Consider the following 288,358-nt stretch of genomic DNA (forward strand, 5'->3'; position numbering starts at 1 on the left):
GAAACCAATGATCTGAGAATCTACCAAGGAGTATTTAAAGATCCGGAGGGAAATGCAGTGGAGCTACCCATGATACCTCAAGAGCTCAATGAATTTGTAAGGAGCAAGATGGGGGACTACTTGGAGAAACTGGATCTCCACAATTACTTTGAAGCCTTGCCAGCAGGGATTGATGTTAAAAGAGTGTGGGAATTTGTCACCACAATCAAAGAGGACGGCATAGCCAGAGTTACAGATCTGCAAGGCAAGCCTAATATAATGATCATCATCACAAAGAAAGTGGTGGCAGAAGCACTTGACATCTCTAACAAAGGAGACGGTGTGACCAAGAGACGAGATGACATTAAGGTCTACTCGGAAAAGAAGAATAACTATACATTTGAAGATATTGCAACTATACATTTGAAGATATTGCAAACCTGAAGGTGGCTATCATGAGCCAACTATACAATCAATACTTCCACATGTGTACCAAGCGGCCACAGAAATACAGGATGCCACCTGGAGCTATTGCCACCACTATCACCTGGGCAATGCAGAAGAGCAAACCAAAGGAGATAAACTATGCCTCTTACATTCACGACAACCTTGTGAAGATGGGGACCAAAAATCCCACCTATATTGTGCCTGGTGAGTTGATAACCAAAGTCATCTATGTAGCATTGCATGCCAAGGGAAATTGGCCTCTACTCCCTCCCAAAATGATTGGCTCAAGCTGAAGGAAGACAAAGAAGAAGAGCCTCCTAAGGCGCCAAGGGTAGCCACAAGGTTGAAGCGCTGTTTAGAGACAGTGCTAGAAGAGCCGCCCGAGCCAAAGAAGGGAAAGAAAGAAACACTACAGGTGCCAGTAAAGGAAACAAAGTCACAGAAAGCGGCAAGGCTGGAAAGATTAATGGAAAGTTTCAGAGCTGAGAGAGCGCTAGAAGGGGATCTGAGCGAGTTATGGAAGCCATCACTTGAGGCTATGTCTGGATCATCTCGAAGGATTCAAAGGGGTCGGTTTGAAGATTATATCAAGAATTTTGAGATCTTAGATGCTACAACGGAGAATATCCCTAACATACCTTTTACCAAAGAAGAAGTGGATGATGTGAGACGGCAGCTGCTAGAAGAGCAGGAAGGCCAAGAAAGAGAGAGGAAAACAAAGGCGGATCAAGATTTCAAGAAGAAGCAACCAACTCCACCATCAAGCCGAGAATCCAGCCCTCCACCATCACCACCTCCTCTTAGTCCTCCCCAAACTCGACAAAAAGAGGAGTTGAACAAACCTGATGGGCAACAAGACTCCAAGGAAGAGAAGAACAAAGAGGAAGAGCAGAAGGCAGAAGTTGAGCCAAAAGATGAGAAGCGAAATCTAGAAGAAAAAAACTATAGAATATTTCTTGATCTCCTAGTTGCTGGATACTCTCGAGAAGAGGCAGCTATGCAGATTTTGAGTTGTCGAGCACTAGACCCAAAGAATATATGATGAGCCCTCGGTTAGTGGAGTTGAAGGAAATGGCCACATATACAATGGATTTACAGCCACAAACCAATGATTGGGATGAAGTGATACAAAAACTCACTGGACTCAGAGCAAGGTCTATGGCCACTGAGATTGAAATTGATAATCTCAAAACAAATGAAGTTCAAATCAAAGCCGAGGTGGACTCGCTGCAAAAACAGAACCAAGAGAACACAGAGAAACAAACCAAGCTGCAAGCCGATCTGGATGCGGCACTAAAAAGATGCCAAGAGATGGAAAGACAGAGTTAGGCAGCAGAACAAAATCTTCAAAGAGCAGAGGAGGAGTACAAGAAAATCAGCAAATCACTGACAAATACGGAGAAAGAGAGGGACAATTTGACACTCCAGCTTGCTGACGAGTCCAAAGAAGTTGAAACTTTGAGGAATGCTAAAGAAAAAGCTGAGCTAGAACATGAGGCAAGCCAGGATGAAGTGATAGAGCTAAAAGATCAAATGAAAGTGAAAGATCATACCATCCAGAGGCTAAGGGCATCTCCAGCCAGAGTCAGAGATGCTACCTTGACTAGCACTCCTTCAGAGAATGATAAATATGAAGAACAGATGAAGGAACTCCAAAAGGAGTTGACACTAGAGAAGAGACAAAGACTGATGCTGGCCGAGGGCTCCCTAGTAATGCAAAGTCATCTGGAAGATGAGAACAAGGCCATGAAAGATGAGCTAGAAGCCTTGAAAAAGAAGATGGACGAGGATCTAAAGAGAATGCAAACAGAAACTCAAGACACCAAGAGGAAGCTAGAAGAGGTTGAAAAAGTCAATGCAGAATTGAACGACCTCTTAGTGAACATGGGGAATCAAGCTGAAAAGGAAAAGAAAGCATATTAGAAGCAGATTGATGAACTGAAAGGCCAACAGCAGACTGAAGAGTCACATTTGAGCACAGGGCCAACAACAATGGAAGGAATTGACATAGACAATGTGTCATATCTAGTGGACACAACAATGCAAGAGGACATCCTTGTGGGACCATCCCAAGAGCCCAGGGATCTGACACAAGAAGAAGAAGAAAATCTACAAAAGGCAATAGAAGAGGGAATAAAAGACACGGCCAAAGAAGCAATGGAGTGGGAGCAGAGAGTATTGAAGTCCATGACCATTCAGAAGTTAGATGCCAATGTCGTTCGACATGAATGGCTACAACCTTCTCTCCCATATCCTCTTCTCAAGTATGAAGCTGCTACAATAAACAAGCGGATCAAAGAAGAGCCGATAGTACCACTATATGAAGAAGATATCTCCAAACCAGAAGGAGTTAAGCTGATTGTGGACTCTCAGCCAAAATGGAGAAAGGCATGGCTAACTAAATACCCCCAGTATTTAGTTCATATGGTAGAGGCGCCTAAAAGAATCAGAGACAACCTTAGATTTTTTCCTCTACCCAGGATGCGGACGTGGAAAGAACAAGAGCTGCTGAAGAAAAGCCACCCCACGTGGCTCAACTACCCAAAGCTGCCAGGCTTGAAGGCAGGTGAGAGAATGAGTGAGCAATACACGGTGAAAACCCTAACGGGCACCATTAAATTGTTCGATCACTGGCTCGCCTGACCTCTGTTGCATCATGTTCAAAAAACTCTATAAAACCCTTCTGGCAGTTTTTGAAATCTTTAAACCTGGACAGGCAACAGACAACATATTCTTCTTTCAAGACACATATAGATGTGCATATGATCTGTCTGCTCAGCCTTCCCATGAGGTGATACATGCCCTCTACCAGTGAATACTATTTTTGCCATCGTATCATCTCCAGACCTTTGAAGAAGCCTTCTACACCGGTTTCTTCACCATCGATATAGAAATATTCGGTCCTACATTACTGGCCCAGCATGCAGGATATGAATCTCTTATGAAGATGCGCGAAAGCCTCCATTGAAGAAGCAGCTCTATTGCCATGTCGGGGACGACATGATCTAGGAGGGGGGCACTGTTAGCGGCTGGACACACCCAACGGAGGATGATTGCCCGGCGGGATATTAATTTCCTTTGTAATTATTCCTTAATTAAGAAGAAACTGTTATTTCACCTTTGTAAATAGTGGGGCTTGCAGAAGCTTCCAGATTGTATCCCATTTTTGACATTTAAACTGAGTAAATGGTTAAATTGGAACATTAGGGTTTGAGATTGTAAGGTATTTATACCACTTTTGACCTTAATGCAAAAAACCTTTGTCATTTATATAAGCTTTTGTTTGTGTGAGTTGAGCGTACTCTGTGTACGAGAGAGAGTGAGAGTTTTATCTTGATGCTACACGCGCACTGGTGGTCGAAATCGAGTGCAGAGAAGTGCAACGTGTTGCTCCTAAAGAGAGCTACGCGCCAACCCCTACATTGCAGGTGTACGGTCCGACTTTGTGAGATCTACCCACGAGCTATATCTGGTGATTCGGTGAGCATACGTTGTCTGTTTTCGCATTTAAGCATATCCACGCGTTCGCAATGAGTAGAGCTACACATTAGGCACTTTAGTTTTCGGAAATGACAACCTGCAAATTTCGACCACACATCCTACGTGATTTTGCACCAGGTGTTTAGGGATGGGGTTTTGGTTCATGGACCTTAGGGAGAGCGACCTATTGGCGTTAATAGGGTTTTCTTCAAGTTCTGTTGCGTTTCGAGAACGTTTGATGGGTATTTGGCTCTTGAAAGCGTTGTAGAAAATCTCCTCTTGTGTACTCTTGAAGACTGTAGCTTAGACATTGGGTAGAAACCTCTGTAGGAAGTAGTCAATAGTCGTCGAGTGTAGGTTGACACCCTATGCTTGCTTCCACGCGCCTGCGGGTCGAGCTTCGTCCTTAGCTGACAAATCTTGTTAGGTGAGTTCTCGCTATGGTGACGTTCGTCACGACGTATCCGCCAACACCGAGCTAAGAATTGTATTCGTATACTCAGCTTGTCCGTTTGCTTGTGGGTGATAAGGAGTTGATTTGTTATGGATAACCATAAACTCATTAAGCAAATACTCTATTACCTCATTGAGGAAATGAGTTCTCCGATCACTGACAATCTCTATTGGCAGTCCATACCTTACGAATACATACTCATATAAGAATGCATCAGTGGTTCTGGCATCATTCTTTTGAGTCGCTTTAACCTCGGCCCATTTGGTTAAATAGTCCGTAGCTACAATGATATATTGAGCTTGGGTTCTATAAGCAGGTGGCTGTATCAGTCCAACAAATTCTATACCCCATTTTGTGAAGGCTCTGGCCCCCATCATTGGTCTTAAGGGCATGATGTCTACACGTCTTGGCATCTTTGCTCGTTGACAAGAATCACACCTTCGAACATATTCTTTGGCATCCGCAAAAAGTGTTGGCCACCATATGCTTACCATCAAGATTGCTCTTGCGGTGGTCTCACTAGAAAAGTGACCTCGAGCTAATCCAGCATGTGCTTGTTCTATAATCGGAATATACTCGTTTTCATTTGCACAAAGACGCAAAAGTTGATCTTTACCTCGCCTATATAATTGGTTCCCAATGAGAGCATAGTCTCTTGCTTCCGTTTCAATTGCTCTTTGACAGCGTTTACTCATATCCTCAGGAAATGTTCGACTTGATAAGTAAGTAACCAGATAGTTACTCCACTTAGGAACATGTGACATTTGAAACAATGTTACATGAGGAATGGGTTGTTGTTTCTGACATTGAGGGCAATCTCTTACAAATGATCGACATCTCTCCTCGTAGTCGGCCAAAATACTCCAAGTCTTAAGATTCGTTGCATAGTTTGGTCTTCTGCAAAGTGAAGTCCTACTATGGTAACATGTGCTTGACTTAGGTAATGATCCCTTTCTTCAGGGTTAATGCATAAAAGCAATATCCCATCTCGATTTCTTTTATATAGCCTCCCAACTAGTAATTGATACGTAGCCGATTGCTTGATTAAATCAACTGTGATAGGGGGAGTGGTGAATCCACTTGAGCTATCGTCATTAATGACATAATTTTTTCATACCATCTTGGTATCATTTCCACGGAGAACAAATAGGCATTTGGTAGATCATCATCTACCCCTTTAGGTGATTCCCCCGAAACAATCCTGGACAAATGATTTGCTCGTTGATGTGTAGTGCCTTTTTTAACAACCACAGTGAAATCAAATTTGAGAAGAATGATGAACCATCTCGCTATTCTCCCTGTGTTGCATGGTTTGTTGACCAAATATAACAAGGCTTGGTGGTCCACAAAGAACACAAACTTGTTGGCCAATAAGTAATGTCTATACTTTTTAACGGCATAGATCATTCCTAGTCCTTCTCTTTAGTGGTGGTGTAATTCTTTTTTGCCATATTTAATTGTCGACTAGCATAAGAAATAGGAAATTCAATTTTCCGATCTCCTGATTGGGCTAGTATACAATCAATAGCAAAATTTGAGGCATCTACGTGTACGTGGAATACCTTATCCCAATCGGGTGCTTTCAATATTGGAGCTGAGGTGAGAGCTTGCTTAAGCTTCATGAAGGATTTTTCACATGCCTCGGTCCATTCAAAGTGCGTAATCAAGCTATACATGGGTTTTGCAATTATAGCATACATGTAGATGAACTGTCGGTAATATCCACAATGTCCCATGAAGGCTTGTACCCCTTTGACTATTGTTGGTCTAGGCAAATCAGCAATGACATGAATCTTTTCAATATTGGTAGCTATGCCATTTTTAGACACTATATGTCCAAGAATTTTCCCTTGTCTTCCCATGAATGTGCACTTTTCAGGGTTTAAGAAAATCCTGTAAAGTCTACATTTCTCGAATATCTTTTTGAGGTGTTCAAAATGATCAGCTCGGATTGACGAATGTACACATAAATCATCCATGTATACTTCCAAGAATTTCCAAAGATACTCTTTGTAAGCATGGCTCGTTAATCTCTGAAATGTGGTTGGAGCATTAGTTAACCCAAACGACATAACCCGATACGCAAATATACCCCATTCTATTGCAAAAGTAGTTTTGTGATGATCTTTTGGGTCAACCAAAAGTTGATTGTATCTCGAAAAACCATCTAGGAAGCTGTAAGCTTCTTTTCCTGCCACTCATTCTAAAATGTGCTCCGTTATCGGAAGAGGAAAGTTTTCTCTAATGGTAGCTGCATTCACTTTTTTGAGATTAACGCACACTCATAATTTCCCATTCTTCTTAGGTACTACCACAATTGGGGACACCCAATCAGTGTGTTCAATTTCGTAAATGAATTCAGCTTCCTTTAGTTTTTCAATCTCTTCATTGATCTTCCTGGCAAATGTTTCGTTATAAGTGTATGGTCTCTGTCTACTTGGTTTCGCATCATCTCTCATGGGTATAGTATGTTGACAGATTTCTGGATCAACACCCTTGAGATCCTTGTAAGACCAAGCAAAGATATCCCGGTATTCCTTTAACAAGCTTAACAAAAGCTTTTCTTCTTCTTCTGTTAGGTCATTTGCAATGTAAGCCGGTCTAAGCTCTTCTCTTGGTTCAGCCAAGTCTACGCTTTTAGCGTTTTCAGGTCCTTCGTAAGACTCGCCTTGTTTCCATAGTTCCCTAACAGGTTGTTCGATTATGATTTTCTGATCTTGGAGAGTATACTTTTTGTAATGGGATGGAACATGCATTACATCCTTCCCATCCTCATCCGTGGTTTCCATTTCGGTGGTGTATATCTCCTTTAGAGCTTTTTTCAACTCTTGATATTTCTTTTTCCGCTCGACTCTGATCATGAGTGGTTTTTTATCCTGATGTTCTTCTTGAGTACCCTTCCTTGTTTTTCTCGATGTCTGAGACATTTTTGAGTTTCCATTCGAAGGATACCTGCTAGTTATTTTGTCCTTGACACAATCATTAGCATCTATCTGCATCAGGAATTGTGTTTTACTGGAGACTGATGGCATAGGTCGTGCTTTCACAATTTTAGTGTCCCTCTTTCCTCTATACCATTTTTGTCTTCTTGATTTCTGGTTTGGAAAATCAAAAAACTTTTCCTCCCTTCCCCTTAAGAGTAGTTGAGCTCTCGTATGTTCTTTTTTGGATCCCGAATCTTCGGAGGTAGCTGAGTGTTCATCCAACTCATCAGTTGCATCGTAATAGAGGTCAGAAAAGATTTGTTGAGTGTTCATCAAGTCCTTTGTTTCCTCATCATTATTTTCAATGTTAAGGACTGACATCATTTGGATGGGAATTATGTCGTAGCCATCCTCATTGCAAAATTGAGTAGGCATAGACGTATTCACACATACATCCATTGTCACTAAGATTTGAGTCCACTCGAATGGTTCAAATAAATTCTCTGAAAAGGGTTCAAGTATGTAGGCTTCGTCTGTACAGTCCCTTTCTAGGATACATTCCTCTCGTCTTAGGCTTCCATTTTCTGAAGCTCCACACATCCAAATAGGAGTGTCTTTGTTTAGCCAAGATGGAAGTTTAGTTTCAGCCGAAGAGATTGAATCAAACTCCTGGATGGGTGTTTTCAAGACGTCTCTATAGGTGTGGTCCTTTAGATTGACCTTGTTGTAGATCCCACTTGCTTTAAGTACAGATAGTCGTTTCCCCAATCTTGGATAAGCTGTACATGTCGCATGAAAGGTCTTCCCAATATGATTTCATAGTTGAGTTTTTTCCCAAAGTCTACTATGACAAAAGTGTGTTGATATTCAATTCCACAGGAGTTGACTATCACTTTTTCTAGTAGCCCTAGCGGTCTTTCAATGTGTCCGTCAACCAACTGCAATTTCATCGCGTTTGTCTAGGCTGGTTGTCCCCAGGATTCCCATACTGCTTTAGTTGCTATGGCTATGCCCCGCTCCACTATCCAGTATTGCCATGGTTTCAATGTCATTATATTTCACTGGTAGGGTAGTGTTTCCTTCTTCCCCTTCATAATATTCTTCGACCTTGTTCACATGAGTTGATCGTATCTCTTTGTATTTCGTTTCATTTTTCAAGTTTCCCAGATTCTTAGAGATTAACCCCGTTATACCCACCTTCTCTACGGTTTTCTGTAAATCATTCCATAAGTATGGCCTGAGTTCCAACAGTTCTCCAAAGGTAAGAGTGCATTGGATAGGTGTAGACATGATTGAGTGAATGTTGTCCACTTCTAGGGTCTGTTTGGCTCCTTTTACTTGAGTGGCCTTGCAAATGATAGATTCATCTTCGTTATCTCCCAAGTAAGAAGGTAATGTTTTTAATGTCAAAGGTTTAGATATTCCTGAAGCCTCTGATCCGCAACCCCGTACAAGGATTGTATATCCATGTTTATATCAAATGGTAGGTTATCCAACCAGACTTCCTCTATAGGAGCTGACTTTAAAGTTAGGCTCCCATCATTGATCTCCCTTACCTTTTCCCATAAGTGTCCTGGCCAGTCTTCCTCCATGAATGGAATTCCGTCTAAGGCATCTTCATTGTTTGGCACTATGAGCTCTGGTTCATTTGTTTCAAGGTGGGGTTCTGCCACCACCTCGGATTTTGATTTTGTTTCTTCTACCACAAGCTCTTCCAGTTTTGCAATAGTTTCAAGCTTGGGTTTCTGTTTATCCAACATTTCCTGCGTGATTCGTACCAAATTTTGATAAGCTCCCAGCTTAGCTGCTTCCATGTCTGGAGATGGATAGTTTTTCCATTTGTTTTCCATGTTTTGGCCTGCTTTTAGTCCGGCTTGGTAGGCTTCCAAGGCACCATTGATAGGCTCAAAAATTTTATCAACCAGAATGGATCCTCCAGATTTCACGGTTGTTTCCTTAAATTCACTTCGAGTTTCTTTCAACTTGTCCTGGGCTAAAAATTTTGCTTTCTCTTCGTTTTCAACCCGTTGTTTTTGTTTTCTCATCTCATATCTTTTGCTTCTGCTCCTTTTGATTCTTTGAGAAGAAACTTTTGTGTTCTCCGAATCATCAGAGGAATTGTGTTTCTTTTTCTTTGCCTGGGCTCCAGTGATTACCTTGATTGGAACAATTGGTTCGCTCTCTGATGAGCTACTAGGCATCACTTGGACTACGTTGACTACAGTTTTTCCCTTGTTCAAAGGATTCTTAGGACAATCTTTCTGAAAGTGTCCTCCATTTTTGCAACATTGTATGCAATAGGCTTCAATTGGTTTGAGGTTTTTGTCAGGCTCTGGACATTCGTTCTTCCAATGGTCATCAGCACCACAGTTATGACAGTTTTCTGTTTTGGGCTTCATCATGGGTCTTCCCATGGGAGGTCTGACACCTTGATTAGCTACATAATACATTGGTGCGAGCTCTGGTGGAACATAAGTCATGGTTTCCTCCATTGGTGGTGGTTGTGGACTATACCAATCTCCCTCTACCATTATTGTAGATGGACTAGACTCTGCATAGGTTGTAACATGCACTAATGCTTGTTCATCTATGACTCCTTCTGAGTGCATGTACTTTACATGCACCGCATTATGTCGTGGATAAGGAGGTTGTTGTCCCAACACAAGTTGAGGTCTCTCCATACCCATTGGTGGTCTTTGAACTTGAGCCATATTAGGCTGATATCTGTACATGGGTTGTCGTGGTGGCCTCATGGGCACGTATTGAACATTCCCATCATACTTTGGTCAGAAGTAGCACTCGTGAGTCTCGTGGTTGGTCCATTTACCCTCGATTGCACACCATTTTTGTGGCCTAATTGGTTGTCCTTGTGGGGATATCCCGTATCCTGGTCCTCTCATAGGTGCTTTTTGCATATTGTTCATCATGTCATTCATCCTTTTTAGCATATCTTCTATGGTTGAGAGTGGTGTTGCGGCAGCCGTTCCCACTTGTGCTGGTTTTGTGGATGTTGTCTTCTTGATTTGGTTATCCTTAGGGACATCCTCTTCATTGAAAATCTCACAATTGTCTTCTAGGTCGATAGCATCTAACACACACGCTTCTAAGGTTGTATGCTTTTTACTATAGAGTATAGCATGAAGTTCTTTGTTTAGAAGTCCCTCCAGAAACAATGAGACAAGTCATTCCTTTGCAGGTATCTCCATCTCTGGGCATCTGGCAATGTATTGTTTCATTCGAGTTGCACAATCCCTAACAGACTCACCATGTTTCTGTTTGAAGCTGTAGATTTGAGCTACCGTATTATGTTTAATCCCCATTTTAGAATAAGCAGCTACAAATCCTTGAGCTAATGTATTCAAATCCATGATTGACCTTGGTGGAATGTTTTGGAACCATGTCAAAGCTTTTCCTTCTAATGTCATTCCAAACCCCTCGAATTGAGTATGGAAGTCGAATATACCCTCTGCTCTTAGCACTTGCTTAAAGCTTGCTAAGTGGTCATATGGATCCCCTGATTCACTGTATTTTCTGATCCATTTTTGGAAATCAGCTGGTCTGACACGTCTATTTGGTTCAACTCCAGGTCTTCTGGGAGTTGGTCCTGTTCCGAGTCCTTCAAACCAGTCTGTCAGAAATAGTGACTCATGTAGCCCTGGACTGGCCTTAGTGTCACCCGTTTTTCTACGTGATGAGGTGGTTTCTGGTTTCTTCACATTAGTCTCAGATGATCTCTCACGATGTTCATCTCTTGGAGTGGTTTCTGGTCCTTGACCCAATATCCAATCCCGCATGGAATACCCTTGGTATTTGGTTTGTTCTACTTTCTCAGGAGTCATCATAACAAAGTTGTTGTTATAACAATCCCTAAACAAGTAAGTTGGTAGGTCTGCAGATCCCTTATCTTTGATTTTGAAGATATAGATGATCTTCATGGCCGCTAATTGCCCTGGTCTAGCATGAGAAGTCCACAAAAGATCTTTTATGTTTCTATCTTCCCAACAATAGACTCCAATCCTAGGATTATTCGTATAAAGCCATTTTAAAGGCTTCAAGTCTACTTGATCGTATCCCTCGAATTCCAAAGTTGGTGGTCCTTCTTTTGCTGACATATCTGGGATTATAGTGTTTACTTCTAAGCCCCATTTGTCTATCACATCAGGATTTTCAACCTGTACATATTGAGTTCCGTTTCGATCCATGTATATTTTTCCTTGTTTGTTTGCCCTAACCTCCTCTTCGAACTCAATACCATGATCATCAATGCGAATAGCATACTCTTCGTTAGGATCCAAGTAAGCTTGGGCTCCATGACGATTAGTCTTGTAAAAAGAGAGTATATGCTTATAGCGCATTGTCGTTCCGGTTTCAGAGTGAGTCGAGTAAGAAGACATTTCAAATGTTGAATCTAAAAAAGTGTCCGAGACTTCTTCAGGAATTGTGTGCAAGGAATTGCCTTGATTCACGCTTTCTCAGTGGATACTCTACTGGTGTTTTCCCCAAATAGGGCTTGATTTCCTATTACATGACCGGATCTAAGGTTTATATAGACGTATGAATCCCTGGGTAGAGTACTCACCTGGGATTGACTTGTCGTCAATGTCCACTTGATTCAATTGCAACTTTCTCTCAAGCCACTGATTCCCTGTCTGCAACCTGATTCCTGTACAAAATTTATCAAATTAGCTATTTTTCTATAAGGACAGTAGAGCTCTTGAGAGCTCCAGTGACTGGTCTCTGTATTTCACTTCAATTCGTGCTAAATTTTGACTTTCAGATTCAGCTTAGCAAAATCAAAGGTCTAATCTGCAATCTGTAAACTGAGTGTATATGTACCAATTTTGATCCGATTGAACCCAAAATTTCTCTGTGGCCTTATATTATGCTGGTCTAACACTGTATAAGCCCAAAAGTCAAATTGAAGTCTCTGGATAGCAGAAGTAAATAATCACGATTATTTACTTTTGTCACTTTTTCCCACTTTTTGGATTGGTTTGGAAAGTATACAACTTGTTATAGCCCTTGGGCAAGTTTCAACAAGGTTGGACAAAATTTGATCAAGTTTACCCACTTGTTCCGTGTCCGCAGACTCTGATTTCGAGAGTCTGGCTTAAGTCTCACTTTTGTGGTCCAAATTTCACCAAAATGAATTTGTGGGGTCTAATTGATGTGCTTGGCCTTGTGGTATACTCAAATTTGTAAAATCACCAAGTTTTGAAGCAAATGTAAATAATTGCGATTATTTACTCTTGACAATTTTTTGTAAATTTTTGTCCCAACTTTGACACAGATCTGTTAAGCACCTTATGTTAAGGCCACTAGCCAATTTCCATCAAGTTTGAATAATTTTTGGTCAAATGGTCATCAATTATCTGTTCGCATACTAACTTTGCAATTTTTGTCACAGTTTTCACTCCAGTGCTTATTACAACATGGTAAAGCTAGTGGTATGCCAGCTTGATCAAAAAAGTTCAAAAACAGAGCAGAAGTAAATAATCGCGATTATTTACTTTTGTAAAAATTTTGCAAGTTTTTGGTCAACTGAGCATATACACATGTTTATCGCATCAATATAAGCCTATAAATCAATTTTCAACAGGTTTGGATAAATTGTTCCTCAATTCACACTCAAGATTCAAAAAGTCAGTACAAACTTTAGCTTTCACCCAGTTTTTTGCCAGTTTATTGATCCAAATCTCTTGGACCTTTACAAAAGTTGTTTGTACACATGCAATGAGTCAATGATATGAGTCTTGGCTAATTTAGAGCAAAAAGTTAATAATTGTGATTATTAACTTGAGGCTTGAAATGAGCACTTTTTTGCAATTTTCTCAAAGACACTCCTTTTATGATGTTTTTTAAGCCCATAAATCAAGTCAAAATTTAATTTGGCCTAAAATGTCAAGAAAAAGTAAATAATCTGAGTTTTGGTCAACTTCTTGAATTTTTTACCTCGAAGTGTCCTTGAGCTTACCCACTGGTTCGGACAACTCTTAGGCTTACTCCCCAGTTGGATTGAGTGAATTCGAGTCTTTTCGTGCTATGTTTAGCCGTAGACCTGAAATTCTGCAACTTTACATAACAACTCACACTTGATTCTTTCAGAGAGAGCAATGCTATGAAATCCACCTCGGATCCTACTTACCCTACTCCTAGTTTCTCATGCAATGGGGTTGTGGAAAGTGTCCACAAACACTCGTTTTCTTGTGTTTTTTTATGTTTTTCAGAGTCTTGATCTTAAGATTTGTCTCGTATACCAATCATTCTCCAAATCCTAATCTAAATCTACAATCCTACAATCCTAAAGGCACTCAGCAAGTACGATTACTTCCAAGCTACCTCTACACAGCAAAAGACGACTATCTTAAGATATGCGGTTTTTAAAAGAGAGTTTTGAACTCTAGGAGAACCTAGAGGAAGTTAAAGAACAGTTACACAAGACGCTCGTGTTTTTTTCTAGTTTATGTCTCTTCGATCCCCGGCAGCGGCGCCAAATGTGGGACACATGTCTAACCTCACCATCCTATCTTATTGCAGTATTAACGAGAACCACGATTAATTTGTCAAACCATGGGACGAAGCTGACTCGACTAGTGCATAGAGGCTACAAGAGGTTGTCAATCTCTTGGAAAACAACTAACAACTCGTATTTAACTCAAGCTACACTCAAGTAACTGAAATCACCAAAAGCCAATCGCTCATCAGTAAGCAAATCACATCCGTTACAGCATCAAATGACATCCAAACGTAATGAAACTTCTAGGACAAGTTTATAAGACCTAAGCACACATGCCTATGGTTTCAAATCCCACTTTAGGTCAAGTTCCAAAATCGCGATTATTAACTGCAATGGATTTTTGACCTAGTCGTTTTCGACCCAGAATGCATCTAAATGCTTAGCAATGATGCCCCAATACCCCGCCTATGCTTAGTTTTTGATTTGAAAGTGTAAATTCCTAGTTATGATGAAATTAGGCCGCAGGTCAGCGACGCCAAAAGCTACGAAATACTGTGTATGGCTTACGTCAATGCGTAGAGCTCTTACCTGCGCAACAAACGCATTCGCAATGTGACAACCGGAGAGGGAGTAGGAAGCGCGAGAAGGAGAGAAGTGAGCGCCATTAGCTCATGCTGTGTATTTCTTATCTAAAAACTAATAAAAAACTTACAAAAATTGGCTTTTATACCTAGCCAAGGTTTTTGGGTGGTCAAAAGTAATAATCTGGAGTTCTACCAAAGCTAGGAATTGAATGGCTGATACAATTTGGAAGCTTGTAGCCCCGGCTCATTAATGACAAGGTTTATCAAGAAAATAGGAGTTACAATATTCTCGATTTATCAAAATAATAATTGTTTTACAAGGAGAACTCCAAAAAATGGTGTCCGTGTTAGCTTGTTGCTAACACCAAGTTTTCAGTACCCTGCATCCCAACACCAATGAGCAAATGTGGAGTGAATTCTCCCACAAAAAAACACCCACCTTCACTTATGCCGAATGAAGTAAAGCCAAAATGTGCAGTGTATACCTCGAGTATACTCCTTCGGTCGAATGGTCTAAATCCAACCTTAGGGTGTATTTAGACTACCGAGAGCCACAAGCATGGGCAACACTTTCCCAGCTTGCATTTGTTCACACTGCACATAGATAAAAATACAAAAAACTCCTAGCAGTGAATCATAGAAATCTTTGTGGTTATATCAGGTGGCGCAAGTAGGTCAGATCAAGAGATCACGTCCCTCTTCGTTTGGTGTTGCCAAGGACGAGGACTTTGTTTTGTTCCAAGGAGGAAAGGCCGCCCGTCTCCATTGTGGGTCCGAAAATCATATGCCTATTTGTGAACCAATGGGCTGCTGCCACCTTGATGACACACTCCTTCTCCTTTTGATGTTTCCCACATTCTGAACCCAATCTTAGATTATAACATCGGAGTGCCCTTTTGTAAGGGCAGTGCCAATAAATTATGACAAGTCTTTGGTGATACTCTCTCTTTGACTCTCTTCTTCATCCACCATTCCTTATCACTAAGTCCCACGGGGTCTTTAATGAAGACCTCGTCATGGGATCAATGAAGGAGGGTTGAGCGCGCGGATCTCGAAGAGATCACAAAAGATCAATGTGACAAGTTACACCTTAGATTCCTTAACCATGTGCGCGCGTGTCTTTCGACGTCTCCAATGCCCAAACACTAACCTATAAAGTAAACCTACGCAGACAAAAGTAAACTAGGACAAACAAGGTGAAAGTTCACTACAGCCTACATAATGCTATTGAGAGGAATTTAATAATAAGAAGGTTCTTTGTGAGAGGAGAAATGAGAAAGTGACACTAGAATTTAATTTTTTTTTGTCACAATAGAGTATTACACTTTTTGGAAACAAGTGTAGCAATGACTTATTTAGATTACAATATATTTCAAAAGCATAAAAAATAATGACTAAACTAATATTTAATGGTTCTCTTTAAAGAGAGAGTTATAAAAATGTCAACACCCCTCACAAAGACCTATAAAAGAATTTAAAAAAAAAGTTTTATGTCATGTGGCACAAACCTACAAGCTTTATCCAATGGTCCACAATTGCACCAAAAATCCAACGCTTTACTTAGGACTCCTTATGTAGATATCAAACACATTAGAATCAACCATTATGTGATCTCTAATCTTCCATGTGTGGTTATAAGAACTTAGAGCATTCTTGATTCCACGCTTTGCTGCTTCATGGCTTGACGCAGGTAAGCACAGGAAGAGAAAGGTAAGCGTAGCTTGAAGAATCACGCAGAACAGAGTATCACTATGCGTTCACTGAGCATGGCGTCTGAGGTAGAATGAGGATGCAGCACACGGAGCACAGCGATTAGGGTTTGAGTTCACTGAGCTGCTGAGTCCGCTAAAGGTGCCCAAAGGCTTTAGAAGCAGGGTGTGCACGCCCGGTGAGCAGCGTCCCCGCTTCCCCTCCTGTCCGGCTACGCCTGCATGAGCGATTATTAACACTGGGCATTAATAATCACCTTTGGGATTGCAGTATATGCGATTATTAACCCTTAGAGATAATAATCGCTTGTGAGTTTGCCCTCCAAATAAGCGCATGTACATGTGGAGTTCTATCGCCTCAATCTATCGCCTGCTTGGTCAAGTCGGTAGTAAGCTCATGATTATTGTCTGCTTGTAAATAATCGTGAGCCTACGTTATTTCCAGCCTGAAGGTTGTATCACACATGCGATTATTAACTTTGTGCCTCCTTGGCTATTTTGATTAAAAAGGAGAGGAGGTTATTGTGATTTTTTGTTAAAAAAAAGAAGGGACAGGAGGTCACTACTGGTTTGATAGAGCCTTTGTGCCTTCAAGATCCTCAGCTTAACCAAGTGGTGTAAGTCCGCAATACTTGCTAATGGAACTCGACGTTCTGGTCGCAAGTGAGGACATTGTCAAATTTTCACAGATGTTAGCGGCGGGGAAAAGATCCGAAATGGAGCTACCCGTGCCGATGGATGTAGGCGGTGGCTAGATTTGGAGACCGATGCATGATACGGAAATGTCAGGCCCCAGCTTGCCAAAGGTTTCAACCATGAAACAGGACAAAACTGTCCCGAATGAAAAAGGTCCCTCTAAGGAAACAAGAGAGAAAACGGGCTCAACGCAAGAGCTCAAATTTGAGGTAAAAGCCCTCAGAGACGGGGTTTCTCAGGGTCCCATCTGTGCGAACGTAAATAAAGCATCAAGTGCATCTGCTACTTGCAAGCCAGGTATATCATTTGCTAACATACTCAAGGGGCCTAACTCTAAGGATTATGGAAAAGGCTCAGCAGAAGGGATGTCAAGTGAAGGAGATATCAAAAACCTGCAGAATCCAAAAGCTAGACTTCAACAAGAGCTCATGGAAGTCAATAAAATGATTGAGTATGGCCCTAACAACAGCAAAAGAACTTGCTCCCATACAGAATTCAGTGGATTGGTAGAAGACGGGTTGTCAGATCTAGCTTTCTCTGCTTTAAAAAAGTCTTTGCCACAGCAGGTGGAGGTGGTCGAAGCTATTACTGTAGCGATTCCACCATCACTTATCAAAAACCAGCTAGCTAGGCAAGCTAAGCTAATGCTTGTATTTGGGTTCAGTGGAAGAATCCCGAACAGGTTTGAGATGATTCAATGGCTTCAGGGCCCTCAAATTCTTGGTCATGGAGGAGCAGTTGAAAGTACTTCTTACCTAGCTAAAGGTTTTTGCTCAGTGAGATTCAAAGAGGCCTCCGATGTGGAAAAGATCCTTGACAAAGGGCCCCTAGTATTTAATAGGACTACGGTGTGTGTGGTGCCTTGGGAGCCAGTGTTTGACTCAGCTGAATCTCTACAAGCGTTTCATCCGGTCTGGGTGGAGTTTATGGGACTGCCTAGCTGGCTGTGGGATAATCTCAGGATGCTTGCTAGGCAATTGGGCACTCCCTTATTTATACCTAGCAAGAGAGGGTTTGGCAGAACCTCAAACAGGGTTTATATAGGATGGGATGTGTCTAAAACTCCACCTAAAAGCATGGTTATCAACGTCGGAGCTGGGCTTGTTACTATTCCGCTAAACTTTGGAACATACTTTGGGGCATGTTTTAAATGCAACAACTTTGGTCACTTCACCAAGGATTGCCCCTTGAAGTCTATGATACTGCAGCTCCGGTAGCACAGGCCCCCGATAAAATGGAATCCCCGATGGAAGGGCTGGAGAAGCAGGGAGACAATACCGAAGGGACAAATGCAGGGAAGGATAAAGGAGAGATGGTATGTGAGAAAATGGATACAAAGATGCAAGAAAAGATGGTGGAGGAATTGATTCCCATACAAAGAGCTTCTGAAGGTACATGCAATAATAATAGGATCATTACTCTCGCTATTACCCCCAAATTTATGACAGTGACAACGGCGACGGCAGTTCAAGTCCCTGGTCTGAAAAGAGCCAAAAGAGTGAAGGCAGTGGCAAGAGACTCCAAAGTGCTTCAAGTCGTGAGAACACTTGAGGTGAAAGGATCTAATTCATCCTCCACCCCTTCGAAAGGAGGGGGGTTCATTGTCCCTCTTGCACAATCCATTTGTAGCACTGCAAGAAAAGAAATCATCTGACTTGAAACCCCCAGATTCTCCTGAGACCAAGGAGAAAGGGGGGGGGGAGGGATGATTTGGATGCTGAAGAATTCATTCCTCTATCCCAGTGAACCCCTTATTAATGATGGAGTCTCTCACTATCCGATCTTGGAACGTAAAGGGGTTGAAAACCCGTAAGAAGAGTACCCTATTCTGGGAGGAAATAAAAAATGAGAAGACAGTCAACTTCTAGGCCATCCAGGAACACCACTTAGATGCCCATAGCAAGAGAAAGCAGGTGCTAGGAAAGAAATTGGTATTCTATGGAGAAGGAAATAACGGTTTCAGTGGTGTCCTCAGCATTGCGGACAGAGAATTGGAGCCGAAGTTGGTTCTTAACCACCCATCCAATAGAATCCTAGGGATTAGAATCAGATGGGAAGGGCATCCCATCACCATTGTGAATGTGTACGGCCCTTGCAATGCAAAAGATAGAGCTAAACTATGGATGCATCTCAGAGATACCCCTATGGAAGGGGAGTAGCTGTTGGTTGGCGACTTTAATATGGTAGAAAAGAGCAGGGATAGAACAGGATCCTCCAGTATGTTGGCTGGCTCAGAAAGGTCTAAATGGAAAATTTTGTGCGAAAAGTGGGCAATGATCGACTTATGGGAAGTTGGCCCATGGAATAGCACGCTTGGGTTCACCTACACAAGCCTCCAGTACGCCCGCACTGCCTCTAGACTCGACAAATGCTATTGCTCACACCAAGCTGACTGGATACCGACGTGATGGAGATGAAGGTAGTCCCAACAAAAATCCTTTCGGATAACGTTCCTCTACACATACATTTTAAGAAGAATGAAGAGGAGGAGCAAACCCCAAGTGGTGAGAAAAAACGGTTGGTAACAGGGGCACACCTATTCAAAGACCTCTTTTCAGGAATCTAACCAAGAAAGCACTGGGTAAGATAAATAAAGATGTCGACCTCAACAAACACAATGCCTGGGACCTCTTTGCTTGGAGCATCCATAAAGCAATCAAAACCTCGGGCCCCCAAATCAAGAAAGCTAGGGAGGATCACCTTTTGTATCTTACAGCGAAGGTACAATTGCTTACTTCCATAAAAGCCAATGGGCATGCTACTGAGGACGAACACAAACGATGGCTCGAAGCCAAATCTAACCTTGCTAATGAGCAGTTAGAAGATATAAAAAAGTCTAGGCTTCTCTCCAGGGAGACTTTTCTGCAACCTGAAGCTTCCAATCAAGCTCAATTTTTTAGGGCTTTAAAAATCAAGAAGAGCCGGGGCCACGTCCGCTCGCTCGATGACGAGAAAGGGATAGCAGTTCATAACCAGGATGAAATGGCTGGTCTAATGTTGAGCTTTCTCAGTCAAATCATTGGACGGTCGGAGACCCAGTCCCAAGAAGTGGAAGACGCCAGAGGGACCTTACTTCAGAGTGTCAAGAAGGAAATTCCCCACTCAGAAGCTAATAGCTCAGAACGGGCATTCTCCGAAGACGAATGTTCACTAGCATTGCAACCCCTTGGCAAGGAAAAGTCCCCTGGTTGGGATGGGATGACGGTGGAATTCTATAGAGAATTTTGGGATGATCTCAAAGCCCCAATCACAAGATTGGCCAATAAAGCCATGGTCGAAGGGTCGTTGGAGATAAGTGTAAAGAGAGGGCTTATCAAGACCATCCCAAAATAGATCTGCTGTTCTAAACTGAAACATTGGCGCCCTATAACGATGATGTTGGTGGCCTACAAAATTATAGCTAAAGCAGTGGCCCTCAGACTAGCCCCCTTACTAACCAAGATCATCTCTCCCCATCAACATGGTTTCATCAAAGGAAGGTCCATTTACGATAACATCTTGGCAGCAATGGTGGGCATAGAATACGCAACTGTCACAAAGCAGGAGTGCATTCTGCTGCAGTTGGACCTGGACAAGGCCTATGACAGAATCACATGGACATATATAGAAGCCGTCATGGAAGCTCTGGGCTTTGGGCCTCGCCTATGTCGGCTGGTACGGGTAATGGGGGCTGGAAGCTAGTCAGAGCTCCTATTCAACAATAGAATTGTGGGCCCTTTTGAGGTCAAAAGGTCTATTAAACAGGGATTCCCTCTGGCCCCCCTACTTTTCGCCATAGGATCACATCCTCTAATCACAACGCTCGAAGCCTTACCAAGAAATAGCCAACTCTTCTTGAAGCCGTGCCCACAGGTCATTAGAAAAGCGTTGGAGATTGTACAATTATTCTCAGTAGCTTCGGGGTCCCAGTGTAATATAGAGAAGTCGAGAATGATTTCCCTATCGGAAAATGACTCATTTGACCCTTCTGTCTGGTCGGGGGAGATTGTCACAAAAGGGAATATCTTTAGACATCTGGGAGCCCCATTGGGGGTGGTAACTCACAAGCAAAGATTCAAGTGGGTGCTTGAAAAAATCAAAACAAAAATGAGGAGGTGGGAGTATGCTCTTCTCCCATTCCCAAGTCGGATAAAAGTGATGAATGCCTTTATGATTCCCTATATTGCCTTCACTAGCCCACTTCTCAAGATGGCTAAGTGTCACTGGAAAGAGTTCTTAAAACCAGTAAAAAGATTTTTATGGAAAAATAACACGAAATCTTCCAGGCCATGGCAATGGGCCCGTTGGGAATCAGTTGCTCAGCCGGGGAAACAAGGAGGCCTCGGAATTCTCAACCCTGTGGCCCATGCAGAAGCTTGTTGCGCAAATTTTTTTGTCTCCTTGGCTAAACAGGATCAAGTTTGGGCTGTCATGATCAGAGATATGATAGAAGCAACTAAACTTGGCTCGAAGGGTGGAAAGTGGAGAGGAGTGGAGTTTCAGGACAAACTGTTAGCCCCGGCGTGGTCTACCTTAAGACTGGGGGGCAGCTCAGGAGAATTGGTAAGAAAATGCAATAGAGCAGCAGGAGTCTTAAAGTTGGGGGAAGAAGCAAGATACTTCAAGAACTCCATCCTGCATTGGTCCCCGTGGCTCTCCAAAGTTGTAGATCCACCACAAACTCCCTATTGGATTGAGACAGCTAGGAAGCTGAATAATAAGGGTCTGAACCGACTTGAGCACTTCTGGGACAGGGGCAACAAGAGTTGGAAAACCATTGACCTTATGGTTACCTAGTACCAACTTAATAGCTTGGAGGTCTTGCTTGTCCACAAAGTGATGAAACTGCTTGATAATCTAGTGATGCCAATCTGTGATTTGGAGTTGGACTGGAATGCCTGGAAATGGCCCGGAAGCAGTCTCTTGTGGAAACCCCATACTAAAACCATCTATCAGTCAATGATGCAAAAGAAGAATTGGTTTAGCCCCCTTAACAAGCTATGGAAAAAGCAATGGCCGGAGGAAAGGTGGGAGCATGTAATGGAGAACATGTGGAAACCAAAGGTCCCGCAACACATGAAGGTTTTCTTATGGAAGGTTATTTGGGGTGCGGTGCTCTACCGACGGGGGTGAAGATTCAGGAGAGAGGGATTGGGTCAGATCGATGCTTGGGGTGCAAATTAGCTAGTGAAGATCTGGCCCACCTATTCATGGACTGCCCAACTATCAAAGGCCTCGCAGGGAAAATATGCAAGTGGGTCCAGAGAACATGGAAAATTAGTTTTTTCAAGACTGACCTATTCCTTGGAGGTAACAATTCAGGTAGTCCTGCACTCCTCGTCAGCACTCAGATCGTCAGATACTTCTTCTTTCATAATGTATGGTAGACAAGGAACCGCCGTGTTTTTGAAGGAGGTTTTGAGGTGGCAAGCTTCACAGAAATTGTACAAGAAAGCAAAGTGCTAATATGGGCACTCAGGCGCAAGCATCACTCGGAGGATTGGTCTAGGACTACTTGTTCCTTGTTATCAGCAGATGGAATGCCTAGGATGGGGGCAAATCTTGGCCATTGGTAAATAAAAGATCTCAAAATGACAAGAGTATGAACCTTGTGTATCAAGGATGTGGAGGCGGGTTGGTAGGGGTGGTTGCCTTGATAGCCGATGTAATTATGATCCTTGGATGTTGTCATGGCTTAACATGAGTATGACAAGACCTTGTAATTTTTTGGGCTGCTCAATATAATTCACTCACAATTGTGAGTTTTGCTAAAAAAAAAAAGAAAAAGGACTCCTGATGTAATCCAAAACAGTAAATTCGAATGCACATCTCGCATCTCCGGCGTGTAGGTGGTCGCTGTTGATCCCATGAGGGGGTCTTCATTAAAGACCCCGTGGGCACCATTGTGTGAGGAATCAGGATAGGCCTAGTCATTGATTGATCGGCCGGGAGACAGCCACCTGGAACTGAATTTGAAAGTGAAGAGCAGTAGGAAGCCGAGGGGTGGCGGGTTGCGAGCTTCTCGCCAACAATGTCATCTTCACCTTTGCAACAGCAGGTGCACGAACTGCATGCCCTGCTCTCGCCCAAGTTCTTAACGCCGCCTCAATGCAGGCGCCTGTCTTCACCCATTTGCGCCGCTGCCTCTGCCCATCCATCCAACGCAAAAGTCTTAATCCTGGGCGCCACTGGCCGCGTGGGTGGCTCCACGGCCCTTGCCCTCTCCAGGCTCTGCCCCGATCTCAAGCTCTTCTTAGCTGGCCGCAACAGGTCTCTCTCTCTCTCTCTCTCTCTCTCTCTCTGTGTGGAAAGCATCTTTATATTACATTTTGTATACAATCACAGATTATGCATGATCCTGACATAATCAGGGTCATGATGCTTCTGAGCAGCTACAAGATCCTCATAGATACATTGTTTAAGAAGGGGCCAAGGTAGTTGTGAGCCGTACGTCTTCTTGTCAAACAGAACAACATTGCGGATTGACCATATGAAGGTGAGCATCCATGTGCGCATCGACAAAAGAATAACCGTTAAAGCTTGATCAGCAACCTGGATCGTGCCAAATGTAAGGTGGTATTTAGTGACCTTAATTTGCCAAGCATTATTCCAAAGGTCCTGTAGACTAGTCCACCATTGATGCACCCGGGGGCAATTCCATAGCATGTGCCGCATCGTTTCTAGTTTCCCATAGCGCGGGCAAAGGCCAGTGCCAAAGTTTTTGCGTTTGAGTGCTTCCCCTATGGGTAGGGCTCCAGTCAAGATCCTCCATAAGAATACTTTATGCCGTAAAGGGTAGGTTAGCGACCAATTCTGAAACAATCTGTTGAGCCACCATTTAGTAGGTCTCTGCAGACCCCACATGCGATTACATTTACTCTGGATTTCCGAAGGAGGAAGAAGCATGGAGTAGAAATCGGCGGTTTTACACGTCCACCAGTTGGCATTGGAAGTTATGAGAGCCCAATCTCTATATCGTTGTGACGGATTTTCTGTACAAGGGACTTGAAGGTGAGATACATGCGCGCAAATTTGGCCCCAAGTGTCTCGAAAGGAGTCTCTCTCTCTCTCTCTCTCTCTCTCTCTCTCTCTTTGCAAAAGGTTAGACTGTATATTACAAGTGGGAAAGCTCAAGTGAGGGAAAACCCACAAACTTGTTTTCTGTATGAACCTCAAGGGGAGGGAAAACCCACAATGAGTAGCCCATTACTTAATACTCTGACACGGTAGATATGGCATGCAGCTATAAACAATCAAAGAACGTCTCAAATGTGTGCAGAGGTATCTCAGCACTATGTTTGTATGAGAGATGCCACAAAGATGCAAAAAAAGGATGCCGTGGAGTTTGAAGCAACATGATATCATTCCTAAGATTCCCAATGGACCATAAGGCTAATTGTGGAATTCGTGTAAAGAAAATGAAAGCATTTGTTCATTTATGTGGTATAACTCTGAACAGCTAGATCCATGTACCAAATCTGTGAGAAGGGAATCACACATGCAGGCATCAAGTAGGATGTACAAAGAAAATCCGAGAATGTCGGAAAGACCAAAACTATTGGACATGTGTCCCTTCTGAGTGTCTATAGTGTCTACATTGCCCATGAAAGGATTTACATTTACAAGTTCCAAAAATGAGTACTCCAACCAGATATTCCTGAAAGTGGTTTTTCATTACCACCAAAGAGAGGATATGCCAGAGTGCGTTTTATACTTCCAATAGCCAACGATGAGGTTTGAGCCCTAGGAATGCTGTAAACACACCAACCATTCAAATTTTCTTAGGAGTTGAGAAGACAAAGCGGCATGAATGGCTGAACCGAATTTCTGAAAGTTTATGCTAGGCTGGTCGATAATAATTTCCTTCTAAAGCTGACTTAACCAGTAGAGATAACAAGATTGTGGAGCTTCAAACACAATGAAGATAAATTAGAAAGTCGGAGGGACCGATGGTACAAGAGTAGGCTGTGGACTATGTTGACAATGAACAAACGACAACAAAGGTATTGGCAACAATTTAGGTCAAGGAGGCTCGTTTAAGGAGACATCGCAAAATTCGGTCGAGTAAGATTTGGATCAACAGGATTACATCATAGAGATATACAATATTAGATAAGGTTTAACCAAGTTGTCCCTTTTGTGATCTTGGTGATCCCATGCTTGAAATCGAAGGTAAGCAGGCAAAGTTGGGATACTTTGGTGGTTAGCCTGAGCTATTTCAAGCTTCAGTGTGAATTGTTGATAAGCTCCCACCACTTGAATTAAATTGTAATTTGATCGGAGTAGCTAAAATCAGAGAAGCAAGGAACATGGAAAGTGGATACTTGACATCCTAGATTTTGACACTGTTGCAAATGTAACTCATTCCATTTGAATGGATTTGTGTTGTCCTTTTGTGCCACTCATTGTAAGGTGCAACGGAATGAATGTTGTATTTTTCTCAAGATTAGTGATCTTTATTGCTCAAGGTTCCTTTTAGTTCTTAGGGAAAGAGAGAGCTTTCCGTCTTGTAGAGTGCTGTGGTCATGAACAAAGTGAGTGGATATTGTGCGTGCAAGTGAATGAGACTGAGAGAAGGAGAGAGAAGAGATATGACACCCGAGAGGTTGTAAAACCCTCCTCCGAAGGTCCCACTCTCGTCGGTGAGAGTGGTCTACTTTGATTGCACAAAGGTGTACAATGCGTATGCAATGGACTGATGCAATGGGACTATGCCGATGACGACGACGGTGATGACGACGGCTATGGCTGAAATCTGTGATCTTCTAGGGCTGAATTCGGGCTGTTTTCATGGTTGAAAATGATTGTTTGGTTCGAGGGTCACGTTGAGAGTAAAACGCTGAAGATCTGTACCTTTTTGGGGCTGAGTTTCTACTGTTGATTGAGGGCTGAAAAACGCTGGTTGCTGCAGTCCTTTCCTTGCCAAAAACGCTACTAACTGCTGAGGTCTTGCTGGTTTTCCCTAGCGTTAGTGTTTGCTGATGTCTTGCTGAAATGCTATGGTAAAAACGCTGGGTTTGCTGATGTCAAAGCTGCGTTTTAAATGGCTGGAAATCTGCTGCCAAAACCGCTGGTTCTTGTGCCAAAAACGCTGGCCTGGGCTGATTTGCTAGCGACCAAAAACAGCCAGAAGTAGGGCTGCTTGTAGGGGGGGTACTGCTGAGAAGTTGCGTGTTGAGCGGGAAGCTCCTACTGCCTCTTTTGCCAGAAAGTGCTAACTTGGGTTTGCTTATATATTAACTTAGCAAAATTGCCCTACCTACTTTTGTTGGAAAGTCACTTAAAAATAATAAGTGAAAATACCAATAAATAGGAAAATAGGCTAAATGCACTCGAAAATTCCCCTAACTGATGCTAATGGATTCTGATGGGAATTCCGATGATCATGCTGTGTGCAACCGGAGGATATGCATCTATGCTAAGTGACTGGGCATGCACGGTCTACGAATAGACTTACAAAAGTGCCAGATCATTGCTAATCTAGACTTGACTGAACTGACGGGAACCCTGCTGTGGTGTAGCTTGTCCACGGATACATAGGGTTGGGATGTGTCATGTGACATCCCCTCCTTTTCAAAGTGAGGTACTGGTACCGAACTGTATGGCGTCGAGGGAGATCGCCAACAGTATCCGGAATCCTGGAAGGGACTCTTCGCCGGCTCACTCTGATGTGTGGGTCGTGCGGTACTTGAACTTCATAAAGGTCTGCAACGCTTGCTTCTTTGGGCCGCACCGAAAGCGACACAAAGTCTTTTGAATCTCCTTTCTTGCTTCAACTTCGTCTAGAGTCCTGCTTCTTTCATCTTCAAGAATCTCCATGGCTGAAAATTCCTGAAACCATCTCCAACACAAAACTATGAACATACCTATTTGATGTAAAGTGAAGGAAAAAAATCTTGTCTTCTCTGAAGACTGTGTATGCAATGTAGATGAGCAAATAGACGGAGTGACCAACCGTTTATCAAACACATGCAAACAATGCGATCGAATCTTTTTTGTTTGATCAAAATAAATCAACGGTGGCAAATCACAATGGAAATGCCCATGTTTGGTGCTCGTACTATCATGTGCTCGTTCGGAAACTGTGTCATGCCAAGGAAGAGACATGGAATGTGACTTTTTGACATATGAACTTTGCTGCTTTTCATGAACAATCCGCATACATTCGTGCTCATCCATGAGAGAAACGTGCTCAACATACAATATGCTGCCCTCGACGTTCCCGTCAATTTTCTCTCGTACATAGTCGAGGTACTCGAAAAAATATTGCCAGAAAATCCTCCTCCGGCTCCCGAAGTGATAATTACACCAGATATCCCCGAAGCAGAACCCGTACCCGAACCGGAACCCGCATTCGAACCGGAAGTCATTCTCATTTCGGATTCCCCATCTCCATTTCCAGTTCCAGAGGAAAGACAGGTTCCCGACTTCATTCCGGCACCCGAGCCTGCTCCTGTACCTGCATGACAGCCCGCAGTGTTGCCCCAAAATTACCTGGTTTATGTCACTCATCGGCATGCCTCGCGCTCACAGGGCTGGGTGGTGTGGCATATCATCGTTACATGCGAGCCTCTTCATTTGCCACACTACGAGCACATATTGAGCCGGTACCCCCACTTGGCCTATTCTCTGGTGGAGTGTCGCGTGGATTCAGTAAACGACATCATTTCCCAACAGCCTTTAGTTCGGGTTCACAGCGAGTTACAGCTTCCGAACTACACGCCTTTGACGCCAGACGACACACCTCCTATCGACGAGGTGGAAGATATCGAGGATTCGGATCTTGGACCAGATTTCTTAGAGGAGTGGGACGCAGCATCAGCAGCAGCTTCACCCTTTTACGGCAACCACACCTCTCCAGCTTCTTCGAGATATTCCCTTTGAGCCGTCAGAATGTCAGAGACAGGCAGTGCTGCACCAGACGATCCGATTGCCATCTTCAGAGAACAGATGTCCGTCCTCCAGGAGGCCCTCTCCACCGGTCTTGCATCGATGACCGCACGTTTGGATGTCCTGCAGGCCTTTTCTTCTTCGAGGATGCAGCCAGCTACCCATTCAGTTTCTTCGGTAGCAGAGTCAGTTCCTGAGTAAGTCGACGCTCCGGGACCGGAGGTAGACAATCCAGAATCGAAATATCTTTTTAAGATAATAAACACAGCACAAAAAAAGAAGATAGATGCAAAGTTGCCCGAGCCATACAACGGTCGCCGCGATAAGCGCGTGCTGGACGATTGGCTTTTCAAACTGGAGGTTTACTTTGCAAATATTGATCTCATTGAAAGCAAGAAAGTTGCTTTGGCTAGCTCTCTACTAAAGGATACTGTATTCTTTTGGTGGCGTCGCCGCATCAAAGATGGAAATATCACCGCTACTTGGGACAAATTCTGACGCGTTCTTTGCAAGGCTTTTGAGCTTGCTAATGCCGATTTCCACGCCCGGTCTTCTCTCCGCTGCCTGAGCCAAGCTGGTTCCTTGGCTGCGTACATCTCAGAGTTTCAGAAATTAACTCTTGAGATAAAGACTCTCAGCCCTTCCGACAAACTCCACAGTTTTGTTGACGGACTTGAGCCTTCCCTGCGAGATGATGTCCATAAATTTAACCCTGCCACACTGGATGCTGCAATCGCTTATGTTGAGCGTCTTGGTGACAATCGGCGCCCACTCAGAAGTTTCCTTCCTGGTGATCGAGTTTCCAATTCTGCAAGCTCTTCACAACGTAATTACCAAGGACAAGGTGGTCAGAATCAGCGTTCTTTCTCAGGAGCTCACTCTTCGAGACAATACTCTGTTGGACAAACTTCTTTCCGACCCCAATCTTCTGGACAAGCAGCCACTTCCAGAGCCTCCTCTTCGGCAAATAATCAGAATCGACGAAACAATCGTCCCAATCATAGAAGGAATGGTCGTCGTGATTTTCGGCGAAATACGTCCTCTGGACAGCAATCCTCTTCATCAGCTCCTTCAACCTCCAACTCCAACCGTACAGGATTATGTACAATTTGTCATGGAGATCACAGATGGTATGAATGCCCCGAGAAGCCAAATCCTTCAAATCCTCGCCAGAATTCTCACATGGAGACCACAATTGCATAACCTATCCACAGCCAACCTCCTGTCCCAGACAAAGGCAAACAGGCAGCACGTTGTGTTCGAGTTTCCAAGGTTGTAAGTGCCTTAATGATGAATGCTCGGAATCACGTTACTGCTCCAGTGGATCTTTCGAATCAGGTTCTCAGCCTCCTTGGCTTTGTTGGCAAGCAGCCAATCAACGTTCTTGTAGACAGTGGTTGTTCTACTAATTTCGTCAGCACATCTTTGATTACTAAACTGCGCCTTCAAACTCAACCTAGTGAGGCAGCTTACCAAGTAGAACTTGCTGATGGTTCCTTCCTCGAGTGCAACAAAAGGATTGAAAAGCTGGATTTTTAGATACAGGATTACCAAGATCAGCTTGGTTTTTCAGTTATGCCCTTGTCACATTACGACTTGATCCTTGGCCAATCTTGGTTATTTCAGTATGATCCAATAATCAGTTTCAGAGATCACTCAATTCGGCTCTTTCACAAGCAACAGGAAATAGAGCTTCGTGGTCTTTCCAGTGCCAAACCCATTATATTGTTTTCTGCTTTACAAGTCAAACGGCTGGTTCGAAAACGTGATTGTGCTACAGCCTTAATCATGTTAAGAGATGTTAAACCCGGTGCAGAAGAAGCAGAAGTTAAATCCTCCTCAAATATTGCCTATTTGCAGCAACCCTTCTTTCAACCACATTTGGACTTGTTTCCCGACGAGCTACCAACAACTTTGCCTCCTCGGCGTCCCGTGGATCATCCCATTGATTTGATCCCCGGCCAACCTCCACCAATTCGAGCCCCTTATCGAGTTTCATACTCAGAGTCTCAATAGATACAGCGACAACTAGAAGATTTGTTGGATAAGGGTCATATTCGCCCAAGCAAAAGTCCCTTTGGAGCTCCTGTTCTGTTGGTCAAAAAGAAGGATGGATCTATGCGTCTTTGCATCGACTATCGTGCTTTGAATAAGTTGACGATCAAAAACAAGTTTCCCCTACCTCGCATTGACGAGTTATTTGATCAGTTACTGGAAGCAAAGATCTACTCCAAAATTGATCTAAAATCAGGGTATCACCAAATTCGCATTCGTATTGGTGACGAGTATAAGACAACTTTTCGCACAAAGTATGGTTACTATGAATATCTGGTATTACCATTCGGGTTAACCAATGCCCCGGTCTCTTTCATGACGCTGATGAAGGAAATATTCGGACCATACTTGGACAAGTTCGTGATCGTGTATTTGGATGACATTTTAGTTTTCAGTCGAACGATGGCTGATCACAAGGAACATTTGAAGCTTGTCTTCCAAGTTTTGCGAACCAATGTGCTATACATCAATAAGAAGAAAAGTGATTTCTTCAAGAATCAGGTGGAATACCTTGGTCACATTATTTCTGCCAGTGGCGTTGCAGTCGATCCCAAGAAAATATAAGTCATAGTGGATTGGCCTTTACCGCTCACCATCTCAGATATGTGCTCCTTTTTGGGACTTGCAAACTTCTATCATACCAAGGTCCACAAATTCTCCGACATTGCAGCTCCTTTGACTGAGCTTACCAAGCATGATAGAATTCAATGGAGTGAAGAAGCAGAACAGTCATTTAAAGCCCTTAAGCATGCCTTGACGACAACTCCAGTTTTGGCTATTGCAGATCCTACTCAACCTTTTCAGGTCATGACCGATGCGTCAGATCGTGCTTCTGGAGGTGTTCTTATGCAGAATGAGCGTGTCATTGCTTTTGACAGTAGCAAATTTTCAGCCATACAAATGAGATACCCAGTTTATGACAAGGAATTTTTAGTCATTGTTCATGCTTACCGCACTTGGAAACACTATCTTCTTGGCGCAGATTCCATGGTGCAGACAGATCATCAGTCATTGACATACATTTTTACTCAACCTGTGATGAATCCTCGTCAAGGACGATGGGTTGGGTTCTTGGCAAATTTTCATATGATTATTCAATACGTGCCAGGCCTTGCAAATGCAGTTGCAGATGCCTTAAGCCGTCTTCCTCGAGCTATTAACTTTGCCATTTCCGGTGTACAGATGGAAATACCTGCTTGTTTTAAGCATGAGTATTTGACAGATCGAGATTTTGGGGATGCATTTCAAGATCTTAAATCCTCTAATCCGACTCCTGCAGAGATGAATATGTTTGCAGCTTACACCATTGTCAATGACTTGCTGTATTACATTGATCGCATTTGTGTTCCACACAATACACCATTGCGGAAAATTTTGATCCAAGAACATCATGAAGTCCCTTTTGCTGCTCATCCAGGAATCATCAAGACATACAGATTGTTATCTGCAACATATTTTTGGCCACAAATGCAACAAGATGTTATCAAGTTTGTCAAAGCTTGTCATTCTTGTCAAACAATGAAGGCTTCTCCACAACTTCCTCAAGGGTTACTTCATCCTTTGCCCGTACCTCAAGAAAGATGGGAAAGTGTCAGCATGGATTTTATCACGACATTGCCTCATTCTCAAAAAGTCAATGCACAGATTCTTGTAGTGGTGGATCGGTTTTCAAAGATGGCACACTTTATTCCTTGCAAGAAAGCTGCCTCGGCACCATGCGTTGCGCAATTGTTTGTGCAACACATTTTCAGATTACATGGATTACCAAAGTCTATTGTTTCAGACAGAGATCCAAAATTCACAGGGCAGTTTTGGACATCACTTTTCAAATCCCTTGGTACAAATTTGTTATTCAGCTCAGCATACCATCCTAAAACTGATGGACAGACAGAAAGAGTGAATCAAATTTTGGAAGAAATGCTTCGACATTACATACAAATTCGATTGGGATCATGGGAAGAGTATTTGCCACTTGTAGAGTTCGCATATAATAACTCTATCCATTCAATAACTGGCATGACTCCATTCCAAGCAGCTTATGGGCATACTCCTCTTATACCGACAAACTTTGTTCTTCAACACAAAGTAGCTCTAGCAGATCAGTTGGTTCAAGAAATGCAAGATGTACTTATTCAAGTACGTGACAAGTTGGTTCATGTCCAACAAAAGTACCAGAAACAAGCCAATAAGCTTCGACGACATGCAGATTTCCAAGAGGGAGATTTGGTTTTATTATATGTAGCACCTCATCGCTACAAAACTGTGAAATCGGTCTTTCCAAAGTTGCGCCCTCGCTTCTATGGACCTTTCAAAATAATCAAGAAGTACTCAGTTGTCAGTTACAAGTTGGAACTTCTACTCTCATGGGGAAAACTTCATCCAACTTTCCACATTTCTTGGCTCAAACAATACATACAAGGAGATTCGCCAATTCCAGACTTATCTTCTTATTTGCCAGAAATTGAAGATGAACACATAATTCTTGTTCCAGAAAAGATTCTCGATGTAAGACAAAAAGAAACAAGACGAAAGATCACAACAGAATTTCTTGTCAAGTGGATGGATCTTGATGAGTCAGACTCAACTTGGCAGACGGATGAAGATATGCAGCAGTACTCAAACCTCCTTCAAGAATTCTTTGAAAAGCGGAAGACTTTCATCTGAACACGGGGTTTTAATATAAATGGGAGGGAATGTCACGATTGTGACTTGTTACACTCTTCTTGATTCATTACAGATGCAGATGCGAAGTGTGACTAACCCAGGAGGACTCCTGTTCTCGAATGGTCACACCCCTTCGCCCAAAAGACATACCTCTTCGCCAAAAGCCACACTCCTTCGACGACTGGTCACACCCCTTCACCGTACGGATGCGACTCTTCACCCAATGGTTGCAGCTCTTCGTCGAAAGGATGTGTCTTTTCGCCTAAAGTCATGTCTCTTTACAAAGAGACATGCCTCTTCACTGATGACTATTCAATTTCTATAAAAGGAGCCCTTGTATCACACTTTCAATCAATCAAACACAGAGTCTTCTAAGTCTTGTTCTAAGTTCAGTTTCACTTTCTTAAGTCTTAATCATGAGTTTAAGTACTTAATTAAGGATTAGCGACTAGAATCCTTACATGGGCTGATTTGCTAGCGACCAAAAACAGCCAAAAGTAGGGCTGCTTGTAAGGGGGGTACTGTTGAGAAGTTGCCTGTTGAGCGGGAAGCTCTTGCTGCCTCTTCTGCCAGAAAGTGCTAACTTGGGTTTGCTTATATATTAACTTAGCAAAATTGCCCTACCTACTTTTGTTGGAAAGTCACTTAAATTCAATAAGTGAAAATACCAATAAATAGGAAAATAGGCTAAATGTACTCGAAAATTCCCCTAAATGATGCTAATGGATTCTGATGGGAATTCCGATGATCGTGCTGTGTGCAACCGGAGGATATGCATCTATGCTAAGTGACTGGGCATGCACGGTCTACGAATACTCACAAAAGTGCCAGATCACTGCTAATCTAGACTTGACTGAACTGACGGGAACCTTGCTGTGGTGTAGCTTGTCCATGGACACATAGGGTTGGGATGTGTCAGGTGACACTCATAGATTCCCAAAGTGGAATGTAATGGAATTGGATGTATCCCATAAGTCAAGTTCGGCCTCTTGTGGATCAATGAAGCTAGATGTAGGTGCGTTTGAGGATAGCTCTAAGGGAAGAGACATTATTTTTTGCTCGGAAACGCATCAGACTCCTGGCGGCACATTACCTAAAGTGTCGGGATACCATTGGGAGACTACTTGTAGGCAGGAAGTGAGATCAACGGATAGAGGACGGGGGTTAGGAGGTGTGGGAGTCCTATTCAGGGAGGAGCTGCAACCCCTCATTCGTATTGTTCGGAGGGATGAGCAAGCCAGATATATGTGGGTCAGAGTGAAAGCGGAGATAGGGAGGCCACTCTACATTGCAATATGCTATATTGCCTCCATCACATCTCATTATGCATCGCCCAACCCTACATAATATTGGATGAGGACATATGGGAGTTTTCTAGGGATGGAGATGTGGGAGACTTCAATGCCAGGACGGGTCAGTCTCATATAGCTTTTTACGATACCTCAGAGGAAATGTTGAGAGAATTGGATGTCAATGATATGGGATTGGCCAGGTGTTCGTAGGACGAAGAGCACACTGGATATGGGGGGTATCTGACAAATTTGGGGAGTGCACATGGATTGGCCATCTTGAATGGCCTCCAAAGATTTCCAGGGTCGAGTGGGTTCACTTGTTTTCCTCATAGACATGGGGAAGTGGATTATGTTTTGGCTCAGCCTAGTTTTATACCCTCTATTCAAGACTTCATAGTTGGGCCGAGGCCTATTGGGGTAGCAGTAGATCATGCTCTCCCCACGTTCACCGTCTCATTTCAATTCAGCACAACTCGACTAGCGCAGACACCTACGCATACCCGATACACTTTTACTTCAGAGATTGATTCTGTCTACATAGATGGTATTTACAGACGCTTATGCATAGAGGATCCGGGGAGACCTTTAGGGGAGCTCACTTATATATTGACAGAGACACCATAGGATGCAGCAGCAGAAGCATACTGTAACAAACTTGGACACCCCATGTCTAGATTCTGTTGCGACATGAGAGAGAATCACTTAAAATACTTCACAACTTTAAAATCACAGTTTAGTTTGGTCGACACGGCCCGAGGTAGTTCCGTGCCCAGAGAGATTGGCCCCAAAGACTGGCGCCCCTTTCGGTATTTCTTTTATATTAATCTTTGAGCACAGTACAACTCTCGTAGGGTCCTCCACTCTCAAACTCAACGTCCAGATGCTCTCAGAAGTGAGGCCCTTAGGGCTCTTTTATTCTTACAATGGATGCCCAAAAACAGATCCCCAAAAGCAGTTAAACTCAAAAGCAAATTGTCCCAAAAGCAAATTGTCCCAAAAGCAACTGGTCTTGAAAAACTGTCAAAAAGCATCAGCGCAAATCGCGAAAATTTATATAGCCCTACCACGTCAGCAGCCAGCGTGAAACGCAGAAATCCGTACAATCTGTCACGTCAGCATGTCAGTGCAAAACTCGAAAATCCGTACAGTACTGCCGCGTTAGCTGTCAGCGCCAAATCAGGGATTTCCGTACAATCAACCATGATATCACTTTGCCGTGTGTGTGTGTCCGGGTTGCAATGCTACGTCATCAATTTGTGACATACCCCCCTCTTGAAAGAATTGTAATCGCCCTCGATTATGCCTGCAAAATAGCCAGAGGCCATAAATAAACCAGTTCAGTAGACACTGACTCAAGGTACTGATGCCCTAGACACGACACCTCTAGTACTTGTACAAAGATGACAGTCACATCACTGCACATGACATCACAGAACATCACATGACAATCAATCACAGAAACATTCATTCCAAATCTCAGACCATGATTGCCAGCAACGTATTTAGTAACCACATCTAGATCCATTCTGGACCTGATTGATGTTGGGTTAACTAATCCCATATTGCTCATGTCTATAGAGATTTTTCGACTCAAGCATTGTCGTGTGCAAGTAGTCATTCGCCTCAAGCACAGTCGTGTGCGAGAATCATTTCTGGGGATCCCAATCCATCACCAAGTTCATATTGAACAAAGTGGTTTAATCATTCATTCCATTGAATCAGTCATGAGTCATGATTCGTTATCAGGTCACTCGGGAGCTATCACTGCTCGAGAATCATCATCATCTCATTCTTAATCCTATTTTCTGTTCACAAATACCAGGTTCCATTAGTTTCATTCAAAATTCATGATACTTATCGTTGTTAGGTTCATTTTGGAGGTGTCATTGCTCCGAATTGGTCATCCGTTATTATCGATTTCACATGTTATCTGCACACATCTAGCAAGTTCTTCCAGACAACATTAATTTTTATAAATCAATAATCATCTTCGGAGATTCCTATTTCAAAGTTCTTCATTCACACACTTAGCTCATACTGAATGCGGTGTTTCAATCATCTAGTCATCTCATCCGTCTAGAAGTCTTGATGCCATAGTTACCAGGAATGGGAAATTGAAACGGGGAACGCGGAACGACAGCTGCCACAAAATGCCATTCCCTGTTATGGGTACTCACGTTTGAAACACGGGACGGGGATTCGGAACGGGAACTTAGAATGGGAACGGGGAACGGAGATTTGAAAACGGCCATTCCCTGTTACTATGCTTGATGCACCTAGATCCCTTTGTAGCCATCTCATTTCGCAGGAACTCTTGATGCGCTCACCACAGCATCTAGTCATCTCATTAATATGGGAATCTTGACGCACTAGAATCATTCAACAAACGTCATCATTCTTATCTCGAACCGAAAGGATATCCGATTCGTTCCTGAGCTTCTGTCGCTCTCGATGTCACCATCTCATCCTCGATTTCACCTGCAAAACAGGCAAGGAGATGGCTCACATCGTTGCAAAAGAGTGGATGTCCACCTCCATGCTTCCAAATCCATACAGAAGCGAGTTCCTCGCTCCTATTTCCGGTTATCTGCTCACAAACATCCAGATGTTCAACACAACAAGATCTCTTTCAGTGTCCTTTCCAGTATTTGGTTCATCTTCTGGTCAATAGTTCTGTTCTAGCTCTTCTTGCGACTAAAGATTCCACTTTTCTGCACTCGTCTGTCCTTTCAGCTTTCGTCTCGTCTTGAAAGGAGAATCAATGGCCTCAGTCCATCTCGAGTGAATCTAATCAATCGGGTAATCTTTAGGTGTTTCGCAAATCTTGGGTCTCTAGAGTACTTCATCAATCTTTTTACACCCATGTCAACCTGCAGTGGACGCTTGTATTTTGATTTGGAAAACTTTACCAAATTTTTTTTTGCCCAAATCTTTATTCTTTTTTTCAGTTCCCATGCTGGATTTCACTGTTCTTTGCTTGCCCACCCAAAGGTGTTATCTCTGCCAGATTCTCCACGAGAATCCATGTGTAATGTGGGATTCTTAATGGCTTTATGTTCTGTCAGACAAAGCGATGAAGACTGGAGCGCGCCTGATGCGCGATGTATGAAAGGTGGGAGTGACTAATAAGTCCGGGGTTGGGGCACGAAGATTCTTCAATGACAATTTCCAAAAGTGCCCAAGTGCCCTGTTCGCTCTTTGATAGGACCTGTATGCTTTGAGAAAAGCACACGCCTGATGCTTTGATACCACTGTAACAAACTTCGACACCCCATGTCTAGATTCTGTCGCGACTCGAGAGAGAATCACTTAAAATACTTCACAACTTTAAAATCACAGTTCAATTTGGTCGACACGGCCGGACGTAGTTCCGTGCTCAGAGCCAAAGACTGGCGCCCCTTTCGGTATTTCTTTTATATTAATCTTTGAGAAAAGTACAACTCCCGTAGGGTCCTCCACTCTTAGACTTTGCGTCCAGATGCTCTAAGAAGTGAGGCCCTTAGGGCTCTTTTATTCTTACAAGGGATGCCCAAAAGCAGCGCCCCAAGAGCAGTTAAACTCAAAAGCAAATTGTCCCAAAAGCAAGTGGTCTTGAAAAACTGCCAAAAAGCATCATGCAAATTGCGGAAATCCGTACAGCCCTGCCACGTCAACAGCCAGCATGAAACGCAGAAATCTGTACGAATGTGCCACGTCAGCATGTCAACGCAAAACTAGGAAATTTGTACAGTATTGCTACGTTAGCTGTCAGTGCCAAATCAGGGATTTCGGTACAGTTAGCCACGTCATCACTTTGCCATGTGTGTGTGTCCAGGTTGCAGTGCCATGTCATCAATTTGTGACACATACCCACACATTGAGCATGGGCAGTGACGACGTTCTGGGAGCACATCCAAAATAGTTGGTATGATGAGGAGCGCAGACAGACCAGAGCGTGACTTTAGAGGGAGGTACTTCTAGGAGTGATTACTCACAGGCATTCACGGATTGATTCTCGGTGTTTGGTACGACGGAAGAAGAGGGCGTCTCTAGCTCGGCTAGAGCAGGATTTATATTAGTTGTTTTTGAGCCAGGATTCAGGCAAGGCATGGCGACTCTTCCATGAGCACTCCCCCCCACCGATCATCATTTCTATGGAGGTATGGGGTCAGTATGCATCATCTCTCTACAGTCTTGGGACAGGCACCTCTTCCAGATCCGCCAGAGCCATGCCCACACACATGTGCTTTCTTTACCGCCAAGATGGTAAAGAAAGCCAGTGACAGGATGAAGACTAGGAGAGCATATGATCATGATGGCCTGGTAGCAGAGCATTTTATACATGCTAGAGATTTGCTTGCAGAGCTTCTAGCAGTGATGCTCAACCGTGCCATGTGCGAGGGCCTACCTGATACTTGGAGTTTGTTCACGATCGTACCTATCTTCTAGTCAGGGGACCCTATGGAGCTTGGGAACTATCGCACTATCATGATCGGACACACATTGGCACGTTTGTACGCATCTATCCTTGAGGAGCAGTTGAGTAGATGGGCAGAGAGAGGGTGTACGAGCAGCAGGAGAAGGGGAGATCACGTGGAGACAGCTCTATTGTTGCTTTGTGGACTTCTGCAAAGCCTTTGATACAGTGCCTAGAGCTAGATTGATGCGCAGACTGCAGGAGATGGGGGACCCAAAGAGTTGAACTGGGGGATCATGGCTCTATAGAAGTAGTAGTGGGACATGTACGTACTCCCGAGGGGATTTTTGATTTGGTTCACTCCACTATTGGGGTGAAAAGGGTTGCCCGCTATCTCCTACACTATTTGACATGTATGTGGATGAGGTTTCCGACTACATTGAGAGGGATGGTGATAGAGGAGCACAATTGGCAGGGACATGGATCCCACTATTGTTATATGCTGATGATATTGTGTTGATTTCCGACTCCTCGGAGGGGATGCAGTGTCATTTAGATGCTTTGTCCACATTGGCCCACGATAGTGGATTGTCTGTTAACCTGGGGAAAACCAAGGTTATGGTGTTTAACACCACACCACAGTGGGTCAGGAGGTCAGCACTCACTTTTACATATGGCCAAGAGACGGTGGAGTATACAGATGCATACACCTATCTTGGGGTAATCTTCAGTGGACCGACGTTTTCATTGAGAAGAGCTGTAGAGACTAGATCGATGAGAGCTTATGCAGCCTTGGGAGGTTTGGAGAAGATGTGTTCGCAGGTCCAGTTTCAGGAACCTCGAACAAAGCTGTCTTTTTGACACTCTAGTAGCTTGAGCTATGCTCTATGGGGTTCAGATTTTGGGGCCCTCAGTGGACCACCAGAGCAGATCTGGTAGCATTAATGGATGGAGATGTATGGAGAGGCCTCTAGTCTCTATGATCTCATTCCAACACGACATGGGAGACGCCAGTATGACTATTTACATAGGCGGACGTTGACGAAGCTCTTCAGTGATCGATGTAATACTTTCTCGGAGAACACCTGATGCCGGGCATCCTAGGGCATGAATTATGATGATGATGATTTCAGTTTGACGATCTTAGTCTTTTATTTTAATCTTTCACTCTACTTCATTTTATTTTATTTTTGTAACCAGACATTGGATTAGATCCACAAGGATTGTATCAGTTTGGTCTCCTAGGTCATTTTGGCCTTTTGAAGACGTTTAATATAACATTTCATTTCATTTCATCTCTCTCTCTCTCTCTCTCTCTCTCTCTCTCTCTCTCTCTCTCTCATCAACATAGTAAGGGCTTTGTGACCGCAATACAAGGGGTTGACCTCTTCTTGGCAACACAAAGCTCTTTAGCTTGAGTGTCTACACCCTCTCCAAGTAAGGGGGACCCTTATGAGGGGGGGGGAGGGAAGGGGGTTTCTTCCCTCATCTTAGCACCCAATTCCTTCTCAAAGGAGATTGCAAGAGCCTTGAATTTGACCCATAGTCCGCAATTGGTCCCACCACATGTAAGCAAGTGATCAGCATGGGAGCTCTCTTGCTAATCGAAAAAAGCGCGAGACTGATAAACAACACAGACAAGCTCCATATGGCACCAAACGTGAATCGTACTCCGTCGCGTAGGGCCCAAATGCTGATGAATCAAACTTCGGATTACTATTACTCCAACTCATTTTTGTGGGAGCATGTCATGTGCACATCTAACCCTATGTGCGTGAGGACAAGCTAACTCCTATTTCTAGGTTTTAGGACAGCCTAGGAAGTGTTCTGGCACCCTTCTGAGCCTGTACGCAAGATGTGCATGTCCGAGCACGCTAGAGTAGTTGCATACCCTCTGATTGCATATGAGCACAACCAGTGTCTGCTAGTTGTAGGCACTAGGGAGTGTTCCCATAGAGTTGTACATTAAGAAGTGCCATTTTCAGAAATCGTGGGATTTATAGTTGCATTGCCCAACCCAACTTTAATCCCATATAGAAGTGACCCTAGGGGTCACTTCTCAAGCATAAGTGAGTGCCCTAAATACCAGCACCAAGTACCCACAATACCTCAGCATCCATCAACACCAACAATTTCAGTTTTCAGCCATAACCTCGTTGCACCGTCATAGATCCAGCCATCAATACTAGCGTTTTTAGTTTTCAGCCCAAGACAGCAGATCGGCTAGTGTTTTTCAGTTTTCAGCCCATCGGCGACAGTAGATCAGCCCATAGCCTCGCCACTGTCACAAATTGCTGAAGTGTCAAGCCACTCAAGACTTGAGCCTACCTATAGATCCCGGCCCAGGGGCCTAAACCCTAAGAAGAAGCAATAGAAGAAGTTTTCACCAACTTACAAGTCCTCGCTGAGTGGGCCTAATTTTTTAAGCAGTTCCCACCAACGTATGGGACCCTGTCCGATGGGGCTCAAGTGACATAAGATGTTAAATAAAGCAGGACCACACACACACACTCTCTAATTCTCTTGTGTAGCAATTGATGACGTGGCAGGTCAGTACAGATGCTCTGGATTTTGACGTGGGAGTCAATACGGATGCTCTGGATTTTGTGCTGACATGCTGAGGCGGCATTGTATGGACGTCTGCGAAATGGGCTGACTATTGATGTGGCAGATTGCATGGATTTCCAGAGTTTACGCTGGCTGCTTTTGGAAGGGAGATGCTTTTAGAACTTGAAGCTTTTCATGTAATTGCTTTTCATGGCCAAGGGCTTTTAAATATGTGCCATGGGCTCAGTCTCTGGCACGTCTCTGCCTGGGAGTGTAGAGGACAGAGTACCGGCTTGTACTGAGTTGAAGCAATATAAAGAAATGCCAAAAGGGCCGCCAGGATTTTGGGCCAGTGCTCTCTTGGGGTGGAACTCCGCCACTGTGTGTCGAGCATCTCTTTCAATTCAATGTTATTTGAAGTGCTAAAAGTTGTTCTGTTTGATCTTTTCCATTGGCATGTGGTCCCCGTTCTGTTACAATGGTATTAGAGCTCCAGTTGTGTGCTTCTTTGAAAGCATACTGATCCTATCAAAGAGCAGAGAAACCAAACCGGCACTTCCAAATTTTTTGCTGAAGAATCTTCGTGTCCCTACCCCGGACTTATTAGCCACTCCCACCCTTAGTCCATCCACATCGGCTCTCCTCTTCATCGCTCTTTCTTACGGAGCATAAGCCATAAAGAACCCAAGACCACATGACGTTCATGGATTCGGCAGAGTACCTGCAGGTTCTCGACGAGCTTCGCGACATTCTTTCGGGACATCCTTAGCAGAATCTTCCAGTGTTGCAAAGTTTTCAACAGTTTTTGAATTACATGTTACCCCCTCCGATGCCCCGGATGGTACCTCCTCCGGCACGAGAAAATATGAGAGCTTCCAACCAGCAACCTTCTCAGCGTATGTTCCCATCGGGAGAGTCTTTAGGAATACGGTGCAGACATATGACCCCGATCCAATGCAATTGCCTTTGCCACCGCAGTTGCCCCCACCTCCCCCACCACCATTGCCACCAAGCTGGAGCCCATATAGATACCTTTACTATCCGTACCTGGGATATGCGCCTAACCAACCGAAGGATTTCAAAGATGGCGGTACGACAGTCAAATTTTGCACCTTTTCCGGGCTGAAAGATCGAAAGAAAGCACTACAGTTCCTACAACAATTCGTTTGGGGAACTATATTGAAGAATCGAAGATTTCTCGAGCACCGGGAGTTCTTAAAGATAATGCTATGTACTAGTGGAGTTCAATCGTGACACAACCCTCTCCAAGGACCTGGCAAGCTTTCAAGACAATATTTTACACCATAGTTACAGGGAATGGCCATTTTCAGGTCTCCATTCCTCGTCCTCGTTCCAACTCCCCGTTCCGTGTTTCAAATGTGAGTATCCGTAACAAGGAATGGCATTTCATGCCCGTTGCCGTTGCCGTTCCCCATTCCGATTTCCCGTTCCGGGTAACTATGATTTGCACGCAGTTACATGACCTCTCTCTTTGAAGTCCACATCTTGTCAGAATGGGGCCACTTGAAAATGTTTTCCACAGAGACCATGCACGACTATAACCAAAGGTTTCTCGACGTCTACCTTCCGTTGTCTTTCTTTAAGTTCATTCCCTTGGAGGACCAGTGCGAGCGATACACTATTGGACTACCATCACTATTGCAAGAATATTGTTTGTCCAAGCAAGTCTCAACCATGCAAGAGCTTATGGAACATGCCGCGGTCGGCTACAAACTCATGAAAGGAAAGCTAGAGTTTACTACAAAAGCAACTCCGGTCACTAATTAGAATTCTCAGCAACAATGAACAAATTCTCGGGAGTCTCCTGAAATCCAACTTAAAGGCCTTGTCTGACATAGTGTCAACAAGAAACCCTTTTACAAGAAGGCCGATGCTTCAAATATTTTCAAACAAGGCATACGTTCACTACATGTCCTTAGCGAGCCTTTACATCTTCAGAGCAACCTTCTGCTCCTACGTCGGAAAGATCCATAGGGCCACCTCTTGCTAAGAGAGCTAGACCTGCTATTGGACTAGTACCTGATATTTATGGCATACGGCTGGAGAATACAAATGAATTGTGTAGAGCTTATGCCAAAGTTAGCGGCCTGAAAGCCTTGATCTTCTTTGACCCCGAAGCTATAGAGAACTTCATTAATGTAGATTTCCTAAAGCAGATGCACTTTGATTACGATGCAGAGGGTGGAGAACTTGAAGCGGAGCTAGCCAGGGGACAAACTCATAAAGTGGTACCGCTCAATGGGGCTCTTCTAGTAACTATCCAAAGATACCATGGAAAAGCCGATTTCCACATTATGAAGTTGGGCAATTGCGACATTCTCTTGGGTATGTCTTGGCACAACAATAATAATACGACTCTCTAGATCTGGAACTAAACCATTACTGTTGGAGAGGGGGAATGGGAAACAAACCTAGCACACAACACGAGGCCTCCCTATAGCTCAGGGTATCCACAACACCCCTATCCTCTTAGAAACACCTTTAGAAAACATACTTTGCACTAACAGACCACCGTCTGCTCACTTCCTAAAGCTCTCACACTCCACAAGACCACCACACAACGCACACCCACCGTCTCAACCCTTACACACGCACACAGGCGCTTAATCTCACTCTCTCACAAAAAGCACCGCCAATCCGGGGGGGCACACACATACACACTGTCGGCACCGCAAGGAAACACAAGAGAAGGAGAAAGAGAAGGGGGGAAGGGGAAACGACAACACGATTGGGCAATAGTGGCTTGATTACACTTCAAGAGGCACATACAAAGCTTGCAGTGCTATCACAATGGCCATTTTCATGGAAAGATACAAAGGGGGTTGACAGACGCACTCCTTTGTCAAAAAACTCCACTGTGCAGGCTTCAAACGGCACCAAAAAAACTCCTAAATTGATTAAAAAATCGCTTTTATAGAGGGGTCCTTTAACTTGGGAAACTCTTCTATGATTGGCCCACTAGCACTTCAATTTGGTATCTTTGGGAAGGCGGCTCTCGCTTGCTCTTTACTTGCTCTCCTTGCTTGACTTGAGAGGGGGGTGCACTAGTGATGTCGCTAGTGCCCCTTGCACTTTGAACTTTTATTTTGTTTCATTTCATTCTCTCTCTCTCTCTCTCTCTCTCTCTCTCTCTCTCTCTCTCTCTCTCTCTCTCTCTCTCTCGCACCGTTCGGGGTTCACTTTCTCCCACCCCTCTACATTTTCCTTCTCACATGAGTACCCGGGGGCACTAGCGAGGTCGCTAGTGCCTCTCCTTTCAGTGCCTTCAAAAGTTTATGGTCCAAGCAGGCACGTGACAGGCTGTCTACGGGTCCTACCATGTCATCAACCACATTCACCACCGCCCGACGGACGTCAACCACAACCGGCCACTGCCGTTCGACAACAGCCGCCTAGCGCCGCCTCGCAAGGCTGCCTTGTAGCGCTGTCGGAATGTGTGCGGTCTAGCTGGGAAGGTGCAAAACCTCTGGCTGTCAGAGTTCGTGATGAGAGTGTCACAAACTGGTGACATTGCGGCTCTGTACATACACATACACTCTCGCTCTAGCTGGCTGACGTGGCAAACTCTCGGGGTTCATGCTGTCTTGCTGACGTGGCAGGCCCGTACGGCAGCCCCGTAAATCACGTTGGAAAAAGCGTTGCAGTGCTGACATGGCAATTTTCGTACGGCAGGCTGTACGGCAGTGCTTTTCCTACGCTGTAGGCTGGAAAATTTCCTACGCAATAGTTTTTTGGAAGTTGCTTTATTTCCCAAGATAGCTTGTGAGATGAATTGCTTTATTTTGTAAGCCTATCTTTGGGGCAACTTTTGGGGCTCTGCTTTTGGCATCCCTTGTAAACCTTTATAAGTGTGGCTTGGGCTCTCACTTCTCAGAGCATTTGGACGCAGAGTCTGAGAGTGGAGACCCTTCCACTCCCTTGTACTTTGAGTCGCAGATTAATACAAAAAGAAGTACCGAAAGGGGCGCCAGTCTATGGGGCCAATATCTCTAGGCATGGAACTCCGCCGGGCCGTGTCGAATCAATTGTGAACTGTGAATTGTTTTGAATTGAATCTCTACTGTGTCGTGGTAGAATCTTGACTTGGAGTGTCCAAGTTTGTTACAGAGAGTCACAAACACTTTGTGAAAAAGCGTTTGTGGAGAATTACCAATCCTCTTTCTAAAGATGACACAAAAACTAAGAGCGTTTGTGACAGGACAGTCACAAACCCTCTCCCCTATTATGCTTTGGATTTTCTTGTTTTTGTAGGCGAGCCGCGAGTTCGCGGTGAAAGGTCAACAATTCACATTCAACTTAACTTAAAAAGAACAATTAAGAACACTAAACTTTCAGCCATGAAACTTCAATTCTCATGGAAGCACAACTTTCAATCAAAACCCAAACCTCATGTAGCCTCGCCCTCAGTTACATAGTCGTAACTTCAAACAATTGAAAGGAATACTCGAGCTTCCACCTTCTTGGCGACCATTTTCTGATTTTTCTATATTGAAGGCCACACACCATTTTGATAAGGGGAAACCCTAATTCACTCACTCACAGGCTCAAATACAAGATTACAAAGAGGTGGGACTGCAACACACATAGATTGAGTAACCATGGAAGCAATTGCACAGCAGTGATAAATTGTAGGTTTTTTGTAGTAAAAAGCAACCCTCTCTCTCTTCCCCACGGCAATATGAGCCGATGTGTCAATTTTTTGGCCATTTTGCCACTTTGGACCAAAACTAGGTCATGTTCAGCTCATTTTTGACTTAAAAAAACCATTTTTGATGCGAAAAATCCCAAACAGAGTCAGAAAAATCCCTGAATTTGTGGGATCACTCGCATAAGCATAAAAAGCATAGATAAGCATCATTTTTCATAGACCTACCATTTTGGGTCACTTTCCATGCAATCTGCACAACGGCGCCTATTAGCTGCTATTTTTGGCAGTTTTTGCCCGCATCACTCTATATAGGCGAGATGAGTGTGCCACCATGAAACACTTGGAGTATATACATCATAAAACCAAAATAGGCATCTTATCAAGTGGAAAAGCACGCAAAGGCGCCACATCCAAGGCCACGACTCCCCGGATAGGTATGCACATGATAGCGATCGTAGTAGCCGCTTCAACATATATCACAATATGTACATGATTGCTTTTATTTGCATGCATCGAGAAGTGTCAAAAGTGAGGTGAATGTTTTTATTTCACACTATGTACGTGTCACGACACGACATCCGAAGGATGTGCCAAAACAACATTTGTTAAGCATTAAAACTCATGGTCAGACGCCACATCTTCACTCTTATCCTCAATTTGCATATAGTTAGACCCATCATCTTCTTCACTAGATTGTGCATCAAATGGATCAACATCCCCTCTTCTTTTGAATAATTTAATTCTTTTTCCTGCAATGGGAATTTCCATTTCTGTCCCATCCAGTTCACGCAAGGTGTAAGCTGCATTTCCATGCACATGTTTGACAACATAAGGACCAAACCATCTCTTTGCAAGCTTCCTTATTGTAGAGTGCTGGTTTTCAAAGCTACTATCATACGCCAACACCTAATCACCTTCTTCTATGTCTTTTGGTCTGAGCCTATGTCTCTTGTCAAATATGTCTTTGTTTTTCAACCTTGCATTCTTTAGTCGAGCTTTTGCAAGCTCAATGTCTTCAGGCCTTCTACCTAATTGCCGTATGCACAATGCAAGAAGGTCTTCTCTACTCATTCCATCTTCCCATGGCAATACATTCCATGTAAGAACTACATCTTCAATTGGCATCACAAGTTTTTGACCATACATCAATTCAATAGGCATATAGCCAATGACTGAACTATGTGTCGTACGGTCGGCCCACAATGCAAATGGCAGTAACCTTGGCCACTCTCTAAGCTTATCTTCACAAGCCTTAGCTAAAGCTTTGATTATTGAAGGATGACCTCTTTCACTTTTGCCATTGCCCTTTGGGTTATAAGCACATGTTAAAGCTAGTTTGATGCCCATTCTAGAGAAGAATTCCCTTGCTTCATCAGCATCCAGTTCTCCTCTATCTGCAATTATCTTCCCACACATCCATAGTGACATATCACATCTACGTACAGCTTGTGCATTCTTTGTCCTTAATGCACGCTCTTCAACTCGATTAGACAAAGCTTCTCTTGCAAGCACCAAATACCTCATTTGCCAAAGTCCCAAAGGCATTGTGACCAAGTCCACAACCCATTTGTAATGCATGGCCAATGGATAAGTAGATTGTAGTCCATCACGATGCCGTACATTTGAATACATTTGGCATGTCACACAAGACTCCACAAACTCAGCCATATCCTTATACATACCTTTCCACCAATACCTTTCTTTTACCTTGGCAAATGTTGCATATACACCTTAATGTCCCGCCCATAAACTTTCATGGAACTCCTTGATGATTTGTTGTTGAGTAACCTTGTCGCATACTACCCGCAATGGTGTTCCATTTCTTTGTTTAGGTTGCTTCCATAAGTAGCCATCCCTCAAGAAGTATTCACATGCTTTTCTTCTTATCCTCTTAAATTCTTGCTCAGTCCAATCATCCTGCTTGTGCAGAGTACTTAAGTAGCGACCTATCAAGAGCCATTCATCCTCATATAGTTCCTCTGAAAAGGACTCAAGTGAAGACACAAGACATGCATGACTACTCTTTGCATGATCAATAGTGTAAAACTTTGAGCCTACATCATCTCCCTCAATAATCATGTCATGTTCATCTTCATACCTTGCCCTAGATAGCATATCTGCCATTGGGTTGTCTTTTCTTGCAATATGCTTGATTTCAGGATTCAAGGACTTTATGTAGGCTATCCATCGCAACATTGCAATATTAGGAGTTGAACAGTTTGTGATCATTCCAGGAAGAGGCAAACAATCAGTTTCCACAACCACTGATGCCCCTATCAAGTACTCCTTGTCACACCTCAATGCTGTAACCAACCCCCATAGTTCTCTTTTTACTTGTGCATAATCTCGTAGGCGAGAACTCAAAATCTTGGCTCCAAATTTCACCACACACCTTTTTCCTTCATCATCATCTTGTCCTACTGCCCATCCTATCCCTGTAGGATTCGTGCCCACTGTCACAATGACATGTCTCTCACATGCATAGTCTACCTTTCTCAAGGTTGGCGATGAAAGACGTAGCTTCTTTAGCTTTCTCATGGCTTTTGTGTGCTCTTCTTCCCATTGCAACTTTTGATTCTTTCTCAACAACCTATAAAGAGGATGCTACTTGTGCATAATGTGGTATCTATACTAAGTATAATGGGGGAAGGGATTTCGGCCCCTCCCCCCGAACACATGGCGCTACAAGCTTCATCCGGCTAGTGGTGTCTGCAACCCGGTAGCACAGGTGATAAAGTGCGTGACACAGACAGAGAGATAGATAGAGAGAGAGAGAGAGAGAGAGAGAGAGAGAGAGAGAGAGAGAGAGAGAGAGAGAGAGAGAGAGAGAGAGAGAGGACAATTAGTGTGCAACTATCGGCCTCAATCTACGGGCGTCCTCGGCCTCCATCACAATCACCCTCGGATTGCCCCCCACCTCTTCTATTCCTTCCGTCGCAGGCCCTCTCACGTGCGCTGTAGGTGAAGAAGATGCAACTCGCATGCCCTCTCATGTGCACTGCAACTAGCTACAGGTGAAGAAGATGCAGCTCGCTGCAGATGAAGAAGAGGCACCCATCATACTGCTTGCACGCCGAGGTCAAAGAGAGGGCAAATCACTCCGTAAGATCAAGCTGACTAGGAGGCACCAAAATAAGGTGCAACTAACCACTGCCGATAGGGGTAGGGCAAATGGAAAGCAGCGGAGAAAAGAGAGAGATGGAAGGAGCAGACACTAGCCGAGGTAGTGCAAGGATGGGAGAGTACAAGGTGGGAAGAAGCTCTGCATTGTTGCATTCGGGGTGGTGCGCAGTTGCGCACGCACGGCGAGGGGGGAGAAGTACGCATGCAAGGACGGCCTCCATCGCCATGTCTCTGCATCAGATGGCCATCCACAGCTATGGCTCTCATGCTCACCTTCCTCTTCTCCCCTCCATTCCCAAACCACGGCTCTTTATCTTCCGTCCCTTAGATTCTTCTCCTTTTGACTATATTTGACATTCACTTCGTTTTGTTGCTGTGATGGCTGCCGCCCCCTCTTGATGAGCCGGTTCTGTGTCCTAGGGAACTGTGATGGAGAAGGTGGTGTTGGAGAATCAGGATTCAAGGGGTGTGGTAGCGGCGGTGGAGAAGGAAGGATAAGGGTCAAGGAAGGCCTCATCCCTCACAACAACCCTATCCCAATTTGTAGTATCCATGGAAGATCTTCCTTCGAAACAGATCTGTAGCAGTTGCATAACAACTCCCTTCAGCTCAAGAGCTTCAATAGCACGCCTGAGCATGACATCCATGACATTGTAAGTGGGCTTGGCTATGTTTTCCCTTTCCCAACGCGCACACTTGAGCTTCCTACAGCTTCAAACTTCCATGCTATTTGAGAGCTCTAGACCCTTCACGGGCCCAACAATATGGCCATCTGCTGGCCCCTTTTCACTTCTTTTTGGTGTTCACGAGTTAAGGGAGCCGAAATCTCAAAAGACACTAGCTTGCACTTCGCGCGCGCACACACACACACTGTCACGTGACACATCCCAACCCTATGTGTCCGTGGACAAGCTACACCACAGCAGGATTCAGTCGGTTTAGATTAGCAGTGATCTGACACTTTTGTGAGTCTATTCGTAGACCGTGCATGCCCAGTAACTTAGCATAGATGCATATCCTCCGGTTGCACACAGCATGATCATCGGAATTCCCATCAGAATCCATTAGCATCAATTAGGGGAATTTTCCAGTGCATTTAGCCTATTTTCCTATTTATTGGGATTTTCACTTATTATTTTTAAGTGACATTCCGACAAAAGTAGGTAGGGCAATTTTGCTAAGTTAATATATAAGCAAACCCAAGTTAGCACTTTTTGGCAAAAGAGGCAGTAGGAGCTTCCCGCTCAACAGGCAACTTCTCAGCAGTACCCCCCTCCCTCAACACCCCCAACGTTTTTGGACCTCCATCATCGCGGGCAAGTTTCCATCCTTGGCGTTTCCACAGCAGGCCATCGCCATCACCCTCAGCATCATAGCGACAACAGATTCTCATGATCGCCATCAGAATTTCCAGATTTGCTAGCGTTTTTCCCCAGATCAACATTGGCGTTTTTGCAAGCATCATAGCGTTTTTGATTTGCTGTCCCAGATCAGCACCAGCATTTTGTTAAGCAACAGGAACCATCAGCGTTTTTGTTTTCAGCCTTAAGCCGCAGCAGATACACACAGTTTTCAGCCTTATTCACAGTAGCAGATCAGCCCCAAAGTTGGTTGCAGATGTTCCCCCATTTTCAGCCATAAAAACGCAGCCAAAACAGTCATTTTCAGCCACCGAAACAGTCCCCGAATTCAGCGGTTATAAGATCTCAGATTTCAGCCATCAAGTCGTCGTCGTCACCACCGTCGTCGTCATCGGCATAGTCCCATTGCATCAGTCCATTGCATTCGCATTGTACACATTTGTGCAATCAAAATAGACCACTCTCGCCGACGAGAGTGGGGCCTTCGGAGGAGGGTTTTACAACCTCTCGGGTGTCGTATTTCTTCTCTCTCCTTCTCTTAGTCTCATTCACTTGCACGCACAATATCCACTCACTTTGTTCGTGATCACAACACTCTACAAGACGGAAGCCTCTCTCCTTCCCTAAGAACTAAAAGGAACCTTGAGCAATAAAGATCACTAATCTTGAGAAAATACAACATTCATTCCGCTGCACCTAACATTGGTATCAGAGCTTTGAAAGTGTTCTGCATTACTCAAGGAAAGAACCACAAGAACCACAAGAACCACAAGAATTTTTTTTGCTTGTTGCGATCGCACGAACTCAAGTTTACTTGGGCGTGGCGATTCCTAATCGTGTTTTGTTGAAGAGTGACAGGAATCCCAAGAAAGAAGGGCTTGTCCAGCCTCCCCTTGTGTCTCTTTTCACTCATTGAGAGCGGACCGTGCACTTAGCGGCCGGCCAATCGACGTGAGGTGGGAAAAAGCAACCTTGGTGTGAGCGCAAGGCCGCCAAGGGGTGCGTCTGCAGAAAAGGGTAGAACTCGGGTGAAGAGAAGATCCTTCTCCAACGCGATTTGCAAGCGAAAGAAAACCTCAAGAACCTCAAGAACCCAAGACCCTCAAGACTCAAGAACCTCAAGAACCCAAGTTCCTCGTGAACTTAAGAACCCAAGACCCGCAAGAACCCAAGTTCCTCGTGGACTTAAGAACCCAAGACCCCAAGAACCCACAAGAACCCACGATTGTAGAATGATCATCACTCGAAGCGGATTGGATACTTCGCTTGGAAGTGATGAGCATGAGAGAGGCGAAGAAGAATTTTCCCCACCACGAGGTTTTTCCGACCCTTCCCCATCTACGACAAAGATTGCACTAACTCCTATGGAAGAGTTGGACCAAGAAAGAGAAGCAGAAAGAAAAGCCTACGAAGAAGATATGGCAGCCATCGAGCGTAAGTACAAAGACAGAATGGCAGCCATCGAGCGTAAGTACAAAGACAGAATGGCAGCCATAGCACGTGAGACCAAAGCACTACAAGAACAGAGCAACCGACAAAACAAAGAGTTCTTGCGACTTTTTTCTCAAGTAGAGGCGTACTTTGCACAGAATCACGAAAAGGAGACTGTCTCAGTCTCTTCTTCTCCAAAGCATGACCCACAGGATTTGCATGATTGTGTGAAGCATGATGATGATTTGATTGACAATGATTTGCATGATGATTTGATTGACCATGATAAGCATGATGATTTGGATGACAAAGATAAGCATGATGATTTGAATGATATTGCTAAGCATGATGATTTGGATGTCAATGACAAGCATGATGATTTGCATGATCAAGATGTGATTTCTCACAAGCATGATGAGTTGCATCGAAGATATGTGATTGTTCACAACGATGATATGTTAGTTGATGCTTTTTCTAGCGAAGCTAACCTCGTTGTAGATTCGATCAATCACCAAGAATCGATCTTGGCTTTAGAGTCGAGGTCCACAGATTCCCCACAGGAAGATTCGATAGATCCCGAAGAAGCGATCTTGGCTCACCAGCCTTGGTTCAAAGAACCCTCACAGGAAGTATTATGTGTTCGCATGATTGATACGCACGCATTGTTCGAGTGTCTCATTCGTGAAGGTTTCCTGTATTTTAGTCAGCATCGTTATGTGATCCCTTTTACTAGGCATGACATATTGTATGTTGAACACGTTTCTCTCATGGATGAGCACGAATGTATGCGGATTGTTCATGAAAAGCTGAAAAGTTTGTATGTCAAGAAGTCACATTCCATGTCTCTTCCTTGGCATGACACAGTTTCCGAAAGAGCACATGATTGTATGAGCACCAAGCCTGGGCATTTCCATTGTGATTTGCCACAGTTGATTGATTTCGATCAAACAGAAAAGATTCGACCTCATTGTTTGCATGTGTTTGATGAACGGTTGGTCACTCCGTCTCTAGGTTCATCTACATTGCATACACAATCTTTAGAGAAGACAAGATTTTTTTCCTTCACTTTACATGGAATGGGTATGTTCATGGTTTTGTGTTGGAGATGGTTTCATGAATTTTCAGCCATGGAGATTCTTGAAGACGAAAGGAGCCGGACTCTAGACGAAGTTGAAGCAAAAAAGGAGATTTTAAAGACTTTGAGTCGCTTTCGGCGCGGCCCAAAGAAGCAAGCGTTGCAGACCTTTATGAAGTTCAAGTACCGCACGACCCACACATCAGAGTGGGCCGGCGAAGAGTCCCTTCCAGGATTCCGGATGCTGTTGGCGATCTCCCTCGACGCCATACAGTTCGGTACTAGTACCTCACTTTGAAAAGGAGGGGATGTCACGTGACACATCCCAACCCTATGTGTCCGTGGACAAGCTACACCACAGCAAGGTTCAATCAGTTTAGATTAGCAGTGATCTGGTACTTTTGTGAGTCTATTCGTAGACCGTGCATGCCCAGTCACTTAGCATAGATGCATATCCTCCGGTTGCACACAACATGATCATCGGAATTCCCATCAGAATCCATTAGCATCAGTTAGGGGAATTTTTGAGTGCATTTAGCCTATTTTCCTATTTATTGGGATTTTCACTTATTATTTTTAAGTGACATTCCGACAAAAGTAGGTAGGGCAATTTTGCTAAGTTAATATATAAGCAAACCCAAGTTACCACTTTCTGGCAGAAGAGGCAGCAGGAGCTTCCCGCTCAACAGGCAACTTCTGAGCAGTATTCCCCCCCTCAACACCCCCAACGTTTTTGGACCTCCATCATCGCGGGCAAGTTTCCATCCTTGGCGTTTCCACAGCAGGCCATCGCCATCACCCTCAGCATCATAGCGACAACAGATTCTCATGATCGCCATCAGAATTTCCAGATTTGCTAGCGCTTTTCCCCATATCAGCATTGGCGTTTTTGCAAGCATCATAGCGTTTTTGATTTGCTGTCCCAGATCAACACCAGCGTTTTGCTAATCAACAGGAACCATCAGCGTTTTTGTTTTCAGCCTTAAGCTGCAGCAGATACACACAGTTTTCAGCCTTAGACACAGTAGCAGATCAGCCCCAAAGTTGATTGCAGATGTTCCCCCATTTTCAGCCATAAAAACGCAGCCAAAACAGTCATTTTCAGCCACCGAAACAGTCCCCGAATTCAGCGATTATAAGATCTCAGATTTCAGCCATCAAGTCGTCGTCGTCACCACCGTCATCGTCATCGGCATAGTCCCATTGCATCAGTCCATTGCATTCTCATTGTACACCTTTGTGCAATCAAAATAGACCACTCTCGCCGACGAGAGTGGGGCCTTCGGAGGAGGGTTTTGCAACCTCTCGGGTGTCGTAGTTCTTCTCTCTCCTTCTCTCAGTCTCATTCACTTGCACGCACAATATCCACTCACTTTGTTCGTGATCACAACACTCTACAAGACGGAAGCCTCTCTCCTTCCCTAAGAACTAAAAGGAACCTTGAGCAATAAAGATCACTAATCTTGAGAAAATACAACATTCATTCCGCTGCACCTAACACACACACACACACACACACACACACACACACACACACACACAGGCCTTGCTACCAAGCATTTGTGATCATCAAGAATCTCCTGTGGCTATGGCGATCGCAGTAGCAAGGATTCTCATGCATGAACTGCGGTAGGCGCCCTACTCACTAGGTTCTTGAGCTCCTCCCCCCTTGCATTCTCATAATCTCTCTCTCTCTCTCATCATCTTCTGTTTACGTTTATGCGATTGCATTGATCTCCAATCTGGACTATTGAAATACTATTGGAATTATTATGGATGTGAACATTCGTTTCCTTCAAAACTATTTAAAGGCTTCAAGTCTAAACAATCTGCTCAGCTTGCAAGTTAGATTTGTCATCAATTTCTAAAAGTAGAAGTGCTGCCATTCCCAAGTACCAGTCATGCCCATTGTTATCTTTTTAAAGTAAAAGCAAACATGAAGATGCTGCTTCAAAATGAGACATACTTGTTGGGGTATAAAGCCCAATGTGGTCGCCCAGGTAAGTGGGCGGGCCGCCAGGTATGTACACATATTCTTTTGTAAAAACCTAATAAGAACTCACTATGCTCTACACATTACAGTAGAGCGAGTTCACCATATCGTCGTGCTCTTCTTCTCGCACTCTCTCGCGTCGCACTTCCGCTCGTACTCCTTCAACTGGTATCAGAGCTCAGATCGAGGCTCGGGGCAGCACTGCAGGAGGCTAGAGTCACCAGCTCAGATTGGAGTGAAATTCGACAGGCGAAGACACGGCCCCAAATCCTGTGGGTGAGCACGAAGGGCTCGGTGTTCTCAGAATTTCATTTTGAGGTCATCTCGGCCACCGTTGGGCTTCGACAAAGGTCTGCGCAGGCCATTTTCGACTACGTGGTCTCGACGGGTGCAGATCCGACTCTGCAAATTTGGGGTTTTCGGCCTACGACTGCAGGTGCTGAGGATATCGACACTCCCAGAGTGTTGATTTGTGGCTGTCTACACATCGAAGGACGGCTCACAGTTCTTGGAGGCGTGTCACATACGACACGGGCGCATCTACACATAGACTGTAGGCGACATCCACTAGTTCATCAGGTAGCTTGTGTTTGCTGCTTGATATTCCAAATTTCATCCTGACATTGCAGGTACTTCCACATGGGATGTATTGTCAGAGATGATGTATGTCTGTTGAGGGTTTGCTGGCTGTGAGTCACGCAGCAAACAACCGCCGCAGCGGTTACAGCATACAACGGGAAATTTGTAGATGTATGACTTTGTGGGAAGTCTATGTACTGTCAGATTTACTGCAGCCTTTGTTGAGGGTCGAGTGAGGTTTTATTGAGTTGGGGGATTCTCGAATGTTGAGATCCTTTGGGTGATACAGGTCTTGGAGCGATCCCTCGAGCACCCTTAGATAGGCAGCTAGGATGTATTGACTGTGAGTTAGACAGTTGGGATTGCATCTTTGCTTTACTGCCGTTGAGGCATTGTCGTAGTCTATGCTTACAGGACAGTGACAGGACAGTCAGAGACAGTACAGGTGCAGGACAGGTTTACCCGCAGCTTACAGTGTCAGAGAGACAGTGTTTTTTGAGCTGTTTTTTGGTCTGTTTTTAGTACACCAGTGCCATTTTACAAAGGAGACTTTGCCAAAATTTCTGTAGAATCTGAAGCTTTCTTGGTTCATTTGACAGGTTGATATTGGTTCAGAGGTCAGTTTACAAGGGAATCTCTGCCGAATTTTTCCCAGGAAAGTAAACTACTATGAAGCATAGCTATGGCTGGATCACAGGACACTGCTCTTTACAATATCAAGAAGCTGGATGGAACCAATTTCCCATTGTGGAAGAAGCAGATTTGGCACGTGTTGATACAAAAGAAGCATATAAAACCTATAAAGCTCAAGGGGATAAAACGAGAAGATATGGACGAAGATGAATGGAGCGAAATGGATGAATTGACACTTTCTACCATTATGCTGACTTTGGCAGAAAGCGTTTACTTCAATGTAGCAGACGAGATGTCGGCTTATCAAGCATGGTTAAAGCTGAGTGATCTTTATGAGAAGCAGAGTGCAGCTTCACAGGTATACTGGCTTAAGAAGCTTGTTGACTTGAAGATGAAAGAAGGGACACCTATGTCCAATCATCTGAATGAATTCAACACAATCTATAGTCAGTTGTCAGCTCAAGGTGTCAAGTTTGATGAACCTGTTAGAGCTATGTTCCTGTTGATCACATTGCCGGAAAGTTGGGACACTTTTCTCACAGCTTTGAGTAATTCTGCACCTCCAGATGGTTTGAACATAGCAGGTGTAGAAGGAAGTCTGCTTACTGAAGAAACCAATAGAAAGACAATGGACAAAGGCAAAGGAACAGCCTTAGTTGTCAAGGGAAGGACCAAAGAAAAGTACAAAGGTGGAAAGAGGAATCAATCTCGTAGCAAGTCCCGCAGTGCTAAAGGCAAGAGTGACATAGAATGCTACCATTGTGGCAAGAAGGGTCACATGAAAAGAGATTGCAGAGAATGGAAAGCAGAAAAAGGCAAAGAGAAAGCTGAAGACCATGGTGAGAAGAACAAGTCCTTAGTGAAGATTCAAGAAATAAATGTGACAAACACTGTTGCAGAGGATGACAGTCTAGTGTCAGGAGACATCTACTTCTTGAAGAATACAATGGACTCAGCTCTTCTTACAGCATCTCATGGAAATGCACTGAGTGACTGGATTATAGACTCAGGGGCATCACTTCATGTGTCTCCAAACAAGGAGTGGTTTACTTCTTATGTGACCACTAAAGATCATGTTCGGCTAGGCAATGGGCAGACATGTGAGATCTTAGGTGTTGGAGATGTTCAATTAAAGTTTCAGAATGGATCTTCTTTCACGCTGAAGGATGTAAGACATGTTCCCGCAATTACAAAGAGCTTGATCAGCACAGGTTTACTTGATGATGCTGGCTACGTCACCACTTTTGGACAGAACATGTGGAAGATATCCAAGGGTTCTATGACAATAGCAAATGGAGTAAAGTCTGGAGGACTTTACATGATTTATGTATCAAATGTCTCTAAAAATGTAATCAATGTAACCGAGCAGCCGAACGTTTCTTTGTGGCATAGTCGGTTAGGACATATGTCCAAGAAGGGAATGGAAATCTTGTCTCGTTCTGGTTATTTACCTGGCTTTTCATTTAATGATTTTGAATTCTGTGAACATTGTCTGTATGGTAAGCAAACACAGCAGCCACATAATCATAGAAGCAGTAGAAGAGATACACAGTTGGCACTTGTTCATAGTGATTTGTGTGGACCTATGCCTAACCTATCTCTAGGGGGAGCTTCTTACTTTATGACATTTATAGATGATTACTCGAGGAAAGTATGGGTTTACTTTCTCAAGCACAAGGATGAAGCGTTTAGTGTTTTCAAAACGTTTGTGACACTTGTGGAGAATCAGAGTGGCAAGAAGCTTAAATGCTTACGCACTGACAATGGTGGAGAGTATGTTTCAAAGGCCTTTCAGGACTTTTGTGAGTCAAAAGGTATAAAACGTGAACTTACTGCTCCTTACAATCCTCCTCAAAATGGTGTTGCTGAGAGGATGAATAGGACCATAGAAGAGAAGGTCAGAAGTATGTAGTCTAATGCACAGCTGCCAAATGGGTTTTGGGCTGAAGCTGTATCAACAACTGTTCATCTTGTAAATAGATCTCCTAGCAAGGTTTTGCAGAAGGATTCAGTGCCAGAGATGGTATGGTCAGGCAAAATGCCCTCATACAAGCATCTCAGAGTCTTTGGCTGTGAGGTATATACTCATGTTCCAAAGGAATTTAGGAACAAACTTGAGCCAAAGAGTAGAAAGTGCATCTTTCTAGGCTATGGTAATTCTGGTGAGATGGGGTACAGACTTTGGGATCCCGAATCCAGAAAGGTTGTCCGTAGCAATGATGTTCACTTTAATGAATCCAAATATCATTCTAAACCAGAGAGGGTTGAGGAGATTAGAAGAGTTGTCTTCCAAGAAGATGGACTTGCACGTGCAAGACATAATGTCAGGGCTCAAGAGGAGCAAGGACAGGATAGAGTGGAACCACAGGTTGTGGCTGAGCCTGAGCCACCTATTGTACGTAGATCTGGACATGTCACGCGACCTCCTGATAGGTTTGTTCCATCTATGAACTATGTCATGTTGACTGATTGCAATGAGCCTTCATGTTACAAGGAAGCAGTGCAAATGAAGGACTCCGGGAATTGGCAATTGGCCATGCAATCAAAGATGACAGCTCTGCATAAAAACCAGACATGGAAGCTAGTTAAATTACCACAGGGCAAAAAGGCTCTACCTTGTAAATGGGTTTACAGGTATAAGATCACCGCTCATGATAGTCAGCCAAAGTACAAAGCAAGGCTTGTTGCCAAGGGCTTTAAGCAAGAACAAGGCATTGACTTTGAGGAAGTCTTCTCTCCGGTGGTCAAGATGACTACATTGAGATGCTTTCTTGCATTGGTTGCGATATTAGATTTGGTGTTGCACCAAATGGATGTCAAGACAGCGTTCTTGCATGGTGATTTAGATGTGGAAATTTACATGCAGCAGCCAGAAGGGTTTGTTGAGAAAGGCAAGGAAGATTGGGTATGCTAGTTGTTAAAGAGTCTTTATGGCTTAAAACAATCACCGAGGGCATGGTACCATAAATTCCACAAGTTTATACTTTCTCAAGGCTACAAATGTAGTGAGTTCGATCACTGTCTATATACAAAGAAGGCTAAGGATGGCAGTTCGCTGATCCTTATTTTGTATGTGGATGACATGTTGATTGCTGGCAAGCACTTGGAAGAAATTTCAGCTTTGAAGTCAAAGATGGCAAAATCGTTTGACATGAAAGACATGGGTGAGGCAAGTCATATACTTGGTATGCGCATTGAGAGAGACAAATCAAAGAAGTTGATTTGGTTATCTCAAACAGAGTATATTGACAAGGTTTTGCAACGTTTCAATATGGAGAAGGGAAAGGCATTGAGTGTTCCATTGCCACCATATGTGAAACTTAGCAAACAAGATTGTCCTGTGTCTGAGGAAGAACAGGCTGAAATAGATAAGATTCCATAAGCGTCTGCAGTGGGTAGTTTGATGTATGCAATGATTGCTACTCGCCCAGACATTGCATTTGCAGTGGGAGTAGTAAGTCGATACATGTCAAACCCAGGCAAGAAACATTGGGAGGCAGTGGAAGGAATATTGAGATACCTGAAAGCTACAAAGAGTATGCGTATATGCTATGGGAGTCAGGAGCTAAGTGTAAAGGGTTTTACAGACTCAGATTATGCTGGTGACTTAGACAACCGAAGGTCTACGTCAGGGTATGTCTTTACATTGGCTGGTGGAGCAGTATCATGGCGTTCTAGATTACAAGATTGTGTTACTCAGTCTACTACAGAGGCTGAATATGTTGCAGCATCAGAGGCATGCAAAGAATCAATTTGGCTTAATCGACTAGTAACAGATTTGGGAATCAAAGAAGAGATGCCTGTGTTATATTGTGATAGTCAAAGTGCTATACAATTGGCTCGCAATCCAGTTTATCACTCAAAGACAAAGCATGTGGATGTGAAGTATCATTTCATCAAGGAAATGCTCGAGGATAAGCAACTTCAGCTTGTCAAAGTTCACACCACAGAAAATCCTGCTGATCTACTTACAAAAGGACTTCCCTCAGAGAGCTTTGCGCATTTTCGCAAGCAGTTAGGTGTAGGGTAGTACATCACTTCTCTACATCTCTTGTATATTAGCTTGTATAGTAGCTTCTCTCACATTTAAAGTACCGCATTGGACTTTAAGTGGGAGGTTGTTGGGGTATAAAGCCCAATGTGGTCGCCCAGGTAAGTGGGCGGGCCGCCAGGTATGTACACATATTCTTTTGTAAAAACCTAATAAGAACTCACTATGCTCTACACATTACAGTAGAGGGAGTTCACCATATCGTCGTGCTCTTCTTCTCGCACTCTCTCTCGCGTCGCACTTCCGCTCGTACTCCTTTAATACCAAATTTTAGTACACAGTGAAATGCAAAAAGGTTTTTTTGTGCAATCTAACTAACGAAAACATGTTGTATGATGGTTTGCAAAAGCATTCAAAGTAGCAAATGGCCATGTAAGTGAAGGAATAGACAAGTGTGCCAACACGTCTCATGGTGATTTTAATGTGAGCACAACTTGCAACTTATGATTAAATTCATGTTTGTGCCAACCTTGGAATGTAAGATATATGTAAAGATCTATCAACATCGGCAATATTGGTCGTTCGTGGGTAACCAGTTACTCACTAAGATATCGTGTGGAATGGAGCTTGCAAAATGGTGCTCTGCAATGCAAATTCTACAACAATTTAGGTGCCCATAAGCATACATAGGTTGTGCTTCTACCTCGCACAAATGCAAAATGTTGTGTGCCACAAGCCACTATATCATAGTGCATGCATCGTTAGTGCTTCTACCTCACACAAATGTAAAATGCTATGGTATAGTGGCACTAGCCATGTAGACAAAGGATATTGGCAGCTGAAAGAAGGGCAGCTACATTCAAAAGGCTATGGAAATTGTTTAGAGTTTGCGCATGTGTGTTATAGTCTCCTTTCTCTCCTTCTCACTCCTCAATGTTCATTTTCCTATTTGTGTTACTTCGCTAAGAGTCAAAAGGCCTCGGACAAGTGTAATGCTAACATATTGAGTTGATGCTTTTATGATATTTTCAGTATAGTAGGAGAGCTATTGCTTTACTTTAGTATCTTACTAATATAATGCATAATATGATGTCCACGGAGACTGACTCTTTCAATTCATTTTTCATAATTGTGCATCTCAATCCATGTGCGTACATGTTCTTCATGAAATGTGAGAATTTCATGATGTGCTCAAGGAGACCTCTGTGTGTGTGTGTGTGTGCGCATGTGTGCGTGCGTACGATGCGATATATGCCATTGGGACATTGGCTGGGATTCTCATCGATTGTGCACTTTATTCCCCTAGGAATTTTGCATCGTTAGAGGCGATGGCGTTGCCGGAGGCGGCGCCGTTGTACTAGTCCAAAGAAGATAGAAGACACAACCACCAAAAAATCTTTGAACTTTAATTATAGTTGTACATGTTTCTTTCATGTTTTTGATTGCATCCATCTTTTTTGAACAAGGCCTTCTATCATAAGGACCACACATATGCTTCACAATCAAACAGTTAACACTTCATTAATTCCAAATACATATTTTTGTCCTGACAAGGTAAGATTAACTTCTTCCAGCCTTGACAAAATCTTCTCACAATCTTCGATATGGTTTGCAACAAACTTACGGCATCCCCTTGAATCCATAGCTTTATCTTTATCTTTGTCTTCACATCTTTTTCACAATCAAACAATTAACACTTCATTAACTCCAAATACATATTTTTGTCCTGACAAGGTAAGATTAACTTCTTCCAGCCTTGAAAAAATCTTCTCACAATCTTCGATATGGTTTGCAACAAACTTACGGCATCCCCTTGAATCCAAGGCTTTATCTTTATCTTTGTCTTCACATCTTTTTATGGGCACATCATCAAGAAATGCCATTGTGATTTGAGGTATGAAGTCACGTAGAACCTTGTTCATCCCATTCATCATATGTCAACTGAATTCGTTGCTCCTTGAGGTAAGGTACACATCCTTACTAGTCCCAAAGGTGTTTTCACAGTTGTCAGATCTCTACTCTCAACATCTGGTTGAAATTGATCGTACCCTGAATACAGATCCCCCATTGAGTAAATTGACCTTCTTGCAAACGCCTCTGTAAATTCATCCACTATAGGTCCTTTACCCACATTCTTGATGGTAAGCTTGTTTACAGGTTGCATATCTTGTATGAACCGCAAAGCTCCATTCTTCTTAGGCACAGTGAACTACCTGTTCGAATATATGGCGCACAAGAAGACTCTAAGATACCCATGCTAATTTTTTCATTGAGTAGTTCTATTAACTTTGGCAAATGTGCTTTCGGAACCGGATTTGGACATAGATTCCAAGGTACATGAGGGATAGTGAAGATCACCATAGGTGCAACAACATTAGGATCAACACACCCTATCTCATGTGGCTGGAAAGCAAAAGCCTTACCATGTCTTGAAAGCATTTCTTTAAAACTCTTCTTCTTTTAAAAACTACTCACATCCAACTTTTATCTCTTTTAGGGATTCCATTGTGAACTTGTGTCCAGTTCTTTTTGGATCCCTGAGATTTGGTTGCAAAGAGGCTTGCTCTAGCTTTTTCTTGCTATCTGATGGTAAAGGTAAGGCCACTGGTCTCATTTTCCTTGCCAGCATTTTGTACTTGGTTTCCACACGCACTTCCGGTCCTTCATTAGCATTGAAATCTTTTTGATCTTCAAAAGTCTCAATCACATCCTACATTTCCATAGAGCATACTTCCACAATGTGGGTTCCATCTTGCATGCTAGAGTCCATAATAGCCTCAAGCTCAAGCATAGTATCTACATGAGAAACTCATTTCAAGAAACCTAAAATGCATTCACTATCCTCTATGAAACCATTTTCCTTCATGTATTTCTGTACATTATATACATATTGTCGTGCACTTCTTTTCATATCCTCAAGCTTCATAAAACATATTGACCCATGCTTTGTTAATCCCTGGAAACCTATAGAAAAAGATTCTTCTCGCTTTGGGTCAGGCAAGAATATTTTTCTTCTTGTACCATTGCAATCCCGCTTACAATGGTACATGGCCAAAATCCCATTCCCTGTACTCTTTGAACTCTTTGTTCGCTTTTGGTACAGGATACTCACGAAGACTATTGCGGTTCCTCTTGTGATTCACACACATAGTCAAAAATTACACAGCTCGCTTCCCATCTTTGCTCTTTACCCTAGCATAAGGAGAACCATCATCCAAGACCTTGTTTGCGAACGGCTGTGATATATGGCTGCCCAAGGATAAGAGGATAGGTAGGCATCTCCTGCACAAAGAAGTTTTGCTCATCCTTCACATTACCAATCGTCACTTTCACATTTGGACAAGCCTCATACAACTCTCCTGATGAGTTATTTGCAGCTCTAATCATCCATCCATGATCTGTGTCTATCTGCCACTTACCTTTCATGTAAAGGAAATGTCTGCATTTTTCTATCCTCGTTCGGCATACACAATGATAGCATATACAACTCGAAATCCGATATCCACTCGTCGGGACTTTCCTCGCCTGTGAAAATCGGTCCATAGCTTCTTGTCTCCATGACTTTCAACGCCAGAAACCACTCCTTCTCGATCAACTAGGAGCAATTAGTGTGCTCCTCCGTGGGGGCACTAGAAGGTGGAGAGGGGGAATCGGGGAACACACCCAACACACAACATGAGGCCTCCCTATAGCCCAGGGTATCCATAACACGGCTATGCTCTCAGAAACACCTTAAAAAAACAAACTTTGCACTAGCAGACCATTGCCTGCCCACTTCCTAATGCTCTTACACTCCACAAGACCACCACACAACGTACACCCACTGCCACAGTCCGTCTCAACTCTTGCACACGCACACAACCGCTCAAATCTCACTCACACAAAGCATTGCCGGTCTAGGGGGCACACACATCCACACTGCTGGCCCCGCGGGGAAACACAAGAGCAGGAGAAAGAGAAGGGGGGAAGGGGAAAAGACATCAAGACTGGGCAATAGTGGCTTGATTGCACTTCAAGAGGCACATACAAGAGGCACATACAAAGCTTGCACTGCCATCACAATAGCCATTTTCATGAAAAGATACAAAAGGGGTTGACAAACACACTCCTCTGTCAAAAAACTCCACTCTGCAGGCTTGCAAACTGCATCGAAAAAACCCCTAAATTGATTAAAAAATTGCTTTTATAGAGGGGTCCTTTAACTTGGGAAACACTTCTTTGATTGGCCCACCTGGCACTTCAATTTGGTATCTTTGGGAAGGCGGCTCTCACTTGCTCTTCACCTGCTCTCCTTGCTTGACTTGAGAGGGGGGTGGTTTTATTTCATTTCATTTTCTCTCTCTCTCTCTCTCTCTCTCTCTCTCTCTCTCTCACCCTTCGGGGTTCACTTTCTCCCACCCCGCTACGTTCTCCTTGTCACATGAGTACCTTGGGGCACTAACGAGGTCGCTAGTGCCTCCCCTTTGAGTGCCTTCAAAAGTTTATGGCCCTTGTGGGCGTGGGACAAGTTGCCTACGGGCCTTGCTACGTCATCAACCGCGTTCACCACCGCTCGGCGGGCGTCAACCACAACCGGCCGTTGCCGTTCGACAAAGCCGCCTAGTGCCGCCCCACAGGGCTTCCTTGCAGTCCCACGCGCCATCCTCCGAAGCCACGCAGAGACAACTCTCTTTCCCACAATGGGCCACGGCCCAAGCTATGTACACCGCCTCTGGAACTCCCTCTTTCGCATGTGGGCTCAATGCCCTTGCCATGTGGCACGCCGTGGGTACCCTTGCCTCCTTGGGCTCCCTTTGAGTCCCAAAAAACTTGAAAAAACTATTTTTTCTCCCATCCCCTTGAAAGTGGTGTCATTTTCTGCTCATTGATCAGGCCTCTGAGCCGCAAAGATTATCTGAGACTTCACTTTGCCGCCCCCCAAATTATGTACGTTTCACCACACTCGAACTCTCTTGAGCTTGCAATCCGTGGTTGTAAAAACAAGGAAAAACATCCAACACCATATTGCTGGCAACTGCCAAGAAACTTCCAACCGGCATATCTTGACTACTTGGACTCCGATCAACGTGCCGTCAGTTCTTGCTGACTTCCCACGATGTGTACTGCCTTCTAGAACCTGATCGAATCCAAAATGACGCTAGATGGCCCGACTTCCAATGCAGTCGGGTAGACATAACTGACCCTCGAAAAGTCTTCTAATGGCCATAACTTGTCCTTTGGAGCTCCGATTGGTGATCCGAAATGATTGCACGCCCCACAACTCGAGCTCTAGAGTCTACAGCCCTATCCACTCGTACCAGCTTTGCCCACGTGTCCATGCGTGCCCTGTTCGTCGGGGATCTGCAAGACCTTCCAACTTTGGAGAGCTCTATCTTTCACATCGTGGCTCCGTCTGGACCGGCTTCTAGAGCATCTTGAACACTACATCCCAGGACACCGACCTGGCACTTTGGACACTTGGACCCACCATCCCAACTAGCCCATTTTGGAGCCTTTGTGACCCAAAAAGTCACCTTAAGCATACATTTCCCCTACCTTTTGGTTGTCGAGGACCTTTATACCTGCTTAAACCCTTTGCCTTGCACTTGTGTACACCTTTGGCACTGCTTAGCACCATTTCTAGCTTTGACCAACTCTGTCTGTACCACCGTGATGCAGAAGGACAAACTAGTTGTCCTCAAAGTTCGGCTATTTGAACAACAACCTGAATGAATTATCGAGTTGTTTTAAATACTTTTTGAACTCTGTTTGAGGAAGTACTGTTTGAGATTTGTTTGAAATGTATCTGTTTTAACTTGTCTTGGTACCGATTTGAATTGTTTGACTCTGATTTTAATATTGGTTTCAATGCTTGGTGATTTACTTCAATGTCAACCGTAAAGGTACCTTTGATGTAGGAATGTCCATCAAGGTCAAGGTCAACAAACCAAGGCACGACTCTATATTGTAAAAAATGTAGCACAAGCTCCATATGGCGCTCTCTGCTCGTCGTGGCAACTCTATCTTCATGTGGTACTTGCGTGGTGTCTTTGGGTGGTGATCTATGACTCGTCATTGTATCTAATGCATGTGATCTAGCAAGCTGTGTGTCTAGTGTGCTCGCAATCTGTGGTGTGGTCTCTACAGCCTCTCTAGCCTGTGTACTAGTCGCAGCAGCCTGTGATGTGGCTGTATTTGTGCATGGTAAATCTGGCGGGGCTATGGCTCCTGTACTCCATATCTGCCCTCGCCTCTGCCATGATCTCAACAAACGTCGGTCTCCTAGATGGTTGGATGATGTGAATCTTGGAGGTGAGGGTATGGTCATCGGGTCTATTATAGGCTCAACATCACTACTCTGAGCAGGGGAATAACGTAGTCCACACAACAACGAATAGGTAGCCTTGTCATAAATGCTCCTATAGGTACCCCATAAGGAACCTGGTGGGATAGCACTCGCTGTGTCATGGGGAGGGTACTCTCCAAATCTAACTCTCTTTCTCATGTACATCCTCCGATCCTCATCATCATACAAGAGTCCAATGTCAAACAGGTCCAAAGATACAGTCTGTGGTAGCTCAAAGGTATCTGGGCGATCCTTATGGGGGCTAATGTGACACGCTCAGGAATCTCCTCCGTCACGTTGTGAAGGATTTGGGGGTGGCCTCTATAACACCTCCATACTCACAAGATATATGAGGAAAAGTAAAGTAGCTCTCACAAGAGGATAGGATCCGATCTCCACTCTCAAACACACTCACCCTTGCATGCAAAAAACCCCGCCTACACTCGACTAGCTTCCCTCTATACTGTCATAGCCCTAGCTATGATCAATTGCATTCAAGGAAGCAAAAAAGGCACTAAATTTTGGGAAAACAAACCAATGAAAACAAAGAAAAATCTCTGAACTTTTGTTCATAAACACCATACCCTCACACCATCTCAGCAGACCTTGCATATGCAAGAAGGGGCTCCATAGTCGCTCCCAACCATGCACACAAACCCATCAAAAACCATGCCAATCATGAGTTATACAAAAACTCATGATGCTCAGCCAAAAAACTCAGAAAAAACCATGGAAAACATGGGGAAACAATCTCCCATTCACAACAATAAGAAGAGGCTTTCACTGCCAAACCTGAGTAGCAGGCACAAGCGTACAAAAGAGCTTCGCTTCACGCAGCTTCCATCACCAAAAAGAGAGAAGAGGGGTGAAAGTGCAGAGGTCACCACCCATGTTCATGGCCTTCTTGATGAGAGACACACTCTCCAATCAAGGCTCTAGGCCCTCGCACACACACACGGGCACCTCCACTACACAACCCCCACGCACCACCGCAGACTGCAGCAAGAGAGGCTTTCTTCTTAATAGCTGAAAACTCCCACTCACTCACGACCCCAAGCTGATAAAAGTTCAGTTTTTCTTCATATTTTTAAAGCACTTACTCACACTTTTAAGTCTCAACACTTCTATGTACAAAAACAACAAAACTATGTACCCCGCACAACTGGCACGCATGCGTAGAGACAGCTGGCACACATCACCTTTGTACACTTTGTACAAGCATGATTTATTTACATCTAATGCCCCCAAAAGCATTAAAAAACATATCTCAAAAGACTTTGGGGTGGTCTGCACCGTTTCGCCAAAACACGTCACAACGTGTCTATAAGATGTACCAATACCATCAAGAAGGTGATCTGACAAGGTCGGGTGTGCTCAGGCCCTAAGCATCTGGAAACTATGTGTCTGACGGTTTGTGGGCTAAGCCTGGATATACCTCTATTGGGTGTCTACATGTGTGTATATATATATGCAATCCGTCTAACTCACCATGAACCCACAATAGGAGTCTTTGAATTTGGCAGATTATATACATACACAACATTTGCTGATATAGCACGGTTGTGGAGGGCCATGTCTCATATTATTGGCGTTCAAATGCATTTTTTTGTGGGGATTTTGTTAGGGTTTAGGCCAACTGGCCGGACCTCCATCACACTAACCGTACTAATCTTATCTATTCTTTTGATCATATAGAACGATAAGGAATAGTGAGGCATTTGAATCCTCACTGAGAGCTCCACCAGCACTCCACGTCTTCTCCCTCGCACTCCGTATGCACCACGCGCTCTTCAAGTGGTATCAGAGCCGAAGGTTGCAGTGCTACTTCTTTCTCGACGTTTCCCTCTTCCCGATGAGCTTCACATCGGTAACGGTTTGAAGCTCGGAGCTTCCATGGCTATGGAGGCATTGTGAGCTCGGCACATAGAGCTCACGCATCAAGGTGACAAGGGGATGGACTCCACAAGCCACAAGGGATAAGAGATTGAGCTTTCTATGAGCTCGAAGAGAGAGAGAAACAGGTTTCTCAATTTAGGGCAGATTGACTGCAGGTCACTGTTTTGTTCATAACTTGAGCTACAAAACTCGGATTCAATTTTTTTTTTATAATCAAAACGTAGATCTCTTCGAGCTCTACGACTTTGTAGAAGAACTCGTCAGTTGGTTCGGAGCGCGGGTATGTCTTAAATCGAAAACACAAAAGCTGCTTTCTCAGGACAGGTTGTGCATTCAAGTTAAGTAAGAGAGGAGGGACAATGTAGAGAGAGAGAGAGAGAGAGAGAGAGAGAGAGAGAGAGAGAGAGAGAGAGAGAGAGAGAGAGAGAGATAACCTTATCTCAACTTCAGCATTGAAGGCCTTGAATACACACTCTTGACGAAGAAGAGAAAGAGGATTCGACAGAAGGAAAGAGGGATTGTGTGCGTAGTACGACACACACACACACACACACACACTCCAATTCTTGGCATCGACAATCCATTTTCTTGGCTTGTGGCATTGACGACTTCTTCTCTGACGTCGACATACACGGGTGAGATGACTCTTTCATAGAGGAGTGACACCCGACATTGGCATCGACTTCGATAACATCAACTACAGGTTTTCACATGCTCTTTGGCATTGTAGAGAGCGAGACAGAGAGAGTTTGTCGGCAATGAGAGGCAGGTTACAACTTGCTGTTAGCAGCGTTTCTATGCATTTTAAGAGAGGGGATTTTGATTTCCATATGCGTGTTTGGCCATGATGTATGTTCTTTGTGGTATTGCTTATGTAAATTCGTTTGACGGCTTCTCAGAGATAGATCTCACATACGGTTCCTACATGCACAGGGATAGTCAGAGTTTCTCTGGACACAGCAGATCTGCGAGCATCTTTGGCAGTGACAGCCATTACAGTTTTAGTGGGAGTTTGGATGCATATGGTTTATGCGTGACTAGCACTTGAGAGTGCTTGTGCTCTGTTAAGAGCGTTTTACTCTCTGCAGGGAGTTGATCTTGTGCTTTTGCTTGCATACTCATTGGTGCCTGTTTAAGCGCGTGTCCTGCGGTTTTGCAGTGACGGTTCTACGTTTTGGATGTACATTGTGTTGCAGATACTGTCATTGTAGGTCGTTGTTGTAAGGAGCAGCGGAAGTGAATGTTGAACTTTGCTGAAGATGAGTGCTCCGAACTGTGCTCAAGGTTCCTTTTACTTACGGAAGGGAGAGCCTTCCGTTCCTTTTGTGAGAGAGTGCAATGGACACAAACAAAGTGGATGAACAGTGTGAATGAAGGTGCTGAGACCGAGAGATAGAGAGAGAAGAGAATACGACACCAGAGATGTTGTCAAACCCTCCTCCGAAGGCCCCACTCTCTATGGTGAGAGTGGTCTACTTATGATTGCACAAATCTCTACAATGCTTGGACTTGCCGAAGATGTCGACGACGATGAGGACAACGGCAAGACGGGCTGAAATCTGAAAATGCTAATGGCTGAAATCTGCAAATCTTTATCTGCTGAATTCTGACTCTATGTCGATAACGATGTCGATGACGACAATGCGACGACGACGCGCTGAAAACGCAGATGCTGAAATCTGCGTTTTCCGGGCTGAACTGCAAACTACGCGAGATCTGACCGTGCGGCGAGGATTTGCTGCGGGAAGGTGAAATCTGTGAGGTTCGGGGGTTCTACTGCTATGTCTGACTGCTGAAAACTGAAAACGCTGGTGCTTAATGAGGTTCTGTCGCGATGAATCTGCAAAACGCTGAAGTGTGATGCAGATGCAAAAACTCTAGGGTTGATCTTTGTCTTCTGCTGCCGCCGGTGGTTTGCAATGCAACACGCTAGGTTGATTTGATGGGGTTCTGTCGCAAGGATGATGCATAAGCAAAAACGTTGGCTGCTTTGGTCCAAAAACGCTAGGTGTTGCAGTCTCTTGCAAAACACTAGGCCTCTTTGGGGTTCTGCTGAGAAGTTGCCTGTTGAGCAAGGTGCTCTTGCTGCCTCTTCTGCCAGAAAGTGCTAGCGCTAGGTTTGCTTTTATACAAACTTAGCAAAATTGCCCTACCTACTTTCCAACAAAAGTCACTTAAAAATAATAAGTGAAAAATGTCAAATAGGGAAAATAGGTCTATGCACTGTAAAAAATGCTCCTGATGGGTTCTGATGAAAATCTGATGATCATGCTGTGTGCAAACGGAGGATATGCATCTAATCTTAGTGTCTGGACATGCATTGTCTGCGAACAGACTCACAAAAGTGCTAGATTACTTCCTATTCTAGACTGACTTGACTGAACCGAACCCTCGTCATGCTGTAGCTTGTCCACAGACACATAGGGTTGGATGTGTCACGTGACATCCCCTCCTTTTCAAAGTGAGGTAATGGTACCGAACTGTATGGCGTCGAGGGAGATCGCCAACAACTTCTGGAATCGTGGAAAGGACTCTTCGCCGGCCCACTTTGATGCATGGATCATGCGATACCTGAACTTCATAAAGGTCTGCAAAGTTTTCTTCTTTGGGCTGCACCGAAAGCGACACAAAGTCATCTTTAATGCTTCCACTTCGTCTAGAGTCATGCATCTACCTTCTTCAAGAATCTCCGTGGTTGAAAATTCTTGAAACCACTTCCAACACAAAAACATGAACATACCAATTCCATGTAAAGTGACTAGAAAACTTCTATTGTTCCTTAAAGACTGTGCATGCAATGTAGATGAACAAATAGATGGAGTACCAAACCGTTCACCACACACACGCAAACAATGGGGTCGAATCGTAACTTTCTGATCAAAGTCAAACAACTGTGGCAAAACACAATGGAATTGCCTATTCTTGATGCTCAATCATTCTTGTGCTCTTTCTACGATTGTGTCATGCCAAGGAAGAGACATGGAATGTGACTTCTTTGAATGCATACTTTTCAGCTTTTCATGAATAATCCGCATACATCCGTGCTCATTCATGAGTGAAACGTGCTCAACGTACAATATGTCATGCCTAGGAAAAGGGATCACATAAAGACGCTGACTAAAATACAGGAAACGATCACGAATGAAACTCTCAATCAATGCGCGCTGATTAATCATGCGAACACATAATACTTCCTGTGAGGGTTCTTTGGACCTAGGCTTGAGAGCCAAGATAGGTTCTTCGGAATCTATCGAATCGTCTTGTGGGGGTTCTGTGGACCTCGACTCGAGAGTTGAGATCGGTTCTTCGTGATTGATCGAATCTGCAATGAGGTTAGCTTTACTAAAGAAAGTATCAACTAACACATCATCCTTGTGAACAATCACATCATCTTCATGTAAATCATCATGCTTGTGAGAAATCACATCTTGATCATGCAAATCATCATGCTCGTGAGAAATCACATCTTGATCATCATGTTTGTCATTGTCATCCAAATCATCATGCTTATCATTATCATTCAATTCATCATGCAAATCGTGTGTTTCATGCTTTGGAGAAGAAGAGACTGAGAGAGTCTCCTTTTCTTGATTCTGTGCAAATTGCGCCTGCACAATAGAAAAGAGTCGCAAGAACTCTTTCATGTGTTGGTTGCTCTTTTCTTTTCTTGCTTTGTTCTCGCGATCAAATTCTGCTTGTCTTGCTTTGTTCTCGCGATCTATGGCTGCCATTCTTTCTGTGTATGTACACTTTATGATGCCATTCTCTCTTCGTGTTCACTCTCTATTTCTGCTTTTCATTCAGCATTTCTTGCCTTGCGTTCTAACTTCTTGTCCATCATCATCTTGTCAAAAGATGCCAGAGGATCTGGTGCAATCTTTGGCGTAGATGGGGAAGGGCCGGAAAAACCTCTTGGTGAGGGAAACTCTTCTTCGCCACTCCCATGCTCACCACCTCCATGCGAAGTATCCATTCCGCTTCGGGTGATGACCATACACTGTGATCTTGGTTCTTAAGTTCTCGAGGAACTTGGGTTCTTGTGGGTCCTGGGTTCTTGGGGGTCTTGAGTTCTTGAGGTTCTTGAGGGTCTTGAGGTTCTTGAAGTTCTTCTTTCGCTTGCAATCTGTGCTAGAGAAGGATCTTCTCTTCACCGAGTTCTGCTCTTTTCCGCGGGCGCACCCCTTGGCGGCCTTGCGCTCACACCAAGGTTGCTTTTTCCCACCTCACGTCGATTGGCCGGCCGCTAAGTGCACGGTCCGCTCTCAATGAGTGAAAAGAGGCACAAGGGGAGGTTGGACAAGCCCTTCTTTCTTGATATTCCTGTCACTCTTCAAAAAGACGATTAGGAATCGACAGCCCAAGAGGACTTGGCTTACGTGCGACCACAACAAGCAAAAAAAATAAATTCCTGTAAGGAGCAGCAGAAATGAACATTGAACTTTGCTCAAGATAGTGCTCCGAACTGTGCTCAAGGTTCCTTTTTACTTACGGAAGGGAGAGCCTTCCGTTCTTTAATGAGAGAGTGCAATGGACACAAACAAAGTGAATGGACACTGTACGTGAAGGTGCATGAGACTGAGAGATAGAGAAGAGAATACGACACCGGAGATGTTGTAAATCCCTCCTCCAAGGCCCCACTCTCTATGGCGAGAGCGGTCTACTTATGATTGCACAAATCTCTAGAATGCTTTGAACTTGCCGACGATGAGGACGACGATGAGACGGGAAGAAATCTGAAACTGCTAATGGTTAAAATCTGCAAATCTTTATCTGCTAAAATGTGACTCTATGTTGGTGACGATGTCGATGACGACGATGCGATGACGACGCGCTGAAAATGCAGATGCTGAAATCTGCGTTTTTCGAGCTAAATCTGCAAACTTCGCAGGATCTGACTGTGCGGCGAGGATCTGCTGTGGGAAGGTGAGATCTGCGAGGCTTGGGTGTTCTACTGCGGAGTCTGACTGCTAAAACTCAAAACGCTGGTGCTACCGCTGCTTTTGTCGTGAAGATCTGCAAAAGGGCTAGGTCTCTGGCTAATCCAAAAACGCTAGGCTGATTTGGGGTTCTACGGTGGAAATCTGCTAACGCTAGGGCTGATCTGCTATCTACTGTCGCCGTGAATCTACAAGTGCAAAAACGTTGGCCGATCTGATACAAAAACGCTAGGCCTTCTGCAATGCTGAAAACGCTAGAGTTTTCGCAGGGTCGGTCTTGATGAGAAGTTGCTTGTTGAGCAAGGTGCTCCTGCTGCCTCTTGTGCTAGAAAGTGCTAGTACTAGGTTTCTACTTATACAAAATTAGTAAATTTGCCCTACCTACTTTCCAACAAAAGTCACTTAAAAATAATAAGTGAAAAATATCAAAAATAGGTCTATGCATTGTAAAAATGGTAATGATGGGATGTGACTGGAATGATGGTCATGCTATGTGTAACCAGAGGATATGCATCTACTCTACGTGTCTGGACATGCACGGTTTGCGAACAGACCCACAAAAGTGCCAGATCACTTCCTATTCTAGAATGACTTGACTGAATTGAACCCTGGTCATGCTGTAGCTTGTCCACGGACACATAGGGTTGGATGTGTCACGTGACAATTCTTGTGGTTCTTTCCTTGAGTGATACAGAACACTGCCAAAGCTCTGATACTAATGTAAGGTGCAGCGGAATGAATGTTGAACTTTGCTCAAGATGAGTGCTCCGAACTGTGCTCAAGGTTCCTTTTACTTACGGAAGGGAGAGCCTTCCATTCCTTTAGTGAGAGAGTGCAATGGACACAAACAAAGTGGATGAACATTGTGAATGAAGGTGCTGAGACTAAGAGATAGAGAGAGAAGAGAATACGCCACCAAAGATGTTGTCAAACCCTCCTCCGAAGGCCCCACTCTCTATGGCGAGAGCGGTCTACTTATGATTACACAAATCTCTACAATGCTTGGACTTGCCGACGATGTTGACGACGATGAGACGAGCTGAAATCTGAAAATGCTAATGGTTGAAATCTGCAAATCTTTATCTGCTGAATTTTGACTCTATGTCGATGATGATGTCGATGACGACAATGCGACGACGACGCGCTGAAAACGCAGATGCTGAAATCTACATTTTCCGGGCTGAACTGCAAACTACGCAGGATTTGACCGTGCAACGAGGATCTGCTGCAGGAAGGTGAGATCTGCGAGTTTCGGGGGTTCTATTGCGATGTTTGACTGCTGGAAACTGAAAACGTTGGTGCTTAATTAGGTTCCGTTGCGATGAATTTGCAAAACGTTGAAGTGTGATGCAGACGCAAAAACGCTAGGGCTGATCTTTGTCTTTTGTTGCTGTTGGTGGTTTGCAATGCAAAACGCTAGGGTGATCTGATGGGGTTCTGTTGCTAGGATGATGCATAAGCAAAAACGCTAGCTGCTCTGGTCCAAAAACGCTAGGTGTTGCAGTCTCATGCAAAACGTTAGGCCTCTGTGGGGTTCTGTTGAGAAGTTGCCTGTTGAGCAAGGTGCTCCTGCTGCCTCTTCTGCCAGAAAGTGCCAGCGCTAGGTTTGCTTATATACAAACTTAGCAAAATTGCCCTACCTACTTTCCAACAAAAGTCACTTAAAATAATAAGTGAAAAATGTCAAAAATAGGGAAAATAGGTCTATGTGCTGTAAAAAATGCTCCTGATGGATTTTGATGAAAATCTGATGATCATGTTGTGTGCAACCGGAGGATATGCATCTAATCTAAGTGTCTGGACATGCATGGTTTGCGAACAGACTCACAAAAGTGCCAGATCACTTTCTATTCTAGACTGACTTGACTGAACTGAAGTGGTCATGCTGTAGCTTGTCCACGGTCACATTGTGTTGGATGTGTCATGTGACAGTTGTGGAGTTGATTTTGGCTTGGTTTGGCAATCTTGGGTTGTTCTGAGACTCAATCCGGAAGAGCCCTTTTTGAGACTTTGGCTAGTTGCGTCTGCATAGCCTTTTGTGAGGGTCGTTGCGTGAGGTTTTTTGAAGCCGAGCACTGGAGGTCGGGTTACCCAATGTGAGGTTGTGAGGAGGATTAGGTTACTGGAGATCCCCATGTTGGGTTAAAGGCCTAAATAACCCCTTTTTGTACATTTTTATATTTTGTCCAAAAACCTGGGCACATTTTTTTAAAGTCACTTATAATAAAAGTGGGAAAACCCAAAACTCATTTATTGAGTTTTTTCCAAAAACGAGCGTGCCTTCTCTCTCTCTCTCTCTCTCTCTCTCTGCTTCGATCCCTAGCGCTTCCTCTATTAGTATCAGAACCCTAAGGTTTTAAAACAGCCCTGTGCAGTCTGCTTGATAGCGAGTTAAAATTGCTCTCCCGTGATCAATGTCGCTTCCATCGTGAAGCCCCTTGCTTCCGGGGTCGAAAAGGTCACCAAAACTGTCAAAACAGCCCAAAACAGACTGTTTTTAGGTCAAAACAGGTGATTTACAGGTTGTTACAGATCAAATCAGCAATGCGAAGGTGTACCAAAGTTGTGGGATCACATGTATCGATGTTTGTCGTGACATTGCACATTTCAGATCAAAATAGCAATACGAAGGTGTACCAAAGTTGTGGGATCACATGTATCGATGTTTGTCGCGACATTGCACATTTCAGCTGAAATTTCAAATTTGGACTGTTTCATGTAAAGAAACTGTGGCTCTTTGTCTGCAAAGTCTTGTGGTTGCTACTATTTGTTGAAATCTTCAGCCTATTGCATCTCTCTTGTATACACACTTGCGGTTGATTAAAATAGCTTCTTCCTCTTCCGCATTTGACACTAAAAGTTTGATGGAAATCAAACTGTTTGATGGTCAAGACTTCGACCTTTGGCAAGAACGCATGTAAGGTATCCTTTTCTTAAAGGATTGTGAAGATGCATTGGAAGAGAATAAGCCGCAAAGTTTGTCTAACGAAGAGTGGGCCAGGTTGAATAAGAAGGCTATGGCCTACATCAAAATGGCTATCAATGATGACATTTGGACGAACATCAAGCGTTTGGACTCTGCTTATGCAATATGGAAAAAGCTAAAGTCTAATTATGAGAACACAACGCCTGTGAACCAGGTGCATTTGATGCGAAAGTTGGTGAATATATAGCTTGATGACTCGAAGTCAGCTTCTGAGCATTTGAGTGCTTTTACAAGTGTGTTGAGTAAGTTGTAGGATAGTGGGCTTCAATTCGATGATAAGCTGAAAGCTATTTTCTTGCTTATGACATCGCCAGATACTTGGGAAACCTTGGTTGTCTCCTTGAGCAACAGTCCCACCCTCACGTATGATGATATGAGAGGGTCTATTCTCAATGAAGAGATTAGACGCAAGTCTAGTGGGGAAGGTGTCAGTTCTGCCTACAATGCAAGAGGTAGAAATCAAAAGCGTGATGCGGGTAACATGACTCAACATAGAAGTAAGAGCAAGATAAAGGATAAGGATGTCACTTGTTATCAATGTGGCAGAAAGGGTCACAAGAAACCAGATTGTAGGTATTTCAAGAAAGAGCAGGAAAGGAAGAAGGAAACGCAAGAAAAGAAGAAGAAAGGGGAAAAATCAGCAAGTGATTCCTCCAGGGATGCTGAGAATGCAAATGTATTCTCTAGTGTGGTCATTGAGGAGTTATCAGACGTTGAGGAAATTTTGGTTGCGGCTTCATGCCCCTCAGATTTGGTGATAGCTAATGCAAAAGACAGGCTTATCTCGAAGAAAGATATCATTGATGCATTGCTTAGTGCTAATGATGGCCTATCCCAATCTTGGATAGTGGATTTTGGTGCTTTATTCCATGCTCCTCCATCTTTAGAGTGTTTTGGCAGGCAATTATGGCAAGGTGTACCTTGGTGATAATTTTGCTTGCAATATTGAGGGAATGGGTACTATGCGTTCGGCTCCTAACAATGGTCAAGAGCTTGTGTTGAATGATGTCAGGTTTGTAACAGGCATTAAGAAAAGTTTGCTATCTGTTGGCTAGTTAGATGCACATGGTTATACGACCATTTTTGCTGGGGGTTCATGGAAGTTGCTCAAGGGCTCTATGCTTGTTGCAAAAGGGTCTAAAAGAGGTACTTTATACTATCTTCGATGCAAAGATTTTCTTGTCAAGTTTCTTGCTGTTGTTGAAGTTGCTTCACACACGGAATTGTGGCATAAGAGACTTGGCCATATGAGCCAAAAGGGTATTGATGTGCTTTTCTCTCTGAAGAGGGTTGATGTTAAAGGCAAAAACTTTGATTTTTGTAACGATTGTCTTTATGGAAAGCAAAAGAAATCTTCTTAGTACTCTGGTGTCTCTTGCAAAGCTAATCCTCTTGATCTTATTCACTCCGATGTATGCACTATGCTTGTTAAGTCTTTTGGTGGTGCATTGTATTTTGTTACATTCATTGATGACTGTACTAGGAAAGGACGGGTGCATTTGTTGAAAAGTAAGAGTGAGACTTTTAATGCTTTTAAGAAGTTTCATGCTTTTGTCACTACGCAAAAGAGTACTAAGCTTAAATGTCTCAGATCTGATAATGGAGGAGAGTATGTCTCTGCTGAATTTCAGTGTTTTTGTGATGAAAATGGGATTAAAAGGGAGTTGAGAGTCTCTTATAATCCGTCTTCTAATGGTGTGGCTGAGAGATATAGTTGTACTTTATGCAAGAGAGTGCATTGCATGTTGTCCACCGCTAATCTTTCCCAAGAGTTTTGGGGGGAGGCATTGAAAACTGTAGTTCATATTTGCAATCGCTCTCCGAATAGTACGCTGAAAATTGACATTCTAGAGGAGGTTTTGTCTAGCAAACCTGCCTCTTATTATCATTTGAGAGTATTTGGCTGCGAAGCTTTCGTTCATGTACACAATGACTTGAGAACAAAGCTTGATATGAAGTCCATTAGAGGAGTCTTCCTAGGTGGGCTATAGAATGTGGTTACCACAGTTTAGAAAGGTAATACGCAGCCGAGACGTAGTGTTCAATGAGGCAAAATTGCTTAAGCATGTTACAAAATCTGATGCTGACAAGAAAACAGTTAGATTTCAGCCTTCCTTTGCATCCATTGATGTTGAAAAAGAGCTTCATGATGCATTACCGCAAGCTGAAATTGATAATCAGCCGGTTAACCTTGAGCCAGAAGAGGTAGGACATGATATTGATGCTCCTAATGAGGATGGACAGCCACGTGAATTGGCTGAAATTGATTTTCAGCATGATAGAGCTGAAAATGAGTTGCCTTATGATGTAGAATCGTTACCTGAGAATGTCGATCATTGGGTACGCAGGTCAACTTGTTTGACAAGGCAACCGCAGAGATTTAATCCCTCTTTGCATCATGTAATGTTGACAGATGAGGGTGAACCTCTTACTTATAAAGAGGCTAAGTCATGTGAATCAAGCAGTAAGTGGGAGCTTGCAATGCAAGAGGAAATGAAATCCTTGTATGCAAATGATACTTGGGATCTTGTGCCATTGCCTAAAGGGAGAAAGGCTCTTCTTAACAAATGGGTGGATGAAAAACCCAAGTACAAGGCAAGATTGGTTGCAAAAGGGTATGCACAGAAAGAAGGAATTGATTTTCAAGAAATCTTTTCCCTTGTTGTAAAGCTTACAACTTTACGTGTCCTTTTTGCTCTCGTTGCGGTGCTTGATTTGGAATTGAATCAAATGGATGTAAAGACAACGTTTTTGCTCGGTGACATTGAAGAGGACATATACATAAAACAACCTAAAGGTTTTGTAGTTCCTATACGTGAGGAACTTGTATGCAAACTGAAAAGGGCTCTGTATGGTTCGAGACAATCATCACGAGAGTGGTATAAGAAGGTTGACACTTTTATGCTGTCTCAAGGCTTTAAACGTAGCCATGCAGATCATTGTTTGTATACGAAAAGGGATGAAGATGGTAGTCCCATCATACTTGTTCTCTATGTTGATGACATGCTGCTTGCCGGGAAACATAAGACTAGTCGTGATGCTCTAAAACGTAAACTAAATTCAGCATTTGCTATGAAGGATTTGGGTGATATAGAGCATATTTTGGGCATGCGTATTAAAACTTAAAAGAGATAGAGAGCTGAAATTACTGTTTTTATCTCAAGAAAGGTACGTGGCAAAAGTACTTAACAGATTTAATATATCTACTGCTAAGTCTCTTGGGGTACCTTCACCTCCGTACACTAAGCTTAGCAAAGCAGATTGCCCAAAGGATGAAGTGGCATTGAAAGCAATGAAGGGAATCCCTTATGCATGAGCTTGTGCAGTGGGAGTTGTTAGTCGATACATGTCGAATCTTGGCAAAGCGCATTGGGAAGCTGTCAAATGCATTCTGAGATATTTGAAAGGTACAAAAGTGACTTGAAGTTGCAGGGATATTGTGATGCAGACATGGCAGGTGACAGGTATTGGAGGATGGTCTAGTCACCTTGACTAAGATCCATACACAGGATAACCCTTCAGATGTTCTCACCAAGAGTCTTGCTAAGGCTCAACATGAGCATTGCATATAGCTGGTGGGAGTTGTTTAACTTAAAGGCGTCATTTATGCCTTTAAGTGGGAGGTTGTTGGGTTAAAGGTCTAAATAATCCCTTTTTGTACATTTTTATACTTTGTTCAGGTTCATATTGGACCTGGACACATTTTTTTAAAGTCACTTATAATAAAAGTGGGAAAACCCAAAACTCACTTATTGAGTTTTCTCCAAAAACGAGCGTGCCATCTCTCTCTGCTTCGATCCCTAGCGCTTCCTCTCTGCTGCACTACACCTCCTGCTTCTTGCCCCAATCCTGCACTACATCGCGACGCGTACCTACCGGTACCCTCTGCTTCGTGCTTTCACCCCATTCGTGGCCTCACCATAAGATATGTAAAGACGGATATATGTGCTTTGACGCAAAGTTGGCAGTCGTTCCAGAGTTCTTTTAAGCAGTTGATGCCCAGAGACCATAATTAATATTTTCTACGTTGATTTTATCTTGAGTTTTGCTCGAGATTTTTCACCTCCATACAAAGGAGACTCTGCCAAATTTTTCCGGCGAGTCCTCTAGTTTGCCATTAGTACTCTTTTGCATTGACATTGCAGTCATTTTGCGGAGTTTCGGGTTGAGATTTTAATCTCTGTACAAAGGAGACTGCCGAAATTTCTGCAGAAATTTCTCCATAAATTCCAATCTCATTCCCTTGCATTTACTTGTCAGTCATGGCTTGAACTTCTGAGAAAGAAGAGTATTATATCAAGAAGTTTGATGGCACAAACTTATGTCTTGGTCAATAAGGACCTTGCAACACCATTGAAAGACCGTAAAGAGTGTTTACACTGATGATGAGTGGCAGGACCTTGATGCTCGTGCTATGGTGACCATTCGCCTACACCTTGGTGAGTTCATTTTCTTTACGATTAAAGAGACTGCTATAAAGAGAAAAGGGTAAAGAGGGTAAAGCCATTGTCGTAAGTCTTGCACCTCCTAAGAGTAGTGTGAAGATAGAGGAGCTCAATGTCGTTAAGTCTCCACATGTTGATTTTGTTCGTGTCACTTCCGGTTTGAGTCCAGAGGGACGAGGCATTGTTAGCTCTTGATGAATGCTATGCGCAGAGTTGGTCATTGACTCAGGTGGCAGTTTTCATGTTATTCCTCACAAGGAGTGGTTCTCTAGTTAGGCTTCTACACACGATTCAGTTAAGTTCGATAATTCTCATCAGCTTGAGATATATGGCATTGGAGACGTGAATTTGCGTATGCGTAATGGTACGGAGTTCATGCTGTGATGTGCCAAAGCTAACTAAGAGCTTGGTTTCAGCAGGACAACTTTATGATCTTGGATACTACAATGTTTGGCAATGGTTCCTGGATAATCAGAAAAGGTAACTTGTTCATGCTCAAAGACCAAAAGTCTGGCTCATTATATTCCTTATATGTCTCTTCTACGAAACAGAACTCTAGAGTCTATCTATGTAGCCAAGATGCCTTTTACTGAGTTGTGGCATAGCCGGCTTGGTCATATGAGTCAGAAAGGAATGAAGTAGTTATAGCATTTTAGCTATATCCTTGTGTTAAACTATTATGATTTTAGTTTGTATGAGCATTGCATATAGGGGAAACAGACTACTTACCACTTTGCCATTGGATAGGAAATTATGAAATCCTCTAGATTTGGTTAATAGTGATCTATGTGGGCCTTCTTAAAGTTAAGACCTCTCTGGATTCATATAGTCGGTCCCAGTTTCTCCCAAGGGTAGGTGTTAGGGAATGAGGCTGTTTTGTGGCTGTGCTCGGCTAGTGCGAGGTAGGTTTCTCATATCGGGCTGTGCTTAGCTATGTTTAGCTCAGGGTTTTGGCTCAGTTCCATAGCCATGTAGGCTCCTTTTGCCATAGGGTACCTCTCTGCCTTGGATTGTAGTGCCCTCCCAAAGCCCTAGTAGCTAGTAAGCCCCTTACTACTATTCTTTCTCACTAATGGGATTTATGCAGGGTCATGGGGTTGAACATGTGGGTTGGGTGCGGCCTATTGGGGGGGGGAGTGGTGGGGGTTTCACTTCCAGGTGCGTAGATCAACCCCAGTGTGGGGCACCTGTCACAAGACGGACACCACGTGCCAATAGAAAAGAACAGACTGAACAGACTTTTAGCACTTCAATAACAACTGAACTGCGAGAGAGAGACGACATGCGACATGGAGTGGTGGAATTCCACCCCAGAGAGTATTGGCCCCAAACATGGCGCTCCTTTCGGTATTTCTTTATATTGCATCGACACAGTACAAGCCGGTACTCGAGACTCTGCACCTTCTCCGGGAAGCATGCCAGAGAATAAGCCCTTAGTACATATTTAAAGGCCCTTGGCCTATGAAAAGCGGTTTACATGAAAAGCCTTCAAACTCAAAAGCTTCTGGTCCAAAAGCAATGGCAAAAAGTTGCCAGCATAAATCATGGAATTCCGTACAGCAGTCAATGCAAAACGCGGAAATTTGTACAATCTGCCACATCGTCATGTTAGCGTAATTTTCGGAATTTCCGTACAGCTGACACGCTCGGGCCATGAGCCGGTTTAACGACTCCCTCATCACTCCTCCCGCAAATAACCTAAAAAGGTTCGGGCCATGACATATAGAGGCCTTTTACAACCAAACGCCCCCCAAACCGCGACCTGCGTCGTATGGAGGTGCTGAGAGTAACCTCTGCTCAGACTTCTTAATGGTCCCCCCGTAAAAAACCATGCAGGTCCGGGCCATGAGTAAAAACAACACTTTTCAATCATTCAATACTCCCCCCCGTAAATAACCACAAGGGTCCGGGCCATGAGTATGAACAAGCATTACCAAACATCATTTCTCACCCTCCACCCGGGAATAAAATCACCAATCATTGAAACCAGTATTAAAACCAGAGTCAGACATTTCAAGTCGGCACCAAAACATGTTCAAAACAGATACCATCCATTTCAAACAAATTCCAATAGGATCACCAAACAAGTTCTCAAACAGATTTTAAACTTAAAAAGAAATCTCGACATCAATCGAGCTCGAAAAGTCGACTGACTTTCCATCTTGAAACCTGCACCAAAAATTAGGGTTAGATTCCTTTCATAAGGTCGTAGCTGACCACAACATGGTCCATCAGCTCTTGGACAGACAGTGTTCCTGTGGCGGTGATGGTAGTCCCAAGTCATAGCAGTCACACCGGACCTCCGAGGTTATCAACAAGAGGCACCTGCTGAGAGATGTAAAGAAATTGCAAGTTATAATCTGCTAGGATTTCCATGGCAAGCATTTTAGGATACCCCCCTCTTCCAGAAGTTGCACTCCGAAGGAAGATGTCAGAAACCATATAACTTCGGGCAAAAATTTTCCTGAAAGCTTGCCAAGTACTTGGAGTATGCTGCTTGGTAGCTATCGGCATCTGCATGGCACTGCCTCTGAGAAAAAGAGCAGCTGCGGGGCCTCCGGCTGTGAGAGGTGTGAGGAAGACAGTTGCAGCAGACACAATGAATGTAGACAAAGCTTGAAATTAACAGCTTGAACAAGATCCTGAAGCTTGATTAACAGTACCGCTGCTTACATGATTTAAAACTCCTTCCATGATTAGAGTGGCTTGAAAGCTTGGATTAGAGTGGCTTATGGTGTCTTTGATTAGATTGGCTATGGAAGATTGGATGAGAGTGAGCTATGGAAGCTTGGCTTGTGATTAGAGTGCTCAAAGCTTTTGGCTTCCTCCCCGCTAATACAGCAGAGCACGAAAACTTGAATATCTCTCAATCGGTGCAGAATTAGCCTCTGTGCGTGAGATGCAAAAATGCTCAAAACGCCCTTTTCCTTCTGCTAATGCGGTCCGTTTTGTCCAGAAACCTGTTTTACAAAAAAATTTCCAGAATAGGACTTTTTCGGCCTCCCTCATGCAGAGATGTGAAGTCTCTCACACACTTTCCTTTTTACCATTGACCACATGTCTTCCTCTAGTCAAGTTGCCTTATATGTCCTAAGAGCCTTTTCACATGTAAAACCTTTTCTTCAAACGTAAAATCTCTACGCTTAGGCCTTCATAACCACATAAAGCATACACTTTCTGGATCTCCTTGCTTGTTTTCGAGCCCTGGTCATTGCTCAATAAATGTGTGAGCTTCAAATAGACTTTTTCTGCTTCTCTTTACTCTTTTTTCCATCATGGAAGCGGAGCGGCACGACAACGGGAGCGCGCCCGATGCGCGATGAAGTAAGGGTAGGAGTGACTAATAAGTCTGGGGTCACAACACGAAGCTAAAATTTCCAATGAACTTTGGAAGTGCGAACTTGCTCTGTCTGCTCTTTGGTGGGACCGATATGCTTTCAGAAAAGTATACGCCTGATGCTCTGATACCAGTGTCACAAGATGGGCACCACGTGCCAATAGAAAAGAACAATCTGAACAGACTTTTAGCACTTCAATAACAATTGAGAGAGAGAGAGAGAGAGAGAGAGAGAGAGAGAGAGAGAGAGAGAGAGAGAGAGAGAGAGAGAGAGAGAGAGAGAGAGAGAGAGAGAGAGCACGCGACACGGAGTGGCGGAATTTCACCCCAGAGAGTATTGGCCCCAAACCTTGGCGCCCCTTTCGGTATTTCTTTATATTGCATCAACACTGTACAAGCCGGTACTCGAGACTCTGCACCTTCTCTGGGAAGCATGCCAAAGAAGGAGCCCTTAACACATATTTAAGGCCCCTGGCCTACGAAAAGGAGTTTACATGAAAAGCCTTCAAACTCAAAAGCTTCTGGTCCAAAAGTAATGCCAAAAAGCTGCTAGCGTAAATCATGAAATTCCGTACAATAGTCAACGCAAAACGCAAAAATCCATACAATTTGCCACGTCATCATGTTAGCGCAATTTTCGGAATTTCCGTACAATTGCCACGCAAGACTTTCAGTGTGTGTGTGGGTCCTGCTTTATTTTAATCCTTTATGTCGCTTGAGGCCCCATTGGATGGGGTCCCCATAATGTGGTAGGACTTCTTCTTCTGTTACTTGTTCTTCTTAGGGTTTAGGCCCCTCGGCCGACATCTACAAGTTGGCTCCCTTCTTTAGGGCTTTGACACGTCAGCAGTTTGTGACATCACCCTCCCTAAAGGGCCCTAGGGGGCAGTTCCTTTGCGGATTGCCAGTGGGTAGGAGGGGGGCAGCCCAACGTTTTTGGGCAGCCCTCTCCTCAGGGTTTTCTGGGCAGCCGACAGCCAGCCATGCCAATGTTTTTGGCTGGCAGCCCTAGCATTTTCTAGCCCATGCAGAGGGCAGCATGCGCGAGCGTGGGTAGCAGACCCAGCCTTGCGTTTCCTCCTAGGGCTATCCTCGCGTGTTCAATCTCAGGCTTAGCCAGAACATCTCCAGGACGGTGTAGGCTCTAGGAGAGCAGAGATCGTCTAACATCTAGAGGATTCTGTGTAATGGCCAGCCTTGAGGGATGCCGATCTCTCTCTCTAGTTCTAGGTTGGTGTCAGGAGGAGCACTTTAGGGTTGGGAGTCTATGTAGAGACCATGTGAGTGGTCTCATATGCAGAAGCGATACGGTGTGGTTTTGGACATGATTGAGAGAGAAGAAGCTTGCTGTTTTTTCGTGTTTTTCTCCAAGTTTGGGACATATTTCGGTATGTGGAGGCTATGGATCCTCGTCTGCGACTTCCCCATCTTTACCCTTGTTTACTCCGACCTCTCTTCACCGAAGGGAACCTGATGGAGGTCACGGATGTGAGCAGTGTTGGATTGCTTTGGTTTTCCCAGATAGTCATGTTGTTGTGCCTCCCCGCAAGGAGAGCAAACATGCGGCTATTGGATCTAGAGGGGAGCTATTCATTTCCAGCTTCTCCATGAGAGAAGTGTTTGGACAACAGCAGGATCTTCAACACTTTTGGAGGAGGTTTCTATGGCTTTGTTTTCTTCAAGGAGATGGATTGGTAGATTTGGTATGCCTTTTGCAAATGCACGTCTTTCTTGGAATTGTCGACGGAGCTACCTATCTGATGGGTAGCAGGTTGATGATTTGGTTGCACTTTTGTACCAGATTATGGATCATGGATGATAGAGGGGGATCTCTTTCCTTCTTGAAGCAGAGGATGCTCTTTGATTTTTCATTGCCCATCTTAGGATGGAAGTTATAGTTTTGGCTTTAGTTGACTCCTGTTTATCCGGTGTGCAGTAGTTCTCATGTTTGCAGTTTATAATTGATGGCCAAAATGCTTGTTAATTGACTCAAGTGCTTTGTGCATGAAGGCTTGCATCAATCTCAATATGGCTTCATTCCACAACGTCAAATTACTAATAACGTCGCAAATGTCATCATTGGAATGGAATATGCAAAGTACACTCGACAAGATGTCTTGGTCATGCAAATCGACATTGAAAAGACCTTTGATATTGTTCTTTGGGACTACATTGCAGATACCATGCAAAAATTGGGATTTGGGCCTAAGCTATCACGCGTGGTTTTTTTTCTTGTATGCACACAACACTTTTGTAGTGTGTTGGATGGATTTCTCACAGATTCTTTGCCTCCGGGACGTTCAATAAGGTAGGGATCTCCTCTCAGTTCTTTGCTTTATGCAATCGCTACTCACCCCTTCCTTATGTATTTGGATTCCTTGACCTCCACTGATAGATTGCATGGCCTGACATTACAATATGGGCAACACTTTATGGGACAGGCCTATGCGGATGACTCTTTATTTATGCCTCGCAATCAATATGATGATGTGGAGAAAATTATGCATACTCATCACTTGTTTGGATTGGCGGTAGGCTTTAAGGTTAGTTTGCGTAAATCCAAGGTATTTCCTTTGACTGAGTGTAACCGGCATAAGATATTGTGGCCAGGGGAGATTGTTCTTCCGCACACCATAGTTTGCCATTTTGGTTATTCGCTGGCTTGGGATTATCAGCTGCCAGAAACTGGATTGGATACTTCAACATCTACATTCCAAGTTAAATTATTGGAAATTGTCCACTTGGCCACTACATGTGCGTCTCAGGGTTGTCGACTGCATTCTCATGGCTTATGTGCAGTTTTATTTACCTTTGCTATCGTGGTCTCAGTTACGCTTGCAGTCCCTTATGTCTAGTATTTTGGAGCATTTTTGGCGCAGCTCGTCTAGCAGGAAGACTCTTCGGCTTTTATCTATGGACAAGTTCTGTGGAATATTTTGGATTTGCGAAGTCATGTTCTGGCTCGGAAAGCTATGCTATTGCTAGTCTTGGCGAAGCAACAACCTCCTTGGGCACTCATGGTATCACATTTGTGAGCGCATATCATCACGCCATCCTTTGGTCATTGGCAACCGACATATTGGGACGTCATTTTTGGGAAGCTTAAGGGACACATTCCAGGATGTCCTTTTATTTCTTCTCTCATTGTTGATTGGAAGGATGTTACTTGGCATTTGGTATGGCATATGCTCGACAATCCTCTCTAGGAAATTCCCTTCGATTGGAGTCTGCAGTGGATCAGGGCATTCTCTTCAACTTTGGTCCATCGGTCTCCTTGCCAGATGTATTTTCTTTCTCAATAAGGAATATGCCAGGTACATCAGGTGGTGGATGACATGGGTCATGTTCTTTCATTCGCTGATACAACGCCCTGTTTTCGATTAGAACTCCACTGTTCTCCTCTTTGGCAGGAAATTCAAAGGATGCTTGCTGATCACGCTGTCATAATAACTAATATCTAATTCTCCTAAATGATTTTCTCATGTTAAACGGATCATTTAATATGGGGAAGTACCAGGGGAGAAAAAGCTAGAATATTGGTTAAGCTGGCAGACTGGCCACAGTAGGGATCCAAAGGAGGGAAAATAGGGATCCAAAGGGGGGGCCATCTGCAAAAGAGCAATGTGCAACAATGGGCTTTAAAGACCCTAAGGTTCAGCCCATTAAGACTTCTAAAATGCCAAGGTTCCAAAATTCAAAGGTTGTGTCCAATGGTCAAATCTTAGGGAAATTGGATGCTTTGTGAGTGTGCACAAAATTCTTCAAGACTCCTACATAGAAGGGGGCGAGCCCTGTAAGTAGGGGATGAGAGACACACACACACACACACACACACACACACACACACACACACACTCACTCACAGGCTCCCTTTACACAAAGGGAATAGGGGACACATGTCAGCTCCCTAGCCCAATTGCCCACAAGGTGCACTCAAATCCTATTGGATGGCCATAGCGGTGGACCAATGAGAATTAGGCTAGAGTAAATCTAGTTTAATTACTAAAAAACACATGATAAAAGAACCAATAAGAATTAAGCTCTCTAGAAGACTATTGGACAGTCTCCCAAGGGGTCCAATGAGCATTCAGCAGCCCAATGGCTTGCTTGATTCCTATTGGCCAGAAGACAAAGGAGTCCAATTAGAGTTTAGTTGCATTATTTAATTACCTAAAGCTCTCACAAAAGGGGAAAGGGGGACACAGGTCACAAAGCTATCACTTATGCTTCTCAATTATGATTGGCTAAGCTTTGCAGGGTCCAATGGGGTGCCAGCAAGAGTAAATTGCAAGAGGGGTCGACCAAGAGAGAGAGGGGGACTGATTTTGGCAAGGCATTATCTCACACACACTCACACAATTTCATGTGTGAAGCAAGAAGACTCTCTCTCTCTCTCTCTCTCTCTCTCTCTCTCTCTCTCTCTCTCTCTCCTCTCAAGCTTTGATGGAAAGTTCATCATCTACTCCTAGCTGGTGAGAAGGGAGGCCTACACCAACTATTATGAGTGAATATGTGAGGAGATATACTTCTTTCTCGTAAGACTACTCCTTCCTCTCAATCTACTCTCATACCTCGCTAGCTCTCACCATCTTCAAAGGTGAGGTCTTGGGTCTGAGACCGTGAGGGAATTGATGTTGTGTTTCATAAGTGTGTGCATGGTGCTTGAATCTTCCATCTTCATTGCACCAACAAGTTATTGAAGGAACACAAAGTATTGTATTGTAAAATGTCTCCCTTGATGGGGGAAACCTATAATACAAAGCCTTTTGGAGGGGGAACCGGCTCCATGTAAATCCGGTCCTCAACTGTTGTCAATAGCTTAATTTCTCTCTCTTTTGAAGTATTGTTCATGCCTATCTAACTAGGTGTTATGCTTTTGTTGCTCTCTCCATCCAAACACTCTTGCTATGCTCATTAGGAATCTATTCTAATGAAATGCTCACTATGTTCATGTTATTTTCCGCTACACACAAGTTACTAGGCCATTAAATGCTACACACGCACCCATCCCTCCTTTGGTTGTGGACTCCCGCTTTTTTGATTGGATCTTGCTACTACCAGACTGGAATGTATTTCAACCGGCTATGTTTATGCACTCTTGCAGTTTGATGCGTGGATTGTGCAACATGGTAATCAAGTGTGGTCACTCTTGAAATCATCCTTGTATTGGCAACGAACATTGTCTAGCATTTGGTAGAGTCATCTACCTCTGAAGGAATGTATTTTCTTGTGGCGCTACTTAGTGGAAGCTCTATGTGTTGGCAGCTTATTGCATGCACGGCATATTGCGCCTTCTCATTGTCTCAGATGCCATGAAGGTGAGGAGACTATGCCACACACTTGTTGTGGGGTTGTCGCTGCTTCAGATCCTTCATTTGCCAAGTTATCGACTGCTCTTTGGCTGCATTTTCCCTCTGGCATTTTTCACATACGATTTTGGCTTTTTGGGATGCTCCAGTCTCCGCAGTCTCAATTTACGGTGTTTTTTAATTGGGTCAGATTTTGGGTTCTGTGGGCCATTTGGCATCAAGGCATCGATATTGACCGGTATCCTTATTTCAAATTGTCGCTTGGTCAAGCGCTGCATTTCGCCTATGATGGGGACAGCACTCTTGATGTCTATAGGATTTATTTTGACTGTTTCTAGCCCTCGGAGCCTCATGGTGCTCCACTTTTCGTATCTCTTATTTTTCGTGGGTTTTCCTTGCTTTGAGGTTTCCCACTCGTAAATTCCATCAACAAGATTTACTGGAAAAAAGTGTGTACAAGGAGACTAACTCAAGCTGGTTCATTTTATGGGCTCTTTATCTTGGTAGCACTTCAGACATGTGAAGACCTAAATGCTGACACTCAATCAATGGTTTCACCACCAAGGGGGAAGGAAGGATGCTGGCTGATACCTCTTAATCTCTATCTTGTCTTAGTGGAATCTTGAAGAGGAATTACTAACCCCATTAGCCTATTGAACATTTGCAATGTAACAGTCTCATTCCACATGTATGAGTCTTCTACTCCTCCTGTGATTGTTTGGGGTAGATAAACGGCTCTTTATTTGTTGCAGTCCTTGCTTTGTGTTACAAGGGAGAGTTGTGAAGTTCCATGATTATTCTCATAAAAATGTGCACAGCAGGTAAGTGTATGTGGCCTATATGAAGTTATGGCTTTGAGCCGTAATTCAGGTTTCCATAAGGATAGTGAAAGTGCTTATCTGTTCAGGGTTTGTACCGTGCAGAACAAGAGGAGAACAGTTGCTAAGACAGATCAATGAAAATGCAGAATTTATACATGTTGATATAGACAACATGACATCCTTGGAAAAGGCTATTGATGGTATCCTTTGCTTTTATTATAATCATGCTGCCCTCTCTCTAAGATTAATGAATTGGTATGTTCTCAATTTAAATTTTACTACTTTTGTACTTTACTATGCTGTCCTGTTCTTTTAGGCAAAGATATTGTGGTTCATGCAGCTGGACCATTCCAGCGCAAAGAGCACTGCAATGTTTTGGAGTCGGCTATTTCAAGCAAGGTCTTTACTTTGTCTGGCCCTATCGTGCAAGATGTCAAAACAAAAACAAGTGGCTTTTATGTTTGTGAAGTTGTGAAGGAAGATTTGAGGAAGAATCTTGACTCATACTCTGAAACTGCGAGGCAGCAAGATAAATTATCTTTGTCTGTCAATAATACTTTATATTGTAATAAAGGAAGGTCTGGTACTTCTGTGTTCTCAAAAGTTTCTTCCGCAATTTATTCTCTGTAGATTAGTCTGATCAGATGTTGCATCCATGCATAAACACGAGTCATTTGGCCTGATACTTGCGAAGGGAAATTTGTATGTTGAAATACAAGCAGGCATTCACACCATTTTTTATCGGTCATGGGAAGCTTGATTTGGTGAAGATGTTTGTGTCTTGCAGGTTGCATATGTGGATGTCTGTGATGACCAGGAATATTCTCAACGGACGAAGGGCTTACATGACAAAGCTAAAGCTGCAAATGTACCGGCTATAACAACTGCGGGAATCTATCCAGGAGTTAGCAATGGTACCAACATTTAATAAGAATTCACGCCTAATCTCAGGTCTAAATGGTGGTTGAAAATACTGAAACCATTCACTTTATCTTTTGGGAAACTGCAGTCATGGCTGCTGAACTTGTGCGCTTGGCAAAAGCTGATGAAGGAGAGCCTGAATTTTTGAGGTAGACTTTTCTGGAGTTTTTGAGCTATGAAGATGATTCTTGTATTAACTTTAGACCCTAATCTTATCCATCAAGGTCCTGTAGAGAATGTACTCCATCAAGATCCTTCAGAGAATGTAGTCCCTCTTGCACTGCCCAATATTGTGTATCCGGTGCAACGATTTACAGAGAAGGCTGCTGCTGTTTTGTTCCTTCTTAGTCAAATGCCAAATGTGGGTCAGTGTCTTAATTGTCAACCGGGAGCATGTGGGATTGATGGTGTCTATTATGTTGCTTGTGGATTCTATGAGGTTGCCTGCTTTGAGCCTTGTTTTAGGTTTATGCTTTTGGAACAATACCCACAGTACTTTGGGACACAGATGATACATCTAGTGCATGGATGCACCATCTCTCACCCTTACACAGTCACAGATCACCAAGCTCATACCTGACCCAGCTAGACACCAGAAGGGCATGGATACAACCAGCACAGGAATTGGGCACGAAGATGGCTTTTTACAAAGACCATCTTCTCCAGCTTACGGAAGATGGTTCTGTGGCGAGACCCAGATATATGGATACCCACTTGTCTCATGGGATACGATGTGCTATTGGCCAATTACGCACATCTTCTCACCAGTTGCGGATTGAGACAGGGAGATACAGCAGAGGACAGGACATGCCCCTTGTGTAACATGGAACCTGAGACAGAGCTACACTATACATGTCGCTGCCCGTCTACTACGAGATACGAGGCCGCTTCCATTGCTTGTTCAGAAAAGGTTTTGGACCAGTCTCAAGAGTCATGGGATACGAAGATCAGAGATGTTTAGGTTTGTTCTTGCTTGAGCTGCGCAGACACAGAGATAGCGTGATGAATGGCGAGGCTAGCCAATCTCAAAGACGGATCACAGACTTCTTCAGAGCAGACACTGGACAGCCGCAAGAGCCACTCCCAGAGCAGAGCTCCCCCTCGTCTCACACCAGAGGCACACTGATTGACCGAGCGATTGAACTGGGGAAATCCAGACGCCCGCGACAGCGAAGAACTACACAGCATCGACGGAGGCTACGACAGAAAATTCGGAGCACGTTGGCCAGGCATGCACGACGCCCGGTCAGACTACTAACCATGGAGGAAATTGATGAGATTCGCCAACGACCGATGCTAGATCTCTTGTGATTCAACTATCCCAACAAGCCGCCGATTTTTTGCTTAGTCTTTTGCTTGGTTCACATCGATCGACTTAAGACCCCATAGTATATATCTTTGTTTTGTACTGTTGTTAGGTTATTTGTTATTTTGTTACTCTGACTTTGTATCAGATCCACCACTTTGTAACTTTCGGGTCTCATAGGTCATTATGGCCTTTTGAAGACGTTAATATAACATTTCATTTCTCTCTCTCTCTCTCTCTCTCTCTCTCTCTCTCTCTCTCTCCAACCCTTGCTCCCTCGCGCCCTCTACGCCCCAATCCTGCTCCCTCGCGCTCACGCAACCCCTGCCCCAGCTCCCTCACTCTTTCTGCAGCCCGAGCCCCTACTCCCTCGCACTCCCGCAGCCCCTGCTCCCGCGCGCTCCCTGTAGCCCCAGCTCCCTCGCACACCCCTCCCTGTGCCCCTTGCCCCCCCCCCCCCCCCCCCCCCCCCCCCCCCCCCCCCCCCCCTCCCTGCTGCCTCGCTTTCCCCCCCCCCCCCCCCCCCCCTACGCCCCTGCTCCATCGCACTTTTCCCCCCCTTGTTGCCCGTGCATAGAGAGAAAAAGCTCCCCTTTGCCACTTGTTGCCCTTGCGTAGAGAGAGAAAGTGATACGCTCTCCCCTCCCCCGCCAGTGCGTAGAGAGAGAAAGTGGAGGGAAAGAAGGCGTAGAGAGAGAGAGAAGTAAAAGCATAGAGCGAGAAAGTGGAGGGAAAGAAAGCGCAGAGAGTGAGAGAGAGAGAGGGAAAAAAAGAGCGTAGAGAGAGAAAACCTGGGCACGTAGAGAGAGAGAGAAGGGGGGGGGGGGGGGGGGGGGGGGGGGCAAAAAAAAAAAAAAACTCGGACTGCAGATTTTGCTGAAATTGTTGGGGTACACAAAATGCGTACTTGATGCGGGAGAAAATGTATGCATAGTGTGGAAACACATGTGCGCATAGGCTCTCGTTTTAGCGGCGATTAAGCATGAGAAAGCAGAACGATAAGATTGACCCCTTAGAGGATGCTATCCAAAAATGCAAAGAAGAAATGCCGGAAACCATTAGCAAGATGAACCGCAACGTAATGGGCACAATAAAAATGCTCGAAGGATGCGTGTTGATCCAAGAAAGCAAGATAAATGCACTGGAAGAGCGTGTGACGGCTCAGGATGAAGATATTGCGTCACTCAAGAAGGATCTCGCTGCAGCACGATCAAGAAACACACTTGAAGAGAGAGAATTGCAACCCTCAATAATAAAAGAACTCAACACAATCAAGGAGCAAGTACGGGCCATCAAAGAAGGAGAAGAGCAACACAAAGAAATGACGACTTTTTGAGTGGATGTTATTACGAAGACTCAGCAGAAGGTGGATGAAGCCGAGAAATGGATCGAGGTTGCCAAGAAAGGAAAAGGCAAGAAAATAACGTCCACTGCCACACCCACTATTATTAATCTGACATTAGAGGAGGAGCAAAGAAGACGTGCGCACGCTTTACATGTAAGAATTTGCGGCCTTAAAGACAAAGATAATGTGAACGAAGAGGTAAAAGAACTCATGGCTTTAATGGGGGTTCATGAGCTGATGCACACAAGAGCTTGGAGGGTGGGCAACAAGAAAAATGGAAGCAATGGGAAAACCTCGAAAGAAAGGGCACTCATCCTTCGTTTTCCCTCCATGGAAGCGAAGGACTTTTTGAAGAAAAGGCCAACTCTTAAGAAGACGGGCATCTGGCATCAATCACAGATCTTTGGTTATGCAATAAAAACAACAAACCGTAGGTACCCCTTGGTCGTTGCTGCTACCGCTCCCCCCCTCGCGATTGCACTCCCCTAGCGCTACCCCCCCCCCGGTAACCTGCTCCCTGCTTGCGCATCAATCACAGATCTTTGGTTATGCAATAAAAACAACAAACCGTAGGTACCCCTTGGTCGTTGCTGCTACCGCTCCCCCCCTCGCAATTGCACTCCCCTAGCGCTACCCCCCCCCCCCCCCGTTAACCTGCTCCCTGCTTGCGCCCACCCTCAGCCCCCGCTGCCTACTGCTCTGCCTTGCCCTACCCCTGCCCGCCCGCCCTCAACCCCCGCTGCCCCTGTCCCTGCCCGCCTGCCCTCAGTCCCCCGTTGCCCTTCACTGCACTGCCCGCTGCCCCCCTTTTCGCTGCCCTCTCCCTCGCCACGCTGCGCTCCCTGTCCGGGCCTCCCCCACCTCTCTTCACTCACTGAACCCCCCCCCCCCCCCCCCCCCCCCCCCCCAACCCCCCTGCTCGTGGCTCTTTTCGTTCTCCCTTTTCTCACGCCGTGGTTCTTCTGTCAATTGGCTTTGGCAGTGCTGGTTCTCCGACAGTGCTTGTCGGGGTCCCTTTGCAGAAAAATTGCTTTACCCACTCTATCTCCGCCACAGTAGTAGATACAGATGGAGGCTCAAGCTCCACCACAGAAGAACTCCACTGAAGCCCCTTTGCCCGACCCCGCTAAGACCACCATTCGACTTGCTCTATCACCGACAGAGCAAGCGAGCCTAGCCGCAGAGGTAGAGCGCTTGCAGGCGACTTTTGTCATCTGCAAGATTCTCGGTACCAGACCCAGCAGAGGAGATCTGCGTAATCTTTTCCAGGCCCGCCTTCTCGTAGAGGCAGGCAAGATCTTGGACGTTCAGATCCTTGGACGAGGCTACTACCAGATCGAGTTCGAGACCCCCGAGATGGCGTCCAAGGTCATCGCCATGAGTCCATTGACCATCCGAGCAGCTCGAGCCCACTTTCGACAGTGGAGACATGGTTTTGACCCTGCTTCACATGTTCTCGTAGAGGAGACAGACCAGTGTAACAGGGAACGGGGGGAACACATCCCAAACATTCCGAAACGGCGTTCCGCACGAGTCCCGTTCCCGAAATGGAGATGGGAACGGAACGCCGTTCCAGAACGGGGTATAACCGGAACGGTGTTCCGGAATGGAGGGAACGAGGCGGAACATGAGGTGGAACGGCAAAACGCGGGGCGGAACGGAAAAAAGTATGCATTTGGGGGCAGATTTGGGGCTATTTGGGGATTATATTTGGTGCACTTTGAGGGGAGGTTAGGGGGCAGATTTGGGGTTGTTTAGGAGTTTATTTGGGACTAAGCTGAATGGAGGTAATTCAAGCCTTAGTTTAGTGGACCATTCCGGCCCCGTTCCCGATGGGGATCCTCTCATGGAACGTGCAGGGACTTGGTGAGCCCCAGTTTCAGCATCAACGGGGCCGACTGCGTTAGGAGCTTCAACGCTGCCTTGTGGGAGGAGAGATTATGCTACAAGAGTATCATTTGTGTGAAAGCCGCATTAGACGTTGTGGTCAGCTCTTGCGTGGACGATATGATACTTTTTGGTCAGCTGCTTTTGGACCTGGAGGCATCCAAGGTGGGGTATGTATGACTATTGCGGATTCTTTGCAGCAGGCCATTGTGGGCAGAGGGATTATTGTGCCAGGCAGGGCTCAGTGGATCACTATGCAGGTTCAGGGTTGCCGTGTGGGCTTCCTGAACATATATGCGCCCAATGTGGTGAATGCACGAACAGAGTTTTGGTCACAGATTGTTGAATCTCTGCCGCATGCAGAACATTGGTGCATAGGGGGTGAATTCAACATGTTGGAGGACCCTTCTGACAAGATTGGTGGTAGCCATGCTACTGTGCAGGGAGTTGAGCTGGCAGCTTGGGAGAGGTTTTGTATGACTCTGAAGGTCTCGGATGTATGGCAGCACTCTAGTTTTGTAAGGCCCCCAGACAGCATGGCCTTCTCTCGTTCGACTGCAGGGTGGGAGGAGTGAATCTATCGCGGATAGATCGCTTCTACACTGGTGACCATTTCAGTGACTTGGGTGGGACAGTTGGCATTCTAGCAGGGCCTTCCTTCTCGGACCATGCACCAGTGATCCTCACAGTGGCAGACAGACAGAGGAGGGGGAGCAAGATGCTTCGCATCCCTGAGAGGGTCTTGATGGACTCTGCACTCAGGGAGCGAGTAGAGGCTCTATGGACAGAGAGCTTGGACATGCAGGATTCTCCTTCTGACAGAGTGGCCTCAGGAGTAGCTCAGATTAGTCGTTTCTTTCTCCAGGAGTCTTTGGCTCGCCTGGCTGCAGCGAGAGAGGAGGAGCAGCGTCTCAAAGAGGGCGTTGCTTCCTTGCAGAGGATCAGGAGCAGCATCCAGACAGTCCTTGGTTGGAGGAGCAGCTACAGTAGGCTCGCCAGGAGCTTGTTAGCACAAAGGAGCGGAGCCATGAGTTTGCTTTTCATCGACATGCATCTCAGTGGACACAGGTGGGTGATAGAGTGACTGGTGCTTTCTTCAAGGCAGTGGGACCTCGGCATACGCATGCCAAGGTGAGTCAGTTGAGGAGGCCCGACGGGTCAGTTGCTTCAGAGCCACAGGACATGCGTGCAGTTACTACTGACTTTTACCGTGAGTTACTGTCTGCAAAGCCTAAGTCAGAGCGTCAGGATGCATGCAGGGAGTAGGTGTGGGCACAGATGCCTTGCCTAGTGACTGAGGAGATGCGTCAGAGGCTTGAGTTGCCACTTCAGCTTAAGGAGTTGCACACAGCTCTTAGTCAACTCCCCCGTGGTAGCTGTCCAGGTGAGGATGGCTTGACTCCCAATTTTTTCTTGGAGTACTGGGACTTGCTTGGCCCAGATCTCTATGATGCTTTTCAGTACATCTTGCACCCAGGAGAGATGCCTGACAGCATGAGTGAGGGTCTGATCTACCTCATTCCCAAGGAGGGTGGCTCCTTGGATGAGATTCGACAGTGGCGCCCCATCACCATCCTCAACTCAGCCTACAAAATTCTTGCCAAGGCTCTGAGTTTGAGGATCTAGCCACTTCTAGAGAGCCTTATACATGGGACTAAGACAGGTTTTGTCAAGGAGCGCAGTATCCTTGACATCTTTACTTTTTAGGAGGCTTTTGTCCTTGCGCGGCTCCGTGGTGGGGATCTGGTGATTCTCCTTCTCAATTTTGAGAAGGCCTACGACAGAGTTGACTGGGACTTTCTAGAGGGCACTCTACACAGGGTAGGCTTCTCAGATGCTTGGATCAGAGGGGTGTCAGCTTTGTACAGACGGGCACACAGTCAGGTACTTTTGTCAGGAGGTAGAGGTGATCGTTTCATGCTCACACATTTGGTCAAACAGGGCTGTCCTCTTGCCCCCTTCCTCTCTCTCTTCTATGCTGAGGCCATGAGAAGGTTTTTGGTGTCGCAGTAGGTTGGTTTACGGGGCTTAGCACTCCCTATTCGGGGAGATGAGCTACTGGACGTTGAGTTTGTTGATGACTCAGCCTTGTACTTGGATGGCCAAGAGGCCAACCTTCACAGGTGTGAGCAGGCTCTTGAGACCTTCTGTTGTGCATCTGGCGCACTGATCAACTGGAGAAAGACAGTGGCTTTCTCGGTTGGTAGTGCTCTTCTCCCCGACTGGATACCAGGCGAGGGTTTCAGGTGGATTCCCCCTGGGATTGCAATTCGGTACTTGGGCTGTCAGGTTGTTTTGAACTTGTCTCCCGAGCAGCAGATTGCTCCCCTCCTCCTGAGGAAGTTGTTACATTGGAGCTCCACACGACTTTCTTTGGCTGGCAGAGCTGTAGTGGCCAACCAGGTGTTGTTGGCTACTATGTGGTACATCACTTCTTGCTGGATCTTCTCAAGTTCTTGTATCAGCCAGGTAGAGCGGCTGATAAGGAATTTCCTTTGGTCAGGGCGAGACACTCTAACAGCCCGGGCCAGAGTGGCTTGGCAGGTCATCATTCTTCCTTGTTCCCAGGGAGGGCTTGGGATCATAGACCCAACACAGCAGAGCAGAGCCCTTCTTGGGAAGTTCATCGTCCGAGGTCTTCTTCCAGGTGAGGAGCCCTGGAAGGAGTTCTTGTTATAGCGGCTTCGTGCTAGGGTGCCTCAGGCAGGAGGCCCCTGGCAACCTTCGACCAAATGGATCTTCACAGAGATGCGTAGAGTTGGTTTGAGCAAGAGACTGGAGGATCGCTTCGCTGTGGGGTTGCTACGATGTTGGGAGCACTTGCGGCGAGGCCTGGAGTAGCGTCAGCCTACTTGCACGGAGAACCGCCTGCGACAGCCCCTTGTTTGGAACCCCATAGTTAGCACTCAAAGAGGTCACTTGGCTGGTAGTCGGTCTCATGTTTCTTGGGGTTCCATGGCAGCGGGTCCAGCACGCTCTTTAGGTGACTGGTTACAGTTTTCAGGCTTGACAGAGGAGCTACAAGGCTTTCAGCTATAGGGCATGAGAGGGGTGCAGAGCATGTGCCAGGACATCTGAGAGGCAGTACCACCTGAGTGGCTCGCGCCTCTCGAGTCAACAGCGCCCAGATGGATGGGAGCCTTCACGCGACTGGAGTTCATCTCTATTCGGGCTTGCTCAGAGACTGTTCCCTCCCTGTTTTTCGAGCTACAGGGTGAGGGATGCTTACAGCAAGTTGCAGTAAAGGCCCCGCAGGTGGCAGTTGTTGTTTTCAGAGGATCCGAGTGGTGGGCATCTGTGGAAGGACTTGTGTCATCGATCCTGACCTAGCTGCTCTTGCGACTGGACACTAGAGACTGTGGGCTTGGGAGTGTTGTCCACTGGCACGAGTATAGTGGGATCCTGGAGAGTGGCTTTGGAGGGACCCCTTCTCTTCTGCAGACCACCCAGGTGTCCCTTTCTTTCAGTACACTGTTCGACTGGGACGTCACCTACTGGCAGCATAGAGAGAGGCTCCCCCTACTGTAGCACCTCATTGGCAGGAGGAGGGTCTCACAGCTGAGTTTTTGGCAGCTTTTTGGGAGAGGTTGTGGGACTCCAGACTGCCGAGGCGAGTCACTGGTTTCAGTGGCTGGTCGCACGCAGAGCTACAACAGTTGGGAGTTGGCTGGTGCATAGTGGCCTCTCCTCCACATGCACAGCTTGTGACCATCTTGTGGAGAGTCAGCGTCACTGTCTTTGGGACTGTCCCTTGGCACAGCAGGTGTGGCTTCGTGTTCTTCGGTTGATGCTTGCTCTTTCCACGGCTCGACAATACACTTGGGGGGAAGCTGCTTGGTCCACTCTCACGGGCCCGGCACTTCAGTTTGAGCTATCATCCACCAGCGGGATGATAGTGATGCAGGGGGGGCGACCTACACTCCAGCCTGCCACAGAGCTTACTCCGCAGGAGTGGTGCAGTGAGAGAGAGGTGTGTTGGGAGCTCATCAGAGGCCTGACACTCTGGTTCATCTGACGGGTCCATTGCTTCCGCATCTTCGAGGCTCCCCCTGTACCACCAGCAGAGACTGTTCGGGATCTTTGGCTTGAGCTAGTTCATACTCTCAGAGGACAGTTCGAGAGACTCCAGGGCAGTTCTGCCCGCATGCGGGAGCGCAGAGAGGCTTTCCTTCGACTTTGGCATCTTGGGCCATTCTTCACCATGATTCAGGGTGTGCTCCGATGGCACTACCGTCCACCTGTGTGGCTCTTCCCTCCTCCCATCCCCTGATTTAGCCTCATTGTACATATGTTGTTTTTTCATTAGGAGAGTCTCCGCATCATGATTGTTGTAGTCCTCTCTTGTAGAGGAGGTTGTAGCCATATGGACACTTTCATTAACTAACAGAAGGATCTTTTTCTCCAAAAAAAAAAAAAAGACGGACATCTTTCTCGGAGATGATCTCACCCTCTCGTAGATCGCTCATATGCAAGAAGTAATGCCAGAGATTAGAGCGGTAAGGGAAAAAGGCAAGATTGCCTTTTACCGAGATGGCAGAGTGGTAATATTGGAGCGACGCTCCACATGACGGTGCAAGACCCATGGGACCACACTCAAAGTTTCCACATGGAACCGTAATGGATCCATGCACCTTGATGTGGGTGCTTTTGAGGATAGTTTTACTGGAAGGGACATCATCTTCTACTCTGAGACACATCAATGATCAGGCCCCTGGGCAATCTATGCCTCACATCAGTGGATACAAAAGGGAGACAGCTTGCAGACACGAGACACAATCAGAGCACTAAGGGTAGGGATCAAGGGGAGTGGAAGAGTTATTCAGAGAGGAGTTGCAACCATTGATACATATAGCACGCAGGGATGAGGAGGCTACGTACATGTGGGTGAGATTGAGAGCAGAGACAAGCAGATATCTTTACATCGCTATTTGCTACTTTCCCCTGAGCACGTCAATCTATGCATCACCCAGAGGCCAATCCCCCTTTTCTATTTTGGATGATGACATATGGGAGTTCTCTAGAGATGGTGACGTTATCATTCTAGGGGACTTCAATGCTAGGACTGCCCATCACCAGACAGTCTTCTATGATACTTCAAAGGAGATGCTAAGAGAGCTCGATGTTGTAGAGACGGGCCTGTCCAGACTGTCATAGGATGTGGGACATACTGAGTATGGACGACACTTGATAGACATGGGAACTGCACATGGACTAGCCATCTTGAATGGCCTACAGAGATTTCCCGCTGCGGGAAGTTTTACATGCTTTCCTCACAGACATGGAGCCAGCACAGTGGATTATGTCATGGCACACCCGACCATCGTCTCTAGTATCCAGGATCTCACGAATAGACCCAGACCTATTGAGGTGGCAGTGGATCATGCCCTTTTGTCGATGACAATCTCTTTTCAGTTTTATGTAGCACACAATGCACAGGCAGCAGCACCTACTCGCTACACCTTCATGCGGGAGACGGACTCTGTATATAAAGATGGGATCTACAGACGGCTATGCATTGAGGAGCCAGGGCAACCTTTGGAGGAGCTTACTACTATACTGACACATACATTACATGAGGCAGCAACAGAGGCATACCCACACACTCAGCCTGAGCAGCAACGATGTTCTGGGAGCATGCCACAGACCAGTTGGTATGATGCGGAATGCCGTAAGACTAGAGCCAGACTTCAGAGGGAGGTGCTTTTGGGGGACATCACTTACAGACAGTCACAGATTGACTTCCGAGGCCTAGTGCGGCGGCAGAAGAGGGCATTTTTGGCGCAACTAGAATAGGATCTATACTAGCTATTCTTGAGTCAAAACTCACGACAGGCATAGCGACTCTTTCATGAGCACTCCCCCCCGGCCATTACCTCTACAGAGGCCTGGGGCCAGTACGCCTCATCTTTGTACATAGTTCCTGGACAGCCGCCCCTTCTTAACCCCCCCGATCCATGCCCAAAAGCATGTCCTTTTTTCACCACTGAGATGGTGAAGAAGGCCATTGACAGGATGAGGACTGGGAGAGCATATGATCATGATGGCTTAGTGGCTAAGCATTTCATGCATGCCAGAGATATACTAGCAGAGCTTCTAGCAGTTATGTTTAACCGTGCCATGCGTGAAGGCTTGCCTGATACTTGGAGCCTATCTACAAGTCAGGAGACCCTATGAAGCCTGGGAATTATCGCACTATCGTGATTGGACACACACTGGCACGGTTGGACGCATCCATTCTTGAGCAGTAGCTCAGTAGATGGGCAGAGAGAAAGAGGATGCGCGCAGCCGAGCAGGCCGGGTTCAGGAGAGGCTTTGCTTCTCTTGACCATATCTTGACACTCAGATCCATCATTGAGGAGGGCAGATCACATGGGAGACGGATCTATTGTAGCTTTGTGGACTTCCGCAAAGCATTTGACACAGTAACCAGAGCTAGATTGATACGCAGACTACAGGAGATGGGAGTACCCACAGAGCTCATTTGGGGGATCATGGCATTATACAGGTCAGTAGTGGGGCATGTACACACCTCAGAAGATTTATCTACACCGGTTCACTCCACTATTGGGGTGAAGAAGGGCTGCCCTCTCTCTCCTACTCTATTCAGTATGTATGTGGATGAGGTTGCTGACTACATTGAGAGCGATGGTGATAGAGGTGCACAGCTGGCAGGGACATGGATTCCACTATTGTTATATGCTGATGATATTGCGTTGATCTCTGACTCCCCGGAGGGGATGCAACGTCATTTGGATGTTTTGCATAGGTTTGCCCACAAAAGTGGTTTGTCTCTCAACCTTGGTAAAACCAAGGTTATGGTGTTTAATACCACCCCACAGTGGATCAGGAGATCAGCACCTACATTCACATACAGACAGGAGACAGTGGAGTATACAGATGCTTACACTTACCTTGGAGTAGTTTTTAGCGGACCAGCATTTTCATTAAGGAGGGCAGCAGAGACGAGATTGACTAGAGCCCGTGCAGCATTGGGTAGATTGGAGAGGATGTGTTCGCAGATTCAGTTTCAGGAGCCTCGGACGAGGCTCTGGCTCTTTGACACTTTAGTGGCTTCTGCATTGCTCTATGGAGCTGAGATATGGGGACCTTCATTGGATCATCACGGGAGGTCGGGTCGCACTGATGGATGGGGGGACATGGAGAAACCTCTAGTCTCTATGATCTCGTGGCTCATTAGAGCCAAGGCTTCAATACCACCTGCCATTATCCGAGGAGAGATAGCGGGCCCCCCACTAATGGTTGAGGCGCTCACCAGATCAGTCTCCTTCATACACCGCATGTGGGAACTTCCCAAAGACAGATATGCCCGCCTTGCACTTGAGTCCTCTCGATAGTTAGCCATGCAAGGAGATACCGCATACTACTATGGGGAGATAACATCATGGTTTCAAGCGCATGGGTAGAGCATAGAATGACTGCCACCCTTCCGGTACTCACTGGATGCACCATCTCTCACTCCTACACACTCCGAGATCACCGGGCTCATCCGCCAGGACTTGACTCAACTAGACACCAAGAGGACATGGATCATAGTCAAATGAGGACAGGGACGAGTCTCGGGGATGTGACGGGTCCTGGGGACAGGGACGTGGCAAAACAAGGGACGGGGGAAGGATCAGGGGAGGCGTGTTAAAAAACACTTGTTCTATACTAGACAACACTAGGAGCACAAGGTTGCAAAGAAAAAGTGGGGTTTGCACTTATAAATACCAAAGTATAACAAGCGGTAAGAACGCGGCAGCACGCGCCGCACATGTTGATGTGATGATCAATCATCATACTCAAAGGGGAAAAAGTAATGATGTACAAGTGAAGAGTGGGTTAGAAGAGTCTGGTGGGAAACATTGGCATATAGCTCAAGACTCTGAAAAGCCTAAAAAAAGGGTGTGGGGTCCCCTGTCCGCGTCCCGCTTACAAGTGTCACCGGGGACCCGCGTCCCCTCTGCGTCCCATGTGAGGGACCCGTCCCCGTCGCATCCCTCCGTCCCGTCCCGCGTCCCCCGTTGCGTCCCTACCGAAAAGGGCCACGTCCTTGGGTCCCCTGTTTCTATGACATGGATACAGCCAGCACATGAGCTAGGCACGAAGATGGCTTTCTACAAAGAATACCTTCTCCACCTTACGTAGGACGGTTTTGTGACGAGACCCAGATACATGGACACCCACCTGGCTCATGGAATACGATGTGCTATTGGCCAGATGCGCACGTCTTCATACCAGCTACGGATTGAGACTGGGAGATACAGCAGAGTACCCCTAGAGGCCAGGACATGCCCCTTGTGTGACATGGAGCCTGAGACAGAGTTGCACTACACATGCCGCTGCCCCGTCTACTACGAGATACGAGGCCGCTTCCATCGCTTGTTCAGAGAGGGTTTTGGACCACTCTCTAGAGTCATGGGATACGAAGATCAGAAATGCCTGGGTATGTTTTTGCTCGAGCTGCACAGACACACGAAGAGCCTGATGAGAGAAGAGCTAGCCAGTCTCAGAGACGGCTCACAGATTTCTTTAGAACAGACACTGGACAGCCAGAGGAGTTACTACCACAACAGAGCTCACATTTGTCTCACACCAGAGGCATACTGATCGACCGAGCGATTGAGCAACGGAGATCCAGATGCCCACGACCATGGAGGACTAGACACCATCAACGAAGGCTGCATCAGAAGATTCGAGTCACTTTGGCAAGACATGCACGCCGCCCGGTCAGACTACTGACCAAGGAAGATATTGATGAGATCCGCCAATGACCGATGTTGGATCTCCTGTGATTTAGCTATTTAGCTATCCCACCCAGCTACTTAGTTCACATCGAGCGGCTTAGGATTCCATGGTATATTTATTTTGGTATGTTATGTTGTTATTAGTGTTATTTTTGTTACTCTGACTTTGTATCAGATCAACCACATTGTAACTTTCTGGTCTCATAGGTCACTTTGGCCTTTTGAAGACGTTAATATAACATTTCGTTTCATTTCATCCATCTCTCTCTCTCTCTCTCTCTCTCTCTCTGTTTTTAGGGTTTCGTCACCTTTTTTTTCTGTTTTTAGGGTTTCGTCATTGTTTTTCTGCTGTTTTAAGGGTTTCAAAACTGTTTTTTGGCTGTTTTTTAGGGTTTCTTCACTGTTTAATTACTGTTTTTCACTGTTTTGAGGGTTTCGAAACTGTTTTTTGCCGTTTGTTAGTGTTTCATCACTGTTTTTTGCTGTTTTTTAGGGTTTCAAATATGTGCTCTGCTGTTTTTCACAGTTTCGAAGCTGATTTTCTCTGTTTTTAAGGGTTTCACAAATGTTTCTTGCTATTTTTTAGAGTTTCTTGCATTTTTTGGTTATTTTAGTCTTTCTCTCTCTCATGATCTCCCTCTTTCACATGGCCTCTCCAGTGGCTATAGCCCACCATGAAGTTCTCGATTACCAACAAGCAGATATCAACACTTGAAGTTGAAGTGAAGGAGTGGAAGAAAGAGATGGAAGCAACCTTTCTTCAAAAGATGGAGGAATGGAAAGAGGAGAAGAAGAACCTATGCGAAAGGATTTCTTGCGTCGAAGAGCAAGCGGCTTCACAAGAAGCCACAATCCAAACTCTCCAAGGTGAACTTCTTGCAGCAAAAAGTGGACAGCTCAAAGAACGCGAAATTCAACCATCCATGATGGAAGAATTGAATACCATGAGAGAAGAAATACGGGTTATCAAGGAAGATGAGGAGAAGAAGTCATGGGCCGCGGTCATGTCCGCAACACAAAAGAAAGTAGAAGAGGCCGAAAAATGGATTGAGGTCACCAAGAAAGGGAAAGGTAAGGAAGCCTCTTGTACACCCACTCTTATTAACATGACCCTCGAAGAGGAACAAAGGAGGAGGATGCGGACTCTACATGTGAGGGTAACCGGCCTCAAGGACAATAACAATGTGGAAAAAGAGGTCACAATCCTCACATCCGTGATGGGGGTGGACAAGCCTTCACACACATAGACATGGAGAGTGGGCATGGTGGCCCTGGAGAATCTTCAAAAGAAAGAGCTCTCATACTATGGTTTCCCTCCTTAGAAGAGAAGAAGAAATTCCTGAAAAAGAGATCTACTCTCAAGAAGACAGTATTTTCCTTAGTGATGATCTCACTCTCTCAGAGCTTGCGCATATGGGACAGGTAATGCCAAAGAGTACAGCTGCAAGGCAGAAGGGAAAGACGACATTTTACAGAGATGGTCGGGTGGTGATTTTAGAGTGGCACTCCACATGACAGTATGAGACCTATGGGACCACACTGAAGATGGCTACTTGGAATTGTAATGGATCTATGAGGTTGGACGTTGGTGCCTTTGAGGACAGCTTCAGAGAGAGGTACATTGTTTTCTTCTCAGAGACTCATCAGGCCCCTGGACAGCTTATGCCACATGTGGTGGGATACAGATGGGAGACAGCCCACAAGATAGTCGCGAGATCTGAGCATAAGAGTAGAGGTTCAGGAGGAGTAGCAGTGCTATTTAGGGAGGAGTGACTCGGGGCTTGACAGATGCTCACATGACAAAGAGCAGACGAAGTATGGGAGATACCTCACGGAGATGACGACCACACATGGGTTAGACATACTTAATGGCTTACAGCGATTTCCTGGAGCAACCGGTTTCACATGCTTTCCACACAGACACCGGGCCAGTATAGTGGACTATGTTATGGCACAGCCCAAATTTATTCCTTGTATTCAGGATTTCACAGTCGAAGCCAGACCAGTGGGTGTAGCAGTGGATCATGCTCTTTTGACATTGTCCATTTCATTTCAGTATAGTACATCCCAGACATCAGAAGACAGGTCACATACACATTATATATATACACCAGAGACTGACTCGGTTTATACAGAGGAGATCTATAGCCGTCTATGCCTAGCTAGTCCTGGTCTCTCAGTGGAGAGCACACATTGGCATGGTTGTATGCATCCATTCTTGAGCTATAGTTGAGTAATTGGGCAAAGGGTGAGGGTGTACGAGCAAAGGTCCAGGCCGGTTTTAGGAGGGGTTTCTCCACTCCTGATCATATTCTGACACTTAGAGCCATCATTGAGGAGGGAAGGTCCCATGGGAGATGCATTTATTGTAGCTTTGTGGATTTCCGCAAAGCATCTGACATGGTACTGAGAGGTCGATTGATGCGCAGACTGCAGGAGATGGGGGTGCCCATAATGTTGATTTGGGGGATTATGGCTCTATACAGATCAATGATGGGACATGTACGCACCCCGGAGGGGATATCTGATTTAGTTCACTCCACCATTGGGGTGAAATAGGGTTGCCCATTGTCTCCTACTCTATTTGGTATGTATGTTGATGAGGTGTCTGATTGGATTGACAGAGAAGGTGATAGAGGTGCCCAATTGGCCGGGATGTGGATCCCATTGTTGTTATATGCTGATGATATTGTGTTGATCTCTGACTCACCAGAGGGTATGCAGCGACAGTTGGATGCATTACACAGTTTTGCAGAGGATAGTGGATTGTCTGTAAACCTTGGTAAAACCAAGGTTATGGTTTTTAACACCACACCAAAGTGTATCATGAGATCAGCACCGACTTTCACATATGGTCAGGAGATTGTAGAGTATGCAGATGCATACTATTACCTTGGGGTTTTCTTCACTAGGCCGAGGTTTTCTTTGGGGAGAGTAGCAGAGACTAGACTGACTAGAGCTTATGCGGCCTTGGGAGGCTTGGAGAGGATGTGTTCGAAGGTTCAGTTCGAGGAACCTCGGACAAAGTTATGGCTCTTTGATACTTTAGTAGCCTTCTCTATGTTGTATGCGGTGCAGATATGGGGACCTTCTGTAGGCCAATATGGTTGGAGACGTATGGAGAGGCCCATGGTATCTATGATCTCTCGACTGATCAGAGCCAAGGCCTCCATACCCCACGCTATCATTCGAGCAGAGCTAGTTGCCCCTCCTATGGAGATTGAGGCGCTTACCAGATCAGTCTCCTTTGTGCACAACTTGTGCGATACTACTAGAGACAGATATGCTAGACTAGCCCTTGAGTCTTCCAAACAGTTAGCTCTTCAGGGGGACACTTCATGCTGGTATGCACAGATGACATCATGGTTTCAGATGCATGGCTTCACCATGGATAGGCTGCCCCCTTTCCGGTACTCTCTTCAGGCACCCTCGATGTCTCTTACACGGGTGGAGATTACTAGACTCATTCGTCAGGACTTGATTCAGCTGGATACCACGAGGACATGGATAGAGCCGCCACGGTGTTGGGCACGAAGATGGCTCTCTATAAAGAGCATCTTCTCCACCTCACAGGAGATGGATTTGTAATTCGACCCAGCTACATGGATACACATATGTCTCATGGTTTGCGGTGTGCCATTGGTCAGATACGCACATCCTCACATCAGCTGGAGATGAGACTGGTAGATTCAGAGGGATACTGAAGAACACAACGCGCACCTGGTGGCCTCTACACCAAGGTACTACTTGGATGCCTCACAGTGAGGGGGTATTGAAGGGGCACCACCTAGCGTTTTATGCGACTAGGACGAGACCAAGAGCTAGTAGAGTTGACGCTCTATTGTTGAGAATGACATATTTATCGGAGAGAATCACCTTGAGCATATGGAAGGAGTTGTGCTAACACACACCTTCAACCAACCTTAATAGAGAGAGAGAGAGAGAGAGAGAGAGAGAGAGAGAGAGAGAGAGCCACCAACAAGGATCCAAGGAATGAATTACTGGAGTGAGAGGTTTGAAGGGATGCCTATTTCCAAAACCTCTCTTGGAGAGAGAAAGGAGAAGGGAGAAAGGAAAGAGAAGAGAAATTAAGGAATAAATGTGCTTGACAATGGATATGGGAGAAGGATGCAACACATATAACTAGAATTGCCTTGATCAAGCCTTTACAAAATTTGTTACACGCACCCACGCCAATGTAACTGTATTCATCACAACAAAATAAAAACTTGAGCATTAATCATTCATTAAGGGGAAATCAAATAGAAAACCTTCATACCTCCACCAAGGGAGTGATTACACACACAAAGCATCCACACAAATCAAGCATGTTAGCTACAATCATGGGAATGTAAACACTATCACCCTGCCAAAACGATGGTAGCCTAGAGGTGCACAAAGAGCCTAATTAGGGCATGCTACAATGGAGATGGGCTCAAGTCCCTCTGGGCTAAGATGGGGGGCTCTTTATATAGCCTCTCCCACCCCATTAGAATTAGTGACAATTACAATTAAGGACTTGAATTGGGGGACAAATTGGGATGCCCTAGGAGCCGCCACCTTGACCTTCTTGATGCCTTCACCTTGAAGCTTCACCTTGCCACTTGAGAGGTTGATTCTTGGTCATTATTTGCAGCAATTCACCTTTTTCTTTGGAAGTTGTGGAATGACTAGTACCATTCTCACAAATTGTGGTGAAAAAGAGAGAGGAATGGACCATACTTAGAGAGATAGATACATGTGTGTGAGGATCAATGAGAATTGGGTGGAGAGGGGTGAAGCGATGGAGTTGTTCTAAGGTTTTTTGTGGCTGATTTTGATGGAATTAGGTAGAGGTTATAATAGAGAATAGAAATCCATTATGGATCCTCAATATGTGTAGGATTTTAGTGATAGTGTGTGTAATTAACTAGTGCATACACATACTAGTAAGAGGAGGAAGATGAAGTGCAGCCATGGAAGCTTGAGAGGACTGATTACGAGTGGAAAATGATAGAATTTTGAATAATGTTAAGTGTGTGTGATAGCAAGAAGGTGGCTAGGGTGAAAGAGGAAAGATTAGGTGATGAATACGATAAAAAAAAAGACTTTTTTCACCACAAATGGCTCCAATATGGGGCCCCACTTGATTAAGAGTCAGCGAGTCTCCAATGTGTATGTGGATGGTGGAGCCGAGATTTGTGTTATGACAGAGAAATTGATGCACAGGTTGGGTTTGGAAGTAAACGAGCAGACTTCCTTACAAGCTAAGATGGAAAATAATGTAAGGGTGGCTTGTGTGGGAAAGGTTAATGGAGTAAAGGTTTTAGCTTTTGGTGTGGCAGTCTTAATTGATGCTTATGTGATCGCAACTAAGGGGTAGGGCTACCCATTAATTCTTGGAAGACCTTGGCTTATGGCTGTGAAGGCCAGGCATGATTGGAAGACAGGTTCCCTTGAGTTGCGCCCAAGTCATAAGGCCGGTGGCAAGCAACAAAAAATTGTGTATGACATGAAGCAGGGTAGACAACAAGACCTGGATATGGAGACTTCGGTGGACGAATGGAGCACAAGGAACTACTCTTCGTCTAAGGGTGAGTCATCTGAGCAGGATGCTAGTTCTTTGGAGGTAATGGGTATAGTACTACGAGACCCTGAAGGAGAGGGTAGTCAAGACTCTCTAAACAAGGAGGAAGTCACAGGCCTAGCAGAGATGTTAGCTAAAGACCTACCAGAAGAAGAAAAAGGACCCTATTTGCAGGTACTAAAGAAGCATGCTAGTCTCTTCATAACTGATTATGAACACATTAAGGGAGTAACAATGACTACACCATATCCAATTGAAAGAAGGTGCCAAGCCAGTGGTGCAAAGACTCAGGAGATTAGGGCTAGTGCAACAAGATGCGCTCTTAAAGCAAGTGAAAAGATTCCTCAATGCAAGATTTATCTACCCAGTGGAAGATTCCGAGTAGGTGTCCCCGGTTGTGGTAACACCAAAGAAAAATGGGAAGTGGAGGGTGTGTGTTGATTACAAGCCTCTAAATGCAGCCACAAAAAGGGACCATTTTCCTTTGCTTTTCCAAGATGAGATACTAAATGAAGTGGCTGGTCATGAAAGGTACACAGTGTGTGACGGGTGCTCAGGCTACTTCCAGATCAGAATTGCAGATGAAGATCAAAGAAAGACTACCTTCATAACACCCTAGGAGTGTTTTGCTTACAGAGTTATGCCTTTTGGCTTAACTAATGCCCTAGCTACTTTCCAAAGGTTTATGAACTTGGTGTTTCAACCCTACTTTGGTAAATCCATACGAGTCTTCATTGATGATTTTTGCATTTACAGCTCTAGGGAAGTGCATCTTTCCAAGGTTGATGAAGGCTTCACCCGTCTGGCCCAATTGGGTGGGCAGTTAAATAAAGACAAGTGCCATATAGGTGAGAGTAAGGTCACTCTACTAGGCCATGTTGTGTCTCAAGATGGTATTGAGGCTGACCCTGAAAAGGTAAAGACATTGTTAGCCTTACCTACTCCTTCAAACGTGAAGCAGCTAGTCTCCTTCATTCAAAAGGTTTGCTACATGGGACGATTCATACATCTCCTTTCTCAGGAAATCTATCCTTTGCAGCAGCTCACTAAACACACTACATTGGCATGGAGTGAGTAGGGGGAAACGTGCTTTCAAGAAGTTAAAACCATTTTGAGCTCATTGCCTGTCGTCCTATAGCCACATGGGGTGAATTATTCTATGTGAATCCTAGTGTAGGCCCAAAAGCGCTAGGAGTTGTCTTGATGCAAAAAGACCCAAAGACGTCTCTCATGAGACCAGTTTCCTTCTCTAGTAGAGTGATGACAGCTGCTGAAAAGGGTTTCAGCGCAACTGAGCAGTTGGTGCTAGCTCTTAAGTTTGCAGTGGAAAAGTTTCGGGCTTACTTGCTTCCGAGACAGTTTGTGGTGATCACAACGGAGGGAGTTTTTCCATATGCCCTACAACACATGAAACTGTCTCAAAGAATAGCAAAGTGGGTGGTGCAGCTTTAAGAGTTTGACTACACACTACAGGTAGAGGATTCCACCCGTGCTTGTTTGGCAGACGTCCGCACACAAAGGTGTTATGAGAAGATCAAGAAAGAGGTACCTAGTAAGGTACCACCTATCCCAGAGCCTGGAATTCTATTAGGGACACACAGTCTATATTTTGATGGAGCTTACAAGAGAACAAAAGACAAGGCATCACCAGGTATAGTGATACTAGGTCCAGAAAAGGAGAGGATTTTTGCAAAAGGGTTTCACCTAGAACAGGTTCATTCTAAGAATAAGGCAGAGTACCATGCCCTTGTTTTAGGGTTACAATGTTGTCTTTCTCAAGGCATCACAAAGCTAAACGTTTTTGGTGACTCTATGTTGATTGTTAAGCAAATGGTTGGCGTATGGGCCTGTAAAAATGACAAATTGTCTATTAAGATGAGGGAAACAAAGGCCTTGTTGAAGGGTTTTAAAGAATTTCGAGTTCACTTTGTACCTCGAGATCAAAATCGAGAAGCAGATGCCTTAGCAGCTGAAGAACTACAAACTCTCATGGTAGGTGCTGTCCTTGTGAAAAGTCCTTTATACCAGGGAAAGGAGGAGCTACATGATTTACTTTACTTTCTTGAGCATTGTGAGCGCCCTCTCGTATGAGTAAAAGTGAACGCATGTGGCTGGCAAAAAAGGCTACCAGATACACTTTGGTAAGTGAGGACTTGTATTGTAAGGGGAAAGATGCTGTCATGAGGAGAGTTCCCACATCCCAAGAGATCAAGGATATTTTGTTTAGCTGTCATGAAGGTGTGTGTGGTTGCCACTTTGCACAAGAGATCACTAGCAGGAAGATCTTACAAGCAAGGTTTATATGGCCTAGCCTCCATCGAGATGTACAGCACTGGTGCCGCACATGCAAGGTTTGCCAAAAAGCCGCACCAAGGCGTCTTGCTCATGAAAATCAGCACCCAATTAAAACCTACGGGCCTTTTGAAAAATGGGGAATAAATGCAATAGGGCCACTACCTTGCACTCAATCAGGAAAGGAGTACATCATTATGGGGGTGGAGTATATAACCAGATGAGCAAAAGCTCGACCCACAAAGCGCATCACAGTCAAGGACGTGAGTGATTTCATCTTTGAATGCATTTGTTGCCGTTTCGGCACACCTTTGGAGATTCTCTTCGATAGGGGACGGGGATTTCGAGCTGATTTAGTCGGGCAATTGATGAGCAAGTTGAAAATCAAGCGCAGGCACTCAACGCCATACTATCCTCAATGCAATGGTCTTGTGGAGAAGGTAAATGGTCTTACATGTAAAATCATCACTAAGCAAGTGCATTTACATCCCAAGGCATAGGTCAAACACTTAGATGCAGCACTTTGGGCTTATAGAACATCCTTTAAAACATCCTTGGGGTATACACCCTTTCACTTGGTTTACGGGCAAGAGGCACTACTACCTATAGAAGTGGAGCTAGCAAGCCTCCGAGTTCTAAAGGCATAAGAAGAAGATAGTCGAGAGAAGCACGTGGAGAGAAGAATCATTGATTTGGAGAGGGTAGGGCTAGATCGAGAGTCAGCAGTGAAATACTATGCGGCTCAGGCAGAGAAGAAGCGAAGGAAGTTCAATTGAAAAAGCACCACCCACTTTGCTATTCTTTGAGACACTTCCATGTGTTGTAGGGCATATGGAAAGACTTCCTCAGTTGTGATCACCACAAACTGTCTCGGAAGCAAGTAAGCCCGAAACTTTTCCACTGCAAACTTAAGAGCTAGCACCAATTGCTCAGTTGCGCTGAAACCCTTTTCAACAGCTATCATCACTCTACTAGAGAAGTAAACCGGTCTCATGAGAGACGTCTCTGGGTCTTTTTGCATCAAGAGAGCTCTTAGAGCTTCTGGCCTACACTAGGATTCACATAGAATAATTTACCCCATGTGGGCTGCAAGACGACAGGCAATGAGCTCAAAATGGTTTTAACTTCTTGAAAGCACCTTTCACCCTCCTCACTCCATGCCAATGTAGTGTGTTTAGTGAGCTGCTGCAAAGGATAGATTTCCTGAGAAAGGAGATGTATGAATCGTCCCATGTAGCGAACCTTTTGAATGAAGGAGACTAGCTGCTTCACGTCTGAAGGAGTAGGTAAGGCTAACAATGTCTTTACCTTTTCAGGGTCAGCCTCAATACCATCTTGAGACACAACATGGCCTAGTAGAGTGACCTTACTCTCACCTATATGGCACTTGTCTTTATTTAACTGCCCACCCAATTGGGCCAGACGAGTGAAGCCTTTATCAACCTTGGAAAGATGCACTTCCCTAGAGCTGTAAATGCAAAAATCATCAATGAAGACTCGTATGGATTTACTAAAGTAGGGTTGAAACACCAAGTTCATAAACCTTTGGAAAGTAGCTGGGGAATTAGTTAAGCCCAGAGTTACCTGGAACGCGGAACGGGAACGGCGACGGGCCTCCCTGCGGAACGGGGGAACGGGAATGGACCCGGAATGGGAACGGCGCGGAAAGGGAGGCTAAAAAAACACCCAAATATTTTTTTTTTTAGCGTTATGTGTTTGAATACAAGTAGTACTAGAGTACTTTGACTCTAATACCCACAAAAAACACGATTCGAAGACCATTTAACCTTATTATGACTTGATTGGGATGTGCGGCACCCAGAGTACATAGCACATATACAACAATGAGCAAACACAATGCCCATACACAATGCTCTCAAATAATTGCAAGAGTAGTAGTCAGAGATAACACTTTGGAATTAATTATGGCTAACATAGTAACAAGCCTCAAGGGCCGCCAACGGCCAAGGTGCTACAAAAAAACCAAAGAGGGACAAACCAGACTCCAGTGACCACAATACCAAAAGACTAAAGGTGACAAATACCATAAAGATACTAGTAGCTACAAATGGCAAAGAGGGCAAGGCTCAAGCAGCCATACAAAAAGGTAAGGATAAATGGCAAAGACTCAAGACTCAAGAGCCACTAGCCTGAGAGGCCTCCCAATCCGTAGTAGCCGGAAAGTAAATCATGCACATCCTCCCATTCCTCATCATCGAGGTCTAGGTCTGGCTCGATCTCAGCCACAGATGAAGTACCTGGTGTTGGTGGATGTGCATCTCCACCTACCTGAGAAGCCTCTTGCTCCATCTCCCATTGTGTAAAAAGATCTGTCTGTTTGTCTGTACTCTTGCAAAGCATTTTCAAATTTGTGCTAACGAAGACAAGATCATTAGCCTTCTCCACTCCAAGCCGATTCCTCTTCTTGGGAGCAATGTGGCTAAAGGTACTCCACAATTGCTCCAAGCATGAGGTACTAACTGACTGGCTGAGAATACGGATCGCCAATCTCTGAAGCTCAGGGCCATCATAGCCATAAACCTCCCACCATAGCACTGAACCTATCTTCCTGCGATCAATCTGAGCATCTGGACTGCCAAATGACCTCCGCATCTCTCTGTACTGTCTCAACTGATCTCTGACAATGCGTCGCCCATCTCTGTCTAGAACCATCTTGTTTAAGATCTCTGTAAATTGGTTCATGACTTCCCTATCTGTCTCTTGCCCTGCACCTTGGAACTCTGGATCCACCATGTACGCTGCCCCGTGTAAAGGAGAGGCATATGAATTCCACCTCGAGCTGCAAAGCGCATGGATCTCCTCATATCGCTCTGCGTTCGGCTCAAGCTGTGCAAGCTGCTCAATCATGCGGTCCATCGCCTCATAAATCTTGCCAATGCAAGGATCCATGCCATCCAGAACTCGAAGCAAATGAACCACCGGTTTTACCTGTGCGTGTAGACTCTTGAGCTCCTTCCAGAACTCAAGATCCTCTGCCTTATCCTTGCACAAAATCCCTGCAATTGTCTTTGCATAGGGAGAGGTGGTGAACTCATCACTGATGAAGACCTGTCGGACCGCATTTTGACATTCAGACAGCCTACACACAAGAAGAAAGTTGAATGCGAAGCGGGTGTCTGAATACTTTAGAAGCACTTTGCCCCCCGACCTCTTGAGGTACTCACTCCGAACCAAGTTGTGATTGTTGATGAAAGTAACAATCTTCACTACAATCCAATCTAGCTTGCCGATGTCTTTTAGAAGGTTGTTCAAGCAGTGTGCCATGCAAAAGCACACTGTCACATGAGGATAGTGGCCCTCTATAATAGCTGTTGCTGCCCTGTTTGATGCCTCCTCATCTGTGACAGGCCACCACGTGTTGCTCACCGATGGTTTCTATGGCCGCTGTCACTCTGCAGAGAGGACATCGGCGGACTTGCCACTCTCAGTGTCATCATGAGAGTGCACAAAGTACATCTCTCCACTCGAGTATGCGACGAGACCATGGATAGATCTCTTCCTTGTATTGCTCCACCCGTCGGGAATGAGGGAAACGCCATGTTTTGCCCAAAGACGTTGAATATTGAGGGTTGCTTGCTCCACGATAGCCTTCTCTCGATCGAGCAAAGTGGTTCGGAGAGCCTCTGAAGATGGCGGCACATAGCCGGTGCCATACTCTCCTATCCGTTGCACCATGACTTTCCAATACTCCGACCTATTTCGATCAAACATAGAAGAGGTTAGTATCAAAAAGGTGGAAAAGACGATAATGGACGAAATGAGAGAGAAGATTGATAAATCATAAAACAATGAACATACCTCGCTGCGACAAATGGTATATGGTCGTGATAGAAGAATCAGGCCACGGCCGCATCCACCTCTTCCTTCTTCTTTGGGTCCCAAGAGGTGGCAAGGGTCTTTTGGCGACGAATTGGACCTTGTGAAGATGCACCAACACCTACACCGGGTAGAGAAGAAGAAGGGAAAATGAGGGTCTTTGGATCAATACCTTTGCGTGCGGGCTTGGCTTTATGGTTGAATTGCTGATCCTTTTCCTCGAGCTCCTTCCTCTTCTTGATGGTTACGTTGGCACACAAAAAATCTCACCTCATGTCCCGGCACTCGAAGAAAGTGTGCCCTCACTTTGTCATGCCCCCCTTTTCGCGTGTAAGAGCATAGCTTGCATGCCCATGCACGAGAACCTCCCGCCGCCGACAAGGTGCCCACCGAGGTCACTTCATCCCACCACGACCATTCCTTCGCCTTTTGAGTGTTGCCTGCATGAACGGAGGGGGTTGTACGAGAAGAAGAAGTCATGGATGATGGATTATCCGTGAAAGAGAGAGAGCTTGATCTTGAACTTTAAAGAGAGAGAGAGAGAGAGAGAGAGAGAGAGAGAGAGAGAGAGAGAGAGAGAGAGAGAGAGAGAGAGAGAGAGAGAGAGAGAGAGAGAGAGAGAGGCTTGCCGCTTGATTCCGTGAGAGCTTGAAAGAGAGCTTGAGCCTTGAGCCTTGAGGGTTAGAACTTAGAAGTTACCCAAGTGAGAGAGAGAGGTTGAGAGCTTGAGCCTTGAGGCATGCCGTGGCGCCACACTATGGCTTGAGAGTTGAGAGCAAGCAAGGGAGAATGAGCTTGGCTTGAGAGTTGAGAGCAAGGTTCAAGCAAGGGAGAATGGGCCTTGAGGCTTGATGAATGTGTGAAGAATGGGGGAGGAGGGGCGCATTATATATGTTTTTGACTGCTGAAAATGGCTGTTGCCTGGCTAACTGCCATTTTTTTCAATTTCAAAAACTGTCGTTTATGGCCGTTGGGGACGTTCTGACCGTTCCGACCCGTTCCGGCCATTTCGTTCCGGTGACAGTTTCCAGCCGGAACGCCTGTCTGTTCCGACGCGTTCCGAAAATCCCTAGCCGGCCGGAACGCCATTCCGGCGTTCCAAGGCCTCAAACAGTTGTTCCCTGGTAACTCTGGTTAAGCCAAAAGGCATAACTTTGTAAGCAAAACACTCCCAGGGCGTTATGAAGGTAGTCTTTCTTTGATCTTCATCTGCAATTCTGATCTGGCAATAGCCTGAGCACCCATCACACACTGTGTACCTTTCATGACCAGCCACTTCATTTAGTATCTCATCTTGGAAAAGCAAAGGAAAATGGTCCCTTTTTGTGGCTGCATTTAGAGGCTTGTAATCAACACACACCCTCCACTTCCCATTTTTCTTTGGTGTTACCACAACCGGGAACACCCACTCGGAATCTTCCACTGGGTAGATAAATCCTGCATTGAGTAATCTTTTCACTTCCTTTAAGAGCGCATCTTGTTGCACTAGCCCTAATCTCCTAAGTCTTTGCACCACTTGCTTGGCACCTTCTTTCAATTAGATATGGTGTTGAGTCACTGCTACTCCCTTAATGTGTTCATAATCACTTATGAAGAGACTAGCATGGTTCTTTAGTACCTTTAGACTACCTTTTTCTTCTTCTGGTAGGTCTTTAGCTAACAACTCGTCTAGGCCTATCACTTCCTCCTTGTTTAGAGAGTCTTGACTACCCTCTCCTTCAGGGTCTCGTAGTACTATACCCATTACCTTCAAAGAACTAGCATCCTCCTCAAATGACTCACTCTCAGACGAAGAGTAGTTGCTTGTGCTCCATTCGTCCACCGAAGTCTCCATATCCAGGTCTTGTTGTCTACCCTGCTTCATGTCATACACAATTTTTTGTTGCTTGCCACCGGCCTTATGACTTGGGCGCAACTCAAGGGAACATGTCTTCCAATCATGCCTGGCCTTCATAGCCATAAGCCAAGGTCTTCCAAGAATTAATGGGTAGCCCTACCCCTTAGTTGCGATCACATAAGCATCAATTAAGACTGCCACACCAAAAGCTAAAACCTTTACTCCATTAACCTTTCCCACACAAGCCACCCTTACATTATTTTCCATCTTAGCTTGTAAGGAAGTCTGCTCGTTTACTTCCAAACCCAACCTGTGCATCAATTTCTCTGTCATAACACAAATCTCGGCTCCACCATCCACATACACATTGGAGACTCGCTGACTCTTAATCTCTACATCAATGATTGGCACAATATCCTTCATGTCTCTTGCACTAATGGACCCAACCGACTTTGCCTTAGCCCTCCTAGTGCTAACCATCTTAGACAAGGTTCTACGCATCTTTGGGGAAAGGTGGAGGAGTTGCTGCCATGGGATCTTTGGTCCTTGCTTACTCACATCTGCTATGAGGTCATAGGGTATGGATCGCACCCCAAGTGGAAAGTCTTCTACTCCTATGTGTCTTTGACCTACTCTTCCTTTTCTTGTTTCCTATCACTTGGGAGGAACCCTCATTCCCTTTATCCGGCTCTGAAGCTTCCATTTCATCAGTTTTTTGTCTCCTAACTCTTTACTGGCATGGCAACAACTTCCTCCATTTATGCTTTCCCTTTATCCTTACCATTGTCAAGACTTATGACAGAGACAACCCTATCCTCCCCACTTGATAGTAGTGGAGGGATCTCTGCTGGTGCTTGTGGTGGTGGAGGAGGGGGTCTCAATATTTCAATTGGTGTAGCCACATGTGCATTTTGTCCATTTGGCGGCCTTGCTCGAGGAGGGGTGACTTGTTGGCGGGGAGGTCGTCTTTGATTACCATTTCCTTGATAGCGTCGTGGGTGAGGGCAATAATACATGTCGTGACCTACCTCTCTACAATTGTAGCAAACGTACTCACGGGTTTGTCTTTGTTCTTCTTGTCCATTTCGTTCATTTCCTGGCTGGGGAGCCCTTACACCTTGAACCAAATTGATGGACAGGCTCTGTAGCTGATTGGTAATTTGTTGAAGCAGCTCTTGTTGAGAGGACTCTTGGTCTATTTCTCCTGTCCCTGCTACTACCCTTGCCGTAGGTTGAGCTAGCGGTATAGGCTCCATTCCTCCTTGTAGCTGAGCTTGGAACTTTAATTTCTTATCCTTCTCCCTTGCATAATTCATAGCTTTCTCAAAGTTGTCTGGGAATTTACCTTTTACCTTTTCTCGAAGGATGGGGTAAAGCCCTGCTAAGAAACAGTCCTGATTTAGGCACTCTTGCGCCCTTTTCCCTTCGCCTTGTGATGCACACCACTTCTCCCACAGGTTGGAAAACTTCCCTTCATAGCTTCTATAGTCATTGGGTGATGTTTGGTGTGGTGGAGGGATTCTTGCCTTGCTCGAGGAGGGGTGACTTGTTGGCGGGGAGGCCGTCTTTGATTATCATTTCCTTGATAGCGTCGTGGGTGAGGGCAATAATACATCCCGTGACCTACCTCTCCACAATTGTAGCAAATACACTCACGGGTTTGCCTTTGTCCTTCTTGTGTATTTCGTTCATTTCCTAGTTGGGGATCCCTTAAACCTTGAACCAAATTGATGGACAGGCTCTCTAGGTGATTGGTGATTTGTTGAAGCAACTCTTGTTGATGGTCTGTTGCTCATGTCCCTGCTACTACCCTTTCCGTAGGTTGAGCTAGCGGTGGAGACTCCATTCCTCCTTGTAGCTGAGCTTCGAACTTTAATTTCCTAACCTTCTCCTTTGCATAATTCATAGCTTTCTCAAAGGTGTCTGGGAATTTACCTTTTACCTTTTCTCGAAGGAGGGGGAGGGGGTAAATTCCTGCTAGGAAACGGTCCTTTAGGCACTCTGGCGCCGTTTTCCCTTCGCCTAGTGATGCACACAACTTCTCCCACAAGTTGGAAAACTTCCCTTCATAGCTTCTATAGTCATTGGGTGATGTTTGGCGTAGCTCTAAGAGTTGTCTCCATATCTCCTCTCGAGGGTCAGTCTCTTCTTTCTTCGGGTATCAAAGTTTGATACCATACTTTAGCACCTTCTCTTAAGACTAGTGGAAAGGCCCTTATAGCTTAGTGGCCTCATCATCCCTTCCTCACACTAAAAATGCCATTTCCAAAGTATCCAAAAAGTCTGAAGCAACCTCCCCAGGCTTACCATAAAAATTAGGGAATGCCATATATAACTGAGAGAGTACATAATTACACAAACAGCTCTAACTTATTGAAAGTAGAGTATGATAAGTACAATTTGGAGCTTAAGCATAGCTAGCTCAAAATAGGATGAATATTGATACATAAAAGGAATGGTAATAATCTACTAAGGGTAGAATGACAGGGTGAGTAGAGCGTAAGATTTCCCCAAGTCTTTCAGCTCCAAACAACAAGGCTATTCTTTGCTGATAGAATAATTTTCTATCAATACATATATTTACACGCATGTGACGCCCAAAATGCAAAGGAAACATCCGTGGATCATTATTCTCATTATTGGTATCCATACCTACCTACACAAATAGACTAGCTTAGTTGCACCATCTTTGGACCAAGAAGCCTGATCAGCCACAGAAGGTTGGCACCTCGGATCACTTCTACTCTTCTTGACGCGTCTGTGAAGATGTAGGGGGTGATGGCACCACTTCTTACTATGCGAAGCCTTTTTGCAAGTAGTAGTTGGATGCTATTGCCATAATCAGCATGACGAAGAAAAGCTACACCATTAATGTGCAAACCATCATCAACAAGGACAGTCTCTTTAGATTGAGATAACTTCTTGAAAATTAGCAACAAAGGTAAAGCGGGAAGGCTCTTCACCCGATCACCAAAGCACTTTGGACAATATCCAAAGAAATCTTCGCGCAGACAGGAGGTTGGCTTAGGACTGGTGGCCGCTTGATTCACAAAGTGCACTGGGAGAACACGCATACGAGCGGAAATCTTATAGGCAAGCCTCCGTCTCTTTGCTTCATGAGGGTTTAGGGGTGAAATTCGTGGTTGTAGGTTTGATGTTCAAGCTGGTTGCTCACTAGCCTTTTTCTTGCTAAAAGTGGTCATGTAACTCCCGCTAAATGAGATGGGACCAAACGTCACCTTCACGCTTGAGCACGTGCTACAGCTTTAGGCCACTTAGGTGTGGATGTGATATTCCTTTTCTTAATAACCTTTTTAGGAAAGAGAGGTCTAGTAGTACTCTCTTTTCCTTTAATGTGCGTTACGGTACTTTCGTGTGTATTGATGTAGAGAATTTCAACTGTGTCTGCATCGACGGTTATTGGAGCATTCATAGGTTAAGAGGAGAGATAAATCAAGCTCCTCTTCTCATTCTTCTTCCTTGGCGACGATCACGAAAGAGGCAAGCAGAGGGACTTACTTCTTGAATGTCGATGACGCTACAGCCAAGCAACAAGATCTCGATGAAAGCTTTCAAGGCCTCTAGCGCCTCCTCCTCCTCTGTCCTCCAATTTGCAAACTCCTCACGCCACTTGTCCATGTTGAAAATTGCACACCTTCATTGTTTGTGAACTGAAGGTCTATGTAGCCCTCCTCCGTGGGGGCACCAAAATAAAGCAGACAAAGCGCACTTGGTGGCCTCTACACCAAGGTACTACTTGGATGTCTCACGGTGAGGGGGTATTGAAGGGGCACCACCTAGCGTTTTATGCGACAAGGACGCGACCAAGAGGTAGTAGAGTTGACGCTCTATTGTTGAGAATGACATCTTTATGGAAGAGAATCACCTTGAGCATATGGAAGGAGTTGTGCTCACACACACCTTCAACCAGCCTTAATGGAGAGAGAGAGAGAGAGAGAGAGAGAGAGAGAGAGAGAGAGAGAGAGAGAGAGAGAGCCACCACCAAGGATCCAAGGAATGAATTATTGGAGTGAGAGATTGGAAGGAATGCTTATTTCCAAAACCTCTCTTGGTTAACCGTACGAATGGTTGCAATTATGCATGCGGAGCAAATATACGTAAGAGGGTGACGGAGAGAGGAAGGAAAAGGGAGAAAGGAAAGAGAAGAGAAAGTGGGGAATAAATGTGCTTGATAATGGATGTGGGAGAAGGATGAAACACATACAACTAGAATTGCCTTTATCAAGCCTTAACAAAACTTGCTACACGCACCCACGCCAATGTAAATGCATTCATCACAACAAAATAAAAACTTGAGCATTAATCATCCATTAAGGGGAAATCCAATGAAAAACCTTCACACCTCCACCAAGGGAGTGATTACACACACAAACCATCCACACAAATCAAGCATGCTAGCTACAACCGTGGGAATGTAAACACTATCACCCTGCCAAAACGATGGTAGCCTAGAGGTGCACAAAGAGCCTAATTAAGGCATGCTACAATGGAGAGGGGCTCAAGTCCCTCTGGGCTGAGATGGGGAGCTCTTTATATAGCCTCTCCATCCCATTACAATGAGTGACAATTACAATTAAGGGCTGGAATTGGGGGACAAATTGGGATGCCTTGGGAGCCGCAACCTTGACCTTCTTGATGCCTTCACCTTGCCACTTGAGAGGTTGATTCTTGGTCATTATTTGCAGCAATTCACCTTCTTCTTTGGAGGTTGTGGAATGACTTGCACCTATCTCACAAATTGTGGTGAAAAGGAGAGAGGAATGGGCCATACCTAGAGAGATAGATACATGTGTGTGAGGATAAATGAGAATTGGGTGGAGAGGTGTGAAGCTATGGAGTTGTTTTAGAGTTTTTTGTGGTTGATTTTGATGGAATTAAGTAGAGGTTATAATAGAGAATAGAAATCCATTATGGATCCTCAATATGTGTAGGATTTTAGTGATAGTGTGTGTAATTAACTAGTGCATACACACACTAGTAAGAGGAGGAAGATGAAGTGCAGCCATGAAAGCTTGAGAGGGCTGATTACGAGTGGAAAATGATAGAATTTTGAATAATGTTAAGTGTGAGTGTGAGCAAAAAGGTGAAAGGGGAAAGACTAGGTGATGAATATGACCAGAAAAAAGACTTTTTGCACCACAAATGGCTCCAATATGGGGCCCCACTTTCTTTGCCCCAATTTTATTGATAGAGGACAAGGGGAGGGCGTGGAGGGGGGTCTAGGGTGACCTTTGGGGGGTGGGGGAATCATTTTCCTCAAGAAAATGGAGAATAATGAAGAAAATTGGCTTGGCATTTCCCTCTTTTCTTATAAGCCAAAAGTGAGGTGACCCACCATGCATGATGCTTCTTTTGGACTTCTTCATTATACATCACATATGTGATGACACCTGAAGAGGCCCATGGGCCCATGATGTCACTAAGGCATCTTATTTGTAAGACTAGTAGATATTATGTACACATGGCAATTACATATAGGAAATACTTAGATTTTGGATCCCACCACTTGGCCCTTCAAGTTTCACTTATACCATAGGTTAAACTAACTCCAAGTTCCCTTTTTCAATGGGTTTCAACTTTGTTTAGGACTCCTTCCCATATGAAGCTCATCCGTGTGCCAAAACCATGCCGAAATCCCTTGCCAAAAATGGACATTTTCCTAGTAACAGATCCACTGTCAAAACTTATTTTATTTTTATTTCTTGAGTTTGTACAAGGTTTAGCCAAACCTTAAGTGCCAAAAAACCCTTCTAGTGAGCAAGGTTCACTCTTGGTGCTCCATTGCTTCATACTTCTTGCTGTGATCATTCTACTCGCTATTGTAATCCTTAGCGGTGCAAGCTTAGGTGGTCGCATCTGGGAAACACTTTTACCTTGCTAATTATGATCATTACCAAGATGACTTTGTGGCAAGACCCAACATTGTTATACATGCACTCGAGCCTTCTTGGTCTTTAGGTTGCTAGCAATGCCAAAATTGTGGTTTTAAGAGGGGTCATAAAAAACACGCATCAGATACCAGCAGACAACAGGATATGCTGCTTATGCCAGCTAGAGCCAGAGACAGAGCTACATTACATATGTCATTGCACAGTGTACTATGAGATTCGGGGCCGTTTTCACTACTTATTCAGAGAGGGTTTCGATCCTTTCTCTAGGGTCATAAGTTATGAGGATCAGAGATGTCTTGGGCTATATCTACTTGAGTTACACAGATATAGAGACACTTTACTGGGGAGAGCTAGAGAGAGACAGTCCCAGAGATGAATTACAGATTTCTTTTCACTAGATATGGGATAGCCAGAGGAGCAACCATCACTGAAGAGCTCGGCCCACGCTCATTCGACCACTACTGGTACTCTCATCGACCGAGCACTGGAGCTACGGAGATCCAGACTGCCACGATTGAGGAGAGGCGCTACACAACATCGACGGAGACTAGAGCAGAGGATTCGAGCCATACTCTCTCGACATCCAGAGTGCAGATGAAGATGGATTCTAGTAGTAGTAGTATTTTTCTTCTAGTCTTTTTGTACCCAGACATGGTATCAGATTCACAATTTTGTAACCGTTTGGTCTCATAGGTCATTTTGCTCTTTTGAGGACGTTAATATAACATTTCATTTCATTTCATCTCTCTCTCTCTCTCTCTCTCTCTCTCTCTCTCCACAAATAGCCTCGGGAGCTCGCGCACACAACCAGCACCACCGCATAGTAGAAGATGCAAAAGAAAATGGGATAGGGAAGAAAACACTCAAGAATGATGCATAGTAAGGGCTATGGCTACTCGTCTCTTTCAAAAAAAAATCTTCACAATGATCTGTCCTTCAAACAATGGCTTCGTCTTTCTTTGATCCCCCTCCCTTACAAAAACATGTATTAAAAGGGGATTGTTTTCAATTTTCAGCAACTTTTCCTTTGCCACATACTTATCCGACTTCTTTTAGCAACTTTCCGCATGGTTATGCATGAAAACAACCACTTGAACTACCCCTTGTGAAGCTTTTGACTTATGCTGGGCCGCCTCTTTTGGAGCTCCCCTTACGACACACACGAAGCCTCCTTTCAATAGCGATAGCGCTAATGGGTGGGAGCATACCCCCTATAAAGAGCGAAGTGCCCTTTTTAACGCCCAAATGCGAAACCAGTCACCATCGCCGCCTGGCACCGCCCAACAGAGCTACCAACCGCCAGCGTTCGGCTGCAGCAATGCCGAGAGCCTCCCGCGTGGAGGGAGCGAGCCAAACACCATGGCCCAACTCGTGGAGCTCCCCAGGGAGCCCTCCACCTTGTGATACCGCATAAGTGAGCCACTTACTTTATATATGCACTGAAAACTTTGCACTCCATTGTGTATTTAGGTTTTACCTCCTTGCCTGCCACATGGCGGCCGCTCATGCTTGCCTCCCTAGGAGCTCCAAAAAAAGAAAAAATAGCACTAAGTGACTTTTGAAAAATTGATTTGCATGCCCCTCAATAACTTGTTGCTCCCTAGTTCAATGAGCAAGCAATAAAGACCACCCTAATCCCTGTGTTCTGGCCTTCGACTTCAATGCTCTGCTCCGTGTTCCGATATTCCGAAAGCCCCAAACTAACAATCCCAAAATGGATTAAAAATATATGTTCCTGTTAAAAGCTAAGTTACAAGGGATGCCCAAAAGCATCAGCTCTAAAAGCACAACTCCCAAAAGCGTCTGCTCTCCAAAAGCTCATGCCAAATCTGCTGAAAACAGCCAGCACAAAATGCGGAATTTTGTACAGCCTACCACATCATCAGTCAGCGCAATTTACTAAAATTCAGCCTAGAGTTCAAGCCTTTGAATTTTAGGTTTTAGGCCCCTCGGCCAATGCTCCATAAGTTCTTTCAAGTTGGTGGGTTAGGATTTTGAAATCCTATTCCCCTTTTAAGGCCCCTTGGCCACAACTTCTTCAATTCTTTTGGTTTCAATTTCTTCTTGCCCTCTCAGCAAGTTCTTTCTAGTTGCGCATGCCACGTCATCACTTTGTGTCATTTCCCCCTCTTGAAAGAATTATAATCGCCCTTGATTATGCCTACAAAACAGCCAAAGGACAGAAACTGATCATCACTTTGTAACATTGCGCCCTCTTGAAAGAATTATAATCGCCCTCGATTATGCCTGCAAAACAACCAAAGGATTGAAACTTTTTCCAGTAGACACTAACACTATGTGCTCAGGCACCAGACTCCACAATTCCGACACTTTCACAAAGCCATCAATCACATTTTTGTTGAGGGTCTCATATACAAATTATGATCATTGTAACCTATTGAGCAATCACATCCAGACCGCCTTGATCTTTTCACGGATGTCTTAATCTATGAAATCTTGTTACTAACAGATTCATATCATTTCTTTTCACATTTCAATCAAGCAAACCATGCCCATGACTATCCCCACAAGACTACACATTCACAGAACATGCAATTCACAAATCACACACTTAGTTCACACTGAACAATGTGTTTCAATCATTCAATCTAGCCATCTCATTCCATTCAAAACTCTTGATGTACATCATTGCTAAACTCTAACAGATGTCCAGATGCACTAAGTTCAAATCATTCATCAGACAAAATGCTGCAGACATTTCATCTTTCTCTACATGTCTATAACAATTCACACATGAAAGAGCACATGTCTTCAATTTAATCAAGGAAATTTTCAATTCAATGTACATATTTTCATAAAGTCATATATTGTCGGCCTGTCGATATCCTTAAAATCTCAAAGAGAAATTAGTTACTTTATTCAATCTAGGCAATCTGTGACAAAGGATTGGAGTGGCTCCGCTCTTGTGCAGTCGGCACCGCACCAAATTCAACCTGCTTATTCATAGGTAACTTTTGGCATAAACACTGCTAATAATCCAAAAGCTTCAAGGTACAGCTCAAATTGCAGAGAATTCTCCTCCTCCATCCTCTTTGCATTGAGAGTAAAAAGTCTTCTTGACGAGATTATCCACTGGATCTAGCTTACCTTTCTGTTCTTTTCTTGTGCCCTGTGACTTGTTGGTAGCCCCACTGGCCTCCCCTATAGACTAGCACCTCAATCTGAATTGTCGGAAGTCTCTGATGAACCATCATCTGATTCCATTGCTTTGTTGGGATCCTCACATGCACTTTCAGTTGATTCCCTTACTTCTTGAGAATCCTTTGATGAACTTTCATCCGTTCTCTTAGTTCCTTCTCTTTCTTGGAAGATTCTTGCCCGGTTGAGGTGGACACTGGCTTGTCCGTAGGACGGGTCAATAAACCTACATGCATACCAAAACCTTTCTTGGCATGTCCCATAAGTCTCTGAATGAAGTTAGACTTCTTTTGCAGACAATACCATCGAATCTCTTTTGGCAATCCACAGCAAAACCGCTCAATCAGGTCCTTCAAAGTGATCCTCCGAAACAAGGCTATAAGCAAATAGGTATCCCAAAATTTCTCGCAGTAGTCATCCAAAGTGTCTTTCTTAGTCATTCTCAGATGATGCCAAGCCGTGATGACATCTTCATCATATTCTTCCGTTATCCAGGCAGAAGTGAAATAACCCACTTCTCAAGTGCTGCTTTGCACAACAGCAAAGTAGGCCACCATGTCTTTGCATCATAGTTACAGGGAATGGCCATTTCAGGTCCCCGTTCCCATCCTAATTTCCCATTCCGTGTTTCAGACATGAGTATCCAAAACAAGGAATGGCATTTCATGCATGTTGTCGTTCCTCCTTCTCGGTTTCGATTTCCCATTCCGGATAACTATGTTGTGCATTTCCTTTCAAGTAAGATGCTGCCCTTCGCACCTTGGAGCATTCCAAGAAACGACCACTTGAGAAGGCGATGTCAAATTGCTCTATGAATTCAAGAGCTCGATGGGTGTCTTGGTAGCCTGGAAGCGTGCTAAAATTAACTGCTTGACCTCATCCTTGAACTCCTTGGTCCTCTTGTCCTTTTGCTCACTTTCAGTAGAGGATGACATCTCCTCCTTTGAATTGCTAGATGGCTCTCTGTGCCTTTTACACTTTTTCAAAAATTTGCTTTTTCTCATTCTCTTTGGAACCAGCGGACAACTCACTGCGGGAACTCTTTGAAGATGTTCAAAACAAGCACGCTTCTTGGATTTGTTACCACCTCGAAAGTCGACTTCCGGCCCTAATAACCAGGAAAATCTGTTGAGTTCTTCTTCCGTGAGTGCTTTAAGCTTTTCATCAACTCGTTTGTTTTCTTTTCAAGGGCTTTGTCAAACTCTTTCTGTGAGTACAATTTCTACTTTTCTGCACTCGGCTTTGCTTTTTATTTCATTGTCGTCTTGAGAGGAGAATCGACAGCCTCTCACCATCTCGAGTGAATCTCATCATGCAGGTAATTCTTGAGGTGCTTCACATATTCGAATCTTTGGAGTACTTGATCAATCTTGCCACACACGTATCAACCTGCAATTGACATTTGTACTCTGCTCTCTGGAGATCCCCCGCCGAAAATTTGTCAAAATCTCCTTTGGTTTCTTCTGTTTCCACGCCAAGGCTGATCTGTTCGTCATCTCCGCATAGACCAAAGGTCGGATGGCTGTCGTCTCTGTCAGATTCTCCAAGAAAACCCAAGTGTGTTGCAGAAAGGATCACATCTTCTGTAGAAAAAGAATCGTTCTGATCTCTGATAGCATTGTTACAGGCTTGGACACTCCAAGCAAGAAATCAATAGCAATACACAAACAAAAACTGCAAAATCATTGAACTTGAGGAGAGAGAAAAGAGGAGAGTTGACACGGGATGACGGAGTTCTATCCCCAGATGCACTCGCCCCAAAGATTGGCACCCCTTTCGGTATTTCTTTATTTTTGCTTCGCAAAGGTACAACACCCAAGGGTCCAACTCTCATCGAGACTCAATGTCCACATGTCCTGTAGAAAAGTGGCCCCAAGGGTCCATACAAACTTACAAGGGATGCCCAAAAGAAAACCCCAAAAGCATCAACTCTAAAAGCACAAACTCCCAAAAGCATCTGCTCTCCAAAAGCTCACACAAAATCTGCTGAAAACAGCCAGCACAAAACGCGGGATTCTGTAAAACCTGCCACATCATCAGCCAGCACGATTTATAGAGATTCAGACCAGAGTTCAAGCTTTTGAATTTTAGGCCTCGGCTGATGCTCCATTAGTTTCTTCAAGTTGGAGGGTTAGGATTTTAAAATCCTAATCCCATTTTTAGGCCCCTCGGCCACAACTTCTTCAGTTCTTCTGGTTTCACTCTCTTCTTGTCCTCTCTGCCAGTTTTTTCAAATTGGGCATGCAACACGCCACATCATCACTTTGTTACAATTCCCCTATAACCCTTATACATCGCCGACTTTGACTCGCTCTAACTTGATGCTCAGGGATTTGATCGCCCATTTGAACTCCGATCAAGGATTTGAAATGACCGGCAAGATCAGAAAATTGAACACTTCAACCATATATCTTTGCATATCCCTTGGGACATCACCATACATGCACTACCACTTTGACCTTCAAACTGCAATACCCTGCATATTATAGCTCTATTAGACGAGCCGTTTGGGCAAGCACGGAGAGCACTTGGAAGAGCACCATATATCCCTTCAAACCTGCACTTTTTCCAGGTTTACAATCCCTCCTCATGAGCCCCAAAACAAGACCTTTTGCCTTGTATAACCGCATAAAACATACATTTCCTGGAGCCCTTGCCTGCACCGGGTCCTCACACGTGCTCTCACACTCTCGCACACGTCTGTGTACATCTTTGACCGTGGTTTCCAACATTTTTGGCATCAACACATTTTGGCTGCACCAACATCATGTTGGCTCCTTGCCAAATGCAATGTGCCTTGAAATTTGACCCAGTTCAAACCATGTGCCAAATGTAATGTGCCTTGAAATGCAACGTGCCTTAAAATTCGACCCAGTTCAAACACAGATGAAGTGAACTCCGACACACAGGTCCAAATCAAGTGTTTGGGAGCTCGGTTGCTGACATGCTTCAACCAGAGAGAGGCACGTGAGTGGCAGAGGGGCAATTCACCACCTAGCTAGGAATCTCGAGCCAAGGGGATTGTGGCCACCACCACGTCTCCCCATACCAGCATGTTGTATCTCCTTGTATGGCTAACTGTCGAGAGGATTCAAGTGCTATGTGAGCATATATCTCTCTAGGAAGTGCCCATGTGCGGTTTATAAAGGAGACTGATCTGGTGACCGCCTCCACCACAAGTGGGGGGGCCGCTAGCTCTGCTCGGATAATGGCCCGTGGTACTGATGCCTTGGCTCTATTGAGCCGCGAGATCATAGATACGAGAGGTTTCTCCATGTTCCCCCATCCGTCTGAGCGACCCGTCCTCCCGTGGTGATCCAGTGAAGGTCCCCATATCTCGGTTCCATAGAGCAATGCTGAAGCCACCAAGGTGTCAAAGAGCCAGATCTTCGTCCGGGGCTCGTGAAACTGAACCTGCGAACACATCCTCTCCAATCTACCCAATGCTGCGTGGGCTCTAGTAAGTCTGGTTTCTGCTGCTCTTCTGAGTGAGAATGTAGGTCCGCTAAAAATCACTCCAAGGTAAGTGTAAGGGTCTGTGTATTCCACAGTCTCCTGGCCGTATGTGAGTGTAGGTGCTGACCTCCTGATCCACTGTGGGGTGGTATTAAACACCATAACCTTGGTTTTACCCAGGTTGACAGACAAACCACTTTCGTGGGCAAACGTATGCAGAGCATCCAATTGACGTTGCATTCCCTTTGGGGATTCGGAGATCAACACTATGTCATCAGCATATAACAAAAGTGGCATCCATGTCCCTGCCAATGGAGCACCTTTATCCCCATTGCTGTCAATGTAGTCAGAAATCTCATCCACATACATACCGAAAAGAGTGGGAGAGAGCGGGCAGCCCTGCTTCACCCCAACAGTGGAGTGAACCGGTGTAGAAAGTCCCTCCGGGGTGCGTACATGCCCTACTATTGATCTATACAATGCCATGATCCCCCAATTGAGTTCTGTGGGTACTCCCATTTCCTGTAATCTACGCATCTGTCTAGCTCTGGGTACCGTGTCGAAAGCTTTGCGGAAGTCCACAAAGCTACAATAGATCCGTCTCCCATGAGATCTGCCAGAGAGAGAGAGAGCTGGAAAGTGATTGTGCTGATTGGTGTGGCAAGTGATGTTTTTACGAGTGGTTGTGTGCACAAGTGTGTAGAAGAGTAATTGCAATGAAATTTTTGATATTGGTTGTGTTTTCGAGAGGATTGGGGTGCCATGCTTACGTTGAGCTATAGAGAGGCATACGATGTGGTGTCTGGTGTATTTTTCCTTTCCCCCCTTCCATCTTTTGGTGTCCCCACTGAGGAGTATCTGATTGCTTCTTTGTTGAAGAGAAAAGCAGGCTGGTGAAGATAGCGGCACGAAGCTATGGATTGACTTTTACGGGCAAAGAAATCGAGATGAGTGGAGTGCAGATTTCGAGTTGTATACGCTGCCGCTGCGTGTGCCAAATGAAGACCATCCCGTTGGTGATGCGCGGCAAGGTCAATGCATGGTTCGATGCGTTGGAAGGCAAACCGAGGCAAGCATGGTGGGCTCTAGTGGGATTCTTGCAGGATTTCCGCAAAGAGGTGTCTCTAGTAAACATGGATGCGAAATTGAAGGCCCTTAAATAGAATGTAAGTGAAGATAAAAACTACATTTCTTGATCATTTTGAAGAGTGTTGGACAGAGTTGGCGACGGCTATGCAATTAGCCAATGGTGAATATTTCAAGCTGGACAAATTTATGGCATATTTGCATCCCAAGGTGCGGGAGAAAGTAGATTTGAAAGCCCAAAAAACTACAATGGCACATTGGCGATTGCCTGGTCAAAGAGCAGGAAAATAGAAAAGATCGAGCAAGGAGTGCTAAGCTATGAAGCGGTGATTTCGGTTTCACCACAAAGTTTACGAGATGAAGGTTAGATGGAGAATCAAGCAACTGAGGAATGACAGCTGTTTTGCAACAATGGATACGTTCATGACTTACCAGAGCAGATGCAGGAATTTTCAAGTGTGATGGACAGAGGTCAACCAAGATGAGGGAGAGATAGAGCTAGGCGTTTGCCTGGTCGATGCTACTATTGCTGAGAAGAGGGACACTATGCTCCTGATTGCCCACATCTACCTAGGGAAAGAGGAGGTGTGCATCCACTATTTGACAGAGGTAGAGGGCAGGGGCCACACAATGGTTCGAAAGAGCAGCCAATTGACAATCCGGAACCGCCTCTCCCGTGAGGTAGTGAGGAAATTCCTAGGTTAATATCATTGGAGTTGACAAGCAGACGTTGACATGTCGGCCAATTAAAGGGCTTGTGGAGAAAGAGAGACAGAAATGGAGCGGGAGACCAGAAGCTGCAAACGTAAATAGAAGGTTGATGCAGGCAAAGACTAGCAAGAGGAGAAGGAGATACAGGATAAAGCAAATGGATTTCTAGCTTGGATGTGGCCATCCTGAATATGATATGGTGAGTGATGTCAAGGGTCAGAAAGCCAATATTACATTCGGTCAATTATTGGCACTAAATCCCACGTTGAGGAGCCAGTGGTCTATCAAGGTTAGTACCATGCTTCCACGTGCTAAGGAAGCTGTGCATGCGGTGCATATAGCATCAAGGTTAGGAAATCCCATTGATGTGCTTCCTCTCATTGATGCCCTCATTGAAAAGAAGATTTTAGGCTTACGTAAACAGTGGTGCTCAAGTATGTGTCATGACAGAAGCTGCTATGAGGGCTGCAGGGGCCCTATGTGTCTTTTCAACTCCGTTCATTTTGTTATGCGTATGGGCTGATGTAATTAATGCCTTTAGGCGTGTAATTTGATTACGTAATACAAAGGTTACCAAGCCCTCCTTTCCTTGAAGGAAAGGGTAAGTTCTCCAATAAACTCAAAACCAACAAAGCCTCTACATCTAACAAAGTTTCCAAAGAACCTCATTAGTGCATACTTTCCATAAAGAATGGTCATCCTGAAGACAAATGTTTTGTGAAACGTATCTCCTTAAGAAGGTGGTTACCGAAATTAAAAACAAAGCCGAGGAACTTAACAACAACAAAGGTAAAGAAAAGATGAAGGGTCAAGACCATTGGAAGAACGATAAAGACTGAAATCAGAAAAAATTCGGACTTCTTTACTGCATAAGGCTGTTAGCATCCAAAAAATCTATTCTACATCTATGGCATGCTTCTTCCAAGGACCAGCAAAAGTGAGAATGTCATCAAGAATTATTAAAACACAATTATCCACCAAGTTGACAAAAGATACGCAGCATCGTTTGATTGAACATACTATGCTAAAATACATGGAAGGTATACTTTATATTCCATTATTCCATACAAGACCTTGGAATTTAAAAACTATATCACAATTTGCCGAGTGTGGAGTTCAAAAAATTCAAAAGAATTCAAATTCTAGACCTTAGTCGCGAATCTGAAGGCAAAACTCTTCATAAGGGACTTGAGAGTAAAGAAGGCCATAGACAAATGCTAAAACATGTCATACTTATGACTCATGCCTCACATGTAAAAGGATGTGATTAAAATTTAGATATCCATAATATGATGAAGAAAAGCAAGTCCAAATGTGATTGAGGTGGCAAAGATCAAACTGGTCACTTTGTGAGATGAGTGAGCAAGCCACTAATCTGTGCACTATGAGGAAATAAACATGAGTAGAGTTTAGATTCATTGTTCTAGATTCTACAGAGTCAACAACTCCCAGTTACAGGAAACCATATGGACTTTGGAGCTCTTAACTGTCTTCACAGCTCTCGTCCTCCGAGTTCTCAGCATGATCAGAGGGTTGCTCACCTCTTCTGCAAACTCCTCCTCCTCCTCCGCATCGTCATCCTCAAACTCGTAAGCCTCAGTACAATGCCCCCACACGGCTTGATGATGGCTGGCCATCTCTAGTAGGTGCAGAGGTGCGCTTATAGCAACATTCAACAGGATTTAAAGCGTATCTATCTGTGCAGTAGTATCTTGCAACTCTTGCAAGGCAAGAGTTATTGCTAATCATCTCCAATGTGACCTACATTCTTTCCTATCCTCTCTCTTTGATCTTGGAGATGAGTCTATTCCTTCTCTTGTTATGAAGGAGAGAAAATGTGCTCCAATTCCTGTCACGTGGGGAGGCACATGTGCCTTGAGGAAGCATCCCGAGTTTGCAATTTGGGTGTGCTAGCCCTGAATGTTTTACCACCATTTCACATCCTCCTACCGTCTTTTCTGAACCAACATGGTACCCATACCCTGCTTGATCTTCATTGATTGAAGGGAATCACTACTGCAAATATGGGGAATGAATGGAAAATATGGAGGTTGAAATTTCACTACATCAATAATATGCGCGTTACTCAGAGCTTAGAGGCCGGGGCAAAAGAATGGACAGAATTAGTGGCTAGGGACTGTTGCAATTGACTTTTTAAGGCTGTTGGCCACAAGAAAGAAAGGCAGTGAGTGGTGGGAGCACCCCCATGCAGAGTGTGTATGTGCTGCTACAGTGGTGCATGTAGGGTAGGGGAAGGGGTCCTGTACAGGTTGGGCAGATAGCATCTGCAAAGGAATTTGTGCCTGGGTTGTACAGTGCTATAGGTTTCTAGACGTGTCTGGGAGTATTTAAAGTTCCATTGAGCCTGTGTACGTCAAGAGAGAGCTGTAGAGAGTTGAATCGACAATTATCCTTGGCCTCCTAACATCATACATTTTAGATTTTCCTATTTCACTGCAGGATCTGGTGGAGCAGGTCCTACAATTCTTTCTACCAGTTTCTTACTGCTAGGTGAGGAGGCGATCGCTTATCGTAGAGGTATGGGATCTTAAAGCACAATGCGACATGCTGCTGACCTGGGTTTGTTTGGTGAACTCAAATTTACTGTGGCTAGGGGAGAAGCTGCTACTTAAGCCCTACAGTGGTCGTCTTGAGATTGACTTTGGCAAAGGTGTTGGTAGAAGGAGCGTTTATCTCTTGTATGTTTTGAAAACTAGTATTTGAGAGCAGGGGATTTTGTTGCTATGGCATTCTGTAACTACGCTTTCTTGTCATCAAAATAGAAACCTTCCAGAGGTTGCAAGTGCCCATGAAGTACTGGGTGTGCCTAGTGTTAGTGCTCGATTTGGAACTGAACCAATGTTCTGGAATTGGGCAATGGGTGCAGTTGCCAGCCTAGCACCTCCGGTAACTGCCTCCCTCAATGTGTTTTTTTCCAGGCTTTCAACATCATAAAGAAACATTAACTTTTTGCAAAGCTTTCAGGGTTTCTTAAAGGATAGGGCTAAGGTGGAGAAGCTTGTTGGATTTGCCAACCCTTTGGTTCGAGCTGTAGACGGATTTGTTGGTGAACATGTGTCTATGAGGGTGTGTGCTTCTCTGTTGCCCGTTTATAAATGTAATTATTTTCAGATTGAAGGTGCGATTTATCTTGTCATTTAGACTTTATCTATATCTGGCAGGTTGATTTTGAAACCACTACCGGAAAGAAATCTGTTGGGTTGTTTACACACAAGAAACTTTCTGTGTGAGTGAGAGCTGTCCTTGATCATAAAAAGTTGGCTGTATTTAAGAACATCAGATGTTTAGACCATTTATGGGCTATTTTAGTTCCTTTGTGCTTGCATTTCTTGGAAGTTTGGTCGTCTTATGCAATCAGGTGCTACCTTCCTAACATTTCATCTATTACTGTATAAATAATAAATAGTTTCACCGTTCTTGAATAATTGTAGGTGCTGAAATGTCAGAAGAGATTCCTTTGAAAAATTTAGCTGGATAAAATTATACCGCTGCAGATATGACCAGGGCTGCACTGAATAGGTTCGTGAGCTGATTGTGTGTCACAAATACTTTCATGAGACTTAAGCATAGTCACTGCCTGAAACGTAAACAGCAGAAATGGAAATGGGAAAATTGGTGTTTCAAAGTTTCGTCCGAGATTGAAACAGTCAAGAAACAGTGTTTTCTTAATAGGTAAAAGTTCAATATAATGTACAAACAATTTGACCACATGACCCACACATGTAGAGCTACACAAAATGCACGAAAGCTACACAAAGGCCTTCAGAAGCCACAAGAAGTTATTGCAGCACACTTCGGGTGCATGTTGTGAACTTAAGATAGAGAACGCAGGCATAGAAACACAGATTCAAAAAAACACGCACGCCTGAGGAAAAAAAATGCATCTTCACATTATAAGAGTGGTGCACGATTTTGTTTTCACAAAAAAAGAAAGTTTTCTAGCACTGTTTCGGCTCTTCCGAAACAGTTGAGAAAAGGAATGTGTGGCCGTCCCAAAATGGTATTTCTTGCTACTATGTGCTGAAGATCTTAATGCTAATGAGATTTTGTGTGCACATGTGCCCGAGAACATCTTGTGAGCGGGATGTTTGTTTGTCCGATATCGCGATGCCACTATGAGGGTGCTGGAATGAGGTTCATTTTCTTGTGGAGACCATCTAACGGAGAAAATATTACTGAAGATAAAACTTGTCAAACTGACAAGTTTAGATGAGAGATGTAAATACAGACAATTCATGGAGCATAAATAGTTCCTAGGTTATGATTTGAAGTAAAAGTGCAAAGCACACACCATCACTTGATTCACATGTTCAAAGACCATTAGGATTATGAGACTGGATCTCATGCAGATTGATATAGAGAGGACATGGGTGACGACTCCTTGAGAATTGGGGAAGAAAATGGCGTTTTACAAAAGCATTTTTTTCACATTAGTGAGGACAGATTTACTCGACGGCTGAGATACATGGATTCCCTCCTCTTGCACGGGCTTCTATGTGTCATTGGACAGCTGCGGACCTCCTCCCATTAGGTGCAGATGGAGATAGGTAGATACACTTGGGTACAGCAGATTTGCCAGCTATGCGGCTTAGAGCCAGAGACAGAAGAGCATTATACATGACACATGTGTCAGTCCCCAGTATATTATGAGATATGGGGATGATTTCATTGTCTCTTCGGGAGACGGATTTGGTCCTTTGTCCCACCTGATGGATTACGCTAATCAGAGACGCCTTGGGCTATTCATGCTAGAGCTATGCAGGTACAGACATGCTTTATTACGGAGTCCTTCACGCTCTAGCACAAGACCCATGCAGAGGCAGGTGACAGATTTCTTCCACAGGGCCCATCAGAGAGTTCATGTGATGGTACCTTTGTGGATAGGCCAGCAGCTGGTGCTACTGGTTCACCTTAGTCTTTCATATTTTCTATACTGGACCTTTGGATCATATGAGGATGGTTTTCTGGTCTCACAGATCTTTTAGGTCTTTTGTAAATAAACATTTTAATTTTTCTTTTTATAAAAGACTGGAGCAACCTTACCACCTTATCTTCCAGTTGTGTGTGTTATAGAGCCAGATGAGAGTGACACAAGTACATTTTTCAACTATAGTCGCTCAAGTCAAAGCTTCATTGCTCAAAGGTAGCATACGGGCATCGTTGCGAAAGAAAAGAAGGTTAATATGATGGAGGTACTTTCAAAATTAGATGTAGTGCTGCTACACTTCTTTCTTTGGGGAGAATCGACCTGCACAAGGGCAAGAATGCAGAGATAAAAGAGTACAGAGATCACTATGAACATGGAAATGCAATGATAGTCCTCATTCTTAAGACTGATTAAACTGACATAGAAGTATACCACAGTGATGCTCTTTGCAAGAAAATGCAAAGCTTTGGAAAAGAGAGCCATTGCAGACAATGTACTTTGCCAGACCTAAAATGCTAGTCTTGGGAGTGGAGTACTTGTACTCCTCAGTGAATCTCGGGGAAACGTATATGCCATTGAGTTTTCAACATGAATGACCACCAAATTCAACAGAGAGATGGCTCATGCAATTCTTAAGCACGCTCCTTTGAGGAAAGAGAACAAGAGGAGCGAATTCAGAAATTGTAATTCAAACACTTCTTCAAAAGAACTTCTTGACAATTGTCAAGCCAATGATGGGCTCTTTGTGAATGGAAGCAATAAGCGAGCATGTCCTACTGGCCATGCAAAGGCAGTAGTAAAAGGAAAGGAGTCAGGATTATGTGCAGGCAGTCTAAGAATTGTTATTGCTCTAAAGACTGACCAATAGCATTCACAAGATTGCCGTTTTGAGAAAGTTATCTTGCTGTGGAGGAGCTGACCTCATACAAGCAATATTTAAAATGGGTTTTGTTGTTATCTACTACATATTTAGATCACCTCAAAAGACCTTTGACTCAGAGAGAGGAGAAACAAATGGCTAGATAACGAATCCCGGGCGACCTAGTGGATGTATTGCTTACTACAGGATAGTAATGTTTGTCAAGCATTTTGTTGATTACTAGAAGCTACAGAAATAAAATATGTCTCTCTTATTGTATTTATTGATGCCTTACGACATAAGCGGTTTAGCTTGTAGTTTTAGGTAAAGAAGCAAATTTTAGTTCCATAGTTGAGTAATCTAGGTAAAGATGATCTGGGTAACTGATAGAATATGTGTCATCTCCAGGTGTGTAGGAGTTGCGGTTTCTGCCTTCGTGAGAGCGATGCTTGAAGGAAGCACGCAGCCAGGCGTCTGGTATCCTGAAGAGGTAAATCCAAATGCCACAGTGACCGAGGACAGCTGTGCTTCTGACTAACGAGAGTTAAATTTTATCAATTGTTTTGACTACGTTTATTTTGCCATAGCCCGAGGGCATTGCCATAGAAGCAAGGGAGATACTTTTGGAGCGTGCAGCCGAGGGCACATTAAATTTTGTCATGAACAAGTATGTGTCTTTATCCTCTAGTGTTGTCTTGTGGTATTACGAGTACAAATACTGACATGTCGGACCCATCTTCGTATTCTGTAACAGGTCCCCGTGGATGATTGAGCAAGATCCCAAGCGGCTTGGTTTGGGAATTTATGCTTAAACTGTCAAAGATTAAACTTTTAGAAGTGTTTTATGTTGCCCCTCCTTTCATTGAAAGTACGCCTTTCTGCTTGTATTTATTCTGACTAATATCCATGCTTATTCTGATCTAAATAGAATTTTTTTGTAACACTTTTTGAAGGATAATAAAGAAGGCGGCACCGGACTCGCCTCGAGATACTTTGATCATAGCGCTAAATGCAGGTGTAATTGCTCTCTTAAGAAACAGAAAGATGAATGGCCTTGAAAGTGAAAGAACAATTATTTTGTTCTTTTGGGGCCCCCTGTGAAAGCTGATTGTGACTTGCCGGCAGTGAGCAGAACTTTTCTACCAGAGATTAACTGAATTGTTGGTAGCTCTATTTCTTGTATAAGAAAGTTGTGGGTTTGAGCAATCTTCGATTCCTCTCTGCTGTGCTTGGTATAGAGAGTACCAATTCCTTGTACTCAGAGAGGTCAAATGCTCTTTTTTTTTTTTGGTGTTTCAAAAAAATCATTTTCCTAAATATATAGATCTCCTTGAAAGGCTTCTTCTAACAGGAAAAGTAATGATTTTGACCATGCTCCATTTTTCAAGGGGCCTTATTACTTCTTTGATTTTTGGATCTTACAGAGCGGGCGGGCCAGGCTGCCAGCACGTGCAGATCGCCGGCTTAGGAATGTTCTTTGGTTGTAGCGCACATGTCTAGGTGTAAAGGACATTGGATGTTCTCCAATTGAATACAGGTGTTAAGCCACAGCATATTGTGGCCCCTGTGATGCCCTCATTAAGAGAGACCCATAATATAGGTGTTAAGCCACAGCATATTGTGGCCCTTGTGATGCCCATTAACATTTGGTCCGACATAATTTGCCAAAGGATAACATGTGCTTCATGTGAGTCCAAATTTGAAGAAAGTGGAATCTTTGAATTAGGAGCACCTTTTAATTTTTTTGAAGACTACATGGTTGTGTGGCCTCCAAGCCAGGTTGCTTCTCCATAGGCCATGTAATGTCATATGGCAACACTAGGTCGATGAATGAAGTCATGGAAAGTAGAGGCACTTATAATAGACAACAGCGGAGATCGGATGAAAGAGCATCCACTCTGGCGTTTCAGAGCCGCACATCGTCATGTCTAAGATACATCAGCAGAGAAAATAATGCTCCATGCTTTATTTAGTAGGCTGTGCAGGCCGTTGCCTATGGTGCATTCACAGTACTCTCAACATGGCCTTCCGTAGGTAACTAACTCTCCTCTCTCTCTCTCTCTCTCTCTCTCTCTCTCTGAGACTCTGATTTGCACAATTTGATGGCCAGGCTCATGGCCAACAATTTGGAGGGATTCAAGTCCCCACACTTGCAAGTGTCTTGCCTCATCAATCGTTGTTAAGCCCATGCCAGCATACCTGATCCCTTAGCGGTTGCAATGCGACGTAGGGCATGCTTGCTAATCTTAGATGAAAGTGGTTGGTTGAGGAGCAGTCATACGTACACAAGGAAGTCATCTCTCGGCAAGATTGGCAGACCTGTGTAGGTTGGCAGCCAGCGCATCTAGTTCGTTATTTCGCTAAGTCGCAGAAGAGATGATGATGGAGATGGCCCTAGATAAGAGCAACACGATGATGGAGATCGCGGTAGACATGATCGACATGAGTATGAACGACAAAGAGACCATGACAGAGAAGATGAATGTAGAAGGGATTTGAATGAGGATGAACCAGCCTTGTACGCCAAATGTGGTGCCCTTATGAAAGCACATCAAGTTCTTAATGAGCTTTCTTTTCAAAATGTTGTCTCTTTGACTACCCATTACCTTGAAGCCTGTGATGGTGAGAGAATTCTCGATAGCATTGTAAGTCTAGGGTTGTTGGAGAAACATGTGCTTTTGTTTGATAGCCTTGTAAGTCAAGTGCTGTTGGAGAAACATGTTGTGCTTGCAATGCTTTGTTTGAAATGTATGCCAACTTTAGTGGCCTTACAAAAGCACATAAAGCTCACAACAATCTTTTAGTTAAAACGCAGTCGCTTGGAACATATTGCTTGCATCATATGCTCGACATGGTTGTGGCAAGGACTTGATACAAACTTACAAGAGAAATTCACATGGTCGTGGCAAGAACTTAAATACTAAATTATCAAAGATAAATTCAAGTTTGCTATCTTGTCCTTGAATAGCATGCCTATGTATTAGAATTGGACTATGGGACATGGCACATCTTTCGTTGCTTATAAAGGTTAGAGACACAATGCCAACTCTCCATCATAATTCTATGCCATACTCATTTAATTTATGTCATTAAAAATAATTCATGGTATGAAAAGTTTAAGTAGTGTTCTACTTTTATTCGTGGTTCGTCAAAGGTAAGCTTTTTGAAGTGCAGACTTGTTCAATTGAATACGATACAAATAAACTGGTGAGTGCTCTATCTTGATGTATACATCTCAGTAGTGCTTTACACAAAATTGACTACTTGATTTAAATATAACAATTTATACGTTTCATAAAATCGTTTATGCTTTATTTGCTTCAAAAATTTATTTAAGAGTAATCCTACAATATTTTGAAAAAATAAATTGCTTCGACTTAACCAATTAAGCAAGATTTTGTATTTCACACAATCTTCTATGTTTATTTAGAGTTGTCTTTTTTCTTCTGAGAAAACTTATCAAGCAATTTGCCAATAGTACCTATTTACACATTAACTACGACTATTATTCACACATTACACCAACTCACACATTAACTAGGCCTACTAAGTTAGAGTAGCTTTTTTTTGGGGGGGTGTGACACAAACTCGATCATGATGGCACGCTTTCATTAAGTAAAAAAAAAAACCCATAATGTAAGCGAAAAAAAAGTCCAAACGTTTATGGAGTTCGTCAATAACCTTTGCTTTCGGGTTTAAGCTTTTTGGAGGGCTTCTTTTTAATCTTCAACCCTCACTACTTCACTTGTGGGGTGCTTGAGGAGAAGTGCATCGAGCATGGGGATTCACAAAAATTGGGGAGGGGATGTCTCCTCCATGCATCTCGTGACCCCCCCCCCCCCCCCCCCCCCCCCCCCAACACACACACACACACATATGATCTCTTATGTGTTAGCTCAACTCCCTTTTTACGAAGATTGAAGCACTAAGGTAATCGGTACATACGATCTCCGTAGTATTAACATGACCCTTTTACCTTTTATGTATGAACAATTTAATATCATAGAAATTTTAAATAACTCCATAAAAAAATTTGCCTCCTCCCTAGAAGCTTTGAGTAAGGCACATTTTACAAATGGTTATGTGAATTTATTTAAACCTTATTGGGATTTTGTATGCAACAATCAAAAGGATATTTAAACAAAAACTTTTTCCGGAGAGAGGAACAAGTTTCCATTCCAGTTTTAAAACTTCAGAGATGTCCATTATTAGATAAGATGGAATGAACATAATCAAACTTCAGATGACCCGATAGAAAAATCACATAGATAGACCGAACTAAACTAAAATAATAGATTTAGATGATAGGGATTGAAACAAGTGGAAAGTAAATATTCAAATTTATGAGTTTATGAGTATAATTCTGGAAGTACAATCAATGTTGCATTGAGTGCTTAGTTAAAGGATAGTACATGAGTTTCAAAGACTCATGATTGATATAATAAGGCTCTATGAAAGACTTATCGAACAATACATAGATCGACATATAGATTACTAACCCAAAATCAAAGTAATGGATCCTATTTAAAGGTGCTCGTACTGGGTTTTGACTGACTAACAATAATTATCAACTAATAAATATGGGTAACTACTCGTAACTCCGCTATCCTATGTAGAATCCATTCCCAGGGTCAGGTTCCCACTACCTACATCCTCCTCCCCTTTCTTGAAGTTTGCGGCATAAATGAGGCACCCATTGGTAAAGAGTGACATCTGCACGATCACCAACATCATGAAGACTCAATTTCAAACTTGTTTTCGTGAGAGTGGCAATAGGTTTGCAATCCTTAAGTCCAAACTTACACAACAATGTCTCTATGTAACTTTTCTGACACAAGGAAATACCACCATCACACTGCTTAAACTGTATACCCAAGTAATGATGCAACAATCCCAAATCTTTCATCTTGAAAGTAGCATTCAAATCATACTTAAATTTAGCAATATGTCGCTCATTTGTTCCAGTGGTCAGCAAATCATCCACGTAGAGAACCACAACGAGAAGTACATCACCGTCACGCTTTGTATACAATGTGATTTCTGTAGGACTGTTACGAAAGCCTCGTTACTTGGTGAGCCTAAGACCTTTTTTGAAAATAAGGCCAAGGCATCGAGCCACTTGGCTCAATCTCAATCGTCCAATCAGAGTGTTGATCCAACGTTAATCGACTAATCCGTTGTATTGTGTTTCTATCGTCTGCGTTGTCGAGTGCATCTCCAAGAGATACTTAATGATAACGCAACTAGTCTCTACGCTCGGCAGTCAAGTTCTGATGATGCGCTGAACGCTTTAGAGTAGTGTCCCTCATTTCAAAGGTCTGCACAGAGCTGAAAGCCTGCATTGGATGTTCTCACAAAAGTTCATCCTCGACCTCACCCAGAACACTGAGAAGTAGGAAACGTTTGTTGTTCTTTCTGCTAAAAGCAAGACTGCAAAAAAGGAACAAGTAGAAACGAATTCTGATTCTCGCTTTCTGTTGTTGATGATAGACAGAAATTTTAAAGATCTGAAAAAAGAGCTTTAGCACAAGGCTAAGTTGAAAGAAGAGAAACAACACAAAAGTTGTGGTGATGGTAGCCATGATAGCAAAATAGAACGCCATAATCGACATGATGGAAGAAGTCATAAGAGATCATGATGAGATTACAGTAGACATAATCGATACGTTGATGAAACAATCGTATATTTAAGAGAAGGTATGAAAGACAAAGAGATCATCAAGGAGAGGAAGAATATAGATGGTGATTCTTATTCCAACTCACTTCCCCTTCGTATTGCTTGTTGCAAACAAGAGCGAGTCAAGTGCTTCGAAAGTACTGGCATTTGTTGCAAACATAAGCGCTCCTCCTCAGAGGTGTCATCTCATTGTTGGTTGCTTGACTCATCAACCTCTTCTTCAACGCGTTGTGACAGTCCACATGCTCCTCAAGTAAGTGTCTATGTCCTATTGCGTCTATGCCATAGAGAGAGAGAGAGAGAGAGAGAGAGAGAGAGAGAGAGAGAGAGAGAGAGAGAGGTGGGGGTATGCTGACCTGCTTGAGGGTTGGGGTTGAGGTTCATACATAGAATATAAAATTACTTATGCGTGTTTTGTGTAGGGAGGACATATATTCACAACACTACACGTTCCAATTGTACAAGCACGACTCCAGCTCTTGACAACACTGCAAGGTTCGTCATCTACATCCAATCTTCCATGCTCATGCATTTTCTTGGAACAACACGTAACGCTATGGGGCAGGGCACGACTTTCGTTTCTTATAGTTGTTTGGAGAGACCATAGTGCCAACTCTCCACCATGCTTTTGTATGGCACCTCTGTATGACATGCACTGTATACTTTGCACTTTCAGTCTTTGGCGTTTCATTTCACATTGCTTTTCTGTAGCTTGACTCAAATATCGGCCTGTAGATTGGACAATTGAAAAGCAGCAGTACCACATTGAAGTTCAGTAAAGCACCTCATTTATTGTTGCAGCTCATTCATGCTTTATCTTTTTGCTTGTTAAAAAATTTTCACATTACTTTCTTTGATTCAATTTATTTGGATCTCGTTCTCAGAACTATACACTCGATGTCGATCAACATCTGCACATGTTAGTTGCACATGCAACTCTTTGTATACGGTTGCTAGCCGATGCATGTGATGTATTACAATATTGAATAAACAAGTAGTGAATGAATGTGGTGTATCACAATAGTAAATTCACTTTGTGCTCTAAATAATTGATACCATACTAGGTGTCTAAATAATTGATGCCATACTATATATGTCCTTGTTTCTCTCGTACTAGGTGTTAGTATGAAGTTCTCAAGACCTAAAAGATTACAGTCCAAGCGTCAATAAGCTAGGGAGCAAACTGTAGCCAACTTGAAACAAGCTTACTGTCCACATGCTTGATCATGGTTTAAAATTATTGCATTGTATAAATATGGAGCATGCAATGTGACATATTTGCTCACAATCTAGAAATATGCCCCTCCTGCACTGCAGCATACCTCACATAAATAGCACGTATTCTATAGATGTTATATAGCATGTATACTAGATGAACATGGGTAACATAAATGTCCTTCAGTAGTGGCTCCTAGACCCTAAGTTCAACAAGCTAGATTCAATTGCTATTGGCTTGCACTGCATGATCACTGAAAACATCGACTTGACAATCGGTGTGGAAAACGGTGCAACATGCATTGTCATGCCATAACACAAAACATAGAGGGTGAAGTGACATGTATCATTGTCCCTATTCATCAAACCAGGAATAACTACAAAAGAATAAAGGCAAAACACAAATAACTACAAAAGAAGAAAGGCAAAACACACTCAACATCCACCTTCAAAAATACGAGCCGACATTCTACGCTACTAGCCATTCGATGAACTTTTTTTTATATAAAAAAATACTTTCCGTTTGTCAGAATTTACACATAGCACGTATACTAGAAAAAACATTCATCCGTAGGCAAACTTGCTTGGATACAATCTCAATTGTAACCATCCCTATAATCTCTAATAATTGATACACTTAACTTCGTTTCCTCCCATAATAATTATAGCATTTTTCAAATGTCCATCCCCCGTCTATCCCTTTCATGGAATGCCGCCCTTGCCAAATTAGTCATGCTCTTGTTCCCTTTGATGCTAGATACTAAATGTCAATTTTCATATGTCATGTTATTTCTATAGATGTTATATAGCAAGGCCCACCAAGCAAGACTAGTTTGACCAAATGAGTGTCCGCCTTCACCAAGCACGAGGATATTGCTTCAACCTATACAAAGCTTTGTTACATTTGCACACTTTATCCTCTTGTCCTTTCTTGACAAAACCGTGAGGCTGCATTACATAAACTTCCTCAAATATGTCACCATTCAAGAAAGCAGTAACAATGTCTGATTGATGTACATCCCAACAAAAATGAGCTGCCAATGCACATAGAAAATGCACAGTAGTCATACAACAAGTGGGAGCAAAAGTCTTCTCATAATCTATGCTTTTTTTGCTGTGCATAACCCTTTGCAACAAGTCAAGCCTTATAGCGATCAATCTCACCATCCGGCTTGCGTTTCAACTTATAAACCCACTATGTACCAATGGCCTTTTTGCCTGGATGCAATCACATAAAGTCCATGTGTCATTTTCTATGAGTGCATTATATTTTGATTGCGTGGCAGCCATCCAATTTTTTGAATTCTATGCTTCATCAGAAAACATAGGTTCCTCAACATCATGTAAGCTAGACACTACCAAACATAACAATCTGATGCATAAGTTGCATGGCGAGAGCCTGAATGAGTACAACTTGAAAAAGGTGCATCCAATTTACTGTCACGCAATGTATGCACCAGCCATTTTGGCATACCTCTAGCCTACTCATTTTCAGCTGACTAAGGTGCTTGAGGTGGTTAATGACTAAGATACTAAGGTGCTCCATGACTAAGGTGCTTGAGGGGCTTGAGGTGCTCCACAAAGTCAATATGATCCCTACTCAAGGGGGGGCGAGCCCTCATTGTAGGGGCTAGAGAGAGAACACACATACCCTCACACAAGACAAGCTTGGTACAAAGAAAGCAAATAGGGCACTTGTCAAGCTCCTCTTCATGTTGCCCTCATATTGTGCCTAAAGCCTATTGGTTGGTGTTCCAAGGGGTCCAATGATAATTTAGTTAATTTAATTAATTTTTTATGCATTTATCAAGTCCTCTCTCTCAAAGGGGAAAGGGGGACACTTGTCCCAAGGCTACCCTTGTTGCTTGATATGCACTAAGCATGTGATTGGCCAGGCTTGAGGAGGTCCAATCAAGTGCAAATTAGTGCTAGAAGAGGGGTCAACCAAAGCAAGGAGGGGGACTAGCTTGGGGGGTATACTCTCCCACACACACACACACACACACTCTTACTCTCTCTCTCTCTCTCTCTCTCTCTCTCTCTCTCTCATTGTGTGGGGTGCAAAGTGCAAGAGCTCTATCTCCTTCTCCAAATCTTGTCGTTTTTCCCTCCTTCTCTTTCGTCACTTTTAGTATCCCCCCCAAAAAAAGGGATGGCTTGAGAGCCTACACCAACACTCTTGTCTATGGAATGCAAATCCAACCAAGAGCCATACTTCAATGCTTAAGCTTTCCATCTTCTCCATCTTCATCACTATGCTATTATGTATGCTAAGCAAGAAGAGTGATGATAAGTGAGGAACTATTTCTTTCTCCTATGAATGTTTCTTCTCCCTCTTCTCTACCCTCATTCCCTACTATCTCTCTCCACCTTTGAAGGTGTTTGAGGCGTTGGGACTGAGGATGGGGATGGTTAATTCTTTCTACGAAGTCTATGTTATGCTCGTGATGCATGAAGCTTTCCATATTCATTGCATCACCTAGGTCACAAGGAACACAAAGATTTTATCATACCAAGTCTCTCTTGATGGGAGAATCTATAATACAAAAGCCTATTGCAGGGGGGACCGGCTCCACATAAATCGGGTCCTCAACTGTTGTCATGTTCTCTAAACACTCTCTCTTGCCAAAAGTATTGTTCATGCCAAGTTAATTAAGTACTATGGTTATGTTGCTACCACTAATTGAGTTTACCCTCTATGTTCTCAAAGTAGTCTCACAAAAATGCTTTAATTCTCCTAATTTTGCTATTCTCAAAGTTCATAGGCCATTTCCATTACATTGGTATCAGAGCTATTGGTTTCTCATTTCTTGCTTAAGAAGAGAGATCCTTAAGTTGTATATGAAAGGTTGGGCCTGTTTATTTCAATAGGGTAAGTGAAACATGGATCTATTATCTTGGTTGAGAAGGACTTAGTTCGAGGTACACCGTTGGGAACTATAGTCTTAATAATGAAGTCTCTTGGGGCTTGCCTTTGGCTTAACCATTATTGAGCTACAAGCAATCTCAACAGGAACCATAATCAACCGAGAAATATTAGACCCTCTCCACTAGTCTTTGCAATCAATAGTGTCTAAACCACGGGTGTGGTTGCTTGAGAACTAATTTTCAAAGGTAAAGAAGAGTAGCGACTAAGGTTTTTGAGGGTACCAAAGCACTAAGTAATTCTATACATAAGTTTAATTAGCATGGATGATAATAACCAAGAGAGTATAATGAAAATTGATAACTTTGATTTTGCACACGAAGGTACTAATGATAATGCCCCCATGTTTGTTAATTATCTTGTTACTAAGTTGCATCAAGCTATGGGCAACCCTACTTTGCAAGCCGAAGTTACCGACAACTTCGGCTTATGGAATTTGAGGAAGGGAAATTATCTTGTTACTAGGTTGCATCAAGCTATGGGCAACCCTGCTTTGCAAGCTGAAGTTACCCAACACCTTCGTGCTTATGGGATTTCCCTTCCTCTCCAAGAGGAGAGATAGCTTACGAGGCCTCTTGATGAGACTCCCAAAAGAAGACTCTCTCCCATAAGAGAGGAGGAATCCAAATAACGAGTAAGAAGCAAATCCCCAAGTTCTTTGGAAAGAAAAAAGAGTCATCCTTTGGGCTGACAATAGATCTACAAAACTTGGTAATGGAGTGGTATTGTTGGTCTACCCATATGAGGCTATAAATTGTATTGAACTAGGTGAGAGTAGCTTGGGTGTCATTGTGAAAGGGTCGATGCATCCAGATCAAAGTGATATTTCAAGTTTGAATTTGGTAAGCTCGCCTATTAGGCAGCTCACATTTGAGAATGGTGAGCCCTTGATCAAAGACACTGGATCTTCTTTTGCCATTGAGGGTATTCAAGATTTCCTCATGGAAGAAACGGGAGATTCCCTTGATAGCTTATATGCTTCCAGGGATGACTATGAGGATGATGGCATAGATAACAACACTGAAACTAGTTTTGAAGAAGGTATCACCAGTACACAACTAGGTCTTCTTCTTCATACTCAAAACGATAGAGAGCAGGATGCCATTGCCGGTGACTATGATATAAGAGATGGGACAGGTAAGAAAAGGAGTTATGTACATAGAGTTAGGCCTAGGAAAAAAAAAAGGTAATGCTCATGCTTTCAACAAACAATGTGATGCTGCAAACATTCACAAAGTTGCAACAATTGATTGTTGTGAGATGCGATGTTGCCATATTGGAAACATATCCAAAATCATGCAAGCGAGGGAAGACTTTTGGGGACAAAGCTACACTAGCCGATGCACATTTGTATTGGATTGTATGAGCATGGCTCATAGAAAAGATCAAGAAGAGGAATGCTTTGAGTTTACTTTTGATGGAAAGAAGGTATGTAGTAAAGCATGGTATGTAATGCATGGAATAGGAAAGTCAACATTTTATAGGCTGCGTAAAAATTTCTTGGATGGAGCATGCAATGGCAATCATGGAAACATTGGAATAATAAGGAAGAGCTTGACACATGTTGAGATGGCAAAAGCACTCATACAAAGCTTCATAGATAATAATGCAGATCAAATGCCACATAAGTCAAGGACAACCATGCATGGCACTCGGGAAACTCAACGTGTTCTACCAACGATGTACAAATAAGTGGACATTTTGCGGGAAGTAAACGACACACTTGTCACAATGGAATACAAAACGTTGTCACAGCCAACATTCTCAAGGTTGTGGAACACAGTCTTCAAGACAACCACTTTATCAATATCAAGCACATTCTCTAAATGTAACATTTGCACATCAATAAAGGTCAAGGTAGAGTCTACCAAAAATCAGTTGGAGCGTGCTAGATACATGGCATAGAGGAGAGCACACATGTTGCAACAAATGAGCTGTAGAAATCCGTACTATGCTTGGAGGAGCTCTTCAGAAATGAATCCAACTAAGTTCTTGTGCATTATACATGACAAGATGGACTAGAGTAAGACTGCTATACCACAAATCAAACCAGTTCCAAAATCTCTCAATGGAGTTGAGAGGCTTCCAGTATCCTTGACATGAATGCTCACTCATGGACATGGAAAAACAACTTATGGTCACTTTGCATTGGGATTATGGCCGAGTGATCCCAACTTCACAATTGCATCTCTCTCAAAATGTCTAAGAAACTTAGAAAGAAGAGATAAACATATGTTTGGTGACTTGAGCTTAGAAAACTCAAGTGTAGAACCACGAACAAATCTTTTTTATTGTGTTTTTTCTACAGCTTCTCTGTATCACCATATGAAAGTGCTTAAGGAGAAAAATTAGTACTGCAAGGAACAAAGTGCCCAGAATGAAGAGGCAGAGACTGATCTAATCACAAATGTGAATGTGGAAACTGAGAATTTTGCTTCTAGACAGGGAAATGACTGTCCAAGGATGCAATCATTCTTTGCTACTAATGCACATGTACAGGAGGATGGCAATGTATTTGGGTTGCCAAGAACATTGTTGTTACAACTTGATAATTGTGGTTCAGAAAATAAGAATCGATATGTGTTTTCATACCTATCATTGTTGGTTGCACGAGGAGTATTTGACACTATGCAACTTGGATTTCTTATGTTGGTCACACTCATGAAGACATTGATGCATTGTTCAATCGATTTTTTGCTTAGAAAACAAGCCATTTTTACATTTCCACATTTGATGAAGATCTTCAGTGAGTGTGTTAGCATGCAACCAACACCTTTTCTCCTACAAAAGGTGGCAGACTTTAAAGGATTTGTAAAGGGGTTCTTACATGATGGAGCAGATAGCTTAGTGGGTCATTCAAAGACATTGCAATTCAGGTTCTATATGAGTGATGGAATACCTTTGATGCAGTACAAAGTACACTCTAAAAATGTGGATTGGTTACCCGAAAATGGAATAGAGTTATGGAAGAGAAATGACCAAGGAGGAGCCAAGCTTCCTGAAGGTGTTCCAAAAGTTTATCAAATCAATCGGTTGGAAATCGGGTTCAGAATCTATTTATTTATGATCTTTATCAAAGCAATCGGATGGAAATCGGGTTCAGAATATATTTATTTATGATCTTTCTTTATGTGGAACAATAGGTTTATGTGGGAACCTAATCTATGTGTGAAGAAAAAGCTTAGAGATAGTATTTTTAGGAAAGAAAGAGAGGTGAGTCAAAATTAGGATACTTCTTTCTTTCTCTCTCTCAAGATAGAGTGGGAGTATAGAGCTTTGTAATAATCGCGCATAGGATTCGTGAACGTTTATAAATAATTAAAAAAATCTTAGAGCCATGACGACGTGCAAGCTTTTCCTTCTCCTATTCTTAAAACCCTCTCAGTATTATTAGCACCCCCCTAGGGCCTATATAAAGGACCCTTCTCCTCTCAATTTGAACATACACATCTACAGAAGCGGAAGCTCTCCTGTAACGACGCACCGAACGAAGTCTCTCTCCCTAAACCTCTCACCTTCAAGCCATCTCCATCTCCAATCGTTGACGTGCCGTCTCCCGGTTTATGAACACACACTCTCTCTCTCTCTCTCTCTCTCTCTCTCTCTCTCCAACAACGCGCTTTTCTTTTCCCTATTCCGAAGCTATGGCTCCGAAGCGTGTAACGTGAAGTTCTAAGAACGCCCGTGCCGTTGCACCACCAAGGAAGGTGTCTACTGCAAACGTATCTCATGCGGAAGCATCAACCAAAGAAGAAATTGAAGCCGTCCAACCTCCAGCACAGAAGTTAGCCGCACGTGCTCCAAATTCAGTAAGACAAAATTATAATTCTGCATTTCTATTCATGTTTGACTTGGGAAGCTAAGCATAGGGAACCCCTTATCACAAGAAACAAGCATATGTTTTCATAAATTAGTAAAAGAACTGTTTGATAAATTGTCATTGTTTGTTGAATTGTTATTGCTTCATAAATTGTTATTGCTTCATAAATTGTTATTGTTTGACAAGTGGATTCTGATTGATATGAAGAATTGATTGATTATGTTTAAAGAATCGTTTAAAGAGAAGAATTGTTAAAAGAATATCTTTTGTTCCTCGCAGGTAGCAGGATGCCTGGCGGTTAGCAAGATGCCTCGCGGTTAGCGAGATGCCTTGCGAGTAGCGGGATGCCTCGCGGTTAGCAAGATGCCTCGCGGGTAGCAGGATGCCTGCTGGTTAGTAAGATGTCTCGCGGTTAGCGAGATGGGAAGGTTGCACAATTCACGGTTAGCGAATAAATCCTTTGCAAAGGCTCTGTTGGTTAGACAGAGAAAGTCCGCGGGTAGCGGCAACTCATGAGAAATTGAAAAAGTTTTTTTTGTTGAAAAATAGAGTTGTCTTCATTAGGCCTTGTTTAAATTGTTTTGGTATTGTTTGACGGGCTGTATAAAAGAACATGTGTTGGAATTAATTAAGGAACATTGTTTGTATATGTAAAATAATGTGGTAAAAAGTGTGAGTATGGGGTGGAAAGTGGGGGCTGGCTCAGGTTGCCAGTCAAGGATGGGTGGTATCGATTAGTCGAGAAACTCTTCACTCCCTCTTATTGAGAGAAGTGAAATTAGTGACTCATTGTGCAAGAGTTGAGATGACCCAAATCTACGTGACACAAGATTACTACCTAGTTTAGGCTAAGTCTCATATCATACTTATGGTTTATGGATGGCGGCCACGCCTCTTAAACGTGGGGAAAAAGGCGTTGTTTATGGATTCTAAATATGTCAATGAGATTTCATCTTTATGTTAGGAAACAACTTCATTAGAATCCTAAATTTATCGACTTGGCTTGTGGCGTATGACCCTTATAACCACGTAAACGATGGATAGAGGACTTCCTCTCTTGTGTTGCTCGTATCTCTACTTTGTGGAAACGGAGTAGGGTGTCGTCAACAATGAAAGGAGAATAAAGGAAGGCCATCTATCAAGTCACCCCAATATTTTCGGGGTTGGGGACCTCACAATTGGTATTAGAGCTTAGGTTGAAAATATTTTGTTGGATACTTCAAGCTTCCTCATGTGTATGGTTACTATACCCATTACCGGACTCGTAGAGATATTACGCTATGTCGATTGACGTGTACCATAGTTATGGTTGAAACCTTTACTATATTTGTTTTTCATGAAGAGATCTTTTGTAGACCCCTATATGACATTTTGATGACTTTATGATTAGAAGATTGAGTTGTTTTCTACAAAGAAATTGTTTGACTGGTTAAGTCATGTAAGTGAGTTTTTTTTGTGTGGATTGAATGAGCCATGAATGGTTAAGTCATGTGATAGAGATAATCATGAATGGTTAAGTCATAAGATTGAGTTTTGACAGATTGGATAAGTCATGACTGGTTAAGTCATATGATTAAGCTTTGATGGACTGGTTAAGTCAAGATTGTTTAGGTCATGTGATTGGGTTTTAATGAAACGGAAAGGTAAGGATTGATTAAATCATACGATTGAGCTTTTAGTGGACTGGATAAGTCTAAGCTTAGAAAGTACCCTATTGATTTGACTTATCATAAACATTAATGTACACTTAGGAGTCTTCTCACTTTTCTTGAGATGAGGACATCTCGAATCCTTAAGTTGGGGAGATTATCATGTACCCAACATTTATCCATATAAGTCATGTTAGTTATTTTGCAAAGTAATTGAGATGCTTAGTTTTGTGAGTCATCTTGAGTTTATCAGAGCAATCAGATTGAAATCGGATTCAGAATCTATTTATTTATGATCTTTCTTTATGTGGAATAATAGGTTTATGTGGGAACCTAATCTATGTGTGAGGAAAAATCTTAGAGATAGTATTTTTAGTAAAGAAAAAGAGGTGAGTCAAAATTAGGATACTTCTTTCTTTCTCTCTCTCAAGATAGAATGGTAACTTGTAAGTATAGAGCTTTTAAAAAATTGAGCATAGGATTTGCAAACTTTTTATTTTAAAAAAATTAAAAAAATTAGTGCCACGATGATGCGCGAGCTTTTCCTTCTCCTATTCTTAAAACCCTCTTAGTATTCTTAGCACCCCCCTAGGGCCTATATAAAGGACCCTTCTCCTCTCACTTTGAACACACACATCTATAGAAGTGGAAGCTCTCTTACAACAACGCGCCGGAGGAAGCCTCTCTCCCAAAACCTCTCACCTTCAAGCCATCTCCATCTCCAATCCTCGACGTGCCATCTCCCGGTTTATGAACACACACTCTCTCTCCCTCTCCAACAATGCACTTTTCTTTTCCCTATTCTGAAGCTATGGCTTTGAAGCGTGTAATGCGAAGTTCTAAGAATGCCCACGCCGTTGCACCACCAAGGAAGGTGTCTTCTCCAAACGTATCTCATGCGGAAGCATCAACCACAGAAGAAGTCGAAGCCGTCCAACCTCCAGCACAGGAGTTAGCCGCACGCGCTCCAAATCCGGTAAGACAAACTTATAATTCAACATTGCTATTCATATTTGACTTGGGAAGCTAAGCATAGGGAACCCCTTAAACTGTCAAAGAAACGTGATTTATCACAAGAAATAAACATATGTTTTCATAAATTATTAAAAGAACTGTTTGATAAATTATCATTGTTTGTTGAATTGTTATTGCTTAATAAATTGTTATTGTTTGATAAGTGGATTCTGATTGATATGAAGAATTGATTGATTATGTTTGAAGAATCATTTAAAGAGAAGCATTGTTGAAAGAATATCTTCTGTTCCTCGCGGGTAGTAGGATGCCAAGCGGTTAGCAAGATGCCTCGCGGGTAGTGGGATGCCTGGCGGTTAGCAAGATGCCTCATGGGTAGCACGATGCCTCGCTGGTAGCGAGATGCCTCGCAGGTAGCGGGATGCTTGGCGGTTAGCAAGATGCCTCGCGGTTAGCGAGATGGAAAGGTTGCGCAATTCGCGGTTATCAAATAAATCCTTTACAAAGGCTCTATTGGTTAGACAGAGAAAGTTCACAGGTAGCGGCAACTCATGAGAAATTGGAAAAGTTATTTTTGTTGAATAATAGGGTTGTCTTCATTAGGGCTTGTTTGAATTGTTTTGGTATTGTTTGAAGTGCTGTATGAAAGAACCTGTGTTGGAATTAATTAAGGAACACTGTTTGTATATGTAAAACATTGTGGTAAAAAGTGTGAGTATGGGGTGGAAAATGGAGACTGGCTCAGGTTACCAGTCAAGGATGGGTGGTATCGATTAGTCGAGAAACTCTCCACTCCCTCTTATTAAGAGAAGTGAAATTAGTGACTCATTGTGCCAAGATTCAAAATGACCCAAATCTACATGACACAAGATTACTATTTAGTTTAGGCTAAGTCTCATATCATACTTATGGTTTATGGATGGCGGTCGTGCCTCTTAAACGTGGGGAAAAAGGCGTTGTTTATGGATTCTAAATATGCCAATGAGATTTCATCTTTATGTTAGGAAACAACTTCATTAGAACCCTAGATTTATCGACCTAGCTTGTGGCGTATGACCCTTATAACCACATAAACGATGGATAGAGGACTTCCTCTCTTCTATTGCCCATATCTCTACTTTGTGAAAACGGAGTAGGGTGTCGTCAACAGTGAAAGGAGAATAAAGGAAGGCCATCTATCAAGTCGCCCCACTCTTCTCGGGGTTGGGGACCTCACATTACGAGTGCTACAAGAGGAAAGCTATACAAGAGAAAGAAAACCTCGACAAGAAATTGAAGGACAAAGGCATCAAGGAAGGAGATCTTGTGCTAAGGTATGACAATCGACTTGATAATTGTTTTGATGCCAAGTTTGAAACTAGATGGCAGGAGCCATACATAGTCAAGAAGGCTCTCAATTCAAGTTATTATCAGCTTATGGATTTGAATGGTAAAGAGCACTCAAAGAAGGTAAACGGGTATCGCCTGAAGCCCTATTTGAGTCTCCTTCTACCAAAGAATCTACCGAAGAACTATCAAAGATCCACTATCTCATGTAAGTTTTGCTACATAAAACATGAGTGTGACAAGAAGCCACACAATGAAAATCTTATCAAGGGACGAGATATCATAGAGGACTCAGAGACACTTTCTTTGGAAAAGATGCTTTATTATGTTACGTGAATATACCATCATCCTAGGGAAGGGCTAATGATAGCCGTGTTTTGGCTCTCTGTAATTGCCAAAGTGAGCTACCTCACCCTATCAAAATCATTTAAACATTGTGGTTATCCTCACCCTTTCATTGTACATAGGCGTATGTGAGTTAGGGGACTTTTCCCAAATCTCCTTTTAAAACTCAGCTAACTAGACGTCATTGGGTAGTTGAGCCAAATAAATAAATAAAATAAAAAAAATAAAAATATATTATGTCCCATTTGTGTGTATATATTTCATTGTATATAGGGCCTAAATCGAGGGATTTTTTATTATAATTATTTTTGTATTTATTTAATTATTTTTACCTAGGTGGACGTTATTTACATAAGTATGTTATGTACACCATTACCATAATTCTCTTACCATTGTGAATACTCTTTATTATATTAATACATATTTTCATCAAAGCTTCTCCAAATCTTAGTGTGAACCCACTCCGAGAAAAAATCACAAAAAAATATCTTTCACCTAGTAATTCTCTTTTACTAAATTACCATTTTTCTACATGCACTAATTTTTCTTACTTCTTGTAAATAGTCTTACATCAACAAAAACAAATGAGGGCCCCCTCATGTGATTCCCTATATTTTCATATATTTCTTTTTTCCATTTTATATTTATATATAGCTGACACTATTTTAGATTCCACGAATCGTTTATATACTAACCTATTTTTTTCATCATATCCATATATCATATTTGTGAATAATTCTACTCCATGAATATTTTCAAACCCTCAAGAATCTATTAGGTCATTCTCTCATGCAAGGAGGGACTCACTCTTAAAGGATTATGCAAATTCAACAAAAGGGGGGCGACTGAAGAATTTTGTAGGAAGAAAAAAAGGCAATTTGGTGAGATCTTTGGCGTCCACTTACATTCTGAATTTGAGCAAGTCACCAAAAAGGAAAATTTAGCTCACAAGTTGAATAATCAACTCAAAATTTTTCATAATTTTTGGAGCTTCCACTAGTGAGATATGATTTTTTTTTGTGGACTGAAGTTTGCCCACTTTTTCTCACAAGTCATCCTAGTCTTCTCTCACCTCCATTCACTTCCACACTCTCATACACACACTCATTCCTCTCCATCCCTCACTCAAACCTGCACCTTCCATGGTTTCTCTCACCCTCTTCACCATTAACCTCCCCTCTTACTTCCGAGGAAGCCCAAACTCCGAGCAAGTCTTTTCGAGCTAATTGAAATCCAAGACATCTAGCAAGTTGTCCCCTACATAGTTCTACCATGCCCATGGCTATACTATTGTATGACTATCATTTAATTGAATCATAATTGAAGACTATGCATGGAGTGACTCTTATGATAGTTTTCTAATAGCATATGCTCATGATCAAGAGAGATGTTTCAATTGATTGAAGGAATAACCTTTTCCCCAAATTGAAGCACCATGGACACATGATACACCCCTCAATGCTATCATTTTATAGATACTAAAAGCATTTGCATAATTGGTTGAGCTATTATATGTAAAAGTTGATTTTGTCCACCAATAGCATGGAGCCTTCAACCTAATGAGAATGAAGGCATCTAGAAACTTCCTAATTATTTGGCTTCACAAATTACTTGCTACAACTCTTCGTGCCTCATCTCTGCACCATCATGTGCTTGAACATCTCCCAATAAAATTGTAGGTTTTATATTTCATGCTACAATAGAATCTGATCCATGGATTCAATTTTGCGTTGTACTAGATTCATGCATAGCCCTAATGAATGCTATTTGGTTTCTCAATTTGTGTTGTCTGTGGATCATTGGGTCCAATAAACTTATGTCATTTTGCAACTACATTGCCTTACTCTAGAAACATTGCCCAGATGAAGCCGTTAGTCATGAAGGCGATCAAATAATCAATAAAGGCCTTTCTAAAATGATCGTAATAGAGGACTTTTGTAGAAATCAAGTCTAGCGGAAGAGACTTCTCCATAATATTGATGCTATCTACTTTTCCATAATATTAATGTTGGACTTAACAGCCTTGACCGATCTATGATATGCTCAAACATTTCACCAAAGACAAAGCTCTCTCCCTCCCTGCTAATGCTTGGCATGAAAGTCACAGCCACAATGTATAGATGCTCCATTTTTGTCGCTCAAGTGCACCACGAACTGAGTTGGGTCGCCCTTTGACATGAGTGACCTCTCTCTCTCTCTCTCTCTCTCATTGTTTTTTCTTTTCACACAACGCTTATACAACTCTTTGAAATCTATGTCTTCAAAGAACTCAAATCATAACATAACTATCATTTGCTCATGGTGACATGGACCATCCTCATGGCTCAACTGTTAGCCCATGCATACGAAATTGATTCTAAATGCAAGGGCGCCTTGTACCAACTGTTGTGGCTTAGCTTCCATGCAGTCCAACTCCGCTCTATTTGCTACAAACTCGTACGGCCCTCGTCAAATGGTCTCCCTATTGCTGCGTTGAGGTTAAGGCTTGCTTACAAACCATCCCAAGATTTTGTGGCCAGGTTGAGCCTGTTTATGTTTTTTGCTATTATTAGAAGTGTTACTGAGGTTGTCACCAGTTTTTGTTTTGGCACAGTAACTACGTCCTTGCATGGTACAACTAATCCAAGCATGCCTTGCACCCTAGAGAATGTTAGATGTCATTATTGCTTTGTGCTCTCTCTCATGACTAGAGATAGATTTGACTTCTCTATTGCTGCCATCTTTCTCGCTATAGCGATCCGCATTGACGCAGATGTCTACACAGAGATTTACCTTCTCTAATGGTGCTCTCCAAAGACTCTTTTTAACAAGAATTTTAACCGTATTGTCCCTTTTTTTAATGGTGAAAATGTGATCTTCCTTATGACTAGAAAATTATCAAATCTGAAGGGCAAGAGCCCCTAAATAATTAACCCTAGTGCTCTCTATTGGTCACTACTTGTTTTGAGGTTTCTTGTGATGGTTTCTACCACATTAAAACTTTTTTTTGGGGGAAAACTCACAATAGATGGGTGAATAGATTAGATCAACCAAAAATTTTACATGAACATCCATGCTCATCAATACAAGTCATGGAAGCCAACCACAATCACCATACAGGCAACCACGTTTTTTACAAGGGCTGCCACCCCCAAAAAAATCACCTTCCATATGAGATATCTCAAACTGAACTGACATCACACTAGCTATTATGCAAGCCACCCATCAAAAGATACAAACATAAACCGCATAGAATAGTAAACCAGATACTTGCCACAAGGGCGGGGCCCATTGTCCCCATCGACACCGTCACGAGCTTCTCTACAAATTCCACTCAACAAAATGCTTTGGCCCACCTACTGAGAAGACAAATTCTAAGGTATTTAATGAGATTTCTACCCAAACATATGGCCACTTTTTGACCTCATGAGTCAAGGCTTGATGAAGTTGCAACTGGGATTTCTAGGTTTAGTAAGGAAATTCACACTACCAACTAAGATATAGAAATATGGTTTTATCTCACTCTCTCTATAGCCATTAAGATCTTGAATTTGTTTATGTATTCAAATTAATCACTTACATCCCTAGGGTTTGAGATTGTCCCACTAGATGGTAGAACGATCAATTCTTCATTTATTTCCAAGAAGCTTTTGAGCTTTTTCCAATGACAAATTATCTTGATAAATTTGTAGGTATTAAATTTTGACCATTTTGATTTGTTGTCTTTTGTAAATTGGTAAGAAAGGGCTTACTTATATTGACAAGTTAATTTGTCAAGATTCCGTCTCTCTACTCCCCCTCGAAATATTATCAATGGTAAGTCAAGTGCATGAAACATGTGTGCCCCGAGCAAGAAGGGGAAGAGGAGAGACAACACATGAGTGGGCATGGAGCTACCTCTCAAAAGGGGATGGAGTCTGCCACTCCCCAACTCAAAGCCTCATGCTCACGACAACAATTCTCGACCAACAATCTGCTACAAGCTTTGAGACTGATCTCTTGTCGGACAGTACTCATAACCCTTGTTTTTTCTAGAAACAAGCTTCAAGAGACACAAGTCCTCCCCTTGAGGATGCAATTGACAAAAAAGCATCAAGAAACGTTTTATTTGGAAGAATCAAAGTCTGTCATAAGAAATGTTGTCGATTGACCATGCATACTATGGGTAGGGTGCCCTTGTATCAAGATCACACCCATCCAAACATATGTGTCACACATAGCAGGGATATTAGCATATGTATGTACTAATGAGGTACAATAATCCGTGTAAAATTTTCTATGGGTGAGAGGAGGAAGGAATATAGAGGTCACGCACATTTGTAAGAGAGGTGTTTTCCAAAGAAATATATTGAGCAATGATCTATTTTTATCTATAAATCTCGCTGGATTTTTGGTTTGCTCGATAAAAATCTTGCTCGGTGTTTAATAAGACTCCTTACTTCCATAGCTCTCATATGAGCTCTACATGCACTTACACCATCTCTATGCCTCTCTGTACTACCTCTAATCACAAATCCTTTTACCTCTTCCCTATATAAATAAAATTTAGCATGTAAAGCCATGCTTAATCTCTGCTAATTGGAAATTCTCATCAACTGTTTCATCATGGTGATTCAATCTTGGATGACAACGCAAGAAGAGAAGAAGAAGAAGAGGATCAATAGTCATTTTGAGAACCTACACAAGTAAGTCCAAAACTTCTTCAAGCTTCACCATCATAAGGATTTCCTTACTCATTCAACCACCCACCTCATTCTACACATTGTAAATATATCATTAACTTTTTAGTGACTGCTAACACTAACCACTAACCTACTTAGAAAAAATAGCCATTGACCTAACCATAAAAGACACCTCACCTCAAGACATGTGCATAGTAAAAATTCTCTCTCTCTCTCTCTCTCTCCTTCCTTAAAACTCTACTTTCATCTTATCTACCATCAATAATGCTCTCAATTCAAAGTGACTTGTGTATTTTAAGTTTCTATCATTTGATCTTGTTTGAGAAAGTGTTTTAGTGTGTTGCCAATTTGTATCCATTGTAAGAGGGTATTTTGGTGATCAGAGGTCTTCCACACCCTAAGACAGTGTGAGTGTGTTGGCAATGTTTAGCATTCACTAAGCATTGAGTTAGTTTTATAGAAGCTCTACAATAGCATCATAACGAGCCATATCCATTTGTTGCAAGTCACAAACAAGGTATTACGCAAGCTACATTCCTCTCTCTCTCTCTCTCTCTCTCTCTCTCTCTCTTCCCTTTTCTCTAGCTCTCTTTGCTCCATTTGGTGCGTGTTTTGGTGTGAGATTGCTTTTGTGTGTTTTGTGGTGCATCTTCTTGGTTGTGATAAAATCTCTCTTGTGTCATAGTTTTCATACCATAACTAGATGGTGCCCCTTCACTTGTTTGGCTATGGGTTTGTTGTTGTTGTTCCTTGCTTGTTGTGGGATGCGTATCTACCCTCACTATTCTATCTTATTGCAGTTTTTAGCGAGAACCACAATCAAATTGTCAATCCGTAGGACAAAGCTAACTTGACTAGTGCATAGAGGCTACAAGAGATTGTAAATCTCTCAGAAAACAACTAACAACTCACATCTAACTCAAGCTACACTCAAGTGACTGAAATCACCAAAAGCCAATCACTCATCGACAAACAAATCACATCCGTTATAGCATCAAATGATATCCAAATGTAACAAAACTTCTAGAAAATGTTTATAAGACATAAGTACACATATTTATGGTCTCAAACCCCCCTCTAGGTCAAGTACCAAAAGCGCGATTATTAACAACAGTGGATTTTTGACCTAGTCGTTTTGGGCCCAGAATGAATCTAAATCCTTATCAATGCCGCCCCAATATCCCGCCTATGCTTAGGTTTTTATTTTGAAGCGTAAATTCCTACTTATGATGAAATTAGGCCGCGGGTCAGTGACACCAAAAGCTATGAAATATTGTGATGTGTTTACATCACAATGCGTAGAGCTCTTACCTGCGGTTGCAATGCAACAAACACGACTGCAATGTGACAACTTGGGAGGGAGTAGGAAGCATGCGAAGGAGAGAAGTGAGCACCATTAGCTCACACTATGTATTTCATTATCCAAAACTTTCAAATAACTTACAAAAATTGGCTTTTATGCCTTAGCCAAGGTTTTTGGTGGTCAAAACTAATAACTTGGGAGCTCTAACTAAAGATAGGCAATGAGAGGTTGATACAATCTGGAAGCTTGTAGCTCTGGCTCATCAATTACAAGGTTTATCCAAAAAATAGAGGTTACAATATTCCCGATTTATCAAAGATAATAAGTGTTTTTACATGGAAGCTCCAAAAAATAATATCCATGTTAGCTTGCTGCTAAGATTCCCTCCCTCCTCGCCTGTGTTGTCTCTTGACACAGCTTTATGGATTGAAGTAGTCTTCGGGTTGAAGGCTGGCGAGGTGGTCTTCATGTGCCCTCTGTGAGGCCACTTGTGCCCTATCAATATTATCCTAGAGTCTTTTAAGCAAGCCTCTGGATTAAGCATGACATGTAGATCTATACGAATGGCATCAAGGACACCCTATTCCTGATGCATAGCCATTGTTTTTTAAATATCACAGCCTTGGCGAGTCAAAACTCTTGAGATGCTTTTTCATTGACATTTTTCTCATGTATGAAATAGGGCTTGGAGGAACTGGATGACCTTGATACCATAGGTAACTGCACAGTAGCATTATCTTTGATGTCAACATGTAACATTGTAGATGCTATCAGTCTGCATTTTGAGGCTTGCCCACTCTCGTGCTTCCATTGTTCTATCTTGCAGTTTGGACAACATTCAATGCTCACATGCTTGACCACACTCTCTATGAACTCAATCCAATTTACTAGCCCTTTTAGCATTGAATGCACATGCTTGAACACACTCTCTGCAAACTCAATCCAATTACATAGCCCTTTCAGCACTGAATACACATAGCCATGAGAAAACTTCACCCCCATTAGATAGTTGGAAAGACTAACTTGATAAACCTGCTTATATATCGAGTAATTGGATGTGTAGTGCTCTAACTTCACAATTTTGAAGGGTATATTCCTGTTCTACACAACAAGCTCATGCTTCACAATTTTGAAGGGCATCTCCTTGTTCTACAAAATAAGCTTAGTGAAGATCATCAACCAAAAGGACACCTCTTTTTGTCAGCCTCCTCACATCCTTGCCTTCAATGGGTAGGTCATATTCCTTATGGAAGTCCTCTTTGGTTTCACACCAGCCCTCTAGCAGATGATCAAAATCCTTGGGTGTGAAAAACGTGTGATTGTGGGGGCCTACTTCTTGGCCATCTTCTTGGCTGTTTTAGCTTTCTACCTGGGGCTCTAGCCGAGATCTATTAATGCCATAGCTGCTAGGAGTACTCTGTGCCAAAGAAGGTGGGAATGAGGGAGGAATTTTGGTAGCAGGAATCTCAAAACAGCATAAGCAGAGGATAAATAGAGATTATTGTTGGAATTAGTGTTTCAAGAAAACACACACAACTTGGAGAAGACAAAGGAAGCTCAAGGCACACAATAGAGAGTATTTTACTTAGTGTGCAATGGAAAGATATATAGCCCTAGAATGATGGATGTATATACAATGCACGAGGGAAAAAAATCCTAGTGAGGGAAACAATGCCACATCGGTCCTAAGTGTGTTCACACACATCACTACCACATGTATATGGTAGCAAATCCCCCCTGGAGTGATGCGAACAAGAGCTGGCACATAGAGTAAAGGGAAGTGCCATGCTCTGAGGACATGATCAGCCCACAAAGGGGAGTAAGCCCAAAGCTTTGCAAAAAGCTTTGAACTTCTCACAATACAATGCCTTTGTGAAAAGATCTTCAAGGTTGTCCTATGTTGGCACATAAGCCAAGCTGGTCTCTCCTGGTGAGAGCCTCTCCCTGACATAGTGGTAATGCACCTCAATGTGCTTTGTGCCAGCATGAAAAATTGGGTTTCTTGCAACTTCCAACGCACTCTGCCTATTAGTGTAGATAGTGTTGGCATTGTCCTATCCAACACCCAAATCAGCCATAAGGCGTCTGAGCCATACACACTCAACCGTGGCTCTGAAGATTTCCTTGTACTCAGCCTCACAACTAGAAGTTTCCATAGTAGGTTGCTTCTTGCTCAACCATGATATACATGAACCGTCAATCATGAAACAAAAACCACTTGTGGACACTCACGTGTCAAAACAACCAGTCCAATTTGAGTCCGAAAAATCATATAAGTCTGGCGGCAATGATCCCCCCTTGGGATAAAACAAGCCAAGATGTAAAGTGCCACTCAAGTAGTGGAAAATCCTCTTGATAGCCTCCCAAAGCTTAGACCCTAGGCTATGCATAAATTTGATGACATGTGAGCTTCCAAACTAAATATCCGGCGCCATGTTGCATATATAAATGAGTCATCCATGAGCAACTTGGTAAAGAGTGACATCTACATGATCACTAGCATCATGAAGAATCAATTTCAACCCTATTTCCATGGGAGTGGCAATAGGTTTTCAATCCTCAAGTCCAAACTTACATAGCAATGTCTCTATGTAACTTTTCTGACACAAGGCAATACAACCATCACATTGCTTGAACTATATACCCAAGTAATGATGCAACAACTTCAAATATTTCATCTTGAAAGTAACATTCAAATCAGCCTTAAATTCAGTAATATGTCTGTCATTTGGTCGAGTGATCATCAAATCATCCTGATAAAGAACCACAATGAGAAGTACATCACCCTCACGCTTTACATACAATGTGCTTTCTGTTGGACTGCTACGAAAGCCTCGTTTGACCAAATGAGTGTATGCCTTCTCATACCAAGCACGAGGAGATTGCTTCAATCCACACAAAGCTTTGTTACACTTTCACACTTTATCCTCTTGTCCTTTCTTGAAAAAACCACGAGGCTGCATTACATGAACTTCCTCAAATATGTCACCATTCAAGAAATTAGTAAAAATGTATTATTGATGTACATCCCAACCAAAATGAGCTGCCAATGCACATAGAAAATGCACAGTAGTCATATGACAAGTGGGAGAAAAAGTCTCTTCATAATTGATGTCTTTTTATTGTGCATAACCTTTTGCAACATATCGAGCCTTATAGTAGCAATCAACCTCACCATCCGTCTTGCATTTCAACTTGTAAACCCACTTTGTACCAATGGCCTATTTGCCAAGAGGCAAATCACATAAAGTCCATGTGTCATTTTCTAGAAGTGCATCATATTCTAATTGCATGGTGGCCATCCAATATTTTGAATTTTGTGCTTCATCAAAAGATAGAGGTTCCTCAACATCATGTAATCTAGACACAGCCAAAGCATAACAATCTGATGCATAAGATGCATGGCGAGAACCTAAATGAGTATGACTAGACAAAGATGCATCCAATTTACTGTCACACAAAGTATGCACCAACCATTTTGGCATACCTCTAGCCTACTCATTCTCATCCCTTTCCTCATCAAGTACATCATGTACATCTTCATAAGTAATAGGCTAATCTGTAACTTTTTCAAAAAACCCCATAGGCTGTACATTTGCCTCATTGGAATTTACATTGGAACTTTCACCACTAAAAAACTATGCATACTTAACAATATCCATCCATATTGAATCTGCTTATGAATATCCTTAGAATCTCCTGGATCAAACACCATTGAGATCACATAGCATTAATGGACTCCACAATATACTAGAGCTTCACCTGAAGCATAGTGTAGCACCCACATCTCATCAACTTTTGGCAACTTAAGGTCGTTACTAGCAAGCATTAAATAATTCTCACTCCCTTTTACTGACATCCACCAGGACATCACTAACATAAGCATCAATAGGGATAACATCCAAATCCAACCACATTTGGCACATTGTCTAAGGAAATCAAAAACCCTGTGCACTTTTTGCAGTATCAATGAGGATTTAGCATCATCACCCCCTCTAGCTTCATAGCCATCACAAAAAATCTTGGGAGTCTCTGGACATGTATCATCAGAGGAATTTTTACCTATTGGGGTTTCAGCTTGATCATGAAAAATAGATATATCCTGTAGATATTCATCCTTAACATCCTCAAGAAAATCACCCTTGGAAGTCTCAACATTTATCAAAACTGTAGGAGTTATCTTTTCATGCAGCCCATGTACAAGTATAGATGTAGAATCCTTGTCAGTAATTTGTTCACAATCAGCATGATGTAGGCAATCTTCATACTCATAAATATCATCCTTTGCTTCCTCATCTGCATCCGTGTTACTTAGCTATCCATCATAGAAGGCTCATCTGGCACCCCCTCTGAAGAGGTACATGCATCAAAAATCTCTTTTATACTGTTATAATCATCTCCTTTAAATATAGTCAAGAATTCATCAATTATGGCATCTTCTTCTGTGATAACAGCATCTGCAAACATATTGTTAGTAACAATCATAAGTTCATTTGCATTCTCAGGTTCATCCTATGCAGGGTCCACAATCTTGGTCACTTCATTAGCTAATGTGTATATAATAGCTTTATTTATGCAAACATTTACAACAAACATGTTGTCCTACTTGGCTATAGTGCTGATAGTTTTATTAGTATCCTGTAGGGCTCATCTGCTTGATGAACTCCTTCAGAATAACCCATTCAAGGTCAGCAGCTTGTGAACCACTTGCTGTATAGTCTACGTCTTGAGTGGGACCATTATTGGAGGTAGCGTCCATGCGAGCAATCTTTGAAAAAAAATCATATAATTTTGTTTTAGCATTAATTTCATCGTTTATCTTTTCTACGTTGCTCAAAATACGCTCCTCTGAAATTGAATCTTCTACTTTCAATTCTGCATTTGCTTCTTGTAGAAATATGCTCCTAGAATTGATCGTAATTAAGGAACTGCATCTGATCCCCTTCACCTATAGTGAAAGTACTTTGGCTTCGTTCAGTAATCTCTTTTATTTTTGGATCTAGAATCCTTGAGCTTTTGGGAATAAATTCTTTTGCAAAATAGTCCCACCGTGTGGGATATGCTTTTGCCAATTCTTGAACCTGCTTTTTAAAATATGAGTTTCAACCTCTTGAAAAGCTACAATCATCCGATTTTCTGGAACATTTCGACTCTTCATCTCGGCTTCATAACATGCAATAATACCTTCTGGATCATAACCCTAAAAATTACGATACTGCTCCCATATAGCATCAAGTGCCATCTCTACAGTATCATCAATTTTCTTTTTTCTTTGCATGGCTTTTTCTTCCTGTAGACATCCTTGAACTAATTCCAACATTTTTGGTAATTCTGCAATTGCTAGATTTTTATCAAATCCATTGGAATTGAAATCGTCAATAAACTGCTTCAATTGTTCTAGCATCTCCATCTTTACCTCCCACCTTGGCTCGGTTTTTCATTGGGTTCACCAAATGTGTCAGGGGATATATGTTTGAAACGAGAGCCGGGAAGGCATGGGGCCTCTGGCTGTGAGAGTTGTGGAAGAGAGAGAACAATAGACACTAAAATCTCTGGTAATCATCCTAATCATCAATTAATCGAGTAAATATTTGAGTACAATCTAATCATTAGCCAAGGCGGGATGTTAGTAGCACCAACACTTGGATCACATGGTAAATAGGAGTTTAATCTCCCTTTATAGGATTAGCTGGGCCGTTAAAGGCTCCAAAAATGACCTGCTTCAACTACCTTCAGGATTTTGTAAACTTCATTTAAGTTCACTATGTCAATCATCATGCTTCAAGTTTTCTCAAATGTTCTGCAACTTCCTGCTCTATTTGCCCTCATTAGGAAGAGGATGGGATCTAAGAGGGCCTCTTTATTTGCCATGAAATTATGGAGGTGATTAAAATTTTGACAAATAGATGCATGCCATGTGTGCAGGAATGGTGGGTGTGTAAGAGTGGTCAAAGGATGCACTTTTCCCCCCAAAAAGGGGATGGATTACTTTATGATTTTCATCCTTCCATAATTCCAACATATGATCTCCAATTTGAGCAAACATTATAGATCTGTAATCTACACATCAGGCTCTTTCCGTAGATATGTTACATGATATGGTTTTCCCCATTAGATTTTGAATTTTATTTTGGAAGGAAAATTCGAATTCAAATAAACTAGTTGTTTTGTATGTTTGAATTCAAAAGTTGTCCTTTGATTGCTTTCTTAATACTAGAGGTTTGGCTCCCTTAAAATGCCAAATAAAGAGGCCCTCCTAGACCCCATTCTCTTCCTAATGTGGTGATTTATCTTTTTGAGCTCGACAAAGTGAGCTTACTTGCTCCTTATGAGATGAGAGAAAGATGGATTCCTTTTGCTTAAGATTTCCGAGAGAGAGAGAGAGAGAGAGAGAGAGAGAGAGAGAGAGAGAGAGAGAGAGAGAGAGAGAGAGAGAGAGAGAGAGAGAGAGAGAGAGACTTGCTTACTCATGGACGAGAGAGATCCTCCTGCTTGCTCTGAGAGAGATCGTTCCCTTCTCTCATGCATGTGAGAGAGAGTCTTACTGCTTGCTGCTCCACGAGGGAGAGACCCTTGAGTCTTCCTCTTTCGAGCTATCTTGCACCTTGGCTTCGAGAGCCTTAGGTTCTTCCTCTTTTGAGATTTCTTTCTTACTCCTTTTTGACAAAGAGAGAGGAAGAAAGAGATGAGGATATATCCGAGCTCGCAACACCTTCTTTCTCTCTTACCACCATCTCGACTCCCTTCTTGCCTCCTCGTTTCCTTCAACTCTCTTCTTGCTTACCGTCGTCTCCTTCCTTTCTTCTCAACCATGTTCGTCCTTCTTCAACTTGTTGATATTCTTCATGTACATAATCCCTTTGTATAGCAATAACCCCCTTTTTAGCACCGATGATGCCATCGCTGTGGAAACAGCCATCGATGATGGGGCAAGCAGTCACGGAGTTGCACAAAACTTGGCGAGATTGGGGCCAATGAGTAAAACTTGTTCATGCTTGTTGCAGTTGGAGCATCCCAGAGGCCGGTGCAACTCTGTTTCTCTCCCCCCTATGCTGTGATCGCAACCTACACGCTGTCTTCCCTTCATGTTTTTCCTTTTACACACTTAATTCCCTCCTTGGGCGGCCATTTTCCTTGGTTGCCCTTTGGGCAGCTGGCTTCCTTTGGGCGGCCAAATTTCCACTTCCCTTAGGTGACCCTTTGGGTTAATGGCCATTGGTGGTCATATTAATCAAGGCACCTCATAATGGGCACCACATTAGGTATGCACATCGGCCAAAGCAATGACTATTTTTCAGTAACTCCTAGTCAACAATATGATTGTGAAGTTACTTGCTTGCGAGACGCACGCAAGTATAGGTGACTGGATTTGGCAGAAGGTCTTCCCATTGCATTTGGCTAAAACTTTCCTGAGTTTCTTTGTCACAACCATAGCTGGCATTCCCCGCAACCAATGATGTCCAAGAGTTGTTAACCCTTTAAACTGTTCGTGCTTTCGTAAGAGAACACATATCAATTAAAGCATTGTCAATGCACGATGATGACATAGATATTGACTAAAGTAGTGTCGAGTTCAAGTCCTCTCATATATATAATTATCAATGTATTGCAAAAGATGACATTCCAGAACTTGGTCAGTCAAAAATTCCCAGATGGCACACCGATCGAGGCGACCGACCTGGCACAAAACTGGCCCCCAAGGAAATTTAAACTAGTAATAACTTGGCAACTAGAACACCGATTCCTGATCTAAAAATACTGACGCTCTCCACAAAGTGATCACTTCAAGCCCATGCATTCACTTCATCTCAAACCTCTCAGGTGCAGTTGCCAAATCCGGTATGGATATGCATCAACTTAAACTTCAAACTGCCATAAATTCTTCATCATAGCTCCAATTGATGAGTTGTAAAGACAAGACAAAAGAGCACTTCAAGCACTACAGTTTGAAATCATAAACTCCCATGTGTGCTCACTTCAATCATACTCTATTTTTAGCATCATTAAGGCATCTGTTGGCCCTTTAAAGTCGCATCTAGCATACATTACTCATAAAAGTAGCTTGTTATGAAGCCCTGAACACTGATCGATAATCAGGCAAGCTTCAAATAAGCTTGATGAGTATCTTTTTGGTATCTTTCTTAGCATGGGAGCGGAGCTTCACAACACTGTAACTTGAAGTACAAGAATTGGTAGTCATTTTAATCTTTCACATGAGGGGATCATAGTATCTACCAAGAAGAAGGTTCAACTCACATGGGGTCACTCATAAAACAGATGGTCCACCATGGGTTCCTAGACACAATATAATATTGTACCCTTTAGCATCCCATAGGCAATGTTTTGTAAGCCTTGAGTGTACACAATCAAGACGTATGAAGATTCAAATTTAATTCAACCACAAGAAAAGGGAATTCTATAGAGAAATAGATACTATGCTAAAGGCAAGGTTCATCACTGAAGTAGCAAGTAGTGACTCGCTTTTTTCCCATTGTGGCAGTCCTTGTTACCATATACATGTGGTAGTGATGTGTGTGAACACACTTAGGACCGTCGGAGCATTTTTTCCCTCACAAGGAGGTTTTTTCCCCCGTGCATTGTATATACGCCCATCACTCTAGGGCTAATTCATCTTTCCATTGCACAATAAGTAAAACACTATGTGTTGTGTGCATTGAGCTTCCTTCATCTTCTCCAAGTTGTCCGTGTTTTCCTCCAACCCCTAATTCCAAAAATTGGTATCAAAGCAGGTTACATCCTCCTGGGCTTAGTAATCAGCAGCTTCAGCATAGGACTGCTCACTTTCTCTAATTTGAGTGAGCTTCGGCAAGCATTTGCAAGTTGACAAATTTTTTGAGTGTGCTCAAAGAGCTCAGTCTGCTCAGATTTTTTATTCGAACTTATTTTGGCCTCGGTTTCCACTATAGGCAGTATTGTGCATCCTATTTCGTCATTTTGTGCATAATTTTTGTCAATGCCGATTTTTGCATAACATGTCCCTTACAATCTTCTACGGTTGTTCTATATAGCACATGTTGTTCCCACTTTGTTTCTCCTCTTTTTGGGCAATTTTCACATCAGGTGCAGGCATTCGCCATGGTCGACAACAACACAGATGTGTTCAAGATGTTTGCTGCTGAGAACAGATTGGATCCATGGGACAATTACCGTATGTGCACTTACATGATGCAACATGTTCTTGTGTCAAAGGGTGTCTAGAATATTGTGTAGGGCATTGATATACGTCCTAGTTGTGAGGAAGTAGGCGATGTTGAGGATGTTGCAAGTCTTATTGCAAGGATTGCTGTTGTTAGAGTTGTTTTTCCTATGACATAACAAGCTCGTTAAGATGTAAAAGATGTGAAGGCTCATGCATTGATTGCGTTGTCTGTGAAGCGCACCATTACTCTTCACATTCGTTCAACAAAATTTGCAAAATTGGCTTGGGATATTTTGGGTGGTCTTTATGCAAGTTGCAATGAGACAAAAATTGCATTGTTGCATAAAGAGCGGGGAGTCAAAGATTATGCATGAGGAAGATGCTATGGACACTTTCCTTGCTGGTGTCAAGGATATCAATGAGAAACTTATTTTTGCAGGTGAAGTCATTTCACACAGATGCCTTGCCAAATTCTTACCAGACTTTTACTAGTACTTGGAGACCTATGACCCAAGGAAATCCTGAAGTTGTCAATTTTGATGAGTTATGCACAATGTTGTTGCAAGAGTCACTTTCCAGAAAAAGCAAGACTAGACAGTGTGCAGTTGAATAGGCCTTTATTGCTGCTCAAAGAAAAGGTGGTAATAGTAATGCATCCATTTCTCATGGTTCTTATGGGAGTGGAAAATCACTTGTTTCTAATGCTTCTGCTAGCAAAATTTGTCTGGAAATTTTGGTGATAAGGGAAAAAAGAAGATACATTGCCATTACTGTAAAGCTAATGATCACTTGATCAAGCAAAGTCCTAAGTTAAAGGCCAAATAAGCTAAGAAGAAAGAGGTTGGTTCCACTACTAATGCTAGTTCCACTACAAATGCAGCTATTGTTGTGTCTTCTGTGCAAGGAGAGTGTGATGTTGATGTTGATGCATAATGGGCTTTTAGACATATTTAGGAAATTTGGGACTTATTCAAGTCCCATCTTTCTAAGGCTCACACGTAATCTCATTTTTTTTTGGCCATCTCACAAGCTTATTCTATGTAGGCATAAGGAGCTAGCATGTGGCTTGGATGCATGAACTTACATTTGCTCATCACTATTTAGCAGTATACAAAGAGGAGGATGGGATTGAAGATCATTTCTCAATTGTCTCAAGTTAGTGATAAAATGGTATAAATCTTTAACTTTATTTGACACATAAATACATGTTCCTATTGTTTCTTGGGGCTACCAAGCTTAATTTTGATCCTCTCTTGCTCCATCTGACTTATCAAGTGATTAGGACTACTATTGAAGGGGGGGGGGGGGGGGGGGGGTGGAGAGAGAGAGAGAGAGAGAGAGAGAGAGAGAGAGAGAGAGAGAGAGAGAGAGAGAGAGAGAGAGGGATATTGAGACTCATCAGAGAGAGAAAGATCGAGGGAGATACTTTGAGGGATAGATGGATCCCTATTATTTCCCAGATCAACCAAATTGAGGTCCAACCCTCTCTTGTGCCATGTGACTCAACAAGCGACGAGAGAGAGAGAGAGAGAGAGAGAGAGAGAGAGAGGGAGAGAGGGGGGGGGGGGGGACAAGATTGAGAGGAGGCACACTAAGGAAGAGAGACATGTGAGAGTTTTTATCTCAAATTTGTAAATGAAGTTCTTAGGTAATTTTGAAAAATGTTGGCAATTGCTTAGTCATTTTTGCAACTTTGGATCGGCAATTGTATTAGCATGCTATCTGTAGGTTAATGTCAATTTGAGGTTGTATTTTACATATCTATTACTTGTAGCATCATGGCTAAGACTATAATGCTTGGGATATAGAAAGTATTTGGTTGTATATCCTCCTAAATGACTGCTTTCAAGAGAAAAATACAAGGACTTGAGAAGAAATTCTTAAGAAAATTCCATAGACTATAATGACATTAGCATAATCTATCACCTTTCAATTCAAGGAGAAAGAAGTTTGAGCGAGTTGTTGGAGTTTGTGACCGAGTTTAACAACTAAGTTTTAAGGCCCCATTACAGCCTTATCGCAATGTTTTCTTGTGTTAAGATAGGGCAAGGGTCGATACACTTTGGCATGTAGGGTCTAAAACCAAGCCTCTAACCTTAATGGGCAAAGCAAAAAACACATGGAGGATTGAGCTCAAGTTTGATCCTCATGGTGATTCCTAGGGAACTCGACAAAGATACACAGAAGCTCAAGCATAAGTTCAATTATCACGGTCTACATGAGTGGGTAGAGGTACACAGAAGCTTAAGTTTGAGTCTCACCGTGTTTTCTACATGAGTGGATAGAGGTACATAGAGGCTCAAAGATCCCTTTAATCTTAGTAGTTTGAACCTCAAGGTGGTTCCTACATATGTGAGTAGAGGTACACGAATGCTCAAATTTCATGGTGATTTCTACCTAAGTGGGTGGAGATACACAAAAGAGATCGAGCCTCACGATGTTTCCTATATGAGTGGGTATAGGTATGTAGAGGTCCAAACTTGGATTACATGTCTTAGTAGGTAGATCAAAATCATGACCAAGGCTCGAACTTAAGTTCGAGCCTCATGGTGATTCCTACCTTACTAGGTGGAGGTACACAAAGGCTTGAACTTAAATTTAAGCCTTTGTGTGCCTATGACCTTGGCTTAATCCTTCACTCTAAAGCTGGTTTTGCTGGTTATGACATAAATATTTGTCCAAGATTATCTCTCTCTTTCTCTCTCTCTCTCTCTCTCTCTCTCTCTCTCTCTCTCTCTCTCTATATATATATATATATATATATATATATATATATATATATATATAAAGCGGCCTTATGAGAAATTCCATTAAAAAAGATTCAATAAAGAGTAAACATACAAATCCAAAAAGATTCAATAAAGAGTAAACATTTTCTAACTTAGGGCAAATGGTATGAGAGGCTCAAAGATGGTTATGCGAAGTGGCATGCAAAGTCGAGAGGCAACACCCCACTAGTCGGCCCTGCAACAATCCCACGACACTCAAGTTAGAGCAACATTACTGACATTAGTAAAAACGGCAGCAATGATACGGTAGCAATAGTAGTATTGTAGACAAGGCCACTATTGCAAGCAGTGCCACTATTGTAGCAGAAACGGCCCTCAAGCGCAATGTGCACTCGTGAAGAGGAAAAGCCCCAAACTCACAATTCACACATCTTAGAACAAGGAGGAGCTGCAGGATGGAGGTTCGAGTGAGGGGTGGTGAGTGCTGCAGGTTGAGGGAAGAGGGAGGTAGAGACGACACAGCAAGATGGTGAGTGGAAAACGAGCATAGCAAGAGGGCAAGGAAAATCGAACTTGCCAATTGTATTTGCATGCAGTAGCCCAAACCTGCGTTGCTGCTATCTCTACCGGAGCGGACCCCTCCGCTGCTTTCTGTGTAGAAACCCTGTGACCAACAATATATTCACTTGTGAGAAGGTATGTATTTCCTTGTCAGTGCCCCTTATCAGGTGTTGCTTATGTTGTTCAGTAGATGACAAGGTTTCTCTTTGCATTGGAAGCAGTAACTCACCTTCTCAGTAACATGCCCTCCGGATTTTTTTTGAGCACCCCTCCTCATCTCGAACTCTAGGTCAAAGAAAATTTCAGTGTCGTCTTGCTGTCGTTCACCTTGTTGGGTGTGTTGAATCTGTTGTTGTAGTGTACTTCAGGGAAGCTCTCAACAATGGTCGTCACTCACACAGAATACTTGGTTGCAGGCAACAAGCGAGCTTCTACAGGTAGGAAGGAGGCTTCATGCCGGTATGATTGGCGACCAACTTGACGGCCGTCAATTTCAAATTTCAAATTTGATCTTGAACTGGTTGATAGCGACTTTCAAATTTCAAATTTAATCTTCAGTTGGCTGACAGTTAAGTTACAGTTGGACATCGTCCTTTGATGCTATGTTACTCTTATATTTCTTTTTTCTGAAAGCTGTAAAACTAGTCGAAGCACTCTTACGTTTCTTAACCAAAGGGAACCTTGGCTTGGCTCAGCCTCAAACTCACGTACGAGTTCTTTGCCTTGAACCCTTGTTGATTCAGGTCCCAAATAAGAGTTTGAAGCTAAATTCCTTGAATTTGCCAAGGTAAAATTTTAGAAAATGAGGTTGTTTTTTTGGGGGTTTTGTTGTGGGGCAAAATTTCTCCTTTTCCCCATGCTCTCAATTGGCATTATTAAATTCAAAACGACACGATATTAAGTTGAGACACATTTTTCTCGAACGTTGGTTCTAGCATTATAGTCTAAGGATGGAGTTACGGTTTGAATGAGGAGTTCTGTTTGATTTTATAGTATGTTTCTCAATGACTTGGTATGAATGTGGATTGCTTGCATTGAATGTAATAGCTTTTGTTTTGTTGCATTGTGGTCACGTTCTCACTTGCAACTCAAGCTTAACAAATGTATGATGTATGGGAGCATGCTCACAATAGAATCTATTGACAGTTATTGTGTTATAAGTGTGCAAAGCTTACACTCAAGGTCAAGTTTCTAGTACTAGTCACATTGAAATAGGAACTACAATTTGTTGAGGCTGATAGATATTCATTTCTGGTATTGTGGCCTATCAGTATGAAGTCCTCAAAGCTTATGGATCTAGTTGTGTTATGATCTAGTTTGAAGTTTTAGTCTTAGTGAGTGGCTCACGTTGCAAGACTTGAGGTTTTCTTGAGCTCAAGGTCATCTAAGGGTTTCCTTTGTAAGCCATTGTTGTGGAGTAGTCAAATTTGAATGTAAGTTTTCACCACAATTGTTGAGGCATGCTTGAGGTCAAAATCAATTCATACTTTTCTTTTGTAAGTCATTCTTGTGGAGTGTTCAAATCTAAATACAAGTGTTTTCACCTCAATCAAAGGCCCAAGTTGACTTATTGGACTTTCCATTCAAAATATGTAAGATTGGTTGCCTTCATATTGATGGAACATAACTAAAACTATTTAGTAACATGTTGGGTGGTCTTCACATTGACGTAAAGCTTGAGAACAGATCGACCAAACTTGCCTATGTCATCTAACCTCAACTTGGACATTCCATGGCCTCTCTAACATGCTACCTAACTACAAATCATGTTAAAGCTTCATGTTAATTTCACTTGGTGCTCAAATTCGGTATCTTCATCATAATGGCATGTAGCGGGCATGTAGCCAAGCTATTGAGTAACATATTGAGGTAAAGCTCAAGATTAGATAGGATCATAGGCCAAACTTGCATATGGCATCTGTACTTGATGTCGGATATTCCAATTCATATCTAACATGGATACCTATCTGTGTACCAGGTTTAAGCCTCCTTTTACTTTGGCTTGGTGCTAAAACCTAAGATTTGTCCCAAATTTGTGCATTTTTTCCAAAATTCTTAAATATGTCTAAGAGTGCACTTATAATCCTGTTGTCCACATTGATGCATGCATGTCAATTGTTGCTGCAAATTGATATGTGTGGTATTTCGAGAGTGGTGCTACAAAGCACATTACCTCAAATCGTGATTTGTTCACCTCTCTTGAGTCTGTCCCTCATGGGAATTTTGTTACTTGTGCCAACAATGCCTCTTATCCGCTTCAGGGAGTTAGAAAGATTGTGCTTACTACTGCAAATGTTAGTTCTTTCACACTTGTCGATGCACTTTATGTACCTAGGATCAAGAAGAATCTTTTGTGTGTATCTGCACTTACTAGACTTGGTCTTGTAGTCAAATTTGTGGATGATAGATGTACATTACATGATCTCAGTTTTGGTGATGAAATTTTTGCATCTAGCATTTTATGTCATGGGTTGTATAAATCACTTTGTATGACAAGTGTGGGTAGAATTTTGCAAATGCACTTGTGGATTCAAAGGCTATTTTAGATGCAAAAATTTGGCATGCATGTTTTGGTCATCTAAATTTTACTACTTTGCTACATTTGCAGAAAACTGATGTGGTTACTTCTTTGCCGCCTCTTGAAGTACATATCAAACATGTCTATGAAGGCTCTATTCTGGGTAAGATGCGGCATTATAAGTTTCTAAAGGATGGTTCACTTAGGACCACATGTAGGTTGCAGCGTGTGCATAGTGATGTTTGTGGGGCAATGCAAATTCCATCCTTGGGGAATTACCTTACTTCGTGACTTTTTTTGATGATTACTCCACGCATGCATGGGTATATCCGCTTAAAGCAAAGTCTGAAGTATTTATGTGCTTCAAATTTTTTTTGGTTATGGTTGAAAATGTCTTTGAATGTACTATGGATACCCTCCATCCTGATCGAGGGGGGGAGTATATGGCTCATGAATTTAATGCATTTCTGGCTAGTCGTGGGATAAAAAAGCAATGTTGTAATGGAAATGGCCTATGAACTTTTAGAAGAGCGGAATTAGGAGAATTAGAGAAAGCATTTTTGTTAGACTACTTTAAGAACATAGAGGGTGAACTCAATTAGCCTGTAGCAACATAACCATAGAACTTAATTAACTTGGCATGAACAATAGTTTTGCAAGAGAGAGAGTTTAACAAACTTGACAACAGTTGAGGACCTGATTTATGTGGAGCCAATCCCCCCTCCAATAGGCTTTTGTACTATAGATTCTCCCATAAGAGAGACTTGCTACAATACAATCTTTTTGCTCCTTGTGACCTAGGTGATGCAATGAAGATGGAAAGCTTCATGCATCGTGAGCATAGCATATACTTTGTAGAAAGCATTAACCATCCCCGTCCTCGGTCCCAAGGCTTCAAACACCTTCAAAGGTGGAGAGAGCTAGGGGGGAATGAGGGTAGGAAAGAGGAAGAAGAAGCATTTATAGGAGAAAGAAATCGTTCCTCACTTACCATTACTCTTCTTGATTAGCATACATAATAGCATAGTAATGAAGATGGAGAAGATGGAAAGCTTAAGCATTGAAACATGGCTCTTGGTTGGATTTGCATTCCATAGCCAAGAGTGTTGGTGTAGGCTCTCAAATTCTTCTACAAGATTTGAAGAAGTAGATGGATCTCTTTCACTTTGCACCTCACACAATGAGTGTGTGTGTGTGTGTGGGGGGGGGGGGGGGGTAAGAGTATACCCCTCAAGCTAGCCCCCTCCTCGCTTTGGTCGAACCCCTCTTCTAGCACTAACTTGCACTTGATTGGACCTTCTCAAGCCTAGCCAATCACATGCTATGAAGCATCTATAGTATGCACACATACTATTAAATTTTCTTAGCTCATGTAGATTCCTTGGGTTAGGCCATGCTTTTATTACCTCCAACTATGATGGATCCATACGGATACCATCTTGAGAGATAATATAACATAAGTATTGAATCTCTTGAAGAAAAAATTCACTTTTTTTTTTGAATAAAATGCTTGTTCTCCCTCAATGCTGGAAAAAACTCTTGGAGATGTTGTCTGTGTTCCACCACGGACTTGGAGTAGATGATGATATCATCAAAGAACACTCCAGTGAATTTGGGATAGGGTCTAAAAAATTTCTCCATTAAACAATTGAACATGGTTGGTGCATCAGACAAGCCAAAAGGCATGAGTAGATATTCATAAAGACCAAATATTGTACAAAACACGGTCTTTAAGATACCTTCATTCACTATCCTTATTGGATGATAGCCACTTTCAAGGTCAATCCTACTAAATTAGGTAGAGCCTCATAGCTTATCAAATAGATCTTCTACCCGAGATACGGGAAATCTCTTTTTGATAGTGATATGGTTTAGTGCTCAATAGTCCACACACATGCAGTATGGGTGGAAGCATGTATAAGTGGTCCAAAAAGGGTTGCCTTGGACACTCCTTTTTAAAGTAGTTTCTGGGAACTTTTGAGTCTACATTTGATTTTTGGGAGAGGAAACTCAATGATGAGTAATGAAGATGGGGGGAATTTTTTGAAAAAGAGGGTTATGCATTTTTTTACCACCTCCTGTAGTTCTTGGACATGGTGGATGTACAAGCACCCCTTTGTCTCCTTCTCTGCGTGGGCACAAAGCTATAGGTTTAGGGTATTCTCTATGCGCGGTTTTTACATAGAGCAGAGCGCCTTTCTCTCCTTCTCTGTGCGGTGTTTTGGCAGCTCATGCCCTTTCTTTCCTCTGCGTGCGATTCTCTGTTGGGTGTGCTTAGTTCTCCATATCTCTCTCTCTCTCTCTCTCTCTCTCTCTCTACAAATAGGATGGAGCCTTCTCGCCAGTTAGGTGTGTGTGAGTGTCTGTGATATGTTTGGTCTTGTTGATTCCTGGGCTCTTCATGATGTATATTCATGCATTGAGCTCTTTTTCTTCAAGTTTTCTTGATCCGGCTCCGTGCCCACTAGTACACAGTCGAGCAGAGTTTCCCAAGAAAAGAAAAGAAAAGAGAGAGGCAAAGGCTATTACTGGGCGGCAAAGAAAAGGGAACAAAGAGACAGGCAAAGGCAACAGACTTTTTGTGCTGAAAAGAGGAAGGATGCCAAGCTCAATGAGAAGCAGAAAAAGAATACTCTTCGTGCCATGTCAAGGTGCTGGAAAGAGAAGAAAACAAGGATTGACAACCAAACTCCAAGGAGAGATTTTTGAACAGTTACTCCAGCAACCAGTATTTTGCAATCTGTAGAACTCGGCACATTCTATACAGAGAGCAGTGCTTTTCAACATTCGCAACACCTTGTCAGAAGTCAAGGTCCTGCACTCAACCACAAAAATTCCTTTCAAGAGAGCAATAGTTATGGCATGCATTAATTCAAGGGACGAAGTAGATGCACATCCATTTATGGATAGAGCACTTGCAAATTCATTGGGCATACACAGAAGAAACATCGATTTTGCAAATGCACAACTCCATTTAGAGGATGAGAACATTCCTTTTCCAGCCTTAGCAAGTCAACAGCAAGCTCATCGTTCTAAAAATATCATAGAGGACATTAAGGAGGTTGTGTTTGGTTTCTGGACAGCAGAGACCCGAGTCTCTCCGTACAAGAAGGACATATGCCAAAGGAATATCAGCAAAAATGTTTTTCTTATGCATCCATTGCATTTGTTGGATCAACCTCAGGTATTATCAACCACTTCCAAGTAGTATATTGACCAATGTTCACCATTGTCAAGATGTCACAACCACAATCAAACTGTAAAAAACCACTGTCAAGTAGTATAGTGACCACTATTCACCACTTTCAAGCTGTCACAACCACTATCAAATTGTAAAAAACCTTTGAGAACTGAGAAAACAATCAAAAAGTGCTTTAATCCCCCTTCTAGTACTTTGCAAAGTAGTTAAAGTGATGATAGTGATTTAAAGTACCTAATATACTGCTTTCAACTCCTTTAGGGTGGAAGCTTGTACTTTGCAAAGTGCTAAATTAGGTTGACACCCACTTTAAAGTATTTTAATAACCACTTTCAATCTGCCAAGTGCTTAGGTGAGCACCTATGTAAGCACTTGGAAGTTTTCAAACCACGTGAAGGTGATTGAAAGTGAAAAACAAAGCACTTGAAAGTGGTTTAATGACCACTTTCAATCTTTTAAGGTGGTTTTAAGAGCTTCAGGTGGTTTGAAATCTGCCAAGTGCTTGGGTGAGAACCTCCAAGATTTGAAACCACCTAAAGATGATTGAAAGTGGTTTGATGAACCTTTTTAATCACCTTTAGGTGGTTTTAAGTGCTTCAGGTGGTTTGAAATATGCCAAGTGCTCAAGTGAGAACCTATGTAAGCACTTGGAAGATTTCAAATCACCTAAAAAGGTGATTAAAAGTGGTTGATGAACTTTTTAAATCACCCTAAGGTGGTTTTAAGCGCTTCAAGTGGCTTCAAGTAGTTCAAAGCCACTTTCAAACATGCAAAACCACTTCTAAGTGGTAAATGTTCCTCTTGAGTGCTTTTACAAACCTGAGATTTGGGTGTTATCCAGCTGAAGGTGATTGAAAGTGGTAAACAAACCACTTGAAAATGGTTAAATGACCACTTTCAATCACCTATAGATGGTTTAAATTGCTTAATTGAGAACTTATGTAAGCACTTGGAAGATTTCAAACCACCTAAAGGTGATTGAAAGTGGTTTGATGACCTTTTTCAATCACCTATAGGTGGTTTAAAGTGCTTTAGGTGGTTTCAAAAAGTTTAAATCCCCTTTCAAACATGCAAAATAACTTCTAAGTGGTAAGTGTTCCTCTTATGTGCTTTCACAAACACGAGAGTGGGTGTTATAACTTGTGGATGCTGGTACCAACCATTTTGGTTATTTGTTCTCACATTATCTCTTTATTGCATACTTTTTTGTGCAGGTAGAATTTTACAAGCGATTTCAGGAAATGCATCCAACGGTGCGTATTTCACTGAGATACTTTAAGAATTTGAAGCCCTTTTTTGTTTGAGAATTGCGGGGCCGCAATACCTGTTGTTGTGAATATCATGTGCAAGTTGTCTACTTGAAAGATGCTTTCAACCAAATGCGTCAAGGTAGGTTTAGTGTACATGGAGAATCTTGTCGGTATGCTTGTGATGTTTACTAACCCTGCAATAAGTGCAGTATATGTGTGACTGCAAAGTCAACATTTGAGTGCCTCACAACACTATGGGAGTCCTTTTTGTGTCCTAAACCAGAAAATTCCATGTTTCATTTACACATCTTCTTGATGGAAAAATGCGATCAGCACGGTGCCAAACACCTTAGATGTTGTTCTCTTGAAGCACACAACGACAACTTTCAGGTGGCTGCAAAGGTTTTTGTTGGTGTTGTGGAGATACAATCGATACATGAAGATGGACAGCACCACAAACGAAAAGATCTTGTTATTCAGCAAATTGGGTGCTCCACTTTCATTTCATTCATGAAAGATAAGCTGACCAAGTTTATCAAACATAACTACATCTACAGATGGTAGGCCAACCAATTCAAAGAGTGTCTACAGAGTTTTCCAAGTGATGTCTTTGTCTCTGTTGTGGACTTTGCAGAAAATTACAATTCTAAAATTCAGAATGAGATCCAATCCATGCACTAGTATTCTAGCCAGATGAGCATTTTGGTCCACATCTACTATGTGCGCTCGACAATGGGCGACATCATAAAAATTCTCCATTTCTATATATTCGATGACAATGTGCATAACACATTGTTCGTTCAACACTACTTTCTTTTGCATGACCAATGGTTGAAGGACCAGGCTTTTTGTTTAAAGCGACACTGGGTATGGTCTGATGGTGCAGCATCACAATTCAAATCACGATGGCCTTTCTTCTTTGTTGCAAGGTTTTCTCAGCTTACTCGGCTTGAGATGATGCACAACTATTTTGGGTCAGGTCATGGAAAAGGTGAGCATGATGGTGTTGGTGCAGTCATAAAGAGGGCATTAACCCATGAGCAATTGAAGGTGGATGGACACCCCTTGTATAATGCAGCAACAATGGTCAATTACCTCACCCTAATGAACAATAGGAAAGATTTTTGGTCATACGCCAACAAGGTCGATAGGGTCTTCTGAGAAACCAAGGTGGGTGATGTACTAAGAGATATAGAATGGGATTGCAAGAAAATCACTGGATCACGTTCGATGCATTGTGTGAATGGTTTCTCTTCAACAAATAAGACTGCATAAAGGTGAAAAAATTTGTCAATGGAGAAGATGTGCAAACAAAGCTCATGTAGAAGCATGGCAGTACTTGAGGATTATACCAACAGAGGCTGACATAGATGACAATGTTTCAAATGACGAGCATATTGATGCACCTATGTTTGCTGGCCATCACGATGATTTGAACGATGCCTTACTAGTTGGAGATAACTTTGTAGTCAACGCTAAGGAGGAAGACTCTGATTTTTATATACTGAGGTGTTGCACGGAGAAGACGTTATTGTTAACCCTCACGCACATTCCTATCACCTACGATAGACGTCGTAATATTTATTTGGTAGAGTCAGGTACACGCTTGTCGGTCCAATAGGAAAAGGGTAAGAGTGATCGCCGATGAGAGGCGCAGTGAAACCGGCCCGTAGGGCGGTAGGCGTTGGCTTTCACACGAAATTCTTTACTTTAGACACACACACAGAGCACTTTGCAAAGGAGACCTGTAACGGGAATTAACACTTAATCGCACACATGGCTCGGAAGCTAGAATGCTCCGAGCAGACGCCGACAACCTGTAGGCCCCAAAATTGGCGCCCCTTTCGGTATTTCTTTATTCCTTAGGAGGGTAAAGTACAAAGAAGAGTCCTAGGAATCCTTTGACTGTATCCCACTAGATACCGCCTGTTTTGGCCAAATTTCGGCAGCATAACAACCCCAAAACTTGCGCGAAACCAATTCCCTGCTAGAACTCGCTTCTACTGGCGTATACCCTCTGATTCCTGCCCAAAAACAGTAAATTCAACACGATGTATTTACTGGTTTTTGCCATGTTTTCAGCCCCAAACAGTCCCCTAACTGTCCTCTGCCAGTGGGGCACGATTCCCAAAGGTTATGGCGCCCGTAAGGCTGAAAAACAGTAAAATTACAGCGCATACACAACGTTGATTTTGCACCTGTATGGTGAGGTTATGACCCTCACCAGTGCCTGCTTTGGAGTAGCAGCTAGCTACCCCTGTTCCTGCTCAAGGAGGCTCTTGCCTCAGCACAAAAGCATGAACCCACACAGTTGTACATCAATCAAATGAGGAGCCCTCTTGTGGGGCATCACATAACTGCACGTAGGGGAGAGAGAGAGCAGTGTGTAGTGTGTAGGGCATCACTCCTAGCACCACACTGTACATGAGAGGGAAAGGAAGCACTCCATAGCTCTTAACCTGTGACAAATTGCAAATGAAGCCTCTCCCTGCTCTAAATTCAACGCCAATTCTTCTGCAAGAGGAAAGTCCATGAAAATGTGACACTTGGCACATTTACAAGCATTTTCCCATTTCGGGTTCGCCGCTTAAAAATATCCTGACCGGTTGCCCAATTGACTTCACGACAGAGTTGTAAAATGTTCCCCTAGTCATACCAGAGATAATGACGTGAACACATTTCACGGCCCAAAATAGCAATTCCCTAAATTTTAGGAGATGCTTCCGTTGAGCTCCCACTGGTCGTCTGACCATCTATCCTTATTGGGACTGCATCCAAAAGTGCAATGTGCCCAACTGTCAGATACTTTTTGTTGGTAGTCCCACCTTGACTTTACGCCTTAATTGAGTTCACTTCCTAGTATCCACCAACTTGCTAAGTGTGACGGGGGAACCTATATGATCTTGCTCTGAGCCTAGACATCCTCTTACCATACGAATTCCAGTGCCGACCACTTCCCGTCTGCGGGTGAATCTACCATTCACATTGTCCATACAATGTCCGATCGTTTGCTACTTCAAAAAGAGGGTCTCAAAACAAATAAAATAAACCCCATTGGAAAGAAACCAACAACCAAGGTTAGCAGTTGCCACATCTTTGTGACATGGTTAATAACTGCCACATCCTCGTGACATACCCCCCTCTTGAAATCGCAAACGTCCTCGATTGCATACCATAAATACACGCCACTGATAATCTTGTGCTATTAACACTCTTTTATCATCGCATGTATCCGCAAGAAAGGTCGTAACATACATAGATACAAATGACTTAATGAGACCTTCATACTTTTTCCATTTCATCTATACTTTTTCCATTTCATCTATGGCATTGAATTCATTACATTTGATGTACTAGCTCTATCATTACCCCTCCTTTGCACACGTTGGGTTGGGGCATAAGTAGGCTGTAACCCAAAGGCTTCAAGGTAAAGCTGCAATACATTTGGTGACTCTGACAGTTCATGCTCTTCCATCCACTTTGCATCCATAGGCACATAGTTCTTGAACTTCACCAAATAGCTTCTTGCAACTTGTCCTTTAACTTTTCTGTCCTTATGTGTCAAAACTTGCTCAGGTACCAAGATCTCATCAAGTTCCTCAACTTCTGGCTGATCCTCAACTGGCATATGTTCTGGCACATCACCCACGAAGGGTCTTAGAAGACTCTCGTGAAACACATTATGAATCTTCCACGCATCAGGCAATTTCAGCTTGTAAGCCACATCGTTGATCTTGTCAAGCACTTGAAAAGGCCCATAGTAACGCATACTGAGCTTAGAAAACAATCGTTCCTTGCCCTTCATCTTCTTTAACCTTGCCTTTTCGAACCTTAACAGAACCCAATCACCAGGTGATAGTAGCAATTCACGACAGTGACGATTAACAGCCTTTTTCTGCTTTTCCTGAGTCTTCTCCAAGGCAACTTTAATCTTCTTATACATCTCATCCATGTTCTCAACATATCGATCTGCTTCAAAGATCTTGTCCTTTGTATGCAAAATGGGAGGAACCTTTTTGCGGCCTTCAACAATCTCAAAAGGTGATTTGCCAGTAGACGAATGCACCGTATTATTGTACGCATACTCAAGCATAGGCAAATACTGTTCCCACTTGCCTTTATTATCTGACACATAGCATTTCAATAGATCTAAATAGTAGAATTAGCCTCTTCTTACTGTCCATCAGTTTGTGGATGAAACGAAGACGAGAACTTGAGCGTAGTGCCCATGTTCTCAAACAATCCTCTCCAGAACAAACTGGTCATGCGAGGATCACGATCACTGATAATCGATTGTGGCATACCATGGTACTTAAACACATTGTACATGAACAAGTGTGCCATCTGATCAGATTTTATCTTCTTCCTGACAGGGATAAAATGGGCATGCTTGCTGAACCTGCAGATAATGGTCCATATACCATCATTCCCTGTTGGCATCCTTGGAAGATCAAAGATAAAGTCCGTAGCAATGCTTTCCCATGGCTTATCCGGAATCGGTAGTGGTTGTAACAACCCTGGTGCCTTTTGCCTGTCAAACTTGACCTTTTGGCAAACTATGCATGCTCGCACAAAGGCATCCACATCTCTCCTCAAGGTAGGCCAATAGAAGAACGTCTCTACCGCTTTAACTGTTGCATCAATGCCACGATGCCCTGCATATGGTGGGACATGACTCTCTTCCATGACCTTATGTCGCAGTGGCCTAGTGACACAAAGTCTGCCATGCATCATCATAAAACCAACTCTGAGGAGGTAGTGCTCGTGATGTTTCCCCTCTTGTAATCATTCAAAGATCCTTGCAAAATCTTCATCAGCAGTATAATGTTCCTTCATGTCATCTAACTCATGATGATAAGGAATTGACACAGCTGAAATTTGTGGCTTTCTTGATAACGCATCAGCCACAACATTCTTCTTGCCTTCCACATGCATAATCTGGAAATGGAACATGTAAAGAATGTTTGCCCATCGCATATGCTTTTCGGATAACTTTGACTGTGTCAAGAAGTATCGCAAGGTCTGATGATCTGTTTGGACAACAAAATCAGCACCTAAGAGGTAGTGCTTCCAGCTAGAAAGCGCATGAATCACGGCCAAGAGCTCTTTCTCATAGACTTGCATAGTCCTCTCTGGCCCTTGAAAAATTCGTCTTTTATAAGCTACTACCCATGCATCTTGCATTAGCACTGCTCCGATGCTACTGCCACACGCGTCACACTGGACCACAAATGACTTCCTGAGGTCTGGCAAAACAATAACTGGATCTGAAGTCAACTTTTACTTTAAGAGACTAAAAGATAAAATCTCTTTTTGGGTCCATCTAAAAGTGACCTCTTTCTTTTGTAATGCGTGAAGAGGCGATGCTATCTCTGCAAAATTTCTGATAAACCTTCTATAGTAGGAACACAATCCCAAGAATCTTCTGACATCGTGCACAGTCTTCAAGTCTGGCCATGTCTTGATAGCTTCGACCTTTGCGGGATCCATTCTAACACCATCCTTTGAGACTATATGGCCCAGAAAGTGGATCTCTTCGAGGAAGAATTCACTTTTCTTAGGATTGACAAGTAACCTGTGACTGCGCATCTCTTCGAACACAATGGTCAAGTGACGCATATGCTTCTCTTCATTCTTCGAATACACTATCATGTCATCGAAGAACGTTCCAACAAACTGTTGATGCGAGCGAAAAATCCAGTCCATCATTCTGTTGAACGTGGCAGGAGCATTTGTTAGCCCAAACGGCATCACTAGAAACTCATAAAGACCAAATGTTGTTCTAAACACAGTCTTGTGCACATCCTCTGGCCTTATACAAATCTGATGGTACCCACTCTTAAGGTCTATCCTGCTAAAAATTGCAGTACCCTCTAAACGATTGAGAATATCATCAATTCTAGGAATAGGGAACCTATTCTTGATGGTATTCTTATTTAACGCACGGTAATCAATACACATGCGCCATGAGCCATCCTTCTTCTGCACTAGGAGCACTGGGGAGCAAAAGGGTGAAGAACTAGGCTGAATCAGCCCCTTCTCTAATAACTCCTCAACCTGGCCCATAATCTCTTTCTGCTGCGCCGCACTAACCCTATAGGGAGGTCTATTTGGTGGGCTACACCCTGACACCAAATCTATCCGATGGTCCTCAGGTCTCTCTGGCGGCAATTGCGACGGTAATGAATCAGAAAAACAGTCACTAAACTTTTGCAAAATTGTTGACCTTTCTTTATCTAACACATATAAAATTGGCTGATCGTTATCTGAGACATCACGTGCAAAAATCAAGTGCACAGAAAGATGATTCTTTATTACAGAAGTGATAGAGGAAGTAGATACAATAGGGACTGACTCTCCTTTAAGCTTTACATCCAAGATGTGCGTTTTGCCCCTATGCTGTACAATGATCTTTTTGTTGTAGGCATACAAGACTCCATGCACTCGGAACATCCACGGGATCCCCAACAAGGCGTCACAACCTTCCAGTGGCATGATGTAAAACTCTTCAGTGTCCACATACGACTGAATATGCAGACGCAATTTTCCAATGATGGGAGTAGCACACTCTGAGTGGCCAGGACATGCCAACCCTGCCTCTGCTGTGTACCCCATCTCTTCAGCTCTGATGCCCAGCTTCATAGCTAACTCTGGTGAGATAAAGTTGGCTTTGGCACCTGGATCAAAGAAGATGAGTGTCGTCTGATCCCTAACTTTACCCCATGCCCTGCATAACTCACTGGCATTTGTGCTGGGCCTGTCACCCACCATGTCTGGCACTAAACCTGCCGTGGGTTTTGGCTTCTTGCCTTTCTGGTCTTCTTTATCCTCTGAGTCAGCTGGCCTTTTCCTTTGTGGACAATTGATAGAAAAGTGACCAGGCTGCTCGCATATAAAGCATTTGTTCTCAGCCATTAGGACCTTCTTTTCCTCGAGCGACTTACGTACAAAAGGCTTCCTTTTCCGTTTCTTTGTCTGCGCTCCAGAAGTCCCAGCTGAATCCTTGTCTTTGGTGGCCTTTTCTGACCCCTGTGACACATCAGGAGCCATTTTCACAAAGGGCTTCTTCGCTGAATTTTTCTTTTGCTGCCCTCCTTTGTCACTGCTCGGAAATCCACTGTCCTCTCCTTTCAACAAGGCAAGACCAGTGTTCGCAACTTCCATAAGCTGAGTAAGGGTAGCCACTCTGTTCTTTGTACAGTAATCGCGAAGCCCTTTAGGCAGCCCACAACAGTACTTCTCTATCTGCTCTGTCAATGGCACAAATCTGTAGGAGGTCACTGAGAGTAACGCTTTACAAAACCTCCTATTAAACTCCAGCAAGATCTTGCATGAAGCTGAAGTAAGCTGGTGCCAATCTGTCATGACGTCGGCTTCAAATTCATTTGACAGCCAAGCAGATGCAAAATTTTTCTTGAAGTAAATCCACGTGGCGGGTGCCTGTCCTTGCATTAACAATGTCGTCCACCATGTAAGCGCATTGTCCTTTAGGAAAGTGGCAGCTTTCCTGACCTTCGAGGCCTCTGTAAAATTCCCTCCCGCATAAGCTGTATCAAACTGCTGGAGGAAAGTGAGGGCCTTTGTCTTATCCTCGTAACCACTGAAGGTACTGAACTTTACCGCTGCACCACCTTCTTTGTAAGCCTTCGGCTTCTCTAGTGCCCCCAAGTTGTCATACGGAATGGTCTGCAACATGGGCACTGTAGTAGGCATGATCGGCACGTGTTGGCCATTCACATTTTGCGTCAGAGGTGTGATATCTCGTTGCTGTCCAGAAAAACCAGCCATGCCAAAATGACCCTGTGGCACCCCAAACTGGCCCTGGTTGCAGTGGAAACCTTGCTGCATGCCGATACTACCATACATGGGGTTTGGCATGATGCCTTGCATACCCCCGAACACTGTTCCTGGCATGTACGGCTGACTTCCAGGCGCATAACCAGCCATACTTTGGAACACTGATCCACCCTCGAAATACCCAGGATGTACCGTGGGTGGTGGAAAAATTGAGTGCATAGCCTAGTATCCAGCTCCTTGTCCATTCAAGATAGCATGCTGGATCTGAAAGGTGGCGGGCTGAACTGGCATAACCTGTGGAATAGGCGTTCTAGCCACCTGTTCAAGCACGGGAGGAACCTGCTTTGGAGCCCCTGACTCCGCAATATGCGAGTGTTCCCTTTCCTCCTACACCACATGAAGTACCTGGGCTTGAGCATCAACAAGCTCTGTATGTGGCGTAGGTTGCCTATTTTGTTGTTGCACTGGTGGCGCTTGCAAGAATTCCATAAACCTCGGATTCTACACCAGCTGCAAAAAGACATTCACCGCGGCAACTAACTGAGTCTTGAACGCATCATCCTCAAGTTGCCCAGTCATAAAGCCCTGTACTACTGGAGGGACATTCACGTTGACAGGAGGTACAGACTGACGTGGCCGTGAGCTCTCGCCAATCTCAAAAACCATAGGAATCTCCTGCCTGTCCTTTGAAGAGGAACCCTCTTCCATAATTCCCTTCCCCTTGTCGTCCATAGTGTAATCTCCGCGTTCCTGCACTCTTGTGTCTTTATCCCAAAACAATCCATGCTCACTCTTTAAGGAAAAAGTGATTGATGTCCCGGCAACGGAACCATGAAACCGGCCCGTAGGGCAGTAGGCGTTGGCTTTCACCTACTTTATACACACACACAAAGCACTTTGCAAAGGGAATTAACATTTAATCACACACACGGCTCGGAAGCTAGAATGCTCTGAGCAGACGTCGACAACCTGTAGGCCCCAAAATTGGCGCCCCTTTCGGTATTTCTTTATTCCTTAGGAGGGTAAAGTACAAAGAAGAGTCCTGGGAATCCTTTGACTGTATCCCACTAGATACCGCCTGTTTTGGCCAAATTTCGGCAGCATAACAACCCCAAAACTTGCGCGAAACCAATTCCCCTGCTGGGACTCGCTTCTACTGGCGTATACCCTCTGATTCCTGCCCAAAAACAGTAAATTCAGCACGCTGTATTTACTGGTTTTTTCCCTGTTTTCAGCCCCAAACAGTCCCCTAACTGTCCTCTGCCAGTGGGGAACGATTCCCAAAGGTTCTGGTGTCCGTATGGCTGAAAAACAGTAAAATTACAGTGCATACACAACATTGATTTTGCAACTGTATGGTGAGGTTATGACCCTCACCAGTGCCTGCTTTGGAGTAGCAGCTAGCTACCCCTATTCCTGCTCAAGGAGGCTCTTGCCTCAGCAAAAAAGCATGAACCCACACAGCTGTACATCAGTCAAATGAGGAGCCCTCTTGTGGGGCATCACATAACTGCACGTAGGGGAGCCGGAGGGTGGGTTCACTATACTCAGCTTAAATCCACTTGTCATAAGATAAGTCCCTTAACATCATTTTTTTCTTCACAGAAACCAATGCTGACAAAAGTTCTCGTCTGCTTGAGCTTGACGAGAACAATACAGAATTGTCTGAACATGACGAGAAAAACATAGAGCTATCTGAGGGTTTTCAGCATGACAAGGCTCTTGTAAAAAGTGGGGATAAAGTGGAGGACCCCGAGACTGAACCCTTCGTGGTTGAGAACCATCGCAAAGAAAACCGTTGGACATGACTCTAGCAATCTCTCAACCAACAACCAGGAAGGTAATGAAGTGCATGTATGTAGTGTTTCATTTTTGTTCGAGCAGATTTTGGTTTTTTATCCTAAACCTTATTGTGACCCCAGAGGATAAAGTGGAGGACGCAGAGGATGTGGAGAAATTATTTGTAGTTTTTTCAGATACCCTGAGGAAGAAACACAAGCAACAACAGGAAGAAGGAGTGCATCATACAGATCCAAAGAAAAGTACTAATCAAGACCCCCCCCAAAACCCGCGCACATCAGAAACTTTAAGTTCCATGTGCTTTTTCACTACAATTTATTGGGTGTGGTATTTGGGGCACTGTAGTAAAAATACAAGTGATTGGTAATGTTGGGAACAGGCATTGTGCTCAAGAAGACCTGTGGCACTTTGATCGAGAGACACCCCTAGTAACTCAGTTTTGTGTCTCTCACCTTTGAGAGGATAATAGGCCTACCTTGATCATTGATATTAATGATCTACTTATTGTCACTCACGACAAGAGAGAGGGACCAAGCCCGCGTAACATGGACATGCTGCACCTTTGAAAGGTGAAGCAGGACAACAATGTGAACCACTATGTACACCATTTTGCAGAGTGGTTTGTTCTTGGGGCTAGCTAGATTGTTGAAGTGTACGTATGGAACACAAGCCCTTACCGAGACCTAGAAAAGAGGTTAGAATTGTGCTTGCCTCAAGCCCGCAGGTGCTTGAATGGATGGATTGCAAAGGAGGCATGCAATAGAAGCTCATGGCTTAAAGAGCAAGGGGAGCAAATGCTCTTTCTAGTCTTGGGAATTTTTTGAAAAGAGTTTCCACAATTCAACAAAGATAACACCCTCCTGCTAGATGACAAATATCCCAGTTGTTGCTTGAACGACGAAGACTCCTATGTTGTCTTGCCTTCTCTAGAGGACCAGACTAAAAGACCAATGGGAGAGGTTTATGCATCATGAAGTTCTACCATTTGTCTATGAGTGGAAGAAAATAGATAATCCATTGGAGCTGATCACTGCTTGTAAACTGGATGCTAAAAGAAGAGGTTTGAAGACTTTTTGAAAATTTGAATCTGTGAGAGAAAAATTATCAAGCGGCAAAGGCAAAGTGCTACCTCCACCACCTCCACAACCACATTATAAAAGGCCGCCTTCTGATCTCTGGTCTCAACAAAAATATTAAGAGTTGTGTTCCTATGATCATGTATGTAGATACCCATGATGAGTTTGATAGTGTAACTCATGATGAGGATTTCTTTTGTTTTGTAAGATGGGGAAAAAACCGACATTGTATTGCAGAATTCAATACCGATTTCTAATGTAGAAACATGATTTTCTCTTCAATCGACCATTTTGTTGTGTACCTTGCAAGATGTCTTATTATAAGTTGATTTTACATTGTTTTAGCAGTTTTTCTTAGGGTTTTTTTAGAAGATAAAAATCAGCGGTTAGTGGGCAGAAGTGCAAGCTATACCATTTGTGAACTGTGGACCACATGCAAGTGGTTGACAACCATTTGCATTATGTAAATTGGTAGCCACTAGCAAGTGGTTAACCACTTGAAAGAGGTTTTGAACCACTTGCAAAGGCCTTCTAGACCACTTTCTAGGTCTTCTATTCCACTTGCAAGCACTTTGAAAGTGGTTCTGAACCACTTGTAGTGGTTTTGAACCTTTTGCTAGTGATTAAGATAGCACGTGCCAATGGTTTTGAACCACTTCCCAGTGGTGGAGAACCTCTTGACAGTGGTTGAGAACCACTTACAGTGGTTAAGATAGCCTTTTTCTAGTGGTTAAGATAGCACTTGCCAGTGGTTTAGATAGCACTTGCTAGTGGTTAAGATAACACTTGATAGTGGTTAAGATAGCACTTGATAGTGGTTCAGAACCATGTTGGAATTAGGGTTGCAGAGAAACGCACACAACTTGGAGAAGATGAAGGAAGCTCAAGGCACACAATAGAGAGTGTGTTACTTAGTATGCAATGGAAAGATAGATAGCCCTAGAGTGATGGGCATATATACAATGTATACAATGCTCGGGGGAAAAAACCTCCTAAAGAGGAAAAAAATGCCCCGGTGGTCCTAGTGTGTTCACACACATCACTACCACATGTATATGGTAACAAATCCCCCCTGGAGTGATGCGGTGAACAAGAGCTGGCACATGAGTAAAGGGAAGTGCCATGCCCTGAGGACATGATCAATCCACAAAGGGGAGTAAGCCCAAAGCTTTGTGGAAAGCTTCAAGATTCTCATGAGACAATTCCTTTGTGAAAAGATCTGCAAGGTTGTCCTGTGTTGGCACATAAGCCAAGCCGATCTCTCCTGTTGAGAGCCTCTCCCTGACATAGTGGTAATGCACCTCATTGTGCTTTGTACGAGCATGAAAAATTGGGTTCCTCGCAACTACCAATGCACTTTGACTGTCAGTATAGATAGTGTTGGCAGTGTCCTGTCCAACACCCAAATCAGCCATAAGGCGTCTGAGCAATACACACTCAACCGTAGTTGTGAAGACTGCCCTGTACTCAGCCTCACAACTCGAAGTGGCCACAGTAGGTTGCTTCTTGCTCAACCATGATATACATCATGGATATCAGGATTGTAAATGCACTTTGCGCTAAAATCCCATTCTGCATCGACATCAGCATCATAGTCTCCTTTCATAGAAGACTCAACAATGGCTGCATTTGTAGTGGAACCAGCATTTGCAGTGGAACCACCCTCTTTCTTCTTAGCCTCTTTGGCCTTCAATTTAGGACACTGCTTGATAAAGTGATCATTAGCTTTACAATAATGGCAATGCATCTTCTTTTTGCCCTTATCACCAGAATTGCCAGACGAAGTGCTGCCAGCAGAAGCATTAGGAACAGAAGTTTTGCCATCGTAGCAGAACCATAAGAAGTGGTCGCATTGCTGTTACCGCCCTTTCTTTGAGAAGCAATAAAAGCCTATTCAACTGCACGCTGCCTACAACAATGTGCATAATGAATCAAACTTGAAAACTTCAGGATTTCCTTGGGTCATCAGTCTCCAAGTACTAGCTAAATTTTGGTAGGAATATGGTAAGGTATCAAGGACAGTTTGCACAAGGGAACTATCTGAAATGACTTCACATGCAGAAATAAGTTGCTCATTGATATCCTTGACACTAGCAAGGAAAGTGTCCATATCATCTTCCTCATGCATAATCTTCGACTCCAGCTCTTTAGGCAGCAAAGCAATTTTAGCCTCATTGCAGCTTGCATAAAGACCTGCTAGAATATCCCAAGCCTGTTTTGCAGATTTTGCTGAACGGATGTGAGGAACAATGGTGCGCTTCATAGACAACGCAATCAATGCATGAGCCTGCGCATCCTTTACATCCTAACGAGCTTGTTCTGTCATAGGAAAAACAACTCTAATAGCAACAATCCTTGCAGCAAGACCTGCACAACATCCTCAACATCGCATACATCCTCAGAACCAGGACGTACATCAATGCCCTGCATAATATTCCAGACGCCCTTTGACAAAAGAACATGTTGCATCATATAAGCCCACATAGGGTAGTTGTCCCCATCCAACCTGTCCTCAGCAGCAAACATCTTGAACACATCTGTGTTGTTGTCAGCCATGGTAAATGTTGCACCTGATGTGAAAACTACCCGAAAATAGGAGAAACGGAGCGAGAACAACACATGCTATATAGCACAAACCGTAGAAGACTATAAGGCACCTATTATGCAGAAGACGGCATTGATAGAAATTTTGCACAAAATGACGAAATAGCATGTGCAGTACTGCCTGTAGTGGAAATGGAGGCCGAAATGAGCCCGAATCAGAAATCTAAGCAGACTGAGCTCTACGAGCACACCCGAAATATTTGTCGACCTGCTCGCCAAAGCTCACTAAAATCGGAGAAAGTGAGCAGGCGTGTGCTGGAGCAGCTGGCGAATAAGCCAGGGAGGATGCAACCTGCTCTGATACCAATTGTTGGAATTAGGGTTGCACAAAAATGCACACAGCTTGGAGAAGACGAAGGAAGCTCAAGGCACACAATAGAGAGTGTGTTACTTAGTATGCAATGGAAAGATAGATAGCCCTAGAGTGATGGGCGTATATACAAGCTCGGGGGAAAAAACCTCCTGTAGAGGGAAAAAATGCCCCGATGGTCCTAGTGTGTTCACACACATCACTACCACATGTATATGGTAACAAACCACTTGCTAGTGGTTTAGATAGCACTTGCAGGTGGTCTATGAGATCGACACTATGTATACAAGAAAGTGGTTATAAAGCATTTGCAAAGGCCTTCTAGATCACTTGCTAGATCTTCTCCTCCACTTGCAAGTGGTTTGGAAAAGGTTCTTAACCACTTGCTAGTGGTTTAGATACCACTTGTAGGTGGTCAATGATATCAAAACTACGTATATAAGGGCATTTGACAACTTTTGGGTGGCTTAAAGGCCTTGATATTTGTGTAAAATCTGGTTGAAGGTAGTTTAAAGCACTTGCAAGTGGATGGCAAGTTGTAAGCTGCATTTACTCGAAAGAATAAAAAAATGTAAAAAATGCTTCAGATTTTGGATGAGGAACATAAGTTTTTATGAGGAACAGATATAAGAAAGCGGTACCCAATCATACTTTATGAGGTCAATGTGTTTTAAATAGGCTTGGTATCAAAGGGCATGCTATTGTAGATGTGCTCATACACGGTATCACTCAAAGTGTAGACATTAGGCTCATTTCTCTCAGGATACAAGGGGAACTTAAGGCATCAAACTAGGTGCGAGTACATGGAAGTAGGAGGCCCATAATCTAATAACACATATCGATCAGAGCGTCCCTTGACTTTATTGTAAAAGTGCCCCTCAACATAGAAGGAGTTCTTCTTTATTTGATTGTGCCATGCGTCCTTCTGAGTCATGGTGGATAACTGTGTGCGTCTGTTGCACGCGTCAATGCAAGGGACTTGTCGATACACTGTGTGCGAGCCACAAATGGCTCCAAGCACATAGCTAGACTAATCTAGCAAGCTCAAATATGACGATGGTGTGTCACTCACCGCTCTACAAGGATTCCTCGCCGCCAAGAAGAGAGAGACGCCCCTACGCTAGGCTCAACCGCCTTGCCGCCGCCGTGCCATTGTTGCAATGCTCGATCGTACACACTCTTTCTCTCTCTCTCTCTCACGCATACACACACACACACACACACACACACACACACACACACACACACACACACACACACACACACACACACACACACACACACACACACACACAAGGAGATGAAGAAGAGAAGATGGAGATGGAGCAAGAGCACTCTTCAATTGCACAAATGAGAGAATGAATGATTTTTAGGTTTAGGTGACTTTTATATGAGCTTGCCCCATTCACACTTGGGTGCCCATACTTAGCCAACTACCCCTTGAATGTTCCTGTTAGAGTGCGCCTCTCATCGGCAATCACTCTTACCCTTTTCCTATTGGACCAACAAGCACGATACCTGACTCTACCAAATAAATAATATGATGTCTATCGTAGGTGATAGGAATGTGCATGAGGATTGCCCCCCTTCTTGATGTAGATTCCATCCTCGAAAGCTATTGAGTTGAAGCTCGTTCATCGAGGTGGAAGAGCCTTTGAGATGAGTGTCCTTAGCCTTCTTCAGCCACTGCAAGATCAAAAAACATTGGCACAATAATTGCATTTTCATATAAAATAAAAAGCATATGCAGTTATAGACAAACAATTTGATTGGTAACAGAATTTTAAGCCATTTGTCAGCAATAAAAATTAAATTGTGATATAATCAAATGCATAAACAATTGTAAAGGTAAAAACTAAACAAGTTCGGGGTCGCTAATTTAACGATCAAAAGGCACTAAAGATCAACTATTAATACCATGGGTAAGCTTCTCAATTTTATCTGGTCAATTAAGTTGTTTAATCGCGAGAGCCAAGTATTTCATGTTCCAAGGCTGACTAGAGTCTATATCTAAAAGACCTTGTAGTTAAGCTATGATAAAAGGAATTGCTCATGAAATCATTACCTGACTTATTTTCTTTTCTTCGACTCCCCGAAGTCTTTTCACATTGATTCAATTTTGATGTGTGTGCTTATTTTGTATGCCTTGGGTTTTTTGCTTTTCAAGGAAAAGCGCCCACACTGGGAACCTCTAGGGCTCTAGTACCATAGGCGATACATTGTGGAACTTTGATTTTTTTGTTTGTTCGTTTTTAGAATTTTAATTTTGTAACTTTGGGGGGTCATATAACATTGTTACCCTCCCTAGGCTCATCACACTAGTAAACTCCCTTTATCATACTTAAGCTAAAGTTCAATAGGGACTAAGCCCACTAGAAAGCCCTAGTACATTGCACACGATGCTGCCTAAATCGGATTAAGAACATAAGTAACCATTGATTATTAGGAAGGCATTCCCCATGGTATTAAGAGAAGATCTCTAACACCTAGCTTGGTCGAACTAGCTTAGTCGGACTGCTTGTTTTTTTACACCTAGACAAGTGATTATGACAAAAAATTACATTGAATTTAGTGTTTGGTACTAAGAAAATGCGCTGAATATCATGCTACCAATCACAATTAAAGCAGACAAACATAAATGCAAAAAAGATAAGGGACAATGCTAATGGACAAAAAAACCTGTTTGTGTTGATGATCATGCTTGGTTTGAAGAGTGAACGAGAGAAAGATTCCATGACGGTCCAAATCCTAACCACAGCAACACGTTCCTGTACACACGAGGAAACACAAAGAATACCTCTAGGAGGCACATCAGTGGGAAGAAAGAACTTTGCTAATCACTAAACTCGAAAATAGAAACACTCCTATCGTACTAGTCTTACCTACCCTCCATCACTCGAGTGATGAGGATCAAAGGTGTTTGATGACATAGGTTTCTGTTTCAGTGTACCGGATGTGAATGTGTAGGTCTGGTCAATGTTTTGACTTTTATTGTGCATACTCGTTTACTAATTGCTCTTGCTCTTTACTTTTTTTCTTTTTTTGTGAGTATAAGGCTTTATATAAGATTGGGAGATTGAGACCTCGGGTAGGAAGGTTGAGAGGGAAATAATTCAATAGTTTGACGTGAATGAAGACTTTCCCCCTTCCTTGGGTAGGTCATACTGCTTGAAATGTGCTCGTCATCCTTTGAAACCAATTGCTCCAGTTGGTAATAGGTGAGGATTTTTTCCAGTAGTTTTCTATTACCTTAGGTGCCTCATCGAGTTGCAAGGGTGGTAAGGTACTGTCCCAAGATCGAACTTGAAGTGGTTCATCAGGTGATTCTTGAACACTGGGAGGTGTGGATTCCTTTGTAACTTTATGGAGATCCACTATTGTAGGTGGAGGCAGTGAAGAATCTTCTACCTCTATGGATGTATTACATGAGGAGCTAGAAGCTTCATGGGACTCCCCCCCTTCCTGAGCTAGGTGGAACAAATTATTCTTTCTTCGGTACCCAAACTAGCTCTAGAGAAGGTATGTAGCATTCCATGATTTTTTTCTTTCCATGATCGTTAATTCGTTTTGGACCTATAAGATTAGGCTCACATGGGTCAGGTGACAAGTAGGAGCAGAATTTACATTTTGGCACCCAGATTTGATCATTTCCTTGATAGTAGCCTTGGGCTTTGAATAGTCATTTAGGAATCCAACACCACATTTCCTTATATTTCTTGGAGCGAGTGGGACGTTTCTTACAAGGCTTATACTTTTAAGCATCAACCATGGTAGCTAAGGAAGATTTAGGGACCCACTTGTATGTTTTCTTTGTTATATGAGGATGAGTCTTGACAGAAGCTGTATGTTTTCTTTGTTATATGAGTCTTGACAGAAGCTGTATGCATTGCTTCTAGCATATTTAAGGGTACGAGTGGTGGCATTTCATCCCCTCAGGTGTTACCCAGGTCGTCCCCCTGTTTCCCCAATTGTCTATGGTTGCTGCTAGGTGGACCCAATCCACATTGTCCAACTCAGTCATCCCAGGTAGTACGTCCTTATAAAGAGAATCTTCCCCAACGTCAGTGTCCGCTTTACACGTGTAACAATACTGCAATGGGGCCGAGTGAACTGTGGTGTCAGATCTATGATCAATTATAAAACTATTTCCTAGAGGATGTGCTCGACCAGTTATAAGATCCACTCGAATGACAGAATCTTGGAACTTCAAGTAGACATGGTTTTAGACCAGTCATGTACCATTTTTGTTTCTTTCATGAAAGGACGTCCTAAGATCATCTCAGATGCCATAGTGTGCTTGGAGAAATCCATAGCAATGAAGGTATCTCTTATTTTATGTCCAAAGACCTTGATCTTGAGATCTTCTAGCATCCCAATAGGTTTAACAATAGACCCATTGGCCATCTTCACTACTATGGTTTTGGTCTCAAGGTGAGGTCTTCCCATAGTTTCCCAGCAATTTTTAGTCACAATGCTAACCCCAGCGCCACCATCAAGGATTCCCTTCACAGTTAATCCCTTAGTAGTGATTGCTATGGTCTCATTGGATTCATCACCCTCAAAGTATTGTCCCAACTTGTTAACAGGTATTTCTACCACAAGGTTCTCATCTAGGTTGGGTTGTGGATCTAAGTGGTCCTCCTCTATTGGCATCTCCCCAACTCTATCCATATCTGCAAATTGTGGTAGCCCAAACTTCAGTTCTCCATTGAGGAAAGCTCGAAGAGATTAGACTAGCTCAGGGTCTTTATATAGTTTGGACATGATGGTGGTTCTAACTTCTGAAGACATGAAATCCATCAATTTGGCAATGTTTAACGGCACCTTTTGGGCTTCAGTCCCTTGATGTGGGGAAGATGGGATCTCCATTTCTTCGATAGGATCAAGTAGTCCCTCTGTAAACATTCTTTCCATCATCAAGAAGTGAGTACGTCGACTTTTCCATGACTTTAAGTCACTTTCTTCTTGGATGACACTAGGTATGGCTAAGGGTCTATGGACTTGGTGAGGTTGTTGTTGCATAGTGAACACGGTGTCTATAATCTGGATCTGCCTAGGTGCTGGTTCTAGATCCCTTTGGGTATCTTCTACCAAACTCCTTAATTGCTTGACTTGCTCAATCTCCTCTGTAGGGTTTGGATAAGTTCGTATCTTCTTCTTGATCTTGGCCATTGTGGCTCCTGAAGATCTTCCTTGTTGGTTTCTAGCATAGTGGTCATTTTGATCTCCATGGTTTCACTTGAATCAAAATTCTCTTCAGCGTCGTTCATATATATGGGGTCATCACAAGTCCCTATGTTGGTCTTTGAACTGGGGTCTGACCATTAGGAAAAATATGAACCCTCTAGGGGCCCTTTGGGATTAAGGTTAATTAGAGGCTAGCCAATAGGAAGAGGGTGGTGGACACACTCTATACCCTCAAAAAAGTAGGGGGACAAGGTAGCCTTACACCTCTTAATGGCCTCTTACCTAGTGAGAAGGTAAAGGAGGTGGCTAGGGGAAAGGGGGAGGGGGGGGACCACTTTGACCTCTTTCCCCCCACTTTTTGGCCCGGATTTAAAAATACACTAAAAATTTCAAATTTTCAAAAAAAATAAAATTTCAAGTTTTCCCTCCTTAAAAGGTCCCCTAACCTATTTCATGGTCAAAAATTCCAAAAGTAAAAAACGTACACTAGAAAATTCCAAAAAATTAAAATTTTTCAAAAAAATTCAAAACATCATTTTCCACCCTCCAAAGTCTTTCCAAACCTATTCTATAGCTAAAAAGTGATTTTCTCTCTCTACAAACCCTTTTCCAAGCTCTCCATGGCTGCAACAACCACATGCATCCCCTATAGTCCAGCATTATCTCTCTACAAGCTTTCTCCCATCTCCATTGTAGCACCAAGCAAGCTTCTCCCCCATCTCAGCTTCCCCTTGTCCACCACATAGTTCCACACCAAGCTAGCTCCTCTCCCTTCTCTCACCTCTATTACAGCATGAAACAAGATTCTACTCCTTCTACTTTCATTCACTCGCACTACGTGGAAACCTCTACTCCCGAAGGTGGAAAAAACATCAACTCACATGACTTGCATACCACAAGAACAGGAGGTGTGAATAGTGCATGGGCATTGCAAGGATTCATCTCTGGACAACATAAAGATAGAATGGTGAGAAAACTACCCTTGTAGCTTACATTCAGAGCTTAAGATCATCTCCATCTTTAAGTTTATCATGCTGGAGGGAATTAACCTCTTTATGGATTTCAATGTTTAGGCTTCACACCTCATAACATTGGGTGGTGCTATTTTGTTGATGGATTTGGTGCGCCATCTATAGTTTTGTAGCATGTGATTGAGTCTCACAATGTAAGTAAGTTGTGTTATCTATGGAGAGTCATCAAAGATTTTTCTTATAATTTATTCTTTGTATAGTTGTCATTAGATTATCAGAATGATATCATTTTGTACTTTATAACTTTGTGCTCACTTAATCTGTTGTTTACTTACAGAGTCAACTTTTTTTGAGAGGACACGAGCAAGCAACCATGTGCAAAGATGGAAATCACCCTATTTTTGTTCCGTGAGGAACCTTTCACTACCATGTTAAAAGATTTTGATAAGAATAGTAGGATTTTTGTAGAATCTTGAACCAATAGGTACTCTCTAGGAGCTCTTAGAAAAGCCATCCCTATAGTACTACTATCTTCCCTAGTGTCATAGACACACAAATACTCGTGTATATGAATCTCTAGATGAGAAAGACAAATACTTGTAAGAGAAGCCTAACAGCAACAACGTTGTCTCCGTTTGTAATTATTTTTATGAGGCTGGATTCCTCTATAAATGCAATATAAATTTTTCTTTTTGTTAAATGGTGTCGCACTGAGTGAGAGTATTTAATTTAGATTACTGGAGTTTCATACAGATTTGAGAAATGTTGTTGATTTTTATGGATGTTCTGATTTGCCTGTAAGATGTCTGAAGCCTCAAGTCTTAATCATTCCACCATGAAGAAATTCATGCAATATTTTTATTTGAAAGTTTAATCACTAATGGTTATTCTTATTAAAGTGGATCATAACCTTTGTCAAGATGTCCTCGTTTGGGGATGTTGAATATATATCAATAGCAACATTTCAAAAGTTGAGAAAGCTAAATTCTTGCTTTCCAAAATGTTATTGTTTCCATACTACGCCTATGCCAAGCTTGGCTTAGAGAAATGACAACTTGAGATGGAGGTGTAGATATATAGGGGTGACTTATTATTGATTCTTGTTTCATCATATATATTATAAAGCCTTTGAGTTTCCACCTTTTTGAGTAGTGTTGACAAGTTTTTGGTATCAAACCTTCTTAAATATCCCTATTCATTCGCTATTGGTAGCTATTTATTTGGTATTGCTAAAGATCATACCAATAGCTATCACCTTGTGAACTTAATTGTTGAATTGCGGATTTGAGTTTTACTATGTATCTCATTTGGATAGAGAAAGTGTAAACATAAATTATAGATACATGCATTGTTAACATAGAAGATATGTATCACTCGAACCTATATAATTTCTAATCAAGAAACCTTTGGTTGGATACTATAACAATAGGGGTCACATGTGGTTTCAAATACCAAAGAAATGGCTTAACCAAAACATTCCCAAGAACACGAGGTGAACACAAGGAAGTAAACATTGACTCCTTGTTTGGTTGATTTCTAGTGCTAAATGTTCTGAGTGCACAAAATTTGTGAGGCCTTTGACCTTGGGAGTCACTAAAGTATATGTAACATAACACATGTGTTCAATAGAAGGGAATTTATATTCTTGTAGAGTTACAGAAACATGTGTAGGTAAGGCCTATAAGGGCTACTTTCAATCCATTGTGGTCAACGCACATGATATAGGAAAATTTTATATAGTGAATACTCCGGACATCAAACAATACACCTCTATCTCATGGCCATACATTAAAACAAAGCCCCTATTTGTCATTTTGAAGCCCCAGGGACCCTCAACAAGAGGGACCACAATGGCGCGCAGAATGGCCATCCAGGGACAAATAGGGGCCAAGATATTTCCAAGAATAGGGGATGGACACAAGGAAGTAAAAAATGGTTGATAAGCATGATACAAGATTTAGGTATCTGCCATTTGGGGGGGGGGGGGGGGGGGGGCTTGCTATGAACACATTAAACTGCCCAGTTCTATCTCATGGCCATGCATTAAAAAAAGCATATACTTGTCATTTTAGGGCCCCAGGGACCCTCAACAAGAGGGGCCACAAGGGTGCGTAAACTGGCCATCCAAAAATTTTGGATGGCCAATTTGCGCGCCCTTGTGGCCCCTCTTGGTGAGGGTCCCTGAGGCCTTAAAATTGCAAGTACAAGCTTTTTGTTAATGCATGGCATGATACAAGGTTTAGCTATTTGCCATTGGGGAGGGGAGGGGGGGTAGTTTGCTATGAATACATTAAACTGCCCAATTATATCTCATGGCCATGCATTTAAAAAAGCCTATACTTGTCATTTTAGGGCTCTAGGGACCCTCAACATGAGGGGCCATAGGGGCGCGCAAATTGGCCATCCAAAAATTTAAGTGTTGAACTTTAAATTTTAAGTGTTGAACTTTTAGGTTGTTTAGGGCTCCAGGGACCCTCAACATGAGGAGCCATAAGGGCGCGCAAATTGGCCATCCAAAATTTTTGGATGGCCAATTTGCGCGCCCTTATGGCCCCTCATGTTGAGGTCCCTGGGGCCCTAAAATGACAAGTACAAGAGTTTTTTTGATGCATGGCCATAATTCAAGTGGTTAGTTTTTTTTTAAAAAAAAAATTAAGTGTTGAACTTTTAGGCTGTTTTCAAGAGCTTCTAGTGGTCAATTGGCTCCGAATATGTCTGGGCTTGTCTCACATAAATTTGTTCATCTTGTCGCGCTCTTCGACCATCGTGTGATGAAAAAAAATCATATCCTACTCGAATTCTCCAAAAATCAACGTGCAAGTTGGCAATTTCTTTAAAAATGATGTAAAACAGACATTTCTTACGTTTTTCTTAATCTACGGGCTGGAACGAGCATTAAAACCATGGAATCTGAAAATACTCAAAGAGCCAATGTTTTTTATTGTGTTAAGGACTGTATTTCCTACATACAAAACTTTCTCAAAATCTCACCCTAACACCTTCAAAAGTGGCTTCCAAGGAGTGCCCTCGATCAAAATTTGAAACTGAAGGAAAACAATAAGAATGAACTCCAACTTCCAAGGAGTAGTGCGGTCATAGTTCTTACATCCATTCCATGACATGGTATGCTCATGGGGTGACCTATCACATAAAAATATCTTTGGTAGGAGTGTCCTCATGTTAGGAAAGGGTGTGTTGTTGTTGATGAAAAGTTTTTGCATTGTCCTACTAGAGATCTCTCCATGTTAGCATAATGATTTTTGGTGTAGTGGGAGTCACATTACCGCCGAGGAGAGCTTTGTGCCACCGTAAAAGCTTCATATTATGCCAGTTCCTTGATCCCTTCTTGCAAACAACGCCACTCAACTAGCATAGCAAGAGGTCACCTTGTAACAAAAACATGTATGAATTCAACATTTGAAAGCTGTATAATAAAGACACGTGTTAAGTATATGTTGTACAAATTTTCAAGTATTTCTATCTAACTAGAAATAAACAATCCTAAAATATACATTAAGATGAGATTACCATCCCTAATAAGCATGGATTTGAAGCACCTACTGCAAGATGTAACAAAGAAGATTGTTTTAGAGGAAAAGTGGTGACACTTGGCCTCTCTAACCTGCAGCCTTTCACTATTTGTGCATAAAAGCAACCTTTGTGCCAAGCACTACAAAACAAGTAGAGGCAACACCTTAGACTTCAAAGTCTATGATAAGAAGAACACAATCAAAAGTAAGAAGTATATTGTTACCTTGCATAAAGGGGTGTTTTATTCAAATACGTGATGGTATTAGCAAGATATTGAAGAACCATCAACATTCATCTCACTGATGGTACCATGTTCCTGGGATGACCTCTGCTCACCCTCACATGCGGCCTTCTGTGCAAACGTTGCGAACAAGAAAATATGTATGCATACGATTTGTGATGTCCTTGAGCACCATGGTAGCTGTTGCGTGAGGAAGCAAAGGATGAAAAGAGAGAGGGGGGAGGGAGAGAGAGGAACATGGGAGGAGACAAGGGGGTAGTGGGGGAGAGAGAGAGAGAGAGAGAGAGAGAGAGAGAGAGAGAGAGAGAGAGAGAGAGAGAGAGAGAGTGGAGAAGGAGGAGAGAAGGGGGTAGGGAGGGAGAGGGAGGAACATGGGAGGAGAGAAGGGGACAGTGGGAGAAAGGGAGAGAGAGAGGAGGAGGAGGAGAGAAGGGGACAGGGAGGGAGAGGAGAGGGAGAAAGGAGGGAGGAGGAAGAGAGAACAAAGGTTTTTTTATGGAAGGGAGTTTTTTTTTGAAAAATTGGACTTTTAGTGCTTGTAAGTTTAAAAAAAGGTACAAAAATACTTTTTTGATATGGATATATGTTGGGGGGGAGTTTTAAGTCAAAAATAAGTAAAAATAATTTTTTTTAAAAAAAGTCAAATTTTGGCTCTTAGTGATCCACGTTTTTGATGATGTGGCCACACCTCTTTACTCCCTTTACTTTCAAAAAGGTAGAGAGAGAAGGTGACCTCCTAGGTCCACATCCTACATGTGTCTAAAAAAAGGCTAGAAAAGCCTACTCAAAACTAGCCTCTTGAATGCCCTTGTCCCCTTAACCCTACACACCATTATCCTTAATTCCTAAAAATTAGGATTCCTTATAAGGCCCATGCAAGGTCCATATTTCTCCTAATGCTTTGCTGCTTTTTGTGATCTCTTCCTTCGTGTTTTCTTCTTTTTCTGAAATTTGGAAATTGATGCCATGTCTCTTTCCTCAAGAATATATATATTTTTTTGGAGTATTGATCGTGTGAGTATGTTTACTGGTACCACATGTGTACTTTGTGATGGCTCCTCGGTAACCTCAATCAAGTTTAATGGCATGATCTTCGGTGCATTTGGATTATTTGGACATTGGGCAATCAAATGATCTATGCCACATCGATTACGCATGAGTATCGGCATTGTAGATGTGCTTGCTTGATTGGTTTGCATTAGTGTGGCGTTCTTTTGTAGCCTAATAGGACACTCGGCCACATGATGTGGACCTCCACACTCATAGCATTGAAGAGGTGGTCTCTTAGCAGTGTAATTGATATTTTGGCCTCTTGCAGCAAGAGCAGCTACTTGATAGACAGGTTTGACTTGTCCCCAATAATCCTCCATGTAGTATAGTGGACTTTCTTCAAGCGCATCCATCCCATAGGCAATATTAGGGTCTATATCTTCCTTACAGCCTTCCAAACAAACAATAGATGACTCACAACCCACTTGATTCATAGAAGTGATTCTCGGATGTGGTGGTTGTGGTCCTAGCACTGGAGGTGGTAAGGGTGTTATTTGAACAACATTTGGGGCCCTAGGGACCATGTGTTGTGAAGTTTGTTCAAGAGGTGGGGCCGACATCAATGTAGGCACTCAAGGTGTGTGTCTATGCTAAGGTTGGTCTATTGGCCATCGCACGCTTAAATACTATGCAATCCTTAGCTTGATGACCATACCTCCCATTGGCATTGCAGTTCCCAATGAATTTTACTCTAAAAGTAAAGCATTCACTGGTACTATGCGGTCCATAGCATACTGAACACCATTGTTGCTCCCTTCTTGGATAAATATGATTGTTTTGTGGAGCACGATTCTCTCTAAGACTCTCTTGAATAGCCTTCGTGAGATCTGCTAAATTCATCTCATATATCTTTGGCTCCTTAGCAATAGGCTTTAGGGTCATTGGATGATGCCCGAAACTTGCGAGCTAATAGATCTAGGCTCAACAGACACTCTTTCTCCTTGAATCATTAAATTATCCTCCAATTGGATCGCATTGGTGGTGACTACTTCCCAAGTGGTGATACCTCTAATGACTAGGCCATTGTAAATATCCTCATGCTGTAATCCCCTAATGAATCTATCAAGAAATTGATTATTATTGAAGCACTCATTTGGATTACAAGGAGAATTCAAATGCTTTAAGCGACTAATAAAGTCTCTCGTTGACTCTCCTTCCTCTCGTTGGGATTTTTGGAGCTGAGAGGCTACACCCCAAAGCAATCTCTCTCGTATGTATTCTTTTAAGAACAGTCTCCTAAGAGTAGGGTAAATTGGTTTTTCTTCCACCCTTAGGGTTCGATACCAATCCCCAGCCCTCACACTTAAGGTTAGGCTTAAAACATTACTCTTATGCAGGTCATTGTGTTCTCCTAGAGAATCGCATATTTGTTCAAACACTTCGATATTATTTCTCACATCCCCATCTCCACTAAATTTTTGTGTGAGCTTGGCTATTTGTAAAGCCTTACTTCTAGGTTCTCTATCAGACGTGTTACGCATATTCTCAGCAATAGATCAACCGATAGCTTGAGAAAATGTTGCCAAGTCACTTAAGTGAGTAGGCACCGTGGGTGAAGGCGCTCCAGAGACTACATGTGGAGTAGGTATTGGCATTGGTCTTGGCGCGTAGGAAGCCCTTGGGTTCCACGTTTGGTATGGTGTTGTACCATGTGGCAGTCCAAAGTTCATATGTGTGGCCCTAGGCATAGCAGACATCCGATGTGACATGCTAATGCTAGTCGGTATGGTCCCATGGAAATAAGATATTGGGTATTGTGGTTGTGGAGCATAGGTTGTTGAAACAATGGGAGGGGTAGGGGTTACATGAGTACGAGGACCCATGGGTGTATACGATTGGTACACACTTGTAGGTACTGTTGCAGGCATTGAGCTACCACGTAGTAGTGGCGCTTTACTAACAAATGAGGTCCATGGCATTTTCTTGGCATGCCCATCATTGGGGTAGGCATGGTATCCATGGTGTCATCAAGGGAAAGATGAGATAGACTTGGAAAAGTAAAGCTATCACTTGTGGGCTTAGATTGCATTGAGACCCCTGGCAAAACAACATATGGAGGATCCATCGGACTTACCGAGGGAGTCTCCATTTGTGATAAGGTTGGTTGTTTAGCCTTCCCTGTATCCAAGAATCTCATGGGACCCATTGAAGGCATGTGGATCCCCTTGTTCTATCTCTCTAGCTCAATAACCCTATGGATGACTTCACAAACTCTTTGCTGTTGATCCTCCACACTAGTAGCATCCATTGTGGATTGTAGGAAATCTAACCAACCCACATGATAGGTGTGACCTGTGTATAGGTCGGTTAGAGTTTTCATTTGTAGTTCGTACTCCCATTTCTCATTTAAGAACGCTCCATCTAGGCTTGAGGTGCTATGGGTGTCCTTTGAGCTAAACGCAATGTTGCTCTTTATAGGTTGACCCTTAGTGGTTGCTAATTCAGGAGCACTCGATTTCTCTCCTAGAAATGATATTGACATAGGGGCTTTTGCTTTTAACTCTCTTCATTGCTCTGCCTTACGTAAGCTCTCGATTTCCTTTTCCCTAGCCGCAATGATATATCGCTCAACCTCTTGCACTTCGGCAAGGCTTCTACCATCAGGTAATATAACCTCGGAGGGGAATAGCTCTGAAGAGTCATGAGGTGTAGTGAATGGAGTATTCACGTGCACACTCTCTAAGAGCATAGGGTCCACATTGGTCATGAATGAAAAATTTATTTCCCCACCCCCCTCATTTACATCGTAAGCTCCATGTTCGAAACGATTGGCTCTACTAAAGGTTTCCTTTAAGCGTCTAAGCATGCTTGGCCTCGACCGTGGGCCCATGGCATGCATGTCTTGGCTTGATCTATCGGGATTAGGCATTGAGAAACCCTCCATGACCTTGTAGTCAGAGGCAGAGTCACTAGCCGCTATGTTTGGGTCTTGGTTTGTACTACCTTGGGTCCCCGTCGGGGCCCTGGAACCTAAGGTAGGTGGATATTGAGAACTCGCATAAGTCAAAATGCTCTCTAGTTGCTTGGCCTCTAGAACACGACCAGAGTGCAGATGCATGTGCCTTTGGCACCCTACAAGCGTCGGCGAATAACCTCGAAGATTAACCACTTACTTTTTTAGGCGTCTGTTTTCACTCGTTTTTTGATGTTTTTTAATGATCGGTTTTTGGATTAGAGCATGTGATAGCTCGAAACGAGCGTATCACTCAGGGGATTGTGGTGTGCTTTATAGCACCATGTTCGATTACCCGAATCTCCAGTGGTCCTAAAAAAAGGTCGATTTTTATCTACGTGTGAGGCTAAAATATGTAATTTTAAAGGGGACTGAGGCTTGAGCCTGAGCGTGAGCTTGGGCTTGGGTCTAGGGGATATTCCCAATCCCGATCCTACCTTTATTTTTTTTTTAATTTTTTAAATTTTTTTGGGGTAAGGTCGCCACGACCGCGTTGTGCACGCAAGCATACACACCCCTAACCTACCTACTTACAACTAATACAAGTACTGTTACACACTAACACACTACTATAGCAACTCATAAGCTAACAAAACTACTTACTGTACTTTACATAAAACTAACATTATGGATCTACTACCTTAATTCTAATACCTTATCACAGAGAAAACACCTTATGAACAGAAAAAACACAGTATCTTTCAATACCTTATTAACAAAACAATACACAACAGCAAAAAAAACTCCTTCTCAACACACACACACCTTCCTTCTCTACCTTTCCTACATTTGAAATTGCCACAATGCAGCATAGAGTGCCTCTTGAGCTTAGTGCCGGGCGATTACCTGGCAACGGTGCCAAAAATGTGTGTGTCTGTCGCACGTGTCAATGCAAGAGACTTGCCGATACACTGTTTGCGAACCAGAAATGGCTCCAAGCACATAACTAGACTAATCTAGCAAGCTCAAAGATGACGATGGTGTGTCACTCACCGCTCTACGTTTGCTGTCGTGGAGAATTCCTCGCCCCGCGAAGAAGAGGGAGACGCCGCTATGCCGCACTCAACCGCCTCACTACCACCGTGCCGTCTTCGCAATGCTCGATCACACACACACACTCTCTCTCTCTCTCTCATGCATACACGCACACACACAAGGAGATGAAGAAGAAGAAGAAGATGGAGATGAAGCAAAAGCCTTCTTCAATTGCACAAATGAGACAATGAATGATTTTTAGGTTTAGGTGACTTTTATATGAGCTCGCCCCATTCACACTTGGGTGCTCATACTTAGCCAACTAACCCTTGAATGTTCCTGTTAGAGTGCGTGTCACGAGGACGTGGCAGTTATTGTTGTTGGTTTCTTTCCAATGGGGTTTATTTTATTTGTTTTGAGACTCTCTTTTTGAAGTAGCAAACGGTCGGACATTGTATGGCCAATGTGAATGGTAGATTCACCCGCAGACGGGAAGTGGTCGGCACTGGAATTCGTATGGTAAGAGGATGTCTAGGCTTAGAGCAAGATCATATAGGTTCCCCCGTCGCACTTAGCAAGTTGGTGGATACTAGGAAGTGAACTCAATTAAGGCGTAAAGTCAAGGTGGGAAGGCTTCTAATTCAAATTCCAAATCCATATTCCTTTGCTATCAACCATAGCATAAACAATAGCGGAGAGTAAGATCATTTCATGCTTGGATGGACTTAAGTGCACAAGCGTGAATGCTTCTATTCAACTTCTTCTAAAGAATTCAAAGAAAATTAAAAAATGCTTGACAAATCTTATCAAGACGCTTTCTAGGAATTTCTTAGAGCTTTCTAACAACTCGTTTAGCACTTTTTAACCACCTATTGAGCACCATTGAGCACTTCAGAGCACTTTCTAACCACCTGGTCACCACTTTCTAAGCACCTAGTAACCACTTTCTTAGCAACATAAAGCATTTCAAATCACTTTCTAGCAGCGTATTTAGAAACATTGAGCACTTCAAAGAACTTTCTTACCACGTCACCACTTTGTACTCCTTGTGAACAGAGAAAGTGCTTGAGAGTGCAGATTGGTTCCTTGAAAGCACTTTGAAGTACTTTCTAAGCACCACTCAGCATTGTGGAGCACTTCAAAGTAGTCTCTTCACTCAATCCTTACCACTTGATCTAAACTTCATAACCACCTAATAAGTAGTTAGGAGCTATGTCAAAGTACTTTCAAGGACCCTTTCAACACTTTCTCACCACTTTTTGACAGCCTATTAAGCCCTTTCAAGCATATTGTAGGCACCATTGAGCTCTTTCTGACCCTATTGATCACTTTCTGACCCTATTGATCAATATTAAGCACTTAAAAGCACTTTCTTACCACCTAGTCACCACTTTTACTCCTTGTGAGTAGTGAAAGTGATTTAGATAGTACCAATAAGTGCTTTGTGATAAATTCAAATTGCTCAATAGATAAGTAGAATGTGTTGACCAAGTGGTTAGACTTCAGGCTTCATGTTATGAAGTGCTTTGAGATAGGTCTAAACTTCTTACTTGGAGTAGAAAGTGCTGACCAAGTGGTTAGAAAAAGCTTCATAGTGCTCACTTGGTGACTAGAAAGTGCTAATTAATGCCTTAAAAGCACCTAAAAGTACTTTGAAGTGCTCAATGGTGCCTACAATATGCTTGAAAATGCTTGATAGGTGGTAAGAAAGTGTTTCAAAGTGTTGAAAGGGTCCTTCAAAGTACTTTGAAGTGCTTTGACATAGCTCTATACTGCTTGCTAGGTGGTTATGAAGTTTTGACCAAGTGGTAAGGATTGAGTGAAGAGACTGCTTTGAAGTGCTCCACAATGCTGAGTGGTGCTAAGAAATTACTTCAAAGTGCTTTCAAGGAACCAATCTGTAATCTGAAGCACTTTAACTACTCACAAGGAGTAAAAGTGGTGACTAGGTTGTAAGAAAGTGCTTTGAAGTGCTCAATGTTGCTTAATAGGTGGTCAAAAAACTTGATTTGAAATGCTTTATGGTGCAAATAAAGTGGTAACCATGTGGTTAGAAAGTGACCCACAATATTGAGTGGTGCTTAGAAAGTACTTCAAAGTGCTTTCAAGGAACCAAAGCAGCAAGCTGACCTACAAGGAGTCCAAATATTCTTTAAGCTACCCTAAATCAGTAGTGGCACCTACCTTAGACAGCATCTTGGTGATAGCTGTGACCTCTACCTCTTTGCAGTCTACCTCCGGTGGATCTAAATTGGGTGAGGTCTTGAGCACCTCCACCTCCTTGTTTAGTTGGTCCAATTCCCTGTAGAAGTCACAGTAAGCAAAAAAAATGCCCTTCATTTCTAATTAGCCGCAGGTCCCTCTTTTCTAGCAGATGCACTTTCACCTTGCCCAACAACATTTTCCTGGCCACTAAGTCCCTCCACCATGTTAAGCACCAGCTGAATATGCATTGGCATCTCTACTACTTGAAATGGCTGTAGCTTGCTTGCCGACATTGTTCGTATTGATGATAAGGCACTGTCACAAATAGATGCTTCTATTTGAATGACACTTGTCAATCCATAATCAGTGTGGAACTTGTTGATCTTTTGCTTCAAACCCCCTTTTTGCATCTTGCAGATTTCCAGGACACTGCCACCAAACCTTGCCCATGCAATCCGATGTCGAGTCGGATCACTCGCTGCTGTTGATAGACACCTCTCATACATGAAACCCCATGCAATTTTTCTAGGAGCTCACCATTGGATGGGGTTTCTTGATATACCTTTTGGTACAAAAGCCGGCACTTGGCAACAAACCCATCCCTCACATGATTGAGAAATAGTTTTGTGCTTTTCTTGTGCAGGCACTTGAAGACACTCAAGCCCTCCTCATCGGGGATATCTTTATCTGTGAGCTCTTTAGGCAGCTTCATCTCTAGGCCAAGCCCGTACCTCATGCAGTTCCTCGGCCGAGAAGCAAAATCTTGATAGCCGCGGGTAATCCAATGCTGCAAGCACCAAAAAACAGAGCTTTTTGAAATCTCGGCTTTGTTTCTCGGCAGTTCCTCGGCTAAGAAGAAAAATCTTGATAGCCGCGGGTAATCCAATGCTGCAAGCACCAAAAAACAGAGCTTTTTGAAATGCCGGCTTTGCAAACACTGAAACAATGGAAAAAAACAATGCAAAACATACACATGCATACCTATCAATGACTTTATTGACAACTTCGAGTTGGATGCAATGCATTCTAGAGTGCCAGGCATAGTCTTTACCTCCACTTTTGATGGACTGCTTCGCATCGCGAGCTCATTGGTTGGAGGGGTTTGATCTTGAAGTTCAGGTTTAGACATTGTGCCCTTCTCGGTCTTGTGCCTTGGTAAACCGCGTGCAAGTGACTTCATCTTTCAGCCTACAACTTGACTATATAGTAAAGAGGATGAGCTTATGAGCATGCAGAGAAAGAGTAATGTCTATGGGTACTCCAATGCTGCAAGCACCAAAAAACATGGCGTTTTGAAAGGCCGGCTTTGCAAACACTGAAGCAATGGAAAAAAGCAATGCAAAACATACACATGCATACATTTTGATGATTTTGTTGACAACTTCGAGTTGGATGCAATGCATTCCAGAGTGCCAGGCACAACCTTTACCTCCACTTTTGATGGACTGCTTCGCGTCGCGATCTCATTGGTTGGAGGGGTTTGATCTTGAAGTTCAGGTTCATACATTGTGCCCTTCTCAGTATTGTGCCTTGGTAAACCGCGTGCAAGTGACTTCATCTTGTAGCCTACAGCTTGACTATATAGTAAAGAGGATGATCTTATGAGCATGTAGAGAAATAATAATGTCTACAGCTCCAAGTGCTACAGTATGATGCATGCAAAGCTTCACTTTGGTAAAGAAGACATACAAAACAGGACATGCAGACATGTAAGCCTCAGTAGTTCAAAACTGTTTATGAGCATGAGTGGCGACCTCTGTTTGCGGAAAGGATGCATGTCTTATGAGCACGAGGAGAAATACTATTGCATGTATACAGCTCCAAGTGCTACAGTATTCATGATGCATGCAAAGCTTCACTTCAAAAGTAGCTGGAAAAACGGCATATGCATACATGGAAATTTCAGCAGTTCAAAACGGCAGTAGGGTTTACCTTCTCAATCCAACAGAGCAGAGGCGAGAGTGAATGAGATGTCTACAAACCTCATCAATTCAAAATGCCAGTAGGGTCTACCTTCTCAGTCCAATTTAAGTTTTGAAGCTCAAAGAGATCACCTGGAACGCGGGAAGAATCTATCAAAAGTTGACGTCGACGTCTTCCTATGACATGTCACATCATGCATACCTTGAAATGATGACTAAGCCGCCCCTCCCTACATTCAATGGCCCCTTTCAACTACTAAGGACATTAACATTTTAAATTTCTTATTTTCTTTTTTGAATTTATCACAAATTCCTTTCCAAAGTAGTCTCTTGGTGGTACCCCAAAAAGTGAAATAGTGGTACCACCAATACATGCTTAGACCCATATGGACCATCTTTCTTTTGCACTAAGAGGACTGGAGGACAAAACGGAGAGGAACTAGGCCTCACCATCCCTTTGTCTACCAATTCTTGCACTTGCCTCATGATCTCCATTTGTTGAGCTTGGGAAACTCGATAAGGAGGCTTGTTAGGCAGTGAGCTTCTTGGTAGGAACTCAATTTGATGGTCATCATCCTTTTAGAAAATTAGACAAGTCTAACTCTTCTTGATTCCTACCATTTACATTTGATGAAACATTAGGACGTTTTAGGGACTCTTTGATAAAAATCATGTACGGAAAAACTGAGCTTTTCATTAATTTATCAAAAGCGGGAGGATTTATTAGTGGTATAGTACAACCAGACTCACTAGCATCTATATACATGCTCTTTTCCCTGTAGGTAAAGTAGATTCTCCTTTCAGGGAACTTCATGTTGGTAGCCATGCAGTTAAACCATGGTGCCCCTAGGATAACATCCTCATGTTGAAGAGGAGAATTGAAAAAGTCTTCTTTGTCGACATAGCTTTAGACATGAAGCCTCAACTTCCCAATCAAGGGAGTAACAGAGGCTTGCTGTCCCTGAAAGTTGTACCGGCAATTACATTATCCTCCCATCTCAAAAGATTGAATGCCCAACTTGGTGGCCAACTCCGTTGATATGAAGTTGTGAGTAGAGCCAGGGTCAAACAAGATGAAGGCATCATGCTCTCTTACCTTTCCCCAAGCATAGGAGAGAGGTGATCCTTTGCAATGAGCATCCTCTTTTGGAGCTTCGATAGTGGAAGCTCTAGGAGTCTCATTGCGGGCATTTCTCTTGGGGCAAGAATGATAGCCATGTCCTTGCTCCCCACACTTAAAACATTTGTGGTCCTTGCAAAAAGCTTCAAGCTCTTCAGGAGAGAGTTTATTTTTACCTTTGTAAACTGCCTTCTCCTTGGACCGATTGATGTTGTTGTTGTTATTGGAATTGCCTTGGGAAGAACTTTGGGCATTGTTTTTTTTCTTTTGCATCACTTTTGTCTTTGCTTTACATGGGCTTGATATTCCTTCTAGCCCCTTGTTGGAAATTGATGCGCGAAGCAACCATAGTGTGGTGGATTACTTCGATGATAGAACCAGGCTGTTGTGGGAGTTGACGTACTTGGCCATCTCTTCAGGTAATCCTACATAGAATTGTTTCCTTTGCTCGGCAAATTCTATCTTTTGAAAGATAGTAGCCTTGAGATGTAAATCCCAAAACTTTTCCACATTTTTGTGGATAGACTCGTTGGAGAGTAGCTTCAAGCTCCACCACTTGGTAAGCACTTTGTCCTTTGCATCGCTTGCAAGGAATCGCTTCATGATGGAAACTCATAGAGTTTTCCATGTCTTTTGGGCCTCGTTGTTGCCATGAAGGCTAGCCCACCATTGATGAAAAGACTTCTGGAAGTGCATAGCTACATGATGTAGCTTAGAGGGCTCTGTGAAGCCCTCGTCTCCAAAGGCCGCATCAAATTGCTAGATGAAGGCCAATACTTTGTCAGGAGCACCAAAGATGCCATCGTAGGTGAGAAAAGAGATACTCTTTCCTCCCTCTTTGAACTTCTTGAGCCTTTGGGACCTTCGCCATGCAGGGTAAGATTTACAATGTCCTCTCCTCTTGTATTCTCTAGGAGAATAATTATTGCTTTTGCCAAAAGAAAATAACAGAGCCTTTTTCTTCCTTTGTTTCCTCTCTTCCCTTTCGGAGTGACGAGGAGAAGGACTATGGGTTGATCGTTTCCTCGTGAGAGGAGTTGGCGATCGTCTAAACCGTCGTCTTCAAGGAGCCACATCTTCAAAGGAACTATGAGGTCCCCACCCCATTACCATATCCATTTGGAAAAAGGAGGTTACCTGACAGGTCACTAGGCCCTAATCAATTGAGAAAAGCATAGTCAGATAGACAAGATTTCTAATGGACAGACTCTTGTCACCAAGTAACTTGAGTCCGAGCCATTGAAAAGGGGTCCTAGCCCTGTCTTGCAAGGAAAGCATGAACTAACACAATGTTTTGACGTTCCTAATTCTCACCTTTCAAAAGAGAGAAACCCCAAATTCCTTTTTCCCCATAATTTTGAGAGGCACGTACAATTGGGACTTTTGGACTCTTGGCACAATGAGTCTCTAGTTTTGATTTTTCTATCAATGAGGAGCAGAGAGTTTTTTGACTAATAGAGACCACCCATCCTTGAGTGGCAACCTAAGCCAGTCCCCACTTTCCACCCCCACACTCACACTTTGTTTTTGCTTGTTTTCTAATTACTACAACATGATTGTTCATACACAAAGTTTGTTTTTATGATTTTCATCACAAGTTCGTTGAGAAAGCCCTTCAACCGATATCAAATCAGCACCAAGACAATCTTTTCCTAGTAAAAATACATGACAACATAAATTCATTGACTATTCCAATACTCTGGAGTCGTAGAAACTTCCTCCAGTGGATGTTCACTCCATGCATTGTCAACTGTCCACCCATACAACCAGTCCATGACCCACCCATTCTAGAGTAACTCTCCGAGTAAAATCATGTATCCATTGCGTAACCCACAAGTTGTGTACATTTGAGCCCCTAACTGGTCAGCTATGTGTAACAAAATACCCTAGCTCCTATGATAACCTCGCAAGCTATTTCCCAGTGATCAAGAGGGGGTTCTTGACTAACTTCAATATTGGAATAGAATAAAGTTATTTTGGAATATTTTCCCTAGGCAAACAATCTTTCTTAGATCAATCAATTAACTGTCAAACATTTCTTTCCTACTTTTTTTGGTTCAAATTTAACAAGACAATTAAGATGCTCATGCCGTAGTTTCGATTTGTTTTTCAAACACATTTTGGAAAGGTTCAATCATTCACTAGCTAACGTAATGAAATGCTTAATTAAATGAATAAAATGTGTAACATCTAATGGCCTAGTAACTTGTGTGTAGTGGAAAATAACATGAACATAGTGAGCATTTCATTAGAATAGATTCCTAATGAGAATAACAAGAGTGCTTGGATGGAGAGAGCAACAAAAGTATAACACCTAGTTAGATAGCATGAACAATACTTCAAAAGAGAGAGAAATTAAGCTATTGACAACAATTAAGGACCGGATTTACATGGAGCCCATCCCCCCTCCAAAAGGCTTTGTATTATGGTTTCTCCCATCAAGACACGCATTTTACAATACAATTCTCTGTGTTCCTTCAATACTAGCTAGTGCAATGAAGATGGAAACTTCAAGAACTAAGCAAAACACTTATTAAACACAACATCAAGTCCCTCACGGTCTCAGACCCAAGACCTCACACACCTTCGAAGATGGTGAGATCTAGCGGGGTATGAGAGTAGATTGAGAGGAAGGAGTAGTCTTACGATAAAGATGTACATCTCCTCACATAATCACTCATATTAGCATAGCTTAGCATAGTAGTTAGTATGGTAGAGGAGATGAGCATGCATTGAAGCTTGGCTCTTGGTTGGATGTGCATCACAAAGCCAAGAGTTGCTGGTGTAGGCCTCCCTTCTCACAAGATTGGAGTAGGTGATAAGCTTTCCATTAAAGCTTGAGAAGGAGAGAGAGAGTCTTCTTACTCTACACATGGACTAGTGTGTGTATGCAATAAATTCTTTTGAAAAATCATCCCCCTCTCTCTCTTGGTCGACCCCTCTTGGTCGACCCCTCTTGCTATTTGCCCATGCTCACACCCTATTGGCCCATGCCACGCTTAGCCAATGAAATTTAAGCAACATAAGTGATAGCCTTCTAACATGTGTCCCCCTTTTCCCTTTGGTGAGAGCTTTAGGTAATTGATTAATGCAACTAAACTCTCATCGGATCCCTTTGTCTCCTGGCCCATAGGAATCAGGCAAGCCATTGAGCTGTTGAATGCTCATTGGACCCCTTGGGAGACTGTCCAATAGTCTTCTAGAGAGATTAATTCTTATTGGTTCTTTTATTAAGTGTGTTTCAATTAATTAAACTAGATTTACTCTAGCCTAATTCTCATTAGTCCACCTTCATGGCCGTCCAATAGCATTTGTTGAGTATACCTTGTGGGCATCTGGGCTAGGGAGCTGACATGTGTCCCTCTTTCCCTTTCTGTAAAGGAGCTTGTGACAGAGAGAGAGAGAGAGAGAGAGAGAGAGAGAGAGAGAGAGAGAGAGAGAGAGAGAGAGAGAGAGAGAGAGAGAGAGAGAGAGAGAGAGAGAGAGAGAGAGAGAGAGAGAGAGAGAGAGATAGATAGATAGATAGATAGATAGATAGATTATCGTCCACGGAGGTCATATATGACCTATGGGACCAAAAACACAACATTACAACGATTCATTCTCAGTGTGGGTTGATACATATCAGTTAAGGACTGAGGGTCCATCAAGAGGGTAGGGTAGGAAAAAGGAGGAAGGAGAAAACAAACAAAAACCTAAGGGTCGGTTGGGGGAAGAGTTGGTTTGGGATTTCGGAATTCCTGGATGATCGCTTTGCCACCTCGATAGACTGCCCATTTGCCTTGCTTACGCGCTTCATGCACCTTCTTAAGCTCGCTCGCTTTACTCTTGAGTTGATTCATAGTCAACTCTTCTGCAATCCAAAGCTTGGTTTCTTTGAGAAGGCGGGATTGACTTAGAAACTTCACCCGCTCCTCTTTGGTATTGAAGGTAAGGACACAATGCTCGGGATGCACATGACGATGTGTATCATTGATCCAAGCAACATCCTCTGACTTGATGTTGAGTGGCTCAATAATGTTGTTAAGTTTGATGATTGCCTCTTCAAGGGTGTCCTCAACAGTGCACCACTGCAAAGGGAGCCCACCGATGCGAACCTTGAGGGCATTATCTTCTTGAGATTTTTGTTCGGAGATTTCCTTTGTTACACACGTCTTTACTTGGGCGATAGTTGTTGAGTGAACTTGGCTAACCTTTGCCTCAACCTCCTTTACTTTGTCGGTGGTGCGGTCAGCCATAGACTTGAATTGTTCTTCTAATTTGCTCAAGCGAGATTTGAGTTCAAAGTTTTCCTCCAAGACTCTATCAAGAGTTGATTGCAACTGCGCGATGCGATCAAGTTTGTTAGGGGCTGCCAGCACTGTTGCAAAGCTCGGTCTTGCTTTGGCGGGGGTCTTTGGAGTAGCCATCCTTGTGCTTGAGGAAATAAAGGGAACCAACCAGTGACTTGGGAATTCCAGAGGGAAAAGCCTTTGAGGATGTTCAAGGCTTCAACCTTTGAAAAAGTTATGAACTTCAAAACTTTGAGAAGGCTTTAACTGTGTCGTGACCTGCAGATTTAACTGTGTGGAGGGCATCACGACCTGCTCTTTGCATGGCCGAGGCAAAAAAAAACTAGTGCCGAAAAAGGCCTCTGTAATGCTCAAGGCTTTAACTAACCTTTGAAAATGTTTTCTATTGAGTGTATTATGACACGCAGACGCTTCCCCTGTCGAACAGCAGCAGCGTAGAGTGGAATCTTGGTCCTGCAAGGGTGCGCAATGCTGGAGTCTCTCCCTGTCGATGGGCGCCACGGCCTGCTGTACTTCACAGGGTTGAGGCCGTCGTAGGGCAGGCGTAGAGCTTGGCACAGATCTTCGTTGGCTGTGGAGGGGCTAGGCTAAAGCTTTAACGCCTCCCCCAGGGCAGCCCTTCGCCCAGGGGGGGCTGAGGGAGAAGATGTTGGTCTGCGCTAGGGTTACGAGAGAGAGAGAGAGAGAGAGAGAGAGAGAGAGAGAGAGAGAGAGAGAGAGAGAGAGAGAGAGAGAGAGAGAGAGAGAGAGAGAGAGAGAGAGAGAGATAGTGTTTCTCTCTCATCTTCTACTTCTAGGGCTCGCCCCCTCCTATGTAGGGATGCATGAAGACTTTTTGAGCACACACAAAGCATCCAATTTTCCTAGGTTTTTGACCTTTCGACACAACCTTTGAAATTTGGAACCTTAGCATTTTGGAAGTCTTAATGGGATGAACCTTAGGGTCTTCGAAGCCCATTGTTGCACCTTGCTCTTTTGCAGATGGCGCCCCCTTTCGATCCCTAATTTCCCTCCTTTGGATCCCTACTGTGCCCGGTCTGCCAGCTGAACCAATATTCTAGCTTTTTCTCCCTTGGCACTTCCCCATATTAAATGATCAGTTTAACATGAGAAAATCATTTAAGAGAATTAGATGTTAGTTATTATGACAAAATGACTTTGAGCCTACCTCATCAATCCTTGCTCCCTAGCTTCGTGAGATGGTCGGATCCTCCTCCCACATGGGTGCCTTGCCATTGGGAGCCGCGTTGCTAGTAACCGCCTCGCGGTCATTAGCCCCACCAAAGTGAGTTCTCTTGGGGGCCATGTCTCACTACTTGGGTTAGAAAACTCCAAAGAATGAAAGGCTATGTGTGATGAACCATTTTCCACACCAATAATAAGTAGCATTCACAAGTATTATGAGAAGGAGTAAACCTAATCTTACACATAACGATCAGCTATTTGAGACAGCTTCTACATCTAGGGAAGTCAAAACTCTCAAGAAATTAAAATGTTGATTCATGAAATAACCTCCCTCAAGTAGATACTTGACTTGGGTTATGGATAACCACACACACACTTGCATAAAGCTTTCATTGAAAAGAGTAAAAATAACTTCACATAACTAAGTGTTTCAAGAGAGGATTATGGTTAGAGAAGATCTATCATCATGCTAATTAAGCTTAAGTGAATTAGAGAAGGAGATTCCTTTCCCTATTTATGTATCTAATGATACATAAGAAAGGTTAATTCTTCGTAATTTAGACACTTAATTATGAGTGAAAGAAAAGACTATAATCTCCTTATAAATACTTTATAGGATTACCATAATCAAGCATGCATAATCCTCTTGTAAACTCATCATAAGGTTATCATAACAAGCATCTACCATATGCATTATGAGGTCATATTCTTGCATCAATTAGGTACATCAATTTAATGTACAAAGAAAGGGCAAAAAGAGAATCAAATTCAACTTTACTATGCAAAGATTATGTGCAAATTGATTAGTGCAATAGGAGACCCTAATCATGCATCACTTTAATGTACAAAGAAGATTACAATTGTGCATCAATTTTAGTGCAAAAGAGCATCAAATTAATGCACAAAATTAGATCGCTTTCTCAAAGATATGCATTAAATTCTATGCAAACCAAGGGGTTAATTTCACCTTGATTATGCTACTGTAATTAAGTGCATAAAGGAGAAAAGAACAATTCCTTCATTACTATGCACTAATATGCATGAGTGAAAAAGAAACAGTTCATCACCGAGATGTATTTCTATGCATCAATCAAGATAGCAATTTAACTTTACTATGCATTATTATGCATAAATCAAGAGAATTGAATCTCCTTGAGAGATTAAGGTTTCATAATGCTCCTTAGTCCAACAAGGGAGGGTGTGATCAATAGATGAAAGGCTATTGACATTCACACACACATTGAGAGACACTATGGAATATAAATTGTTGTAGCCAGCTAGCATAAAGTAGGAGTAGGATAGGCTCGACATAAGACCTCTAGAGAAAAGAGGCTATGGATCAATAGGATTAGCATAACTTGAAATTGATTACCCTTTGATTAAGCCTCCTTGTGTGTGCTAGGTGACGTAGATATGCTCCTCCAAGGACTAGCTGTCGCAGCACTTCGTTGTAGAGATCTTGGGGTAGTGTGTGTGTCTAAAATTTAGTGTGAATGCCCTTTATATAGGGTTTGGAGGTTCCTTGTTGCCCAATTCAGCCCCATACCTCCCTAGCTTGCCCCCTCTTGCTAAAATAAAGAGTAGAGGTGTCACAAGCTCCTACTTAGCCATTAGAGGTGCCCCTCTTTACCCTTTTGGGTGATACACCTTATGTAGTGCTCCCATGCTCACCTCTCTAGTCCATACTTAGCCTCCATGCCACATTCCCACACTTGACCCAACACTTGGCACAAGACCACCTATGTGCATGACCCATGGTCACACATGATGGGGATACATGACCATGCATTCACATCCATGACCATGCATTCCCATACATGCACATCAACATCCATGTCATATACATACCTTAGGCTAACTTGATCCATAGTGACCCAATTTAAATTTCGAAACTTGCTAACTTGAGACGGCAGACCTACAGGTGATAGACACGATTACCTACCATAAATAACAGCCGTTGACGTCCGAACCCTATTTTTTAGAAAATTTGGATCGGTGCACAGTTTGACGAACCGATCGATCCTAAACCATTCAATGGATCAAAAACTTTCTATTTTTGGAAAATTTTTACAAAAATTGAATTTGACCAAAATTAGAAGCTCTACAAGGATCACAACATGGAAATGACATCTGATCACAACACGAAAATGACATCTGATCATTGAAACCTGCTAAAAATAGCATCTTTTGCCAAACTGATGTTTATGCTTAAAATTTTACATAGGTAACCCTCTTCTAGGGTAGGTTGACACCTTACAATCACTCTGTTTGTCAAGCCATCTTCTTGACCAACAAGAAAATCCTCATCTATTGAGTGAGATTTTCCTTTGTCCATAACAATATTATGCAATGGCCATTTGATGATGATTCCAACTGCTTGAGACATGGTTCTTGCATCAATTGTGACGAATGGAATCAAGAAGGTGTCATCAAAACTTTCTAGTACATGTATCCCCACACATGTTGTGCCAATCAATTCAAAACCACAACATTGAGATGCATCAGTGGAATGAATAACCCCACGAGATTTCCTTGTGGAACCATCAACAAGAAACACTGAATCACCTTGTTTTGGACCTTGGAATTTTTGAAAAAATAAAGAGATATCAATAAAATTGTATGTCTGAACATATAACTCAAAATTTAATGCATTCCCAAGATACACTCACAATTTTGGCAAAAGCTTGCATCCCATTCAATTAAGAAAATCTACACTGAGTCAATCCATGGAGGATGGTAGGAGGCTCGAGCTCAAGTTTGAGCCTGTATGTACACCAAGTGCTAGAAATCTAAAGCTGACAAGAGTTGCAATATAGGGACTATGTTACATGGGAGAGGCACCCATGGAACGTGATAGGAGGATGGAGCCTTTATGCACATCCAAGTTCTAGAAATATATAGCTCACAAGAGTTACAAGATGGATCTCAAGTTATATTGAATCAACCCATTGGGGATGGTAGGAGGCTTGAGCTCAAGTTTGAGCCTAAATGTACATCTAAGTGCTAGAAATCTTGAGCTGAAAATAGGTCCAAGATGGTGCCTAAGTTACAATGCAGGAGCATAGATGCAGCCTAAATGTAGGTCTAAGTGCTAGAAATCTTTAGCTTAAAATAGTTGCAAGATGGATCTCAAGCTATATTGAGTCAACCCACGCACGACGGTAGGAGTCTCAAGCTCAATTTTGATCCTAGATGTACATCTAAGTTCTATAAATACCTAGATACAAAGATTTTCACAAAGCCAAAGTTTCATAGAGGCAATCATGGAATTTTGTAGGTGGCTCGATCTCAAGTTTGAAGCCGAAATGTACATCCAAGTGTTAGAAATCTATACTTGTCACACGGGTTGCAAGATGTAGCCCAAGTTACATGGAGGAACCCATGGAATTTGGTAGAAGTCTCAAACTCAAGTTTGAGCATAGATGCACCTTCAAGTGTTAGAAATCTACGAGCAACAAGAGGTGTGAGAAAAAACCCAAGCTATGTTGAAGTAGCCTTGAATTTGGAAGGAGACTCAAATTGATGTTTGAGCTACATTATACATTTATAGAGTTGTAAGGTGGAGCCAAGGTAATGATGAGCTTTACATCAAACCTAAGTTTCCTTGAATGACCTATCAAAAGAGTCGGAGCTTACAAGAAGGTGAGGCTTCAAAGTAGTTTCATGAGTGGCTCAAACTTAAGTTCGAGCCTGGTTAGTCATATAGTTTTCTTTTAGGATAGGACATTAGTTCGAGTATAGGTGGCCCTGGAGATTATGCTATGACAATTGAGCCTTGATGGACATTCAAAATACAATGAGGTTTTTTTCTGAGTTGTTTATGTGTAAATCGATTCTTGGTGATTATAGTCCTGGTGTTTTACGTGTTGTAGCAGGACAATTTTACATGCAAAAAGGTGCCATGAAATCGTTTAAGCAAGAGGGTTGGTGGAGGCGGGTCCCTCACTCATTGATACTAAGATGTTTTAGCCAAGGGAAGTCAAAACTATGTCCAACTTGTGAGTATTAATTTTCCAAAACTCTCAAAAAACTAGTTCTAGACACCCTAACTTCGTCGATTTTTTTTACCCCTTAAATGCCGTTTTTTTGAAAACAATTCATAAAACCTGTTGTGTAACAACAATTTTCTGAACATGGTTTGTTTAGAAAAGTGTAGAGCTGCTCTCAAGCTACAGGCTCATAAAAAAAGTTTTGCAATCGAACTCTGTATGTGAAAGTTATGTCAATTTTCGTGAAAAGTTTTTTTTCCACTTCTTTTAACCATCATGAAAACCATTAGTTTTGGTCCACGCATGTGAGTTTACTAATCTAACCTTGGTAGGGTTGGTGGGAAAAGCTATTAAAGACTTTTTAATGCTTTTGAAACCTTCTATATTGTAATAGCTTTGGATTTTTCTACAGACTGTGACGAATTCGACGACGGCACGACAGGTGAGATTCTTTACTCTCGCATCTCCTTACCCTCTACGAATTTGCTCGTGGGTCCACAAGGCTCTTTTTCACAACTCTATATTAATTCTCTATCTCTCTCTCTCTCTCTCTCCCTCTCTCTCTCTTCTACATTAAAACAGGGTTTGGATTTTTGTGTAGACTGTGAAAAAATCGACGACGACGTGACAGGTATGGTTCTTTACTTTCCCATCTCCCTCTCCTCTATGAATCTATTTGCAATCCCAAAATGCTCTACATTAACTCTGTGTGTGTGTGTGTGTGTGTGTGTGTGTGTGTGTGTGTGTGTGCATGTCTTTCTCTTTTTTATTGCAGGTGAAGATCTGATATAGCAGTGGAGTTTAGATTTGAAATTTGAATTTCAAATTCGAAAGGCTTATCCAGGTGCACTTCTTTGTCTCTCTCTCTCTCTCTCTCATGTGTGTGTGTGTGTGTGTGTGTGTGTGTGTGATATCTTCTTCTAATCTTTCTGTGTAATTACCCTCAGCTCCTCTTAATCACTCCCTAATCTCTCTATGTAATCTCCCTTGTCTCCTCTTAATCACTCCCTAATCTCTTCTAATCTCTCTGTGTAATCTCCCTTGCCTCCTCTTAATCACTCCCTCCCTTCCTCTTAATCTCTCCTAAACCTGCATCTCAAAATTCAGTCTTCAATCTCATTCCATTAGTTTCTAATCTCTATTTAATCTACTTCTAATGACTACATATACTCATTATTGTTTGCTACCGTCTCCTTGATACACCTTTTAAACTCTATCATTAAGTTAATCAAACTACAACTATGTCTAAAATCACGCTCCATAAATTGAAAGTAAGTGGCTATTCTCTAATTAGAGTACTTAATCAATAAGTATTTTAATTAACTTTTTTTAAAACTGTAATTAAGTAATTAATCTACTTAAAGAAAAAGATAGATAACAACACTTACTTGGTTGGGTACTGAGTGTCACATTTCCACTTGACGTAGATTCTTTGCTTTTGATATTTAGCTCATTTTTGGTGCCTTGTTTCCTTGTTGAGAAACTAGAACAATGAACTGATGTAGCTTAAACCTCACCTTCTAATGCTCTCAAAGCACTAGCATATTCTACTCTAGTGTGGCCTCATGAGCTTATTGTGGATATTTTAGCATGATAGCGTTGCCTCATGCAAGTGCTTGAGACTTAACCAAGGCCGGAGCATAATAGCTCTAGGGAAAGCAGCTCAAATTTAAGTTCGAACCTCGCCTACATATGCTATTGTAGCAAGTCTGGCTTAATGGCATCCTTGTGGCTACTTAGGGAAAGAGGCTCGAGCTTAAGTTCGAACCTTGCCTACATATGCTAATATAGCAAGTCTGCCTTGAACTTAAGTTTGAGCCTCAAATGTATATGTTACTTTAGCACTAGGGTGTACGGTTAGCCTCATGACATCTATGTGTCTACCAATGCCAGTAGGCTCAAACTTAAGTTCGATCCTCACTTGCATATAGTAGAGTAGCACCATCATGTAGGGCTTGTTGCTACCAAGGGCATAGAAGAACACCTTTAGACTCAATCTTAAGTTTGAGCCTCAAGTGTATATTCTTTAGAACTAGGATGCAAGGCTTGCCTCCTAACATCCTTGTAGCTACCAATGGAAAGAGCCTTGCTTGCAGTGTAGCCGTACTATGGGAGGGCACAGCCTCATGACATCCTTGTGGCTATCAAGGACATGGAAAAATATATTTAGACTCAAGCTAAAGTTTGAGTATTTCATACTGTACTGTAGCACTAGGGGGATAGGTTAGCCTTGTGAAATCCTTATAGCTACTAAGGTCTTAGAATAGCATCCTTGTGGCAAAAAATGGGAAAAAGCTTGCACTTAAGTGTAGACTTTGCCTACAAATGTCACTATAGCACTATGATGCATATATAGCTTCATGACATCCATGTGGATACCAAAGGAAAAGAAAAACACTTTGAGGCTCGAGCTTAAGTTGGAGCCTCAACTGTATAAGCTATTGTAGCACTAGGGAGTATGCCTAGACTCATCCTTTAGAGATACTAATTCCAAGAGACTCGAACTTAAGTTTGATCTTCACTTGCATAGGCTAGTACAACACTAGAATGCAAGCCTAATGCCATCCTTGTGGCTACCATGGGTATAGAATAGCACCTTAAGTTCAAGCCTCATTTTCATATGCTAGTGTAGCACTAGGATGCAAGGCTTTCCTCATGACATCCTTGTGTCTACTAAGGGCACGAGGCTCGAACTTAAGTTTGAGCCTTGCCTACATATGCTAGTATAGCACTAGCATGAAAGTCTAGCTTCATGACATCCTTGTGGATACCAAGGGAACAGAATAACACCTTTAGGTTCAAACTTAAGTTTAAGCCTCAATTGCATATGATATTGTAGCACCAGTGTGTAACGCTAGCCGAGGGATATCCTTGTGGCTACTTAGGGAAAGAGGCTCGAACTTAAGTTCGAACCTCACCTACATATGCTAGTATAGCAAGTCTAACCTAATGGCATCCTTGTGGATACTTAGGGAAAGCGGCTCAAATTTACGTTCGAACCTTGCCTACATATGCTATTGTAGGCCACCTTAATGACATCCTTGTGGCTACTTAGGGAAAGAGGCTCAAACTTAAGTTTGAACCTTGCCTACTTATGCTAGTATAGCAAGTCTAACTTAATGACATCCTCGTGTCTACTTAGGGAAAGAGGCTCAAATTTAAGTTCGAACCTTGCCTACATATGATATTGTAGCAGGTCTGGCTTAATGACATCCTTGTGGCTACTTAGGGAAAGAGGATCGAGCTTAAGTTCGAACCTTGCCTACATATGCTAATATAGCAATTCTGCCTTGAACTTAAGTATGAGCATCAACTGTATATGTTACTTTAGCACTAGGGTGTAAGGTTAGCCTCATGACATCTGTGTGGCTACCAATGCCAGTAGGCTCAAACTTAAGTTCAATCCTCACTTGCATATACTAGAGTAGCACCAACATGTAGGGCTTGTTGCTACCAAGGGCATAGAAGAACACCTTTAGGCTCGATCTTAAGCTCTAGCCTCAAGTGAGTATTCTTTAGCACTAGGATGCAAGGCTTGACTCAGGACATCCTTGTGGCTAGCCTTATTTGCATATGCTATTGTAGCACTAGGGTGTAAGGCTAGCCTAGGGACATCCTTGTGGCTACAAGAGACAAGAGGCTCGAGCTTAAGTTCGAGCCTCACCTAGATATGTTAGTATAGCACTATCATGAAAATCTAGATTCACTAAGCCTTTTAGGATTCATGCAAGAATAGAAAAACACTTAGGATTGAACTTAAGTCTAGCCTCATGGCATCCTTCTGGTTACTAATGACAAGAGGCTCAAACTTAAGTTTGATCCCCACTTGCATATTCGAGTGTAGCAGTAGCATGGAAGGCACTGAACTCCATCCGAAGATAACAAGGCACTGAACTCTTTATAAATCAAGAAGGGATTCTATCCTTTTGGGATTAATGAAGTCTTTAGCATTGACGTGACAAGGTGTTTTCCTGCTCCATCAAACTATGTGTACAGAAGATTAAATCTAGATTGGGTCAGGATTTTGACTTTAGACTTCATTCAAGAACCAAAGCAAGAGGAGATACTAGCAATTTTGATGCCTTGTAATCCTTCCAAAAAACATCCTCTTGACAAACTTGACAAAGAGGATGTTCGCAATGTTGACAACACTCCATTAGTGCTGCAAAACGTTTGCAGGGTGCAAACGTTGCAAAGGTTACCCCTCAATTGCGTCAACAATTCAAATATAGACGATCAAAGATTATTCTCGATTGCCCACCAAAGATCTCTCATGAAATCTCCAAATATGCGAATCTATCTGTTGCAATGTCAATGCAAAAGGAGCCATTTCTTGACCAACTTATGCAAGCACGAGCACAATGGCATGCAAATGGTTGTCCTTCTAAGCCACCACCTAGTGTCAACCAAAGCAAGAAGGACTTTGAGGCTTGGAAGGTACTTGTTTTACTCTTTGAAAACATGGATGTGAGTCTTTTTAATCAATATCTATTTTTAAACTAGAGTCTATCATAAGCTCAAGCAAGACCTCCATGTGCTCATTTAGAACTTAAACTGAGGTTTTAACTTAAGATTTAGTGTCACTTGCATATGAGGCTATAGCGCACAAACAAGCGAGGCTCGAACTTAAGTTTGAGCCCCACTTACATATACCCATGTATTTTGGACTTTGCATAGATGTATGTGAGCATATAAAGAAACAATTCAATCTAGCTAGGCTTGAACTTATTAAGTATGCGTCTCAATCCCACAAGTTAGAGCCTTGTCAATATTGATGTTGGAATTTTCAATTTTGCAGACCTTGTTGAGACAACAGAGCACACACTTCAAAAGGGATTTGTCAAGACCAACTTGCATTTGCTTCTATGTGATGAGAAGATATGGAAGAATTGGGTCAAGATCATGAGACAATATGCTCGAGGCCTGATACCAAATACAAAGGGAGAAACAATTGACGAAGGTTCCAACGAAAATCCTAAATTTCTAACTATGAAGGGTGGTCAGATTTGACAAGCACCTGCCACATCAACACTAGCACCTACATTGTTCAGGTGCATTTTAGGCCTTGAGAATAAAGAAGTTCTTGAACTAAATAATGCAATCCTGGACAAAACCATCTTGCTAAAGAAGAGCAAGCATACCCCTCATAGAATGGACATAGATGAGATGGCTTGGAAGCTAAAAACAGATCGAGTGTTGAAAGAAGCAATAATATCATTCTTCTTTGATTTGACAAGGGAAAATTTATCTTGGGAGCAATTTTGTGAGAAGTACAAGTTAGGAGAGCATGAGTACAATCAAATGAGGAGCTATAGCTAGTACTATGTCAAGGACTCCCTCAAAAGAGCAAAGAAGACTCCACCCTCACTTCCAAAAAGTGTAATAACTCTCCTCGATCATCTTTATAGAGCTAATATGGGCATAATATCTCAAGATGAGTCTATTCCATGGAGAATCAAGGGGATGGGCTTTGATATGGGAAAGATCAAAGACTTTTGTAATATAGAGCACGTACCATTTCAATTGGTCATCTTGGATCTTCATGGTACTAAAGAAAAGCTCTCTATACATTTTTTTGCAAATTTGGCACTCAATCTAAACACATTGAATGCACAATACGAATATGTGCTAGTGTGTTTCATCGATTTCATCAATATCAGAATGCTTGTTGAAGGGGTTTCTAGACAGTCAACTAAGGTCCATATTGAATATGGAAATATCCAAGAAACAAGAGATGACTCATGGATAGATGGAACTGTGGACTCTACAATGGTTGCTCTTTTTGTTAACAAGGTTGATAGATTTGAGGCTATTGACAAAGCTCATACAAAAAGAGTCTTTTTCTCAGGCTCTTGTGGCAAGGATCATGAATTTATTGATAGAAACTTCATTGATGGCCTTATCACAGGGTTTTTTCCTGAGCAAAGCTATGTTTTGGAATTTTTTTGTGGTGGAGTTGTGTTGGAGCAAAGCTTGTCAAAGAAGAGAAGGGAAATTGCTCTATGTAAAGATGATTTTGAAGCAATGGAGCTAGAATCTCAATGATCTAGTCTTTTGGAGAGCGATCCGTCCTTGCAGGAGTGGTGTGGTGTAAGTCAAGAATCACTTGCGAGACAAATAGTGGAGCTGGATGATAAAGAAAAAGAAGACCTTAACAATCTTGACATCGATGAACAACAAAGCAGTGGACAGGATGTTGATGGAAATGAAGACAATGATAATATAGACAACACAAATGACAATGAAGTTCAAGAAGCTACGAATTTTGATCATCAAGGGGAGGGAGACAATGTTGGAGAAATGAGTCCAGTTGTGGATGTTGAGTGTGCAAAAGAAAATGATGAAGATAATGAGGATGATGATGCAGACAATGAGGATGCACAAGAGGATGATAGAGCCCAAGACATTGTAGTAGCTGATGAAAAAGGTGCGAATGCTTCTTAGAGCAGTTTTTATACTAGGTTTAATGATGCATGCCATTATCATGTACCAACAGACTCCTAAAGTGTAAAAAGGTAGGATAGTGTATTGAATTGATCAATTGTGATACTTTAGGTCCTTCAAACACTATTTTCTTAATACTATCTTGTGTCTTTATCTAAAAGTATGTCATTTTAATTAGATTTAATTGCTTTTGTTTTAAAAAATGATGGGAGGGATCAAACTTGAGTTTGAGCCATCACAAAGCACATGTCTTTATTTAAAGTGTCAATTCGCAAAGCATAGCTAACATACAAATGTGTATTAAGAGTAAGAAATTTTGGTTTTGGAGAGACAATAATGAAGCATTACCAAACACTAATGAGGCTCAAACTTAAGCTCAAGCCTAACAAGGAGAGATAGTGAAGCACTTGTGTACGAACTTCAATCACAAAAGTCCTGGTTGATTTGTTCTAAGTGAGACTTGAAATTCCATATTCTAGTGTAGAACTTGCATATGTTACGTGAAAATCATAATGTCTTTGTACCTAACAAGGCATTGAAATTTAGTTTGTAGGCTCGAACTTAAGTTTGAACCTTGCCTCCACATGTTAGTGTAGCACTACCATGTGAGGCCGAGCTCATGAGCACTACCATCTTAGGCCAATCTCAAGAGCATCATAGTAATATAATCTTCCAAATAGCAATACTTACGGATCATGAAGTAAAAAGGATCATACATTGAAAAATTCATAGTTAAGAGTTTTTTTGAATAGGCCCTAGATGTGCACAATATAATAATTTTATACATAGTGAATGCGTTGAGACTAGAAATAGCTTGAGATTTAAGCCTTACACTTGAAACAGAAGCTTAAGGTTAAGACTTAAGCCTTAGGCATGAACTTAAGTTTGGGCCTCATCTCCAAATGTGAAATAGGTAGCATGTTAGGTGAGCATCACGTGATCATGTGTATGAGTTTCAATGAAAAAAAGTCCTTGTCATAGAATCCTACCTCAGTACTTCCAAGTGAAGCTCACAATTTCATATCGTATTGTAGCGATTACATATGTTAAGAAAGAGTCGTAATCTATAAGAAGAAACTGAAATTTATTTTGTAGGATCGAACTTAAGTTCGAGCCTTGCCTTTGTATGTTAGTGTAGCACTACCATATGAGTTTAGTCTCATGAGCATTGTAGCAAAAAAATGTTATAAGTAACAAAATACTTATAGATTATGAAGAAAATTGGATGATACCTTGAAAAATTCATAGATAAGGGGTTTTATAAATAGGTCTTTAGTGCACATATTATAAAAGGTTTTCACATGTATAGTGGATGATGAAGACTAAAAAGGGCTTAGGACTTACATTTTAAACTTCAAACATAAGCATAAATTTTGAAACTTAAGTTTTAGGCTTGAAACAAAAGCCTAAACTTTGAGATTCAAGCCTTAGGCTGGAGCTTAAGATTAAGCCTCACTTTCAAATGTGCTTTAGGTATCATTCTAAGTTAGCATTTTTGTGTTAATGTGCTAAATGGAGCCTTTCTAGCATAAAACGTCTAGGTTAGATGATGGAAATGAAATGGACTCTATGGTTATTGAAAATCCACTAAACTATTTTCTAAATAGGTAAAATTTGGCTTTTTTCATATTTCAAATGAAGACAACAAAATAGAAGACGGAGATAACATATCTCAAGCAGCACAAGTGCTACCCACCATTGTTGGAGAGACCCAGTTTCAAAAAGGTGATCTTGTAGAGCACAAAAGTGATCTTGTAGAACAAACCTCTCAAAAAACTTCAAATGACATGACTAAAGAGAGCGAGAACATGCTACCTACAATTGGAGAGACCCAAATTCATGAAAGTGACATTAGGAATAGTGAAGAGGAGATGGTGGTGGTAGAGCATCAAAGTGATTTTGTTGTGCAAAATTCTCCAAAACCTTCACACGACACTAACAACATGCCTCAAAGAGATGAGGATGTAGAGGGTAGTGAGAAGAAGGGTGAAGCCAATGAAGAGCTCCAAGCGACTCTTGCAACCAAGGACATACAAGAAAAAACTGACAAAGGGACAGGAAAAGTGCCGACACCAAATACAAACAAAGTCCAAATCATTCAACAAAGGGAGCAAGGGATTGAAGTTGGTGAGAAAAACAAATGTACTTATTTGTCCAATGTGATTAGTATAGATATGGTCCTTTTTGGAAGATAATAAAAAATTCTATTATGTTGTCTTTGCAGGTGAAATTGACATTCAAAATCAAGGATCCAGTGTGCCACAAGTAGACATCAACGTTGAGGAACTACGTCCTGATGCACGAAAACGTAGGCCACTTGGAAGCTTATATTCTTTTGAGAGAGATGGAGATAAACTAGTCTTTCAATCTTTCCACATCAATAGAGAAATGCAATCACTTTTAGGAGACATCATTATAGATGAGTATGGGAGTATGAGACATAAATAAACGTGTGCAATTTACAATTGTGTGCTGCAAATAAATGGTCCCTTGTTTTGAGATTTATAAGTGCAAAAACTTGAATTGTTATCATTCTTTTGTATTGCATGCAGAAAATATTGAAAAGTGTATAGACCGGATAAGCCTAATGTTGAGGATATGTTTAAGCCTTTGTTGAGGGTTTGGTATCAGTGCAGGAATTTATGCAGTACAAAGAATACATTGCTCATTGATGATAGCCCTTTCAAGGGATGTATTAACCCAAAAGATAACTGCTTATATCCTGAAAGTTTTCAAGGGAGGCTTGACTATATTCTTTGCAATGAGCTTCTACCATACCTTTTAAATCTAAATAATATAGATGACATTCGATCTGTTATTTCACTCAATCGGCTAGGATAATCTCCGATCACAGAGGTTCATGACCTATTTACAAAGTTTCAAGACATTATGGAAGAATGGGGCATGTTCAATGTCCAAGTTCTAAGGGAAGAACTTGACAACAATTCAGTCAAAGTGGAAAGCTCATCTTGTGCATCTTCACAGCTACCATTGTGCAATAACAAGTTAAGCTATGTTCAAGAAAGTAGGGGCAAGAAAGTAGTAAACTCCTTAAGCAAGGACCCAGCTATGTTGGCATCCAAGTTTGGTGTGCGACTATTATCTTCAAACCAGCTAAACTTGTTAAAATTGTCTCACAAAACAAAACATTTGAGTGATCAACATGCTATTGCTTATGCTACTAGCTTGGGGTGTGGTCGTGGTCATTTCATTAGCGGAGTTGCAACAAAAGCATACATATCAAAGCTACAAAAGGCCTACTTAAGCTTATGGGTAGGACTCACTTTAGATTTATCAAAAAATATAAAAAATAAAATCAAATTTTTATCTAATCTAGCATATTTGTTATTGCAAGTGGAAGAAAACAACCAATAAGGGCTTGGCGTGCGCGTTGACTCAATCACCTGGAATGTTCACAGACATCTAGAGTGGTGGAAATGTGTTAAGAAGATTTTGACCAAAACAATGTGTTGGGCTCTAGTAGAGTCCAGCCAAAACAATGTGTTGGGTCCAATTATTTGAACAAGAACCAAATATGTACACTTTTATATTCCATCAACTAGATGTTATTCAACCTTGGAAAAGAAGTCTCTCTTTTATCTTTGTGGTTGGAGCTCTTTGTACAAGATTTCTTCTGTGTATTGAAGAAAAATATTTTCTTTTGTTGTCTTCTCAAGGTTGAAGTCTATATATGTCATGGATAAAATAAATAATGTTGGTGCACAATGTGTTAATTGAAACTAATATCTCTTCCATTGACCATCATGCCTTTTTTTTGGAACAGGAGATTCTGAAGCATATAAATTTGATTTCAAATGTACAAAGCATTTACTATGGAGGTGGCACATGTCATTGAGGACTCATAGGCCTAGAAGGAAATTGATTCCACCACCCTCAGATACTATACGGAAACAAATAAGAGTATTGATCCTTGAACTCAATGGTGTTTTACTTAAGACCATTGAAATGCAACATGGTGATGTATGCCCAGATTGGGAAAAACATATGCATCTCGTTGAAGAGAGTACAAATGTGTGGCATTTTATTCGCAAAGATGCATTCACTTTCCTTGATTTTTGCATGCAATGGTTTGCGGTGTGGATTTGGAGCACTAATAGATTGCAAAGGAATCTTCGTATTCTTGAGTTATTCTTTCCACAACACCATCAAAAATTTAATGTCATAGCAGGATAGGCAGCATACCAAATGACAGATCTTCTAATTGGATATCAATTTGTATACCACAAGAACTTGGATGTAGCATGGAGAATTTTTCATGATTTGGATGGGAATAATACCTTAATTTTTGACGAGGCCCTTTACAGTGTAATGTGGAATATGCCCAGAACCTACTTGATTTTTCCAAAAGTGTGGAATCAATCAAAAGAAGAGCTTGAAAGTTTTTTGGAGAGAACAATCACTGCATGGTTACTTGGTTGGATCTATGCAAGGGAAAAACGAGAGTATACTTGCAATATGTTGGTAAATGAAGCAGCTTGTGATAAAGAAACCTTGTACGTATTGGAGCAATACATGAGAAAACTCAAAGTTTAATGATGTATTTATAGTCATTGAGCCTCTTGACATAGTATCATTTCCTCGGATGAGTTGTACAATACTTGGATCCATGTAAATATGTGAATTGGAATTTATTTTTTATCTTGGTGTTTCTAAACACCACACTATTTTGAGGTCCCTTCAATTCTAAAATTTGTTTTTGATTATTGTAGATTCTTTTTATGAGTGTTGATATAGCCAATTTTTTAACGTTAATGTCTCAAATCTGAGCTATTGATTCAAAGAACTTTTCTACATGAATAATGTTGTATAATGCAAATTGAGTTTAGTGCCATGCTTCCCTCATTCTTTTGATGTCATTGTAGTTTATGCATATAAGTATGTATATAAATACACATATCCCTATAGATATGTGTCAAGGGGTATATGAAACATAGAGTGTAACTGTGAATAGATGATAGCTCAAACTACACAAAAATACTAAGTTTTTTAATAGCGTTATAAGAAATGGGACTTGAATAATTCCCAAAATTCATAAATAGGTCTTCATTGTTGGAATGCTGAGCTGGATTGGCTGCAAAGCCTCTTGACCATACACCAAGTAAAACGGCATGAACTCTGTTGCCTCCCTATATGTGGTTTGATATGCCCATAAGGCACCATCCAAGAAGTCATCCCACAACTTTGTCTTTTTTTGCACCGTCTTCCTAATGATTCCCACAATGACACCATTAGCCTTCTCCACCAAACCATTTGACTGTGGGTAGTAGGGTGTGCTATGACGATGTACAATGTGAAGCTCTTCACAAACTTCTGTGAGTAAACCTTTCTTGAACCCTGGACCATTATCCAAAACAATCTCCAAAGGTTCTCCAAATCTACAACAAATATTAGTGTAGACAAACGTGCTCACTATTTTCCCATTTACCCTTGCCACACTTTGTGCTTCTACCCACCTAGTCATATAGTGTGCTCATTGTTTTCCCATCTACCCTTGCCACACTTTGTGCTTCTAGCTACCTAGTCATATAGTCTACTGCCACCAAAATGTAGAGTTCACCATTTTTTGTTCTATGAAGAGGACCCATAGAATCAATGCCCCATTTTTTATAGGGTCCATTTGCAAGCACTATTTTCCTCAAGCCATGCACCAACCTTCTATTTCCATTTACTTGAAAATTGTGATAGCTTTTACACCAATGTTGGACATCTACATGCAAGCTTAGCCAAACATACCCCACAAGAAAAATCTTCTTCACGGTTATTTCTTGGGAAAAATGACCACCACATGCCTCTTCATGCAAACCTTTTAGAATGGCTGGAATTTCCTCGATATTTGGTACTCTTCTGCACACTTGATCCTTCCCTCTTTGATAGAGGGAACTTTCTAGGGAGAGATAGAAACTTGCCTTCTTCATGAGTCTCCTCTTCTGAGCTTTTCTGAAGTCTTGTGGAAACTCACCCTCCAAAATGTAGCCAATAATGAGAGACAATGACTCCAATCTCTAGTATCTTGGTTGCTTGACAACTGCTGTCACCATGATGACATGCACTTCTTTCTCAACACATGTAACTGCTTGGTGTGCAAGTAAATTAGCATCTTCATTCTGTTTTCTAGGAATATGATAAACTTTCACTTCTTAAAATTGATTAAACAACCTACAGATGACAGAACCTTTGTCCTTAGGCTTTCATTCTTGTATTCCCAAATGCCAAAGATTTTCTTCACAATGAGAAGTGCATCCCCCTTTACCATGAGACATTGTATACCTTGACTAATGCACATCTTCAAACCATGAAGTAGTATGCCATACTTTGCTTCATTGTTGCTAGTTGAGCCTGGTAGATTGACCTTCTCTTTCATGACCACCTCTCCACTTGGGTTGAGCAACACTAGCCCCCCCCCCCCCCTACTTTTCTTGTGGCTTGTCAAAAAGCTCCATCAAAGAACAGGGTCATTAGGAAGAGAATGGGGTCTAGGAGGGCCTGTTTATTTGGCAGTTTTAGGAATTCAAACCTTTAGTATTAAGAAAGTAATCAAATGACAGATTTTGAATTCAAATAGGCAAAACGAATAGTTTATTTGAATTCATATTTTCCCCCCAAAATGGTATTTAAACTCTAGCGGGTAAAACCATATCATGTAGCATATCTATGGAAAGAGCTCAACATGTAGATTGCAGATCTATTATCTCCGCTCAAATTGGAGATCATATGTGGGAGTTATGGAAGGAGGAAAATTTAAAAATTTTCCACCTCCTTTTGGGGGCAAAGTGCATCCTTTGATCACTCTTACACATCTCTTACACACCCACCATTCTTTCACACATGGCATACACCTATTCCTCAAAATGTTAATCACCTCGAGGAGCTCATGGAAAATAAAGAGGCCCTCTTACACCCCATCCTCTTCCTAATGTAAAAGCATTTTTTTTGGTGGTGGCAGTGGTAGGGTCTTTACTTCAGGCACCTTAATCTCCTTTTCATGCACCCTATAAGTGAGAATCCCTGCCAATTGTGCACGCACACTATCTTCTACCTTGAAAGAGTATTGGAACTCTTGCAACTCCATAATCCACTTAGAGATCCTAGTACTAAGATTCATTTGAGATGACACCCAAGGGAGCAAATTTTCTACAGTGAGAATTACAAAAGATTTTGGTAGCAAGTAGGATCTAAAATTTCTCACCAAAAATATGTGAGAAAGAATCATGAGTTTTGCTTCTGTGTAGCCTCTCTCCAAATCATTCATGACCCTACTAGCAAAGTAGATGGGTTGCATCTTGGTAGTGTGGGGATCTTATTGCAGTAAAACAACATCAACTGTTTCTTTCTCAACACTAGAGATAACAAAGAATGTGTACTCCCAACGAGGAGGCATAAGTGTTGGTAGCTCTAAAAAAATGACTTAAATGTTACAAAAGTACTCTTCAAGCTCATCAGGCCATGCAAATTCTACTTGTTGTATCAACTTTTGCAAAGGGTGAAGTAACTCTGAGGCTAAGTGAATGAAGCATGACATATACTTCACCTTTTGAATGAATGAGATGACCTCTTTGAGATTCTTGGGTGACGGGAGCTCAATAAGAGCCTTTGCCTTTGAAGGATTCATGTTAATGCCTTTATAGGAAACCTTGTGACCAAGCAAGATCACTTCATCCTCACCTATGTGACATTTGTCGGGATTGAGCTGACCTCCCATGTTGTAAAGTTTTTTCAAACCTTCTTCTACCTTTTGTAGGTGCAATGATTTTGAGCTATACATGAAAAATCATCAATAAAAACCCTAATGGACTTTCTAAAGAATTCTTGAAACACCATGTTCATGAAGTGTTGAAAAGTTGCATGAGCATTTGTTAGGCCAAATGGCATGACTCTGAAAGCATAACAACCCCAAGGAGTGATGAAGGTTGTTTTCAATTGATCTTCGAATGCAATCCCTGTTTGAAAGTAACCTGAGTATCCATCACACATAGTGTATTTCTCATGACCAACTACCTCATTTAGTATCTCACCTTGAAATGGGAGGGGAAAGTGATCTCTTTTTGTTGACTCATTCAGTGGGATGGTAATCCACACACACCCTCCACTTGCCGTTCTTCTTGGGAGTGACAACATATGAGAGAGACCCACTCTAAATTATCCACTAGATATAAATGAAACTTGCTGCTAGAAGCTTTCTTACCTCCTTGATGACTCCTAGCCTTTGTAGCTTTTGAGCCTTAGGTGTGGCCTCTCGATTTAGCTTGATCTTGTAATGAACATCATCTACTCCATGCACGTCGATGTAGTATTTAGCAAAAAGCTTAGAAACTTCCTTAGCACACATTTGAACTCCCCTCTTTCTTCCTTTGTAAGTGTGGTTGACAATATAACTTCTAGCATCCATTCGTCTTGCACACCTTTGTTCTCTTGAGGACATACCTCCTCTAGGCCTAGACAAGAGGTCACTTGGTTGCTTGCCTTAAACCTTACCCCCATGATTTTGATGGAGGACTCCTCTTCCATAGTGCTACCACTACCTTCTTCTTCTGAAGTGCTATCAGTTCAGCATTCCTCCGTCCTACTTTGCGACGATTCTTTATGGAGCTCCTGTTGACATTGCTCCTTCATGTCAAATACAACCTTCTTATGATTGTCATTCTTGCAGATCAACTTTCCACTTTCCCAATCCTGCAAAGCTCCTATTTTCATTAGCCATGGTCTTCCTAGGATAAACGGATAGCCACTTCCCTTGGTTGAAATAACATAAAAATCCACTACCTTCTTAATGCCAAAGGCCTCCGAAAAAACATTTTTACAAATGCCTACACACCTAGCCTTGCTATTGTTTGCCATCTTTAGTTTGATTTCAAGTGTCTCGTGAATATGCATGCCTAGTCTTTGCATGAGTCCCTCTATCATGATGCAAATTTGTGCACACCCTCATCCACTAGACCTTTCCTAACCAATCTTCCTTTGATGTAACAATCTAGTACATGGGTAATATCCTCATTTGTTTTAGCTTGTGCAATTTTTACAATAGACAAACTCTCTTTTACCTTTCTCCTAGTGTTAACTGCCTTCGTCAAATCCCTCCTAACTTGTGGACATAATGCAAGAAAGTGAGGCTGTGAGATATCAGGACCCTTACCTCTCATGTCTTCCAACAAGTTGTATGGAGCCATACCATGTCCAAGGGGGAAGTCTTGGAGGTTTATACGACATCGAGTCTCCTTGGCTTCCTTGGTCTCCTTCGTCTTCTTCTCTCGTCCATGGTCACTTTGTGATGTGACTCCTTTTTCCTTAACTTTTCCATGTCCACGCTTGATGCCATTTGCTTCCATGTCAATCTCATTTGAACTTGTCACCTCTACCACATGCACATTTGGATCTAGAAAAGGTGGAACTCCTTCTACTCCTCGTGAAGGTGGTCTTGCTCCATTTTGCCTTTGTAGAAGCCATGGTTGTTGACTAGTTCCTTCACTTGCATTCATCGCTGGGTAATTCAAGCTAGGTCTCCCTGGCTCCTTACGGGGCTAAGGAAAATTATACATCCCATGTCCAGACTCTCCAAAATTCCAGCATTGCAAAAGTCTCCTAGGTATTGGCTCTCACACCTCGGATTTCTTTGTTTGTCCCTTGGGACCTACAACTTGTGCAAGGTGAATTGACAAGTTGCTCAAGGACTCATTTAGCTTCTAAATCACCTCAGCTATTACCTTAGCAATCTCTCTAGATGTTGATGCTTGCAATTTTCCCTTTGGTCTAGGACCCTCTATTGGAACCTCTTCCCTTAGACACTTGAGTTTTCTATACTTCTCAACAGTCCTAGTTTCAGCTGCATCAAAGGTAGCAGCTGCACCCACCTCAACTTTTATCTTGAGTGTGGAAAAGATACCGGATATAAACCTCTCCTTATTCAGGAACTCTGCATCATCACCAGGGCTAGAAAAATTTCTCACCCATACAGCCCAAAGACGTAGAAACTCTTGTTTATACATGTAGTAGTCATCTAAGTCTTTTTGCTTGTGAGAAACGATGTCTTGCCATAGCTTTTGAGTGTTTTGGGGGTCAAAGAAGTATCACTTGAAATGATTAATGACTTTGTTATAGTTTTCCTTAACCTCTTGAGATAGAGAGTCAAACCAAGTGTTAGCATCCTTCCTCAGAACTATCTTAAACATTCTAAGTGTTCCTCATCTCCTATTTCTCTTTTTATGCGGCAAGCCATTTTGACATTTGCTAGAAATAGCTCAGAATCCTTGTCAGGCTCTCCAAAAAAGAGAGGATATCTTGACATTTGGCGTTGGGCCTCCATTGAATTCAAAGTGACAACATGTTTTTTTCTTTCTTAAACAAATTACACAATAATGTTTTCTAAATTGCAATCTATTCTACAACAAAATAAAAATATGCACATAAAATGATATATGATAGTCAACAAGAGGTAGGATGACAAGGTTTGGTGATGCCAGAATTTCTTCTACTCTTTGGGCACTAAACATGAACACGATACGTTGTTGAAAATGGATCTTTCTACTAATTACAACGGTTATTCTAATGTGTGGAGTGAAATGTAAGAGAAAAACATCTATTCCTGGGCCATTATCCATGGTCTATGCATGACCTAATGCTTAAAACAAAAAAAAAATATAGACGTACAAACTAAGGTCGTACCTAATGAGAGGTATAATAAAATAATCTATTGAAGCGTTTATCTCATCCAACCTAAGAGGGCCCAAAATTCTACAAATTACTCATTGAAATTGTACTTTTGTGCTTACAATGATATGCACCTTTTGCCTTGCAATGGGAACAAACGGGTCATAAAAATTTTCATGCTTCACGCAACCTACTTGATTATTTTAAAGGCTGAGTATTCACAACAACATACACAAGCCCTCCTCAGTGGGGACACCAAAATTGAGGCGGTTCGGGACGGGCAACAAGAGATGCGACCACTAAACACCCCTCAAGGCTCCTGTGCTACTCAATTGGGGCTAGGGAAACCACAAGCAAGGAACAACAACAACAAACCCACAGCCATACAAGTGAAGGGACACCACCTAGTTATGGTACGCAAACTAGGATGCATGAGAGATTTTATCATACCCAAGAAGATGCACCACAAAACACACACAAGAAATCTCACACCAAGACACACACCAAATGGAGTAGAGAGAGCTAGAGAAAAGGGAAGAAAGAGATGAATGGAACTTGCATAATACCTTGTTTGTGAGTTGCAAATGGAGATGGTTTGTTATGATGCTATCATAGAGCTTGTACAAAACTAACTCAATGCTTGAAATTTTTTGTTTGAAGTGATGAAGTTATTTAGGGCATGAAAATATAATTTGATTGACATGAGTTTATTGAAGAATGATAAGGCTATCAATGTTTATTGTTAATTGATAATGTAACACGAGTCTAATTGATAATGTGGACAAATTTTGATCACTATATTGATCGATAGAGCATTGCTTGTGTAGTTTGTTGTTTTGAATTAATTTTGACCTCAAAATTGACAGTGGATTTGATGATTTGGCAGTTTAAATTTATCTATCAGCATGGTGAAAGGACATGAGTGGAGTTAGGTCCACAAGCTGCGTGCCAAAAAGAATACATCTCGATTGAAATGCAAGACCCACGGCCACGAGTTCAGTGGTAATGCGACCAGAATCAAAGAGCATTTGTTTAAAGTCCCTGGTAATCTGTTCGAGTGTACGTCTCCGCCAATAGATATTCATGCTAGATTGCCAAAGTATGCTCCCATAGCAAAAAAAATTCTTGCAGCTAAGAAGAAAAGTGCTAATCCAAAACAAGTTGCAATGGATGTTGAAATGTCTGTTGTCAATGAGAGGATAGAACATGTGCCTACAAAAACAAATGATCACACTCCCCATTCAACTCCTTTTCATGGACATGCTTCAATGTCAGCAACATCAAATCCTAGCTCAACTAAAAGTTAGAAGAGAATCATCCAATGGCCAAATATTGTATGAATTGTTAGATAAGCAATGGTTTCTTGAGTTGCACTCAAAATGGATGCAATCTTTTGTGGCCTGCAGTATACCATTCAATGCTACGCGTAACCCCATATTTCAAGATGCTTTAATGAGAACAACCAAAAAATTGTTTGTGCTTCCTGATTATAATAAGATGCACACAGAGTATCTAGATAAAGTGAAAGACAATATTGAATCCATCCTCAAGAGCATGGTAGTGGACTTTGTTTCTGAATATGGTTACACCATAGCGTTGGATGGATGGACCAATTGCTAGAAGAAGACGCTCATCAATGTGATGCTTATCAACCCTAGAGGGTCTATGTTCATAGAAGCCATTGACACATATTTAAAAGAGAATACCAATGATTATCTAGCAAGGATATATGAGTGCTCTATAGCAAAGGCAAGTGGGCCAAAGAATGTGACTACAATTTTCACAGATAATGCATCCAATTACAAGGCTGCAAGGAGGGCTATCCAAGTTAAGTACCCAGAGATTATGGGTGCCACGTGCCATGCACACTCTTAATTTGCTATTACAAGACATTGGTAAAATGGACATCATAAAACAAACGCTACTAGATGCAAATAATGTGGTGAAATTTATTAGAGAGCATCAATTTTTGTATGCTCTTTTTTGAATAAAATCACCCAACAAAACTTTACAAATATTTTGTGCGACAAGGTTTTCAACTGCATACTATGTTCTTGCCACCTTAGGAGTATGTACTTAAAGAACTTCTCAAGGAATTCATGGATATATTTGCTTGGACATATCATGATATGAAAGGTGTTCCACCTTCCGTGGTGCAACACACAATCCCCATGAATAGCATGGCTAAACCAGTTCAGCAACGACCCTACCCAATGATTCCTAAGTATTCAAAGATTGTTCAAGAAGAGATTGAAAAGCTTGTCAAATGCGGATTCATATACCCTATTGAGCACTCAGAATGGGTGTCTCCAATAGTGATTGTGCCAAAAAAGAATGGGAAACATAGATTGTGCATGGATCTCAAGAAGGTCAATGCCGCCACTAGGAGGGACCATTACCCCTTGCCAGCACAGGCTCATGTGTTGATTGCGTTGTCTATGAAGTGCACCATTACTCATCAAATTCATTCAACAAAATTTGCAAATTAGGCTTGGGATATTCTGGCTGGTCTTCATGCAATGTGCAATGAGGAAAAAATTGCATTGCTGCATAAAGAGCTGGAGTAAAAGATTATGCATGAGGAAGATGAAATGGACACTTTCCTTGCTGGTGTCAAGGATGTTAATGAGCAACTAATTTTTGCAGTAGCAGTCATTTCTAATAGCTCACTTATGCAAAATGTTCTTGATAATTTGCTAGATTCTTACCAAACTTTTGCTAGTACTTGGATACTTATGACCCAAGGAAATCTTGAAGTTGTCAAGTTTGATGAATTATGCACATTGTTTTTGCAAGAGTCACTTTCCAAAAAAAAAAGGACTAGGCAGCGAGCAATTGAACAGGCTTTTATTATAGCTCAAAGAAAAGGTGAGAGCAACAATGTAACCACTTCTTATGGTTCTGTTATGAGTGGAAAAACTTATGTTCCTAATGCTTTTGTTGGGAGCACTTTGTCTGGCAATTCTGGTGATAAGGGAAAAAAGAAGATGCGTTGTCATTATTGCAAAGATAATGATCACTTGATCAAGAAATGCCCAAAATTGAAGACAAAAGAGGCTTAGAAGAAAGAGGTTGGATCCATTACAGGGTCCAATACGAGTGCAACAATTGTAGAGTCTTCTGTCAAAGGAGATTGTGATGCTAATGTTGATGCAAGATGGGCATTTAGTGCAGAGTGAACTTATGATCCTATTGTCCATGATGCATGTATCTCAGTTGCTGCAGATTCACATGTGTGGTATTTTGATTGTGGTGCTACAAAGCACATTACCTCACATTGTGATTTGTTTACCTCTATTGAGTATGTCCCTCATGGGAATACGGTGACTTGTGCCAACAATGCCTCTTATCCTATTCAAGGAGTTGAAAAGATTGTGCTTATTGTTGCAAATGACAATTATTTCACACTTGTTGATGCACTGTATGTAGCTGGGATTAAAAAAAACCTTTTGTCTGTATTTACACTTGCTACACTTAATCTCCTAGTCAAATTTGTGGATGATAGATGTACAATTCTGATCTCAATTTTGGTGATGAGACTATTGAATCTAGTCTTTTGTGTCATGGGATGTATAAGCTCACTTTGTCTGCATTAGCAATCAGATTCATGATCCAGCGCAGATGTTACGTCTTCTTCAGATTTGTTTGAAGAGTGATGCACGAGTTTGGTCCAAATCATTTGAAGAGGAGTTGCATGTGGTTGATCCACCTATGAGATTAAGTTAGGACAATCTAAGGCATGGATTGGAAGTGGAGTTTGTGAAGACAGAAGATCCTGAAAAAGTGTGGCAAGAAGTACAGGGTTTGGTGCAAAGGGAAGGTGAGCCAATATATGTGTACATATATAATTTTTCAATGGCATGGGAGCGGATGTGCAAAGCCTTAGCACCACAGGTACCTCCACCTGACATGATGAAGAAGGACAGGTTCTTGGCTGGTCTTTGGGAGAATATACGTTGGAGAGTGGAGCTAAAGAAGCCTAGGGCATGTGAAGATGCACTAGATGTAGCGAGGGAAAAACAGTGGAACCGGAGAAGAATGAGTCAGCTAGGAGTAGAGTCTTTGCCCAGGAGGTCTGAGTTCAGCCTATGGATTCTTTGCAAGGTTGCATGCCAAGGGTTCATCATGAACCAGTGGTTTATGTTACTCCTCAGGTTATGCCAGTAGTGGTCACAACAGCAATGCAAGATGATGGGCTAAGGCAAGACATGAGGCAAGTGGTATATTTAATGAAGAATCTCAGCCTAAACATGCTAGGTAATGTGGGAAATAATCGAGGTCGGGGGAGGTTTGCAAATCAGCCAGGAGGTGAAGAAATACCCAGGAATGGTGTTGGAAAAAGAAATGGTAGAGCCTAAAGGCAGCCACCCACGTGTTATAATTGCGGAGAGTTGGGACACATTAGCCCACAATGTGATTAGCCACCAAGGATGGGGAGAGACATGTATCCGTTGCCAAGATAGGTGCTAACTAGTTCAAATGATTATGGCATTGAAATTAAGGGAGAAGAAGGAACAAGTGGATTAACCCAAGAGGAAAAGGGAAAGACAAAAATGATAAGTGTGGTCACCTTGGAGAAGGCAACAAAGCTGGAGGATACATTAGTGATGCCTATTGGGAAGAGGACCACACATGATAAGGAAGGAAGAAGTGGTGCAGGTCCTAGTAAGAAGAAGGGAAAGAGCCATGAAGGTGAGTATGTCAAGGCCAAGAGGAAAAGAAAGGTTCATTGCAAGTTTCATGTTTCAAATTTTCCACTAGGAGATGGGCAATTAAGCTATGACTTGAAGGAGGATTTGACAAGCAGGAAAGCAGATGTTACTTTCGGGCAGCTTATAGAGATGGTGCCTAAGCTAAAGTGATAGTGGAAGAGGATGGTTAAACCAATGGAGAAAGAACCAGAGAGAGGTTCAGTGAAGGTATTGGTGATGGATGAGCTACCAGACATTTGACCAATAATAGATGTATGGCAGAAAAGAAAAAATATGGGACAAGGTTATGTTGATGGTGGAGCCCAAATATGTGTCATAACACACTCATGCGTTGAGAAGATGGGTCTTATAGTGACTAAGGTGTCAGGATTTTGGATCAAATTGACAAGCCATCAGAAAGTAAAATGTTTGGGTGTTGCAAATGAGATTGAATATGAAAGTGAAGGGCCTTATGAAGTGATTGAAGGGCTGATGCAAACCAAGTTTGAATTGTCAAAGAAGCAGGAATTGATGAAACAAATGATCAGTGGAGACCTCTCAGCTATGGAGAATGAGATATATTTGCACATGCAAGTCTATGCCAAAGTAATTGATGGTTTTCTTGATGCAAGGTTGATATAAGGCATCTCTACAGGTTTTTCTTGGGAACCAGGTGGAAGCTTGATTAAGCTTTTAGTGTAGGGAATGCCAAGTGTTTTTGTGTGGGATCCATGTGGCTAAGGGATGGGTAAATTATGTGTCATAATAATCAATATCTAATTCTCCTAAATGATTTTCTCATATTAAACTGATCATTGAATGTGGGGAAGTGCCAAGGGAGAAAAAAGCTAGAATATTGGTTAAGCTAGCAGACCGGCCACAGTAGGGATCCAAAGGAGGGAAAATAGGGATCCAAAGGGGGGGCCATCTGCAAAAGAGCCATGTGAAACAATGGGCCAAAAAGACCCTAAGGTTCAGCCCATTAAGACTTCCAAAATGCTAAGGTTCCAAAATTCAAAGGTTGAGTCCAAAGGTCAACCCTAGGGAAAATTGGATGCTTTGTGTGTGCCCTAAAAGTCTTTGCACATCCCTACATGGGAGGGGGCGAGCCCCAAAGCTAGGGGATGAGAGAGAAAGCCACACACACACACACAGGCTCCCTTTACACAAAGGGAATGAGGGACACATGTCAGCTCCCTAGGCCAGATGCCCACAAGGTGTGCCCAATTCCTATTGGAAGACCCTTGAAGTGGACCAATGAGAATTAAGCTAGAGTAAATGTAGTTTAATTAATTTAAAAACATTTAATAAAAGAAACCAATGAGAAATAAGTCTCCTAGAAGACTATTGGGCAGTCTCCCAAAGGGTCCAATGAGCATTCAGGAGCCCCATGGCTTGCCTGATTCCTATTGGCCAGGAGGCAAAGGGGTCCAATGAGAGTTTAGTTTAATTATTTAATTACCTAAAGCTCTCACAAAAGGGGAAAGGGGGACACATGTCAGAAGGCTATCACTTATGCTGTTTAATTCCTATTGGCTTGACTTGGGGAGGTCCAATGAGGCAAAAGCCAGACCTAATTAGCAGCTAGGGCTCGCCCAAGAGAGAGAGAGGGCTGATTTTTGCTTGGCATTGACACACACACACACACACACTTGACCATGTGTGAAGGAAGAATACTCTATCTCCTCCCAAGCTTTAATGGAGAGCTCATCACCTACTCGAAGCTTGTGAGATAGAAGCCTACATCAACACTCTCTTGGCATGTGGATGCAAATCCAACCAAGAGCCAAGCTTCAATGCATGCTCATCTTCTCTACCAAGCTAATTACTAAGCTAAGCTATGCTAATATGAGTGATTATGTGAGGAGATGTACATCTTTCTTGTAAGATACTTCTTTTTCCTCTCAATCTACTCTCATAGCCTGCTAGCTCTCACCATCTTCGAAGGTGTGTGAGGTCTTGGGTCTGAGAACGGGGATCATTCAAGTTGTGTTTGATTAAGTGTTTTGCTTGGTGTATGAAGCTTCCATCTTCATTGCACTAGCTAGTCTTGAAGGAACACAAAGAATTGTATTGTACAATGTCTCTCTTGATGGGAGAAACCATAATACAAAGCCTTTTGGAGGGGGGACCGGCTCCATGCAAATCCGGTCCTCAATTGTTGTCAATAGCTTAATTGCTCTCTCTTTTGAAAGTATTGTCGATGCTATCTAACTAGGTGTTATGCTTTTTGTTGCTCTCTCTCCACCCAAGCACTCTTGTAATTCTCATTAGGAATCTATTCTAATGAAATGCCCACTATGTTCATGCTAATTTCCGCTACACATAAGATTTTAGGCCATTAAATGTTACATTGGTATCAGAGCTCAAGGTTTCTCTTTTCTTGCTCAAGAAGGGAGGTCCTCAAGATAGCTACAAATGGTTGGTATTATTAATTGCTTGTGAGTAAGTAGAATAGGGATTTTTCAGCCTTGCAGTGCGCCTGCCTTTGTGTAGTTAACGGGGCATCACCATCGAGAGCTATGGTCTTAATAGTGGAGTCCTACGGGGCTTGCCTACGGCTTAACCACTATTGAGCTATTAGAAGCTTGACAGGAGCCGGTGCTGTCTTGGTGTCGAAAGACCCTCTCTTCTATTCCTTGCAATTAATGGTATTCGAGCCGCGGGTACAGTAGCTTGAGTGCTTTTTCTAAAGGGGTAAAGAGGAGTAGCAACTAGGGCTTGAAGTGCCAAAGTACACCTAAAAAGTTTACACCTAAAAGTTGTTAGAATGGCTGACAATAGTAAAGAGAGTGAAATTAATGTTGATAACTTTGATTTTGCTCATGAGCAAGCTACTAATGATGCTTCAATGCTTGTTAACTATCTTGTTTCTAGGCTTCAAGAAGCCATGGGCAATCCATCTCTCCAAAGTGAAGTGCAACGGCAGCTCCGTGCTCACGGGATTCTCCAAGCTCATCACCATGACGAGAGAACACCTAGGAAGCCTCCTTGTGAGACTACCAAAAGAGGTCTCTCTCCGATTCGGGAAGAAGAAGAGAATCCATATGAAGGGCTCAAGAACTTACTTCTTGATGATGCATCTCCTTCCCAAAGGAGAACTCAAGAGCCTCCACCGAAGGAACGAGAAAGAAGCGAGTCTCCCGCCACCTCAGCGGAGATGGCTCCACGAAGACGGCGGGCTAAACGCTCTCCATCACCACCAAAGCGGAGAAGACCATCACACTCTTCTCCACGCCATAATTCAAAGAGGGATGATAAAAAGCAAGAGAAGAAAAAGGCGAGAAAGAGGACACCCTCTTCTCCATCTTCTTCATCCTCTTCCTCTTATGAAAGCTATGGTGAAGACGACAAAGATCAAGACAAGAAAAAGGCGAGAAAGAGGTCACCCTCTTCTCCACCTTCTTCAAATTCTTCATCTTCTGAAGAAAGTGATGGTGCAACTTTTGAACCATCAAAAAGAAGAGGCCATAGGAAATCCTATGCCGCATGGAAGAGGTCGTCCAAGCTGAAGAAATTCAAAGAGGGAGGGAAGAGCATCTCTTTCCTTACCTATGATGGCACCTTCGGTGCTACAGACAAAGTTTTGGCCTTTATCCAGCAATTCGATGCGGCGTTTGGAGATGAGGGCTTCACGGAGTCCTCTAAGCTACGCCATGTAGCTATGCACTTTCAAAAGTCCGCTAGACAATGGTGGTCTAGCCTACGAGCAACGGTGAAGCTCCACGAACATGGAAGGCTTTAAGAGCTTCCATTATGAAGCAGTTTTTGGCCATCGATGCCAAAGACAAAGTACTCACCGAATGGCGAAGCTTAAAGCTCTCTCCCAATGAATCCATCCACAAATATGTAGACAAGTTTTGGGACCTACAACTCAAAGCCACTGTCTTCAAAAAGTTGGATTTTGGAGAGAAAAAGCAACAATTTTGTGCGGGCTTTAAACGAAGAAATTGCGGAGTATGTCAACTCCCAAAGGCTGCGTACCATATCGGCGGTAATACACCATACTATGGTGGCCTCGCGAATCAATTTCCAAACGGGGGGTAAAAGAAATAATAAGCCCCCGGAAAACAAGGGTTCCAATGAGCCTAAGGGGAAGGACAATGTCCAAAAGTCTCCTAAGGGCAATTCCAACAAAGCTAAAGAGAAGGGAGTTTACAAAGGAAAGAATAAACTCTCTCCTGAAGAGCTTGAGCGTTATCGTAAAGATAACCGGTGTTTCAAGTGCGGCGAACAAGGGCATGCGTACCGCGCTTGTCCCCAAAAGAACAACCTCCAAGATCCTCCTAGAGCTTCTTTGGTTGAAATCCAAGAGGAGGAGATTCATCAAACTCACCACAAAGGATCTCCTCTATGCCATGCTTGGGGAAAGGTAAGAGAACATGATGATTTTATTCTCTTTGACCCTGGTTCTACTCACAATTTCATATCTATGGAGTTAGCCACCAAGCTAGGCATACAATCCTACGAGATGGGAGATATCCTACCCGCAGACAGTGCCTTCAAGGGGCAAGAAGCTTCAGTCACTCCCTTAATCGGGAAATTGAGGCTTCATGTCCAAGGCTATGTGGACAAAGAGGACTTCTTTATCTCTCCTCTCAAGCATGAGGATGTAATCCTAGGGGCACCATGGTTTGACCGCCTGGCTGCCGATGTTAAATTTCCTGAAAGGAGAATCTCCTTTAAGTTCAGGGAAAAGGACATGTATATAGATGCTAAGGAGATGGGTAACACCATCCCCATTGTACATACACCAGCTTTCAACAAGTCAATAAAGAGCTCTATTTCCGTGTACATGATTTTTGTTAAAGATTCTCAAAATGAACCTAATGCTTTAACAAAAGAAAATAAAAGCAACCAAAAGGAATTAGAGTTATCCAATTTTCTCAAGGGGTTTCAAGATGTTTTTATTGACGACATCCCTTGTGAGCTACCTCCTAAACGAGGTAATGATGACCATGCAATTGAACTTCTTCTAGGAAGTTCACCGCCTAACAAACCTCCTTATAGAGTTTCTCAAGCTCAACAAGAGGAGATTATGCGGCAAGTGCATGAGTTAGTTGAGAAGGGCATGGTTAGGCCTAGCTCATCTCCATTTTGCTCACCTGTGCTATTAGTGCAAAAGAAAGACGGCACATATCGTATGTGTGTCGACTATAGAGCACTAAATAGGATCACTATCAAGAATAGGTTTCCCGTTCCACGGGTAGAAGACCTATTTGATAAGCTACAAGGATCGACCTACTTCAGTAGGATTGACCTAAAAAGTGGCTATCATCAAATAAGGATAGTTGATCAAGACATTGTAAAGACCGCATTTCGTACTACATTTGGTCTTTACGAATACATTGTCATGCCTTTTGGCTTGACTAATGCACCAGCCACATTCAACCGCTTGATGGAGAAGCTGTTCAGGCCTCATCGAACCTTCACTGGAGTGTTCTTTGATGATATTATCATCTACTCTAATTCATTGGAGGAACACAAGCAGCACCTCCAAGTAATATTTCAAGTTTTAAGAGAGAATAAACTTTATGTTAATCGAAAGAAAAGTGAATTTTTCTTACAAGAGATTCAATATTTAGGTCACATTATCTCTCAAGATGGAATCCAAATGGATCCATCCAAGTTAGAGGTAATAAAAGGATGGCCTAAACCAAGGAATCTTCATGAACTAAGAAGCTTTATAGGTATGTGTGCGTACTATAGACGCTTCATAGAAAAGTTCTCACGAATTGCGGGACCATTACATGACCTAACAAAGAAAAATGTTAGGTATACGTGGTCTGCTAAGGAGAACAATGCTTTCGAAAAGCTTAAAGAAAAGCTTATCTCTCAACCTGTGCTTACACTACCGGATCTCTCAAAACCATTTGAGGTCCAATGTGATGCTTGTGGTGATTGCCTTGGGGCTGTTCTGCTCCAAGAAGCGCACGCCATAGGCTATGAGAGTCGAAGGCTCGACCCTGTTGAGCAAGCTCTAGGCATATACGAAAAAGAACTCCTTGCAGTTCTACATGCCTTAGACTCATGGAAGCACTATTTATTGGGGACTCCTTTCATTCTGCGAACGGATCACCAAAGTCTTAAGTACTTCATGACGCAGACCAAGCTATCCGACAAACAAATGAGGTGGGCAAATTTCCTTTCGCAATTTCATTTTCATATTGCTCACATTGCTGGCAAGCATAATCAAGTAGCCGATGCACTCTCAAGACGACCGAGAGTGAATGCGGTTTCCATAGCAACTCACAATGATCTATCTTCAATGATAGATGAGTATGCTATTGATCCCGATTTTAGAGATGTGATTTCAGCCCTTGCATTAGGGAAGAAAGAAGAACCATTTACTTTACAAGATGGTTATCTTCTCTATGGCAATAGACTATGCGTTACTAACTCACTACTTGAGAAAGTAATGTATGAATCTCATGCTCCCCCATATGTGGGGCATAGAGGGATTCAGTCTACCCTAAAGGGAATTGAAACATATTTCTATTGGCCTACCATGAAAGTGAACATACACGAGTATGTTTCCAAATGTGTGGTAGGTCAAAAGACAAAATTTGATAGAGGGAAGCAACTTGGATTGCTTCAACCCTTGCCAATCCCTAATTCACCTTGGGAGAGCATATCCATGGATTTTATCTTTGGATTGCCTAAGTCTATCCATGGGAATACGGGAATATGGACGATAGTAGACAGGTTCAGTAAACAAGCTCATTTTATACCTGTCAAAAAGACTATCAAAGCCCATCAAATGGCAACCCTCTTCATTTCACAAATTTTCAAGTACCATGGCTTGGCAATGTCCATAGTGTCGGATAGAGATCCTAGAATGACCAGTAATTTCTGGAAGGGTCTCTTTGAGAATTTAGGAACAAGGCTAAACTTCTCTTCGGCCTATCATCCACAAACTGATGGCCAAAGTGAAATAGCTAACCTAACCATTCTCGATCTACTAAAAGCCTATGTAACGGAAGTAGATCAAAGATCCCAATGGGAGAAGTACTTACCTTTAGTAGAGTATGCTTACAATAACATTGTACATACTTCCACAGGAAAAGCACCTTTCGAGGTAATTGAGGGAAGATCAAAAAGTCCCTTGCTACTTAAGGTACATGGAAAGATCTTCGCTGCAGATGAGTATAGCCGAGACCTACAAGAATCTTTCCAAAAGATTAAGGATGCTATCTCTATCTCACAGCAAAGGCAAAAGGCTGCTGCTGACAAGCACAGAAGAGCCCAAGCCTTTAAAGAAAACGATTGGGTCTTGTTAAAGTTTCCCAAGGCTCGATTAAGGCACACGACGGGCAAGAATCCTACGGGCCACCAAAAGTACTATGCTAAACTAGCAAAAAGGTACTATGGTCCCTTCCAGATTCTTAGGACAATCAATGAGATGGCCTATCAACTTAAGTTGCCCAATCATTGGCTCATACACAATGCTTTTCATGTGAGCCTCTTAAAGCCTTACAAAGGAGAGCCACCTCAAGAACCAACTATTGAAGACCCACCGGAGATCGAGGACCACGAGGAGGTGCTGCAGCCCGAGTCCATTCTCCGACATGAAGACAAGGTATTAAGAGGCGGTAAGACTATCCGACGATATCTTATTAAGTTTAAGAATTATCCTTTTGAAGATGCTAGATGGATGCAAGGCATACAATTAAAGGATAACCTAAACCTTGTCAATGCTTACAATGCTTCCCAAGAGTAAGCAAATGTACAAAATGTTAAAAATGAACAAAATTTTTGTCTTATAAGACTCTCTTTTTCTTTATTTGTGCACAAAAATAAAGTAGTATGCATGCTTAGATCAAGTTTGCGGAGACAACGTCTCCCAAACACCAAGTAGAGCTTGTCACTCTACTATGGAAGACTGATAGGACTAATGTGCAGACATGCTTGCGGCAGCCTCAGGCTCTCAAGCGCCAAATGGACTAGTCATCCATTATGGAATGATGTCATAGGGTAACATAGGGATCCTCTACCCGCTAAGAAAAGGACTCATGCATATGCTTTATCTTCTCTACACCATAGTCGAGGACGACTATGATTTCAAGAGAGAGGTAATGTCATAATAATCAATATCTAATTCTCCTAAATGATTTTCTCATATTAAACTGATCATTTAATGTGGGGAAGTGCCAAGGGAGAAAAAAGCTAGAATATTGGTTAAGCTAGCAGACCGGCCACAGTAGGGATCCAAAGGAGGGAAAATAGGGATCCAAAGGGGGGGCCATCTGCAAAAGAGCCATGTGAAACAATGGGCCAAAAAGACCCTAAGGTTCAGCCCATTAAGACTTCCAAAATGCTAAGGTTCCAAAATTCAAAGGTTGAGTCCAAAGGTCAACCCTAGGGAAAATTGGATGCTTTGTGTGTGCCCTAAAAGTCTTTGCACATCCCTACATGGGAGGGGGCGAGCCCCAAATCTAGGGGATGAGAGAGAAAGCCACACACACACACACAGGCTCCCTTTACACAAAGGGAATGAGGGACACATGTCAGCTCCCTAGGCCAGATGCCCACAAGGTGTGCCCAATTCCTATTGGAAGACCCTTGAAGTGGACCAATGAGAATTAAGCTAGAGTAAATGTAGTTTAATTAATTTAAAAACATTTAATAAAAGAAACCAATGAGAAATAAGTCTCCTAGAAGACTATTGGGCAGTCTCCCAAAGGGTCCAATGAGCATTCAGGAGCCCCATGGCTTGCCTGATTCCTATTGGCCAGGAGGCAAAGGGGTCCAATGAGAGTTTAGTTTAATTATTTAATTACCTAAAGCTCTCACAAAAGGGGAAAGGGGGACACATGTCAGAAGGCTATCACTTATGCTGTTTAATTCCTATTGGCTTGACTTGGGGAGGTCCAATGAGGCAAAAGCCAGACCTAATTAGCAGCTAGGGCTCGCCCAAGAGAGAGAGAGGGCTGATTTTTGCTTGGCATTGACACACACACACACACACACACTTGACCATGTGTGAAGGAAGAATACTCTATCTCCTCCCAAGCTTTAATGGAGAGCTCATCACCTACTCGAAGCTTGTGAGATAGAAGCCTACATCAACACTCTCTTGGCATGTGGATGCAAATCCAACCAAGAGCCAAGCTTCAATGCATGCTCATCTTCTCTACCAAGCTAATTACTAAGCTAAGCTATGCTAATATGAGTGATTATGTGAGGAGATGTACATCTTTCTTGTAAGATACTTCTTTTTCCTCTCAATCTACTCTCATACCCTGCTAGCTCTCACCATCTTCGAAGGTGTGTGAGGTCTTGGGTCTGAGAACGGGGATAATTCAAGTTGTGTTTGATTAAGTGTTTTGCTTGGTGTATGAAGCTTCCATCTTCATTGCACTAGCTAGTCTTGAAGGAACACAAAGAATTGTATTGTACAATGTCTCTCTTGATGGGAGAAACCATAATACAAAGCCTTTTGGAGGGGGGACCGGCTCCATGTAAATCCGGTCCTCAATTGTTGTCAATAGCTTAATTGCTCTCTCTTTTGAAAGTATTGTCGATGCTATCTAACTAGGTGTTATGCTTTTTGTTGCTCTCTCTCCACCCAAGCACTCTTGTAATTCTCATTAGGAATCTATTCTAATGAAATGCCCACTATGTTCATGCTAATTTCCGCTACACATAAGATTTTAGGCCATTAAATGTTACATTATGTGAGGAATTTTTTGGAAGAAGTGATTGCACATATGTATTTGTAACTTATATTTTTCTCTGTGCGCACATACTAATTCAAACAAAGCACACACCGACTTAAAATCTTCAAAACATTTAAAACATTGGAAGTATACAAATTGGACTAGCAAATTGTGTTCACACACTTTTTTACATAGCATTTATGTAAATGTAGCAATCAAAAAGCGATGATAATTGATGCTCTTTAAAAAGATGTAAAAGAATATTTAACATGCAAATTGTATGTATTTAGATTTTTGCAGAGAATTTATGTAAATGAAGCATTAAAACTAACGATAAATTGATAATGCTTGAGAGTCCTTTAAAAAGATTAAAAACAAATATTAACCATGCAATTTGTGTGCAAATAATTTTTTACATGTAATTTATATAAATGGAACATTTAAAATAACGATGATTGATAAATAAAGTATTTTATATAAATGACACATTTAAAATAACTATGATTGATGAATAAAGTATTCTATATAAATGGAACATTTAAAATAGTGATGATTGATGCCAGCTCTATTCTATATAAATAGAACATTTAAAATAACTATGATTGATGAATACAATATTCTTTTGAATATGATTGGCTAGTATATAATTTCAAATAGACAGTTAAAAACAACAAAATCAAGCAATTCATACATTTTGCATATGAAATGCTCTTCACAGCCGCGTTACCAACCAAGTATTTCATATACTTAATACTTAAAAAATTAACTGCACATGCACATACAAATTATATGATGTTCATACGGCCGGGTTAACGACCTGAACGCCACATTTATGCAAAAACATATGCTTCTAACAAACGACACTCTATTAGCCGCGTTACCTATCGAGTGGCACCTGAATCTAAGAAAAAACAATGGCCTACATACGAACATCTCTTAGCCGCGTTACCAATTGATGCCCATATGTTTTTTGGGAAAGGGGAAGGGAAGTTGACTTACCCTAAGGATACTAGATTCGCCGCGTTACTGACGTAGTACCCAGACAGTAAGCCAATACTTACCACAAGGACACCATCTTCCCTGCGTCACCGAGGTAATTCCCCCGTGATAAGCACTGTTCCAGAGAAGAGCTTACACACACTCCCATTGTGTGGTAAGGTACCTTATTACTCCCGCGCACTACAAAAAAAGTCACGCTACCACACAACGTATACACACACACAACACATACCCGGATCGTGTGGTCAGGTACTCTACTGCTGCGGCGCATTGCGACGCAGAGCACGCTCCCACACGACCCCCTCTCACCCACTCTCCTCTCTCCTCTCCACATACTTGCAAAGGTGGCGCAAGCTCTCTCTCTCTCTCTCTCTCTCTCTCTCTCTCTCTCTCTCTCTCTCTCTCTCTCTCTCTCTCTCTCTCTCTCAGAAGGCGAAAGCGATAATAGACGCAGCAGGCCCGATCGGGCCCGCGTATATATAACGCAAATATCCTGTCGGGCTTATTCACTTTCTCTACGGGCCCGTATGGAAAATAATAAAACCCGGCGGGCCCGCCGGGCTAATCGGTTAACCCGGCAGGAGTTTTGTGGGTTTGCAAGTCACCCTAAACTGGTTTCTGTGTGATCATGTTTGATGTGATCATGTAAATGTGTCAATAAGACCTTGTGATCACACAAAATTTGACGTAATCACGTAACTTTTAAATCCCTGCAAATCATGCCCAAATAGTGCATAAAGCACTCAGATGATGAAACTCTCTTGCCGACAACCAATCGACTTTGATACCACTTGTGAAGAGTGCATGTGTGGCATGCTTGACATGCTATGCAAGGAAGGAGAACCCAAACAAAGAGTGATGGTGGAGCTCTTAGTGAGTATTAGAATTCCTCGCCACTCCTTATTGATCTATATTTCCAATGAATACACATAAAGCTAGTAGTACGATCGGTGATGATGGGTGTCCAGCCAGTTGTCTTGAACCCTAACATGCTCTATCAAACAACTTACCATGTCACAATTTTGGAAGTGTATTGTCTTACCTATTATTGGGATATTTAATCCTTATCTTTCAGCCACTATATCTATGAACAACAACTAAGACATGCTAGTTTTAGGATCTAGGGATAGCATTGTTACTTCTTGCAAAGTTTTATCTATCCCTTCAAGTTCTTTTGCGAGTCTATCAAAGACCTTAATGTCTTTCACATGTTCAACATTGCTATTTGACAATCCACTAGGTCCACCTCCTTGGTCCATTTTCCTAGACTAAAAAGGATGAAAATTGTGTCTTTTTCCCTTTCTTTCTTTTTCTATTATTGTGTGATAACCAAAAGTAACTAGTTTGATACCTAGAAGTAAGCAATATGAAATCAATCTGCTTCTTGAAATAATTAATCAATCTACTAGACAATCAATTTAAGGTTAAGGGACAATGCTATAATGAACTAAAACAAAGGAGATATTCAAATGAAGCTTCTTTTTGTAAAAAAATCCAATAACTGTGTAAAGTTATAGGATTTCAAAACTGATTATAATTATATAACTGGGTGATATTGGTAATACTCTAAGTAAAATTAACCCTATGGTGCCTGCTGCAATATTTTGACACAAAAATGTTCTCACTATGTATTGTAATGCGGAGAGCAATGGATTTTTTATACTTAAATCTCACTTTAATTTGTCTTCAATGCATAGTCATCTAGCCAGGTAGTCAATGCATGCAGTTGTCAAAGATGAATGATTGTGTTGTGGAGTCTGGATTTGAATATTCGGGAACACTAGAAAGCATCATGGATCATTCCACATAATCATGTAGCCACTGTCATCACACACATGTTAGTGTATCAGTAGGCAATTGGTCTACTATTTTTTGTGTCTGTTTCCATATCAACATTTAACAAGCATGTCATACCGGTATCATAGCCATATGATAATGTTATAATATTGGTATGATATTGATATGATACGCATACTATAGTATTGGGATAGCGTTATAATAATGATATGATATTGCTATGACACTAGTATCATACTAGTATTATAATGTTAAGATACCAGTGCCTAAAAATCATGAATCCTATTTCATATCGAATAATAGGTATTTTAATGCTATGACATGGTGTCATGCCATGGCACGGGCATCATGGGAACAAATGCTATGACTCCATTTTTATACACATTATAGAACTTCTAATAATATACATAAGTATATGTGTGTTATTTACCTAATTGACCTTCAGAGTAGCTTTCTAAAAGTTTACTTTTGAGATTTACGTGGATAAAAATCCTTAACCCCGCTGAGTTTTATTTCTCTATTTTTATCTCATATCTAGATCTTATAGCTATCATGATTATCTAGATCCTATAGCTATCATGATTATACTATATTTATTCTATTTTTTATTTTATTGTTGTTATCATATTTTATATTTTATTTTAAATTAATATTGATTTTCTATTGGGATGCATACAAACTATTGGACACTCTTTTCAAATATCATGATCGTGCTTACGTACACCATGATGTGTGTATTCTTGGATCCATAAGGAAGTTCAATGCAAAGGGACCCATTTGAAGACTTTTGCAAAGAGAAAAAAAAGACATGTATTTGTGGAATTTTTGGCATTCACTTCCCATTTGAATTTAAAAAATTTTCTTCAAAAAAGTTGTAGCTCATAGTTGAATATTATACTCAAATTGTTTCATAATTTGTAGAGATATGGCCAAGGAGATATGATCAAAATGGTGGACCCCCAGTCTACCTATACACACCACAAAAGTACAAATCCTTTTCAACACTCCTCATCCGCTATTCACATTGCATCCAATGGAACTCTTGAGGGTTCTCAACATTTATATAAAGGACCCTCTTGGGTATCTTGTAAAGCAATCAAGAGTTAGTGAATGGAGTGTTGTTAGTGGGAGGAAGTGAGAGATAGAGAACACCAACTTCTATGTATGCCTTGGGCTAAATTGACAAGTACACACATATTTTGGAAAGTCTAGGATCATCTAGTGTACACATATTCACTCATCAATAAAGGGTTTTGATTTTCTTAAGATGGTGTCAAAGGCTACTAATCATTTGCTTCTTTGTGACAAATGAACAACATACATGTGGGCGTATCATGTAAGGTGCTTCTATTTAAATTTTTTCTTGTTCTATCTCTCCATTTATCTCCCTCTCATACCAAATATACCCCTCTCTCCCTTACATTATTTTCTATTCTCTCTCTCCATATCTATCTCTCCATCTATCTCCCTCTCTAATCACATATCTATCTCTACATAAGCCTCTATCGGGCTATCTCTATCTTCCTCACATCCTAGCTACCGACTATAACTAGATCCTTTTCTTTATGCTTATATTTCCTTAAATGAATAACCCACATAATGCCAGATTTCACCCTTTTCATTTTGTGCAACATCTTAGGGCTAATGTGTGTCTAAGTCGTAAAAGTCATTCCCAACAAGAATCATATTTCTTTTTGGATCTAAAAGACTACAAGAAATTCTTCTCTCTCTGCTCCCCATTATTCTACCACTCCTAGATAATTATAACTCATTTAATGTGCACATAATTATTTTTCCCTAAAGGGTAGGTCTTGCTTGATTTTGAATCAAGAAGATATATATACAAAACTCATTCCAATTGCTAGACAAAATATGTACATCATTGTGACCACAAAATTACAGTTTCAAAGAACCATTCAGGGTTTGTTTGCGAGACAAACGTTAGCTGTTCTAGATGCATTAGTAAATCATCTCATCCTACCATTGATTAGATATGATAAAAGCTTAGATGTTTTCATTTTTGTTTTATTTTGAGAGTTCTTTAGGTGCACACGAGTGGGTAAGAGAGAGTCTTCTATGGATGCACTTTAAGTATTCACCACCAAACACCACACTTCATTGAGTGAATCCTTTGCTATTCTCATAAGCTCTTAAAGTCAGAGGTTTGGTACCTTCTTGACAAGCACGCCAATTTCTCAACAATGGGTATCATACCAATATTATAGCATTAGAATTCAAATTTACTAGTATTAAAAAAATTCATTATCGGTATGATTTGTTGGCCATACCAATATATTACCAGTATCATAACACGTGAGTGAAATCCATGAGTGTGTGATACTAATATGGTAACAAGAAATAGTTCTATACAAGTATTCTAGGCTATTATACTAGTATCATACCAGTATGACATCATTAAAATAAAACATTACCTATGTCATGCAAGGTAACTAGTTAAGTTTGATTGTTGTATAATATTGGTACAATAGCATACCATACCATCATTATGGTAGCATATACCAATGGCTATCCGTGTGGTGCCTAGAGCCTCTAAATTAGCGATAGCGGAATAACTAAAAGAATCGTATAAGTATGATTACACTGCAATGCTAGAAATATAATGTTTTCATGCTTTAATTATAATATTGGTAGCCTATTGGTAACCTTCCAGTATGATACCCATGATATTTCATTATGATACTTGTAACCTACCAGTATGATACAAGGAATTATACCATTGATAGTCGTTTTTTGGCTCTTCGTAATTGCCATAGTGAGCTACCTCACCCTATCAAAATCACTCAAACATTTTGTTTGTCCTCACCCTTTCATTGTACATAGGCATGTGTGAGTCAGGGGACTTTTTTCATATCTCCTTAGAAAACTCAGTTAGCTAATCAATGGGTTAGTTGAGCCAAAAAATAAAAAATAAAAAATATTATGGCCCATTTGTGTGTAAATATTTAATTGTATATAGGGATTAAATATAGGGATTTTTTATTATAATTATTTTGATATTTATTCAATTATTTTTACCTAGGTGGGCGTTATTTACATAAGTATGTTATGTACACCATTACCATAATTCTCTTACCATTGTGAATACTCTTTTTATTATAATTATTTTGGTATTTATTTAATTATTTTTACCTAGGTAGGCATTATTTACATAAGTATGTTATGTACACCATTACCACTATTCTCTAACCATTGTGAATACTCTTTATTATATTAATACATATTTTCATGAAAGACTCTCCAAATCTTAGTGTGAACCCACTCCAAGAAAAAATCACCAAAAATATCTTTCACCCAGTCATTCTCTTTTACTAAATTACCATTTTTCTACATGCATTTTTTCTTACTTCTTGTAAATAGTCTTACATCAATAAAAACAAATGAGGGCCCCCTCATTTGATTCCCCATATTTTCATATATTTCTTTTTTCCATTTTATATTTATATATAGCTGACACTATTCTAGATTCCACGAATTGTTTATATACTAACCTATTTTTTTCCATCATATCCATATATCATATTTGTGAATAATCCTACTCCATGAATATTTTCACATCCTCAAGAATCTATTAGGTCATACTCTCATGTAAGGAGGGGTTCACTCTTGGAGGATTATGCAAATTCAACAAAAGGGGGCCATTGAAGACTTTTGCAGGAAGACAAAATAGGCATTTTGGTGAGATCTTTGGCATCCACTTCCACTCCAAGTTTGAGGAAGTGATCACCAAAAAAGAAAATTTAGCTCACAAGCTGAATAATCAACTAAAAATGTTTCATAATTTTTGGAGCTGCCACCGGTGAGATATGATTTGTTTGGTGGACCCCAGTCTTTGATCCCAGTCTGCTCACTTTTTTTCACAAGTCATCCTAGTCTTCTCTCACTTCCATTTACTTCCACACACACACACACACACATTTACTTCCACACACACACTTTTTCTCACAAGTCATCCTAGTCTTCTCTCACTTCCATTTACTTCCACACACACACACACCCATTCCTCTCCATCCGTCACTCCAATCTACACCTTCCATGGTTTCTCTCACCCTCTTCACCATTAACCTCCCCTCTTACTTCCATAGATCTCATATGAGCTTTACATATACTTACACCATCTCTATGCGTCTCTCTATTACCTCTAATCACAAATTCTTTTACCTCTTCCCTAGTATATACATAAAATTCAGCATGTAAAACCATGCTTTAATCTCTGCTAAGTGAAAATTCTCATCAACTATTTTATCATGGTGATTCAAACTTGGATGACAACGCGAGAAGAGAAGAAGAAGAAGAGGATCGACAGTCATTTTAAGAACCTACACATGTAAGTCCAAAACATCTTCAAGCTTCACCATCACAAGGATCTCCTCACTTTATTCAACCATCCACCTCATTCTACCCATTGTAAATATATCATTGGCCTACACCAACAACTCTTGGCTTAATATGAGTGATTATGTGAGGAGATTTACATATTTCTCGTAAGACTACTCCTTCTTCCTCTCAATCTACTCTCATACCCGGATAGCTCTCACCATCTTCGAAGGTGTGTGAGGTCTTGGCTCTAAGACCGTGAGGGAATTGATGTTGTGTTTGATAAGTGTTTTTCTTAGTGCTTAAAGTTTCCATCTTCATTGCACTAGCTAGTATTGAAGGAACACAAAGAACTGTATTGTAAAATGTCTCTCTTGATGGGAGAAACCATAATACAAAGCTTTTTGGAGGGGGGACCAGCTCCATGAAAATCCGGTCCTCAAATGTTGTCAATTGCTTAATTTCTCTCTCTTTTGAAGTATTGTTCATGCTATCTAACTAGGTGTTATACTTTTTGTTTCTCTCTCCACCCAAGCACTCTTGTTATTCTCATTAGGAATCTTTTCTAATGAAATGCTCACTATGTTCATGCTATTTCTCATTACACACAAGTTACTAGACCAATAAATGTTACATGAGACCTCACTGATACAATCTTTATGGATCTAATACAATGTTTGGGTACAAAATTGTAATGAAATAAAGTAAAAATACTAAAAGTCTAAGGAAATTAGACTCATCAACATCGTTGACAATTCCCATGGATGCTTTGGGTATTGTCGCAGAAAATATTGCATCAATCCAAAAGAGCTTAATTTGTTAATGTCCGTCTCTCTAAGTAGTCGGGGAGACTCCACTATTGTGTGGGCCTCGAATGCAGCAAACACAGGGGAGAGAGAGCAAGAAAGATAGGGGGTGAAGAGAGAACAAGAAATGAAATGAAATGTTATAAAAGAAAGCAAGCAGCTGGCCGCAATTGCTGTTTTGTTTTCCAAAGCATGCGTGAAATTGATTGCAATTACCCAATAGGAAAGATATATATATCAAGGCAAAAACGAAAGACGGATGCAAGGGAATTGACCAAAATGGAGAGATGCAGATTCATCTTGGCATTTTGGGCAATATTAGTAGTAGCGATAGGGCTGATAGAAGGCACACAACGTTTCTATCATGCTGCAGGTACCGTACTGGAAAAGAAGCCTCCACAACTGCCATATCATGATCAGTTGAGGAAGATGGGCATCACGTACAGCAGGATGGCGGACAACTTGTCGTCATCCAAGCACGCCGCCCAGTTGATGCAGTAGCTGGGTGTGGGCAACATCCGCATCCTCGACAACGACCCTGATGTCATCAACACCCTCGCTAATACCAGCCTTCGCGTCGTCATGTCTGTCTAGAACAATGACATCCCCACACTATTGTGCAGCGTGCATGCCACCTCTACATGGTTCTATACCCCCTTTCTTCATGAACGGCACTCACATCAGCCTGAGAAGGCGATAAGCGGGGAGAGAGAGACGTGGTTGAAGTGTGGGCTCCTACTGCTTGGTGCCATGCAAGAGATAGAGGGAGGGTGGGATGAAGCACGTCAAATCCGAGAATGATCGAGTGGGAGCATCTCAGCATGGGAAGTGGGTAGGTATTTGGTAGGTGGCCAAGGGCTGCATGCAGAGAGTAGAGAGAGATAACTGGGTGCCCGTGAACTGTTGTGACATCGCAGGGTAGAGAAAGAGAGAGAGAGAGAGAGTGGTCGAGGCTGGTGTGCGCCAGTGGTTGGCAGAGGGAGAGAGAACCGCTACATGGTGGCTATCGGGCTGTGCTACTCCCGCTAGTGCATGGAGCCGACGACTTGTGTGTGTGCGTGATTGGCAGATGTAGTGTTTGGAGCCGCAAAGAAGTAAGAGAAAAGAGAGAGAGAGACGTCGCATGCGAGAGAAAAAAGATAAAATAAAAATAAAAATGAGCAATTACTGCAGCTTGCATCACCAATCCTTGAGAAGTCACTGTCATTTGGTGGCGGCTATGGCATGCAAAGGGCAATGGGTAGGTGTATAGAGCGAGAGGGTGCTGGTTCAGTAGCGAGGGAAGGTGTGGGAGAGAAAGAGTTGAACACTCTGAGAGAGAGAGGTTGGTTGTGAGTGCTATTTGTGCACGTACGTGAGCTGGTTGGGGCATGCTGTCGATTTCGAGCAAAGCCATGATATCTTCTGTTGTCTCGAGCAGTAGAGTTAATTGATAAATATACATATATATATATTTATTTATTTCTTCTCCACGTTTGAATTGTAGGGTTGGTTCCCACTATGACTTGATGCCGAAGTCGGTTTGAGAGTTTCCAATCTAAGTGTTCATCCACTCTCTCGAGCTTTCTCAAGCCCTTGAACTCAAATCCTTTAAGATCTCTTCGGATTACTTCTATTCTACTAAAATCTCTCTTCAACCTTCTTCTTCTTCTACAAATCCCAAACAAAGCCTATATATACATCCTCCTTTCTATATTGTATCATCACCTAATTAATTTACTCTATAATTCTTAGAATCCATAACACAAACTACTTTAAACATCTGATGCATCACATGTTTGATTAACATAGATACTCTAATTTTCATACTGGTTCTAATCAATCAAAAAGAAAAAAAGTTAATAGTAGTGAGCATGTACAATCATAGTTCAATCAATTAAAATCATATTCAAGTAGAATAAAGACATAATTAAAAAAATGATCTACCTAGATTTTGATTATCGATATCCTTAATCTTTGGAGCATAGGTTGGGCTCTGATACCACTGCTACAAATGTAAACATGGCTGCCCTACAAAATACCCAAGATAACACGATATCTAGCATAAGCTGACAATTTTGCATACCTGACGGTTCCCATAGCACATAAACCACAACGTATGTGAACTGAGGGAGACTGAGAGCAAGACATAGCAAAAGAGCACATGTAGGTGCACCTCCTAGAGTGGAGTTCTATGCCAACACAACGAGAGAGGAGAGAAGAATACAAAGACACTGGGTGCAATCTCCCCCCGTGCAAGAGTGAGCATTTATCTCTTGCACATATTTATTTATAGATTTCTTGAATCCTCAAAATGAGTACAGACTGGCCGATCGGATCTAAATGGCCAAAACTCATAAAGAGCACTTGAATAATCAAATATACATAAAGTATAATATCCTTCGGCATAATCCATTATCTGCTAATGCTTTTGCCACCTATCAGTTGCAATATTTATAGATAAATATTAATTTCACAAAACTTTCATCTTATCTACCATCAATAATGCTCTCTTTTGAGCCCACATCCATGACTCAAGCAGACAAAGAAGGCTTGCAATGCTTTGATATTCAAAAGAAATCCTACTCTTGATTTGATTAGTGTGTAAATAAGGCTATCAATAACCTTAATATGAGGTCTCAAAGCTATAAATAGGCCCCTCTCCTTCTTGTAAATGGTCCCCAATATCTCACATAGCACCACAACACTCTATGCGTGAGGAGAGACTTAGGCGTAGAAAAAACTTTGTGAGCTTCACATTTGGTGTGAGAGAAGCTTTCAAGATACACATTGCAAACGATAGAGTGTGAGTTCAAAATCTCAAAACCACTATTGTATATGTTCCTCCATCATCAATAAATTGAGGTTTGGTGTATCAAAGCGTGATTCAACGTTCAAATCTTTGTCCTTCCAATTGTGCAATACAATTTGGTGAATTCAAGGTGACTTGTGTATTTTAAGTTTCTATCATTTGATCTTGTTTGAGAAAGTGTTTTAGTGTGTTTTCATTGCCAATTTTGTGTCGATTGTAAGAGGGTATTGTGGTGAGAGGTCTCCCACACCCTAAGACAATGTGTGTGTTATTACAATGCTCACATTGCACTATATTGATTCATCTAAAGTGCAAGGTTTTGACTTTCACACATTACAATAATCGATAATCTTAATCACTTATTTAAAACAATACAAAAAAATCTCATCGTCACGTTGCACTATATCAATTTATCTAAAGTGCAAGCTTACGACTTTAACACATTACGATAATCGAGAATATTGATCAAACGTTGCAATTGATTCTCACTGGAACAGGAGGATTAATTGAAAAACTTAACAATTGTCATATCTATTTGAAGTGCTACTCTCTTCCCTTTTGGGAGTGACAAGGAGAACGACTATAGGATGATCTTTTCCCCTTGGAAGGAGTTGGGGATCATCGAGATCGTTGTCTTCATGGAGCCACATCTTCAGAGGAATTCAAAGATTCACTTCTTTCTTGTTCATTAGATTCCTCCTTTTGTCTTATCGGAGAGAGTCTTCTTTTGAAAGTCTCAACAGGAGTTTTCCTAAGCTCTCTCTGTTACCATATACATGTGGTAGTGATGTGTGTGAACACACTAGGACCGCCGGGGCATTTTTTTCCCTCTTTAGGAGGTTTTTTCCCCCGTGCATTGTATATACGCCCATCACTCTAGGGCTATCTATCTTTCCATTGCACACTAAGTAACACTCTCTATTGTGTGCCTTGAGCTTCCTTCGTCTTCTCCAAGCTGTGTGTGTTTCTCTGTAACCCTAATTCCAACAATTGGTATCAGAGCAGGTCACGTCCTCCCTGGCTTAGTCGCCAGCTGCTCCAGCACACGCCTGCTCACTTTCTCCGATTTCAGTGAGCTTTGGCGAGCGTTCGCAGGTCGACAAATATTTTGGGATAGCTCGAAGAGCTAGGTCTGCTCAGAATTTTGATTTGGGCTCATTTCGGCCTCCGTTTCCACTACAGGCAGTACTGCACAGGCTATTTCGTCATTTTGTGCAGATTTTCTGTCAGTGCCGTTTTCTGCATAACAGGTGCCTTATAGTCTTCTACGGTTTGTGCTATATAGCACAAGTTGTTCCCGCTCCATTTCTCCTATTTTCGGGCAGTTTTCACATCAGGTGCAGCATTTACCATGGCTGACAACAACAACACAGATGTGTTCAAGATGTTTGCTGCTGAGGACAGGTTGGATGGGGAAAACTACCCTATGTGGGCTTATATGATGCAACATGTTCTTGTGTCAAAAGGTGTCTGAACATTGTGCAGGGCATTGATGTACGTCCTGGTTCTGAAGATGTAGGCGATGTTGAGGATGTTGCAGGTCTTGCTGCAAGGATTGCAGCTGTTAGAGTTGTTTTGCCTACGGCAGAACAAGCTCGTTGGGATGTTAAGCATGCGCAGGCTCATGCATTGATTGCGTTGTCTGTGAAGCGCACCATTATTCCTCACATCCGTTCAGCAAAATCTGCAAAACAAGCTTGGGATATTCTAGCAGGTCTTTATGCAAGCCGCAATGAGGCTAAAATTGCTTTGCTGCGTAAAGAGCTAGAGTCAAAGATTATGCATGAGGAAGATGATATGGACACTTTCCTTGCTAGTGTCAAGGATATCAATGAGCAACTCATTTCTGCAGGTGAAGTCATTTCGGACAGTTCCCTTGTGCAGACTGTTCTTGATGCCTTACCAGATTCCTACCAGACTTTTGCTAGTACTTGGAGACTGATGACCCAAGGAAATCCTGAAGTTGTCAAGTTTGATGCATTATGCACATTGCTGTTGCAAGAGTCACTTTCTAGAAAAAACAGGACTAGGCAGCGTGCAGTTGAACAGGCTTTTATTGCTTCTCAAAGAAAGGGTGGTAACAGTAATGCAGCCACTTCTTATGGTTCTGCTGTGAGTGGCAAAAATTCTGTTCCTAATTCTTCTGCTAGCAGCACTTCGTCTGGCAATTCTGGTGATAAGGGCAAAAAGAAGATGCGTTGCCATTATTGTAAAGCCAATGATCACTTGATCAAGTCGTGTCCTAAGTTGAAGGCCAAAGAGGCTAAGAAGAAAGAGGGTGGTTCCACTGCAAATACTGGTTCCACTACAAATGCAGCCATTGTTGAGTCTTCTGTGAAAGGAGATTGTGATGCTGATGTTGATGCAGAATGGGCTTTTAGCGCAGAGTGCACTTACAATCCTGCTGTCCATGATGCATGCTTGTCAGTTGCTGCAGATTCACATGTGTGGTATTTCGACAGTGGTGCTACAAAGCACATTACCTCACATCGTGAATTGTTTACCTCTCTCAAGTCTGTCCCTCATGGGAATTCAGTCACTTGTGCCAACAACGCCTCTTATCCAGTTCAGGGAGTTGGAAAGATTGTGCTCACTGCTGCTAATGGCAGTTCCTTCAAACTTGTTGATGCACTTTATACACCTGGGATCAAGAAGAATCTCTTGTCTGTATCCGCACTTGCTAGACTTGGACTTGTAGTCAAATTTGTGGATGACAGATATACAGTTCATGATCTCAGTTTTGGTGATGAAATTGTTGCATCTGGGCTTTTGTGCCGTGGGCTGTATAAGCTCACTTTGTATGACAAGTGTGGACAAAATTTTGCAAATGCTGTTGCAGATTCAAGGGCTATTTCAGATGCAAAACTTTGGCATGCACGTTTTGGTCATCTGAATTTTGCCAGTTTGCTGCGTTTGCAGAAATCTGATATGGTTGCTTCTTTGCCGCCTCTTGAAGCACCTGTCAAACATGTTTGTGAAGGCTGTATTCTGGGTAAAATGCAGCGTTCTAAGTTTCCAAAGGATGGTTCGGTTAGGGCCACATGCAGGTTGCAGCTTGTGCATAGTGATGTTTGTGGGCCCATGCAAACTCCGTCCTTGGGCAATTACCTGTACTTCGTGACTTTCATTGATGATTACTCCAGGCATGCATGGGTATTTCCGCTTAAAGCGAAGTCCGAAGTTTTTATGTGCTTCAAACAATTTTTGGCTATGGCTGAAAATGTCTCAAAATGTACTATGGGCACCCTCCGTTCCGATCGAGGGGGGGAGTATATGTCTCATGAATTTAATGCATTTCTGGCTAGTCGTGGGATAAAACACCAATGTACAGTGCCTTATACACCTCAGCAAAATGGTGTTGCTGAGAGGAAAAACAGGTCACTAACGGAAATGGCACGATGTATGGTCAAAAGTCAAGCTTTGCCGCATTCTTTTTGGCTTGAGGCCATCATGTGTGCCACTTATGTACTTAACAGGTGTCCTACGAAAGCTTTGCAGTCTATTACTCCATATGAAGCATGGCATGATAGAAAACCTTCTATTGAGCACATGCGTGTTTTTGGCTGTTTGGCATATGCTTTGGTGCCACAAGTGCAGCGCAGAGAATTGGATGATAAGGCTGTCAAATGTATTTTTGTTGGTTATAGTGTTGAAAGAAAAGGTTACAGGTTGTATCATCCGCAAACAAAACGTATTCTGGTTTCACGGGATGTAGTGTTTGTGGAAGACTCTGTTCAGCCCTTGCTGTCATGTACTAGAGACAGTAATGTAAGCTCACAGGACATTTATGACACTTTGTTGCCTCTTTTCAGTGGTGGAAATACGAATGTAAGTTCCAATGAGGCAAATGTAGAGCCTATGGGGGTTTCTGAAAATGTTTTAGAACAGCCTATTACTGATGCAGATGTACATGATGTACTTGATGAGGAAAGGGCTAAAAATGAGCAGGCTAGAGGTATGCCAAAATGGCTGGTGCACACTTTGCGTGACAGTAAATTGGATGCACCTTTATCTAGTCGTACTCGTTCAGGCTCTCGCCATGCATCTTATGCATCAGATTGTTATGCTTTGGCTGTGTCTAGTTTACATGATGTTGAGGAGCCTCTGTCTTTTGATGAAGCACAGAATTCAGAAAATTGGATTGCTGCCATGAAATCAGAATATGATGCACTTATAGAGAATGACACATGGACTTTATGTGATTTGCCTCCTGGCAAAAAGGCCATTGGTACAAAGTGGGTTTACAAGTTGAAACGCAAGCCGGATGGTGAGATCGATCGCCATAAGGCTCGACTTGTTGCAAAGGGTTATGCACAACAAAAAGGCATAGATTATGAAGAGACTTTTGCTCCCACTTGTCGTATGACTACTGTGCGTTTTCTATGTGCATTGGCAGCTCATTTTGGTTGGGATGTACATCAATCAGACATTGTTACTGCTTTCTTGAATGGTGACATATTTGAGGAAGTTTATGTAACGCAGCCTCGCGGTTTTGTCATAAAAGGACAAGAGGACAAAGCGTGCAAATGTAAGAAGGCTTTGTATGGGTTGAAACAATCTCCTCGTGCTTGGTGTGAGAAAGCTGACACTCATTTGGTTAAACGAGGCTTTCGTAACAGTCCAACAGAAAGCACATTGTATGTAAAGCGTGAGGATGATGTATTTCTCATTGTGGTTCTTTATGTTGATGATTTGCTGATCACTGGACCAAATGAGAGACATATTGCTGAATTTAAGGCTGATTTGAATGCTACTTTCAAGATGAAAGATTTGGGGCTGTTGCATCATTACTTGGGTATACAGTTTAAGCAGTGTGATGGTGGTATTGCCTTGTGTCAGAAAAGTTACATAGAGACATTGCTATGTAAGTTTGGACTTGAGGATTGCAAACCTATTGCCACTCCCATGGAAACAGGTTTGAAGTTGAGTCTACATGATGCTGGCGATCCTGCTGATGTCACTCTTTACCAAACTGCTGTTGGCTGCCTCATTTATGTATGCAACACGAGGCCAAATATTCAGTTTGCAGTCTCGCAGGTCAGCAGATTTATGCATAGCCCAGGGTCTAAGCATTGGCAGGCTGTCAAGAGGATTTTCCGCTACCTTAGTGGCACTTTACATCTTGGCTTGTTTTATCCCAAGGGGGGATCATTGCCGCCAGACTTACATGCTTTTTCGGACTCAGATTGGGCTGGTTGTTTTGACACGCGAGTGTCCACAAGTGGTTTTTGTTTCATGCTTGGCAGTTCATGTATATCATGGTTGAGCAAGAAGAAACCTACTGTGGCCACTTCGAGTTGTGACGCTGAGTACAGGGCAGTCTTCACAGCTACGGTTGAGTGTGTATGGCTCAGACGCCTTATGGCTGACTTGGGTGTTGGACAGGACACTGCCAACACTATCTACACTGACAGTCAGAGCGCATTGGCAGTTGCGAGGAACCCATTTTTTCATGCTCGCACAAAGCACATTGAGGTGCATTACCACTATGTCAGGGAGAGGCTCTCAGCAGGAGAGATCAGCTTGGCTTATGTGCCAACACAGGACAACCTTGCAGATCTTTTCACAAAGGCATTGTCTCGTGAGAAGCTTGAAGCTTTCCACAAAGCTTTGGGCTTACTCCCCTTTGTGGACTGATCCTGTCCTCAGGGCATGGCACTTCCCTTTACTCATGTGCCAGCTCTCGTTCACCGCATCACTCCAGGGGGGATTTGTTACCATATACATGTGGTAGTGATGTGTGTGAACACACTAGGACCGTCGGGGCATTTTTTTCCCTCTTTAGGAGGTTTTTTCCCCCGTGTATTGTATATACGCCCATCACTCTAGGGCTATCTATCTTTCCATTGCACACAAAGTAACACTCTCTATTGTGTGCCTTGAGCTTCCTTCGTCTTCTCCAGCTGTGTGTGTTTCTCTGCAACCCTAATTCCAACACTCTCTCTTCTTGGAGAAGAAGGGAAATCCCATAAGCACGAAGTTGTTGGGTAACTTCATCTTGCAAGGCAGGGTTGCCCATAGCTTGTTGCAAACTAGTAACAAGGTAATTCACAAACATTGGGGTATCATCAGTAGCATCTTCATGTGAAAAATCAAAGTTTTCAATATTCATTCTACTCTTTTGATTGTGAACATGAAGTTCTCACACTCCACGGGTAGATCTTTAAGAGCTTATCTATCTGCAATTACTGACGTGTACAATCACACATTATGATAGACGTATCAATCCAAATAAAGATAGTTTAATATCAATGTATTTAGACATGAGATTCTTAAATTTTAATTCCAGTGAGAGCATAGTGTGATGGCTTTACACAGGACAAAAAAATTCCTATCTATGTTCACTTTGAGGTGAGAAAATATATGCACATCAAAATTGAACCTACCTAAATAAAACTAACTTCTATTCTATTATATTTTGCAGACTGATAACCTCATGTGAGAGTAAACTCTTCACGCAATGGCAATTTCTAAATTATATCACTAATTCAATTCCACATGTCAATAAACTGAGTACATAGTAAGTGACTCCTTAAAAATAAACACCTTGTATGAGTTAGAGTTTGAGCTTTACACAACATACAAAGCTTACATAATTTGAACCTAAAAAAAAGAATCAATCAACTTTTAGAAAACATTAAAATAATTTCAAACAAAATATTTCAAAACTATTTCAAATTTCAATAATTTTTAATCATTAAAAAGTATTTTTCTCTACTATTGACATGGAATATTGTTTGTGATGAATAGTAGTCTCAACAAGGCGTGCTGCCACTGTATATACTTTATTTTTTGATCAATATATTCTTTGCTAAAAAATTAATTTGTGCAAAGTAGTTTTGGATCAAAATTCTTTTTGATCAAATTTTCTTTTGATCGAAAAACCAAGAAAAAGATTGGTTGCCCGTTTTTGTTGATGTGGCACCATATAATATGCCCGTATAATATGAGATGATGTAAAATACGCCTATATATGACATATTATACGTTTTTTGTATAACATATAACGCAACTCACATAATCATGCATGTGATTGTGATCACAAGAAAGGTCTTACACTTGTATACCCAATCGTTTAAAAACAACCCTCCAAAAATGATTGTTAAATTTGGGATCACAATCACTTACAATGTTACTTGGCAGTCCATACAACTTGTACAAATTGTCCACAAATAACTTAGCTAATTTTAGAGTCTTTACGATTGACTTGGTTGGAATAAACTTGCTTAGTTTAGTCAACCGGTCTACAACCACCCATACCCAGTAATGACCTCGTATAGTGGTTGGTAAACCCACAATAAAATCCATAGAGATACTTTTCCATTTACCATTGGGGATCTCGAAAGGATGTAAGAGTCCTCCTGCCTTCAGGCGCTCTACTTTGTTAACTTGACATTTTTGGCAATCCATGCATAGTTTTGAAAAAATCCATGTAAACCTGGTTAGTGAAACTATCATCTTATGAGAGCATAAGTCTTTTTAATGCATGGGTGCCCTGCACTTGGGCTGTTGTGACATTCATAAAGAATTTGGCACCGAATGTCCATGTCCGTCGGTACACAAAATCTCCCTTTTGGAGTAGGTACCCATTATCTATGGAGAAATTCTTCCATCTCTATAGTTTATCACTTGACGGAGGAGAACTGTGTGTGGAGGTTAACAAAACACTACCAACACATTAGGAGAAATATGAACCTTGCATGGGCCTTGTAAGGAATCCTAATTTTTAGGGATTAAGGCTAATGTTGTGTGGAGTTTAGGAAGCAAGGGCATTGAAGAAGGTAGTTTTGAGTAGGCTTTTCTAACCTTTTTTTTAGACAAATGTAGGATGTGGACCTAAAGGGTTACTTTTTCTTTCTAGCTTTTTTTAAAATGAAGAAAGCATAGGGGTGTGTCCACATCAGCAAAAACGTGGGTCACAAAGAGACAAAATTTGACTTTTTTAAAAAAAAATCATTTTTACTTGTTTCTAACTTAAAACTCCCTTCCAACATATATACATATCCAAAGATCAGTTTTTGACCCATTTTTTAACCCACAAGCTTAGAAAGTCCATTTTTTCAAAACTCTTTTCCCCCCAAAAGTAAAACATTTTGTTCTCTCCTCCCTCCTCCCTCCTCTCTCTCTCTCTCTCTTTCTCTCCCTCTCCTCTCCCTCCCTGCCCCTACCTTCCTCCTCCTCCCCAATCTCTCCCTCCCCCCCCTCCCTCCTTCTCTCCGCCCATCTTCCTCAACCTCTCTACCCTTCCCCCTCTATCTTTTCATCATTTGCTTCCTCACGCAACAGCTTCCATGGTTATCACGGACATCACAAATGGTTTGCTTCCACCACCACGTACTCCGCACACCAAAAGCATACATATTCGCTTACCCACGGCATTTGCACCGAAGACCACTAGTGAAGGTGATCAAAGGTCATCACAAGAACGTCGCACCGCTTGTGAGACCAATGTTGACATTTGGGTGGATGGCCATTTGTACCCTTACGATCCTATAAGCCGCTTCCATCCACCATTTAATAGCCTTCCATATTTCTTCAATTTCTTGGGAGGGGAGAAGCAAGTTTGTTAGGCTATTGCAAGCGGTTGTGTATGGGTGCAGGTGCTTCTTTGCATATGTGGATGCACGAATTTCAAGCTCTTCACCTCAAGACGACGACATTACAAGAGAGTGTTGCCTCTTCGGAGAGGGTAGTTAAAACTCTTGAACAACAAATGCAAGAAAACGAGTTCCGCATCCAGAAGCTTACCAACACCATCACATACTTGAAAGAAACACCCCTTGGTGCAAGGGAACGTAAACGCACGTATTCATCCATTGAAACTCTTTTACATTCGGGAGGAGCACGCAAACGACGAGTTACAGCCACAAGGTGATTTGGTCTTTACTTGCATGATGCATTCTTACATTTATGTTTATGTGTTGCTAGAAACTTCATCTAGGAGGCGTGCGGTGGAACAAGCCAAGATGATCGAATCAACCTTCTCACTAGTTGTCTCAATACCCAGGACGTGATTTCTATCTTACAATCACCTGGAGGTAAGCACATTAAGGATGCAGTCACCAAGGACCTTATGCGTAAATTAAGAAATGCGGTTAGTGATGATGACGTTCAACAAGCTTGTGATGAGGCTGGAATCAGCACCAAAGCCTATCAGGCTATTTTCCAACTCCTAAAGGATGCCCTCAAAGAACATGGCATCGTGGAAAACCTATTTCCCGTTCCTCACAAGGTCAAGCTCGCAAAGAAGGCCACAAAAGAAGATGTGTTCTCCCGCATTGGGACATACCTACACATTGAGGACACAATGCCAACTTCCCTTTATGCTTCGTGCGCAACAAAGACAAGGGGAAAAGGTAAGAAACAATCCATAAGACCTTCGGAGAAGGGCTTTACTTACACAATGTGGAACAATATTTTCGTGGATCTTAGAAGGCTTCAAGAATCCATGCTTAGATTTTACGAGTTACCTGAAGAAGGTGACACACTTTACTTTTTTCTTTGGTATTATTCTTATCATAGACTCTGAAGTTTAAGGTCTTAGCACTATTTATTTTGTAGTGTTTGGCATCAAAGTCGCTTTTGTGCTGAAAATCGATGAGTGTCAAATAGTGAAAGGCCGAAGGTTAGAGAGGCTAAGTGTCACTCTAATGAACGAGGCCCTTCTGCAAACCAAGCGAAGGGATTCAGTCGAGCCATCTCCCACCCCATCTTTTAGCGTGCAATCAGAGAAAGACATTTGGTGGTTGGGTGCTATTGAGGTGCCCAAAGAGACCAATGGAGTACTTTCATGGATTTTTGAGAGAACTCCATGGATCACAGAAGTAATACACTCCCAAATTGCAGGTCACAAGCTGGAGATTGAGGGTTTTGGTAGTTATGATGTGGAGAGGCACTTAGGTAGGGATTTGAAGACCATAAAGTGTTTGCTTGGCTACAAACAAGGGGCTTCTTCTCTCATGCCTTGTCCATTTTTCACTCGAGGGTACAAACCTAATGGAAAAAAATCACATAAGAGCACTGCAAAGGCCAGTTCCATGCTTCCATGGCAAGGGCATGGAGAACAAGGGTTAGATTGTCGTGATGTCGGAGATGAAGGTAGAGAATGGGAAGCGTCTATTCTGAGATGTCCCATGCTCAATGCCCTAGACCGTGATCAAAAGGACCACGCTTGGAATCCAATCTTTTGATTTCCTCTATCGAATGTACATTTTTGTACATTACACGCATTCATGCACATTTTGGATAGGCTATTGAAGCTCCACATTGACTATGCTTTCACAATGAAACCGTTGGAAAAGTCCCAGGAAGCAATCGAAAGAGTGGAGGTACTCTTGAATTCCATTGGCTGTCACGGTGGAAATGTGTCTATCGTTGCTGCAAAGAACACAGGGGAGGCCCATGAAATTGCTCAACAAGTGTCCATGAGTGGACAAAAAGCTAGACACTTTTCGAAGAAAGTTTCCCAAGGAAAGCTAGGTCGATATGATGCTCAAAACAGCTACAACCAGCAGGCAGGTAACCTTTGGGAGCTTTGGAAGGAGTTATGTAAAGCTAATACCGACAATGATTCAAATGGCGAGCTTGCAAACAAGCGCAAGCAAGTTTGGGCACATTTTGATAAAATGGTCAAGCTTATGGGCCTTAACAGCACAACAAAAGAACAACGCCAATCATTTCAAGAAGCCTTGGCGGATTTTACCAAGGTCTTCACCCTTTCTTGGGGTGAAAATAACATCACACATTACATGGTAAGTCATTTTACATGGTGTATTCATTACAAGGAATTGTTTTTATTTAATAATGTGGGTTGTTTACTCATGTGAACAGCATATCTTGTTTGCGCATGGTGCATTTTTTATGCACAAGTATGGATCACTTGAAATTTTTAGCACTCAAGGCATGGAGAAGTCCCATTATCGAGCAAAGGGAGTGTACTTCAAAAATACTCGACATGGTGGTGGAATGGTGCAATCCAATTATTTGGAGGAGATGTTCAATTGGTTTTTTCGCACAACATTTGCTCGTAAGCTCACAATGGAGCGTGCGCGACAATCCAAGATTGCTATTGAAGTGCGGAAATGGAGTCGTCAAGAGCATAGCAACAAGTGGCAAATTTCGCAAGGTCCCACCAAGCATGTTGCATGGCGGCGATGCAGAGTGCGACTAGGATCAAAGTGGATACTGCGTGAGTCACTAAACGTGAACGCAGGGTCCAACTCTTAGCGACATGTTTATTTAAAAAATAATACTTTTTTAAAAAAATTAGTGTGAACGGGGCCCTTTTTAAATGGGCCCTTATAAATATTGCATGCTCTCATAAACCACTCATTTCTTAAGAACAGGTGAGCTCTTACCAACGAATTGGCGCGCACCAAACAAACCGCGAAAGAGCATCCACCTGCCAATAAAAACATCCTCCAAGGATGTGAGAAGCCGTCATGGATAAAAGGCACAAGAAAACGGCCACGAACGCCTGGCCGTTCCAGGAACTCATTTGGTAGTGGGCATGGTGGTAGGGCACGAGAGTCATCGAGGACTGTTGAATCTCCACCTCCTCAAGATATAACACCTAGAAGGAGAATGAAGCAACGTGCCCAGCGCTGGAGAGAAGAAGAGGTCCAGCAAACAACAGAGTCCGATAGGGAGCAGCCGTCGCGCCACCAATCACAAGCAGGACCATCCAGGACTCGGGTGGTCCATATAGACACTGAATCAGAGAGTGAGCCACCATGGATGCGAGAAAAAATACCTCGCACACACCGGGTGGCCGTTGGGGAGAAGACATTGCCTGGAGGCCAGGGAGCTCTCCCCATACGACAAGATCGACAGCTAAGGGAAGAGGAAGAATCAGAAGAGGCTGCAGAACCAGCCCCTAAGCATGTAAACAGACGCAAGTCTAAGTTTTTCAAGAAGCCTAAACGCCGCTCGCCAGCAAATGTGCAAGTGCCCCCAAGACAACCGCAGCGGCGCCGAAAAATAGCAAGGGCATTTGCAGAAGTCCGCCACTACCAGAAGACGACAGAGCTTTTGATTCGACGCGCCCCCTTTGCTCGCACTGTGAAGGAGGTGCTTCAAAGCTATGGAAATCAGTATAGAATGCAAGCAATAGGGCTAGAGGCTATTCAAGAAGCTGTAGAGGCCCACATCATTTCGGTGTTGGAAGATACCAACCTATGCGCCATACATGCAAAGCGAGTGACAATACAGCCAAAAAATATGCAGCTTGCACATTGATTGCGACGAGACTTCGAGCATTAGCCAAAGTTACCCCTCTTTTTGTATTGCACATCCTTATCTTTGTAATGATTTGACTTTCCAATGACAATATGATCAACAGTTGTGTCTACTGTGTCTGTTATCTTTGTAATGAAATGACTTTGTAATTTCAAGTTCTGTATGTAATTTCAGTCAATTTCAGTAAATTTGTGCTTTTTAAGTACCCTTGGGGGTAGATAAGCCTACAAGGGGCAAAAAAAAGCCTGGCCACAAGGGTGCGCAAATCGCCCATCCATCAGTTTTGGATAGGCCATTTGCGCGCCCTTGTGGCCAGGCTTTTGTTTGCCCCTTGTAGGCTTATCTACCCCCAAGGGTACTTAAAAAGAACAAATTTACTAAAACCTATTGGTTTTGCAACATTATTTTACATGGATCCTTGTTGACACCCTTTTTTAGCCATTTCAACCTTTGAATTCCCTATAGGATATAAAAAAAAATAACATATTGTGAAACCAAGTGTCTATGCAACATTAATTTGGATTTTTCAAATGTCCAATGTAATTGGACTTTTTTGTACAGGGGTGTACTAGGTAGAGCTAAAGCAGGTGATAGTGTGCTGGAAACTTCATTTCATAATTGATTTCACCTTTTCTAGTGTCCTTGAGTGTGAACATATGCTGGAATTGCCATAGAAAGGGTGCATCTAAATTAATGATGCAAAACCAATTCATTTCAATAAATTTGTGCTTTGTAAGTATCCTAGGGGGTAGATAAGCCTACCAGGGGCAAAATAAAGCCTGGCCACAAGGGCGTGCAAATGGCCCATCCAAAACTGATAGATGGGCCATTTGCGCGCCCTTGTGGCCAGGCTTTTTTTTGCCCTTGGTAGGCTTATCTACCCCCTACGGAACATAAAATACCTAAATTTACTGAAATTGTCTGAAATTACATACAGAACTTGAAATTACAAAGTCACTTATCAAAACAATTTTCATATCACCAATTGAAACAATTGTCAAGATTGACAAATCACATTCAAAAGAAATTGAAAGATAGAGAGACAATTTCAAATATTTTTTATTACTTCCAAAACGGTGATTTTACATCATGTATCTGAGGAGTTCATAATTTTTTTGACCATTTCTTGGCACCTATTTTGCGTGTAAGGCAACTCCCCAGTCAAGAGGGACTGTGCTATGGCCTTTGGGTCAGTTGAGCCAATGGAAGCATGTATCCCTATCTGGGCAAGCACTTTACCACGAAAGCCAGTGCCAAACGCTGTGCATACAAGGGATCTACGCACTAGGAACACTTGATGCGCAGTTTGAGAAATGGTGCTCAAACACAAAAACTTGCTCAAAGCTTTTAAGGACCAAGTCATAAAATGGGCTTGGGGAGTAAATTCATTATGGATAATGGCCACATCGCCAGGGGGGAGTTGTCCTAGGTAATGCTCAAGGGAGCTTGAGGTCCAAAGCCCGTCCGCTTTGTTAAAGAATATGATGTTAAAGAATATGTCCATTGTGCTATGGGCGGCTGGACACTGACTATACTATGTTGTAAATATACTTTGGATAATAGTTCAAAAGAGAAGAAGAGAAGAGCAGCTCGTTGAATGGCTGCTGCAAGGTAACGATTGTGTATGTGTGTCTCGATGTGTGTTGGTGTGTGTGTGTAGTCTTCTTTCCTACCTTCTCCATCACTTGTGCACTCTACAAAGTGGTATCAGAGCTCAGTTTAAGGAGCTACAGTCAATACATAGGTTTCCGCAGCTCTGGAAAACAGCAAAAAAGAGAGGTTTTTTGGTCATAACTCCCTCACCCGAACTCGGAATACAGTGATCCACGAGTCTATCTTTATGTTTTTGGGCATTCTGGTCGCATTGGCATACTCAGATTTGCCAAAATTTGCAATTTTTTGTAGCAAACAGCCAGTTCACACAAGCATAGGAGATGTCCAATTTTGCACTTGGCAGTAGATTTACACGTTACAGGTGAAGAATTCAGCATTTACACAGGTTTTGGAGAGCAACATAGAGCTTTTGCATCATGATATTGTGTTATCGAAGATTATGTTTGGTTGTTGTGGGTCCGTTATGGACAGCCGCCTATGTAAGAAAGGTTGTGGGAAGAAGTTGAGGCGGTTATATTGTCAGATTGAGTACTTTGTGGTTATGTATGGATATGCGGTCAATGTATTTTGGAAAACTGCAGCCTTTGTGAGGGTCGAGTGAGGTTTTTTGAAGCCTTGCCTTAGGAGCTTTGGTACCTTGGCAAGGTGGATTAGGTACTGGAGCGAACCCCCGACTGGCCCCGCGAAAGACCTCATATGTCGTTTACGACTATGGGAAGAAGGTGGATGTATGGATATATGGTACAGGACAGCGTATGGATTGCATTTTCATACAGGTCCATGTGGACATTGTTTTAGAGTATTGATGCATAGTACTGAGTCAGTCTGTGGCAAAGTGAGTCAATGGATTTTCCCTTGGCAGTGAGAGATTTTCTGTCAGTGTTTATGAGCACTTTGGTTAAGATTTTCACTTGAGATATTGTCCAAATACAAACGAAACTCTACCGAAATTTTATCAAAATCCTTTGAAAGAAATTGAGAGAGTGAAGATGGCAGAAAGTTCAACTCAAGTCACACAGATTGTTGGAGAGAAGCTGACCAGAGAGAACTACAGCATATGGTCTTACAGGATGGAGAACTTTACCATGGGCAAAGGTTTATGGGATTATATTATAGGTGAACAAGAGTGTCCCGAGGTTGGTTTGGAACCAAATAGAGAGAATGTTGAAGCACATAAAACATGGCAAGCAGGAGTAAAAGCTTACAAGAAGTGGATCGAGAATTCAAGGAAAGTGATGCATTGGATTTCACTATGCATTAGTGACTTCTTTATACCACATGTGAAGAAGGCTCAATCTCCAAAGGAAGCATGGGAGATACTAGCAAGAATGAACAGCTCCAATACAGAACCACGAAAAGTTCACTTGAAGCAAAGGTTACATTGTGTATGGCGAGGAAATAGATCCATATCAGATTATGTGACAGAGATAAAGTAAATACAGGAAGATCTTGCGAGCATTAATGTTGAAGTTCCAGATGATGACTTAGTTTCAGTGACATTGAATGGTTTGGGACCGGAATACAAGTCATTGGATACATCTATATTTGTTCGAGGACACATGCCTGATTTTGAAGAGTTAGTAAACCTTTGTTTGCAAGAAGAGGTGAAGTTAGGCAAGTCAGGTCCTTCTACATCAAATAACAATTCCAGAGATCACATTTTTTACTCTAGAGGTCGTGGAAACAATAGAGGTGGAAGAGGAAACTATGGTCGTGGAAACAATGTTGGAAGAGGTCAATGGCAAAACCAACAAAGTCAAAGTTACAATGATTATAGCCAAAGAGGCAGGGGGAGAGTCCGAACTCGTGGACGTGGAGGTGGACGATTTGTACATCCTCAAAGAGATGGATATTGTAACAAATTTGGCATTTATGGTCACTTTGAAAGAGAATGTTACACAAGGCTAAATCAAAATCGTGATCGTGGTGGAAGAGGCCAAGGTTATGGCAGACATGGAGGAAACTTTGTTGGATACAATCCTCATGATCAAAATATATATGTCAATAGGTCGAGTGGACATTTATTTCCTATGGAGCATGTTGTTGGAAGCATGGTGGAGCCACATCATACAGATGATTGGTATTTAGATAGTGGTGCCACAAATCATATGACATATCATGGTGAATGGTTTGACAGAAAAGAGAAATTAGAAGAGGATGAGTTTGTCGCTACAGGTGATGATACTATGCATCGGATTACACATGTTGGTTCAGTTCCATTGCTAGAAAAAGACGGGACATACAACACATTGGGAGATGTTCTATATGTTCCTTCAATCACAAAGAATTTAGTATCAATTGGACAAATGATAGATCAAGGGTTGCAAGTCCGTTTTAATCGTTATGGATGCTTCATAGAGGAGTTTCACAAAGGCACACCAGGCAAGATATTGGCACGTGGAAGAAAGAAAGGTCGTTTGTTCTCATTGGAAGCTGGAGATCCATGTTTACACAGTGGTATGTATGCAAACAAATCAAGCACTCAAGATGATTGGGCAGAGTTATGGCATAAGAGGATTGGTCATGTCAATTTTAGAAGATTAAAGCATATGCAATCAAATCAAATTGTACGTGGATTACCAAAGTTTGGCAGATTGAATTTTGATCATGTTTGTGAAGCTTGTCAATTTGGAAAGCAATCTCGTTTACCATTTCCAAAGAGGGGGAGAATTAGCCAAAGTCCTTTGGAAATTGTTCATTCAGATATTTGGGGACCTTGTGATCATGCTACACCAAATGGTTGTCGATATTTTATCACATTTACGGATGATTACAGTAGAATGACATGGGTTTACTTTCTAAAGGCAAAGTCAGAGGCATTTGAAGTATTTTTGGAGTTCAAAGTTATGGTTGAGAAAGAGAATGGTTGTCAAATTAAATGCCTACGTACAGATGGAGGGGGAGAGTACATGTCACATAGTTTGGATGATTACTTACGTGAACAAGGCATAAGAAGACAGATTACTTGCAGATACACACCACAACAAAATGGAGTTGCTGAGAGAAAGAATAGAGTCATAGCAGAGATTGCAAGAGCCATGATGAATGAGATGAATATGCCATTAACATATTGGGCGGAAGCAGTTCATACAGCAGTACACATTATCAATCGAACACCAATAGCTGCCATTCATGAAACTTCACCTTATGAGAGACTTTATGGGATCAAGCCAACAGTTTCCTACATGAAAGTTTTTGGATGTGTTTGCTATGTTCATGTGCCAAATGAAGCAAGAAAGAAGATGGAGCCAAAGGCAGTGAAGTGTATATTCTTGGGCTACCCAGTTGAAAAGAAAGGTTACAAGTGCTATGATCCTACAACAAGACAAGTTTATGTCAGTAGAGATGTCAGATTTTGTGAGCATGAACCATGGTATAAACCAAAGCCAATGATGATAGAAGATGAGTATGAAGAGCAAGAGAATGTGCGTCATGTTGTTGATAAGCCAGGATCATCAACAAGAACTACTTCAAGACCACATATGGCAGAGGAGAGTACAGGAAGTGTCCACCCATGGAGCGGTTGTTTGCGAGATAAGAAGCAAGACGAGAAAGGCAAGAAGAAAGTGGTTGAAGAGAGTTCTGGAGATGAAAGCCTCGATGAAGAGCATGGTTTACCACATTTGAGGACACCTGACAGTAAGCATATTGAGAAATATGTACCCCCATATGCAAGAGTTGAAGAGAAGAGTGCACCACAGTTGAGAAGATCAGAGAGGGTGCGTTATCCAGTTGATAGATTGACATACAACGGTTACATGTGTACACATTATGCATACATGGTTTCATGTGTGCAACATAAAGAGCTTACATGTTTTCAAGAGGCAATTGGAAAATCAGAATGGGAGTCAGCTATGGATGATGAGATGGATGCTCTTGTGAAGAATGACACTTGGGATTTGGTTCGCTTGCCAAGTGGAAAGAAAGCAATTGGTTCAAAATGGGTATACAAAGTCAAGTGCAAGTCAGATGGCAGTGTGGAAAGATACAAAGCGAGGCTTGTTGCTAAAGGTTATGCACAAACAAAAGGTCTTGATTATGATGAGACATTTAGTCTAGTTGCAAAGATGACAACAGTCAGATTGGTGATAGCAATGGCAAGTATGTTCGGTTGGAAGTTACAGCAAATGGATGTGGATAATGCATTCTTGAATGGTGACTTGGAAGAAGAAGTTTATATGATCAGCCAGAGGGTTATCAACATCCAGAGTTTCCATATTATGTGTGTAAGTTGAAGAAAGCATTGTATGGTTTGAAGCAAGCATCTAGAGCTTGGTGTGAAAAGATAACCAGATTCTTGAAGAAGATTGGATTTAAACAATCTACTGCTGATCACTCATTATTTTTGAAGCATGTTGATGGAGAGATCGTCGTTATTGTTATCTATGTTGATGACTTGATTCTCACTGGAAGTCATGCTGAGAAAATTTTGCATGTCAAGAAGAGTTTGTTGAGAGAATTCAACATGAAGGACCTTGGTGAGTTGAGATATTTCTTGGGAATTGAAATTGTCAATACTTTATCAGGAATTTGGATGATACAAAGACAATACACGTTGGATATGCTTGAGAAGTATGGAATGACAGCGTGCAAACCGGTTGATACACCTCTTGATCAAAATGTGAAGTTGTTTGATGATGGACATTACATTGAGGATGTCACTATGTATCGCAAGATGGTTGGAAGCCTTATTTACTTGTCAATAACAAGGCCAGATTTGACTTATGCAGTGGGTGTTGTGAGTCAATTCATGAAAAATCCATGTAAAAGTCATCTTGATGCAGTGAGACGGATTATGAGATATGTGAAAGCCACTGTCAGTTATGGAATGTTTTATGCAAAGAATGGGAAGCTTTGTCTTCATGGTTACACAGATGCAGATTAGGCAGGAGATTTTATGGATAGAAGATCTACAAGTGGTTATGCATTTTCCATTGGCAATGGTATGATAAGTTGGAGTAGCAAGAAGCAATCAACTGTAGCATTATCAAGTACAGAAGCTGAATATCGTGCAGCAGCTTTGGCAGCATGTGAAGAGTCATGGTTGAGAGTACTTATAGTAGACTTTGGTTTTGACTATCTTGATAGTGTCATTATATATTGTGACAATATTAGCAGCATCATGTTGGCAAAGAATCCAGTCTACCATGCTCGCACTAAACACATTGAGATACATTATCACTTCATTAGAGAAAAAGTTTTGGCAAATGAGATTGATTTGGTGTATGTGAAGACAAATGATCAAGTTGCGGATATATTCACAAAAGCTCTTGGAAAGGAGAAGTTTTGCTACTTTCGTGAAGCATTCGGAATCCATCATATGCAAGCTCACTCTGAGCTTGAGGGGGAGTGTTAAAGAATATGATGTTAAAGAATATGTCCATTGTGCTATGGGCGGCTGGACACTGACTATACTATGTTGTAAATATACTTTGGATAATAGTTCAAAAGAGAAGAAGAGAAGAGCAGCTCGTTGAATGGCTGCTACAGGGTAACGATTGTGTGTGTATGTCTCGATGTGTGTTGGTGTGTGTGTGTAGTCTTCTTTCCTACCTTCTCCATCACCTGCGCACTCTACACGTTTGCCACCCGTCCTTGCAGCAAAATCATCAACCTCCACGACATCCTGTCATAAACCGATGAAGGTTGAGAAAAAAGACAATGAAGGATAAAATAGTAACATGAAATTTAGGATACAGTTTACCTCCTGCTCCTTGTCGTCCTCCTCCCTGTTGCCCTTTGCATCTAAGTCAATGCTCCCATGCACCACAGATACGACCTTTGGATCATCAGATGGGAGGTTGCATAATGGCATAGGCATCCTAGCAGCCTCAACCTTGGCTTGCGTGGCTTGGAATTCTTCATCAGCCACGTGCAACTGCTCTGCTGCGAGGACCTCTGCACATACAACTGCAATAGTGTCAGCAACAGAGTCCCCATCTGGCAAGAGCTTGCTTTCTAGGGCATCTGGCGTATTGTCTAAGGGACATTTGGTGCTGTTGCATAGCACGTTCAAGCATTCATCCATGCGCGGGCCAAATGATTTCTCCAAATCATGCAGGAACACATACTCCTCCCCATCCACTAACACTGAGGAGAAGCGGATGATTTCTACCTCTAGGATAGCCACATCCGTCAGTGGTAGTGGCACTGGAGTGTCACTAGGGCCAGCCGCAACTATGGATTTCTCAACCACTTCCTCAAGACCCCTAGGGTACTCGAGCCGGTGTGCCTTTCCTTCCACTGCAGGGTTCATGGGGATAACCTACTGCTCCTTGGTGTCCTTGATAAAGGACCCAACCTGAAGGTGTGGTAAGCGAAGCTCCTCCAAATCAGGTTCCTCGCTCACCAAGAAGATAAATGTTGCGAGCCGAGAAAGGTACTCCACCCCCAACTTGTGCTTCTTGAGCGCTGAAACCCCTGGGGCTTGCTCGTCCAAGTAATGGCCTGCATCGGTTGCAATTTCTTGGAATTATTGCAACCGCTTGGAGAATAAGCGATCACCTTTGTGTGTATAGCGCAAAAGATTGCAAGGCACCCAGATCCCTACATGTGGGGGGATAGATACATAATATTTTATGATGTGCTCCTCCATGAACGCAAAAATATCGGCAAATGAATCCATGTGAAGGGAAACTGTGGCATCAAGGTCAGGGAGACGAGTAAAAAAGGTGTGGAGGTCCAGCTTCCCTTTGTGTCCTCAAGGAAGAGGATGAAGCGTGACAAAGGGGTGGATGTGGCTGAAGATGCAGAGGCTGTGGAAGCATCCATGTCTAGCCTAGGGTGTAGACAGAGAGTGGAGGAGCTCAAGAGTTGTAAAAGTGAAAATAGTGAATGAGTTAGGTGGACCCCCTTTTATAAAGGACCCTTTTTTTAAGACATTAAAAAAAAAGGCACTTTCACCAAAAAATGATTTCTCATCCCAATGAAAAAAATTATATTCAAAGGCATGATTTGCCAAAGCAAATCATGTTGATTACAGCGGGGATCAGTTTGAAAATTGCAAGAGTTACAAAGTTATAAGATCGATAGCATAGTTTCATCCATCCCCCAGTCCTCCTTGACCTTCAGTTTGTCTTCCATTCTCTTCCCAATCTGCGGACATTCATTACAATAAGCATCCAATGATCGACAAACTATGATGTATTGAAAATGTGGTGGAAGGATTCTCACCTTGTGACCTTGTAAACGAAATTGTGCTTGTTGAAGGGCCTCAAAACCCATAATAACCAAATGTTCTCGAACATTATTGAGAGTCCAATGCTTTTTCACTTGGACTGCCACCAAAGCATCGTTGGGCATCTTCACTGCAATGTCAAATCTTGCAATAGCGCCGTCTACACTCTGTAAGGGAGTCCACACTCCAAGATTGCACATCCAACGATCATAGTGAAATCGTATGTACAAGGAGGTGCGGGATTTCAAATAGCGCATTCCAATACCTGAAGCTCCAACCTTACAACGGTACCGGTCCCCTTTGTGCATGCCCTCCACAAAACCCTCCACAAAACCCCAGTCCTCTTCTAAAAGCCTTCCTAATTCCTCGTAATGTGCATGCCCTCCACAAAACCCCAGTCCTCTTCTAAAAGCCTTCCTAATTCCTCGTAATGCGCATCTTTACATACAAGCATTGTGGTAGTCTCCACAAATCCAAACTCTTTAAAAATGGGCACAAAACAATGAATAGGCAAACACCAACTCAAGCCCACAGACCTAGAAGCTTTAGAGTATTTCAAAGAGTTTTGGACATCCATTATCATCTTTTGCTTGAAAGATGCTACCGACCACAAATCTGGCACCGGCCACTCCATACTTAATAAGGAAGTTACTTTGATGGGTTCAAGCATTCCAAACGCTTGTGTAGAAGTAGGGACAATATAGGAGTGAGAATAGAAGAAAATCCTTCTTTGAACCAGTTTGGTTGGGCAAAGATGTGGGAACATTATTGCTCCAATATCCGCATGTATAGCATTGAATGTGCCGGAGAGACTATGTAGTGGCTGCTCCTCCACCAACTTGGATGGAAATATGACTATAAATGCATGACAAATCTTAAGTATGAATCCATAATACCATTACACTGTGATTTCACACCTAGCTTTGTATTCTCAAAACATGTACTTACAATGTGTTGGAAATCGAGGTGGTTGTTGCAAATGCATGGTTGACATTGAGAAAACATGTTGCACAATGGCTACGGTCCCCTTGTCTTTGCGGTTCTTGAAGCCAAGGAGCTTTCCTTTCCAATGAAGATCCAAGTTTACACGATTCCGCACATGATGAGGGCCAATAGCAGATGGTTGCATGTATACCCAAGCACCTTTGGTGAACTCTTGTGGCACCCACTCATCATCTACACCTCTAGTGTTGTGGCATGCAAGTGCTGTGACCTCATCCTTTGGCCGCCTTTGCGAAGTAGAGTTGGCCATGGTTGAGCAAAGAAAACTAGGAGGAGGAGAAGGACCTTGCTT

The 288,358-nt window shown here is 42.5% G+C and overlaps 1 protein-coding gene across 7 annotated transcripts; it reads left to right on the forward strand.

Moving 5' to 3' along the window:
• Positions 1–22,639: 22,639 nt before the first annotated feature.
• Positions 22,640–138,554, forward strand: LOC147465082 (Saccharopine dehydrogenase). 7 transcript variants are annotated; one of them, XM_086517961.1, is made up of 15 exons: positions 22,645–22,979; positions 89,396–89,464; positions 89,567–89,664; positions 89,781–89,863; positions 90,252–90,378; positions 90,474–90,534; positions 133,967–134,037; positions 134,141–134,225; positions 134,310–134,433; positions 134,512–134,613; positions 134,709–134,773; positions 137,742–137,823; positions 137,921–138,000; positions 138,088–138,201; positions 138,287–138,554. In XM_086517961.1, exons 1-14 carry the CDS (start codon positions 22,741–22,743, stop codon positions 138,143–138,145), a joined length of 1,344 nt encoding a protein of 447 aa, XP_086374087.1. In that variant the 5' UTR covers positions 22,645–22,740; the 3' UTR covers positions 138,146–138,201; positions 138,287–138,554. The 7 variants fall into 7 exon arrangements, with proteins under 7 accessions (XP_086374118.1, XP_086374087.1, XP_086374100.1 ...); XM_086517952.1 differs by having other exon boundaries at positions 22,647–22,979; positions 133,967–134,064; XM_086517974.1 differs by lacking the exon at positions 89,396–89,464 and having other exon boundaries at positions 22,646–22,979.
• The last annotated feature ends 149,804 nt before the right edge of the window (positions 138,555–288,358 follow it).

Source organism: Adiantum capillus-veneris, chromosome 1 (assembly GCF_014529385.1).
Source record: "Adiantum capillus-veneris isolate H3 chromosome 1, ASM1452938v2, whole genome shotgun sequence".
NCBI lineage: Eukaryota > Viridiplantae > Streptophyta > Polypodiopsida > Polypodiales > Pteridaceae > Adiantum > Adiantum capillus-veneris.

Bases quoted from the DNA above. Each gene is read 5' to 3' on its own strand.
- LOC147465082 (XM_086517952.1), top strand. From the start codon at position 22,741: ATGTCATCTTCACCTTTGCAACAGCAGGTGCACGAACTGCATGCCCTG. The intron at 22,980-89,395 runs GTCTCTCTCTCT...TATTTGTTGCAG, and splicing joins TTCTTAGCTGGCCGCAACAG to TCCTTGCTTTGTGTTACAAG. The intron at 134,065-134,140 runs GTATGGGATCTT...TACTGTGGCTAG, and splicing joins GGCGATCGCTTATCGTAGAG to GGGAGAAGCTGCTACTTAAG.